The 251,041-nt window shown below is 41.7% G+C and overlaps 10 protein-coding genes across 15 annotated transcripts; 5 read left to right on the top strand and 5 right to left on the bottom strand.

Moving 5' to 3' along the window:
- Window positions 1-38,155: 38,155 nt before the first annotated feature.
- plk2b (polo-like kinase 2b (Drosophila)) lies at window positions 38,156-43,242 on the bottom strand. The gene is made up of 13 exons (XM_010876455.3): window positions 43,011-43,242; window positions 42,763-42,870; window positions 42,514-42,630; window positions 42,159-42,288; window positions 41,791-41,974; window positions 41,474-41,672; window positions 41,193-41,340; window positions 40,697-40,791; window positions 40,310-40,523; window positions 39,982-40,141; window positions 39,651-39,780; window positions 39,310-39,420; window positions 38,156-39,095 (listed from the first exon to the last, which is right to left on the bottom strand). The coding sequence occupies exons 1-13, from the start codon at window positions 43,203-43,205 to the stop codon at window positions 38,904-38,906; spliced, it is 1,983 nt and encodes a 660-aa protein (XP_010874757.1). The 5' UTR covers window positions 43,206-43,242; the 3' UTR covers window positions 38,156-38,903.
- Window positions 43,243-44,822: 1,580 nt separating this feature from the next.
- On the bottom strand, window positions 44,823-50,906 carry si:dkey-190g11.3 (uncharacterized protein LOC567059 homolog). 2 transcript variants are annotated; one of them, XM_010876454.3, is made up of 6 exons: window positions 50,743-50,902; window positions 49,600-49,824; window positions 46,083-46,187; window positions 45,647-45,787; window positions 45,511-45,561; window positions 44,823-45,229 (listed from the first exon to the last, which is right to left on the bottom strand). In XM_010876454.3, the coding sequence occupies exons 2-6, from the start codon at window positions 49,768-49,770 to the stop codon at window positions 45,065-45,067; spliced, it is 633 nt and encodes a 210-aa protein (XP_010874756.1). In that variant the 5' UTR covers window positions 49,771-49,824; window positions 50,743-50,902; the 3' UTR covers window positions 44,823-45,064. The 2 variants fall into 2 exon arrangements, with proteins under 2 accessions (XP_010874756.1, XP_019908010.1); XM_020052451.2 differs by lacking the exon at window positions 46,083-46,187 and having other exon boundaries at window positions 50,743-50,906.
- Window positions 50,907-51,619: 713 nt separating this feature from the next.
- Window positions 51,620-62,593, top strand: rab3c (RAB3C, member RAS oncogene family). 2 transcript variants are annotated; one of them, XM_010876452.3, is made up of 5 exons: window positions 51,620-51,856; window positions 53,401-53,625; window positions 57,033-57,151; window positions 59,462-59,586; window positions 59,887-62,593. In XM_010876452.3, the coding sequence occupies exons 1-5, from the start codon at window positions 51,839-51,841 to the stop codon at window positions 60,075-60,077; spliced, it is 678 nt and encodes a 225-aa protein (XP_010874754.1). In that variant the 5' UTR covers window positions 51,620-51,838; the 3' UTR covers window positions 60,078-62,593. The 2 variants fall into 2 exon arrangements, with proteins under 2 accessions (XP_010874754.1, XP_010874755.1); XM_010876453.4 differs by lacking the exon at window positions 51,620-51,856 and adding an exon at window positions 52,323-52,494.
- Window positions 62,594-66,140: 3,547 nt separating this feature from the next.
- mtx3 (metaxin 3) lies at window positions 66,141-73,588 on the bottom strand. 2 transcript variants are annotated; one of them, XM_034296456.1, is made up of 10 exons: window positions 73,497-73,566; window positions 72,963-72,994; window positions 71,414-71,483; window positions 71,033-71,109; window positions 70,849-70,941; window positions 70,553-70,735; window positions 69,776-69,852; window positions 69,527-69,681; window positions 68,788-68,876; window positions 66,141-68,703 (listed from the first exon to the last, which is right to left on the bottom strand). In XM_034296456.1, exons 2-10 carry the CDS (start codon window positions 72,969-72,971, stop codon window positions 68,608-68,610), a joined length of 849 nt encoding a protein of 282 aa, XP_034152347.1. In that variant the 5' UTR covers window positions 72,972-72,994; window positions 73,497-73,566; the 3' UTR covers window positions 66,141-68,607. The 2 variants fall into 2 exon arrangements, with proteins under 2 accessions (XP_034152347.1, XP_034152346.1); XM_034296455.1 differs by lacking the exon at window positions 72,963-72,994 and having other exon boundaries at window positions 73,497-73,588.
- A 2,404-nt stretch (window positions 73,589-75,992) lies between these two features.
- Window positions 75,993-89,197, top strand: thbs4a (thrombospondin 4a). 2 transcript variants are annotated; one of them, XM_020052792.2, is made up of 22 exons: window positions 75,993-76,259; window positions 77,359-77,556; window positions 77,675-77,922; window positions 78,022-78,133; window positions 78,338-78,423; window positions 78,753-78,804; window positions 78,933-79,120; window positions 79,205-79,342; window positions 79,478-79,558; window positions 79,788-79,940; window positions 80,016-80,120; window positions 80,243-80,350; window positions 80,434-80,593; window positions 83,427-83,545; window positions 83,722-83,774; window positions 85,083-85,264; window positions 85,502-85,680; window positions 86,594-86,642; window positions 86,732-86,928; window positions 87,265-87,437; window positions 88,420-88,559; window positions 88,649-89,197. In XM_020052792.2, exons 1-22 carry the CDS (start codon window positions 76,169-76,171, stop codon window positions 88,696-88,698), a joined length of 2,862 nt encoding a protein of 953 aa, XP_019908351.2. In that variant the 5' UTR covers window positions 75,993-76,168; the 3' UTR covers window positions 88,699-89,197. The 2 variants fall into 2 exon arrangements, with proteins under 2 accessions (XP_019908351.2, XP_010874752.3); XM_010876450.3 differs by having other exon boundaries at window positions 75,993-76,265.
- Window positions 89,198-89,279: 82 nt separating this feature from the next.
- serinc5 (serine incorporator 5) lies at window positions 89,280-118,498 on the bottom strand. The gene is made up of 13 exons (XM_010876447.5): window positions 118,409-118,498; window positions 117,918-118,156; window positions 109,270-109,437; window positions 105,160-105,338; window positions 104,879-104,961; window positions 100,209-100,302; window positions 94,461-94,672; window positions 93,941-94,033; window positions 92,787-92,913; window positions 92,478-92,547; window positions 92,242-92,278; window positions 91,395-91,539; window positions 89,280-91,271 (listed from the first exon to the last, which is right to left on the bottom strand). Exons 2-13 carry the CDS (start codon window positions 117,942-117,944, stop codon window positions 91,127-91,129), a joined length of 1,380 nt encoding a protein of 459 aa, XP_010874749.2. The 5' UTR covers window positions 117,945-118,156; window positions 118,409-118,498; the 3' UTR covers window positions 89,280-91,126.
- Window positions 118,499-122,707: 4,209 nt separating this feature from the next.
- Window positions 122,708-129,729, bottom strand: cdk7 (cyclin-dependent kinase 7). The gene is made up of 12 exons (XM_010876446.3): window positions 129,617-129,729; window positions 129,195-129,254; window positions 128,203-128,236; window positions 127,922-127,989; window positions 127,617-127,685; window positions 126,987-127,097; window positions 126,358-126,476; window positions 126,160-126,259; window positions 124,868-124,954; window positions 124,399-124,548; window positions 123,790-123,934; window positions 122,708-123,204 (listed from the first exon to the last, which is right to left on the bottom strand). Exons 1-12 carry the CDS (start codon window positions 129,680-129,682, stop codon window positions 123,176-123,178), a joined length of 1,038 nt encoding a protein of 345 aa, XP_010874748.1. The 5' UTR covers window positions 129,683-129,729; the 3' UTR covers window positions 122,708-123,175.
- Window positions 129,730-138,032: 8,303 nt separating this feature from the next.
- On the top strand, window positions 138,033-177,657 carry LOC105014325 (SET-binding protein; the record flags this gene model as incomplete). The annotated part of the gene is made up of 4 exons (XM_034296514.1): window positions 138,033-138,465; window positions 138,597-138,723; window positions 150,859-151,407; window positions 176,590-177,657. Coding segments are annotated over exons 3-4 (1,455 nt in total), but the record flags the coding sequence as incomplete, so codon positions are not given.
- A 222-nt stretch (window positions 177,658-177,879) lies between these two features.
- setbp1 (SET binding protein 1) lies at window positions 177,880-195,010 on the top strand. 2 transcript variants are annotated; one of them, XM_010876445.3, is made up of 4 exons: window positions 177,880-179,261; window positions 179,909-180,113; window positions 184,407-185,478; window positions 190,488-195,010. In XM_010876445.3, the coding sequence occupies exons 1-4, from the start codon at window positions 177,967-177,969 to the stop codon at window positions 190,967-190,969; spliced, it is 3,054 nt and encodes a 1,017-aa protein (XP_010874747.2). In that variant the 5' UTR covers window positions 177,880-177,966; the 3' UTR covers window positions 190,970-195,010. The 2 variants fall into 2 exon arrangements, with proteins under 2 accessions (XP_010874747.2, XP_019908281.2); XM_020052722.3 differs by lacking the exon at window positions 190,488-195,010 and adding an exon at window positions 187,362-188,887.
- Window positions 195,011-228,019: 33,009 nt separating this feature from the next.
- slc14a2 (solute carrier family 14 member 2) lies at window positions 228,020-239,625 on the top strand. The gene is made up of 10 exons (XM_010876444.3): window positions 228,020-228,104; window positions 231,554-231,625; window positions 231,942-232,140; window positions 233,063-233,252; window positions 233,336-233,464; window positions 234,715-234,907; window positions 237,691-237,838; window positions 237,948-238,082; window positions 238,203-238,252; window positions 238,421-239,625. Exons 1-10 carry the CDS (start codon window positions 228,081-228,083, stop codon window positions 238,685-238,687), a joined length of 1,407 nt encoding a protein of 468 aa, XP_010874746.1. The 5' UTR covers window positions 228,020-228,080; the 3' UTR covers window positions 238,688-239,625.
- Window positions 239,626-251,041: the final 11,416 nt, after the last annotated feature.

Below are 251,041 nucleotides of genomic sequence, written 5' to 3'. Positions count from 1 at the left end.
CAAAGTTAACAAAAACGATGTGCTGAACAAGTGAAGTGGGTCTTCACTTTAGCTGTAATGAATACATGAACTACTTTGATGAAAAGATCATCACCATTAGAAAACAAATAACTGACTCCTCCTAAAATAGTTATAGTCCCCAAAATCTCAGTTGTCCTGAGAATGTCCTGAACCTCCCTGACTAGGTGTCAGTGGGGACACTTGAATGTATCACTCGACACATTAGCTAAATTTGTAATGAGTTCTAAACCCACAAATTGTCAGCTAGACCCGATTCCAACAAAATTACTTAAAGAGCTATTTCCTGTGCTAGGTTAGCAAATGTTGAACGTAATGCATTGGTCCCTTTCCTCCGGATGTGTACCCAACTCACAAAAAATTGCGGAAATGAAGCCTCTTCTAAAATAATCAAATCTGTATCCAGACATATTAAACAATTATAGGCCAATATCGAACCTCCCGAACCTCCCGTTCCCAAGAACTGAATGCCTTCCTGAAGACAAATAACATTTATGAAATGCTCCAGTCTGGTTTCAGACCCCACCATAGTACTGAGACTGCACTGAAGGTAACAAATGACATTCTAATAGCCTCAGACAAAGGTTCTGCATCCATCCTTTTGCTTATTGATCTTAGTGCTGCTTTTGACACAACTGATCACTTCCTTCTCTTAGAGAGACTGGAAACCCATATTGGGCTACATGGACATGTTCTAGCCTGGTTTAAATCTTATTTTCTGAAAGATATCAGTTCGTACAGTGGGGAGAACAAGTATTTGAAATACTGCCGATTTTGCAGGTTTTCCTACTTACAAAGCATGTAGAGGACTGTAATTTTTATCATAGGTACACTTCAACTGTGAGAGACAGAATCTAAAACAAAAATCCCCAAAATCACATTGTATGATTTTTTAATAATTAATTTGCATTTTATTGCATGACATAAGTATTTGATCACCTACCAACCATTAAGAACTCCGGCTCTCACAGACCTGTTAGTTTTTCTTTAAGAAGCCCTCCTGTTCTCCACTCATTACCTCTATTAACTGCACCTGTTTGAACTCGTTACCTGTATAAAAGACACCTGTCCACACACTCAATCAAACAGACTCCAACCTCTTCACAATGTCCAAGACCAGAGAGCTGTGTAAGGACATCAGGGATACAATTGTAGACCTGCATAAGGCTGGGATGGGCTACAGGACAATAGGCAAGCAGCTTGGTGAGAAGGCAACAAGTTCAAGATGACGGTCAATCTCCCTCGGTCTGGAGCCCAGAACTACACGGCAGGACCTGGTCAATGACTTGAAGAGAGCTGGGACCACAGTCCCAAAGAAAACCATTAGTAACACACTACGTAGTCATGGATTAAAATCCTGCAGCGCACGCAAGTTGGAAAACCTGCAAAATCGGCAGTGTATCAAATACTTGTTCTCCCCACTGTATGTGTGGATTTCATATCCTCTGACAAATCAAAGGTATAATTTGGTGTTCCTCAAGGCTCAGCTCTGGGCCCATTATTGTTCACACTATATACGCTGTTTCTGGGTGATGTAATCTGGAATCACAATGTCAATTTTCACTGTTATGCCGATGACCCACAATTATATATTTAAATGTAGCATGGAGAAGCCCCAACATTAGCTACTTTGGAAGCATGCGTTTCAGATATTAGGAAGTGGATAACAGAGAACCTCTTTCTTTTAAACTCAAGAAAAACAGAAATGCTTGTTTCAGGACCCATGAAATAAAGAGCTTTGTTGGCAGATCTCACTGTGAACCTCGACGGCTGCATGGTCGTATCCCAAAAAACTGTAAGAAACCTCTGCGTTACCCTTGACCCTGACCTCTCCTTTGATGAAAATATAAAATATGTCTCAAGAGTTGCTTATTTTCATCTTGGAAACATTGCAAAAATCAGAAAATGTCTATTAAAAACTGATGCAGAAAAACAAATACATGCTTTTGTTAATTCTAGATTAGATTACTGCAATGCTCTTCTTTCCAGTTACTAAATAAACCCCAATTAGCGCTGCACACGGCTGCTAGAATCCTAACTAGAACAACAAATTTTTAACACATTACTCCAGTACTAGCTTCTTTACACTGGCTGCCTGTTAGGGTTAGGGCTGATTTTAAGATTTTATTGTTAACTTATATATCAATACATGGACTTGCTCCTACTTACCTTGCTGAAATGATCCAGCCATACATACCTACACGTAACCTTAGATCACAACATGCAGGCCTTTTAATTGTACCTAGAATTTCTAAACAAACAGCCAGAGGCAGGGCCTTTTCTCATAGAGCTCCACTACTGTGGAATGATCTGCCAATTAAGGTTAGAAATGCAAACTCAGTGCAAACTTTCAAGTGTCTACTAAAGACTCATCTCTATAGCATGGTCTACTAAGTGTAGTCTGGCCCAGGGGTGTGAAGGTGACCAGAAAGGCTTGTTACTGTCCACCCTTGCTGTCTTTCCAGGTGGGCTCTCATCATCACTGGAATGCCTTCCCTCCAATTCCATTTGGGGACGGAGTCACTGGCTTGTTGTTGTCTCTCTGTTGCGCTCTTGTGCAATTGGGCTGTACTCTGCTGGCAATGCTCGGTCCTCATTCAGGGTGGTTGCAGTTGGTGGTTGTCCTTTTGGTTGATGCTTGGCAATGTGTGTGGATTGATTTCCTGCCTGTTGGGCCCTGTCCGTGGCCTCCCCTGGATAGGGCCACAGTTTCACTGGACCCCCCCCATCTCAGCCCCAAGGTTTTATGCTGCTATGTTATTGTGCCGGGGGAGTAGGGTCAGTTCTCCTTCTCCACTATATATCCTTGTTGAGTGAGGAACAGAAGGTGTTAAAATTAAGAGACCACTGCAAATTGAACCCTTCTGTTCCTCACTCAAATCTTCTTAGGAGGACATGAGGTCTTGGCCCACACCAGAGTAGTACCAGGCTTGAAACTGCCACTGTGCTGACACCTCCCCCTCCCCCTCCCCCGTGTTGTCCCTGTCCTTGTCCATCTGGTCATGCTTCCGACCTGGACTAAGTTTAAATAGACTCTGGACTCAGCCCACATGCATTTATTAACTATTACAATTTGTACTCTTAATATGTTCACCTGGCACCGCCAGAAAAGGACTGGTCATTCCTCTGAGCCTGGGTCCTCACTAGGTTTCTTCAAAAATGTTGGCCTTCATACGGAGTTTTTCCTAGGCCCAGAAATTCAACGCTACTGTTGTTTGCTCCTTGGAGTTTAAGGCCAGGTATTTTGTAAAATCCCTTTGTGACAACTGCTGATGTAAAAAATTTATATTATAGTTTCTACCGATCGCTTGAACACTTTTTCCAACCAGAATTCACTTTTTCAAAACAATTCACACGCAGACCAAAAGTGCTTAGCATTGACATTGGCTTTGTGTGTGAAAACAATGTGTAATGACTGTTCATTGAGTTATGATGGAGATCAACTGGACCCCAGTTTCATTAAATGTTTTAACAATTGAGAAAAACTGTATATATTTACCCATCAACGTACACTCTCACAACCTATTGCATATCATTTTATGACAATTTTAGATAGATTAAGTGTTTAGGGCTCCATCTGGAAATCTTTCTCAAGGATGCAGGTCATCGGGACAATAAAGCAATTCCTAGTCATGTGTGGTTCTATCATGCTAAATATAGGACCTGTGTGACATCCTATAAACAAGGAAGTTGTGTCTGTTTACGTCTTCCTTTCTATTTCTATCACAGAATGGTGTTTTGAAACGTGACAATGTTCATGAATTACCAAATATCATTTTGCCAGAATAACATGGCAACCTTGACAGTAGAGTTGACAATTGCGTTTCTTCTAGAACTGGGATGAAAAATGTCAAAGAATAGATATGTTGTGGAAACAATAGGGATTCACTTGTTCCATCCAAAATCTAATCTAAATCTACTTTGCTGAGCATTCCAAACATCAAAGTTGAATTCAGATCAGATTCTGAAAAATATGAAGCCACCATACTGCCCCATTTACACTCTCCCCCAGCTGGGTATTTCAAATTACATATCCTGCTCACACTAGGAGGTTAAATAAATGGCCTTTAAGTTTGTTCTGGTGTTCATACTTTAAATAAAAAGCATTTAGCGAATACAACCACTGACGTCCCTCATAATTAAGTTAATGCAATATCTATCTTTTTCCAAAACATTACGATTAATCGGTGCGGGGTTTTGAAAGTCCCTTCAGGGCCTCTGAAGCTCCAGGGATAAATATTAGCAGATCTGGATCAAGCGAAGTCTTGAAGATGTCCAAGAAGATCTCATAGTCAATGTCAGGAGAATTAACCTGGAAGATCATTTGTAATAGGGTTTTAGTGGTGTGGCCTCTGAATATTAATGTGCCATGGGACTGGCCAGTCCTAAGAACCAGCACTGTATTTGAGCCCAACTGTGTGCATTTGAGACTTTTGTCCATCAATAGCCATAATGAATTCCTCTGTATGTATTTTTACATAGGTTATTTATTTTCCATAAAATAAATAATTAATTTGATAAAATTCAGTCAAACCAAAGAGCCAAAATCTGGTCAATGATATTTGGTTAACGCTGTACTGCCAGACACACTGTTGAAAAGGACAGACACACTGTTGAAAGCTAGGGGGAACAATATTCCACTGTCTGGTTTCAGTGGGGATCCTGGGACGTGCTTAGTCCAGTTTTTTCCTCTCTGATTCATAAGCCTGTCCCCTCCTGAACTGGGTGGTAGCTGAGTTTCACAGCATTGTTCTGAGGGCTCCGTCCTCCTCCGTATAATTTCCTGTTCAGGGCAGGAAGTCCTGCTGCAGCTGTTCCCATTACTGTGAACACACACATATCTCCATACACTGTAGCCTCTCTCTTTCTCTCCTTGAGCTCAGGATGTCCCCCTTCTGTTCTAGTTTTGACCCCCTCAGGGGTGGTGAGATGCAGTCGGGTGCACGTCTGCTTACATCTGCAGGAATGCCTTCCTGGAAGAAGAAAAAACATTGCATCATGACAGGGATACTCTGGAGTAGCTAAGAACATATGTTAACCAACCTGGGATAGATTTGAATAAAACAAGAGTTTTATGAATTTATTACACTAACAATACCATAGGCAATAACAACATTTCAAACAAATTGCACTGCCTTAACGACACACGTGATTATCTGCATCCCATGCTCTCTGTGTAAGTTCTTGACCTGAGGTTTCCTCTACACTGCTGTGGGAGAAACCTGGCTGATAAAGAGGAACAGTAGTGCAGACACGGCACTGATCTGAAAGTCACCCCATACTAAACATAATAACAATAGCCAACGTGGACACAGCAAAAACTGTGAATGCTCACGTTTTGTGGCAAAGATATCACAGGTTGCCGCCTATTCTTCTCTGGTTACATCTAGGTGTGGGAAAGCAATTACTGGCTGAGCCCTTACCGAGTTGTCTGCCTGATTTAAATGTGATATTGTAATACAGTGTCTGCAGATGCTATGTTGTCATTAATCAAACAGAATATAAGACACTAATCTAGATCCTGTAGATCAACAATGTCAGTGCTGTTTCTGACTGGGCTGTTTATTGTTTCAGTTCAGTAAGTGCTACTCTTACTGCTAATGCTTGTCTGTGTTAAACCACGTTGTGGCCACGGCCTAGTACCTATACAACAACACATCAGAACAGGCATCCAATCAGCTACATAAATTGGTATTATACCTTTTTGTGCTCTGGTCATCTGTCCGATTGTAATTGCTTTTCCAACAAACAATAAAATAATGTATCCCACAACTGTAATAAATACGTTAGTTGGAGCCCCATATGGCCTGAGAGAACAGGGCTGAGAGAACACAGGGTTGACAGAACACAGGGCTGAGAGAACACAAGGATGATGGAACATAGGGCTGAGAGAACACAGGGCTGAGAGAATACAGGGATGACAGAACACAGGGCTGAGAGAACACAGGGCTGAGAGAACACAGGGATGAGGGAACATAGGGCTGAGAGAACACAGGGTTGAGAGAACACAGGGATGACAGAACACAGGGCTGAGAGAACACAGGGCTGAGAGAACACAGGGATGAGGGAACATAGGGCTGAGAGAACACAAGGATGACAGAACACAGGGCTGAGAGAATACAGGGTTGAGGTAACATAGGGCTGAGGGAACATAGGATTGAGGGAACATTGGAAAGAGGGAAAAAAGGGCCAGGGAATGTGGTGGAACACAGGGCTTAAGGAAAATAAGGTAGACCCCTCTTTGAGAATGTACAATTCATTGCAAAGACCATTGTTGACATTAGCCATTAGTCACATACAGGCTTTTGATGTCAGTAGCCCCTAGCACTATTCACTAATACTGTAGCATTAAAACACTGTTATTCTTTCATGTAACACAGGCAGCCTTTACAGAGAGAGGAAAGTGATGTAGAGCTCTGAGATGAAACACTGCCGCTACCCTGCTTATCACTCACTTCCTGTGTCACCACAGACCAGATTGTGTTTTCTAAAATGCATCCAAATCAATCACAAGAGTCAAAGCTGTATCTGTTTGGTACTCCAACTCCCAACTCAAAATATAAGACATGGCGACGTTATATATACTGACAGCCAACCATACAGCTTAGCTAACTCTGATACTTCTTCACCTGAAGAAACTTCTAAATCTCCCAGCAGTCAGTATAACTGGTACAGGTTCACATCCTCTTCAGATGTCGTAGTGATCCCATGACTTAAACAAGTAGGGTAAGACTGTTCTCCACATTCAAAGAAACCTTCCCCTCTAGCCCATCTTTGAAATGTTAGACCCTAAGCACAGGCCAGGCAGACTAAATCAGGGAACAGTTTTTCAAACTACTTTATTTCTGCGCATTTAATCTTATCTGGAAAAATCTAAATACTTATGAAAAACTGTTCCTTGATTTAACTGTTACCTTTAACAGACATTGGGCTCCTGGTATCGCTTTGGACAAGCTATGACTAAACGGGAGGAGGAGTGTGAGACAGACTGCAGGCCTGCTGGCTTGGGAGTTCAGGAAGGCCCTCCCATCAAAATCCTCCATGACAGATTAGCTCACCAACTTTCCCAAAGGGAAACAAAACCTTATTTAAGATGATAAGCAAGTGCAATTTTCTTACATTATTTGATACAAGCACTGCCACGACTGGCACCTTAGCCATTACCCTAAGAGATCTGAGCCGCTTGACAAGGTCGCTAGTTGTTGGTTTGAGGTTGTTAAAATTGTTCATCATGTTTCATCAGAATAGTCTCAGGGAGGCATGTTTGTAAGGAAATAGAAACACAAAGCCATCCTGATTCAGAACATGATAATATGATGGCTATCAGCATTTATGTATTTATTTAAGTCAGTTGAAAATACATTTTCATTTTCTAGGATGACCGGGCAAAATGCATTAAAATGCAAGACAATACACACTACACACAGCAACATAAATAAAGTAAAGATAAAAAATATATATAAATGAAAATAGAAAAATTACAGTTGGAACACATGCACATGTATGAATAAATTATTCAGCAGGTGAAGTAATCAGATAGCAGCTTGAATAGTTTTATTTTTAAGTAAGGTGAGACTAGAGTGTCAAGCTTAAGGGTGTTATCCCACTCATTGCATGTAATATCTAGAGTAGGGTTGATTTTATTTGTGTGTGTGCAAGTGTGTGTGTGCACCTAACTACCCAACCACTGTTAATTTCAAAGGGGAGAGTTTGGAAGACAATAGAAGGGGGATTAGATGGATATCTATGAGAAGAGAATGGTGACTGAATTTAAGGTAACTGGCAAAGGAGGAAATCCAATCTCACCTTTATACAAGTTGCTGAACTCAAAGTCCATCAAGTCTTACATTCTAAGTCTTCCTCTTGTTTTCTCTCCCAGAGGTCAGATCTGTTTTCAGATTTGTTGTACACTATAATTGCTTTTTGATTAGTTTTCCCCCCACATTATCTACCATCTAGTCATATAACTAATATAATACATTACCTCAAGATTGGGGTAAGCATTCCGAAAAAAACCTGCAAAAATGCACTCCAAAATTGCACAGTTGTGATTGGCAATCAAGCATTCTCCATCTACACTATTACATTGCACTGACCCCACCCATGATTTATACACTCACCTAAAGGATTATTAGGAACACCATACTAATATTGTGTTTGACCCCCTTTCGCCTTCAGAACTGCTTTAATTCTACATGGCATTGATTGAACAAGGTGCTGAAAGCATTCTTTAGAAATGTTGGCCCATATTGATAGGATAGCATCTTGCAGTTGATGGAGATTTGTGGGATGCACATCCAGGGCACAAAGCTCCCATTCCACCACATCCCAAAGATGCTCTATTGGGTTGAGATCTGGTGACTGTGGGGGCCATTTCAGTACAGTGAACTCATTGTCATGTTCAAGAAACCGATTTGAAATGATTCGAGCTTTGTGACATGGTGCATTATCCTGCTGGAAGTAGCCATCAGAGGATGGGTACATGGTGGTGATAAAGGGATGGACATGGTCAGAAACAATGCTCAGGTAGGCCGTGGCATTTAAACGATGCCCAATTGGCACTAAGGGGCCTAAAGTGTGCCAAGAAAACATCCCCCACACCATTACACCACCAGCACCAGCCTGCACAGTGGTAACAAGGCATGACGGATCCATGTTCTCATTCTGTTTACGCCAAATTCTGACTCTACCATCTGAATGTCTCAACAGAAATCGAGACTCATCAGACCAGGCAACATTCTTCCAGTCTTCAACTGTCCAATTTTGGTGAGCTTGTGCAAATTGTAGCCTCTTTTTCCTATTTGTAGTGGAGATGAGTGGTACCCGGTGGGGTCTTCTGCTGTTGTAGCCCATCCGCCTCAAGGTTGTGCGTGTTGTGGCTTCACAAATGCTTTGCTGCACACCTCGGTTGTAACAAGTGATTATTTCAGTCAAAGTTGCTCTTCTATCAGCTTGAATCAGTTGGCCCATTCTCCTCTGACCTCTAGCATCAACAAGGCATTTTCGCCCACAGGACTGCCGCATACTGGATGTTTTTCCCTTTTCACACCATTCTTTGTAAACCCTACAAATGGTTGTGTGTGAAAATCCCAGTAACTGAGCAGATTGTGAAATACTCAGACCGGCCCGTCTGGCACCAACAACCATGCCACGCTCAAAATTGCTTAAATCACTTTTCTTTCCCATTCTGACATTCAGTTTGAAGTTCAGGAGATCGTCTTTACCAGGACCACACTCCTAAATGCATTGAAGCAACTGCCATGTGATTGGTTGATTAGATAATTGCATTAATGAGAAATTGAACAGGTGTTCCTAATAATCCTTTAGGTGAGTGTACATTATCAGTAATAAAATACCATGATGTTTGTAAATCAACTATTGGGCATGATCAAGTTCACATGGAATATCACATGGAGTATGGTTAATATTGTTGCATGCTACAGGTGTTGTTTACCAAAAACTCCAGCTACAGCTCCCCTGCCCTTGGTAAGCTTCGTTTGAAAGTGGAAGTCATTCTCTGTGTTTTATTGCTTGTCAGAGTCAGCCTGGGGACAATAGATGAGGTAATTCTCCCATACCCACTTGCTTTTCTCTAGGGATATTCTGAATGCCGAGAAGGAAAGGGTCAGAGGCGTGGGAGAAGGAGCGAGAGAATAAGGGAGGACCATTCAGGCGTTGTACATGTTTGCAGATATAAAAAACATAATGTATCATGGGTAAATTGTGAATGACTCATTTACCCATTATAAGAAGTTTTTGTTAGTGATTTGCAATGTGATTTGTAGATCAATCAGTTGGCTGTTGCTTGCAGTCATTGGGATCCTCTTAGATCTCCCTTGTTTCTCATTCACTGTCTTGGATCTCCCTTGTTTCTCATTCACTCTAGGCAGCTGGGAAAGAACACAATGATGGGAAGCAAGCCGAAGCCTTTCCATAAGAACAACAAAAACGGGACCCTCCCTGAGGATAGAAAACCCCCCCTACCAAGTTACACTATTGTAACACTATTGATCTACGTAGAGCACAACACAACACTGCTGAGCAACAGCTGCTCTGACTAAAACAACACAGCACTGGGCAATGACATCATTCATTTTTTAGGTGAACTCAACAAACAAAACCAACTTGGACCTAATGCTGCAGGGTGGGGAACTCAGAACCTTGATTGCTTGGGTAGGAGAAAGATTTTTGATGTTGTCTAGCGCAGTGGAGTATCTCAATGTTCCATTTTCTATTATAAATCAAGATTGCTGTGTGCCAAATTTTCCTTTCCTTTTTGGCAACCAAAACATTAGTCACCAACAGTCAAACATATTTTCTTCTGTAAAAGCTTACCTGTATTTGTATGTATAGTATATCTTTTTTTCTCAAACTTTTAAGAAAACCAATTTCTTTCTGTTAATTGGTCAGCTTAGTGCAAATGTACAAACTGAATCTCAGTTAACATAGTAACTCATTGCTTCTCGTTCTCCAGGCTTACCTGTCCAGTCAAATAAAAAAATCCACAGAAAAAGGGATGGTAAACTAATTGGTTAATGGAGACCTAGGCTCCTATGCACATCGTAAACTGAGACTAAGCAGCTTTGCATAAAACCAGTTAAGTAGCCAGGGAGATTTTCTTTGAAGTTAGAACTGCAAGGAACCCTTGGAAGGACCAATTCTGTACAGAATAAACAGAAGTACTCAGCTAAACCTGGCATAGAAACACATGATGCCTCTGAGTGGTCTGTGTCCAAGGGGAAGCTTGCTTGAACCAGGTGGACATGTTCAAGTGGAGCAGCAACAAAATCTGGCAGTCGCTGTTGGGTTAGAGTGACATTCAAGCACGAAATGACAGGAGATAGAGAGTAGAGTAGCTCAATCCTGACATTTCCCTATTCCAGAACTGACAGACGGAGGTCAGTGGGTTTCCGGTTTACAATGAGTCATCATGGGCAGTTCATGCTGCCAATTAACACATTTTTTTCACATACGAGTAGAAAAAGAGAGGCACTGCCACACTGAAATGTAACAGTTTCACATTGTCACAATGGGTCAGGGCCTTGTTCCCTGCTGTTGATGAGGGTCATTGTTTCCAAGGTTACCATGCTAGTTAGCTACTGCTTGTCATTTCAGAATATATTAAAACCAAACAAAACAAAAATGCATGGCCAGCCATGACAACAGGGTGATTTTTCGTGTACAGTAGTATTTCAGATAATAGTTTCGGAAAACGATGGCCGACGTTCTACATGAGCAAGCTGGTTAGTCTAGCTGACTATCATTACACATTTGATGTTCCTTTTCAGACATTATGCTCAGGTAATGGCTAGCTAAGCTACTTCCACTGACAACTAAATTATATACAGTAGCTGAAACAGGTGGTGAAACATGGGAGTTAATTTCTTGGGTTATGACTGCTGTACATCAAAAGCATGAAACCCATCAAAATATGACACAGTATGTCTCCCAATGCTCTGAAAATAATCAATTGAGTTATAATTTTGCATTATGCAGGAGTAATAGTCCAGTATGTACTTTTCTGAGTGGTCTTTCATTGATTGCATTGTCCAAATTCCAAAGTTCCCCTAAAACCCTCCAATGTTAGCCTTGTTTTTATTGACAAGAGGAAGTATTACGTCTACAGTCCATTCATAATACAACAACCTTGTTTGTTGATAGCCCATATTAGTCCATGTCGACATATTTTTCCCGGCATATGAATACATCCATGTTGCCACTGCTGTTCAAGAGGCCTGAGTATGTCTCATGTTGATGCTCAACGGGAGGACCTGGGACAGCACCCTTTGTACTGAAACAGTTGCATTCCTCTTGTACTCTATGAGTCAGAGAGTATATGTGGGAGACGTGTTAAAGTATCACCGATCCAAACCACATCCGTCAAAGTTACCATGGACACCGCAGAGGAACCAGACCAAGTGATGCGCACTCAATTAAAAATATGCGTAGATATGCGGATTATGTGGCTGGTGGTAGTTGTTATGGCAACACGTTTGGTTTTGTTTTGTGTGTCCCTCCGTGGTTCAGATAGTAGAGCATGGTTATTGCAATGCTAGTGGGTGTGTTTCCCAGGACCATCATCACAGCACCATGGACACATGATTGCACGTTTGTTCGGGTATCTAAATGAGTTCTGATTCAAAATAGACTATTTGATTCAAACTCCAGTAACTTTAACGATGTGGCTATAAATTGGAAGAGGCAGCCATGACAGGCGAGCAGGGCATTCTGAATACTAAAGACCCTGGAATGATAAAATGTCTGTTAGCCCATGGGTCTCTGTTCACTTCACAGTTTATTTTTGATACGCTCCATTTGCTTTATGGTTTTCCGTAATCGTCTTTGGTATCAACCCATGTACTGCTTTATTTTACTTTTATACTGACAGTGAGCGTCCTCATTGGTCCTGGAAAATCCCATTTTCCTGGATCTGGCTTGGATGAGTTTTGTTACTGTTTCCAACATGTAAACACGCAAAGGTCAGAATAAATATTGTTTATTGTCATCATTGGATATTTCAGCTTCTCACTTAACTTGTGTTTTAGACCACCATACTGAAAATACATCGTTTCTCAATCTGATGAATATAGACACTCCATCGACTTTATTGAATGTAGCTCTAGATCTTTCCCCTTATAGACAATGAAGATTAATACCACTATTTAGGGCTTTGGCAATGATATTTATAGTGAAACATTATTAAGGATGTACTATAGGTACTGTATGCTATGCCAGCCGTACTTTAAAATGTAAATACTACTTAACAAAAACAAGACCATCCATCCATTTGCCTGCTGCACCTCTTGGAAATGAAACATTTAAGCTTTTGAAATCTATTTTGTTAGATTGCTTCGTTTATATGAATCAGTCTTTCAAAACAGCTTGTGATTGGACACTTATGGTTAATAAAGGGCCGTTGGAAAATAAAGGACAAAACATCCCTTACACAATTCATTGTAACCTTATCACTAAAATAGGATGGAGTTGAGTTAAAAAGAGACAACAGCCCTGATGAGGCAAAGAATGTCAGGTAGACCCATATCCCATACCCGTACCCATATCCCATACCAGTATCCATATCCCATACCCGTACCCATATCCCATACCAGTACCCATATCCCATACCAGTACCCATATCCCATACCCATACACATATCCCATACCAGTACCCATACCCGTACAACAAACCATAACATAATTATGTTTAATATATTAATGTACTTTTCAGAAGTCAGGAACAAGGTGTTGGATTAGGGTAAGAATAAGATTAGCAAACAATATTCTTATCAGCAGAATTTGCTTGTACTTTGAACTTCCTCAAAGATACATATTACATCCATTTGAATGTTTGGAAGAGCTGAATGAAAGATAAGGAGCAACCAGGTAGTACAAGTTTTATTTTTTTTACCACTGTGTCCTAAATGAGGGTCTGTTTTTTTTTAGTTTGAGGCTAATTGGAAACAGGTTTTCTGTTTTACATTGTAAACAAAGTGATTCAACTAGATCCTAGAACACGCTCGCGATACTTTGAATGACTATTTTAATGCATCATGGTTTTCCACAATAAACTGCTAATGTGGCGGCCTTGGGAGGTCCAGACGTCTAAACCTCGGCTTTTGGTGCATATAAACTGCTGTAGCATGATTTTGAATCCAGCCTGCTGCTCTTCCAGCAAAAATTCTAACCTCGACCTTTCAGCACTTTCCTGTCCAATAAAGCATAAAATGCATGGAAAAAAACATACCTTACCAAAAAATGCAAGCGCTGGATTGCATATCTGAGGAATACAGTATAGAGGACAGAAATAGCCATGGTGAGGAAGCAAATGAATGAGTCAGTAAGTGAGTGTACTGTATGCTTGAGAGAAGGCTGTGAAGTAGAGAGTAGAGAGCCTATGTACGTGAAATAGTAAGGCAGACAAGAGCAGGGGAGAGAAAGGCAACTGCATTGTCATTTTCTGATCAGTACAACTCCTGAAAATCTTTTGAATAGGAAAAGACATAAAGACCAATGCACTGAAACGACAATCTGTCTGTCCACTCATCTCCACCCTAGTGTCTCAATAAGTGTTATGATACATAGAACGTGCTTTAAAAAAGAAGTACTCAGAAACATCAAAATAGGTTTTTCAATTTAAATATTGGGGTTATTAATAAAGTGCTGTGAATATAGTTTCTGGGAGTTTCAGTGCATGTACCAGGCAGCATCAAAAGACTAGCAGTCTCCCTAATAATGTCACATTCTCTCTCTAGCAATTCAAAGAAATGCAAATGGTTATCAGATTTAAATCTGAGTGATTTCACTGTAATATGAAAAGTACTGTATATTTTAAATAAGAAATGTTACTTCTGAATTAGTATTACATTGTGCCAAATATGGAGTTATTTCTGTTTCAGTAAGAACAAACAAAAGTATTAGTATTTCAAACAAAATAATTCATATTGAAAGCAAAACATCTACTGTTGCAAATGAAATCTTTTGAAATGCGAAAACAAATTGATTAAAAATAAATGCATTTTTTTCTTGATAACACGATTGGGTTAAAACAATTATGTTTTTGGCTGCGATCCAGATGACCTAAACAGGTGGCTGGAGTGGAGGAGAGTGGTGACAGAGCAGTGTAAGTAATGTGCAAATACCACATGCATCTCATCCTCACTGAGTTTATCTATATAACAGATGATACAAGTTGGATGTGTGTTCTCTCAACCACCTCTATGTCTAGCCCAGTAGTTAAAGTCATGCAGCATGGTAGAGTTAACATCTATTACGTTTATATTTATTCATATCCTTCCCCAATGACACAAGTTTCTCTAAGGGGATTGGTGATCTACAGTATGGACTGATAGAACTAGTTATTTTGGGAGGGGAAAAACACCACTTCTTTATTTTATTATTTGCACCATACCAGACATTGTGCATCTATTTGGTATTCAAGCTCTCAGAAAACATTCAGATGTGAGTGGGACAGCTAATAACACCATTGCTATGTGCAGGCAACCCCGGCAAATTCTCCATCAGATACCTTCCTGTATTTGAGATGCTGCTGGACATGCTGCCCTCCATCAGCCAGGTGAAGATGCTCTCGTATGTGAAGAAGCGAGGGCTAGATTTGCAAAATGGCAAAATGGCCAAAACAAATACGTGTCGCCTCCTTTTTGAAATGGTCTATTACTAGTTTCAGAGGGGGATTGTATGAATGCGTACTTTGGTTTAGGATTGAGTTGTGTCCTGATTCATCACCCTGTCAACGTGTGGACTAGTTTTGATGGACAGCAAATGGACATCTGTTGCTGTGTTATGACCAGTCATTCAGCTACTCAAAATGACTACAAATTGTGGCATACTGTTCATATGAGCAGTGAAACAGTATTAGTTGTACATTGACCCTCTGTTTTAAACTCAGCAGCAGGAGGAACTTTGTTTCCAGTATTATTATGTATAGTATATTTCTAACTGTATTGATGGAGAAGGGGTGGGCAGAATGATTTATGATCACTGAAATGTGTCGAATGGACAGCCCCTTTTGTTACAATCCCCTAATAACAAGTTCAATAATGTTTGCTGCAAATGTAATTACTTTACAGATTTGTTCTGCTCTTAAGGTTCTTCCAATGTAATGTTTTTTTTTTATTATGACTGCTTACATTTGTTGTCGATTTGTTATTCTTAATGCTTAAACTTACTGCTGCCTATCTTGGATGCTCCTTGAAAACAGATTTTAAACTCAATGAGCCTTTCTTGGTTAAATACATAAAAGCACTGTTATTTCAAGACCCAGTATATGCCCATGTTTTGTAAGCTGTTTGACCACAGATTTACTTGGCGAATGTTGTCTGCTGTGCCTCTTAAAATTGTATAACTTAAATTAACACATAGTGGCCATACTGCATAGCTATGTTTACATTATGATTTTGGGTTAGTTCTGTTCCACAGCTAACTAGCTAAATTATAACACCCTGATTTGTATGTATCAGCTTTCTAGCCAGCTTCATCTTAGCCTGTTAAATATCTAACATAAGTGCACGAGGTGATTGTTCAGTGAATACAATCAACACGTCTTATATATGGAATTTGACAAAGCAACTTCATAGTATGTGTCACGTCCTGGCAATGCCCCTAGCCATCTCTGCACTGGGCTAGGGCCATAGTCAGGACAGGAAGGAAGGTGGTGCCTCTAGCCACCTCTGATCATTTTGGTCTCCCCAGTTGGAGGCAGGTGTAGATTGTTGCCTCAAATTGGGGACCCTGTGTAGCCACACCCGGTGTGGTTCATTTTGGTTTTGGCTCTCCTTTGGATGCCCCACGTCACTGGGTGCTGCAATTGTATTTGTCTTCCCTTTTTGTTGATTAAAACATGGATTACACCCTCCATTTGCTCTGCGCCTGTGTCGTCCCGCAACCTCATCTGTGACAGTATGCATAGAGTAACAAATAAACGACTAGCAATTTGTATCACGATTAGGTGTATATTTTTTACTCCAATAAACCCTATATTAAGTTTAATACACAACAGCAGTTCTTATTAATGTAACAAGCCTACAGTGTAAACGAACTGGAGCTGCTGATGTTGCCAAGTCTGGCTGAACAATGCATTTCTTCTCTTAAACTCGCCCACTGTGAAATTTGTGTCAAAAACTCGCAACCACAAAATGTAAAATTCGAGAGCAAAATCCAGGGTCACGTAACCAAAAATAGAACAAAATCACGGCTAAAGACAATCATTTTAACCAATTGCGTTATCAAGAGAAAATAGTTCCTCTAAGAAAAAATTTTGCATTCATTTTTAATTAATTTGATTTTATTTGCAATATATGTATATATTTTTGATCTCAATACTTTTTAGTTGATGTTTTGCTTTCAATATTAATTATTTTGTTTGCAATAATAATACTTTTGTTTGTTCTTATTGAAACATGAGTAACTCCATAGGGCCAAGAGTTTTATTAGATCACATTAGAAACTGTACGACAAAATCCTGTTCAACGCGGAGGCAAGCCGTTCTCCAATCTTTTAATAGTAGAAGCAAATCCAGTATTCTGCAGTGTCTGTTAGCTGTGTGACCTCCATGTTGGTGGCAGCTCAGTACCACTAGATGTGTTACAAAGCGCTTTATTTTAACAGTGTATCAATATACTACATGCTCTCTTCTTCTTAAGGTCAACTTCTACATCCTAATGTTTGTGTTCCTTATTCTATCCATTCATCCGATCGCATGAACATAGTGTAACATAGTGTATGTTGTCTTTTGACTCTGTATAATGTAACATTCATTCAATTCATGTTTTATTCAATCTGCACTCCCTTTTAAATTGTTCATGGAGAATGCTTAGAGCTGGGGACTGGAAGTGAATTTGAAAGTGTTTTCTTCCTCAGTGTTAGTTGGTTCTGTGGAGAGGTTAGTGAGCAGTAATCCCATGCAGGGTGAATAGAGAATCGCCGGTATGGATAATTAACTACACTCAATACATGTATTGGGAAGAATCACATTGAGAAACAATTCTCTGATCGTTTTCGTATGTACTCAATACGCTCCAGTCAAACATTTGGTTGCCTCTATTTCATAAGATTTTTTTCACATACTGTAAATGCTGTGTTCCTCTTTCTCTCTCCTGTGTCCTGTCAATAAGATGTTTTACAACTATATTTGGCCATTAGCCAGATCTAAAGCGACTATTTATCTTGACAAGAGCCAACCATGATGTCACTGAAATCACAAGGGCTCCCTGCCAGGCTGACTTATATGTGTACTCATTATGGCTCCTGATGACAAGGACATGATATTAGGTTACACATATAATCACTAGTCTGCCGTACAGCCCTACTGACATGTGCTTGAGGGAGAGGTTGTACTCAGGTGAACATGGAGATGTCAATCATGCCTAAGATAAGGCGAAGGCTTAGACTGCTGAACCACCCTAGGACCCAGGAGGGGTCATTATACAACTTATCATGTCCTCTAAGAAGGACCATAGTCTTTTAAAGAAGCAGATGTATTTGTGTAGAAATGAAATATCCATCCTTCAATAAAGAGGATTCTGATCTGCTAAATGCCTAAATCTCTCTGGTGGAAATCCGGGACCCAATCCAAATCCCCCAAAAAATAACTAACTGTTTCTTCTGCAGATTTTATAAGAAAATGAATGATCTTCCACCCTATTTTCTAAATATGTCAGCCCAGTCCACTGATGAGGGGGCATTGCCACCTACTCTGGATGAAAAATAAGTTGAGTCATATAGGCCGTATTCTCTCTTTCACACAGAACCAAAAGTTATTAGCAAAAACTATATCCAACAGACTTAGGGCAAACAAGTTCATTCCCAAAATGTAAATTTTTTAGATCCAAGAAATTTAATATTGTGGACTCGCAGCAGTTACCTGATCTGAACTGTTGTTATATCACTTGATCCAAAAAAAAAAGCCTTCAAACAAGTAGAATACTAAATACTGTATTTGAAGTCCTACAGAAAATCTAGATTATAAATGGATTCTTAAAATAACTCCAGCTTCAATATAGAAGACCCTAAGCTGGAATACTCACCAACCAATCACTGCCACCCCAAATTAACTTACATAGAGGGTTGAGACATGGTTAAGCACTGTAGCACATTTCACATCTATAGCAGACCACTGTCTGTGTTTCGAACTTTGGAGGAGTGAAATCCCCCATCCTTAAACGAAGACAATTTTGATTTGCTAAATGCCTAAATCTCTCTGGTGGATATCTGAGGAACAGTTCAAATCTTAATGAATGGCTAGATAGTTTCCCATGTGAATGTATGAATTGTGTGAGAAGTCTGGGGACTTTCGTTTTCTGAAAATGTTTTCTCTATTTATTGATAGAAGATTCAACTGAACCCCAAATTAATATTACAGTCATACAGACACCAATCTTGGGATTTAATGTACAAAACGATATTTCTCTCTATTTAAAGCAAACTTCGCCCCCCTGATAGAGAAACCCAAAGCAAAACCATTTTTAAGAACCCTTCCAATGGTTTTATGAAAAGCACCTCGTATATTCAAAATGGAGGGCAGACCCAAATGTAATACTACTGGGCCGCTAATGTCCGTGCTGTCATGATTTGACTTCACAGTGTTCCAGGTTCTTTAGCTGGTTTAAGATGAAGCATAAGGATTGTTCTATGTATTTCTATTGGTGCTGTGATAATCTATCCAATCAATGTAATGTCTGCTCCTGATAGCAATAACCCCCCCCTTCCCCCCTTCTAACCTTAATTAAGCCTTTTGCAATGAAGAGACAATGGGATTCACATCATGGGATATAATGTATATACAAATTACTCAAATGTAAATCTTCTGAAAAGCTCAACTTTTCTATTTGATGGATTTTTTTGAATATGCCCCATATCAACCAGAGGTACTATATCACATTTAAATGACATATTTCAATCTGTCAGTCACCTGTCAGCAGATTCGATTAGAGCAAGTTGGGATGAACTCTCCGTAGCAGACGGAGGGGTTAGCCTTGAATATATTCCTACACCAATTTTTCCATAATACTCAGACATTGTATGTTCCTGTAAACCTGTCACTTATGTGACATATTGCCCAGGGCACACTGCCTCAAACTTATTACCTGCTGTATGACCTGTGCAGCTAATGGTCTGGAAGCTTTGAGATCCTCTCGGATGTCCTTGAGACAATGCTTGATCCAGAGCCACTATTTATTATCTGGGGAGTTTCAGAGGCCAAGAACTGAACTGTTTTCTTTGTTCACAATTTGTTTGTTTATTTTACCTGTTTTTATTAAACTTTTTATAATATTTTATATTATAAAATATAGTTTTTATTATATAAAAAAAACATACAACATAGGGATTTTTTTGCCCATCATTTCTGTTCATCATCAAATGTATTTGTGTTAAAAAAATTAAAGTAAAATCAACAAAACATACAACATGAAAAGTCTGAGGACAGAAAGAAAGCCAACTTTACACCTTCAGTCTATTTGAAGTATATGTTTTAGTAAAATCTTTGAAAGTGCATCTGTTGAGGAAAGCAGAGACAATACTGAAATAAACAGGAAGAAGGCCATTCCACTACTAGGTCAGAAGTAAACTATGCCATGGAGAAAGTGCAGATGTTGGGTTGGGTGAAACCCAGAGGGAACACTGTAAAAGGTCAATGTGGTTTTGAACTTTTCAAGAGCCACATATTGCAGTGTTTTTATGTGATTGGATAAAACAGGTGTACAACTGATTGAGAAGCACAAACCATGCAAAACTCTGTCGTAGTGTAAACAACATGAGGTAGACAGACAGACACAAAGTGAGGTGTAGAGGACAGGGCCAAATTATACTCCATAGCTCCGAATGAACACAGGATGTGGTGAGGCAGGAAAACATGCTGGGTTAATTTAGTCCACCGGAAGCTCTGTGCTTAGACAGGCATCCCTTTCCTGTAGGAAGGAAAGGTGTGATCTCTCTCCCACTCTCTTAGCATTGCAGCTGTACAGCTCTGTATGTACCACCTACAGAGTCACGCGGCTGCTAGTGACTCAGATGAAAAACACACTTCTGAAAAATATCACTGCTTAGCAGACACCTTATGTGAATTGACAGCACTCTTGACACTGGCCATTGTATTCAGGTTCAAAATGACTGGCATTTGACAAAGATTGACAAAAAGAGATGAATTGAGCACATTATATACTTATCGGAAATTGCATGCAAAAAAATATTCTAATATTTATTATACTGCAGTGATGCAACTGCTCAGAGAAACAAATGGACTTGTACCACATGAGGTGGTTCCTTGCCATTTTAGCTTCCACATATTTTCCATCTTCGCAGGAACAAGTCATTTACATGGTAACCTAAATGCAAAATTACATAGATTATTTGAATAAACATTATGCAGAATTTTGATATTTTGGATGGTTGAGCTGTCTTGCAAACAGAAGTGGGGTGTCATCTTCGTTATTATAGCAACAGTCAGACGTTGGTGATGTGGTGTTGTGACACGGTGTTATTGCACTATTTCCATTCTTGGCTATGGTGTTTCTTTTTTCTCTAAGGACTGAAGCAGTCGTATCAGACATAGGTTTGTATTGTTTATTGGTGGAGTCAGGGTCAATGGATCCCAGGATTTTCACTCTTTTCCAGGGGTGTCACATTGACCTGTCTATAATATTGGGGGACAGTCATGACCCGGTGGTTGAGATAATTTTGACACACATTCATATTGCTCAGGATGTCATCTAAACCAAAGGTATGTAGTTATGTGAGTAAGTGGTTTTATTATCACACATGAGCAAAACTAAAACTCAGTAATTACACATTATCATTAAAACAATCTGTAAACTTTGGGAAAGTATGAAGTTGTGAAATATTGTTCACCTCTAACAATATTTTTGAATGATGAAATTACCCCCAGAAATTATTTATTTCAAAATAATTACAAGAGCTCTTTAACAAATATGCTGCAAGGCATTTAAGTTGCCCATTAAAGGAATGCTATTATGTCAGTAATATGCTATTATAGTCTCTTTGGCTAACATTCCAATCCTTGCCACTCCTTGTTATTGCCAAAGACTTGGCACATGGTATGGAGTGCATGGGCTGGAATGTAGAGAGACTGGTACTCCGACTGTTTGTCTGTGCAAATACAAATCCTTTAATATGCAGATTATTATTCACTGTAATGAAGTAATCTTCAATATGTTTCACAATACTGTCCACTATATGTAATTTCACTGATAGTCTATAAGCTGTGTGTATTTGAATATTCAATATGTTGACCTCAGATCATATGTTTTTATGTTTCATAAAATGTTTCATTCAGTATATGAGCACCTGAAGCACACATAATCTAATATTCATTATATACACATTATACATTATAAATTTGTTCAACTTAAATTGTCATGTCAACCATCTGGTTGAGATCTTTGCTTTGCATTAACAAAATATTTTAATGCAACATATTAATTCTGAATTCATAGTCTATACCCAGGCTATATACTGTATGTACACTGTTCAGCCATAACATTATGACCGCCTGCCTAATATTGTGTAGGTTGCCCTTTTGCTGCCAAAACAGCCCTGACCCATCAAGGCATGGACTCTACTAGACCTCTGAAGGTGTGCTGTGGTATCTGGCTCCAACTTGAGGAGTCTTAAAAGAAATAAACTGAATTTGGATCCAGCTTTTCTCAGCTCTTTACTTCTCCAGACTCTCTGCACAACATAACCCCAAAATTCTCTTCTCTGCTGTCTGTCAGCTATTATCCTATGTTTTTGAAGATTTAGACCGAAATATACTTTTGCAGATCGTTTAAATGATCCACCTCCCACTGTTGTCACTATATTTTTAACATCCCTGCCTAATTTTGGAACAAGAGCACATTTCTAACAGTCTGTAGTGTGTCTGACAGCAGGTGTTGACACACATCATCTCCCGGACCAATGGCAGGTCTTCCAGTCTCAACAGGAATGTGTCTCTGTTGTCCTGTAGTTCCGTACCCACCTACGGGTGATGTGGGAAGAGTGAGCCAGTAAGAGTACTTCCATTGATGGAATTCACTACTTATCCTTCTTGTTAGTGGGCCTTTGTCATGAGGTGGTTTGGAAGTTATTTTCTGTTATACCTTTTCCATGCAGGTAAAGAAATGTTGAAGCAATGTTGCAACATAGTCCCATAACAGTTGTGGTGTATGGATACAGACATAACAATGACCTCCTGTCTTTGCCTGGCTGAAGAGATAGATAGATAGAAAGAGAGAGAGAGACGTTCCCCTTTATCTGACTATCCAAAATGTCCAAGTCTGTGAGAGATGATAAAAATTCATGATAGTGATAAAAGAATAATTTTGTGTGACATAACACCAGTCAACACTGTAAAAGATTTCATGGCGACCAGGGCTTTGAATTGGAGATAAAATCACTGAATATGACTGCCTCATTCTCTATTCCTTGTACATACACAAAAACAGGCCTACAAACCTGTGTGTCTGTTCGTTATGCCTTGTGACAGGTATAGACAACATTTAGCTTGTAGGAATCTTGTTGTACTCCGTATCTCAATGGCAAGAGACTGTGTCTAGCATCCACCACCCACAGATCCACCAGCTCACACAGTTGGTGTCCTTCTTTGAACAAAAGACCTATACACTCATGATAAGTGGTGAGCACATGGTCAAGAATGTGCTGCACTCGCATATCAGCATGGAGAAGGGTGGTGAAAGTGAGTACCTGGGTGATGAAGCGATTCAGGTTGGTACATGTTCATGGGTAGAAGCAGAATATTTTCTTCCTCACACTTGCATCGGTCATTTATCACTCAGAACAAAACTTTGACTGAGGCCTGGAAGACGGAGCTCACTGCCGTAAACTGTGTAGGTGGCTGGGAGATGGGTACTGAATGATTCATTGTGTTCTTCCTTACGTCAGTGAAAATGTGTGTTTTCTTTTCAGATATACACCTGTAACCAGAGACAGATGTGCTCACGACCAATTACTTGAGTCATTCTTTTTGCGTCTCTTTGATATTTTAAACAGTGTACCAACCATGGTTTTAAAGAGCATGTTATATTAAGTGCCTTTTACTCCCTGATACACACAATTACACTTAAATTCCCCTTCACACAGGGATTCACAGCAACCCTAATTTAACCTAATTTAACACATTGTTTTCTATCCAGTTACAATTGTTACAATACAGTTACAATACCAAAAACCAAGGTCATTCTGCGCACACACACACACACACACACACACACAAATACACAACCACAGACACAGGCAGTCATTCTTACAAACCACTGTCTGATGAGTAACCCTGTTTGTCTCTGAGTTCTCCTCCTCTGAGCATCAATCTGTCAGCGTGGATTAGGGGTTCAGACTGTGGCGTAGCAGCTAAACATTTACACGGGTGAGCTGTGCGCATCAGTATCTGACAACAACACAGTAGCACGCTACGTACCGCGCAGCCCATCCAAGAACAAAAGAAAACTCCTTATAAGGAACCATATGTTTTGAAAACGATGTATGGTTCCATGTAGAATGGTTCCATGTAGAATGGTTCCATGTAGAATGGTTCCATGTAGAATGGTTCCATGTAGAATGTGTCAAATCTGAACTGCCTGCACCACTGACGCTATCTATGGGACCTAAGGATGGATTGCTGTTGGTAACTCTCTGCCTTTATAACGATGGCACTATCCTGTATACAACTGATCCCTGTGATGGTAATGTTATCGATCAGAACTCTTTAAGAAGGAAGTACAGAGACGAAATACTCTCGGCACAATTAACAGTTTATTAATTATCAACCGCTTACAAACATAATCGTCCGAGGAGTGTCTAACTCAATACATGCACAATCCGTATATGTTACATAGAAAAAGGGGTGTGGTAAGTTGTTGCCCATCCGTCCCGTGTCAATAAAACACATGCCCTCTGTTCTATCACATGTCCTGGGTTTCAAACATGTTGTCCTCCCCCATCTGGTTAACTTTCTCAACCCTTGAGGGGGACTTCATCTGGACAACCTGCAGATTTACGATTAACCCTATAATCTACTGTTACCATTTAAGAATGCCCCCTAGGACAAACACCAGATCCCTCTCTAACACACTCATCTTCACATCCAAACAATGGGACTCAGTCCATTAAAAAGTAAGAATGCATCAGGTTTCAGAATTTCCACAACATCCCTCACTGAAAACTATGCTTTAATTGACATCTAGCTTGGCTTTTTGCCCTACATTTACTACTTAACCCCCCCCAAAATAAACATATTCTTTCATCGTAAATCTCAACCTGGCAGTCCCATATGTCAGTGTCTACAAATATATTTGTATAGGGATTGACTGCTCACTTTGATTCAAAACCAACATCACCCACCTTTAGAGTTAATGCCAGAATTTATTTGTAGTTCCACAACAAGGCATCCTTCATCCAAGCTGGCCAGAACACCCTTGTAATGATGATAACGCTATCAATCCTCAACTACGGTGACATCATGTTCTGACTTGTAAAAATGATAACGCTGTCAATCCTCAACTATGGTGACATCATGTTCTGACTTGTAAAAATGGTAACGCTGTCAATCCTCAACTACAGTGACATCGTGTTCTGACTTGTAAAAATGATAACGCTGTCAATCCTATGGCGACATAGAGTACCAACTTGCCACTGAAGAGCTTAATGAATGCAATAGGTCATTTGCCATAAAACCATATGTTTTGTCAACAACACCGCCTTCTACACTCGTCACTTTAACCTTCATACAACTGGCCCTCACTTCCAGCTTCCATACCATTTACATAAAAGGTACTTACAGGTACCTTTTATGTAAATGCCCCCTCAACTTTAGTTCACTCGTGAACATCTGCTATTTATTCTGAGCTCCAGTAGATATATCAGTCTGGTCACTCATAAAGCCTACACTGTACTTCTTTGGTCGTCGGTCAGTTTAGTTATTTGCCACCTGGACTGAATTCCTGATGACCCTTAAACTTTTATCACACCTCACTTCAAAGATCACCTGCTGGATCCACCTAATATGTATGTTTCTTTCTGTATTTACAGCAATTGTCTATTACCTTCATTTTTATTTTGTATTATTATCATTTATTTTACCTTTTTCATATTGTTCTGTGTGTTGACTTGTCATCTTGGCAGGGTAGTCACTGAAAATGACTCTCAATTGACTTAGCGGCTAAAAAAACCTTTAACAGCTACTCACATGAACAGAAAATTATCACCACCTAGACATCAGTTCACCGCAATCTGGCATTCCATTTCTGTAATATATCTTCCTGTTCCTTTGGAGAAAACCCTCTTGTCTCTAAACCCTATCTGGGAGCATTGTTTCCCTTCACATAATTTGCCTGCCTGGCTAAACAGAGATTATCCACTGGGACATATGGCCTGGCCTAAACTTTTAACACAAGAAATATTTCCACCAAGCACTGGCTGTTCACATGGTCAACTGTAAACATCCGGTCCTTACTGTGGTTGGATTTGATTTGGGGAGAATGTTGGGAGCCTTGTCAACACCAGGGGCAAATCCTATTTCCGTTCAGTGTGTTCTGGTGAACGCACTCTCAAAGGGTCTGTATGTTCATCAATGTATTGAAGCGTGTTAGACGATCCAGTAAAGTGGAGTGACTAACCCAGCCTCCAGATGTAATGTTGTGACTGGGTGGGTGGGTGAGAGTGTTGCCGTGGAAACAGCTGTGCTTCCTCATCTCAGCTCGATGCCAGGCTAAGTGGAAACATCCGCTCTATTGGAAACCATTTATTGATTGATTGCATCAATTGAGGTGTCAGACTGACTCTAGAACAGCACGCCTGACTACTAAATGCCTCTCTTTCCCAGCATCCTCTCTCCGGTCCCCATCTCCAAAAGCCTTTTCACTCTATGACTGACAGAGTCCAGATGCACAATGGGTTCCGACAAAGTAGGAGAAAGAAAATAGGAATGTAACAGTTTATAGGGCATCCACTCTGAACAATGTGTCATAATCAGGTTATTTAAAAGTTGAAAAGTTAGTTTTGTGTAATAGTGACATCAGGGATGTTAAAATGGAAATACTATGGATGTTGACTGGGCCATTTATCATTCAATGTAATAATATAACTACAACACTCTTTTCAAAACAGTTGGCACCCTGGATAAAATGTAACTCAGAATGCAATGATGTGCAAATCATTGAAACCATATATTCAATAGAAAATGGCACAAAGACAACATATCAAATGTTGATGCTGAAACATTTTATGGTTCCTTGAAAAATACATGCCCACTTCGAATTTGATGTCAGCAACACGTTTCAAAAACGTTGGGACAGGGGCAACAAAAGACATTGAAAAGTTGTGTATTGCTAAAAAACTAAACCTGGTGGAATATCACACAACTAATTAGGTAATTGGCAACAGGTCAGTAACATGACTGGGTATTAAAAGATCGTTCCAGAGAGGATGGGTCTTTCAGAAATAAAGATGTGGAGGGGGCAAACAGCACAAACATTTAAGAATAATGTTTTCTCAGTGTAAAACTGCAGTGTTTGGGGATCTCATCTACAGCACATAATATAATCCATGATGGTATAGGGGTGCATTAGTGCACATGGCACGATTGACTTGCAAATCTGTGAAGGCACCATTAATGCTGAACAATATATACAGGTTTTGGAGCAACATATGCTGCCAACCAGACAACATATCTTTCAGGGAAGGCCTTGCTTATTTCAGCAAGACAATGACAAAGCACATTCTGCACTTATTACAACAGCACGGCTCTGTAGTAAAAGAGCCTGGTTAATAAACTGGCCTGCCTGCAGTCGAGACCTGTCACCTATTGAAAACATTGTGATACATTATGAAACAAAAAAGACGACGAAGGAGACCCCAAACTTTTGACCAGCTAAAATCCTAAATCAAGCAAGAATGGGAATACATCTTACTTTCAAAACTACAGCACTTGGTCTCCTCAGTTCACAAACACTTTCAAGTTCCCAAACAACTGAGTTACACTCAGTTACACTGGCCTCTGATGCTAACACCCTGGAGGACAATTGGAGTAGACCTGCTTTCAAAGGCTGACTGTGAGCTGAGTAGAGCTTAGCATTTATCAGAAGGATGTGCAGTGTGTGTGTGTGTGTGTCTGTGTGTGTGTGTGTATGCGTGTGGTCCCACACCTTGAAATCCTTGGTGAGTCATGATATGAAGATCTCTGCACCACCGCCTCCGGAGTTCCCTGCATGTGTTTTGTGAAGCCCACCTCAACATGAAGCCTCGTATTTACACACTTGTCTGAGCGCGTCAGTGTTAAATGCTCCACTACGCTGTTTATAGTCACACAGCCAGCAGCGCTCCTATGGAATGTCCCCAACCGCAACGTGCTTCTTGCCGCTCTGCTCCATCTCTGAGTGATCCTGCTGTTCTTCTCTGTTGATCCCTAAGGCAGGTGGGGGATGTGTGCTGAAGGAATGACCATTAGTTGTGAGCACAGGCACCTGCCACTGTCACTGATAGTTGTGTTTACTTTTGAAATGTCTGACCAGAAATACCTTTGAGCTGTGTGTATTTACTGGAGAGAAGAAGAAAAAAAAACGATCTGGGCATGTCTGGGCATGAGGCAGATGGGTGGGTGACTGGAGTTCAGCTTGACAGGACAAACATAACCTTTTTATGATGACAGGGAGAATGGAATGATACAATGAGAATTCATGCTTTTGGTTGGTTGAAGTACTTTAACCCATTTAACCCACGTGAAATGGTGACTGTGACATTCACCCAGTTAAAATGATAAGATGCAACACGGAAAATACAGTGGATTGCCATTTGATCTCTTTGTTGAGAATTTTGTTTTTGAAAGCAAAAAATTTTCCTGGTTGAAACCGCAACCCTCCAGCAAATCTCAATGGAGCGACATGGTGAAAAATGTATTTATTATGGGGAAAATCACAGCAAGATTACAATTGAGAGTAGACAGATTTTGTGAAAGATGGTCACCAATAATACGAGCAATGTCAAAACGTTTTGACTTACTGTATTAGATTATATTCCTGTATGTCACTGTATATCTGTATGTCACTGTATATCTGTATGTCCCTGTATATCTGTATGTCACTGTATATCTGTATGTCACTGTATATCTGTATGTCCCTGTATATCTGTATGTCACTGTATATCTGTATGTCACTGTATGTCATTGTACTGTCTATATAGAATGATTACTGGAATGAATGAAATAACAGATAATTGTGATTGACAAATCATTCAGTACAATGTTGAGATTAGAAACAAAGATAATTGAAAAGACAATTGTGATCGTATAAGCATCTCCACTTACATGATCTTTGTACTTTGTGTATTAAATAAATAATCAGTAAAAAAAAAATGTACGCTGCAGCTATTCTTTCTGCATTTCACACAACATTACATTATTCAATTCAGTAAAAAGTATGCTACAAAGACAAAACAACCTCCGTTATGAACATTCATGGGCAGTCAGAGAAGAAAAGGTCTGACTCACTGAAACACAAGACAAACAGATGCTTCTTTTAGATAAAAACTGCTTTAGGCAGGCTTTGGTCTCCCTGGAAATATGGCCTCAAACTGCCATGCTATTATTGTAATGGCTTTTCTATTCTGTATAGTATGTGCCAGGCTGATATACTCAGAAGTGAAATACAATGTGTGTGTGAGTGTTTGTGTGTGTATATACAATGCCCTCAAACCAGGGTGTAGGATCAGGGGGGAGCCAATGACAAGATCACCTTGTGAAAAAATATTACTATAAAAATCAAACCCGCTCCTAAGTCCTTGCCCTTGATGTGTTTTCATTGTGTTTTAGAGATTCAAGTTGATATAGAGTTTGTCCAGACCTTTTCAAAGAGGCTGTAGAATGTTGACATGGCAGGGAGACTAATAAACCATGATGTTTGCAACAGAAGTAACATGCCCTGTTTTATTTATTACTTTCTGTCTGTGTCTGTCCCACAGCCAAACACACAGTGTAACCGCAGGCTTGTCCTGAGGGAGGCCAGTTGTTGTAATTCTCCACTTTTATCAGTGAACTCGTCAACAGCAGTTGCTGCCGGGCTGCTGCCATCTCTAATGAATGTCATTGATTGTTGAGATCCTGTGACAGCAGCAGAATCATTGGGTGGACAGAGAGAGGGGGACATTTCAGGCAAGCTGCAAATCAATGTGCTGCTGAAACACAGTACAAACTACATTGCAGCATCAGGTTCAGAAATTACCAACACTATGCATACTTGTTCAGTCAACACCAGTAAACTTTAATTTTAGTCTAACCTTTAATACTGTGCCTAATCCTTGTGTTTTCTGTTCAGTGCTGTTTCACATAAAACAAAATTGCTTGACTGACAGGAAAAGAGAAAGTTAACGTGACCATGAAGGGAATTGTGGTGTGGAGTAGAGAACCGAGAGGAGAACAGAATATCACTTACTCCCTGGTACTGTTACTTATATTATTTTTCATTTTAGTGGGAGTAAAATGATTGGTGCAAAACCTCCTGAGACCCTGTGTCCACATGTGAGGACACTCTTTTTGGATTCCTGCACCATGTACTTCATTCTGCTTAACTTAAACCTATTGTCCTTATTAGAGGACAGTTGTCTGTGCCTTGCTTAGATAGTATACTTCAGATCCTATTAATCCCAAATACAGTGGGGAGAGTAAATCATACACTGCCGATGTTGTAGGTTTTCCTACTTACAAAGCATGTAGAGGTCTGTAATTTTTATCATAGGTACACTTCAACTGTGAGAGACGGAATCTAAAATGGAAATCTAGAAAATCACATTGTATCATTTTTAAATAATTAATTTGCATTTTATTGCATGACATAAGTATTTGATCACCTACCAACCATTAAGAATTCCGGCTCTCACAGACCTGTTAGTTTTTCTTTAAGAAGCCCTCCTGTTCTCCACTCATTACCTGTATTAACTGCACCTGTTTGAACTTGTTACCTGTATAAAAGACACCTGTCCACACACTGCACCTGTCCACACACTCAATCAAACAGACTCCAACCTCTCCACAATGGCCAAGACCAGAGAGCTGTGTAAGGACATCAGGGATAAAATTGTAGACCTGCACAAGGCTGGGATGGGTTACAGGTCAGTAGGCAAGCAGCTTGGTGAGAAGGCAACAACTGTTGGCGCAATTATTAGAAAATGGAAGAAGTTCAAGATGACGGTCAATCTCCCTCGGTCTGGGGCTCCATGCAAGATCTCACCTCGTGGAGCATCAATGATCATGAGGAAGGTGAGGGATCAGCCCAGAACTACACGGCAGGACCTGGTCAATGACCTGAAGAGAGCTGGGACCACAGTCTCAAAGAAAACCATTAGTAACACACTACGCCGTCATGGATTAAAATCCTGCAGCGCACGCAAGGTCCCCCTGCTCAAGCCAGCGCATGTCCAGGCCGTCTGAAGTTTGCCATTGACCATCTAAATGATCCAGATGAGGAATGGGAGAAGGTCATGTGGTCTGATGAGACAAAAATAGAGCTTTTTGGTCTAAACTCCACTCGCCGTGTTTGGAGGAAGAAGAAGGATGAGTACAACCCCAAGAACACCATCCCAACCATGAAGCATGGAGGTGGAAACATCATTCTTTGGGGTTGCTTTTCTGCAAAGGGGACAGGACAACTGCACCATATTGAGGGGAGGATGTATGGGGCCATGTATCGCAAGATCTTGGCCAACAACCTCCTTCCCTCAGTAAGAGCATTGAAGATGGGTCGTGCCTGGGTCTTCCAGTATGACAACAACCCGAAACACACAGCCAGGGCAACTAAGGAGTGGCTCCGTAAGAAGCATTTCAAGGTCCTGGAGTGGCCTAGCCAGTCTCCACACCTGAACCCAATAGAAAATCTTTGGAGGGAGCTGAAAATCCAGATTACCCAGCAACAGCCTCTAAGTGTGTGCAAACCTGGTCAAGAACTACAGGAAACGTATGATCTCTGCAATTGCAAACAAATACTTATATCATGTAATAATATGCAAGTTAATTACTTAAAAATCATACAATGTGATTTTCTGTATTTTTGTTGTAGATTCCGTCACTCACAGTTGAAGTATACCTATGATAAAAATTACAGACTTCTACATGCTTTGTAAGTGGGAAAACCTGAAAAATCGGCAGTGTATCAAATACTTGTTCTCCCCACTGTAGCTAAGCGAAATAAAAAATGCACACATTATCAAAACTCAGATCTCAGGAGGTTAAGCAAAAAATTATCCTGAGCAAAAGTAATTTGGAAACCTTAAATATAAATATTGCTCTTGGTAATAAGCATATTTTGCAGCAGCTACTTAAATGTTGTTAAATGTGATATTGAAAGGAAATGGATATACAGCAGGAACTAAGTATGCCACTTCCTCTTTCCCTCCCTCTTACATTCACCCGAAGTGGAAAGAGGAGTAAACCAAATGTCTAAGCACTATTTGTAATCCAGTAATATTATAACATGTTCAGGAGTCTAAACACTTTTGCAATGCAATGAATTTGTACATCATACAATCACACAAATGTGTTTGCATGTGAATATGACGCGGCTAGTTAATATACAAAAACATCACCAGTCGAACTCGCTGCTTTACTTTTCAAAGCTCTGTGTGGTTCAGCTCACACAACTCTCAGGTGCATAACATAAACCATCGTTTTGCATGTCAGGCAATTCTGTATAACTTCTTGACTTAAAACCGTATACCAGGCTCTGGATCTATTAACCAAACATTCCCATAGACTAGAGCCAAACTGAGAAGATACATCACAGCCCTAGTGTTCTGTCAAACACCAAGAAAAGGCACAGCTGAATTGTTTAATCTATAACAGAGCCCTGCTCTCTGACATGTATAGGCTTGCATAAATATCTTACAATATCCATGAGCCAGATTCAAATCTATTCACTTTTTTTATGAGTGGAAGGATTTGTACAAATGCTACTCTTCATGTAGAGTTTGTCATTTTCAATTAATCACAAATGAGCTTATTGAAAATGTTCTCAATTTGATTTGGACAAAAAGTGTTTTTATTATGATGTGTTATTGAGACCTTGATGCTTTATTAATAGAGGCAGTGGACAACGAAAGAGGAGAAAGAGCTGTGGACCAGAAACCATGTTGCAGCGGTACGCTGGAGGCAGCACCTTTGACCAGTGGAACCGCCAGGCCACAGTGTTTCTGGAACACCTCCACTCTCGAACAAACAAACCTCTACAGAATGTTTTTACAGTAGTAGAATACTTCTCATACTGTGGAACTGTAGTCTCTATGTTATAAGGAAAAACAAGAAAATATGCTATGTATTGACTAGCGCTTTTTCTGTGATTCAGTACACGTAGATGATTTTACCTCAAGCTGATCAGCTTCATGGCAATACTTGTTGGGACCAAAGCCGAGCCATTTATTTATAATCTAAACAGATCTGGCTTAAGAATGTAGGATTACATGTAGCAAAGAGCAACTTAATAATTCCCTCCATCCCTCAGTGTGCACTCCCTGGGTTACAAGAGGATACTGAGGCGTAGGAAGAAACCTGTCATCTTCTTCATGCTCGACCAATCAAGCTGAAATCTTCCTGTGCACTAATGTTTTCTACCTATGTAAGTTTAAGACTCCTTCCACAGTTGTTTCTAATGAAGGAGAGTTATATAAAACAACTGCAAGAATCAAAGTATTACACCTAATGAAACATTTTCATAATGTGACTTTACCTTAGTTTCTGGGACCAATCAGAATGCCTAGATTAAGCTACGGAGGCTTGCGGAGCGGAAAGGCGGCTGGCGTAGCGTACCACTTGGCAGGATGATGGAATGCGGGTTCCCAGACATTTTCCCCTGTTCGATTTGTAACCATAATCTCACCATTCAAAATCCAACACTCAGAACTTACGAGTTAAACACGATCAACGGTGGCTTTGCTACTGGAGTCAGGGCTGCATCACCGTTTAAACCTTTCAAACATACGATCCCTGTTTGAACATGCCTCACAGGGTTGTCGAGATGCGGGAAATGCTAGGAGAATGGGAGGTAACTTCTAAGGCCACAGTGGAAGAAACCCTCACAGCTGGGCTCACGTGTCAGTACATGTACACACAGAGAAATGCATGTTGACACCAACACAGAGAGACTGACCAGTTTCATGACACCTTCGAGGTTTACAGACTATGTCCTGACAAGTTTTACTATTGACTGTTGTGGGTTTTCCTCAAGTGGCAGGTGATAGAACATCTGAGTGAATAGTGAATAGTACTGGTCATGGTTTTGCCTAAATGTGGTGGGAAACATTGACTATAAAGATTCCAGCAAGCAACATTAAAATGGAGCTGAATGCAGTATACTATTTGTGAATCACATGTTTGCCCCAATAAAACTTGTGGCAGTAGTTGAGGGAGAAAGATCCCTTCTGACACCACGACAGAGAATTTCTCGTGCTAAGCCTCTCTGCAGGGGTCAGGATTTCTCTGCTGACAATGTGACATAAAGCCAAAGAAGATTTTTAAAATGCTAAAGAACCTGTAGAATCTGAAGTGACACTCCCAACATCTTCTGAACTTGCATGTGAAAACTGAACATCTATGTACCTAATGTGTTCTTTTTAATTACCCCTGCTAATTTCTACATAAATACAATGAGTTAAGAAATCGTCTTGAAGAGGAGGGAGTGAACCCTCCTGACTCATACTAACGCTGTATCCAAGTATTTGTTTTGTGGTGGCACAGGATCTGTAATATTTAGTCCTTTTAAATGTTTTCAAGTTGAATTGCAAGCCCATTCTCATAGTCCTTCTTGCTGTGGCTCATGTTGGCTGCTTGCTGTACTCCTTTTTCAATAATGAATAATGAGATATGTGCTTGTGAATATGTTTTGCATCGTTCTAATATGGCGTTCAAATATTTAAAAACCTATTTGAGAAGTTATCACTCTACTAGACTCTATGTTCAATCCACTGGGCCCGTCTCTCATACTGACTCAATGAGAGACGGATGAAGTTGTCCTAAGGCTAATCTAAGGCCAGGTGATATTTTACACGCTAATGGTGGAGAACCATTAGATGAAATAGATAAAGAAATTAAGTGTTAACATATAACTCAAACTTATCTTATTTCTAATTTCGGATTCCTTCCTTCTATTAGAGAAGCAATGTAAGATTGCCTTCTGAAATAGGTTTGGGGGTGAACGAGACGGGGTACAGTCAGGTCCTAAATTATTGGCACCCTTGATAAAGATGAGATAAAAAGAAAAACAGGTAATAAATATTTGAGCCATATTTAAGTTTACATTTTTTCTACTGCTAACACAGTAATAAATATTGTCTAACAGCTCACAAGAAACAAGGAAAAAAAAGATACAGGCTAAAATGACTATACTCCGGCAAAAAGAACAATTATTTATGAGATTGGAAAACACACTGGGAAGGATCATAAATCCTAGACCTCGTTGCCATGTTCGGATGGCTTTATTTCATGTAGCCTAGGCCTTGTCTAGCAGGACTCTATGGACAATGACATGATAAAACAAACGTGTCTGTTTTAACTTTAAACAGGCTATTGTTAGCAGAAGACACAAACAGACTGTCTATTTAGGCAGCATATCGAAGACATGCAAGACACAGACAGAGAGCATAGCATTCTTTTTCTTCTTTATCACAAAAATTTACTAAGGATGCTGGCATACCGCACCATTCAAAATCGACTCAGCCATTTTGCTTGGCTTGGAGTACCCCTGAAGTACCCCCTCATGTTAATTTCACTAGGAAGCCTATGTTTTCAAGTACCCCCTGTGGAGAGGCCATGTACCCCCCAGGGGTCCTAGTACCCCTTGTTGGGAACCATTAGATTATCAAATAGTGTGTGACCGACCTACCTACCTATGTGATCATTGGCTGCCCAATGTGTTCTTTATCAGAAACACAAGATATACGATATGACACCTTAACTACATCACAAATAGAGCTACATGGTTAAATTGCTATGTGTTTCGCCCAGATGCAACTGCTTTTGTTACTAAAATATCCTACCATCTTGATGAAATCATGGATGCAGAAAGAAACCTGAAAGATGAGGTTCGACAGCATATATCAGAAATGTTAATAGATAATGAGGATCCGAGAAGCACATGCTCAGACTGTGATCAGCACATCAGTTTCTGGATCTTAAGCAATAGCAATACATATCCATGAAGCACAGAAAATAGGCTGAATGTATAGTAAGCAAAGTCATTTGACATCATTGCTTGAAGTTTATTTTAGTAATTCTGACTGAAAGATCTACTGACTCCAGTTACTGCTATGTCCCATTGTGTGTTCAAGTTTATGCATGACGAGCATGTATAATTAACCTTTACAATGGACATCCAAGATGATACACGTGAAACATCTCGCTTTACATATGCCTTAAACCGCAAATGTGTTTTCATAGCTATCAATGTTGAATTATGTACAATTAAATGAGGTGTACATGAAACTGCAGTTAATGACAGATTTGGTTCTAATCAACAGACAAAATATCTTTCAGAAAGGGAATATAGTGCTCTTAAATGTCCTCAAACTCAATGTTAAAACTCAATGACAGTTAAGCTAATTTAACTGTTTTTATTATCATCAATTATGCTATGTAAGGCATCTGTGAATGATCTTGTTAGTGTTGTGAGTTGGGGACAATCACAGGTCAAGCATAACAGAATGAAAATAAGTGAAAGAGAGAGCTGAGGTCAGAGGCAGGCTGACGAGGATAACCACGTCAAGGACAATTATATCAGTAAGACTGCCTCTATTTCCGACAACTCAGTTCCTTTCCATAAAAATAGAATTCTAGTTCTGTGGTACCTCTATTCATTGAACTATACCAGTTTCCATGGATACAGAGTTAAGCAAGCTAAAAGGAAAGAGTCAAACAAGAACATCAAGCACAGATGTAAAAACAACTTTGCCATAGTTTTACAATGTAAACAGTTGGCCTTCTAAGAAGGACACGTTTTTGTTTAAACAGCAGTCAGTTGAGACCACAAAAGAATGGACAATCTGACAGTATATATTCTCAAGCATTACTTTTATCCACCGTCTAACCTAGAAGAACCTATTGTTCTTTTTCAGCTGCAATGGCAATGTGACCATGCAGTGCTGTAATCTGAATCATCATCACGCTTTCTTGATTGAAACCAAGTGCTTAACAGACCCTCCCTTACATCACTCAAAACTCCCTCTTTTTCCTGAGATGTGAGCGAGCTGGAAACTGTGTCCGGTTTGCCTCAGGCTTGATAGAATGTCTTTATATAACTTTGGTGGTACATACACTTCTTTCAGTACAAAACCCCAAACAGAGTAAGAAAGTTGTCCGAAATTTTGATGCACATTTCAAATCATGTATTAAGTTCAACGCATAAAACCTTACAGCCACTTTTTCATAAAATATGTTATATTTTCCAGTACATTTAATACACAATATCTATTCATGTTAGGTAACTGCCTTTCACAATGGTCATTCTAAAATGTTTTGTTTAAGGTTTAAATACATACATGAAAAAGAAGAAAGCACTAAGTAGCACAGCTACGGCAAATGAATTCCTAGACCAAGGAAAACTTCTACAGTGACTGAACAAAGAATGCTCATCATAAAGAAGAATTCTCACTACCTGTCCAACAGATCAGAAACCCCCTCCAGGAAGTAGGTGTGGATGTGTCAGCTACTCGAGAAGACTTCAACAGCCTAACTACAGAGGCTTGACCGCAAGGTGCAAAAGCACTTGTTACCTTCAAAAACAAAATGGCCTTGAGAAGATCAAAAAAGAGCGTGTGGAGTTCTAAACAAAATGTTTTTTTGACAGATAAGACAAATATCTAAATATAACAGAGTGATGGCCAGAAAAGGTGAGGGAAAAAAGAACTGGAGCACCAACTTATTTATTAAGGGGCTACGTTCTGTGCATGCAGGGCAGCCACTGGAACTGTCTCACTTGTCTTCATTGATGATTAAACTGCTGATGGCAGAGGTTTGATAAATGTTAAAGTTCACAGAAACATCTTCCCTGCTCAGATACAAACAAATGCCTTAAATCTCACTGGACAGCACTTCACCTTGGAGCAGGAACATTAGTACAAACATACTGTCAAGTAAGCATTTCAAGACCAAAAAATGTTGATTGTTCTCGACTGGCAAAGTCAATCACCCAACCTAAGTTCAATTGAGCACACATTTCAATATCTTAAGACAAGACTGAAGCCAACGGTACAAGTTGGGCAGAGCCTCACCAGGGAAGATACTTAGAACCTGGTGATGAATATGCATCAAAGACTTCAGGAAGTCATCAAAATGCAAAGAATTTGGAAGCAAGTATTAATTTATTTAAGATTATTTTAATTTGTCCTATAACTTTAGGTCCCCTGAAATGGGGGGATTATGTATAAAGAGCTGTAATTCCTACATGGTTCACAGTTTACGGAGGTAAATTCCCTCAAATTTAAGATGCCAGTCTAGACTAGGAAATGTTGTATTTCAAATCCATTGTACAGAGCCAAAACACTTCTAATCACCAATCAAGTAGGGGACTGTACGGAATACACACACAGATTCTGTACATACAAATAAATAAATACTTAGTCAGTAATATCACAGGAAACATTTTAAGAAAACCATGTTTATTAATTAAATAAATAAATACAGCAATTGTACACAATAAGTTATTTTTCCCGATGTCTAACATTGTAATGGCTCTTGGATAATCAATGTCATTTCCCCCTCCTTCCCTGCCTAACACAGCCTTAGGCTGCCATGCTCCTCTGTTCTCACAGAGAATAAATCACAGTTTGAACTTGGTTAGTGTTTCTCCACACACAAACACTCCCACACAATCTTCCCTCACTCCCCAGGCTCTGCAGAAGTGCAGTGTATATTAAAGTCCTCTAATCCAGTTCCCTTCCATCCAGTCCATCAATCATGCCTCATGGGATTCTATAGTATTAGAAATGACACAAGAATGACAACAACAAATTCCTCTCATCTGGTGCCAGCCCAGTCTTCAAGTTCTTTTCACTCTCACACTTCCCTCTTCCTCCAGTGTCAGATGGGTTTCACAATCGTACCTCCATTCCCCCATCATAACAATATTATCCAGAATCCTTATTACATACAAATCAGCCCTCTAGCCATTGTTGTGCTCCTGACATTCTTTCTCGATCTCTCTCCACTGTCCTTTTCAGAGTCTCTCCTTCCAGATTCAGCTGCCCCTCTGCAGACAGATCCACAAAGCTCCACACCGGACCATCTAACACCATACACAGTCCCCCCGTCGGGCGCGGAATCCTGGTTCAGTCGCAGCGCCGCAGTAGTGTAGTTAATGTTTGTCCACATAAACAGCCTCTGCCTTGGTTCAGTTGCAGCGTTGCAGTAGCATGTTGAGGGAATACTCCATGCGTTGGCGCAGGTCTGCGGGACAGCCGGCGCTGAGCAGGGAGCTCAGTCTGAAGGTGGAGGACACACGCTCCTCGTTGATGTAGGTGAGCATGTACTCTTCCTTCTGGGTGCACAGGATGATCTTGGTGTGGTCATGGTAGAAGTTGACCTGTTGTGAAGATATGGACGGACTTGGTTTAATGAAGTATGGACGGGATAACAACAGCTTAATGTCAACATTACATTTGTGACTCCTTTGGGAAACACAAGCCCGGTTTATTACAAGCAGACAGTTTTCATTGCTGGCTACATTGTGTTGTGGGCTCCTCGACTGTGAGTCATGTCTATTCTGGCTGGGAGCGTGATGACGTTAGTGGGTTTACCTGAAAGGTGCCGTCGTTGAAGAGCATCATGAGGGCACGGTCAGACTTGAGCCACTGCAGCAGGTAGAGCCTGGGCATGTGCGTGTCTGCCTGACTCAGCAGGTCTCCACCCTACACAAACACAGGTTCATGATTAGACCAGGAGAAGACAGACCAGAGGTGGCCAGGAAAGGAGACTACTGGACTGGAAGATGGAAATGGGAGAGAAATGGAGCAGATGGTAAAAGCAGCTGTAGAAGAGCAGCACAAATTAAAGACAACGGGAGGTGAAACAGCAAGACTTGAAATGATTAGAGAATGAAGGCAGCGCTCATAGAAGCTGGTGTACTTTGAAGACTTACATCCATTAGGTTTTCTTCCATGTAGTGGGCGAAGTACTTGAGGACTGTCACTTGGCCCACAAATTGTTCTGGCACATCAGAGGTGTAGAACACAGAGCACTGACCCAGCTCAGCGTAGTAGTGTACAGTCCTACAGACAGACAGAGCATTAGAGAGTGTTAAAAAACGAACACCTGCTGTACTTCTTAAGAACAAGATGCAAACCAAACCAATTTATTTATTCAACACAGTATCTAAAGGGCAGAAATCACCTGCTAAATTTGAGTACAACCTCCAACCAAGGTAGTGTGTGACTGGATGGTACAGTATGGCGTGATAAAGAGATACGTACTTCTTGTCTGCGAGGAGGCTCATGTGTGTCCCGTTGTTGAACAGAACTCCCACTATGTGGTCCGACAGCTGGTAGCCAAAGCCGTACTTGTTAGAGTAGTCCACCCACTTAGTGACCCACTGTAGGTTACCGCACCCTGTCCCTTTGGGAATGTCGTCCACTAGAGAGAGGAGACATTGTTGCGATTAAAAAAAAACTCATATGCAATAACATAGGGAGTCCTACTTGATCATATTACGGTAAAATTGTTGTTGGAAGATTTTTTTCTAATATTTTTTTCCCCTATTGTCAACAAACACAGCAGTCATCAGAAGTGTTATAGGCTTACCTTTGGGCATGTTTTCCAGGCATCCTCTGAGAACGCTGGCAACTGTCTCAGCCACGCTCCCAGTGGTGCTGTCCTCAAGACATTCACTGCTGCTACTGCAGCTACCCAGACTGCCCCTGACGATAAGACGAATGGTGTCTCGGGTTGTTGAGGGCAGGCCCTCCGTTGACGCGGCGACAGCCCTCTCTGCAGACGGTGAGGGTGTTCGTCCATCCTGAGGTGAAGAGGAAAAAGGCGGGGGTTAATAACATGACCTTACACATTCTTTACAACGCGAGTCGCTATTCTCTCGTGTAATTACTTCTCACTTCTCTCCTCCTCTCTCTGTTCTGTTATCTTGACTACCATGGTCAGACAGAGATTTATCGGGTGAGATGAATTGCTTACCTCAGTCAACTGCTTTGTCTGCTGTTGAGTGATTACAGTCTTCTTCAGGTCACGTCGAAGCTTGTAGATATCCTCTTCCTCCTTGGTGAGTTTATCTACCAGGGACAATAACAAGCACAGTCAGGACCTTCCTTATATTTTATATTGCATTTGCAATTAGCTAATAAATAATAGCTAAAAAAAAAGTAGAGTTTGGATCTCATAAATCCACTGATCCTACAGTCAACATAGATTCTGGACCTCACCTCTCATTTAAATCACATGTGTGATTAACAAAAAAACTGGTTTTAAATGAGAGGTGAGGGCCACAATCTATGCTGACTTTGTGAGTTGCAGTCTGCAGATCAGTGGATTCATGAGGTTTCAGCTATAATCAGCAGCTTGTATTTACTTAATTGTCTGTCATTTTATAAAATGATAAAAAATACTAACAGCTGTAGTAGTTGAAAGAAATTGTCAGAAGCTGTTTTAAGGGGTGAATGATTAATAAACTCACTCAGAGTGTCGTAGTATTTGACCTTGTCTCTCCTCCCGCCAAAGAGGGCGGCCGCAGCCTTTTTGAAGAAGCTCTTGGCAGGGCTGGAGACGTGAAAGTCTGGAGCTGAGTGACAACAACTAGCAGGAAGACGTTCTGGCATAAAACCCTGAAGGAAGGAGGGAGGAACGGAGCAATGCATGTTAGGAGAATGTAAGATAACAGATGACTAATCATATAAGCAGGAAACTGAATTTCAAAACAAAACACCTGTTTGCAGACTAGTTCTAGACTAGACTCACCTGTGTGAAGAAGTCATGGCGCAGTATGTGGTCCAGAAGAGGTCTGTCCTCGGGGGTTTTGGCCAGGAGACTGGAGATGAGCTGTCTGGCCTGGGATGACAGAGTGGAGGGCAGGGAAAAACGTGCCTCCCGTATACACCTGTACGTCTCTTTCAAATTGGTGGTCTCAAACGGGGGTCTGCCCAGGAGCATGGTGTACCTGGAGTACGGAAGAGCGGGACAGAGTTAGTGACAGGTTGTCATTAAGGCGCCTTGCATTTTACAGAGCCCTCTTACTGATAAAAAGAAAAAAGGACTAACTATTGTGTTGCACTCACATGACACAGCCAAGAGCCCAGACATCCGACTCACAGCCATGGCCCTGCTTGTTGAGCACTTCAGGGGACAAGTAGTTGGGGGTCCCACAGATGGTCTTCTTCCTGTCCCCAGCCGGTTCTAGCTTGGCAGCGAGCCCAAAGTCTCCGACCTTTAACTCCATTGACTCACTCACGAAGAAGTTACCTGGGAGAGACGTGACAAAATATTACATCTACTCTGTGCTTGATCAATACAAAGGGGTTGATTTGCAGTGCGTAACAGATAAAGGTTGCCAGTTTGGATCCCTCTGCATATATAATGTTTGGCAGATCAGGATGAACGAGAAGGACTGGTTTCCATTGTGTCTTGCTACAGTATGGATGCTTACCCAGTTTGAGGTCTCTGTGCAGGATTTCTTGTTCATGCAGGTATTTTAGCCCTGAGACGATCTGGCGGAGGTAGTATCGTACTTCAGGCTCCATGAGCACTTTGCGTGCCTTCAGGATATGTGCCAAAGACTGCACAAAGAGAACAAGGGGGAGAATAAATATTATATTAGTCAAGGCAGCTGACAATGGAAAGTAAGAACATTTCTTTCACATTAGCCAGCAAGAGGATTTATTTTCCCTTCACAACTCATGCCTGCCTGCCCTGTGAGGATTTTGGTTTGCCATGCAGCTATGTACTTATTTCTTCATTAATTTAGTAACGAAGTCCCAGGGTTTGCATATGACAGTACTCACTCTTCTACTACAGTATTCCAGGAGAATGTAGATGTTATCTTTGTCCTCGAAATGATGGTAAAAGTGCACGATGTGTTTATGGTGGAGAACTCTGTGTAGCTCTATTTCCCTGTCAATCTATTGAGAGGAGATTTCAAAGTAATATCAGAGTGATTAAGGCAATTCATTATTAACAGCATTATCAATATAGAAACATCGAATTCAGGTTATTTGTACAATAATATATTCAAAAAGTGTCGCAACTCTTACCTTTTCCCGTTGATGAGGTTTGGAGACGCGCGTGTGAGGAATTATTTTTGCGGCGTAAACTTTACTCGTGGACAGGTCAGTCATCTCGTAACACTTTGCAAAACCTCCCTAAAAAATAAAACAATCATCATATTGAGTAATCTAATTTAATTGTGTGTACTTAGGAGAAAACAATGGACTATTCCTAAAGTTGAAAATTGTACCATGTAGTCTTAATTTGCGTGTTGCTGGGAGTCACTGATAGTTACCTTTCCTAAAACCTTCCCACGGCAGTAACATTTCCCGGTGGCTGGATCCGTTACAATCCTCGCCATTTCAGCAGGTGCATGACTGTGATCCTCCGTTTTCTTTCTCTGCATTTCACAGGACCGCTGCGGGTTGGGCTCGCATGTCTTATTGCTGCTATTCGCAGGCTGTTGAGCGATATTCCTCAGTAATTCCATAACTATGCGTTGTCTTACTGCTCTTTCTCTGAATGCCTTTCAGGAGGGACTATTTGGGTTTATATGGAAGCACCCGCCCCTTTGTCTGACTGAGTCTCTGACGTCACGCTGGAGAATCCGACAGTCTAGTAAAACTCCATTCCGTCAGGACTGTTACAGCCTACTAATGTTCATGGAAGGAAATGAGAGGGAATGCTTAGATAGAACTGAAACCATTTAACTAACTTTCTATACCTTCGTGCTCGCCATTATTAGGCTAATGTTCAGTCATATCATCATCAACCAAAAAAAGGTACACAAAACACAAACACGTAATACATAGGGTTGCGAGCCCAATATATATATCACGATTATACACATCTGGTATATATATATATATTACGCGTTTGTGTTTTATGTACCTTTTTTTGTTTAGATGTTTTAGTCAATAGTGCTGCCCATTCTGGTAAAGTCAACAATCTTCCCCTTTCATATAAATACTGTAATATATGTTTTGCTAAATCCTTGTATTCATACGTTTTATATTATATATATATATATTACGTAAAGCATGAACAAATATATTTGTGCATGCTTTATATATATATATATATATATATATATATATATATATATATATATATATGTGTGTGTGTGTGTGTGTGTGTGTGTGTGTGTGTGTATATATATATATATATATATATATATATATATATATATATATATATATATATATTACGTATATACGCCAACTTTCTTTGACGTATGAATTACGTCCAAACTTGGCACCAACTGAAGTTCGAGCGAATTAGTATTGTTAATTAATGTATTCGTAAAGCATGCACACATTAAATGTTTTGTGAAATCATATGCATTACACATCACACTATAGGGTTGAGAAAAGCCACAAAAATTGTGAGAGTAAATGAGTATTATGGGTTTCAGTCACTCTGAACATAATTTCAAGCTGTAGTACCATCTGGTGGTGGATTTACAATCCTACAGGTTGTAAAACATTAGTATCAGACACTGTCAGGTTATCTAATAGTCTTTTCTTAGATGTTTTAGTCAATAGTGCTGCTCATTCTGATAAAGCAAACAATCTTACCTTCCCCTTTCATAAAAATACTGTAAAAGATGTTTTGCTAAATCCTTGTATATATTCCAAAGAAAAAAATAGGACAAAACTCTGGTTATTACATTTAAATAGACATATTTTACTGTTTTGGGTTTGGCACCCTGGAAAGCATTATTATGGCATGGATACACAGATGAGACCTCTTTCCATCTCTATGTGCAAGACAACTAATCTAAAAACAGTCAGCTGTCATGGCAAACTGAGTGGCTCCAGGACTGACAAATAAAGATAACATCTGCAGATGCACAACAAATGCTGAGATTGCACATTTCCATAATTAGGGTTAATTAACCATGAAACTGTCTCTTGAACTGTTAGCTAGCGACCAAACCGACCAAACCAACATTGCTTCACTTGTTGAGTCCATCCCAACATAAAATACTTAAACGTGTATCGACTATGATGACAAAAATTTGCATATTAATAATATTAAGTTACATGGGGAAGATTAAAACTGAGCACTCTTGCTTGGCAACCCCCGGAAATGTTTTTTTTTTTACAAATGCATGTGTCCTAACATACAGTATTTGGCACCTGTACAGACATATTAACATACCCTTCCTTTACATTTCACCAATGAGGCTTGGCATGCACCCCACCTTTCACATGTTTCAACAAACAAAATGTGTTCAAGAGGCCATTGGTGGCATTTGGGGTAGTGGAGTTAATGGCCTATTATGCATGGCATGAATCAGGTCAGCGATAATGTCACAGAGTGATGCGACAAGGTCATGCCTGACCGTTAGTCCAGGGCTGAGCGCACTGCGCTGATGTCGTAGGCCCAAGCCTGGTCCAGGCCTTTACCCTGAGTAGCTTGGTGGGGCCAGTGAGGGAAGGGGAATCGGCAGGCGACTACACAAGCGTCGTCAGGAAGCTCCCTCAATAGCTTGTCACCCAGCACCTCCATCTGAGGACCAATCAGAGGCTGATTTAGTCATTATTTACATGTACATTTCAGTGATTTACCTGATGCTGTCATGCCGAACAATTTACAGTACAGGAGGAACTAGGATGAAATGTCTTGCTTAAGGACAGAAACTTGGGAACTCTGGAATTTGAAGTAACGACCTTCCAGCAACCTTTTGGTTACTGGTCAGATGCTCTGACTGTTACCTGGCGCCCCATCATCAACCAATCAGATCAACACTTTAACCAAATAATTAGGTTTCGTGTAGATAGAACACTTACCACTCCAGGGGCCAGGAATACTGTCACATTGTTGTAGTTGGACAAATCAGTCTGGAAAATTAAAAAGACGACTAAATTAGTAAATAGCTTTTTTTTTTATTATTAAATATTGCTAATTTAGAGAGCTACGATGTACCTTCCAAAAGTCCTTATTGACAAAGTTTGCCTGGCTTGACGGCACTCTAGTCCAGCGAGCCTTCCCCCTGGCATATGCCAGCAACATAGGGTTGATCTCAAATCCAGTGCACTGGAGGCCAGCAGAGGAGGCAGCAAACACCTAAGACAAGATGTGTAGTATAGTCATACAACTACCTAAAACTTGACTGTAGCCAGAGGGACTATCATTAAATGAAGCTCATGTTTTATGTTGCCTTTTGTCTTGACCAGACTGGACCCCTTGCTAGAATAGATGGTGTATGTGGTAGACCTTTTTTGTACTGAATGGCACACAATATAGAACCCTATGGGTCCTTGTCTCAAATAGTGCACTATAGCGGCAGGGGATAGGGTGCCATTTAGGACAGTCCACATTGTTCATAGCTGAGTGGTTTATTTAAACTGAGCCAACTCACCAGCCTCCCATCTCCTGACCCCACATCAGCCAGTTGGCCTCTGCGTCCCTCCAGCAGCTTCATGGCGTTTATGGTCTGAACTTTACTCGAGGGTAGGAAAGGTACCTGCATGTCATTATAATGCCAGTCAATTGGTGTGAAAGGTTTTTCTCAAACAGAGAAAGATACTTAGTTTGCCATACTATAGGGACAAGTAGCCTGGTCTCAGATTTGTTTGTGCTCTTGCTAACTACATCAGCCATTGTCAAGTCAAATATGACAATGATCATGGACAATGAGTTGGAATGACAGCACAAACAGGCAGACAATCAGGCTATGAACTGTCACATGTGGCAGACTATAAAATTCCCTATATTAAATGATGGACCATTTTAATTGGTTCTCCCCTAGGGTAACATCTCTTGAGTTCTAACTGTTGTTGTATACTTATACTAACCTCGTGCATCTGCCTGATCCCAAGAGCTTACATTTTAAAGCTACACGGATATTAGTATGAGGCCTATACTACGAAGCAGGATTTGGGGTTAGCGAGCTAACTTGTATTTAAGATTAACGCGTATAAAAGTACCGCCTACTGACCAATCAATTCTCGATTGAAAATGGCGTCACCATTCTTCGAAGATCCCATGGAGCTTATCAGTGCTTGGATACTGAGTGGGTCTCTTAGGAAAGCAAGACTATCCAGAGACCGACAAAACCCGTTGGCTTTCTCTGATAAGTAGCCTATCTTTATGAAAGATATAGATTCTCAGCGGAGGGAATTACGTATCTTTGTGAGCTCCTTGAGCGGTATATGTTGCCAGTCCGACACATAGAAAGCCGTCCGCTTACAGGTCCACAGACTATGCATACCGTTACGTTGTTTTTGCTGCAGGTAGCCTAGTTGTATGTGCGCTGTGGGTGATGCGTAGAACATAAGCAAAAACACGGTCTGCCGCGCAATTCGCACGGTGCTTCTTGCTCTAACAGATATACTTGATAAATGTGTTGTGTTCCCAGGCCACTGCCCACGCAGTATATTAAAGAGAGCTTTAATGACTACTTTGTCTATAAATAATGTAGACTGTATGACGTTTACTGTTGTATATTGGATGCAGCGTACTCCTTTCATAGGGTTCCCCAGAGTGATCGGTGCTGTAGATTAAACCCATATTCCGATAAGAGCATCCCTGGATGAGAGTGAAGGCTATCTTTTTAATACCACGTCATTCCACAGGATCAACGTTCAAATGAAAGAAAAATAAGAATAGCCATTGATGTTTCTCTTTCTATTTATTTTTTATTTGCTCCCAATACGCTTAAAACTGTCAGGGTTGAAACTGAAAGAATAGGGCAAAAAATTGTCTTACACGCCATAAGAATGAATCTAAACAACACATTAATTTAATGGAGTGCACAGTTGCAATTATAGTCAGATCTACTTGTACCTTAATGATGGGGCAATGATATTGATAAGCCTTAACCTACGCATTTATACAGTCGGCAGCATGTTTTTTGGGGTAATGTAGGCTAGATCAAAACCCCTTTGGCAATAAAAGTGTAGGGGTTTCCACGATTCTCTCGTCTTTTCACTTGATGGAAAAGTCTCTATATAATTTATTTTCAAGTATAAGTTCAACTGAGTCATGTTGACCTCTTAAGTGGTCATCCATGATTTGTTTCACTGGGGAACATACACCGATCAGCCATGACATTATGACCACCTGCCTAATATTATGTTAGGGCCCCCTCTTGCCCCCAAAACAGCCCTGACCCGTCGAGGCATGGACTCCACTAGACCTCTGAAGGTGTGCTGTGATATCTGGCACCAAGAGCTTATTAGCAGATCCTTTAAGTCCTGTAAGTTGCGAGGTGGGGATCAGACTTGTTTGTCCAGCACATCCCACAGATGCTTGATTGGATTGAGATCTGGGGAACTTGTTTTTGTGTTCCTCAAACCATTCCTGATCTATTTTTGCTTTGTGGCAGGGCACATTATCCTGCTAAAAGAGGCCAATGCCATCAGGTAATACTGTTGCCATGAAAGAGTGCACATGGTCTGCAACAATGCTCAGGTAGGGGGTACATGTCCAAAAACATCTGCATGAATGGCAGGACCCAAGGTTTCCCAGCAGAACATTGCCCAAAGCATCACACTGCCTCCGCTGTCTTGCCTTCTTCCCATAGTGCATCCTGATGCCAAGTGTTCCCCAGGTAAGCGTCACACACCCAACCGGCCATCCACGTGATATAAACGTGATTCATCAGACAAGGCCACCTTTTTCCATTGCTCCGTGGTCTCACGTGCCCATTGTAGGTGCTTTCGGCAGTGGACAGGGGTCAGCATGGCCAACCTGACTGTTCTGCATCTATGCAGCCCCATATGCAACAAACTGTGGTGCACTGTGTGTTCTGACATCTTTCTATCAGTACCAGCATTAACTTTTCCAGCAATTTGAGCTAAAGCTGCTCGATGGATCAGACCACTTGGGCCAACCTTTGCTCCCCATGTGCATCAATGAGCCTTGGCCGCACATGACCCTGTCGCCAGTTCACTGCTTTTCCTTCCTTGGACCACTTTTGATAGGTATGAGAACACCCTACAAGGGCTGCCGTTTTGGAGATACTCTGACCCAGTCATCTAGCCATCACAATTTGGCCCTTGTCAAAAGTCGCTCAGATCCTTACACTTGCCCATTAGTCTTGCTTCTAACACATCAACTTTGAGGACAGAATGTTCACTTGCTGCCTAATATATCCCACCCACACACAGGTGCCATGATAATGAGATTACCAGTGTTATTCACTTCACCTGTCAGTGGTCATAATGTTATGGCTGATCGGTGTATATAGGAGGTGACACACATGCCAAACTCCCATAGTCATTTATTAACATGGAGAATGTCAAAGAATATACAGATGAAATGAAACAAATGGGTGTAAAGTTTGAATTTAATATAGGCAAAAGTAGCTAAACACCTAGAAATACCCAGCTCCGCAATTAGAGCAATAAGAAATTCAATCAACTGAACTGAAATTGTAATTAACCTGCCTGGAAGAGAAACCATTACCTTTTCAGACACAGAATGCCCTACAGTAAAGTGTCAATAGCCACATCTCATAACCTTTCAAACAATGATAAAAGTTCTGCATCAGAAGCATCTGTACCCATTTGTAACTACCGAAGTTTGGCATGTGTATTGCCTAATATTTATTCCCCAGTAAAACAGAAAGTCATAGGTGAGCACTTAAGAGTTTCTAATAATAATATAAAAAATATATAGTATCAGTCAAAACCTGGGGGACACGTACCCATTCACTTGAAAAATGTCAGAAGAATTTCTAGGGGTGCCAATAATCACACTTTAAAAATATGTTTTTCTTTTTAAAAATATGTCTTTCTTGATTTTACCTATATTAAAGATTTGATTCCTCTCATAGTCTGAGTGTAAGATCCCGAAAATAAATAATAATGAATTATCATGCTGACATTGAGTACATGTGTACAGTTGAGTACATTCATGTGAATGAGATGTACCTTGAGTCTTCTTGGCACTTTGCTGAAACCAGGAAGGGCAAACATAGTCCACATCCCATAGAGGCCAGCGAGCAAAGCCCCAGTGGAGGCTGTCACGATGGGGTTGTCCTTACTGCCATAAACCATCCTTGAGCCTTGATTCTGAAGGATGAATTCTGTGGAGTCCTCCATGTTCAACAGTGTGTATTAGGTTACATAAATCAGTGGCTTGCATCCACTTTGGGACTGTGAGTTAAAGGAGAGGCAGAGATGAGGTCAACAGGGATTCATCTTATATTTGGACAGAATTATAAAGAAATATATTGAACAAAAAAGATTATTGGTATTGAAAGTATTTATAAACCAATGAAAATAAAGATCCTCTAAAATAATAATAATGACCTTTGTAATCTTAATGTAATACAGAAACTCTGTTTTTAGACATGCAATTGGTGATGGCTATTCGAGGCTTCATTAGTGTTATTTTAGCAGCGGAATATTACGCTGGCAGCACTCAGATTTTCTTTATCACAATAAAAGCCATCATTGAAATGTATAAGGCAATATAGTTAACAACATAGTCTGTGAAAAAGAACAGACAACAAAAACATTGGAAAGGACATTAAACATGAAATGTACAGACTAGATTGTTAACTATATTACCTTATTTATTTCAATGATTTAAAAAAAGAAAATCTGAGTTAGCACTGCTAGCATAATATCCTGCTGCTAGAAGAACGGTAATGAAGCCTCGAATGTCCATCACTACATGCAATGACTCAAGTCCCCAGCAGAGGGGGCCATAGCAATATTATGTTGCAGAGCATTTTCTAGAAGTGTTGTTTTCGAAACTTCCGTAATCAAAATATTTTCAAAGAACAAATTTAACAAAAGCGTGCCAATATGTTAATGTTTCCATTAATATTATTTTAGTGGATCATGAAAGAAATTTCGTCAGACATTTCCTAGGTAGTTATATTGTACTTGAATTCTGTAAACCTACTTTTAATGGAACATTTGTAAACCAATATGGAGACGAGAAAACATATGTTGTAATTTTGAACGACATGCAAGTGGTAACTTTAAAATATTTTGGAGAAATGTTGCACAATTACGCTACAATATGTTTAAACGCGCACACTGGGCTTTAAAACCGCGACCTACCTGACGCACCCCCAGTATATCAGCAACTCTGACGGTAAGTAGAAACCAATCAAAACCGAAATAAGCTGAAAATAATTTTTGAACATCCAATCAAATACGTTTTTGGCTATTTACTTGCACTGAGATGCACAACAACTCTAGAATCCGATCAATACCTACTAAAGTAATCCTACACTTGGCAACAGTTCTTATTATGACATTCTGATTATGTAACCTTTGTTGTGTCTGATGTAGTTAAGTCAAAACTTGTCTGTCTCTGCCAGGATGCTAAAACCGGGTCCTTCTAGGATCTTCCAGTAGGACAACAATCCAAACCTCCAAAAATCGTTCACTGAACATCAAATCAAGATTTTGCTACAGCTATCAGTCTCCTGACATTTATTAAATGCACAACACCTTAGGAGTACAACTTTTAGGTTTGAATGACAATTTCAGATAATAAACTAAAACAATAAAACCTGCATAATTGTTATAATTACCTGTCATGTGTTTGTGGTGCTGAGTAGCAGATAGGAGAAAGAAGGTAATGTCCCCATTAATTAAAGGTAAATTACATATTGCAATCCACAATGTCCATGTAGTTCCTATTTAGGATTAGAATTATTCCCATTATTTGTGATATATGATGCTTGTTCAATTACTTGAGGCCATGAAACAATTTGAAGCATTCACCATCAAAACAGCTGTATTTTCACATAACAGACCACCTACCCAATCTTTTTCCATCATGATCTTATCAGTTTTCCAACTTTTTGCACCTGGATTTTGTCTTCATCAGTCCAGCTGCTTAACCCTCTGCCCGCCGCTGCTAAATATCACTTTCACACTTGAACCTCCTGTTCGTTTTTTCCGAAGCCGCGTGCGTCTGTTCTCTGGGGTGGAAATTGATTTCTGGGCGGAGGATGAAGGACCGTAGGCTACAGATCGCGGTGATGCTCAGAAAGAGTAGCCATTATTGACTCCTCAAATAATTAATTTAAAAACGAAAGGCTTGTAATATCTGTCGAGTCTTACCGTGTTTATTACATTTGCTCAGATCACCATACGGATATATTGTATTTATTTATGACTGAGTGGTATACAGGGCACAACCTATATGGATTTATACGGAAAGGTAAGATCATATTAGCATTTGTGTAGTACCCGGGATTGATTAGGTATAGGACTCAGAATGCATATCAAAACTAGGTACGGAGTAAATGAATGTAGCTAGGCTAAACGCACATTTAAAACAATACTTTTCATTTCCGAAATGCAATAAGCTATTGTTCTTTCTAAAATCATGTGCCACAGAGGAAATTCTATATTGGCCAAACATTTTATTATGTCCAGTTGAATGGAAATGGTCACACAATGATAGCCTACATTGATTAAAAAATACATTTATTCTGGAGATCAAATCAAAAGTAATATAGTCAATGTGATTGAGTTGCATGCTGAATCAGTTACATGGTTAAAATTTCAATCCCCTGGAGTGCGATCATTTGGCATTTAAAAGACTACAAGTCCCACATTATGAACTTTGACATCGCGTTCCAATGGCTCCGACGTACAAACACTGGCTCGCGCATGGCGTCGACAGGGCGCGTGCCAGATCAGCTTCAGAAGACAGGGACAGCTCCTTGGTGCTGAAATCTCGCGGTTCAAAACTAGCCGTATTGGATCATACAGCACATCATTGATTTGTCGGCATACATAGCCTGATAAATAAACTAGGCTAGAAAAAACACTGACACGAAGCCTTCGAATCAGGTATGTTTATTGTAATTTCTTCAGATATTTTTTTATACAGCAAGTCCCATTTTTTGCTAGACTGATAGAATCTCGAAAATAACTCGATTGACCTAGGCTAGGCTACTGTAGAACATTTTCCGACGTTCCAAAATTCTGCAAGGTTTTATCCAATTTACAGGGATTTGCCAACATCTGAGTATATCAAAATGGCGATATTTCCTAGTCAACATTGCAATTCTGAAATTAAATTAATACAAACACCTAACATGCTGTGTCATTGTACACTGTCGCTTATTGAGTTATTAACGTTTTAGTTTACGAAACGTTGTATAATGTTTGGGCAGTTTTAGGCTATTAGTTTAACAGAAACAAATCACTCTACTTACAGAACAGAAACATGCTTGACATGGAAGAATGATGAGGAACAGAAAGAAACCTTGGCAACTAGGAACTGAACTGCTGTAGTAGTGATATTTTGGAATGCTGACAAACAAGGAAACATTTTATGAGATTAAACATTTGTCCACATTTAGTCTCTAGAGTCAATATTGTTAGATTGTGATAAGCTAATGATTAATCCAAGCCTAATTGAGAATATCATGCTGATCAAAATCATTCTATAATGTACTGAGTATGTATTGCTTTTGGAGGACCTGACTGATGTTCAGTCGTGGGCACATTGATGTAAGGGTCTAGAATACACGTGGGCGCTTCAGATCCTCCGGTCGCGTAGTGCTCTTTAGGTTTTTCCCACACCAGCCCTTTGCTGTCAAACACAGTCTGCTGGGTGTGTGTTAGATGATGTCTTCTTCTTTTACACATCTGTGACATCCTTGCTCTGTGCAACATATCTAAACCATAAAGTTGTACTTCTAAATCCAAACAGTTGATTTCATGTTTGTCACGACGTCTTGGTCTTTCCAGATGGCTGCCACTCAGGGGACCATTCAAGGGAAGGAGGGGGGAGACCAGAACTTTGACTACATGTTTAAACTGCTGATCATTGGCAACAGCAGCGTAGGTAAAACCTCCTTCCTGTTCCGCTACGCTGATGATGCTTTCACCTCAGCCTTCGTTAGCACGGTGGGCATCGATTTCAAAGTCAAGACCGTTTACAAGAATGACAAGAGGATCAAACTGCAGATCTGGGTAAATATTTTGCTAGGTTTAAGATCACTAATTTGTAGTATTAAGCTTAAAATGGCAGTGTTATTTACATTAGATGACTCCTGATGTAAAATGTCTACAATCAAAACAAGTTGACAATCACCAGAAAAATTGTTAACAATTTTGATTATCTATCAAATCTTCACACATTACTGCAAATTCATAAACAATTCTTAAGTATCAGACACAACAACCACAGCTAATTTTCCTGAAGTACTAAAGCGCCATCACTTGGCCTGCACATCTCTCTATCACTAGAAGTGCAGTTAATAGTGGGATTTTTAAAAAAATCCCAATTTCATAATTTTCTTCCAGACATGTCTTCTGATGTCATTTAACAATTGACATGGACAGAGAACATTTCATTTTGGTGTTTCTCTTTACTTTTAATTTTGAGAATAAGAGATCCTAAAAAAATCCTAAACCAAGAAAAATAAGACCGACAATAGTTACAATATTTACTTATATTGGAAATGTTTATTAGCCTGTTGTAGCTGTCATGCTTGAAATGTTGGAAACACCTGCATTATAGGAATAAATACATAAAATACCATGAATCATTTTTCATTCTACTCTCACAGGGGCTTTGGATCAGCCCAGGCAGTCAATCTCTTCCATTTTATCAGTACAATCATGTTCTCGAATAATTCACAAGGGGTTAGGGAGCTTTTATCTATTGTAGAAATCAGTGTCTTCTCATGTAATTTGTGTTCAAGCCTCCCAAAAATGTTTGGATGGCCCAACCCAACAGTGGTGCAAAAAAGGTCCAATTCAACATTAACAATTACTGAACAAGGAAACTACCCTATCCAATCTTTCTTTGTTTTGACCAAATTACTCAGTCTGAAACCACATTACGCTATTAATCCATAGCCAGCATCCTTTCTCTCTGCCCCCTCTCTCCATCAACAACTGTCAAGGACTGTGACAGGTTGTGATTAGATATCTTAAGGATGGCCAGGCATTAATTCCCACAATTTCTCCTAAGTAATATTTGAAGAAGACATACATGCAGTTCTTAACAAACATACAACTGTGCTGGTTCAAATAGTTTTGTCCGTTCCATTGCTGTCGCTTTTCCCAGACGAGGAAATATTGTTTCATATGAAATGTAATGCCTGTATGACCAAATCATTGCTTTCAGACAGTATTCATACAATTAACTGATGTGCATGGGACACAGCAAGCACTTTAACTGGAAAAGTAGCATGGAACGTAACACTGTAATTAGCAACTAATAAAGCTAATGCAAAGGCGAGTGGGCTCTAACAGGCAGGACTGACAGAAACAGTATTCAGTTTTATAGCTGTTTTTTTAGTGGCAATTTAATTGTTACATCTGATGTAATTCTGTGTGTAAATACATTAATTACATTAGACTAACTCTTTTTTGTTAGTCATTTGTAAGTTAGGTTTTTCTGGTTGTAATTTTATTTCTCATCTTAATCACTGTACTATTCCTTACTAGCCAATCAGTAGCTTAATTGGCAGATACCCCACTGCAATTCTGCAATGACTCCTAAAGATTATGGAAATGTCTTGGGTTTATTTACACTGTAATATGCAGCATGGGGCCATAGCAATACATAGCGATACATAACTTGTTTCTAATGAAACTCATGTTCAGCTGACTCAGCAGGATGTTTCTGTCTTGCTGTGTCTTTTAGCTAAGAACAAGCATAGCTGCCCACTGAAATACTCCTGAGATTAAAAAGGTCATGTCAAACTCTTGGCTCTGAATCAATAGGATAATTGTTTAAATGTGTGGATGGATACAGTATGTCAGTATTCAGCCAAGACAAACATCAGCACTCTAAGCATTAGATTAATGTCTAATGTAAAATAATACCACAGTCTGTAAAAGAAGAGAACCATTAGCAGAAATGCCTTAGTTTCCTTAAACAAATTATAGTATTCTGTAATGCTATAGGCCTAATTTGCATGTTTTATGGTATAGTAAAAATAAATAAAACAAACGAAAACACTAGTGGTCAGGGAGTCATCAATGCAGGTACATTGGGATATTATTTTTAGGCAGTTAGTCACAAGGGGGAGGGGTATATGGCCGATATACCATGACTAAGAGCTGTTCTCAGGCCTGGACACGGCACTTTGCTGTGGTATATTGGCGATATACCAAAAACCACCATGGTGCCTAATTGTTGTTATAAACCATTTAACAGCGCAAATAGAGCAGTAAAAAGGGATTTAATGTCATAGCTGGGGTATACAGTCTCATATACCACAGCTATCAGCCAATCAGTATTTAGGATTTAAAATTTAAAATGTAACCTTTATTTATATGGAGAAATCAACTGTGACCAATATATCTTTCACAGCTGAGTCCTGTATTTCAACAATTAGAACACATACAAGATAGAAATTAGACACCCCCCCACCTAAATAATTTGCATTACGCTGGTGTGCATTTGTCCATGTGGTTGTGTATATTACAGAAGGTTTCTATTGCTCAGCCTTGCCGCTCAATCGGGGAGAGGGAGGCAGTTAGAATTTGAACTGTATGTGCTTTTGAAGGTCAGATATGTCCTCTAGCTACCATACAGACACAGTCACAGCCTTATTCACAGAGCAATGAAGAGCAGGCCTCTGTGGCTGATGTAACCCAGCACTGTTTGGCCACAGCAACAGTGATGGATCACAGTCCCCTTCTAAAACCAGATGACAGATAGCAAGGACAGATGGAGTTACAGTAATACCAGCCAACCGCCTACATCTAACATGAGTAGGAAATCAGTTTCATTGTTATTTGCCATATTACTTTTGATGAAATAGCTCGTCTTCTACATGACTGATATACTATCCATACTTTCTTTAAGCCTACAGTACATAGAGACAGCGTAGCACAAGCCCTCAGCCACAACAGTTACATGTAACAGAAATATATCTATATATTTCAATGATTAGCTGCAGTATATGAGATCAATGGTTTGAATGAATGGCCTGCTAGTATTATCATGTGTACTACATCACAGACTAGTTTGTCTAGCTGGTATTATCATATATACTACATCACAGACTAGTTTGTCTAGCTGGTATTACTGTGTATACTAGGCTATATTTTCTGTCTGGTATTATCATGTATCTTGCATAAGTTTTTGTAGCAATAAATGAAATCTCCCAAACAATCTTACAAGTCTTACGCTCTCTCCCTTTGTGCAGGGCCAATCCAAAACAGTGCAACTGATACAAACTAGCGATACAGCATACGTGATAAAAACAGTTAAACTAATCAGCGATACAGCATACGTGATAATAACAGTTAGCCAAACTATGCGTCGTGTGTGTGACGTGTATGTGTGCGCACACCTGCGTGTGTGTTTGTGCATGTATTTGTGACCAGCAATAACAATTTTCTATATTTCTCCCCAGGACACGGCAGGACAGGAGCGGTACCGGACCATCACAACCGCATACTACCGCGGTGCCATGGGCTTCATCCTCATGTATGACATCACAAACGAGGAGTCCTTCCACTGTGTGCAGGACTGGTGAGTTGTACTGGGGTGCAAGTGGGACATTTGTGTCGAAAAGCTGCCGTTCATCACTGAAAAGTGATATAGGTCAGTTTTACAGATCTTATCAGAGAGTTAATAAGACTGCACTGTGGTGTCAGTTCCTTAAGTAACATTAAATACAGGCGGGAAAAGAAGGATGGTCAGATGCCGTGGGGTGTTTTCAGCACTGTTGTAGGGATTGAAGCTTTCAGATATGTTTATCGGGAGCATGTAGCCAAATGTGCGGCACGGTTGTTCATCTTGGAGTCTTACTGTATATCTTAACTACCTTCTTAGGCTGTATCTTTGTGGACATCAGAAGACGCTTGTTTTTGTCGGGTTGTACTGAGACAGGATGCACTAGGTATAAGATTTCTCCCTGTGAAGAGAAATACCCAAATAGCTGACCTTTCTTCCTGTCAGTATCTCCCTTTCCAAACGTATTGATTAAAGGGCGTGTTGGCCGAAAGCCAATGGCCCATTGTTGTGTTCAGATCCCTGGTGAGCCAAAGTCATGACTCGCTGACCACACAACCTTCTATCTGAATACTGAGTATCTCCAGTACCCTGTACTTATCCTGTACCTGTAGTCAACAGTTTGGATTGTTGTCACTGCATCTGAAGTCTTCTCTGTCTGATTGTAGCTAGCTACAGTAGGAAAATCAGTGAGTAGCTTTGGTTTGTTGGAAAGGCTTACACGAGCCAATGTTAAAAATGGATCTCTAATAGGGGTCTGGTTCACCATGGCAGCCCATCGATGTAATCTAGGATGACTAACTGTTAAAAAGGAACAGACACATTTAACAGGCTGTTTATGAGACATTGGAACAAATTGACATTAAACTATAGATTCACTGCTGCTATGTGTTCAAATACACTGTCAAATATTGAACTGCTCAATTCAGATGATACTTGGTACTTGAAACTTGGTTAACTAAATCCCTGTTTCCATGGCACCAGCTCTTTCTATGTACAGTAAGCTTGTGTGAGTGAGCTTCTGTCCTGACACATAGTCATTTCCTGTGTGTGACGCGGTTGTCTCCTGACATTGAAGGCAGGTCGCTGGGCTTATCACAGAAACAAAGATGCTGCTGCCCCTCTCCTCCTCTCATAGAAACACAGAACTTGTGATAAATGTAGAAGATAAACAATTATTGGTAATTAGTTTCTCAAATTAATTAATTGAAAACCAGGGAAGCTTGTGAAAAAGTGTATTTTTTGCAACCCTGTCAGCAACTAAACACAACCCTAAACACAACCCTAAACACAACCCTAAACACAACCCTAAATACAACCCTAAACACAACCCTAAACACAACCCTAAACACAACCCTAAATACAACCCTAAACACAACCCTAAACACAACCCTAAATACAACCCTAAACACAACCCTAAACACAACCCTAAATACAACCCTAAACACAACCCTAAATACAACCCTAAACACAACCCTAAATGCAACCCTAAACACAACCCTAAATACAACCCTAAACACAACCCTAAACGCAACCCTACATGCAACCCTAAACACAACCCTAAATACAACCCTAAATACAGGCAAGACTACAGGTAGATTAAACTGCAATCTGCAGCTGCAAATCCACCAAAAAAATATAAACCAACCCTGAGACGAAAAATGTATAATATTAACGTTGGCTAATAGGAAAACACACGAACAGTGTGTGTAAAACTTAATTAACATGATGACCTATTAATGAAGAATGATATTAACCACAATGGGTTAGTGCAAGCCAGTGTTTCTGGTCAAAATAGTGGATTGGCACTGGTGGGTTTAAGTCATCACCAAGAGTGATAATATTAGTCAACAGTCAGATGTGAATAGAACTACAGTCCATGTGAACTGTTATGACCAGTCTGGACTAGTGCTGACATCATGGTCTTCCATGCTGTGTTCAGCTGATGTGCTGCCCTACTTTCTGTGTTGGCCACAGGGGAAATGTGTTCCTGAAATGTTTCCCACCAAGTCTATATTTTTAAATGACAGCCCTACATTCGTATCTCAGCCTCCAGTCCTTTTTAAACCCGGATTGTATTTTGGGGATGTTTTGGCCCATTTTTGTTCCCTGCGTCAGCTAGTCTCTCCACAGAAGCAGGACGGAGGTGTATTCTTCAACCTCATGATCCTGTGTTCGTCACAGGGTTGGCTTAGTTCCAGCGAACCAACAAAACACTGACCTATACAATACATATTCATTAATGTTGAGGTCTTTTGTTGACAGATCCCGCACTCTGGAGTTTCACTTTCTTTTCCTCTGTTTGTCTGTGTGAATGTGTGTGCTCAGGTCCACCCAGATCAAGACGTATTCGTGGGACAACGCACAGGTGGTGCTGGCTGGTAATAAGTGTGATATGGAGGAGGAGAGGGTGGTTGCTGCAGATAGTGGGAGACAGCTGGCTGAACAACTGGGTGAGCTGCAGTCATCGTTGGACCAAATACACTTCATTGACTTTTTATTTTACCAGGCAAATCAATGAATAACAGCAAAAGGCAGGCAAAATGTCCTGTGTAGCGCCACAGTCAGCCCTGTAATGCATTGGCTCACACTGATTCATGTCACTAGGGTCTAGTTTGGCTTGGAGAGTTGACTTAACATTGAAATATCATACAGGATCTGGCAGGTGTACGTTTCCGCTCAGACATTCTTAAACGTTTAATTGCATTATGTCAGGTATTTAATCTACAATCCTATTGTTTCTCTTCTCTCAGGTTTTGAGTTCTTTGAGACGAGTGCCAAAGACAACATCAATGTCAAACAGACCTTTGAGTGCCTTGTTGACATCATTTGCGACAGGATGTCTGAGAGCTTGGACACTGACCCGGCCGTTACCACAGCAACGCCCAGCACCAAACTGACAGACAGCGCCCCTCCCCTCCAGCAGCCCGCCTGTAACTGTTAGTGGCTCCTCCTGCTCTCTTTGTTGCCAAGATACCCAGTCGCTTAGATATATTCTGCATCCTGAATGGCACCTAGTTTCCTGCACTTCAGTGTAGGGAAAAGGGCACCATTTGGTCCACAGCTGTAAAGGGTGTCTGCTGTTTAGGCTGGTTTTCCTTTTTGCCTTTTAATCAGCCATTGACTTGGGATGGTTTTTTCGGTGCACACTGTGGCCAATCAGTGACAGTAGTTGATCAGTTATGTGCCCAGATGAAAGGAAAACCAGCAAGACTGGAGTTGTACACCTCTATCTTCTGTTCTCCTGGTGTGCCATCTGATAGCTTTAGTTATCGTACATCAGGGGCAATTTGTGCTCTCTTGCCAACTCCTTATGGAAGTTTCTTGCCAAATGTGGCTTGGCTGGGTTTGGCAACAATGGGGTTGGCAGGTGCACATATCTGTGACCTGGCGAGCAGTCAATGTCTGTCTCTCTCCGTAGCTCTGTTGAAGTACAGATCCTAACACCTTTCATTTTGTACAAACAATGAAGGTCTGAAGATGTCTGATGAGTGTGTCTGGGCAGACCTATTACAGGATGGCTGCTGATACAACACCACAAGCATTAGTGTTTTTTATCTTTCTTTAAAAGTATGTTTTTAAACCACAGATTGACAACAGGTGGATCATGGGCCAAAGCTGGCCCACATGAGATTTTTTTGAGCCCCTCAGCTTTTTATACATTTTTGGAAATATTCCAATTAACAAAATAAGGCACGTTTTAAATATTTGGTAATTCAGCTGACACTCTTCTCCAGATTGACTTATATTAGTGACTGCATACATTTGAGTGCCTATACTACTTTAGTATAGTATATATTTCATTGTAACTAGGACACCCCTACTCTTACAATAAATGCCAGGGTATGAATTAAAAATCAGTGTTTTTTTATTTTGATTAATCTAGGTATTGATGTATTTGTTTGTTTGTGGTTTGTATGTTTGTTAGTGTCACATATTAACTTCTGTTGCATATATTAATCAAATATTATTCAGTGAAATGTTGAACTGTTAGGTGATCATTGATTTCTGTTGGAAGTGTGTGTATGTATGGGTGAGTGTGAGTTTTGGGAAGAGAGAATCAGAATGAGTGTGGCAGTGTGATTACTTTACCTGGGATCAGAAAATAAATGTGGCCTTTTAGTATTTCCAACACGGCCGCTTCTCCTTTGTGCATACCTGCCACTTTTAGTTCATGAATATTCCATGGATCCGTTTTCTCTTTGTGACCGTACGTGTATTTGAAGTAGTAGTCCTGATGTGTGATCTGATGAGTGTCTACATATCCTCTTTCCCCAGCCTTATTAAGAATATGACAAGTGTTCTGTGGAATAGCCAATAAAATGTGTTGTTCTACCCAGACCCTTACAGTTAGGTTTACCCAGAGTATAAACCAACCCCTTTCTCATGTCCTAATACAACAAACATTGTAATGCCAAGATATGATGTTGTTAGACGGATATGAAAGCCGTGACTGTCTGTCGGACTGGATAAACAGCAATATTCCCTGAAAAAGGGTTTCACGTTGAATGAGTCCACATGTTCGTATTCCATACATTTGCTGTATGAGCTACCATTTCTTAGAAAGTGCATTTTTTCCTCATCTCTGATCAACCTTAGTATAGGATAATTTTGTTACTGTCTCTGCCAATGCTTGGGTGAAGCAAATTGTCCTTTACGAGGAACATTCACCTCACAGTAAACAAATCTACCATATATTAGGTTAATAGTAACATGGATTAGCTTGAAATATCACAAATCATAGAAGCAGTATAAGTACATACATTTACAGTAATTGTGCCAAAAAAAATGGCTGTAGTTTGTTTTGCATTGTATAGTGTTTTGCCTAGAAAAATGAAGGTTAAAAAAGAAAGGTTGCATGAAAACATTACATTATCTATATTTATATATCTAAGGGTGTATTATCTATGTTATAGAATTAAGTGCATCCTCATAGCTTTGGCTGTGGGATGCAATGGGCCAACATGTGCAATATTTTATTAATTATTTCCTGTATATAGTCCTCCTAGTACAGTATATCTGCGGTTGGGTGAATGGTTTAATGTTTGTGTTTTGCACTGGAAGCATCATCACACAAACACTAAATATTGTGTGGGTGTTTGTCTGTGTGTGCTTAATCTGTTATTCACAGCGAGGTAAATGAGGTAGTGTGTATGTATGTGTGTATAACTTATTGTGTGTACCTTTTCTACTGATGCATATTAATGTACTGTACCTTAATCTCCCAGCCAGATAATTGTCGTTTATCTCGTACTATATGTCAAAATGCAGTGTTGTGGATGATGGTCAGGGAAGTGATGTATACCATATCATATACCCTACTGATATTAGTCAATGTCATAAAAAAGGAAAATATCTGAAACATGATGTTGTCTGTCTGTGACACTTTATTATTAACTGTACATCAATAGACATTTTCTCTGCAGAGAATGAAATCCATTAAAGTGTTTTCAAATCTAATTCCTCGTCATGCACATTCATGATTTCCACAGAGATGTGAAAAGTTACTATGTTGGTTTGAAGGAGATGTTCAAATCTGTTCATCTTGGTGTTTGTTGGTTCCTCACTCTGAAAGTAGTCTATGGATAAAGAGAACCCATGTTTACATTTTCTTTAAACAGCCATTGAAAACATCAGTTATCTTCAACCACTGTTAGCTAAAAATCTAAACCCTATTTGGTTTAATGTAACTTAAAAGTTAATTCAGTCATGAAAAAATAAACAAACATGCTCACGATGCCTTCCATTGCTGTTTAGCTAGCAGTGGCTAAACTTAGCACATTTCTAATGGCGGTTTAAAGACAGCTGATGCGTGGATCATTGGCTCTCTCGCCCATAGCCATCCTTCAGGATGAGTAAGTGTTAGACTGTTGAAAAAGTAAAAGTCTCCTTTAAGATTAGCATAATGTATAAAAATTCTAAACATGTGCAAAGTGCTTTTAAAGAATTTGACATCACCTCTGGATTAATGCTGAACAGGATATTTGTACTAAGTGCAATCAATGTACAAAATATGTTTTTGAGATGATAGAAAATAAAGAAATTCTATTAATTTAATGTATTGTGTTGTTTTTATGCGGACATACACTGCCTGTCGCTTGAGATTAAAGATGTTAGATTTTTTGGTGTGTTTTTCTGGTCACTATTTTTAGAGATATGTCTTCTAATGGAACAATTAGGAAGTCCAGATCAAATTCAACCCTTTCAAGGATCATGTTCCTGTTTCTGGTACCTGTGTCTTGTATCACCTAACCTTGGCAGGCTGAATGGATTATAATGCTATGCCAAATATAGAGATATAGATGATGGTTTGAGATCAAAGAAAGGGTTGGGGTTAGCCATTAAATCAGGAGGCAAGCATTAAGTGAGGGTTAGGGTGAGTTTTAATGTAGTGGTTGAGGATAGGGTTAGGATTTAATCTAGACTCAACCACAATCCTAAACCCTGGACCCATGGTTCAAACCTAAATGGACATTTGGACCACTGGAGGGCCTACTTTCTACTCCCTCTTCTGGTCTGGAATCAAATGTACAAGGAAGGGAAGAATTCTCCGGAGGACCCCTTGGTGATCCGGTAGTAATAAACTACAAATAACTTAAACTAAGTCCAGATAATGCAAAACCAGTGGAGTTCTAGTGTTATCTAAGCCTGAGCCATTTCCTAGAATGTTCTGTATGGTGGCTGCTCGCTGAGGATTAATCTGCTTTTATGTTGTGTCTGTTTGCACTGCATACAAATATTAACCAACATGAATAATGTCACCCAAAAGCAGTTTTATGGCCACAGGAGATACAATTCATGTTCTGAGACTAGAATAAAGACTCTGCATTAACATCTCTTTTTTTGGATGCACTACAGAGGCAAACACAACAATAAAGACAACAGTCCAAATAATATTGGTACACAAAAATTGCTAGAAAAAAATAAACATGCTGTCATTTCCAAATGTTTCATACCATATAGATAAAAATACCCAAATTGTATTAGTCATTGTATTGTTTTAAAAGCAAGGTACTGGAATAAAGACAAAAAAAAGAAACTTTAGGAGTGTACTGTATTTGTAGAGTAATGGCATGCTTGGATAGATACTGATGAGCAAGAACTGAACATGTATTTTATCAGGCAAGATGAAATAATGACATACGGTGGGGAGAACAAGTATTTGATACACTGCCGATTTTGCAGGTTTTCCCACTTACAAAGCATGTAGAAGTCTGTCATTTTTATCATAGGTACTCTTCAACTGTGAGTGATGGAATCTAAAACAAAAATCCAGAAAATCACATTTTATGATTTTTAAATAATTAATTTGCATTTTATTGCATGACATGAGTATTTGATCACCTACCAACCAGTAAGAATTCCGGCTCTCACAGACCTGTTAGTTTTTCTTTAAGAAGCCCTCCTGTTCTCCACTCATTACCTGTATTAACTGCACCTGTTTGAACTTGTTACCTGTATAAAAGACACCTGTCCACACACTCAATCAAACAGACTCCAACCTCTCCACAATGGCCAAGACCAGAGAGCTGTGTAAGGACATCAGGGATAAAATTGTAGACCTGCACAAGGCTGGGATGGGCTACAGGACAATAGGCAAGCAGCTTGGTGAGAAGGCAACAACTGTTGGCGCAATTATTAGAAAATGGAAGAAGTTCAGGATGATGGTCCCTCGGTCTGGGGCTCCATGCAAGATCTCACCTCGTGGGGCATCAATGATCATGAGGAAGGTGAGGGATCAGCCCAGAACTACACGGCAGGACCTGGTCAATGACCTGAAATTTACGCCTTCATGGATTAAAATCCTGCAGCGCACGCAAAGTCCCCCTGCTCAAGCCAGCGCATGTCCAGGCCCGTCTGAAGTTTGCCAATGACCATCTGGATGATCCAGAGGAGGAATGGGAGAAGGTCATGTGATCTGATGAGACAAAAATAGAGCTTTTTGGTCTAAACTCCACTCACCGTGTTTGGAGGAAGAAGGATGAGTACAAACCCAAGAACACCATCCCAACCATGAAGCATGGAGGTGGAAACATCATTCTTTGGGGTTGCTTTTCTGCAAAGGGGACAGGACGACTGCACCGTATTGAGGGGAGGATGGATAGGGCTATGTATCACGAGATCTTGGCCAACAACCTCCTTCCCTCAGTAAGAGCATTGAAGATGGGTCGTGGCTGGGTCTTCCAGCATGACAATGACCCGAAACACACAGCCAGGGCAACTAAGGAGTGGCTCTGGTCCTGGAGTGGCCTAGCCAGTCTCCAGACCTGAACACAATAGAAAATCTTTGGAGGGAGCTGAAAGACCATATTGCCCAGCGACTGCCCCGAAACCTGAAGGATCTGGAGAAGGTCTGTATGGAGGAGTGGGCCAAAATCCCTGCTGTAGTGTGTGCAAACCTGGTCAAGAACTACAGGAAACGTATTATCTTTGTAATTGCAAACAAAGGTTTCTGTACCAAATATTAGGTTCTGCTTTTATGATGTATCAAATACTTATGTCATGCAATAAGATGCTAATTAATTACTTAAAAATCATACAATGTGGTTTTCTGGATTTTTGTTTTAGATTCCATCACTCACAGTTGAAGAGTACCTATGATAAAAATTACAGACTTCTACATGCTTTGTAAGTGGGAAAACCTGCAAAATCGGCAGTGTATCAAATACTTGGTTCTCCCCACTGTAAATATATGGCTACTTCTGAGATATGATGCATTGCATAATTTCCCACAAGTTTAATCATTCACTTTCCAGACTGACAAACAAGACAAAACCAAGAGGAAAAGAGAGGTTCCATCTGAACTAAAGAAACATTCTTTTCACAAGGTTCTCCTCTTTCGCCATCAAACTGTACGTGAACTACACATGACCCAAATTCAAGTTCACCCATGACTTCTAGATTCTCTGTACATTCACTGGCCTCCCCATTAAGCTTATATCTACTACACGACCATGGTACTGGCCAATCAAACATGATGTATTTAGCACAGACTTCAGTTAAATGGTTGAAGTTAAACACTACAAGTTTATTAAATGGATATGAAAGCATTAACTTACATGCACAAATTTTTTTCCAGGGATGTGAAAATAATGAAAATATCAATACAAAGATTTAAAAATGTATTCAATAACATTGCAAAACCTCAGAAGGAGCTTGAGCTTGGCAATGTTGCCTTAACTTTCAACGTTCTAAGGACAATGGGCCAAATACCCCTTCTGAACTTGGAGAAAGAAGTACCAATAACAGTAAGGAAACAAGAATGAGTTCCATCTGAGACAGTTGGTCAAATGTGACACATCTTCTCCAGTCCTATCAAGGCACATCCCAATACAGTCCCCCTTTGTCCCGTACATACAGTATATTTCAACCAAATATGGTTATTTTATACAGACCAAACAAACAAACAAACAAAGCTATAATAACACCATTCTTACAGGATTGTATCCATGAAGTAAATTAGCCTAAGGAAGTCCTGTTAACAACTAAATTACCAAACAAAAAGGACAGCACAGGATACAGCATGCACCACTGAGGTGAAAGGAGTTGGTACTAGACTAGCCGATGCTGCACGTCACCAGAACGCCTGTCAGCACATGGGTGATTGGGTGGGAGTACAGTATGTTAGCAGAGTTCCCTGTTACTGTCTAACAATCCATGTTCCTAACTAGGCAATAGTGACATAGGCACAGCAACTAATAACGACAAAATCAAAATGAAAATAGAATAATTGTACAAAAAGTATTCCAGGACATGGGGTGATTAGAATCGTTGAACAACAAATGAAAAACATGGACACAAATAAACTCAACAGTATAGTCATAAGCTCTAAAAGTCTGAAAGTAAGGAGAGTTGAAGTGCATCAATTTACAGTGCTGAACAAAATGCATTACCTTAGTATTTACAATTACACAACATTTTAATTAAAACTACTTGATATGCGAATGAAAAGGAATTATTTAAAGTTAACTGAATTAGGTAACCTTTACAGAGATATGTTAACACAGACTCTACATACTTAAACACTTACTCATAGTGCTAATAGAATTTTAAAGACAATCGATTTGTTAAAGGGAACATTTCAGACGAATATAAGTGAAATAAGCGAGGTAAATTAACTAAGTAATCAGCATATTCAACTTTTTCCCTTTCAATATGATCAGAAAAAGAAATGCTGACTTCTTGTCAACTGAAGCTGAACCATAACTGTAACCAAGAATGTTCATATTGAGCATGGAGACACTCAGACCGCTGGGATCTTAAATGGCACTGCATTCTGTTTAGAGTCCACTAGTGGTGACCAGGGCCTTGAGCTGACCCAAACAGTTTAATCCATCCTCAGGTGTGAACATAGCTTATCTTTAAAAAGAGAATTATTCTAATAACTACTTGAGTAGCATAACTTATACTTCAAAAAGTATACAAACTAGTGTCAGTGCCTTCTGTCAGTAATGACCGAATTTACACAAGACCTGTACTGTTCTTTACAAACACAAGTGTCCCTTATGCATTACTTCTTTTTACCACTAGAGCAAAGAGCTGTATAGTACATTCCTTATGTGCGTGAGATAGAGTTAGCCCTTAAGGTAAACAAAAAATGACTAACGTCATAGTACTGAAGTGTTTTATAGCGTACCTTCTTAACACAACTACAGGCCATGAACACACAACTTTCATGCAACTTGCCTTTTCAATTACTGTCTCGAGTAATGAAATGTTCTAAAGGCTCATTTAGTCACATTTCATTCTAAACCACATTCCCTTTACCCCCTTTCAGAATCCTTACACATGCACCACCTCGTTATTTCATGAAACCACATGTATTTCACAGACATCACTGCCTTTAAATAGTTGTCAGGTCCTGGCTGGTGGCCTCTAGGCATCTCTATGCGCCTGGGGACCAGAGTTATGGCCGGACTGCAGAGGCGCCTCTAGGCATCTCTGTGCTACCTGTTTTGATTGTCCCCAATTAGAGGCACCTGCCACTCATTGCCTCTAATTGGGCACCCTATTTAAGCTGCCCTTGTTTGTGGTTCATTGTTTGTGTTTGTTGTGTGATGCCGCACTACAGTTCTCATCAGTTAGTGTTTGTGAGAAGAAGGAATAAAGGAACGTTTCACTACAGCGCTGCGCTTCGTGTCCTGCCTCCCTGCGACCGTGACAATAGTTCACAATACTGCCATTATTATTCGTCACTGGTAGTTAAGGGCATTTTATATTACGCTGGCAAGGCAGGAAAGGCCTGCAACAATAACATGTTCTATTTATAGTTTTAGGAATGATCTGGTGAGTTTCTAGCCTGGTCCCAGATTAGTGTATCTTACCAACACTCTTGCTGTCCTTATTAACAACAAAGACTTGGAATGCTAGTACAACCAGACTGGCACTCAGGCTAGGGTATTTACAGTGTTTAAACCAGGTTCAGAGTAATACAGCATAGGGTGATGCTCCTCATCCACCAGGCTGGTCAGGGGTTAGGCAGGGGTAGAACCTGTGCTGTTACTTGGGCTGGGTCTAGGGTCTGCTCTAAAAGGTTTGTGCTGAGGGCTGCTCCTCAGGTTGTCATCCATCTGCAGAAAAACACAGTCAGTGAACACAGAAAACCAAGTTTTTTTTGTCTTGAAAACATGCCCACAATACTAACACAGCAGGACCTTCTCTATGAGATTGGATTCTTTGTTGACAAGCTGAGTGAGTTTCTGAAGGTTGGCGTCCACTGTCTCCTGAACAGGCTGAGGAGAACCTGGGGACAGAGGGTGGGTGGAGCGACAATGTAGTGAGACAGATAAATATCAAGGAAGCCAGATATCAACATTTTGTAAAGTACATTTTCCACAAAATGCATAACAAAATGTTAAAACAGCTATTAAAAGAAAACATTGTTAGACGAACACGAGTAAACCAATAAAAAAATATCTGTTCAGAGAGGTCAATAAACTAATTCATTAGAAATTAAAATGCATTATAAATAAATTAGTCTTGCACACCGATAAACATTTCCTGAGGTAAATACAGTAAAACAAATGGGAATGAAAATACTTATTAGTTCCCATGTTCTATTACAAACACATCAGCCTGTTTGTAACACTTAACCCAAAATACTGAACCTGAAGGAATCACCAGTATAATATTAACAGCGTAGGCTGAAACAGACAGACACACACACACCAGAAATATCTATCCTAGTAGGAATTCCAAAATAAATCTCCATTCAAAATCAGTATTTTCTCCAACCATTGAAAAACCCCAACATAAACCCAAAGACGTAAGCTCATACGCTGATCTCTAACACCAAATGATCATAGTTGTACTATCCAAATGGGGTTATTTGATGGTTAGAGAAACATGAATGCGCACACAGAGAGAGAGAGAGCGATGGAGCACCAGTCTCACCGGGATGACTGCTGAAGTGAGCGTTGAGTATGTGATCACAGAAGCGTTGGAGGTTTTCCAGCTGTCGGAGGTGGTTCTGCAGAGGACTGCTGGGTAGACTGGCCTTGTGGAGGGGAGCTAAGAATCCAAACACAAAGGCATCCAGACTGCACGGCCTGGCCGCACACAAAGACAAATCATACACCATACATATTATAACCATGCTACAGCCCAGCTCAGCCCGGCCCACCACAGTAGCCCAGAACTCACGTGTTCCCAAAGAAGTAGTAAGCCGTCCCCAATCTGTGGGAGAGTAGATTTAGACACTCCTTAGCTTCACTGTAGATCTGACAGGAAAAGATGGATGGACAAAGTTAAATGACCTCAGAATGCCAGGGTTGGGATATCAGTTGGTATTAATTACTCTGTCCGACCTCCAGGGATGGTCCCCTTATGCAGCCCGAACACCCACCCCAAAAATTGATTTATTTCTCCCCATCCTCAGGCTATGCCAACATCCTCCATCCCTCCATCTAGTACTTATTGTTTACTGGTCTCTTGTCTGTCTCACTCTATTAGAAGGGCAACTCCCTGTCAAAACTCCTACCTGTCCTGGCGACCCAATGTTAAACCAGCTCCCCATTGAACCTAGTACCGCAGGCTCTCTGTTAAGTCCACCATTTAAATGACCATCTAAAAGAATTACAATACCGTTCACAAACAGAAACTAAAACACACACTGTTGCCTCTAGTTAACTTGTGTTTGCACCAAAAAAGAACACTAGTTTATTTCTAACCACCAGGCTACCTAACACCTTAAACACGTATTTTCATAGACATTACTATTATATTACATCTCAAAGAGGAAAGCTGTTGATCAGTTTCATAAATCTAAACGTAGGTTTTTGTCCGAGTATCCTCCGGGAGCAGAACATTCCATTTTGATGTCTTTCTACACCACGGAGTGACACGTTTAATCCCAATCCGTAGTTGTGTGTTGGCTGCACCCTCCACCTCAGTGATGGTGTGTAGAGGAGACTGTCCTACCTTTCCCTCCACCTCAGTGATGGTGTGTAGAGGAGAATCGCTCTTGGTCAGCAAGATCCGGGAAAGGGCAGTGTTGGCATGGTGACCAGGAACCAGGAAGTTGAGGGGGAATGGAGAGCGGGAGGCGAACCACGGCCTTGTCAGGCTCGAATAGTTCTCAGTATCCACCCAGAAAGTATGTAACTACAGGACAACAAACACACACTGAGAAAACAAAAGTGCAGAACAGCACACAACCAAAACAGCAAATAAACACTATATAACTGAATAGATCTACACACACTAGTTGTTCCTACCAGGGCAGGTCTTAGTTTCTCCTCCAGTAGGGCGATGTAGGCCATTGTGTCTGCTCCCTGTCTGGCTGACAACTCATAGTCTGCATTGAACCTCTGCGAGAGAAGTGAACACAGGCTTTGCTGTTAGCGCTGCCTGGCAAATATAGTTCTAGAAGATGTAGTTTGCTCTGAAGGAAGACATTACCAGTTTTCTCAGGTAGTTGAGAATCTGAGCTGGTTCTGTTACTGTCGATCCCTGACAGACCAACTCTGGCACTGTACCTGTCGTGTTGAATAGAGAGGGAAAAAATAGTTTGACAGTGGGTCAACATGTGTTATTTAGTCCACATCATGTGTTGTATGGCTTAAAAGTATGGACTATAAAACTGGAGAGAAGGAAGAGCTAAAACCACACCTCTAACTGACACAAGGTTTCTGCACGGTTAGTAGCAAATAGTATATATATTAAAAAAGTACAGTAATATCATTCTCTTGACTCAGTTACTTATATTTCTATTTATGTCTGTTATTTATGTTTTAGAAAACAAGTTAATATGTACAGGACCAGTCAGATTAGAGATTTTACCTGTTAATGTTCTCCACGTCCAGTCTATTGGTGCAACCGTGAGTTTGGCTCCAGAGAATTTGGCATATGCCTGAGAGAAGAAAGATAAGTCAACTGACCAGAAGATGAAGAGTGTTGAACAAACCTATGAACACACAGCCTACATAATAATTACCCTGAATAACGGTGGAACTAATTTTGCTGATACTCTCATCCAGAGCAACATACAGTGGATATAAAAAGTCTACACACTTATGCAACCAGGTTATTGTAAGGTTTTTATTTTAAATTTTTCCCCCTCGAAGATTTCAGTTTGTTCACATTATAGGTCACATTAAAAGTGGAAAATGTTCTGACATGATTGATCTTTGTCGCATTCTTTTACATCACAAAAACCTGGCACTTTCACAGGGAAGTGTAGACTTTTTATATCCACTGTACATACAGTATTGATTGCATTTATTTAGTAACTGTATTACTTCACAAATATAGTTTTGGTTACAAGTGGAAGGAGAAATGTTGAATGAGCCAGTTGGAAGCTGGGGATGAATAGGTGGGCATGATGCTATCAGTCATTTTTGCCAGGACACCAGTCAACAGTATGCTCTTAGAATTAGTGCAATGAGATCTGTAATCACCACAAAAGATCAGAACACCTGTTTCCAATCCAGAAGATATCATTATTTGATTCTTCATTACCAGTTACTGTGTGCACCTAAGACACTATCAGATATTATTCAACTAGCTTGCATTTGGCAAAATTATCTCCTTTCCCGAGCTCACTGACCCCTGGACCCAAGAGGTTTCTTCTAAATGTGTGTGAGCACATTGTTTCTTCTCTCATTAACAGAGATAGGTGGGTGGCACTGCAACTGGCAACGTTTTACATTTTCAGAATATAGGAGACACATAGGAGAACTTAACTAGAGCAACATACATTCAATACATTCGTCTTAAGATAGATGGGGCAGTCACACAACTCAATAATAGGAAATACACCATACTTAATGAAGTACCTATTGGCAAAGTCAGTGCCAGAAGGGAGAGAAAAAACAACACCACATTGTAATAAAAACATCAACAACACCAAAGCCAACAGTTGGGTGGTTGATTGTAGAGTACTGTCAAATGCAGGTTTGTGAAAAAAACTCTGACTTCATCATATAAGCTCAGAATGTAACTAGTAATGGAGAATCAGATTATATATCTTGAACTCTAGCTACTGACTGGTTAGCACCAAGAACAACAGTACAGATAGTGGACTAAAGACAACAACAGGGATAAAGGAAATAATAGTACACACACATCTAGCTAGGCAAGATATGTCAATGGCAAACATATTTTGTTAACACTATCAGTCAGCAAATGATCTGGTAATTGCAATAAACAGGAATTGTGTAACTTTGTGATGAGAGTTTGCCATTGCACTGTTCATATACAGTGGCAGAGCTAGCCTATAGGGAACGGGATCATGCAGTTGGCTATATACTTTAGTTAAAAAGTGATGTGTTAATATTAGCTTGCTATGGGTCTTGCTAACTACACAATAAAGACAGGAGAATGGTCGTACCAAGGACATCAGTAAATCGAAAGAGAGCTGACCTTGAACTTGAAGAAATGTAAGCAATGAGAATGGAATTTGTCAGCTATTACTAGCCATATCATTATCTAGCTTGTTAGCTAGATACTTCTATTAGACGTGATGTACAGAGCTTGTTGTTAGTAGTTCATATGTTCGTTTAAAGCCTAAACACACATAGCTAGTACAGTAGGTAGCACAGTGGCAGCTGGCTAGGACTGTCACAGCTCAGGACATTGCTGAGCACCTCAACCACTTACTCAAATCCCTCTCTGACCTATCAGAAATAATTTTACAGGCCGAGCAGTAAAAAAAAAACATTTACAATATCTCACACATAGCTCAATAAAACGAAAAAGTACGGATACTGAAAATGTAAACTGTTTAGCATTCATTAGCTACAGATAGCTTACTCGTGTTGTTGTTTAAGCATACGTATATTGTAAGATTTTCAGATAAAACCATGAAAAACGTAGCCATGCACTAGACTGGTATCATAATTTATTTTTTCTAAATTGTATGTACCAGCACTACGAGAGACTCTGTGTGAATGGAAGGCAACCCCCAGTCGCCACCCCAACACCTCAGCTCCATGGAGGTAGCCATGTTTGTTGCTGTGATCAGGAACTGGATGTCATGGGCTGTGTTCAGTCCAATCAAACGTTTCAGTTACGAAACGTTTCGTCAAACAGAGATTATACAGGTGTCTAGCTTGAGTAGGCAGAAGAACAATATCTACACAGGTCTTTCAAAGCTTTTCAGAAAAACTCCGTCTTTGGCAGTGCCTTGAACAAGTACAGAGCATAATATGTTGGTGGGAGAGGAGACGCCAGGATTGTGGGTTTAATTCCCACAGGGGCCAGTAAGAAACATGTATGTACACATTTTTGTAAATTGATTTGGATTGAAGCGTTTGCAAAACACCAGTCTGCCAGATGAGGGTTGCAAACATAATTTCGTAGAAAGAAAATACATTCACTATTCAAAATGGAAATGTTTTTCTATTCCAGTCAGACATGTCTTTGGCCTAACTCTACATTTCCTTGCATATGGCAAGATACTCTTAACCAAAATGGTCTACAATTAAACCAAGATAAAACTGAGATTATTGTATTTGGCAACAAAAATAAAAGAACTAGTATTAGTAAAGAGCTGGATTAAAGAGCTGAAGTGCGTAACATTGGTGTTCTGATAGACTCAGACCTCATATCAAATCGGTCACCAAAACAGCATTCTATCATCTAAAAAATATAGCCAGAATCAAAGGCCTAGTGTCCCTAAAAGACCAAGAGAAGCTCATCCATGCCTTTATCTCTAGTAGGGTTGACTACTGTAATGGCCTCTTAACTGTACTCCCCAAAAAGACTGTAAAACCGCTGCAGCTCATTCAGAATGCTGCTGCTAGAATGTTAACCAGGACCAAGAGAAAAGAGCACATCACTCCGGTAAAATTTTTTTTGCATTGGCTTCTAGTCGGTTACAGAATAGATTTTAAAGTGGTGCTTTTAGTTTATAAATCTCTAATTGGTTTAGGACCCGAATACATTTCTGATATGCTTGAAGAATATAAACCTAGCAGGGCTCTTAGATCCATGAACACAGGTCAGCTAGTAGAGTCCAAACTAAACATAGAGAAGCTGCCATTAAGCAGTTATGCTGTACACAACTGGAATAAACTACCAGAAGATCTTAGGCGTGCACCAAACGTATCAATTTTTAAATCCAGTTTAAAAACATTTCTCTTTTCACGTGCCTAAGACTGAGCTCTTAAACTCACTTAAACATAACCGCACTGTTTAGTCTTACAGCTTTTATAGATTCCTATGTTTTTATCAAATTTAATTTCTATTTTATTATTCTATGTTTTATTATTATGCTGTATTTTATATTTCTCTTCTTGATTTTTTTGTTGTTATTTAATGTATATTTTGCTATCTTTTACCACGTTCTGATGCTATCAGAGAAATAACCTCTGTGTATATGTAACAATCTGCTGATGACGGATAATGCAAATTATTTTGCTGCTGTTTAGACATCGATGTAGGGTATTATCTCACAAAAGGACTGACGAGTTTATCCAAATGCTGGAGCACGAGGAATGAGATACCGAGGTGGTTCAATAAACAGTTATGGTAACTATAATTCATTGAGGATGAATATAAAATGAATAGACAGACATGGCATAAATGTCCCCCAGGAGAGAGCCAAGTAAGACATTGATGCAAAGATTATCTCACATAGGGACTGACAGGTTCATCCTAGCATTGGAATGCAAGGATTAAGATACCGGGGTGTTGAAGTTCATGTAGACCCCCTGGAGACAGTTGAGCTAGAGAATTGCAACAATCTGACTGTTTTAATTCCATTGCATTTTGTATTTTTATTTTAACTGAAAAACACATTGAATTGCTTTTATGTAATTGCTTATAAATAAGCTTGCTTGGTTGCTTGCTAATGTGCTAACATAGTAAGGATTTAAAAGGTGGTAGCATCCAGCTGGTTCTACTTGAATGAGAGTTTTTTCTTGGGATTTTTCCGTTTGTGTCAGAGACAAAAAGGATCTAATATGGTGTCTGTCCAGTACCCGATGGGAATATGGTTGACCAGTGAACTCAACTTCGGTCCCTGATATCATTATGTGTCATCAAGAGACTATGTGCTATAGTTACGTAAAATCAAATGAAGAAAATAGAAGACCAGACAGATGTCTGTTTTGAGACTCTGACATGAAGAAAAATATTGTGGTTACCAAAGGGAACTCAGTGACAGAGATAAGTACCAGACTGTCAATTTGAAACTCATCCAGGGATAATAAAAATCTGTCTCAAGTCAAGGTCCGAAATTTGGACATCTCTCTCTTGGACCAAACTTCTGAACAGCTCCTTGCCAGGCACACACACATCTTTAAAAACCCATTCACTACAAGAACAGCGATACATTATATTTTACTTTCCAAAACCTCGACAGAAGTGTCAGGACACACCCCTCAAATTTAAGGTCTGGCCCCTTTAAAAGGTCTTAATGCAGCCACATGAACATCTCACCTCAGCTTGTGGGACTTACATCCTCTGTCAGTCTGTCTGTCAGCCAGCTCCAGGGATATTCTAGGTAGATAGCTACTGTATTGCTCTTTGTAGAACCAAGTGTACTGTGCAGTAGCCATAGTGACTCGTATTGGGACTGCTCTGTGCTAAAGAATGAAGGAACGTGTGGGGATGGGGGTGTGGATGAGAGACATGGTCCTCTCTCTGTTGATGCTGCAGCTGGCTAGGACTGTCACAGCTCAAGGTATTGGTGAGTACTTCAACCAGCTACTCAAATCCATCTCTGACCTATCGGAAATACTCTTACAGGCCGAGCAGTACAAAAACAACAACATTTACAATAGTATTTTACTATTTACATGTTTTAGGAGATATATATATTTTTTTTTATGCATACATTTTTTAATATGTTAGATACATTGATAAATGTATTTGCAAATGTTTGTTTAGGGAAATATATTATTTTGCCAATTTTGTAAAATTTTGAAAATATGTTTTCTTATTTTTCACGTGTTTCATGTGGGTACTACACCTATTAGTAACTTTTAGAGGTTTTATACCCAATAGATTAGATTAAACTTCATTGTCATTGGAAAAGTACAAGTACAGTGCAAAAGAATGCAGTACAACAACGAGATGCAGTAAATCTCCAAGTGCTTAATATGCACACTCAGAGTCTGTCAACCTATGGAACCTCCAAATTCAAAATCTTCTCTGTCTATACCAAATCTGAATCTGTAACTTTGCGTCCCTACTGAACATGTCATTTCTCCCTCAGATGTTAAAACATGGATTATTTTGCTGATTGATAAAAATTATATATTTAGCAGGGACTCTCTTAAAATGACTGCCTTTTAGAGACTTTGGGTTTAATGCACTGTCTTGTGACAAGGCTTCAAATTTAGACGTCCATCAACAGGGTGACCCAAATAAGCCCACTCTGGTAGAATAGAATGACACTGGCTTTGGGAAAGTGATTTCGCAATAATTTAATTTCTCTGGAACCTACACACATCAATTTTTCCACATAAACACATGTCTCTTTGTATTATTTCTGTATTTGGGTTGTGGCTACACCACAGGCTGGTCATGCGTGAATGTGTGTGTGTGTGTCAGAGTTGTAGTAGCAGTGGTTTTGTTCCAGTGGAAAGAGTGTACCGTTGGCCCTTGAGTCAATTTGGCACTCCATAAAACAGTGGCAACGCAAGCACACACACACATGCACGCACACTCACACACACTATACCACTTCATAAAGCCCTACAACTCAACAGGAGCATTTTAACAGCTCATCAGATTGCCATAGGCATGAAGTCACACTTCACTTGTGTTTCTTGGATTAGTGTATGACCTGCTGGTGTCTCCAGACTGCCTGCCTGACCTGACACAGGGAGGACTGAAGAACAAAGGTCTGGACGAGGCCTTCCTTCTCTCCTCTTTCAGTCTCCAGAGCAAATCCCCCTCTCATCTGTACAGCATTATCAACCCCAGGACCAACAGCAAGTATCTGGAATTCACCCTGCAGGCTAAACTCAACAAGGGTAAACACTGGTTTGTCTCCCAGTATTACAAACGTGAAAAAACATCCAACTCTCTCTTTCTTTCCCTACCTTTGTCTTTAAATATCATTCCTCCACAAGTAACTGCATTTTTCCTCAGTGATGATCCGCTACCAGAGGCCTGATGGTAGGGTGGCCACCACTAGTTTTAACCACCCTTCTCTGGCGGATGGCAGAGAGCACCATGTGATGGTCCATGCCAGCGGTTTGCAGAGAGGACCAGGTAGTATGGCTGTCTACATAGACTGCAGGCTGGCTCACATTGTGGACGAGCTGCCTGCTGTCTTTGGCTCACTGACCCCTGGACCCAACAAGGTGGCACTTAAGACCCTGAAGCCCACTGGACAGGTGAGACACAACGGATACGGATGAGATAGACAGGAGTAGATCTAGATGCTCTAAACTAGACTGTTGGCTCACCACCCACACATCACTGGTTTCTGTCAGGATGAGTTGACCGACCTCAAGCTGGTCATAGAGGACACCATAGATAATGTTGCTACGCTACAGGACTGCAGCTTCCAGAAGAGTGAGTCTCTGGGAACCATTCAGCTGCTGGGTAAGAACACGGCCCAGAATATATGTTTAATCAACGCAACGTTGCAATCAAACACATGGTTCCTGACATCACATAGTGGGTCTCAGCCCAACAGTACTTTAGACCCATTAGACCCGCATCTTGACGTGATTCGTAAACCACCAAATCATTTAGTTTGTATAATGGAACACTGAATTAAACTGCTGAAGACTGTTTTTACTGTAGGCCTCCAGACAGGCAGTCAGGATTCGTCTCAGATGCTGGAGCTTAAAAAGATGATGTCAGAGATGAAGGACCTGCTGCTGCAACAGGTACACCATCTGATACAACAATGTCCCATGACCTTTCAACCATTACAGTAGATACAATAATGTCCCTTGACCTTTCAACCGTTACAATAGATACAACAATGTCCCCTGACCTTTCAACCATTATAGTAGATACAATAATGTCCCTGGACCTTTCAACCATTACAGTTGATATAACAATATCCCTTGACCTTTCAACCATTACAGTAGATATAACAATGTCTCCTGACCTTTCAACTCTTACTGTTGATATAACAATTGGTCTCTTCCTTTCTAACCTTTGGTACTCTTTTCTGTTTCAATTGCAAACCTGTATTCTCTCTCGTTAAAAGATTAAGGAGACTGCGTTCCTCAGAAACACCATCTCAGAGTGTCTGGCCTGTGGTAAGTTGTGGTCACAGATCTATTACTACTTAAAGGGTTACCGTTTATTAATAGTAGTAATTATAATAAAAATAACAACGAATACTCAAGAATATGTGTGATGCTAGATTACACGTGTCTGTCTGTAGGTTTAAGTGGCAACATGGAGTCAGGCCCAGGTACTGGTACTCGTACAGAGTCAGGTCCATCCAAGTGTGATCCAGGTGTGTGTTTCAATCAGGACATGTGTATCCCGGCCGAGGGAGGAGGCTTCACCTGCGCCCCCTGTCCTGATGGGTACACTGGAGATGGGGTTTACTGCAATGATGTGAACGAGGTAGGGGTGCATGTTTGACTGGGTCCTACTTTTACCCCTACATCCACAGCATCTGACGTGAACCCTAGTGTGTGTTCGTTGCAGTGCACGTTTGACCCCTGTTTCCTCAATGTGAGCTGTGTGAACATGGCTCCTGGGTTCCGCTGTGAGAGATGCCCTCTGGGATACAGCAGTCCTGAAATCAGTGGAGTGGGAGTGGCCTACGCAAAGTCCCACAAACAGGTGAAACACACGGACATAAGCCTAGGTACAGTAACAGGCACACTGGCTGACCTGTGTAATACTGAAGAACTGCTGCCATTGTGCCTTGTTATATGGGTTTGTTGGTGTATGTGTATTCTCTCCACGTGCCTGAAGGTTTGTGAGGACATCGATGAATGCCAGGGTCCCCCTGACAATGGAGGCTGCACCAGCAACTCTCACTGCCACAACACTGTGGTAAGAGTCACTCACAGCTTCCTCTTCCTCCACGCCCTTCTATCTGGTCATCTGTAAACGGCATTAGTGAACCATATGTTCCCGGGGAAGTCTTTTTACTGTAAACAGGAAAGTTGCCTCTAAATTCCAAGCGCAGATGACAATACTGGCCTTTCCATTAGCTGAGTGAGTAGCATGTTGACCGTAGGTCTTACGCAAAGCCTGGGCCTTTATTTGTATTCTCTTCCAGGGTTCATTCCGCTGCGGAGAGTGCAAGAGTGGCTTCTCTGGGGACCAGGTGAAGGGCTGCAAAGGGGAGAGGCTCTGTGGGAACGGCCAGCCCAACCCCTGTGACTCGAATGCACAGTGTGTAGTGGAGAGGGATGGGAGCATCAGCTGCCAGGTGAGAACACAGACAGGCAAAAACAACCAATAAGAGGATCAATCTCAAATGAACCTTTCCTGTTGGTTCCATCAGTGTGACATAGGATTGGCAGGTAACGGCTATGTGTGTGGGAAAGACACGGACATCGATGCCTACCCTGATGACAAGCTCAGGTGCAAAGACAGCAACTGTGAAAAGGTACAGCTTCCCGTCCCTCTCCTCATCTCCTCCCTCTCGCTCCTTCTCCCTGTCTCCTTCTTCCTCTCACACTCTTTGCCTTCTCCCTTTAATCCAGTAAAGCAGATTCTGTTTGCTTCCAGGACAACTGTGTGTTTGTTCCTAACTCTGGTCAAGAGGATGCAGACAGAGATGGGCTCGGCGACGCCTGTGATGATGATGCTGATAGTGACGGCATCCTTAACATCCAGGTTATTGTCCCTGACTTCTGGGTTATAGTGTATAATACACCTTTACTGGCAGGCAGGTAACCCTGTATCTCTGACTCATTCAGGATAACTGCTGGCTGCATCCTAATGAGGACCAGAAGAACAGCGATAAGGATCTCCATGGCGATGCGTGTGACAACTGCTTGACGACAGAGAACCCGGATCAGCGGGACACGGACCAGGATGGGCTAGGAGACAACTGTGATGATGACATCGACGGAGACGGTGTGTGTGTGGTGTGTGTGCACAACTTAATGGGCCTTACCCACACTGTGGACATTAGACAGTTGGAGAAATACCTAGTATCACATGTTAAGGTAGAGACTGTAATTGTACTTTTTAAGTGACACATCTTCATACAGGAAATATTTTTCCCAAACCACAGTCTGAGGTCAGCCTGGCTGTCTAGTCTAAAATAACAGCAGGGCAGTTCCATACAATTCAGTAAGTACAAAACAATTCAAATGTTTTGTCAATGCTTTTAAATTATGAAACATTTTAATCTGGAGTTTAGGAATTGGAGTTTAGTTCACCTTTTAAATTGATTGAAATTTAAATGTAATAAACCCAAACCCTGAACATTCTCCTGTGTCTAGCAGTTGTAAACAAGACTTGAAAGTAGTTTTCAACCGTGCCGTACCTGTTGAATCTACTCACATAATCTCAGCCTGTCTGTATAGAAGTACAACCACGTTTCCAAAAAGGTTGGGACACTGTGTAGAATGGAAATAAAAACCGAATGCAAAGATGTACAAATCATTTAAACCGCACATTCAATAGAAAATAGTAGAAAGATAACATATCACATTTTTAAACTGAAAAATAAATATGTCCACTTTGAATTTGATGCCAGCAACACATTTAGATAAAAGCTGGGACAGGGGCAACAAAAGACTGGAAAAGTTGTGTAATACACAAAAATAACTAATAATTAGATTAACATACGGTAGATAATATCATTAAAAGATTCAGAGAATCCAGAGAAATGCGTGTATGCAAGGGACAAGGCCGAAACCCAATATTGGATAGCTTTTGGATAGCTTCAGGACCACAGACAACACTGCATATAATAACAGACACAATTCTGTAGTGGAAATCACTGCATGTGCTCAGCAACACTTCGGAAAACTATTGTCTGTGAACAAAGTTTGTTGCAGCATTCACAAATTAAAGATAAATTTAAAACTCTACCATGCAAAGAAACCAGAAATAAACAAGATCCAGAACTGCCGCCACCTTCTCTGGGCCCGAGCTCATTTAAGGTGGTCTGAGGTAAAGTGGAAAACTGTCCTGTGGTCTGACAAATCAAAATTAGAAATTATTTTTGGGAATAATAGATGCGGCATCCTCCAGGCTAAAAAGGAAAGGGACCATGCGGCTTCAAAAGCCAGCATCCATGATGGTATGGGGGTGCATTAGTGCACATGTCATGGGTGACTTGCACATCTGTGAAAGCACCATTATTATTGAACAATACATACAGGTTTTGGAGCAACATATGCTGACATCCAGACAACGTCTTTTTCAGGGAAGGCCTTGCTAGTTTCAGCAAGACAATGCCAAACCACATTCTGCACATATTACAACAGCATGGCTCCGTAATAAAAGAGTCTGGGTGATAAATTGGCCTGACTGCAGTCCAGACCTGTCACCCATTGAAAATATTTGGCGCATTATGAAACAAAAAAAATGAAAAGCCCCGAACTGTTGAGCAGCTGAAATCCTATATCAAGCAAGAATGGGAAAACATTTCACTTTCAAAACTACAGCAATTCATCTCTTTAGTTCCCAAACACTTACAGAGTGTTGTTAAAAGAAGAGGTGATGCAACACACTAATAAACATGTTGCTGGCATCAAATTCGAAGTGGGCATATCTTTTTCCAAAGACATTTGATATGTTGTCTTTGTACTATTTTCTATTAAATTTAGCAATTCAATTATTTGCACACCATTGCATTCTGTTTTTATTAGCATTGTGCGCAGCATCCCAACATTCTTGGAAATGGTGTTGTATTTGAGGTTCTTCTGTTCATAGGGACAACAGTAGCTGGGGGAGGGTTCAGCCTCATAAAGTTCAGTTCTAAATCCTAGTTAAAAATCTGGTTTGAATTTGTTTTCATTTCTCCACAAATGACCCATTTGGTATGGTAACTATTATAATAAGCACTGATTTTGAATGAGGGTGTTTAGGTTGGGTGTGCTCTTTATTTACTACATAACCATTTAAAAAACATTTGTTCCATTGGCAGACGAAGTTAAAGTGTGGTCCAGTTGAATGTGTGTGTGTGTGTTTGTGTGTGTCTTTGAGCACACACTGAGGCGGGTATCCAGCCTCTTGATCGTTTGGTCATGTCTCCTCAAAATGTTTTTTCCAAGCCATTATAAACCCTGGCAGAAGCTAAGAGCCAGTGGAAACTATTCACCTCTTCCTTAAACTAATCTTGTTTCCAGACACTTCTGCCCAAATGTGCAGAAGGTCTGGTGGAACAATCCATCAGACTTGGTCTTTATTAGCCAATGAGAAAGTCGTGACAAATTCCTCGTGTGATAGGCGTTGGCTTAAGTCTACCAACCAATTCTTTACCACTACATCTTGTGTGGTCCAGCACTAATTACAAGATAGCTGTGACAGTTGAGCATACTCCCTCCATACTGCAATGACTCGGGGCTGAATTTTGCCTAGTAAGCTACTTGCTAGTTTGCTTCTCTTTTGAAATATGAAGTGTCTGACTCAGGCTAGACTGGATATAATAAAATGTTAGTTTACATTATCAAATGTCAGCAATACTGCTCCATTTTGAGCCACGCTATTTAGTATTTTGGTCAGATAAAATATTAATATGACAAATCCTTTACTCAGTAAGGTCACTCCACAGAATGATACGGTCACTCCTATTAAGGCCAGCTTCCAATGGTTGTTGTGCCAGGCTCATATCCACTGTGCGCAATAGCCTGGGGATGAGGTTAGCCTTAAAAAAAACATCGAAGAGAGTAGTACTCTGACTACAAAAATAATTGTATTTTTTATCTGTGTGTTTGTATGTTTTTGTTGTCAGGCATGAAGAATATTCTAGATAACTGCCCGAGTGTGCCCAACCCAGACCAAAAGGACAGAGACCACGATGGGGTGGGAGACATCTGTGACAGCTGTCCTGACATGGTCAATCCTGCCCAGGTAACCACAAATCCATAAAACACCATTAAAGAACCACTGAGAACGAACAACCACCACAATAACCAACAATAGCAGTAACCCAAAGAAACATGGACTAAAACCCTACAGTAGACAGAAGCGGGTAAACTGGCCTCATATGGATAGTTAATAAAATGTGTCTCTTTCTCCTCCCACAGTCAGATGTTGATCATGACCTCGTAGGAGACACATGTGACACCAACATAGACAGGTACAGTGGTCTGTAAACAAATCCACACATACAAAGTTAGGTCCAGAAACAATTGGTCACTGAGTCCAAGTTTTGTTATTTCGGCTGTTTACCAGAATATATTCAAGTTACAGTTAATTAAATAATATGGGCTTAAAGTGGAGTCTCTCAGCTTTAATTTGAGGGTATTCACATCCAAATTGGAGGAAGGGTTTAGGAATTGCAGCTCTTTAATATGTAGTCCCTCTTTTTCAAGGGACCAAAAGTAATTGGACAATTGACACAAAAGCTGTTGCATGGACAGGTGTGGGCTATTCCTTTGTTATTTCTTCATCAATTAAGCAGGTAAAAGTTCAGGAGTTGATTCCAGGTTTGGCATTCGCATTTGGAAGCTGTTGCTGTGAACCCACAACATGTGGTTAAAGGAACTCTCAATGCAAGTGAAACAGGCCATCCTCAGGCTGCAAAAAAAGAATCCATCAGAGAGATGGCAGGAACATTAGGAGTGGCCAAATCAACAGTTTGGTACATTCTGAGAAAAAAAATAATCACATAATCTATAAATCACGGTGGAGGCAGTGTGATGGCATGGGCATGCATTGCTTCCAATGGCACTAAATCACTAGTGTTTATTGATGATGTGATAGAAGACAGAAGCAGCCGGATGAATTCTGAAGTGTACAGGGATATATTGTCAGCTCAGATCTAGCTAAATTCAGCAAAGTTGATTGCACGGCACATCACTGGACAATGACCCAAAACATACTGTGAAAGCAACCCAGGAGTTTTTTAAGGTAAAGAAGTGGAATGTTCTGAAATGGTTGAGACAATCACCTGATGTCAACTCGATCGAGCATGCATTTCACTTGCTGGAGACAAGGCAGAATGGGTGAAAGACCCACGTACAAACAACAACTGAAGACAGCTGCAGTAAAGGCCTGGCAGAGCATCGCAGAGGAGGAAACCCAGCGTTTGGTGATGTCCATGTGTTCCGGACTTCAAGCAGTCATTGCCTGCAAAGGATTCTCAACAAAGTATTAAAAATCAACATTTTATTTATAATTGGGTTAATTTGTTGAATTACATTTGAGCCCCTGAAATAAGGGGACTGTGAATGAAAATGTTTGAAATTCCTAAAAATGTTATGATATTTTTGTTCAACCCCTTGAATTAAAGCTGAATGTCTGCACTTCAACTTCATTTCAAATCCATTGTGGTGGCGTACAGAGCCAAAATTATGAAAATTGTATCAGTGTCCAAATATTTCCGGACCTAGCTGTAGAAAAGTGCTGAATCTACCGAGGTGACTGCTCCTCTGTGTCCTGTCAGTGATGGGGACGGTCATCAGAACACCAAGGACAACTGTCCCACGGTCATCAACTCCTCCCAGCTGGACACAGACAAGGATGGAAAGGGAGATGAGTGTGACGATGATGACGACAACGATGGGGTCTTGGATGAAGCAGACAACTGCCGGCTGGTGGTGAACCCCGACCAGAAAGATGAAGACAGTCAGTCATCCCTACGGACTCATTTCCTTCTTAATCTGTCAGAATTAAGCTCTATCTAGTTGTATGTGTTTGTTTGTGCGTGCGTGTGTTACAACAAAACAGCTGTCCGTCGTTAATGGACAGGCTTTTCATTAATCAGGCATGTTAGTGTGTGTGTATGTGTGTGTGTGTGTGTGTGTGTGCTTGGTGTCTGTTCTGTGCTTGCAACACATGGGTGTGTGTGTGTGTGTGTTTCAGATAATGGCGTGGGTGATGCTTGTACAGGGGACTTTGACCAAGACAAGGTGATTGACAGGATAGACAATTGCCCAGAGAATGCTGAGGTCACTCTGACTGACTTCAGAGCATATCAGACGGTAGTACTGGACCCAGAGGGCGACGCCCAGATTGATCCCAACTGGGTGGTTCTCAACCAGGTGACCTCAACATCTTTTACATTCTACAAGTGTCAGTTCACAGGGTATACAATGTGTTGGATAAGGGTGTAAGCTGAACTGGAAAATGCAAACCCATTTTTAATTGGCCCTGTGTAGAATCCTGCCTCTAAACAACAACATGGCTTGTCTCCTCCCCGTCTCCCCTTACCGAGCAAATCCGGAAGAGTATTATCTAGTCCAGGGTGGTTTAGGATGGGAAGGATGGTACTGCGAGTGTCTAAAGCCAGTATGAGGAGATTATAAGCCAATGCAAACTGACAGACTGAGTGGCGATAAAGATTACATCGGGAATATCTCAGGCACTCATTATCTTGAATTTCTTTTCTATAGTATTTTGTAGAAAATTTTTATTTTAAACAAGAACTTAAAATGTTAACTGCAGATATCTACTGGTCCTTTTTGCATGTATTTATGCTAGTAATACAGTAAAAATCATACATATGCCCCTTTAAATGAAATGTCACTGATTGCAGATAATCTCCTCCAGTAAACATGACAGTGCTACCGTCAGAGTAGGCAGAATGAGTTTGAATTAAGGGCCTTCACACTTCAGCAAAGAGAAAGAGCACAGTGCAACAACAGTGACAAAAATCTGGAAAACGGCTTCCCAAGAATCTGCCAAAAGGACCAATTCAACATCTGTTGAAGCAGTCAGTAGAAAAGGCAGAGATGGATGATTTTTATATTGTATACAGTAGGACTTACAAGAGTACAAGTGACTGCGAATTCAATGCCAAACATCATACAATGGAATAAAATGTGCTAAAAGTATATTTCTGCCTTTTTGATTCAGTACAATGAATCAAAAAGTCGGTACTAGGGGAAAATTGTTGTAAATCAAGTATTATAACTCTCTCTCTCTCTCTATTTCACGCTCACTGGCTCGATCCAGGGTATGGAGATTGTCCAGACTATGAACTCTGACCCTGGCCTCGCTGTAGGTAAGACAACAACTACGTCCATTTCACAAGGAGGTGTCCACGTTTCTTTGCCTCTTACGGTGTGTGTATGACTGTATGTGTGTGTTTAGGCTACACAGCGTTTAGTGGGGTGGACTTTGAAGGGACGTTCCATGTGAACACGTTGATTGATGACGACTATGCAGGCTTCATCTTTGGCTACCAGGACTCCTCCTCCTTCTACGTGGTCATGTGGAAACAGACAGAACAGACCTACTGGCAGGCGGTGCCCTTCCGAGCTGTGGCAGAGCCTGGCATACAGCTGAAGGTGTGTGACTGTGTCCTTGTCTGACCTTCTGGGGACATATTGCCGGTCTCCAAGTGTAGAATGGCTACTTTCAGCATATGGTTTAGGTTTAGGGTGAAGTTTACATTTATAATTGGGTTTAGGGGATGCATTTAAGGTTTGGTGTTTAGTGTTAAGGTTCGGTTTAGGAAAAATAAATACATTTTTGCAGTCCTCACAAGGATTATAAAATCGATATTGTGTGTGTGTGTAGGTATTTCCATGTGTCGTTACGGTAATCTACCACTTAACACTTGAATCAAAGCTTAACCTGCTTTTTGGTTTGGTTTTACGTCGCTCTTCCTCCCCCTTCTCCAGGCAGTGAAGTCTAAGACAGGTCCAGGAGAGTACCTGAGGAACTCCTTATGGCATACAGGAGACACTGCCGACCAGGTCCGCTTGCTGTGGAAGGATGAGAGGAACGTTGGCTGGAAGGACAAGGTGTCATACCGCTGGTTTCTACAGCACAGACCACAGGTTGGATACATCAGGTGAGACACACACAGCCATCCAACTTAACACACAGCCACCCAAAGTAACACACACAGACTTACCTCACACATAACATTCAACCATCCTACTTAACACACAACCACTCTACTTAACACAAATTATATCATATTCACACTTAACACACAGACACAAACACATTTTAAAATTGCTATCCTTTTGGGGACTCAAGATGGATTTCAGTTGAAAATCTCGACCTTGCTAACCCAAAGTCAAACACTAACCCCAAAAACCTAACCCTATCCATAACATAATATTAACCCTAAACCTAACTTCTAACCCCAATTTGTAACTTTTAGTCCATCTCTCTCATCTTCATCCGCTTATCCGGTATCGGGTCGCGGGGGCAGCAGCTCCAGCAGGGGACCCCAAACTTCCCTTTCCCGAGCCACATTTGCCAGCTCTGACTGGGGGATCCCGAGGTGCTCCCAGGCCAGTGTCGAAATATAATCTCTCCACCTAGTCCTGGGCCTACCCTGAGGTCTCCTCCCAGCTGGACGTGCCTGGAACACCTCCCTAGGGAGACGTCCTGGGGGCATCCTTACCAGATGCCCGAACCACTTCAGCTGGCTCCTTTCGATGCAAAGAAGCAGCGGCTGTAATCCGAGTTCCTCACGGATGACTGAGCTTCTCACCCTATCCCTAAGGGAGAAGCCAGCCACCCTTCTGGGAAAACCCATTTCAGCCACTTGTACTCGCGATCTTGTTCTTTCGGTCATGAAAGAACAAGTCCATAATTAGTCCATAATAAAGTTAACTCAATTTGTTGCCTTCCCTAATTTTAACCCCAAATGCTTTCGTTTAAATCTAAACCAAACCCCAATTGTAATTTTTACCCTGAACACAACCGCTAAGCTGAAAACAATCTGGATAATCCTACACACATGGTAGTAGTCTCCTTGTTTTGATATACTTGTGGGGATTTTTGGTCACGCGGTCAGAACCCTCTGCTTGTGTGTCTAGGGTGCGTTTCTACGAGGGTCCTAACTTGGTAGCGGACTCCGGCGTGAAAATAGATACCAGTATGCGAGGAGGGAGACTGGGCGTCTTCTGTTTCTCCCAGGAAAACATCATCTGGTCCAACCTCAAGTACCGTTGCAACGGTGAGTCACAGCCCTGGACAGAAGGTATGAACGTCGCTGTTACAGTATGCGTTAATGAATGCCGTTACATTTTGTTTGTCCCTCTACAGACACCATCCCTGAAGATTACCAGGACTACAGTACCCAGAACTCTGAATAAACACACCCTTCCAGGAGAGGAAGGTGGGTTGGTATGAAGGAAAGTAGATGAGAAAGAGACAAAGGAGGGAAAAGGAGCGAAGCAGGATAATGAAATTCACTGGGCATTATGAAAGGTGTGAATGGGAGGCTTTTATAGAAACATATTAGCACTGTCAGACTTGTGTCTGCTTGTCATGATGCTCTGCACTCCACATATGCTGTAGAGTGCAAGTAGAACTGTTTCAACTGCAATATGTAGAATGTAGATTGTAGCGTTGAAAAACATGTACTTACATTTGTCTTTCTATTTGTCTTTCTGAGGCAGGGTTATTGTACTGTATCTGGGGGTTCAAATTACAGTTAAGGTCTTGTCATCTCTACCGTTAAAAAGAGGAAAATAAACTAAGGAGCTGTATTGATCACCCTTACATTAAAACAACCAATAATATGTCACAATAAATATATGAATACATACTCTGAGCACTCTGGTGAAACCAAAGTCTTTTGTTTGGTGGGTAACAGATTGAAATTGATGCAGTAGCATTTCTTCCCCAAGACTCAGTAAGGTTGAGGTTATTATACGTAAACACAAAGTCAAGATGACATCACAGGCTGTTTTATTTATTTTTGTTCAGGACACAATCTAATGGTGTCATACAGATAATTATTAGGAATATTTGAAAATACAAATACGCAACATTTTCTCCAGACCAAAAACCCCTGTGCAAATCAATAAAACACACTTGCATACCTCTCACTCTCTTGTACACACACGCCTAGTGGTCATCTCCACAACAGGAAACAGAAGAACATCATGTCAGGTGTGGTAACAGACAGCCTAACGGTTCAATGAGACTGACCTGATGGGGTAAAGCACCATGTCTATCTGGCTGAGCTACAGCAGCCAGGACATAAAACTAACCTGATGATACGTGGATATGGCAGCTTTCAGCTGTTGAGGTCTGATTCCCTCTGTGACACCAGGGAATGAATTGACTCCACATGCTTCCTGACAGGCTTAATCCCTTCAACAACACTGGTGAGCAAACTAAAGTCATAGTTGGTATGTAATAATGGTATAAATATGCATGAACAAACTCTTCATTAAACGGCCGGCTCATAGGGTTATATGAATATGCAACTCAACAAACCACTGATATTTAGCTAATCTGAAAGCTATTTAAAAAGAGATCTTAAATATCCAGTTTTATTTTTTTTACCAAATATCAGTATGTTAAATCAAAGCTTATAAATACAATTAGTTTCAAAGGGGTTATATACTGTAGAATGGTAAGTATGACAGCAAAAGAGCATAATATCTGAAAGACAAGGAATTCTGGAGATTCTTTGTATTGCTTAGTTTAAGTCTAGTCTTATTGGTTCAGGACATCAAAAACCAGTTTTGAGTAACATATACTGCAGACTAAGGTGTTGGTCCATTCTGGTCTGTATGCCTTCATCCTGCTGTTATCACAGGACCAGATAAAGTAACAACAGAGAAGGCACAGCATGCAAGTCTCTGGAGACTAGGAGTTGGACAACAGTGGCAGTTATTACCAGAAGGCAGAACTTGAGTGTGTCCATTCCTTGTTTCTGAGATCTACCTTTGGCAAATGGTTTTAAATTTGTTCACAAATTGCAGCTCTGCCTTCCTCCCTTCATTCATCAGTATTGACTATCTGATCCCAAGTCTTCTATCTGTCAGACAACCTTATTTGGAAAACACAAAACTGTACAAGAAATGTTTGTGTAAAAAAAAACGACACAATAGTTCAAAAGAAGTTGTCGCTCAAAGGGAGCGTTGACATTACCGATCCTATCTACTCATAATGAACATGGTTACCATCATCATGTGGCCTAAACACAGGCTAATCAAATCCAAACCGCTTGTTTAATTGCATAGAAAACATCTTCTACAAAAGGGCGCAATAACAAGCAAGGGAGACGCTTCCAGCTGATATGTGAGCCTGAGAAAAAAATGCTTTTCATGGGAATAACAGAACAACATGGAAGTCTGGGTCCATAGGAAATGTGTTTGGAAATCCCACATGAAAGCAAACATGTAAACTGGGTTCAAATAAGACTGGTGCTTAGAGGCCCTGGGCACTCCCATGACTCCCACCAAGACTTGCACATGACCATGGACAGCCCCCATAAAGAACTATATGAACAGAACCAACATCAGTCCAGTCCACAGATTTCACTGAATATGAAAATTAGTCCAGCCCGTTGTTTAAGGCACCCCCAAGAGTCAGTCTGTTTTAAGCCCTGCATACATTTTAGGAAAAAAAAAAAAAGACATCAACTGCCTTCAAGGCAACAATAGCTTAAACATGTGTCATATTCATAACTCACAGAAAAAAACACTAAAAACAAAAGGCAACACTTAAAGCCCATGTAGACATCTTGAAGGTAGTGCTGGGCTTATAGGTGTGTGTGTGTGTGTGTTAGGCCTCAAAGCGTTTGGGGCAAACCATGGGGGCCACCAGGGTCCAGATGTAGAGGAAAAGACAGAACCAGCACGAAGCCATCTTGATCCAGAACGCAGACCAACTGCCATCCAGCAACTTCTCTATCTGATGGTTGTCATAGCTGCAAGAAAACACATACACAGTGTATCATTATTGTTATACACAACTTTTACTACCTTCATTGTTGAACACACGTTCAAGTTGCCCTCACCCCAACCCTGGTCAGGGTTCCCCCCATACTTACTGGAACCAATTTGTGACAGTCATCATCACATAGAGTGAACCCAGGAAGAAGACAAAGTGGAAGTAGGCATAGCTGTAGACGGTCCCCTCTGTTTCATCATACATTACATTCTGGCCTCCTCCAGTCTTCTCTTCATCATAGTCATCTGAACAACACAACCAACCCAAGAGGTTGTTACAACATTATATCCATAGTCATATGAACAACACAACCAACCAAAGAGGTTGTTGCAACATTATATAGATAGTCATATGGACAACACAACCAACCAAAGAGATTGTTACAGCATTATATCCATAGTCATATCAGGTGTATGTTTTTGTTGAGATCATCTTAATTATAATAATAAACTGTTCTCTAGCCAGTACATTTTTTTTTCCTGGTTCCTGTTCTATGTCCATTTGTGTTTTTTCTCTGTGCAAGGCAGAAAACTATTTGACAACCAGTATATCCAATGAGAAGGGCTACATTGTTTTTTACTTCCATTGTGTTGTTTTTCACTGCACACTTGGTGTTTTAACATGCATATTTCTCTGTAAATACATTCCACTGTGTTAAGCCACTGGCTGCAGTGATGCTTTCCCCCCACCAGAGGGCAGCTGCAGGCTTTAGTGCATTCTAACCACATCTGACTGGCCCATCTCGACAACACCACGTCATAGTCACCTCCTGGTAACAGTGACATCATCTCTGTTCACTGACCAATGGAGTTTCAGCGCCTCTATGTTACTGTTAGTGTATGTGAAAATATGTAAGAACACAATTCCCTAGTAGAGGTACAGTACAATACAGGGAGACATGCTATTTCCTGTCGAATGGGAGCAGTGAGCGAGAGACGCGTGCTTACCTGTGTCATCTCCAAAACAGAAACAGCAGCGAGCTCTCTGCAGGAGAAAGGCCAGTTAGTACATGAGGACTGTATCAACCAATCACCTACAGTCCTGTATCCCTTCTGTCTTTGATTTTCTAAACACATCCCTACCCAAGCTATCTACTGCCTTGTTCCTGTCTTTTGGCTGTTCCACCCCTTTGTGTGCGTGTGTGTGTGTGTGCGTGTGTGTGTGCACGTATGGATGGTCCTACCTCTGTCTCCGGCACGCTGTTCCTACACACACGAAGTGCTGCAGAGCTCCGCCTGGTGGTGGATGTCAAACTAAACACACACACACACACATACATCTGAGCTTAATGTGAATCATGTGTACAGCCTCACTACAGTCTCCCAGCCAATCATGCACATCCCCTCCTCTGCCAAGTCAACACATTTCTCAGAACAGCTCCAGATCTCCACAGGGGAACACCTTAATAGTCTGAACAGAAATGCTCCTTGCCTCCCTGAGCTCGACTAGAAACTGAGGACAGGGGAAAACAAGTTGTGTTTGTGTGTATTACCAGGAATAGAGAATACAGCCGAACAAAATGACTGTTCCAACTCCTGTTACGATCCCCTTTTCGCTCTCCGATCCAGAGTTGAATGGAAACACACACACAGTTGTATTCACCTCATTAACCACCACCGCTGTACAGAGAGAGAGAGAGAGAGGGAGGGAGGGAGGGAGGGAGGGAGGGAGGGAGGGAGGGAGGGAGGGAGGGAGAGAGAGAGAGAGAGAGAGGGAGGGAGGGAGGGAGGGAGAGGGAGGGAGAGAGGGAGGGAGAGGTGGAGGGAGAGAGAGGGAGGGAGAGGTGGAGGGAGAGGGAGGGAGGGAGTGGTGGAGGGAGAGAGAGGGAGGGAGGGAGAGGTGGAGGGAGAGAGAGAGGGAGGGAGGGAGAGAGGGAGGGTGAGGTGGAGGGAGGGAGGGGGCCACGAATGGAGGGGTGGATAATGTTTTTCATTAGAGCTGCCAAAGTTTGTATTAAACCAGCAGAGCTGGTCATGTCATGGTCTGTTTTAACTGTGCACAGGCTGCTTGATAATAGTCTGCATTCAAGTCATGTTAACTAACTCACTACTTGAGCAACCAACCTAATACCTGGAATATTGACTACTAGGCTATGAACACATTTGGATGGCATAGGACTAACTGAAAAACAATAGGCTGTGTTAAGGTCATCATATTTTTAAGTGAACACTGGTTAAAAATATATATATATCAACACAGTGGGTTTTAAAGCACAAGATAGGTTGGATATTTCTATGTTCCATTTTGCCATTTAAATTAAGACGGTTTCATTCAGACAGAAGTGAGGGCATACATTTTCATACTTTATTATTTCAGTTCTTAGTGTCTTGAATGTGGCATAAAGTCTGGTGTTTGAGAACTGAGTTCCAAGTTCTAAAGAATGTGGCCAAACCTATCTTCCACTATTATACTGTCAAACACCATAATTACATGATACAAATAAATTGATTGTCGCTGCGCATTTTGTAGAGGTATACAAAGAATCAGTTGACAATGCCCCAGGTTGGGTATCAAATGCTTTATCCAACACCTTGCTGTGGGCATGGTGGTTCGTGGAATGGTTACATTGAAACCCAATCACAGAAACGTGGTATTCTGCTAAAGAGCCTGTAAAGGCAGATCACATAGTCTGATAACAATACTCACTTTCTTTGGGCTTACTGGAGAAGGCTGAGAAGGTGAGGTACATGACATACACACTGATCACCCCCGGCTGGAGCAGGCCAGACTTAGGCTGCACTGGAGGAAACAGAGCGTTACTGGGTGGGTGTGTGTCTGTGTGAGTGTGTCTGTGTGTGTGTGTGTGTGTCTGTGAGTGTTTCCCTGTGTGAGTGTGTCCCTGTGTGAGTATGTCTGTGTGTCCCTGTGAGTGTGTCCCTGTGAGTGTGTCCCTGTGTTTGTGTCTCTGTGAGTGTGTCCCTGTGTGAGTGTGTCTGTGTGTGTGTCCCTGTGTGTGTGTCCCTGTGTGAGTGTGTCCCTGTGTGAGTGTGTCTGTCCCTGTGTGTGTGTCCCTGTGTGTGTGTCCCTGTGTGAGTGTGTCCCTGTGAGTGTGTCTCTGTGTTGTCTCTGTGAGTGTGTCTCTGTGAGCGTGTCTCTGTGAGCGTGTCTCTGTGAGTGTGTCACTGTGTGTGTGTGTGTCTGTGAGCGTGTCTCTATGAGTCCTCACGTCTCTGTATGAAGGGAGATATCGCCAGGAGGGAGACAATGAAACAGAGGCTGCCGTTGACTCCCAGGAACACCTTGTTGAGCAGACAGGCCTCAGGGTGGGTGTAGAACAGACCCAAGAACACCACAGCTCCTACGGCCACGCTAAACAGCACCAGCGTGACCAGAGCCAGGGCCCCGTACCACAGACGGTTGTCCTTCACACCGGAACTCCTGCCAGGGGAAGACAGGACAAAACAGAGAGGTCAAATATTCTATCATTTTTCTTTAATCAGTTAGGTTCGGAAATATTTTTGTTATTTTGGCTGTTTACCAAAATATTTTCAAGTTTACAGTTAAATAATTAATATAGGCTTAAACTTTCTAAGCTTTCATTTGAGGGTATTCACATCCAAATTGGAGGAAGGGTTTAGGAATTACAGCTCTTTAATATGTCGTCACTCTTTCTCAAGGGACCAAAAGTAATTGGACAATTGACACAAAAGCTGTTGCATGGACAGGTGTGGGCTATTCCTTTGTTATTTCTTCATCAATTAAGCAGGTAAAAGGTCTGAGTTGATTCCAGGTGTGGCATTCACATTTGGAAGCTGTTGCTGTGAACCCATAACATGCGGCCAAATGAGCTTTCAATGCAAGTGAAACAGGCCATCCTCAGGCTGCAAAAAGAAAATCCATCAGAGACATAGCAGGAACATTAGGAGTGGCCAAATCAACAGTTTGAAAAAAGAACACTGGTGGGCTCTGCAACACAAAAAGGCCTGGACGTCCACAGAACACAACAGTGGTGGATGGTTGTAGGATCCTTACCATGGTAAAGAAAAACCCCTTCACAACAAGAACACTCTCCAGGAGGTAGGAATATCATTATCCAAGTCTACCATAAAGAGAAGACTTGGAGAGAACAAATACAGAGGGTTCACCACAAGGTGCAATTCACAAGTCTCATGAATAGAAAGACCAGATTAAACTTTGCCAAAAAACATCTAAAGAAGACAGCCCAGTTCTGGAACAGCATTATTTTGACAGATGAAACTAAGATCAACATGTACCAGAATGATGAGAAGAAAAAAGTATGGAGAAGGCTTGGAATGGCTCAAGATCTGAAGCGTACCACATTGTGTGTAAAACACAGTTGACGCAGTGTGAAATGGCTGAGACAATCGCCTGATCTCAGCCCGATCGAGCATGCATTTCACTTGCTGAAGACAAAACTTACGGCAGAAAGATGAACAAACAGTAACTGAAGACAGCTGCAGTAAAGGCCTGGCAAAGCGTCATAAAGGAGGAAACCCAGTGTTTGGTGATGTCCATGCTTTCCAGACTTCAAGCAGTCATTGCCTGCAAAGGATTCTCAACAAAGAATTAAAAATCTATATTTTATTTGATTGTTTTGATTTGTCCAATTATATTCGAGCCCCTGAAATAAGGGGATTGTGTATGAAAATGGTTGCAATTACTAAACGTTTCATACAATATTTTTGTTCAACCCCTTGAATCAAAGCTGAAAGTCTGCCCTTCAATTTCATCCCGGTTGTTTCATTTCAAATCTATTGTGGTGGCCTACACAGCCAAAATGAAGAAAATGATGTCAGTGCCCAAATATTTCCAGACTTAACTGTACATGGAGGCAGACAGTTGCTGGAAGATACAAAGTTCTAGTACTGAGGCCAACCTGACCTCCGCTCAAACACACACACACACAGGTACACACACACTAAGACACACCCACACAAAGACACACAAACAAACACAGGGACACATGCAGATACAGACACACATACAGACAGATACAGACATCAAAGCATTTTATCTGTTTTTAGATTTCCCCTTTATTCTTTCGGTTTTTGTTTTTCCTCTTTAAAACAACATGTGAAGAAGTTCTACGTCCACAACAATGCTAAAACCACATCAAGACAATTTGAAATGCACATCAGCAACAGACGGCTGTGGGATAGCAGGGTCTCTGTTGTGCTCATTCTATTACAGATATTAAGAAACAAATAGCCATTGGATTGATGAAAATGACAGAAGGGCATACAGGTGACTTGTTAGTTAACATTTGTTGGAGTACGTGTTTGGGAAAAGCTTTTCATGTCTGTCATTAGCCGATAGCTGTCGTCAGCACAGACCACTAATGACCGCACTGTACAGAGTGCAGACACATGCAAATCCACAGCATTCCAGGGACATTTCTGCAGGAAATATTTGGTTTTGTTCAGATCTTAGAAATTCTTTGGACAAATGAATAAATTTTCTAAACAGTTTGATATAGTTTATTTCCTATTTACAAATAAATATAAATATAAATATATACCATACATAGTACTGTTTAAAGGATAGAATCCAATTCCTTGATTCTGTCTACACTTTCCAAATGATAGATTTTGTAGAGCCAAACACACACACGCTTTAGGAATGTCTCTCCTTGTTAGTACAAAGAATGTTATTCCCCCAAAAAACTCCTATCCTGCCTAACTCCAAAACCTAAATGCAAAAACTTAACTTGAAACCCAAATCTGACTCCTAACTTAAAGTGTTATGTAAGATTTTGACTGTACTACTAGCATAAATACATGTTGTTAATCATGTTCGCTCGCCACTTGTCTGTGAATCCTCCTCCCTAACAGCACGTTAGCAAACATCCGTCAATACATAGGATGCTCTGTTCCCGGTGGTCATCAATAGGAATGCCTCTCTTTGAGCCCCCCCCCCCCCCCCCCCCCCCCCCCGTCTCACTATCACAGCAGACAAGACGTTCAGCGGCGCCTCCCCTAACTCTGACCCTGTTCTCCAGCGACTCCCAGGATTTTATGTTTTTGATACTAAGGTAAGCCTTAATTTCGCCACCAATTGCATATCTACTAAAACATGTTCTAAAAAATTTATTAACAAACAACTTCCATGACCTGAATACATTACAGATCTCCCCTGATTTAAGTCTGTACATACAGTATCTCACAGAAGTGAGTACATTTTCTGTCCCCTCAAAATAACTCAACACACAGCCATTAATGTCTAAACCGCTGGCAACCAAAGTGAGTATACCCCTAAGTGAAAATGTCCAAATTGGGCCCAAAGTGTCAATAGTCTAAGACGACTATTATAACCATATTTAGCCTAAACATAAAACGACAATACATTAAAAAGCAAAGGTGTGATTCAGTGTTGGATCAAATGCCAGCCAACCCAGCAGCTCTCCAGATAAGAGGGGCTGATATCTGCTTCATACTGTAGCCTAACATAGCAGTCATTGTACTTGATGCCTTGAAGAGCACAATGGTTGGAGATGGTAGAACTATTGAATCAGGGACCAGGAACTTTCTATTTAGATTTACATGGGCTATAAATAGATACTGCCACTTATTGTGGTAATTTAAGGGTAGAAATGTAAGGACATTGACACACCCTGGTCTAACTGACCAACTCGGAAAAAGACAGCTCCTGCACTTATTTTAAAGTCAAGCACTGTCCATAGTTTACAATAAAACATTTCTTTAACATGATGCACTGTTTTTTAAACAGAAAAATCATTCTAAAGTTGCGATTAATTGCAATTAACTACAGAAGATTGGGCGATTAGCTGGAATTCATTCTTTCAAGCATATGACAGTTCTAGTTTTTATCTTTGTGAGAATGTTTTGGTCTGCACCAGGTTAGTGAAACAGGAACACACAGTCTGTGACATACACCCAGAGACACAGCTGCATGGTCACTGGCCTCAGTGAAAACAGACAAACAGCCTCTAAAATGGTGCTCTGCTGTCCTGATCTCTACTGTGTGTCAGAGGGTGAAGTTGTGAACTCCCCGGCCATGTGCTTCCTTTTAGCAAACTGGACGCTGGCCAACCCCTCCCTTTACTGTATGAAACTAGACTCTGTCTCTCTCTCCTTTGTCTCTTTTTAGCTCTCAATCCCCTGTAAGATAATCAGTCCGACATGACATTAATCCCCCCCACCTCTGTCCCTCCCTAGAACCCCCCGACGTTCCTCTGTCCTATCTCAACGAACCTACACATAACTCCCTGCCACCCATACAACATCATCATTGTGGTTATATTATGTATATGTAGGTTTGAAGGATGTCTGTGTATTGTCTGAGTGCTTATGCTGAGGACAGACAGTAAGACTAAGCACGGACAGACAGTAGGACTAATCACAGACGAACAGACAGACAGACAGTAGAGGTGGGCACCGATATTAGAATATTAGAATACTACAAATGTATTTAGTACTCGAATACTTTTTGAGCCGACGTTTCATGAGAACAACATCCTGTCCTTCTTAATTGTACCTAGAATTTCTAAACAATCAGCCAGAGGCAGGGCCTTTTCTCATAGAGCTCCACTACTGTGGAATGATCTGCCAATTAAGGTTAGAAATGCAAACTCAGTGCAAATGTTCAAGTGTCTACTAAAAACAAATCTCTACAGCACGGTTTATGATTAGGTGTAGCCTGGCCCGGGGGCGTGAAGGTGACCAGTAGGCTTGATACTGTCCACCCTTGCTGTCTTGCCAGGTGGGCTCTTGTCGCCACTGGGATGCCCTCCCTTGTGCAATTGGGCTGTACTCTGCTGGCAATACTCTGCCCTCATTCAGGGTGGTTGCGGTTGTTGGGTGTCCCTTTGGTTGATGCCTGGCAATGTGGGTGGATTGATTTCCTGCCTGTTGGGCCCTGTCCGGCGCCTCCCCCGGGTAGGGCCACAGTGTCGCAGGACCCCCCCGTCTCAGTCCCAAGGTCTTACGCTGCTATACTATTGTGCTGGGGCCTGGGTCAGTTCTCCTTCCCCACTAAGTTCTCCTTCTCCACTATAAATCATTGTTGATATGAGGAATGCATTTTCTCAAACTTTAAGAGGACATGAGGTCCTGGTCCACACCTGCGGAGTACCTGGTTTGGGGGGCCCGTTGCTGTCCCTGTCCTTGTCCACCTGGTCATACTTCTGACCTAGTCTAAAATCAAATAGCCTCTGGATTTAGCCCAGAGAAATGTATTAATTATTCCAATTGGACTCTTAATATCTCACCCGGCACAGCCAGAAGAGGACTGGTCACCCCTCTAAGCCTGGGTCCTCTCTAGGTTTCTTCCTAAAATTCGGCCTTCTTAGGGAGTTTTTCCAAGCCACTGAAATTCAAAACTACTGTTGTTTGCTCCTTGGGGTTTAAGGCCGGGTGTTTATGTAAAAGCACTTTGTGACAACTGCTGTTGTAAAAATGGCTTTATAAATAAATGTGATTGATTGATTGATTGATTGGCACGTTATGTAGTATCGTTAGTTTTTAAAAACATGTAATTCGGTCAACCAAATACTATTTGAATAACAACACAAAATTTGGATAGTAAACTATGGTCCAGTGCACAGACAGTAGGACTAAGCAAAAACAGGCAGACAGTAGGACTAAGGACAGACAGACAGATAGTAGGACTAAGGACGGACAGACAGATAGTAGGACTAAGGACAGACAGATAGTAGGACTAAGGACGGACAGACAGACAGTAGGACTAAAAACAGATAGATAGAAAGTAGGCCTAAGGAAAGATGGATAGATAGATAAATAGATATAGATAGATAGATGGATGGATAGAAGGACTAAGAACAGATAGATAGTAGGACTAAGGATAGATAGATAGAGAGGAGGACTAAGGACAGATAGATAGAGAGGAGGACTAAGGACAGATAGACAGACAGATAGATAGATATAGACAAATAGAAGGACTAAGAGAGCCTTGTTGTACTTGTTATTCTTCTCACCAGTTAGTGTTCCATCTGTGGGCAAACTCCACCAGCAGCATGAGTTGGATGGCCAAGAAGATGAACCCCCCCACAGCTCCAACATACCTCCACACTGTTGGGTCAGAGAGATATCTGTCAGGCAATCACAGCAGGCATATTCTTCTGGCATCTATTGCTTTTATTTTATCTCACTTTCAGTTAGGTCCTGAAATAATCGGACACTGACACAAGTTTTGTTATTTTAGCTGTTTACCAAATAATATTGAAGTTACAGTTAAATAATGAATATGGGCTTAAAGTGTAGTCTCTCAGCTTTAATTTGAGGTTATGAACATCCAATTTGGAGGAGGGTTTAGGAATTACAGCTCTTTAATATGTAGCCCCTTCTTTTTCAAGGGACCAAAATTAACTGGACAATTGACTCAAAAACTGTTTCATGGACAGGTGTGTGCTATTCCTTTGTTATTTCTTCATCAATTAAGCAGGCTAAAGGAAGTTGATTCCAGGTGTGGCATTCACATTTCGAAGCCGTAGCTGTGAACCCACAACATGCAGTCAAAGGAGCTCTCAATGCAAGTGAAACAGGCCATCCTTGGGCTGCAAAAAAAATAAAAAATCAGTCAGAGAGATAGCAGGAACATTAGGAGTGGCCAAATCAACAGTTTGGTACATTCGGAGAAAAAAAGAACGCACTGGTGAACTCTGCAACACAAAAAGGCCAGGACGTCCACAGAAGAAAACAATGGTGGATGATTGTAGGATCTTTTCCATGGTTAAGAAGAATACCTTCACAACATCCAGCCAAGTGAAGAACACTCTCCAGGAGGTAGGCATATCATTATCCAAGTCTTCCACAATGTGAAGACTTCACAAGAGCAAATAAAGAGGATTCACCAAGGTGCAAACCATTCATTAGCCTCAAGAATAGAAAGTCCAGATAAGACGTTGCCAAACCAGAAAAGGAACCAGGCGAGCCTAGTTCAACCGGCCCGCAATTAAAAGTGGTAAATGTTTTGCCCTCACTGGATTCAAACCCTTGTCTCCCACGTGAGAAGCTGCATCTTTAGCCACAGAGCTATACGTTTGCCAAGTGTCAGTATAGCATCACGCCAAGTTTTAATATTTCGCTAGACACCATTAAGCATGATGTTAAACTGACTAACGATTCTTATTAAGTTTACCTCCACCACAAATAGCATCTATGAACTGAATGGCTTTTGCCACAGGCCGTTTTAACAGCTTATTAGCAAGTAATAGGCTTACAGGTATCTACTAACTTACTACTTGGAATAGTCATAAGAACTGAGCAATTTCTAACGAGACTTAAAATGAACTTTAAATGACACGGACATAATAACTATATAGGTGACAATAACTGACTTTTTTGTCAAGTGAAAAGACGAGAGAATCGTGGAAACCCCTCCTCTTTTACTGCGCAAGAGAATGTGGTCTATATTACCCCAAAAAGCATGCACGGATGTACACTTCGAAAATCCACCAGAAAAAGTTGGAATATAACCATAAACAGTCTTAGTTTAGGCTTACTATAATGTAGCTAATGAACGTTATAACCAGCAAAGTTTTTGTCTATCCTGACTCAAAAAGCATGGACGGATGCGTACCTCGAAAATGCATAAGAAATAGTCGCAATATAACCGTAAACAGTTTTATTTTACGCTTACTATATAACATAGCTACCGAAGGTTGTAGCCAGCAAAATGTTGTCAATCAGGAAACAAATCCTAATGCATAACTTGTTTTGACTGTGACAAGATTCAAACGAGGGGCGTCTTGTTTGGCGGTCTGTGTCTCTAACCACTATGCTATTTAATATGGGGTAGTCAGTCAGTCACTCAGTAAGAGACATTTGCACTTCATGGCCGGCTCTGCTTACGTGGTCTGGCAAAACATCTAAAAAAGACAGCCCAGTTCTGGAACAGCATTCTTTGGACAAATGAAACTAAGATCAACCTGTACCAGAATGATGGGAAGAAAAAAATATGGCGAAGGCTTGGAACGGCTCATGATACGAAACATACCACATCATCTGTAAAACACAGTTGAGGCAGTGTGATGGTATGGGCATGCATGGCTTCCAGTGGCACTGGGTGACTACTGTTTATTGATGTTGTGACAGAAGACAGAAGCAGCTGGATGAATTCTGAAGTGTACAGGAATATATTTTCTCCTCAAATTCAGCAAAGTTGATTGGACAGCGCTTCACTTTATAGATGGACAATGACCCAAAACATACTGTGAAAGCAACCCAGGAGTTTAATGCAAAGAAGTGGAATATTCTGCAATGGCTGAGTCCATCACTTGACCTCAACTCGATCGAGCATGCATTTCACTTGCTGAAGACAAAACTTAAGGCAGAAAGACCCACGAACAAACAACAACTGAAGACAGCTGCAGCACAGGCCTGGCAAAGCATCACAAAGGAGTAAACCCAGCGTTTGGTGATGTCTATGCATTCCAGACTTCAAACAGTCATTGCCTGCAAAGGATTCTCGACAAAGTAATAAAAATCAACATTTTATTCATGATTTTGTTAATTTGTTCAATTATATTTGAGGCCCTGAAATAAGGGGACTGTGTATGAAAATGGTTGCAATTCCTAAAGGTTTCATATGATATTTTTGTTCAACCCCTTGAATTAAACATGAAAGTCTGCATTTCAATCGCATCTCGGTTGTTTCATTTCAGGACCAGTGTGCTGGCGTACAGGGCCAAAATTATAAAAATTATGTCAGTATCCAAATATTTCCGGACCTACAGTACCTCACAAAAGTGAGTACACCCCTCACATTCTTGCAAATATTAGATTATATCTTTTCATGTGACAACACTGAAAAAAATGACACTTTGCTACAATGTAAAGTAGTGAGTGTACAGCTTATAACCTATAACAGTGTAAATTCGCTGTCCCCTCAAAATAACACAACACACAGCCATTAATGTCTAAATCGCTAGCAACAAAAGTGAGTACACCCCTAAGTGAAAATGTCCAAATTCACAAATTCATGTCCAAAATCACGCTTTCTGTGAGGGGTGTACTCACTTCTGTGAGATACTGTAACTGTATGTTCCACTTGCTTTGGCAATGCAAACAAATGCCTCCATTGCCAATTAAGGGGTGAGAGAATAGAGTGTGAGAGAGAAAGACAGATAGTCAGTGAAAGAGAAAAATTATAATTGCACAGCTAACTATCTAAAGTCTTGTTCCACGTGTTCTGCTCCATGTGTCTACATAAGCCCTGGTTTGTCCTCATCACATCAACCACAGAGACTAGATGTGTTACAGTACACACACATGAATACACCCCCCCCCCAACCACCACCCACACAGGAGCCACACCCTAAGGAAAAGAAAGAGGGGGTGGGGGTTAAAGTGTCAGCTAAAGGTGACAGGGAGATGCACTTTCTCTGGCTTCTTCGGGATTTGTGTCTTGGACACAAATCATTTGTTTGCAATGTGTGACTTTTCAGATGGAATGGGATTTTAGATAGATGATCACGTGAATGTGCCTCCTCTTTTTCTTCCCATCTGGGCAGAATGGTTTCGCAGATGTTTTTTTTGGGGCCCTGAGGGAAAGTGGGGGACACTGCTTGGACGGGGGACGGGGCTGTTCATGGAGCTCTGTACTACGTTAGGTGCCAAGTGTACTCTTCAAGGCTCCATAATGTGGACCCGGCTGTGACATCTGTTCATGCATGCAAATGATATGATCAGGTAGAATGGCCCTACGTGTTTACACCACTCTAACATTTCAGACTAGCTCATTAAATGTATTAATGAGCCTGGACACTAGAATACTCACTAGCCAATACCTTTCACCCCAATTTAAACTCTGCAAAGGGAAAAGACAGATGTTCAGTTTAGCAACTGCTTTTTGCTAGACCATATTTGTTTGATTGGCTGATTATAAATATGCTCCAAAATCAACCTTGCGATTAATATGGCACATTTTAGTAAGAAATCAGCGCCAACAGATGCCATCAGGGTAAGATGGGAGGAGGGGCTAGGCACCAGAATCTCTATAGCAGACAGGGAGGAAACTTGGTAATACATTTATAGCTGTGAAGACATTGTCTGAAACAATTCCAGATGTTACACAGATTATACTATCGTAAAAACAATACATGGGGACTTCCACATTGTAAAATACATCAAAACTATGAAATAACAAAACACCCTAGAAATGTGGAAACTAGTAAAAAATAAATTAAAATACCCTTGATTGAGTAGGTCTGTTTAACCTTTCGACTGGTGCTAAGTCGAAAGGTAAGTCCCTTCTACTAAACTTTGGCTCAACAAATTGGCGAATATAGTATATTAATAGAGAATATCATATACGCTTAGTGGCAATCTATTCAAATTAAATAAGACCTGGAATGTCGATACCATGGTGTATGAAAATCAGATTGAGCAGTAGAGGTATTGATAAGATCTACAGTTATAAATGAGCACTACAGATAAAGATGAGCTCTATGGGTAGACAAGCTCAATAGGTATAGATGAGCTTTACAGGTAGAGAGGAACTATACAGGTGTAGATGAGAAACTGGAGATAGAATAGTCTTTTTATGAGACACTGTAGATGGTCGCTCCTACTTGGGGGTGGGCAGAGAAGGACTGCATGAAGAGTAGAAAGACTTGGAACAGGGGAGGGACAAAAGGGTATATACCTTCCAGAAAGATGTCCTGCTCCGGCAGGAAGAATCCTCCAACACAGCAGGCAATCAACACAAGGAACTTCGGGAACCAAAAGCTATCAGAGAGAGACAGAGACATGTACATGTAGAGGGACAGAGAGAGAGACATGTACATGTAGAGAGACAGAGAGAAATGTGCATGTAGAGATAGAGAGTGAGACATGTACACATAGAGAGACAGTAAACATTACTAGACAGTACAGATTCTTCGAGGGCCTTTCACACAAGCACCCAGAGGGACACAACACACATACCCGTTATGTATGGCGGCACGGCATCCGGTGGCAGAGTTGACTCGTAGGGTGAAGAGGAAGAAGAAGAAGAAGAAGCAAGCCATGCCCAAGCAGACCTTGTAAACAGCTGAATAACCCACTAACGTCGAGCAGTTCTCACCAGCATTCAGTTTCAAACAAAGGTCACTATAATATGGGATCTGGAGAGAGAGAGAGAACAAACAACTAGTAGCAATATCAACACTGGTACGGCACATATGCATGTGTACGTGATAATAAGAAGTGTTTATCTCGTAGTTCGGGAGGAGAGTGCAGCTGTGAGACGTGCTCCAGTGTGCCCCCAGAGGACATTGGAGACATTGTGTTCAGTCTTCAGACAGACAAGTGATAATAGGGTCCATGCTGAGCGTCATGCTCCTAAATGAGCAGCAAAAGGAACAGGCAGCAACACCAAGGCATCTTTCTCTCCTGCTTGTTACTGAGGCTGTCCGCCACAGCAAACAAAGACATTGATGAATAAATGATCGTCCTGCTTTCAGCTAAGAGAGAAAAACATAGCCTGAGGGGGGAGAAGGGGAGGGTGGATAGAGAAAGAGAGGTATAGAAAGATGAATAGAATGAGATAGAGGGAGGGAGGGAGTAAGTCAATAGGAAGTGGATAAGAGTGGAAATGCCAGCAAAAAAGTGACAAGTTATTTACACAGGAAATGAAAAGAGCTGCTTCAACACGGGATGGAGGGAGACACTGCAATAGTGTTTAAAACTACTGTGGTTTATTAGAGGCTGGCTATTAGATTGCCTCTGCTGCTCTGAACTGTAGCCTTGTTTTCCAGAGTTCCCATTACATGTGTCTGAAGGGAAAACCCTAAATTGGTGGACCCAAGAAGATTAAATTAAATGCACTTATAAGCCCGTATTAACCAATAGTATAGCTCAGATCTCCGTCTGCTGCTTCTTCGTGCCAATAGCCAAGTAGATACTGTGAGATTTCAAGAAGTCTAAAACCAAAAACCATGACTGGAAGTTAATTCAGCAAAGAACTGCTAATACATTTAGCTATATATTGGTTTTGATAGATATTGAGCATGAAAGTAATTGAATTAAGCTTGACACAATGTATGAGAGTACTAACTATCCCTGTATGGAGGACACTAGGTAGGAAATGTGATGTCCCATTACTGATGGGTCCCAAACACCCTGTCCATACCACCTGTTAGGAACTGTGTATGTGACTGTCATAGGACTCTCTGAATAGACCCTTGGGTCATAGGTTGGAATACACCATACAAGGGTATTTTGTAGGACAAACTATTTCTTATAATAGTCTGTGTAATGGTTGGCTATGAACACTGACCACCTCCTTTGTGTCCTGGTATAAATGACTGTGTTTACGTTGTAAGCATTTGGAGAGAACAATGAAAGAACTATGGAAGGTTATCATCGTAAACCTCATGCTGAATAAAGGCTCTCCCCTGACTTCCGGTTGCATTCATTTTGTTCATGGATCACTAATGGACAGAATCTAACAGTTTAATAGAACTAAATATGATGAAGTTTATGTTTCTTTATAATTCTACACACTATCTTGGAAATTCATACAACATAATTTTTATTAACAAAATAACATTTTTATTGAATTACATTTTACTTAGGCACCTTAAGACCCATTGAAAACCAAGCTGCCGACAGGCAGAAGGTACAGGAGTATTCCGTCCAAAACTAACAGGCTACGGGACAGCTTCTTTCCTCAGGCTGTAAGGCTGCTCAATTCAGGAACCCCTCTTCCCTTCCATCCATAGTACCATGCACACCTGTCCCATTATATCATGCTCATCTGCCACTTATATCATGCACACTTGTTACTTTTACATTGCACTATGGTTGTATAGTTGTATAATTATTATTATTGATGTGTGTTATTCATTATAATATTTTATATTATAATTACGGTTACTTTTTAACTTTTAAGTGCACTGTCGGGAGTAGGAAAACCAAGCATTTCATAGCCATAACTTGTTTTTGCAAATGACAAATAAACCTTAAAAAAATATCTGACCCACTGTTATAAACAATTTTTATTGTTACATCTCAGGGAGAATGTTGTCTTTAAGTGGATTGAGCTTTCATGGTTCACAGCCACTATAGGTGTAGGCTGATAGGATCCAGAGCAGTTAGCTTGGCACTGATATACAGCCTTTTTTTGTATTCTTTGTGTGGTGTGAAGAAGCGGATTAGCATGTCCATAGTGATTTGATTAGCAGAAAAGACCAACACGCTTTCTCTCTTTCTCTCACACGCCTGTCTCCCTTTCAGATAAAAAGTGCCGTATTTTCCTGAAAAAGAATTTGGGAATGTTTATATGGTCCCCTTTTATAGGTTTCAAGGTTTATACAGACACATGTTAAATCCATTCTTGTCAGTGTGCATATTTTATACAGCCATTGCTATAGACAGGAATTCTTAGTGGTGGAAAGGGTTTACCACAGTACATTAGGTGACGTAACTAAGGCATTTGGAGGCAACTTTAAGATCATAAAAAATTTAATTGAATCACTTTGGTACTACTTTCACAGGTAATCTTTTCAAAACTTTTAGTATAATGCTCTAAACTGATCTAATTTGAAACAAATGATTGAGCTTGAATTGTTCTGTAAACATTTTTCAAGATCATTGATTCAAAAATAAAACATAATGAAACCCTCACAATTTAGTCATTGTAACAACCAGTTAATCCAAGAGGAAACAATGCCAAGGTTGTGGGTTTCAATCCCACCCAGGTCACATACAAGTCTGTTTGCTTCTAACTATCATTGTAATACGTTTTCACAAACCCAGCTACCTCCTACGTGTTGCTGTAACAGCAGACTCGTGTCAGCTGCTAATATGCATAGCTGATCAAAAGTAAGATAGACAATAGATATTATGGACTCTCACTCTGAACTTTTATTATAGTTAATATCATAATTCAGAGGTGATTAAAATAATAATAATAATATAATACATATCCAGGGGAATTTAGAAATGCAAACAGTATTGTTCAATTCAGTCAATAGTCATGTATTGACTATTTAATAAAGTTACTGTCTTATTTATTTGTTGTAGCTACTTGTTAAGTAAACACTGGTAGTGAACTTGCAGAAAGACTCTGCAGAAAGAGTTGCAGAAAGAGGTTTTGAACTAAAAGGGGACAGGTCTTCATAGTGTTAGCTTTCTGTCTGGTTTAGGAAGTCAAAGAACTTTGGAGAATTGCTCTCTGTAGAGCTGCCACTTAACACACCCTGCTATTCTCTGTGCTTTTATGCCCTCCCCTCTCGCTGTGCCCCTCCTCCCCTCTGTTTACATAGACCCATGCATACAGACAGCCTACAGTCATCTGCTCTGGCACAATGTCTCTCGTTCACATTCGCTTGTTGATGCTAACAGAAAACATTGTTAGCATCATGGCTATCCCTCTTTCACTAGCCAGAAAACATTGTTAGCATCATGGCTATCCCTCTTTCACTAGCCAGAAAACATTGTTAGCATCATGGCTATCCCTCTTTCACACAGCTCACTAATTCCTACCCACGCTCAGTAAATAACCACAACACATAAACACACATGTGGCCTGGCCTTGACCAGCCTGTGTGTAAACTGGAACACTCTGCACTAAACCAGCTGTGCGGACAGGGAATAAAGTCGTTACGGTTGAACAAAGTCTGATTAAATCATAGATGTACCTGTAAATATTGAGTTATGAAATTACATTAGAGTGTAATAACTGTTGGGGTTTGCATGTGCTGTGTCTCAATCCTGTTGTAGTTGGATGTGAACCGGCAGCAGAATATCACAAAGTCCACTGAAAGAGTCTGTAGTTAACTACACCATCCTAACTACCATACAATTAGACACACACAGGAAACGACACAGCAGCCTCAATAGCTGCTCCAGGAAGCCTTTATTGCATGTTATTATGTGGAGCTCTTCTGGATCCCCACAGCTTAGACTACCTCAAGGCTGTGTATGGAACAGACTACACATGGAGACCCCCATGTGTCTGTGCTTGTCAGCATGGTTCCTGTGAGTGTGTGTGTGTGTGTGTGGAACATCGTGTCCACGTGCGTGTCCACGTGCGGTCATGTGTGTACTCACGCGGTCCCTCATCTGCTGCTCCATGGTGGGGGACATCATGCAGACACAGATGACGGTGACCAGGAAGAAGTAGAGCGCGTACATGAAGCGTGTTGACGTGGACTGCTTGATCTTTGGACAGCATCCACAGCAGCAGGAGCACGCTGCCGAGCCACAGCAACACGCCAGCTAGGGAAAGGAGAGGACACAAAGGGCCTTGGCGGTTATAATATGATGTCGTTATTCACGCTCGGTAACAAAATGATGGACCGGCTCCCCGGGAAACCAGAGTCTGGTGTGTGTGTCTTGGAAGATTTTCCATGTAAAGGAGGAAAGCCCGAATATTTGTGGAACAGAGCAGGGTCAATGGTGAGTTAATTGACAGCAGGGTTAGAGCGGTATCAGGGAGAGTAGAGCACCCGTTTCTACCCCTCATCTAAAGGAGCCCAGAGCATTGCTCTGGCACATACACACATTACAGCCATTAACGTTGGAACACGTGAACATTATTTGGAATGTATATATGGTTACAATTAGACAGACTAGCTCAGTTTACACCTAACAGACTCATGATTAGACACATAGCACATCTTAGTCTGATGATGGTTGTCTGGTTTACTGCAATATTACAGACTGTCACAAACCCAACAAAGTCTCTATGGGTCTTTATTATATTTGTCTACATCATTTAAGCAAAAATGACTACATCATATAAGAAAAACAGGAGAAGACCAATTTTACAATTACAATACATAATATCATTATGCCTACTGATTACCCTGTGTAACAAATTCTTTGTTCCTGGGTAGCAGTCATTTCGTAATTGCTTATGCCTCAAAATGGCTATTATTCCCCACATCCTTTGCTTTTGTGACCAAGACAGTGATCTTTTGAAATTTACCAAGGAGAAAATGGGTGAATTGGTTACTTTTTGTTCACATGAAGTCAGAAAATAACAACATATGAATCCAAATTTACATACTTTATACTAAATTAATACAAACATGACAAATATGACGACAAGAGAAGTGAGTAGTTTTTCAAGATTTATGATTATACTGAATCACTTTCACGAACAAGCCCCCAAATGTAGTCTCCCGTCATGTTCTCCTTATACTGTCCTTGGTAGTGATGTTCAAACTCCAGTATATCCTGGTGGAAGCACCTTGCTCCTCCAAGTACGCTCTCATTTTCTTCTTGAATATATCAAGATGAGCATCAAGGGACATGGACTTTTAGGGACATCCTACAGCCCATTGTGCTGTAGTTCTTCACCACTCAACAGCTCCACATAGGTTTTGGCCTTGTGGCTGCCCAGGAAGCCCCAAACCACTGCAACAAAGCTGTTCCAAGCCACTTTCTCCTTGATACTGAGCTTCTTGTGGAATTCATTGCACTCCAGGATATTCTTCATCTGTGGCCCGACAAAGACAACGGCTTTGACCTTTGCCTCAGACAGCTTAAGGAAGAAGTATTGAAGGTACTTGAAGGCTGCCGACTCCTTATCTAGAGCTCTGACAAATTGTTTCATACGGCCCAATTTGATGCACAGTGGCATCAGCACCTTCTGGGGGTCCACCCGTGGCTCCCACCTGACGTTGTTCCTCTCCACAGAGAACTCGGGCCGCGGTGGCCAGTCCCGCCTGTAGTAGGGCGCCTTGGTGTCCCTGCTGTCCCAAAGGCAAAGATAACAGGTAAACTTGGTAAAACCACCTTGGAGACCCATCAGGAATGCTACCAAGTATCTTATGACCTACCAGACGTATTTATCATACTTGAAGACATCCAGGTCTTGATGCTGTTGTAATCCTGTATTTATACTAGGTATATTACTGGAAAGTTCCAGAAATTAATCCAAGTTTACTCAGCACTGAATCTATCTGGAATGTACAGGAAAATAGGTAAATTTCTAAATATCACTGTCCTGGTCACAAAAGCAAAGTTTGTGGGGAATAATAGACATTTTCAATACTTTTGAGGCATAGGCAATTAGGATATAACATCATTAAATTGTTACATGGCGTTATCCAGTTTCCTTCCTTCAGAAATACTAGACAAGGCCTCTGCTTCTGGGAATAGTTAGACAGATCCTCAAGGAGAACAGGCTCATCTTTGTGTGGAGAGGTGGCTGCCAAGGCTTCAGTGTCAGTAGCCTGGGTTTGATCATGCGTAGGAGAATAAAAATTGTGAATGAACAGATGGCCCGATTAGGAATTTGTATTACATTTCACAAAACCCACTAATCCTGGATGTGTTTCGGGATACTAGTGCAAGTGTATGGGGTAGGGTAGGGGATGTGTCTAGGGCAGGGGATGTGTGTAGGCTAGGGGATGTGTGTAGGACAGGGGATGTGTGTAGGGTAGGGGATGTGTGTAGGCTAGGGGATGTATGTAGGAGAGGGGATGTGTGTAGGGTAGGGGATGTGTGTAGGGTAGGGGATGTGTGTAGGCTAGGGGATGGGTGTAGGACAGGGGATGGGTGTAGGGCAGGGGATGTGTGTAGGGTAGGGGATGTGTGTAAAGTAGGGGATGGGTGTAGGACAGGGGATGGGTGTAGGGCAGGGGATGTGTGTAGGGTAGGGGATGTGTGTAAAGTAGGGGATGGGTGTAGGACAGGGGATGGGTGTAGGACAGGGGATGTGTGTAGGGCAGGGGATGCGTGTAGGGCAGGGGATGCGTGTAGGGTAGGGGATGCGTGTAGGGCAGGGGATGTGTGTAAAGTAAGGGATGTGTGTAAAGTAGGGGATGTGTGTAAAGTAGGGGATGTGTGTAAAGTAGGGGATGCGTGTAGGGTAGGGGATGCGTGTGAAGTAGGGGATGCGTGTAGGGCAGGGGATGCGTGTAGGGTAGGGGATGCGTGTAGGGCAGGGGATGTGTGTAGGGTAGGGGATGTGTGTAAAGTAGGGGATGTGTGTAAAGTAGGGGATGTGTGTAAAGTAGGGGATGCGTGTAGGGTAGGGGATGCGTGTGAAGTAGGGGATGCGTGTAAAGTAGGGGATGCGTGTAGGGTAGGGGATGTGTGTAGGGTAGGGGATGCGGTAGGGTAGGGGATGCGTGTAAAGTAGGAGATGTGTGTAGGGTAGGGGATGTGTGTAGGGTAGGGGATGCGTGTAAAGTAGGGGATGTGTGTAGGGTAGGGGATGTGTGTAGGGTAGGGGATGTGTGTAAAGTAGGGGATGTGTGTAGGGTAGGGGATGTGTGTAAAGTAGGGGATGTGTGTTGGGTAGGGGATGTGTGTAGGGTAGGGAATGTGTGTAAAGTAGGGGATGTGTGTAAAGTAGGGGATGTGTGTAAAGTAGGGGATGTGTGTAGGGTAGGGGATGTGTGTAGGGTAGGGGATGCGGTAGGGTAGGGGATGTGTGTAAAGTAGGGGATGTGTGTAAAGTAGGGGATGTGTGTAGGGTAGGGGATGTGTGTAGGGTAGGGGATGCGTGTAGGGTAGGGGTAGGGTTTTGAATTGGGACTGCAGTAGGCTTAATTCTTTACTAAACCACACATGGCTAGATGGGATTACTTCCTCTCTTTGATAAGAACTAATTAGGCAACACAGACTCAAGTACCAGGGGAAAAAAAGTGTTGTGTGAGTTGGCTGTTGGCTGTCTTTAGTGAGCGTGTATTGAGCCGATTAGCTAATTTAATAGAGCTGTGTGAACGCTTTAATACTAAAGTTTTTGAACACAGTGAGAGCCTAAAAGGGGTGTTAAGACATTCCACTGCACATGCAAACACTGGAGATGCCATGACAACGGAATCTCACCCTCACTTCCCTCCAAACTCATTCTGCCCTCTCTGGATCTCAGCAGGTGGCCTGTGTATCTGTATAGCCTGTTCAGAAAAAATAAACCCCCACCCTACCAAACCACCAGCATACCCCCAATCTGCAGGCTTTTCTACCCCTCATCTCAACAACACACAACCGGATCCCCTCTTTACAGAACCACAAAGGGCTATAGCTACAGGCAAAGCTACTAGTAATTAGCGTCTATAAAAAAGCACATCCACCCTGTCCTCTGTTGCCCTGCCACCAACACCACATCAACCTCCACCAGGGCCGCCTCCAGGCATAAGTGACATAAGAGGTCGCTTAGGGCCCCCGACTGCTAGGGAGCCCCAACCAATGGGAGAGAGAGGGCTCCAAATAAAATGTTGCCTAGGGCCCCCAAAAGGCTAGAGCCGGCATTGACCTCCACTGTGACTCAACCCTTGCTCAGCCCCAGGGACAATGAGCTCTCCCTCCTTTCTGTTACGCTCTCACTTCCTGACCTTTCTGCGCCGGCTTTGCATCTTTTTTCCTTTCTTCACCGTCCCACTATCTCTCTGTCTCCACCCTCTCTCCTCCTTTCTGTTACGCTCTCACTTCCTGACCTTTCTGCGCCGGCTTTGCATCTTTTTTCCTTTCTTCACCGTCCCACTATCTCTCTGTCTCCACCCTCTCTCCTCCTTTCTGTTACGCTCTCACTTCCTGACCTTTCTGCGCCGGCTTTGCATCTTTTTTCCTTTCTTCACCGTCCCACTATCTCTCTGTCTCCACCCTCTCTCCTCCTTTCTCTTCTCCACTCCAATCCTTCAGCCGTCCCAGGGGATGGGAGTGACAGGGGACGTTCCCCTGCTCTGAAGGAGTCGGTTAACTAGAGACCCTGCCCTGTTGACGCACAGTCCCACACCAGCATGAGCTCACACGTCCACGAGCGCACACACACACCATATTCCACGATCCTCTATGTAAAACCATTGGACAACTTACAGCTTCAGTACAACGTGACACATGGCCCCTGAGTCACTAAAGGAAATGAACACTGACACTGAGAACGTCAGACCCTTTCCTGACAACAATGGGCTGGAAAGATCAATACAGAAACCACATTTACAGTCACTTAACAAAAAGGGAGACTGCAAAGGAACTCTGTTTGGTGGACAGCAAGTTAAACATGGTAAAACACAGGCTAAGAAGGACAGACAAGGTTCAGTCACAGATGGTGCAAAGTCAGAGGATATCTATGGCACTATGAGATAGTGCTGCAGGTCTGAGATAAGACAGTCTTCTGATCAGTGTTAACATGGAGTGACTTCAGAGCTAATACAGGTAACCATTATAAACCAATACCCTCAGGCCCTGGGTGCGATGAAAAATATGCATTATTGAACACACTGGAGTAAGAGGAACACACACACGCCCAAGAACAATCAGAACAAAACTAGGTCAAACAGAACAACAATGAAAACAGGGATATGGCTTTGGACATGCTAAAAAAGGGATGTTGCAGAACTCCACCTGAACACAAGCTACAAGGCTATACAGAGGTAGCAGCTAGAGACACAAAAGTTGAAACCAGTCCTATTGCCAGACACAACCTCTCATGTTACACACACTTTGTGTTCACAGAGAATGAGAGAGGGTTTGTCCACATACTCAAAAAAAAACAGACGGTTTAGGAACACACATCTAGTGAATTTATTGTTTAATTCTGTTACCAGATTTAGCATCATGTTACTGCATATTAGTTAAAAACAAACATTACGTTTTAAAAATATTAAATCTAAAAACAAAATATTTGGGTGTTTAAGTCCACAACAATGTTTAACAGTTTACCTGTCTTTCTCTACAGAGAGCTACCTACAGGTAAGGTCTCAGAGGTTTTCAAAAATTTTTACTTTAAATGCTTAAGAGCATGAGTATGCTGGAGCAATACCTCCCTCTGTATCAGTGTAACTAAGACATATGATCATCTCTTAAGCAAACTCTCCATGGCATAATGTTCTGGTTACTAAGATTATATACAGTTCACTCAATTTCTGTTCATGTGAGAAAGGACTGAACAGTGTAGGCAATTGATGAACATAATTATGATTCTGCCAGGTGTAATAAACTACAGTGTAATTGAATTTAATAGAGAAGGTGCTTCTGAAATAACATTATTACCTACCCAAATACAGTTATCACTAGCACCACTAAGAGCTACATGAAGTGGCAGCTGTATACACAACAGACAAATACCATCGCCCCTTCAGGAAGCATGCAGTGAATATAAATCACAGATGCATTCTGCTCTTTTTTACATTTTTGAGTAAGAACAATATATGTATTTGATTTCCAAAGATAAGGCATTTAAAAGAACTAGGAGTAAAAACATATGTAATACCCCATTTGTTCATGTTATAAATCACAAAGTACAGACATTTTACTGTACAGTGCAACAGTTGCCATCAAGTGCACCCACATACACACGCCTAGAGAGCTAGGGGCCAGAGCTAGGGGTAGTATGGAGTAGAGTTGAAACATTCCCCTTTCTCTCTTGACTGACAGAAGCTCTATTGTCTCTATAGCTAGGCAGCTTTATCCACAGTGCAAAAATGTATCACTGCATTGTTTCCTGCACATAGACACATACACACACAGGAGTAACTCCTTAAACACAACCCCTGGTTACACTAAACAAAGAGAGGACTACAAAAGAAAAGAGAATAGGGGGATGTTGAGCAACTCTACAGGAATCCACGATAGAAGCCGAGGCAAATGAAGAAAAAGATCCAGACAGTACACAGTCATAACATAGTGCCATCTGATCTATTGGACCAACAAAGCTTCTTACTCTCCCTTCTGTTAGAAACAGTCATGCTTATTATTGGCACATCCTGTCAGTTACATTAAGATGACTGTGAACATGGTAAGGACCGGAGGTGCCCTTCTGGTAATTGCCTTGGATGGAACAGAATGAAGACGTTTCACCTTGACTGCTTGGGGAGTTGACATTTCAGGAACGCTCTAACGCTCCCCCAGGTAATGCATCGCTTGCAAATAAGTGTGATAGACACTTAGATGCCAAACTAATTATTTACTACATATTTTCTTCCATTCAATATAATAATTGTAAATGATAGCTCAAAACGTCGATTAACAGCCAATCGATCAAACAATCGACCAGTAGACAAAACATGTGGTCAGACATAGTTTCATCTCTCTCTGTCTTTATGTCTTTCACTAGACTGCATCTATTGCCATCTAGAAGACAAGCATTTCACTGGGTTTCATCATACCACGGGACACATCTTACTGTTGTCTACTTATGTTGTTTCTGTGTTTCCTCTAATCTAATATATGTCTATTCCCAGCATGTTTTAATTTAGTTATAAGTGACTCTTCTGTCCCAGTTTGCTTCTCTCCTGTCTGGACCTGACTCTCTTGTCTGGACCTGACTCTCCTGTCCCTGTCTGCTCCTCTCCTCTAAGTTACTGCTAGGTGTCTGGCCCGTTTCTGCTGCTCAGGCACGTTTCTTTCCGTCACTAATCTAATCTAAACATTCAGCCCCCCAGATTTGGCCACGGAGGAAATTAACAGACCACTCGCAAACCACACACACACAAAGAGGATGAACATACAGATGCATCCTCTCAAAGTCAATACAAACACAGAAACAGACTGACACTGACAGACTACAAACTCATGCACATGTTGTTGGGGACAAAGCTAATAAGGGTCTGTGACAGGATTAGCATATGGCCTATGTGGCAGAATAATGTAGACTAAACTTTGTGCTTTATTTCTAGCTAATCTCACCAACACATATACACGCCCATTCAACCTTAGAATATTTTCTTCCCTGAGTGGGCTGATAAGGGCTAGCCATGCCTACATTGGGTGAGCTATGTGTCCCTGTAATTAAATTCCTATACAAGAGAAGCTATTCAGTTTGGACCAGCCCAGGCCCCTAATACACTCCAATATAGTCGATTGATGTGTAATGCTAGCCAGTTTTTATAGCGAAAAAGTTAGGTTCCGATTTCCAAAGAATACCCAAAACAATTTAATGTGTATGTATGACTGGGCTTCAGTGTGACAACACTAATGGCAGCTCAACTCCACTGGAATTGGTAGAGACGGTAAATTACTTGCAACACGACCTATTCAATTTTCTCAAATACCACAATATGTATTTGAACTATGTGTTTGATTTGATATGTGTGTGTTTTCGAAAGTAGCCTTATTAATTAAATTGCGTGGCCATAACATCCCCAAATAGGCTAAACGAATAAGTGTAGTATGTTTACTGGATTAAGCTCTGTTCTAGTCAAGTGGACACATACTATCAGTCCGTTGGGAAAGAACCGACGTAGACCTGCTTTAACCACAGTATTACGTCACTGGAAAACGACTATAATTTTAACATATCAAGCCGAACCCAATTACGGCAAAACTGAACCCAAAATGTTGTCAACACCACAAACAGTGGAATAATAAACGTTTTTTTACATGAACAGCCAAAAATTTTCCAGTTAGTTAGACGTTACAGAGATTTGCTTCCGCTCCAAAACAAATCTTCACAGTTGATGGTTCGCGGGTCAGTTTGTATCATTTTATTTGGGGGGAGGATGGTGGTTATAATATTTTTCATGGTCATCCCCAAAGACTAGATAGCAAGCTAGCTTTTAGCCTAAGGTTTAGAAGCCACATACACATTTCGTATAATATAATAATAATACATTTTGTGTAAAATAAATATCTAAAAATCGACATAAAATCGTAGGCTGGCTAGCTCCATTAAATATAAACTACATTATAATTGATTTTTTTAGCAAAATAAATATAGCTAGCTAAAACGTTCGCGGCTGCTTGAGGTTTTTACATACATGCCGATTTAGCTATATTACCAAGTCAATGAAAACAACACTCACCTGCCCTATACAGCACCGGGTGCACATCTTGTGGTCGTCGTCAAAATACCGTTTCAGAATGTTGTCTACTTTTCCAGTACAGGACAGCTCGACGTTCTCTCATAAAACTCCAACCGAATCTGTCCGAACGACCGTGCAGTACATCTGTGCGCTCTGTTCCTCCCCGGCTCGCTCTCTCTCTCTCTCTCTCCTCCCACTACCACGAATGCGTAACTTGCTACAGGCTGCTGAAGCACTGACTGCAAAGACAAAAGCCACAAGAGTATGACTGAACGCGAGTAGATGCCATAGAAGAGCTACTGCGTAATACATCAATATGAGGTGTTATAAACAGACAATTCTCATCTGTCACGATTATACAAAAGGGATACTTATGAGGAAACATGATTTGATTGTATTTTATGGCGTGTTTCTTAATTCCGTTTTCGTCAATTTACTCAGGGTACATTTACATTCATTATTTTTTTCAAAAATTGTTTAAATGTGATTACCAGAAAGATTCTGCCGACGGCTTTTATCAATATGTACACGGGCGATCACTGTCACAAGAGCGAAAGCGCACACGACGAGGCAAGGTCAGCTCCCTGCTTAAACGTTCTAACGTTTTTTAGGGAGGTGATGACACTGACTTTTCCTTCTCACACTGCTTTCTCTCTACCACAAAGAGGACGTCTACACGGACACAGAAAAAACACATCTGAAACTAATCACACAGGAAACGTTGTTCTGTTCTTGAAAGAAATCTGTGACAAAGGAGCCTGGGCGTGAATTAATTTTAACATAATAATAATCAGATTTATTTATTTATGTAATGTGACAGGAGAACCACAAATGGAATGTGACATTGAAGTGAATGTACCAGCAGTGTGAGGCTTAACAATGCCTCTCATTAAAGATTAATTCTGGTATCAGTGTGAGACATAACTGCCTCCTGTGTTACAACTGCTGAGTATGTCATCTGAGGTTGCCTTCACAAACATCTACCATTCACACACACACACACACACACACACACGACCCAGTCATTTCTCTAGGCTCAGCCTTAAAAAATGGGCATTGCTTCACTGCTCTGCTGTTTTAAATGCTATATATTGTATATTGCTGATGCTGATGCTCTGTTCTACTAATACTAGACAAAGTTATGCTAAAGGGTAGAGTCCCTTCACAACCTTTTTGCAGTGTGCTGAGCTTCGTGACTCTGGCAAGAGAGACACTTAACCTGTCATGAGTTCTGCTCTCACTTGTCAGGTTGTGTCAGATCAGTGTGAACAGAGGAGAGGACAGGAGCCCACTAGACTGTTGACATACACCTGCAGCACGGCTGATGGCACTCTGGTGTCAGACTTGAGTTGACAGAATCTGAGCAAAAACACTGTTGACGTGATCCGTATTTCTGTCGACAGACATCTCTTTCTATGAGGTATTCTCCTTCTGACTAGCTGTTCATTTCACAAACTGTATTTTTATTACAACTTGTGCTAATTTACAGTGAAATACTTATTTAACTGTAACTGAGATGAATCAAATAGAAAATTGTATAGAAGATTGTATTAACATAAGGGAAATATATACAGTTATAGAAAAACAAGGAGAAACATCAATGAATAACAGCGCCATGGCAATTTCAAGTGTGTCAGTATCAGGTTGGGCTGTGAGGGTATGGAGGTTTTAAGTTCATGGACATATAGGTGGGGCAGATACAGTGGGGAGAACAAGAATTTGATACACTGCAGATTTTGCAGGTTTTCCCACTTACAAAGCATGTAGAAGTCTGTCATTTTTATCATAGGTACTCTTCAATTGTGAGTGATGCAATCTAAAACAAAAATCCAGAAAATCACATTTTGCATATTATTGCATGACATAAGTATTTGATACATCAGAAAAGCAGAACCTAATATTTGGTACAGAAACCTTTGTTTGCAATCACATAGATCATACGTTTCCTGTAGTTCTAGACCAGGTTTGCACACACTGCAGCATGGATTTTGGCCCACTCCTCCATACAGACCTCCAGATTCTTCAGGTTTGGGGCTGTTGCTGGACAATACAGACTTTCAGGTCCCTCCAAAGATTTTCTATTGGGTTCAGGTCTGGAGACTGGCTAGGCCACTCCAGGACCTTGAAATGCTTCTTACGGAGCCACTCCTTAGTTGCCCTGGCTGTGTGTTTCGGGTCATTGTCATACTGGAAGACCCAGCCACGACCCATCTTCAATGCTCTTACTGAGGGAAGGAGGTTGTTGGCCAAGATCTTGCGATACATGGCCCCATCCATCCTCCCCTCAATATGGTGCAGTCGTCCTGTCCCCTTTGCAGAAAAGCATCCTCAAAGAATGATGTTTCCACCTCCATGCTTCATGGTTGGGATGGTGTTCTTGGGGTTGTACTCATCCTTCTTCTTCCTCCAAACACGGCGAGTGGAGTTTAGACCAAAATACTCTATTTTTGTCTCATCAGACCACATGACCTTCTCCCATTCCTCATCTGGATCATTTAGATGGTCAATGGCAAACTTCAGACGGCCTGGACATGCGCTGGCTTGAGCAGGGGGACCTTGCGTGCGCTGCAGGATTTTAATCCATGACAGCGTAGTGTGTTACTAATAGTTTTCTTTGAGACTGTGGTCCCAGCTCTCTTCAGGTCATTGACCAGGTCCTGCCGTGTAGTTCTGGGCTGATCCCTCACCTTCCTCATGATCATTGATGCTCCACGAGGTGAGATCTTGGATGGAGCCCCAGACCGAGGGAGATTGACCGTCATCTTGAACTTCTTCCATTTTCTAATAATTGCGCCAACAGTTGTAGCCTTCTCACCAAGCTGCTTGCCTACTGTCCTGTAACCCATCCCAGCCTTGTGCAGGTCTACAATTGTATCCCTGATGTCCTTACAAAGCTCTCCGGGCTTGGCCATTGTGGAGCAGTTGGCGTCTGTTTGATTGAGTGTGTGGACAGGTGTCTTTTATACAGGTAACGAGTTCAAACAGGTGCAGTTAGTATAGGTAATGATTGGAGAACTGGAGGGCTTCTTAAAGAAAAACGAACATGTCTGTGAGAGACGGAATTCTTACTGATTGGGAGGTGATCAAATACTTATGTCATGCAATAAAATGCAAATTAATTATTTAAAAATCATACAATGTGATTTTCTGGATTTTTGTTTTAGATTCCGTCTAAAACCCATGATAACAATTACAGACCTCTACATACTTTGTAAGTAGGAAAACCTGCAAAATCTGCAGTGTATCAAATACTTGTTCTCCCTACTGTAGATAACAAACAGTAAAATCAACAGCAGAAATATTCAGGGTGTGATTTGTGTGAGGCATCAGATTTCTAGTTATGTATGAACAGGTGTGAACATTTGTGTGGTTGTGTGCAAATATACTGAAGACATGCAGAAAGAGACATCTTATGATCATTGGTATTTGACCATATTTCATTTGGCAGTCTTATTCAACAGTCATTTGACTTGCCATACCAAGCAGTGAGTGCAGGGAGGCAGAGAAAGACAATGACAATTACTATTCAACTTTGTGTAGCAAATTGTAACTATAAATAAACTTTCTGTCTGGACGGAGTGCTAAGGGCCTGGTCAAACTGCAACGCTCCCTTAGACCTCATTTTGCTGCAGACCCTCTTTAAATATGCCAGTGAAAATTCAAACGTTCACACATTTCACCCCCTCAAGGCTGATTTAACGAGTGTGTCCTGCATCCCGTTTTGGTAAGGACTGGGAGTGTAGTGTAATGAGAAATGTCTGCTGAGAAAGATTGGAAGTGTATGATAGTGTGGACATTTATCTGTAGTGTTTGGATTTCCCGTTTCCCATAAAGGGCTGCATAGTCTGATATGCTTTAGTGTACTGTATGGGTTAAACTTTACAAGAACATTGTTGAAATGTTTGTCCTGGTGGCAATGCCCCTTCCAATGGATAATTTTGCATTGATTAAGTCGGGACAGTTCCTGTCCTTTGTGGTCATTGTGTTTGCCAAGGTAAAGTAATGTTAATGACTATTTGGGGGAGTGTTTTAAATAGGGCTATTTATCCCAAAATCAGACATATCTCCCAATTTTTTTTTGAGTTTGTCATTGTTAAAGAGACCTCGTAACACGTGTTGCAGTCACACAGCTCCGGGAAAAAACCACTGCACCTTTTCATTTCCTTTGCAAAAAAGTGGAAAAGGAAGGTTTTGAGTGAGGAACAGATATCCAACACCATCCCAACCGGACTTGCTACACAGTCCTCAAATATCCAACATTTAATTCTCCTCTTACTCTCTGGAGCACAGTTTCCCCTTCTGTCTTGGAAAATATATTTTCAGCTGTTGTTCTTTCCAGACTGGTTAGTCGGTCTGTCTAACCTTTTAAATGTGCAGTTTGGTGGCAGCCGGACTCACAAAAGTTGTCCAATGGGATTCCAGCATCAATGGGTCTTTGTAGGTATTCCTAATGTAGCCTTTCTAGGTGGCCTCTGTTTCCTTTTTGATGTTTCTTACCAGGAGTAATCTGTGCTCAAGCCTTTTCTTCTGGCTTCTCCATGGCCAACAAAATCATAAAAAATTATTGCGATGACATTCTTGACCATTTATCATAGATTCTTTCTGCCCCGGACAATTTATAAAAATTGGTTCTATATGGAAATACCCTGATCCAGTTTATTTTGTTTAGTTATCTTGTCACAAATTGAAACTCCACCCTGCTGCCCCCCTTTTTTATACTGCAAACTTCACAACATTTGTGGAAATACATCACATTAATTCTCAAGGTCAACCAATGGAATCACCTCATCTCAAGACAGAAGTATTTATTGTCATACATCACTTGAGAAATAAACATTACAAAAATAAATTTGATTCTAAGAAATCATTACAAAAATCAAGTGTTGCTGTTTTCTTCTGTCACATAAATAATTCTAATCCAACAGGCTCTTAAATAGCTCAGACATCACTGTAGTAATGAGAAATATCCAGAACCACTGTTCTAGACAACACTTGGTCTTGACCTTTAGACCACGATGGGCCACAGTAGAGGTAAAGGCACCCACCCCTAACCACAGATCTACATAAGGATATGATGACCGACACAAAACCCTAACTTTAACCATACAGGGCTTTAAAAAACCATGACCAGGGACCCCTGGCTAGCAGCAACTTCCACCTAGTCCAATGAATCGCCTGGACTGTATCCAGACCACAGGTGAAGTCCAACACCAGGGGTGCTGATGATGCCCCACTGGAGCAAATCCCATCTCTTAGACTCACAATATCAGTTTCTTTTTTATGTTGCCTGAAAAGAAGAAAAACAACCATTACTTTAATAAACATTTTCACACACCATCACATGAACTCACATTTCCGTACCCAGAGGCTCAAACATATAGTTCAGCTCTGAGTATTATAATATACAACTCAGCCCTCCCAAACCACCACTTTGAACCTCCCAGAGGCACAGGGTTTCTGGGTCAGTCAAATGTACTGCCACCACCCTTTACACTGTGTGTGTGTTAGTGGTCTAGTTCACGGTTGCTTTAGCAGTCATATGTACTGGCTACACCCTTTTAATAACCTATTCTATATCAAATGGGGTTTGAGTTCTACGCAAGTTAAGCGCGTTCTTTAGACAGTATGGGACATTGCATGTTTACTGGATCAGGGTATTTCCGATAACATGGTCTCAATAAGTATGGAATAGGAGGGAAATTTGCGGGTCCCACCCAAATCTGGAAGCTAATCCCAAACTCCTTAACACAAGCCAAATAATCAGTTAAAACAGTGGACCATGTTAATGAGGTATTCTAAATTGCAGATCTGGTGGATGATGGAGAAGTGTGTGCACTGTGGACTACGTTGGCGATGTGTTTCTGTTCATTACTTGTCTCCAGTCCGTCTCGTTTCCTCTTTATTCCAATGGTGAGGTTCTCCTTCTCTTTGAGAGCCTCTGCTGAGGAGTTGGGCCTGGGAATCTGGGGCCCGGGGGTCGGTGCTGGCGGGCTACTGAAGTATCTCATTTTGAGAGCCTGGAGACAGGAGGGTGAGGGTTTTTACAGCTAGGAGAAACCGCACTAAATACAGACAGAAATGCTTTGCTTAACATGTCTGTAGACAATTACAACTGTCCCATCCTAACCATTCACAAGCATCTTAAGATGAAGTATGAACCAGCCTTAGGGCTGTGTTCCAAATGCCTCTAAGCCAAACCAATAGTGCACTAAAATATGGAATAGAACGACATTAAAAAGCAAAGCAAAACTGTAAGAGGGAGATGCAAGTGGTGTCAGGGGTTCTTACATCCTGGGTAGTTCTGACCTAGAAATGAACAAAACAACAGGAGACAGACTGACCAGCCCAAGAGCAGCTGGGATTGCATGTCTGTACGCCAGAACGCCCTCCCAAACAGCAGCCAGGATGTTACAGAAACTAAAAATGCTAATACAACAACTAGAAATATGAAGGAGCTTGTAAAAGACGTGCACCAGCATACCTGCGTGGCTGTGAGGCGTGAGGAGGGGTTAAAGGTGAATAGACCGTGTAGCAATTCAAGCAGGTCATCTCCTGCAGCGCTGAAGATGTGTTCCAGAGGAGTACCAGGAAACAACTTAAACGAGACATAGTCCGGCAGGCTACTCATCCCCTAGAGAGTGAGCACAGTAAGATCACAGTTAAAAGCTTTGTTTAAATAGTGGCTGCCGATCAGACTTCATCAGGACCTTTACTCCACCGGGCCACTAGGTACATGTGAAAGGTAGGCAGTGCTACACTTCAATAACATCTGATCTATCGTTTATTCAGACGTGTTTTGGGAGGCCCCAGGTCCCCTTGGCCCGTTGGACTAGAGATACGGAAAAGGTTGGCTCTGTAGCCACAGCTTTAATGACATCCACGATTCAGCATTAAATGACTTATGCGTTTTAAGAGATGCCCCCATAACCAAACACAAGACAGACACTCACAGGCCAGGTTTCATCTGTTGGAGTTCCCAGGGCTTCAAAGATTTTACTCAGCTGATCCAGATCTGAGTCTCCGGCTAAGAAGGGAACCTAGAAGGACAGATACTGTTACAGCACAAACAGGCAGTATGCACAGGCTCAGTCCCAAACCGCCCCCTAGTCCCTATGTACAATACTACTGTTAACCAGAGGGTCATTATAAATGATGTAAAAGTGGTCAATGGAACTCAGACTAGTTTGGTTGTGGGGGATTAACAACCAAACTAAATTAAGGGGCTAGACTTCATAGTTGCAGTGATGGGAGAACCTGCCAGAAGGATAACCATCTCTGAGGCACTCCATCAATCAGGCCTTTGTGGTAAAGTGGCTTGGAGGAAGCCACTTGTGAGTAGAATACATATTGATTGATACGAGACATCCATCCTGAAGAACTCCTGAAAGTATTAGGAAAGAGATTCTCTGATCTGATGAGACCAAAATCAAACTATAAAGGCCTGAATGTCAAGCGCTATGTCGGGCCAAAACAAGGTACCACTCATCACTTCAGTGAAGCATGGTGGTGGGGTTTGTAGCATCACACTATGGGGATGCTTCTCGACAGTAGGGACTGGGAGATTGGTCAGGATTAAGGGGAGCAAAAATTCTAATAGGTCCTCGAAGAGAACCTTATCCGTAGCACACAGGACCTCAGACTGTGGTGAAGATGAATCTTTCAGCACAACAACACACAGCCACAGCCAAGACAATGGACTTGGCTTTGGGACAAATCTGTCAATGTCGTATAGTGGCTAAGCCAATAAGCCGAGACTTTTAACCTGTTTGAGTATCTGTGGGCAGACTTGAAAATTGTAGTTCACAGATGCTCTCCATCCAACCTGACAGAGCTTGAGAGGATCTAATAAGAATGGAAAAAACTGCCCAAATCTTGGTGTGCAAAGCTGATAGAGACATGCCTAAGAAGACCTGAAGCTGTGATTGCTATCAAAGGTGCTTTTAGAAGGTACTGAATAAAAGGTCTAAATTCCTATACATTAAATAGTTAGGTGTTCATCTTTCAATAATTTGGCACAAACATCAAGAAAATAAAATTGCCTGTTAATATCATTATGGGATATTAACAGACTGTAGACTGATGGCAAATTTTCTTTTTTACCGTAAATGAAGTCTATAAGAAAATGAAATATGGAGAAAGTAACACGGTCTGAATGACTATTTTGGTACCTTTTTTCAGATAAATTGTACTAATTTTGTAACGCCCTAATTCTTTACTCTGACCGTGCGTGTGGTGTGTGTACCCGTAACAGGAGCTCTGCCAGGATGCAGCCCACAGCCCACATGTCGACACCCACCCCATACATCCTGGCACCAAACAACAACTCTGGAGAACGGTACCACCTGAAAGAAAGAGCAAACATTGGATAACAAAAGGTGACACATTGAAGACAATATCTTTTAAAGCAACTGAGAATACAGGGTTAGAGAGTATGACCTACCTGGTGACTACCTGGTGGGTGTAGACTCTATTAGGGCTGCCGAAGGCTTTAGCCAAACCAAAATCAGCTAGCTTCAATACACCATTCTCATCCAGCAGCAGGTTATTGGGTTTCAGATCCTACACACAGGCATACTTTTACTATTGAGCACATCCATTTAGTTCTTAAATATTTGGACAGCTTCAGTGTACCACGGCACAGATTCTACAAGTGTCTGAACGTGTGTTGGAGAGGTGTGGAACCATACATGAAGACATTGTGTTTTGTTGATTGGGGTGGAAAAACATTTGATTTGTGTTGAGATCTAGTGACTGGAATGGCAAATTGTGAAACATCAGCAAGCTGAGCAGTCTTCATCAATAAAGCTCCTTCCAAACATTCCACAACAATCGGCATCCTTTCAAAGCCACAAAGACAGTTTCAAACCAAAATAAAGGGGAAACTGGCTCTGCACCTGTGTACTTTCTATCCCTCATTTCCTCAAGGCTTTCAGTTGCTTTGACACACATTTTTACTGAGTCAGTTGTTTTCTAAAGTGGAGTCTAGCAGCCCTAACCTTACCTCTCACATAGGCACGATGAGGTGTGTATTATGAGTGTTCTTTGAGAAGAGGCGTGGGTGGGACGTACCCTGTGCAGGACCCAGTGGTGATGCATGTACTCCAGGCCCTGCAGAGTCATCACTATAAAGGCTTTGATGTTGGCCGGAGTCAGTACCAGGCTGGTGTCTTTAATGATCACCTAGGACACAGGAGAGACAAGGGTGTCAGCCTCAATAGTTTCCAATCGCCTTCTCAACTCCAGGTCCATGCGCCTCTCAGGACAACCTGATATGGCAACCGATACCGGAAAATTATTTCTACTCAACATCTATATATTTGAACTCAGGCTTTCTAATCCTCATATTTCAGTCCAGTATTAGCTTTGCCTGATCATCACGAGAGCTGAGGGTAGTGGTATTGATTATTTAAGAGCAGCCATGAATTTCCAGCTCTTCAAAGTGAGTTTGATGGATAGGCAGAGAATCCAGGAACTAATGTTCAGTTTGACAGAGTATGAGCCATTAAAAGGCACTCTGTCCCATATCCAACATAAACTTCACTCTGTATGAACCTGTCCTCACTCTGATCTTTGAAGATGCATAACGTGCATCTCCATGGGCCTCTAGTTTCCAAGGCCACATTTAGAATACAGCTGTCAGCACTAATATGTCTGGCAAACCAGCCCAATATTACCAACATACCAAAGGCCCGGTCTTACCTCCAGATCGGTCTCCATGTAGTCAAATACCAAGCTGATGTTGGATTTGTGCCCGAATGCATCAAGTAGCTGAGAAACAAATAGGGACACCATTGGAAAATAGGTAATGCGCTGTCTGTTACAGCATTAAACAATTTAATAGTAAAGGTGATTTCAGAACAAGATAATTAGCATATTTAATAAAGCTTTGGACAATATCCAAAGGAATATTGAAAAACTACGTATGGAAATAATTATAAAACAGTTAAAGCATGAATTACTATTAACAGTTTCCACACAAGCCACGGGAGGCAGCAGATTCTCACCCCGATTATGTTGGGATGACTTAACTCCTGCAGGAGTTTAATCTCGCGTAGGGCTGTCCTGTTGATGCCTGGGAGAAGCGTTATCCACAAACATCACACAAACATTCCAATTCAATCATGTGGTGCTTCACCACAACTAACATTAAGCCCAATCCAGGACTTACATTCACTTCTTTCAAATGAAGATTCTCCACTGTCCCGTCCAACGGCAGGCTTCATCTTTTTCTATGAAGCTGCCTTATGGATAGGACAAATCACAAAAGCTGTGCTGGGACACTCACCATCTTTAGCCTCTGTTCTGTGTCCAACTTTGATCTGTCCAGAGAAATAAACCTTTATTAATAACATGGCCAGGAACAAACAGGAATCTCACAATAAGCCTTCTCAGTACTTAGGTTTCCGTATGATATCTCTTGATATTCTACATGTATTGCGATTACAGACATTTTGTGGACGATTTGATACTCCAAATCGAAAATTAGCCTGAGAAAACAGTCATGGAAATAAATGGAAACAAAAACAGTTCCAGATTTAAAACGATGGAAAAGGTATGAAGGAAGGGGTTACACTTTTGACATTTAATGTTGTCAGCACCACAAGTAAACAAACATAATATGAATGGTATTTAGTAAGCAACACCAAATGCTTGCCACAGGAACAGGGTTTCGGTCAGGCTCAAGCCACTCCTGAACATCTTGTTTTTGTTCCTCAATCATTCTGATGCACAATTGATCGTGCATGTGCACTTGGCCTGATATTGTCATGTACAAATTCTCTGACACAGAGCAGAAATCATGGTTCATGATTTTCCTCAGAGATAACTCGGCCCATGTCAGCCAGAAAGTTCACATTTTAACTATGCTGCACATAGGGCATTGTTCCAGAACTCAAGGACCCTCCAGATACATTTTATACAACCATTCATGTAGTTGTTGATGGGGAATGATTTCTACCTTTCTGCCCTGTCATCTATCCCATTTTCACAATGTGTCTTTCTGATGATGAAGTCAGGAACAGAGATCTTTCCTGAAGCTATACAGATCTTTTCTGAAGCAAGACAGGCAAGACAGATATTTTCTGAAGCAAGACAGGCCTGTAGATCACAGCATGTTGTTCTAGGGTTCTTTTGACCAATTCAAAAGTTATACACCTTGAACACATGCTATGCAAACAACAAATCTGTTCAGCTGTGGTTGTTGGCAATCAGGTGAGGTGAGTATCCCTCCCCAATTAATTCAGACAGACCATTTATCACAGATCTGAGGAACATTACCTTCTTGATGGCAACTATCTTATCATTGGTCTTGTCCTTGGCCTTGTAAACAGTGGCAAACTGTGGGAAAGCAGGAAAAACAACATTCGTTGGTAAGTGAAACAAATACTGTGCCATTAACTTAAAATGGGACAAGCAGATAATATGTACCTAGGTAATCAGGAGCTTACGTTAGCATAATTAATTAATGAAACTATTTACCCTAGTCCTAGTAAGGTCATTAATGCTATAATCCCAGGGCTTTGTATTGCTCTAATAGAAAATGTTTCCTTGGCTTTAGCTTGTTATGCAGCAACCAGCATCTCATCATCACTACTAGTACAGTACAATCACGCTTAGCTCTGAACCTATTTAGCACCAACGCCTCAGACACAAAACACAACATTGACAAAAGAAAAGCTATAGCTACTGTTTCTCATTACCTGACCCTCTCCCAGAAAATCGAGTTTCTCATAACGTTTTGCACGAGACTTTACATCAACCGCCATGATTGCAGTTTAGAACTGTAATGTTTCCAACTTCCGGCATTGTTAAAGGTCCGTGGTTAAGTATCTCCGGTTGAAAGGCTAGGTTCAACAATACACTATCTTCGTGCTCGAGAGTTATGATTATTGGCCAACAGCGTCATCTGTTGGTTGACCTAGAAAATAATAATATCGATCTTATTACAATGGTCCAACGCTTTCTCCAAAAACCCGAGGAATGTCCTTTTGGCAAATATCTAAGCCAAAAGCATATATTTTAAATATATTTCATATGACTTATATTATTGTAATTATTGTTTTATGACAATTTACTGTGTGGAAGATCACACATTATGATGATAAATCTACTCTTATTAATTCGTTACTGAAAACAAAATATCCAGATATCATGTCTTTTTTTACTTAAAAAACTGTTTTTGACTAAAATCTTTGACAGGTATCCCTTGAAGACATGTCTTCCTCAGTATGAAAGCCTGTGTGATACTTCATATGCACCAGTGAACACATAAAAACACGCACACAGGCACACACACACCCATGCACACACACACACACACACACACATGGTTTCTTTCAGTTTAGGGACATATGCATCAGTGAACACGTCTCCGGTCTCAAACTTCCATCTCCCACGTAAACCCCCCATCCCAGAGGATTAGACGTGGGCCTGCCCTCCTGCCCCTTTCACAGATAGATTGACACACACACACACACACACAGACACACACACACACACACACACACATACACACACACACACACATACACACTTCATGTTTATGTAGAGTTTGACATGGGCCACGTGAAGGCTCAGGTCTCTAGCTACCCCTTACATGGGTGTATACACATATCTTGACAGCTCTCGCTCTCTCTCTCTCTTTCTCTCTCTCTCTCTCTTTCTCTATCTAGATGTACTGCCACTTTCTGTGTCTCACACAAATTCACAGACTCCTTGGTCTTTATGTATGTAAACAGTGGCCTCCAGCTACATGACAGATGAATGACAAGCGCTTATGTGTTTCTGTATGTAGGACCATGGAGGAAGGAGAGAAGGAGTAGAGGGGAAGGGTTGGACATGCCTGTTTCCTTCCAACCAAAATGGAATTGGAGGAGAGATAGATGAAGAGGGAAGAGAGACATAGTGGAAGGTGATGAATGGAGGGAAATGCCAGATGGAGAAATAAAAAAAAAGTCAAATTGGAGAAGTGTGGACATCCTTGAAAACCTTAATCTGCTGTCATACACTTATGATGTGCTCTATCACCCCAGATCAGCGTGGGTAAAATACAGGCAGATGTCTTGCTGTTCCGCTCATTCAGAGTTCTTGTGGTTTGTGATTGTGAATGGTCAAAAAACACAATTTGACTATCGTGGAAGTTTTCAAGCAGGTACCCTCAATAATAAAAGGTTAGGGTTATTCACAGTCAGCTTTGGTAATGACGTGTGCTTTTATCACACACTAATCAGTCATTGTGAAAGCATAATAACAGCAAATCTGAAGGTCAGTGAGGAGGAGAGTGTTGGAGGGTTTTTAAAACGGATGACATCTTGCTGCGGTGTGCTCTGTGAGTTATTTAGGGTTCTTTTTGATTTGTATGTAAACCTCTCAGTGTTTCAACAGCTAGGGTTTGTAGAGGATGTTACTAATGTCAGACCGACATTGTTCATGCACAATGTTTACAAACAGTTGGATGTGACAAATGTAATAATATTTTGTGCGTGGAGAGTAGCAGGAACTGTATGTTGATGATGTTTTATATTAATATTAGCTTGGACAGTATGTTGATAGTCTTTTTTATTCAGATTATCTTAGATGGTAGGTTGATAACGGTTTGTGTTTGGAGTTGCTTGGACAGTAGGTTGATTGTGTTTTGTGTGTTCAGAATAGCTTGGACGATATTGTTTTTGTGTATTCAGAGTAATTTGGACCGTATGTTGGTTACTGAACACACTAGGTCTTCTGACTAGAGTGAAGGAGAGGAGCGTGACAAAAACGTGAGCGAGACAATAAATAGAATAGTGGGGTGTGTATGAGGGGTGTGTGTGCTCTGTGCTCTGTGCTCTTTCCTCTTTGGTGGTCAATAGATGGTGATCATTTCTTCAATGAATTAGTACATAACAGAAACTCTGACCAATGTATACTACACTGAAATACAGGCATATTTAACTCTGGACCTCCTTGCTCCCCTGTTTCAGACCGGAGACACTGTTACCACGTGCAACTAATGATCAGACAGAGGATATAAGCAGCAGGATCCAGACCTTGTTGGATAAAGGTTCAATACCTCTGGGCTACACTTTTCCTTTGAGACCGACCTCCAGGGTTGTTTCTCTGTGAGTATATATGCTAACCTTGAGCTGACAAGCTGACATGGTAATAGAAGACTGAAATAATATCAAGGGAGGAGGGATTTTCTCAATAAGTAACTAGTCTCAGAGGACAGTGTGTTCAGGACCAATCCAGATTTCCCCTGGGACACAAAGAGAGGTAATGAGGTTTGCCCAAAGCACCTCATGGGCATGTGTTAGTGTGTGTTTGTGTATGGTGTGTGTTTGCTTGTGTATGGATTGCATGTGTGTTAACAGTATCAAGAATACCCAAGGTATGGACAATTCAACTAAACGCTCAATTGACAGTTAACTCACGGTAGAGAAATAACAGTAGAATGACAGTAGAAGTAAATAAAGTGAATAAAATATAAATGAATAATAGTAATACAGACATTATGCTAATGCAGATAGAAATGCAAATAAACATAAGGAGGCAAACATAAAATGACAAGTACAGTATTCTGATGTGGGAGTGAGGACGTTTTAGTTGGACAGTAGTAGATGCACAATGTCAGCATTAGTGAATAGTAAAGAGGAGTCTGGGAGCAGCAATTGTGAGCTGTGTTTCTGGCAAGTATATACATATGGGTTTCTTTGTACGCATGTAGGTGAGTGAGTTCAGTCCATCAGTTAAGTGTTGAGCCTGCAAATAGAAAACTTTCTCTGAACATTTCGCGGTGGTCCTTTGATACTGCTGCATACCTTTGTCAGGCACGTCTTTGGATAGCTGTCCTGAATGGGTGGGAGCTTGGCCCCAGAGATGTCCTGAGTCATCTTACCTACCCTTCTAGGACCTTGCGGTTGTGTGCGGAGCAGTTCACATTTTAGGCCGTGAAGCAGCCAGTCAGGATGAGGGCTGCTTGACGGCTTTGGGATTCAATCTGGGATTCAAGCAAGCTTTATTGGTCAACAATCATCTCCTTTGATTTGCTGACACTGAGGGAGAGGTTGTTGTCGTGGCGCCACAATGCCTGTTTGCTTACCTCTGCTTTGTGGGCCGACGGTTTATGGTTGGATATCAGGCTTACAACCATGCAGAGACACCCCTAGGGAATCTCAGTGGCAAGAGCTGGTGAGGAGGAGGTGCTGCCAATCCTGACAGTGTGTGTGGTGTGCATGTGTGTGTGTGCGCGTGTGTGTTTGTGCAGACTTGAGTGTGTAATGTGATGAAAACACTGATCAACACTGATGACAGCACCTGCAGAATTACCATGCTCTTCACCCTACCAGAGAGAGAGAGAGAAAGAGAGGGAGAGAGGGAGAGAGGGAGAGAGGAAGAGAGAGGGAGAGAGGGAGAGAGGGAGAGAGAGGGAGAGAGGGAGAGAGAGAGAGAGAGAGAGGGAAGGAGAAACAAAAAGAGAGAGAAGTTAATGAAGTGAGCAGAAGGGTTGATTATTTAGGCTTCAGTAGTCTTGGTGGAGTAACAGGCAAAATGACTTATTGGATAATATATTACTGGGCTTATCGACAGGCTCTGATATAGAATATAGCAGGAGTGGAGGAGGCCGGCTGCCTTTATTTACTACCTCATCCTACCACACTCAAACAGCCCAACTTCAGCTCCACCTTCAGCGCAACGTACCTAAAGGCTTTCCATCGCTGTGTGTCTTCATTTAGTCCGAGTCTCCAAAGGATAGTAAAAATATGGAGACATATTGTATTTTGTCAGACAGACACACGGAAGCAGACCGCCCGTCTGCCCTCGCGCACACACACTCAGACTGAAGTCTCTGTCTGGGACTGAGGCAGCCATGCTCTCGGCCTAATGAGACAGATGATGATGTCTGGGAGGTAAATACAAACTACTAGAACAAAGACATGAATGGGTCTTAGTAGTCCCCGCCTGGACTCCCTACTGTGTCTGTCAAACCCAAGATATCGCTCACCCCTCCCCCACTGTTATCACTTAAACAATGTATATCAGCACATGATATTTATACTCTCAGTGTCAACCTGTCATGGGCTCTAACCAGCAATGGGTTGCCTATGACAATCTGTTTCACTATGTGTAAAATGTACCCCCGAGGTATTAAAACGTGTGTTTGTGCGTGTGTGTACATGTGGGGGGGGGGGGGGCTGAGTGTGAATGACTGAAACGCAAGCACTTGGTAACGCCATCAGATCTGGCTCTGACAGCCTGTTGTCAGAACGACACTCAGTAGCGAAGGAGTCAATAAACCACACCTGTCCCACCCATTACAATAAGCATCAAACAGAACTCCAAGCCATGGTTAGCAAACACACTGTTGCAAGAACACACTGAACTTAGAGGGACGGCGTGTGGTGAGCCTTCTAAAGCCTTCAAACACCCACATGTTGTAATCATAATTCTAGGTATTATTCATAATGCCAGATATTACTGTAAATGACAAATATATTAGTAATAAGTTCAGAGAATCAAACTGTTTTTGTTGTGAACCTTCACACCTCAAACGAACCCATAGCTTCCTGTTATTCTACAGCTGTGAATGTGGCGAGGGATGTGGTTTCAGTGTGTGTTTAGGTGTGTTTGTGTTTGTGAGCTTGCATGTGTGTCTGTGTGTTTAATTCTAGTTCTGATGTGTGAACACAAGTTAATAAATCATCTACAGAGAATGGCAGAGGTGAAAGAAAGAGGAAATTGATTTCATCACTTCAACACTTCCCCTGAACAGTAGCAGCAAGAGAGATAGAGAGTGAGTGAGTGAGAGCTAGAGACAGAAACAGAGAGAGAGAGAGAGAGAGAGAGAGAGAGACCAAAATAAAACAAGAGAGAGGGAGAGAGTTTAGTGGATGGGAGTAGACTCCGTTAGATCTGTGGGTTTGTTCTCTGTAAAGCTGTTCCCTATATGTGACCTTTACTGACTTGGCCCGTCCCAACCCAACCCTGATACGGAGCATGCAGCTAACCACTCTGTCGGTCACAGATCTTAAAGGCACATTTTACAAGTTACACCAAAATGACTAACTCGTCCCATGTAAATGAAGTCGAAGCTGTCTGGCATGTCTCTCAGTGCCTATGCTATTGGGTAGATAGTAATCACTGCAGCTGTTCATCTGGTGTTGGTGGGCAAATGGACATTGTCTTAATTAAGACCTATGGCTCACATTGTGATGTAGATTCAGTCACAAGACTCAATTCAAACAGGGACAGACAAACTGTTTAGCGTGGTTGGGAAGTGCACATTGTTGTTGGATGCGTTCCCATAGTGATATCTACAGAAACGATAATACTGTTTTGTTTATGTGTCTGTGATCTCTAATGATATGATAATACTGTTCTGTTTATACTTCTGTGATCTCGACAGATATGATAATACTATTCTGTATGTGTCTGTGACCCTAACTGATATGACAATGTTCTGAATAGTAGTGTGAATATTATGGCAAATCTGCAGGTCATTCCCACTAAACTGACTTTCCGACAAACAATTCTCAGTTGCCATTTCATCCAATTACAGTTATTTGTCTCCTAGATCACAGTTCTGTACCTACCAATTTTGTAAATATGATTATGTTTTTGATTGGATAGGACGCAGTTTACCACAACAGTCATTACATACATACACACGTGCATGCACGCAGGCATGCACACACACACACACACACACAAACACACTCACTCCATTTCTGTCCAATCAGGGTAGACTGTGGTATCCCGTCAAATGTTGTTCCCCCAGCATGCAGCAGGATGCGGTTTCTGAGCGTCCTCTCAGAACAACACCTATTTCCTGTCACTTTGATAAACAGTCAGATGTGTGGCTTCTCTCTCTGGACCCAGAGCAAACACACACACACACACACATACTCACACATTCGCCTTAAAAACCTTCCCTCACCTTCCAGTAAGCTAAAGGCTCAGGTTTTAAACAACGCCGGGTACCATTCTTCCTAATATTGAGGAAAAAAACTGCAATTAAAAATAAATACTTTGGAGGCCTGAAGCATGTACATGGAGTGGCCAGCTAACTGAAGAAGTCTTATGTGGAGATTAATCCATGTTCTATTAGCCATGTAAAGTAATGGCTTAATCCCACAGGAATGGGAGAGATGAAATGGGCATGATGAAATCAGATGGTTCTTTGATCCTCGCTCTTCCCCCAAAACCCTTACACTCTCCATCTCTATCTTTCTCGCTCCCTCTCTTTCTCTCAGCAACCACAAAGGAACGTTTGCTGTTTCCACATAAAAGCTGACGCACTTGGTAAAGTGGTTTAGAACGAGAATCACTTTCATCTCCTCCAGATCTGGCCTGAGGACACAGACATTTACTACCATGTTACTCTAGAGAATGGAGAGACGGCAGGAAGGCACTCACAGACACCAAGTGCCCGGCTCAGTGGAGCTATTTGGTGGGGTCCATAGGATGTGTCAGTGTCAGTAACGAATATGTAATCGCATGGCCTCTCACTACTCAATCGGATAATGATGACAACACATCTATAGCAATCTAGCCCAACCGGTTCACCGAAAAAACACATATTTTACCTATGGAAATGTAATGCAGTGAAACAACCAAATGGACGGCGTGACGAAACATCCCTATATAACCTTAGTTATCAATGAACTGGCAAGCTTCTCGACTCTGTCTGTTCCCTTACCCATTGTAATTCAATATTTACAGTTTAGGGTGGAAACGGCTCCCCGTGGATGTGCTGGTATCTGGTATCCATGGTAACGCATCCAAAAGCGGAATACTACTGAGTGTGTGCATGTGTGTGTAGTATGTGAGAATACAATGGACATTGTCTTATTGTCAGAGGCCTCTGTGTACACACACATGCACAATTGCACACACTCACACATTTTAGTACACACACACACACAGACTGAAAACGTATGGACAGACAGACATTATCTATGTGTTCTTTATGCACAGTAGACATGGCAGTTACAGCTCATGCCCTCTAACTTTCCTGCTGCTGAATTTCTCCCTCCATTCACTGAAATGTAGCCTGTGTCTCTGCTTCCTGGTCATCTGAGATTAAACAGCCAATCTGAAACCCTTTTGGCTAATGGAAGGGACATCGCAAAAATATGTATAGCCTAAGACCTAAAGACGGACAGACCCTTCAAAGAATTGTTTTTTAACTCAGGCAATGGTATGACAAATGATATGTAATTTCTAGCTTCAATACTTTTTGATGCGGAGTATCAAATAGCATAAATGTTTGTCTGGATAAGAATGACTGAAACATAAAATGTAAATGTAGAAAGACAGACAGATTGAACAGCGACACTGACCTAGAGAGGAACATTTATTTTTAAATTTGCATGTTTGTTTATGTTTGAGAATATTTTCCATAGATAAATGTCAACTTGCAGGATGTGTTTTGCATTAGAAACTGTACAGTGCATCCCAATTGAAATATAACGTACACAAAAACCATCCTATTGTTAAGATACTGTTAGGATGTATTAGCAAGCAGATGTAGCTATAGCTTCTAAAAAAATAAACAATAATAATAAATAATAATAATAACAATAAATAAACAATAATTAACCTTTCAGATTATGGGTTGAATGCTGTTCTTGTCAGCTCTTTATGATATACACATACCAATATTAAAATGCACTGTCCAGTTGTACTGCAGTGGATACTAATCTACTATTGGTCTTAAATTAATCACAAGATGCCCAAATAAGACATATAGATACACAATGCAGTGTTTATGCATGAGCAAATAAATTCAGTTTGATGTTGCCCCAATTCTGAGAGAGAGGAGGATGCCTTCAGAATAATAATGTCTGGCTCATTCAAATAACCATAGCCTTTGCAATGTCTGTGACAGTGTTGTAAGGATTGTCAACATCAGACATTGTAGAATTTCACATAACGATAGACACAAGCCTTGAAAAGCATGGTTGGTGATAGGAATGCCAAGGAAACTGACCAGTGACCTGTTTTGAAACAGGTTGATTGGTTGAAACAAACAGGGGAATGTCCCGTGTGTAGAACACCAGTCTACCACCCGCTACCAGGTGGAGGCGACACTGCGCTCCTCTTTACTCCTCATAGCGCCAGCTGCGTCTACAGTCCCGTCCGAGTCCCGTCTCTCCCTGAGATCATTATCAGACACGGCAACGGGACCTGACACACACGGAGCTAGAGAGAGCGAACAGAACACCGCCCCCCTAATTCCGACCCACCGACAAGGGAGGGAAAACGATCGAAAACACCAGTCTTCTGATCAACCAACACCTTCTCTTACTTTTACGCATATGTAACCACGATCTCTCCAGTGACGTTATCGCTGAATGTGGGGTTGGAGGCCACTCGGATACAATCTGCGCTCTGCTGGTCTGTTTTCACTGCAGTAAAACGGTTTGCTCCGATCCTCCCCCCGAGTCACGGATTTGAGAGGGAAGCGGCGCTATGCAGCTCGCGGACTGACCAGCCACCGACACCGCGAGGGGATCTCTGCAGTGGCCCTGTGAATTTGCGTAGTTAAGATTTATACGCGTTATATTTCACGGTAAAGGGACGTAAATGCAATCTCAACCTTGGATTTTTTGTGAACATATTGATAAGATTATTAGATTGGGTATCATTTTTAATCTTTTTTTCAGCGCACTGTTGACGCCATTTTCCTCGATTTTTCTGTAGGCACATTTTTTTGACAGCTACCCAGGTCGCTGTCAGTGCATTCGGCTGGTTCTGTAAGTGTGACTAAATGGATTCTAAATGATCTTGATAACATATCGACTCAAAGGTTCGACAACTATAGACATGGGTAAGTAGCTGACCATTATCTCTTGCACACTTTAATTGTTGTAGTCTAAATGTGAGTTATATGAATTTATCAAACCAATTTCGTAAAAAAGCGAATCCAACATATATTTATATGGTTAATTTGTTGCGGGTTTTGATCGCTACAATAGCTCGACTGTTATTGGAAAGTATTAGCTTTATAACTAACTACCTGCTATAATTTCTATTTAGCGTGGTATTCTCTCCTTCCATAAAGGATTGTAGGCTACACTTGGTGAAGCCATATAGCTGCTACCGATATTAGGCTGCAACCTATAGCGCTTACAGAGGCTGGAAGCACATTTCGGTTTTACCAGCGACAGATCAGCTTGGTTGGTCAACAGCACCAAGGTGACAGGTATCTATTAGTGACTGGTTGTAACTATGGTTGGCTACTACATTGTGGGTGTTTGTGTGTTTGCGTTACAGGTAGCAGGTAGCAGGTGAAATGGAAAATCAGCTCCTGGTTGAAAAGCTTGTTTTTTGTGAGTGATTGTAAATGTTTTAGTTATAACTAATGATATGGTTGCTGGCTAATACATCTGGATATTTTTTTTCTATGTTGACCAGACTACCTGGGTCATCACTACAATGTGTTGCCTTCTGAATGTAATTCACATTTAACATTATGAAATGAGATGCATTCCTATCACTCCCAAATCCACCTAATCGTTATCTTCTAAACTAATGCTTCCTGCCCCCCCCCAACACAAATGAATTATGAAACTTTAGCTACACATTTTAGCTGCGAATCACAAGCATCTTCATTTGTCATATGCACTGATCAATATATCCCACTGTGTTCTTGAGTGAAGTTTGATTTTTTGAGGAGTGGACACCTTTCAATAACACAATACCATCACCGTTCCCACTCCCATTCACTAGGGGGCGATAGCAGAGTGATAGCGTTAGCCATTGTAGAGAATACACTGATGAGCACAAACATTATGACCACTCACAGGTGAATCAAACAACGTTGATCATCTCCTAACAAGGCCACATGTCAAGGTGTGGGTAGATTAGATGACAAGCGAACAATCAGTTCATGTAGTGAATGTGTTGGATACAGGAGAAGTGGGCAGGAGTAAAGACCTGAGCGACTTTGACAAGTGCCAAGATGACTAAGTCAGAAGACTGGGTCAGAAGACTGGGTCAGAGCATCTCTGAAATGGCAAGGCTTGTGGGGTGCTCCCGGGTCAACCGTGGGGAGTCCCTACCGACAGTGGTCTGAGGAGGGACAAACCACAAACCAGCGACAGCGTGTTGGGAGCACAGGACACCTTCTGGGGTCTCATAGAGTCCAAGCCTTGGCGGGTTGGTGCTGTTTTGTTGGCACACAGAGGACCGACAGCATATTAGGTGGTCATAATGTTTTGGCTCATCATTGTAATGATAAACAAAAAGTGCTTTGCCGAATACATTGGTTATTGTGGAGCAGGTGAAGGGCATGAGTATAACCCCATGGCCGCCAGTATGGGATGGGTCCAGAATGAGTAGCATTTTGGCAAGTACGTTGCATCCTGTGTGCAGTTAATGGTTCAGATCTCAGACGAGATGGTCTAGGTCAATGTCTCTCAAACCCAGGTCAGTGAGCTAGTGCTGGGCGCCGCATATCCTTCATGAAATAGCCCTACTGATTGCCAATGATTTGTTTAAATCCACTAACCGCTTAGTTCATAGAATCGCAGTTACGCTAGTAGCCTCTGATGTCTGCTATTTAGTGGTTGGTACATATGAAGCATTTGGCTCTAGTTTTAGAACAGTTGGAGCTATGAGCTATAATTACCAGTTAAATGAAAGGTAAGATTGTCAGGAACACATACTGTGTCTTTTCCTTCCCTCTTCAATGCTCAAAAGCTGTACTAGACACGTTAACAGGGATTTTATAAAAATCGCATTTCAAAGCAGTGCATTATTTTCTTCACAATTACTCAATTATTTACAAGTGATATTCTATGTTGTTTTCATGAACCTCTCAATACCATTCTGATCCATTTCAGTAACAACGGACCATAAGCCCAAATCCGTCAGATTACAGTGTGGACATGACTCATATCTTTTCATAGCATAATAGATTATGTTCACACAATGATGATTGGCTGATACTAAACAGCAACCTTACTGTGATGGCAGAAGATTGGATGCAGTAGCTTATTGGAGCCTTCACTTTCAGATCATTCTTTTTGGCCATCCATGAGTGTAATTATCATTACTGTTCATTATATTGACATTTTCCTCTACAATATTCCTTGAAAATGTGTCCATAGTATATATTCTAACATAATATTAACATAGCTGACTGTACAGTAATACCGTGGTTACTTTTCCAGAATTAAGATTTAAGTAGAATATAAATGATTAACAGAAGTTGCATTTACTCTCATGGGGAGCTAAAAATAACTATTTGAAAACCCTGTTCCTACTTAGCCATGGGTCTGGTCTTTTTAAAAAACAACCTAATTAAGTGACCCAGTGCCTGCAACCCAGCAGATGGGTCCTCCAAACAACCCAGCATTTTCTCCCATCTCAATTTCGTGATATCCAATTCATGAGTCACTAGAGCGCGACAAGACAAGGCAGCCCTGACATTTAGAAGTGTATGCAAGGTTGAAGATTCTGTGGCTAGGTAGCAACCATGTCCCGGCACCTATTTCCGTACAACGACACCTAGTAATTATCAGCATAAACATAAACATTATTACAGTACAATAAAGGTTTCTGACTGAGTCATAATTATCAAATGAAACAATGACACCCAGTGTTTAATTATTCAATATTGCTATCAAAATAGTACTCTTAGGAATAGGTAATTGTTTACAAGTTTCTAGCTATCCCATATTAAAACTGAAAAACCTCATGCAGCAGGCAGCTTAAACAAGTGGTATATCCTTTGGTATATTGAAAAACAGAGTTCCTTTTAAACCCCTCAACTAACCATAGGTCAAAATAGGAACCCATTGACTGAAATGTCAGGTTGATGCATTGATATACCTTCAAGAAACCTGTTACAGGTCAGGGCATGCCCATTGGCCTCTCTAAACAATATGTGAGTTGTATACTATTCAGAATCTGCCTGTTGTGTCTTGGGAAGGTGAGGTATAACTGGACATTACAGCTACAGTGTAGAGGACTGTTGAGTGGTGTAGTGAGATAATGACAAGTAACAGGCTACCGGATTGAGACACTAAGAAATGGAGACGGTTGGTGTGGGGCTTCTGTTGTCATGGCAACTGGAAACATACTGGATGGTAGACTCATAGTGCCACACTCCCTTGTCTCTTTCTAGATTTGAATTCAGTTTGGAGTCTTAAAGCAAATTCCAAACCCATGTTGTAGGCAGGTCAGGGCCAGAGTTGGAATCATTGGGGCAAACTAGTCTTTCAGTCAGGACCTGTTCCAGAGCTGGGTCTTTCACGCGTGAGCAGATCCAGAGACTTGACTTTCTGTCATTAGTAGACCCAGAGACTGGTCTCTCTGACATTAGCAGACCCAGAGACCGGTCTTTCAGTCATTAGCAGACCCAGAGACTGGTCTTTAAGTCATTAGCAGACCCAGAGACTGGTCTTTAAGTCATTAGCAGACCCAGAGACTGGTCTTTAAGTCATTAGCAGACCCAGAGACTGGTCTTTCAGTCATTAGCAGACCCAGATACTGGTCTTTTAGTCATTAGCAGACCCAGATACTGGTCTTTTAGTCATTAGCAGACCCAGAGACTGGTCTTTTAGTCATTAGCAGACCCAGATACTGGTCTTTTAGTCATTAGCAGACCCAGAGACTGGTCTTTAAGTCATTAGCAGACCCAGAGACTGGTCTTTCAGTCATTAGCAGACCCAGATACTGGTCTTTTAGTAATTAGTAGACCCAGAGACTGTTCTTTTAGTAATTATTAGACCCAGAGACTGGTCTTTCAGTTGTGATCAGATCCAGAGACTGGTCTTTCAGTCAGATCCAGAGTCTGGTCTTCCAGTGTGTAAGTACTGTGGACAGGCTTGTTTCGTCTACTTCTGAAGATATGTAAAACCCTGCACAGAGGAAATGGGGAGGGTTTCACTGTGGTCAGATCTCCCCTGTCCCTCTGTCTCCGCTCTGGGTAACACTGAGCCCAGCCAAGACCAGAGAGAGAGGGGGAGAGAGGGAGGTAACAGTCAGAAAGAGGTGAGGGAACAGAAAAAGCTGGTCGGGGGGGGGCAATGAGAGATCTTAGGAATAATCTAACTGTTGTCAGACTCTAAGAAAAAGACCACTACGGGAACACCTTTTGGCAGACTGAGTGGGGCTGGGGTGGGAGGAGAGGGGACATGAGGGGGGTGAGGCAGAGGGTTAGGTGTTTTCACTGACAGCCATTTTGTATCTTTGGCTGCGTTTGAAATGCTTTAACATTCCGCAGTCCTACAGCCACTTGCATCCAGGCTCGTACAACAGATTAGTGCTTAGCCTCAGAGGCAGTGGGCATGTTGAGGACCTGTCTGTATGTCCTCTGTTTCTGTGATCAGGAGTGGCGGAGTTAGCCATGCCACATGTACCCACACGCACAACCTTTGGCGCACGCACACGTGTACACACATCACATACACACACACACACACATACACACAGACACACACACAGCAATAATTCAGACTACTACAACATCAGGAACTACTTTGTGTTACTCTATGTAATGTGTGTCTGTCTGTGTGTCTGTGTGTTTATGACTCTATCAGGGGCATTATGCAACCACAGCCAAACTGGCTGTGTTCAGGCACTTCATCCCAGATTTACAGCTATATTAGACATTTGTCCAGGTGGGGAAAATGTCTATATGTTACTTGAAAACCAGCCACTGGGGAAAGGGTGAGTGCTGTTACAGTTAGGAATGCGTCCCAGGCTTTGTTTCAGTGTCGAATAGATAGGCTGTAATGCTAATATCCCCAGTTTCCTGAATATATAGATATGCTGCGATACTTGATGATTTTCCGATTTTACTGATGGACCACTTAGAAGTTATATAGTGGTGAAAAAGTTATTTTACCCACTAATAGAAAATAGGTAAAATATTTTCATAAAAGGTTCTTGTGTTATGGGGGGAATTTATAATATTTTTCCATATGCACTGACCATATAGCACACAGGTACTTTTATTGTCCAAACTTACACAATAAGGAAGAAAATAGGAAGAAAATAGTTTACTTTGGAAAATATCTCCTCTAATATTTACAACGTTTCTAAAATCAGGAACAATTACTTTGTTTGACTTAATCTTTAATGAAAAGCAAGGCAGGCTTACAAAAGTATACATTCAATACGCAATGTGTGTCTGTGTTGTGTGTGTGTGTGTGTCTGTGTGTGCGTGTCTGTGTTGTGCATGTCTGTTTTGTGTGTGTCTGTGTTGTCTGCGTGGTTGTGTGTGTCTGTGTTGTGTGTGTCTGTGTTGCCTGTGTGGTTGTGTGTGTCTGTGTTGTGTGTGTCTGTATTGTCTGCGTGGTTGTGTGTGTCTGTGTTGGGTGTGTCTGTGTTGTCTGTGTGGTTGTGTGTGTGTGTGTTGTGTGTGTCTGTGTTGTCTGTGTGGTTGTGTGTGTGTGTGTTGTGTGTGTGTCTGCGTGGTTGTGTGTGTCTGTGTTGTGTGTGTCTGTGTTGTCTGCGTGGTTGTGTGTGTCTGTGTTGTGTGTGTGTTTGTGTCTGTGTCTTTGTGTGGGTGCATACATACATGTATACAGGTTGTGTGTACAGAATGTTTTTAATCAGGACAAGGTCTGATGCAAACGTGTCAAACCAATTGGGCCTAGTGCAGGGCTATTCAAATCCTAACATACCAGGTCCGGAGCCTGCTGGTTTTCTGTTCAACCTCATCTTTAACTGAACCAACCTGGTGTCGCAGGTCTAAATAAGTCCCTGATCAAATCAACTTTTGTCGTGTGAAATATTATCAGAAGGTGTCAACCAACAGTGCATTTTTTATTTAATGGCTTCCCCCGTCCCAAATCTAATTTAAGAAAATATTAAAAAGTATATAATAAATAGCATAAAAACATAATAATAGATATAGTAGTAGAAGTAGAAATGTTCCTTTAATTTAAGTATTTAACGGCTGCAGTATATGGCTCGTGCGTGCAACTAGACATCATGTAATCTTTGAAATGGAGTAGGAACTTAAAAGTAAAATAACCAAATATCCCTTTAACCCAAGGAATTCATACAAGGTGTCTCTTTCAATAACAATAACCGCTGTGGAGGTCTTGGAGGAAAGGGAGCTCAGCCCCGGTGATGATCTTATCCATCCACACCACCCTCTGGTGCCTTGTGGTTGACAGCAGGGCAGTAGCCGGACCAAGAGGTGACGCAGCCTGTCAAGATGATCTCGATGGGGCTGCTGTAGGACTATTTGAGAACCTGGTGGACCATGCCAAATCTTTATAGCCTCCTAAGGGGGAGGTGGCTCTGCCGTTTGCTCCCCACCACTGTCTTGAGTGTGCGTGTGGGCTGTCTTAGTTTGTTGGTGATGTGGAACTTGAATTCAGCCCTGTCAATGTGAAAGTGTGTTGTTGGTGTAGAGATGGAGATAGTGGGAGATTTGGAGATGAGGGAGAAATGAGGGAGAGTTGGAGATGAGGGAGAAATGAGGGCGATTTGGAGACGAGGGAGAAATGAGGGAGAGTTGGAGATGAGGGAGAAATGAGGGAGAGTTGGAGATGAGGGAGAAATGATGGCGATTTGGAGATGAGGGAGAAAAGAGGGAGAAATGAGGGAGAGTTGGAGATGAGGGAGAAAAAGGGAGAGTAAGAGGGAATGATATATATGGACAGAGTGAGGAGGGATGGGATGGAGTGAGAGAGAGAGAAAAAAATAAAGAGAACACTTTCTTTTACACAAGTGCAAAGGGTCAGTGATATGAGGGTTACATTTTCTGTATTCACATAGAAGAGTTGGAGGAATCTCCTGCCCTGGGTTCCTTCTAGACAACAAAGAAATCAAGTGTTCTATGCAGAAGACCTGGTCTGGTTGTCTCCAACTGAACAAGGGTTACAAAATAGCCTGTCAATGTCTACTGCCAAAACTGGCCACTGAGAGTGAACATGAGCGAAACCAAAACGTTGATTTTCCAAAATAAAGACAGATCCCAAAGAAATAAATACCACTTCACCCTAGCAGAGGTCAAAATTGACCACACCACCAATTATCTCTACCGTGGTCTTAACATCAACGTATCTGGGTGAGTCAGTGTTGCTATCCTACTACTGGCGGAGAAAGCAAGGAAAGCATACCACTCAATAAAGAAAACACCATGTGACAAAACACACGCAGAACAACTCAACCTACAATTTTTCAAAAACATCCTAAAGGTACGCAGAAATCCCAGTAGTCGTGTACGCAGGGTTTCACTACAAAACCTCCTTCCCTGCCCAGTGAAAAAATAGCACTATACCAATCACATCATGGGTCATGTTTTCATGTGTGTATTTCTTTGCTTTTACAAAACCAGTCTTATTGATTTGGAATTGAATAAGAGATCAAGTTAAATAGACAGAGTGGTGGGTAGAAATTGATAGAGAGAGGGATGGAGAGGGTTAAAGGGAGGCAGACAGAGGTATGGAGATAGAGGGGTTAAGGGAGAGAGAGAGGGAGAAAGGGGGAGGCAGACAGAAGGAGAGGTGGAATGTGTGGAGAGATCTGGAGAGGTAGAAAGAGAGAGTGATGAAAACTGACAGAGGGAGAGGGAGGAAGACTGGGACAGCGGTAGTGTGAGGAAGACTGGGACAGCGGTAGTGTGAGGAAGACCGGGACAGAGGGAGTGTGAGGAAGACTGGGACAGAGGGAGATGGAGGAAGACTGGGACAGCGGTAGTGTGAGGAAGACTGGGACAGAGGGAGTGTGAGGAAGACTGGGACAGAGGGAGATGGAGGAAGACTGGGACAGAGGGAGTGTGAGGAAGACCGGGACAGAGGGAGACGGAGGAAGACCGGGACAGCGGTAGTGTGAGGAAGACTGGGACAGAGGGAGACTGAGGAAGACTGGGACAGAGGGAGACTGAGGAAGACCGGGACAGAGGGAGAGGGAGGAAGACTGGGACAGAGGGAGACTGAGGAAGACTGGGACAGAGGGAGACTGAGGAAGACTGGGACAGAGGGAGACTGAGGAAGACCGGGACAGAGGGAGTGTGAGGAAGAGAGTTTAGAAAGAGGTATACTGAGAGAGAAGGCTGCAGATGTATTATACAAGTCTCTGCTCACATCAAAGCAAAATCCACAAAATCTTCTACAAGAGCAATCAGACTGATCGTGTGTGTGTGAGTGTGTGTGTGTGTGTGTGAGAGAGAGTGAGACAGAGCTGCTGGGTTTGCATCCTTAAAAGGTTGTGTCTCCTCTAGACATGTCTCGCTTATATTCATTGCCGTATGCAAGATTTTAACAGGCTCATTTCATACTGTCCCTTTCCTGAAACTGAATAGTTCAGCGCTGAAAGTGCTTTAGTTATAGAGAGGCAGACACACACCCACACACGCACACACACGCGGAAACACACAAACACACACACACGCAGACACACACACGCATACACACACACCTCATGAGAGTGAAGGAAAGGCCTTATGCTGGTTAGAAGCTGTGGGCAGAGCTGGCAGCTTTAGGAACATAATAAAGCTATTTATGCAGCCAGTCTGGCCTCTCACAATCACCCTGCTGTCTACACGGCTTACAGAGAGGTGTGTGTGTGTTCGTGCGTGTGTGTGCGCGTGTGTTTGCGTGCGTGTGAGTGTGCGTGCGTGTGTGCGTGTGCATGTGTGTGTGTGTGTGTGTGTGTGTGCGTGTGTGTGGTTGCGTGCGTGTGTGTGTGAGGCTCTGAGCAGGAGAGGCCCACTAAGGGTCATCCTTACAAAAACACTGCCTCTTTTCCAGTAACGGAACAGCGGATTTAGACCAAGGTTTGTAAATCTGTATTCCATAGGGCTTAATATGAACTGTGAGTTAATGATCTTCACGGGTGCAAACAGCACTTTTGCCATACTTTTTACATGCAGCTGAAATCATCTAGCTGTTTCATATGGTTTAGTCTCGGTTGTAAAGGTCTTTTAAAGGTCTGTAAAGGACACCATTTAGCGTGGAGCCCTGCAGTTTGAAGACTGTACTGTGGCATCCCTCTCAGAGGCTTGGGATGGTCCCTGTGTGCTTAACAGCTGTCCATGATGTCCTCTCATTGTTCCAGAGGGGTCATGGGCCCAGAACCACACACACACACACACACACACACACAGACAGTGGCATTAACACATCCATTATGGCCCAGACACAAACACTCACACACTCTGGGATGTTATGTCATTTGGCCAGGTCACAGTCCTGGCATTAGGGAGACTCCACTGAAAGGACCTAAAAGGGATATACAGAACAGGACTGCCCCGAGTGGTGTGTCAACGGTGTGTGTGTGTGTGTGTGTCTGTGTCAACAGTGGTTGTGTGTAAGTGTGTGTGTGTGTTAACGGTGTTGTACTGCGATTGTCTGCTGAAACTCTATAGGGGATTATGTGGGTTATTCAAGCCCATGGTGAGCAGCGTGAGACCTCTACTGTAAGACCTGTTGCCTAATATGACTACAGGGGATCAGCTGTACAGCACAGGAGACTGGTACCGGAGCTAATACGCACACACACACACACAAGCCCTCAGCAGACTCTGTCCCTCACCCTAAGTATACTAGCTCTTAGTCTGTTCAGATCAGAAGTGTAGGAGACGTTTGTTAAAAGAAACACAAATCACGGATTTACACTTTCTCCCTAATCAAGTAAAAAATAAACGTATGTATTTAAGCCTTTTGAAACAATGAAATGTTCTTGGAAATGTGTCCCCTGTCAGTTTGAGGGATGGGACTGTTTAGGTGGAGTGGGAATTGTAGTATTTGTTTTGGTGGCTTTGTGTCTGTGTGTGTTTAGGCTGTGTATTTCCATATTCCTCAGTTAGTTTTGATGGATGTGTTACTAGTGGTAGTCTGACTGGATTACTGACTGATGGGCTTTAACGGTTTTGTGTGTGGGTGTGTTTGTTCTGACTTGGTCTGAGTGTGAGACAAAACACACCCTCTTCCCTAGAGAGCAGAAAGAGCTTTACATTAGTGGTGGACAACTGTGGTCCTGGAGAGCCTGACTGTCCCTATGCATGCCTGAGTGTGTAGGTGTGTAAGTGTATGTGTGTGTGTAACACTGCCATAGCATGCGTGTGTAGAACAGTTCAGACGCCGTTTTTTCCAGACCAGCTCGTAAACCACATCTGGAGAAAGAATTTAGATTCCTCCTCTCTCTCTCCTTCTCTCTCTCCTTCTCCCTCTCCTTTTCTCTCTCCTTCTCCCTCTCCCTCTCCTTCTCCTTCTCTCTCCTTCTCCCTCTCCCTCTCCCTCTCCTTCTCCTTCTCCCTCTCCTTCTCCCTCTACCTCTCCTTCTTCCTCTCCTCTCTCTCTCCTCCCTCTCCCTCTCATTCTCCCTCTCCTTCTCTCTCTCCCGCTCCTTCTCCCTCTCCTTCTCCCTCTCCTTCTCCCTATCCTTCTCCCTATCCCTGGCCCCCATTCCATCTATCTCTCTCTCCTTCTCCCCCTTTCCACCACTGTCTCACTTTCTGTCTCTCTGTTTCACCACCACCCCTTCCCTCTGCTAAAATAGAAAATAAAATGAGAGTCAAACGCTTTTTCTTCTCAATCTGCAGTATTTGGTCTCGTGTCCTCAGGCTAGCTTCAAACTCCCTTCGGAGAGCTGGAGAGGAACGTCTCCATTTTATATTGAGAAAGAAGGGACAGAGAATGTGTGTTTGTGTTGTTATACATTGTTACATAATTGTGTATGGCGTTCCTGCACCAGTGTCGGCTCCTACAACACTCCTAATCTTTGAGAGGCTGAGAGACGCAGGTGTCTCACAACAGTTAAAAGTGTGTGTGTGCACATGCAAGTGTGTGTGTGTGTGTGTGTGCACGGAAATTGCTGTGTCAGGTGAGTGTCTCTTCCCAACTCGCTCTTAACGCTGATGATTCTTTAGAAACATGTATAGCAAATAGAACGGCTGCAGGCCAAGCTAAACAGGCAAGAAACACATGAACCTTTAAGTTCTGCTATGACAGATTTTCTGATTTAGAACTCTATGGAAAAAATGCTACTCCTTGCACCGAATGACCCAACTGCAAGAAACTTGATATGTTGCTCTGATCTATGGACAAAGGTTGGTCAACGCAGTATTTTCAGATTAGTAGTATAAACCACTTCTGACCAGAAAGTATTTACGTGGGTATGGTCTGTATATTTACATTTGGTACGCATTGCAAACCCTGTCAAGATGTGTAAGAACATTCATAGGGACTACACAGTGCCAATATAACTGCTTATGTTTGCATCTTTTAATCTGTTTCACTCAGTGATGACATTTGGTACACATGCTTGGGGATGCAAGTATCACTAACCCAAGTGATATCTCAGACACCTCTGGCAATATTTTGACAACAGAGTGAATTATGTTAGTTTTCACAGAGAACCGGTATTTACAAAATTACATTGATTGTCCCAGCATGACAGTGTTTAATATTGCCTTGTTTATGATGTATTGAGGTTCTGAGTGCCCTCGGATTATTTCCACCCTAGCCAATAAAGAATGTTTGTCTGTCAGCTTGATCTTACAGTCAAAATATGAGAAATTTAACCTTTAATTGAGCTATACTTGTTAAAGGAAAAAAATCTACTGTAAATCATAAAACACATATTTTCTTTAAATGGCGATTATGACGATTATTGGCACTAATGCTTTTAGTATTTGTGTACGCTGACCTTGCCAGTAACAGCACTGAATCTATTCCCATAATGCATGGTGAGGTGGGAGATCAAATAGCAAGGGACCTGAGACCATTTATGTATGCAGAATCATTACAGATTCTTCAGTCCTTGGTCCTTACTTGTAGACTCTCATCTTGAGCTCACCCCACAGATTTTCAGTACCGTTTAGGTTAGGGGACTAAAATTGCCCAGGATGGCATTTTATCATAGCCTTTTTTGCACATCTTTACCAAAGGTGTGAATAGTTATAGAATGCAATGTTACAGTAAGTGTTACTACAAAAATGTAAGGTGTTGCTTAAACCTTTCATATAGTAATGTACCTCTCCTCTCCATTCTAGTTTGGCCCTATTGGATTACCTGTGTTCCTGTGGGACAACCAATCCAGACGCAGTAGCTATAATTTTCAAGGCAGCCCACTTGGACGGACAGCCACCCTCTGCAAACCTATTGGCTGGCTAACACTGCTCTCTGGATCCTGACTGATTCTGGCGGAAGTGTGGATGGAGCCAAGGGATCTGGTTGGCTCAGCCCGACCCAAGGAGGTAGAGTTAGGAGGTGGAAGGGCTGAGCCTGAAGAGGAAGAGCAAGTCCCAGCGCCACGGAGTGATGATGTCATTGGTGATGTGATGGGCGAGCGCTGGGGGTCCCACGGAGAAGGGGAGGGGCTAGAGGAGCAGGAGTTCTCCATTAAAGAAGCCAGCTTCCAGGAAGGAAGTCTGAAGCTGAAAATCCAGACCACCAAACGCACCAAAAAGCCCCCCAAGAGTCTGGAGAACTACATCTGTCCTCCAGAGATACGGATGACCATCAGGCCCCATTCAGGGGAGGGGCGAGGGGGCCGACTGGGGAGCCGTGCAGCACAGGACAAGGGACCCCCTAGGAAGAGGGTAAGGATCCCAAGATGTCTAAATTTACTAATTTAGTTATTTGATGCTCATGGTGTTTGAAATGTTCTTCATTTGTTTAGAACTGATTGTTTGGTTCTGTTTCATGTTGGTAAAGTCCCAGGGTCCTAAAACATTTCTTGTTCCAGAGTTTTATACATATGTATATATTCCACACTATTAGGTTGCAATAATATTATGAATATTGCAATGATGCACTTTTAGTGTAAGTGAACAAATACAATATTTGTTATTGCTTAAAAAATTTAATTGTCATTAAAAACAGTCTGAGCAATGTTGAGAAAGAAACAGGTGCATTTACATTTTAAATAGTTAAAGGACCATTGCAGTTAATATTTAGTTGTGTGAGTCATATTCTACATCAGCTGCTGAAATTATGAAAAGGTATTTAATCAGTGTTATTTCCTGATAAATTTGCAACATCTGGGACCACTAATTGTAGATGTAGATTGTTTTCTACCTTCTTCCTACAAATCTGTCTCTACTCCAAACAGATTTTTTTATATTTATCAACAATTATGTTATTTTCCCCACGGAAGATAATACAAAATGATTGACCAACCATCTTCCTTGATGTTTTCTTGAATTTCCCAAACTTGAGGATTTCAGCCCTTACCTAATTCATCTATCGATTCAAATCAGTCAAAACGGTCTGCTCCAATAAAAGAAACATTGGTTGTTGAATCACTTTTTTACTTGTTGGATTCGCAAACATGTTTTTATATGCTACCCTGAATTCAGTAACTGATATTAAAATGCCTACATTGAGTTTTAAAACATGGTCTAAAATGTTTTGTGGCATGTTTGTGGGTTGAATGATGCACCAAAATATTAGCTGTGTTGAATTGACTGATGGGTGGCCAGTAGCCCATAGCAACTAGGTGATGTCTGATGTTAGCAGTGATGCATTTGGCTATATCAGTGGAGAGGTGATTTATATTGGACATTTATTTATAGGACATATATATTGATGGATATGTTCAGATGTTTTCTGTTTAGTGGATATTTTTGTATCGATACAGTATGTTTTTGTATTATATATTGCATTATTATATTATATGCACTGATCCAGTATATTCTTGTTTGATTGTCTTTAAACAATCCTATTGGTGGAAAGCTTGGAGGCTGAGTGAATAATAGCCAGAGCTCCCTTCCCCCTTTCCCCTTACAGCAGCACTTAATGGCTGTCCTGGCACTGTGTACATGTTCTGTCTGCATTTTTGTGGTTATTTGTGTTTTTTGTGTGTGTTTGTGTGTGTGTGTCATTAACCTGCAATGACATATCTTGCTGTGTGTTCAACTCTTCTCATACACTGTGCAGCTCACGTGTGTGTGTGTGTTGTGTTGGGCGGGTGTTTCATACACCAAGCACCTCGCTGATTCAGCTCTTTTCCCTGGAGAGCAGCCATCTTGTACCCAAGCTTCTCATTATGAGCAGTATATTGTGTGTGTGTGTGTGTGTGTGAGAGGTGTGTACACCATTCTAAAGTTTGGGGTCACTTAGAAATGTCCTTGTTTTCAAAAGAAAAGCAACTTTTTTTGTCCAATAAAATAACATGAAATTGATCAGAAATATAGTGTAGACATTGTTAATGTTGCAAATTACTTTTGAAGCTGGAAGATTTTATATGGAATATCTACATAGTCATACAGAGGCCCATTATCAGCAACCATCAGTCCTGTGTTCCAATGGCACATTGTGTTTGCTAATCCAAGTTTATCATTTTAAAACCCTTTTGCAATTGTGTCAGTACAGCTGAAACCGTTGTGCTGATTAAAGAAGCAATAAAAATGTCCTTCCTTAGACTAGTTTAGTATCTGAAGCATCAGCAATTGTGGTTTCGCTTACAAGCTCAAAATGGCCAGAGGTGAAGAACTTTCTTCTGAAAGTCGTCAGTCTATTCTTGTCTTGAGAAATGAAGGCTATTCCATCTAAGTTTGAGGTTGAGGATCACAAAGAAGAACATTCGCGAAATGCAGACCAAAGTAAAAGATGCTAGAGGTCTGCCTGACACCATCTGTCAAGTGTGGTGGAGGCAATGTGATGTTCTGGGGGTGCTTTGGTGGTGGTGAATTGGGACATTTGTACTGGGTAAAAGAAGGATGTTGAAGAAGGACGTTCATCCCTCCATTTTGCAGCGCTATGCTGTGGACGGTGCTTGATTGGGGCCAATATCCTCTTACAATGACCCCAAGCACAGCTCCAAACTATACAATAACTATTTAGGGATGAGCCAGTCAGCTGGTATTCTGTCTATAATGGAGTGGCAAGCACAGTCACCGGATCTCAACTCTATTGAGCTGGGGCAGCTTGACCGGAAGAAATGCCCATCAAGCCAATCCAACTTGTTGGAGGTGCTTCAGGAAGAATGGGGTAATCTCTTCAGATTACCGCAAAAAACTGACAACTAGAATGCCAAATGTCTGCAAGGCTGGAATTGCTGCAAATTAAGGATTATTTAATGAAATTATTAATCAAATAATAATAAATAATTATTTCAATTGAAAATCATTATTTCTATTCAAACTAATTTCATACATGCTCTCATGGAAAACAAGGACATTTCTGTGACCCCAAACTTTTGAACTGTAGTGTATATGTGTGTACTATTGCAGAAGGTAATGAATCTTAGGTAATGTGTCTTTCCAGTTCCCTCTGTTTCTCTCTCTTTACCTACAGTATCTCTCCATCTCCTCTCTCTTAGTAGCTCCTTCGCCTCCTTAGTTACACAGGGTCAAAGTTCATTGAGTAATTGAAACCAGTCATGCACGCATGAACATACCCAGCCACATAAATATACACACACAGGCACACACACACACACACACACACTAACACACAGGCTGAAAATAGAGCTGACATCAGCCAGTGCCAGCTGGCCTCTGCCCTTTCCATTTGTGGTCACAGAACCCTCTCCCCTCCTCTCTTCTCCTCTCCCTTACTTTCTTCTCCTCTCCACACCTCTCTTCTCCTCTCCTATATTCTCCTCTCCATTCCTCTCTTCTCCTCTCCCCTACTCACCTCTCTCTTCTCTACTCCTGTCCTATATTCTCCTCTCCATTTTTTTTGTCTCCTCACCCCCTACTCTCCCCTTCTTCTCTCCCTATTCTCCTTTCATTTGTTCTTTTCTCCTCTCCCCTACTCCCCTCTTCTCGTCTCCTCTCCCCTACTCCCCTCTCCCCTCTTCTCTTCTCCTTTCCCCTATTTTCCTCTTCATTCCTCTCTTCTCCTCTCCCCTCCTCTCTCCTCCTCTCTTCTCCTCTCCCCTCCTCTCCCTGCCTTTCCTGTCTGCTGTCCTCTCATTTCCTCTCTTCCTTTCTCCTGTATTGAAATCAGCACACGGGCACTGTGGCTCTCTAACCTCTCCTTATCTGTCACACACCCACCCTGTCATTTGGATGTAACAGGGGTGTGTGTATGTGCGACAAGGTCCCTAGGGTTGTGTAGTGTTTGCTGTGAGTGTTTGACCTATAGAGTTGTGTGTTTGTGTGTGCATGCACGTGTGTGCACGTGTGCGTCTGTAAATATATGTATGTGTGATCAGAGCAAACTTGCACTTTGACCCTCTGATCTCACACATGTTTGTCCAGAGAACGATCTCTTTCTCAGCCTGTCTGTCTTTGCTGTGATTGGCAGTTGTTGCCATGGTGACAGTGACAGCAGTGAACATGTACAGTGAGTGGGTTGTTTTCATCATCCACCCCCTCTCTCTTCTTCCCTCTATCCCATTTTTGTACACAGTGCCTCGAATGAAATGTGTTGCCCATAATGTGATGGCTGCTGTTCATAAGAAGACCTGTGCATTTCTAGACATGACTGCGTTGTTGTCTTCGTGGCTAGGCTACTGCTTATTTTACTGCTGCATGTATAAGGTGTTTGATGACAAGCCCATTGAACATCAGCCCTTATGCCTGAACACCTGAACAGTTACCTTGCAAGTTTACAATAATGATGTTGGACAGCTTCAACCAAGTTCCCAAGTGGACAGTATGTGGCCTTCAGATTTCCAGCCTACAGAAGTCAAGTGTCAGCGATGATGGTCATCCTCGCTATGTGGACTTGGACGTGCTATCTCAATGGTGTTCTTTCATACAGAGACACATTTATTTAAATATACTTAACAAATATACTTTACAATGGTGGACTCAGATTAAATATTTAAAGTGTGTGTGTGTGTGTGTGTGTGTGTCTGTGTGAAAGAGAAATGTGTGGGGGGAGGGAGGGTCTGGCAGAGAGCAGATGGACAGCCTATCCTTTTTGAGGCATTGTGTCTTATTCTTGAATCTTTACTCAAGCTGTTTTTTTGTGTCTCAGAATCTCTTTCTAGCTTATTTATCTGTTTTCTCTGTCTCCAACCAACCAACCACCTCTCACTCCAACCAACTCTCTCTATATATATCTCTAACCAACTCTCTCTAGATCTTTCTCCAACCACACATTCTTTTTATTTATTTCCCCTAGTTCTCCCTCTGTCTCTCTGTCTGTCTCTCTGTTTCATCTCTCTGTTGTGGAGTGGCAGATGGTGACAGAGAGGAGAGAAGAGGCCAGAGTGTGAGCGATGGAGAGAGGGGGACGAGGTGGGAGACGGGCATATGGAGAGCCTGGTTAAGAGGCCCCTTCGGAGCGGGGGGCGAGGGGGAGGGGAAAGGGGGACAGGGATACAATAGCTGGTCATTAAGAAAGGCTTTTGACTCTTGAAGAGAGAGAGAGAGACAGAGAAAAGGGAGAAACTGAAAGAGAGAAGGAGAGAATGTAGAGAGATGTGGTAGACATTTGCAAAATGTTGAAGTAAGCATGTGGATTCACAAAATCCAGGCATTCAGAAGGAATGTAATAATATTAAAAAAAGAATTGAAGGTATTTAAACAACTAATGATTTTGACCACAAAAAATGTAAATGGAAAAAACGTGTTTCCCTGCCACTTCCTACAAGGCAGATAGAATGCCTCTGTCACTGCCACTTTGGTTTCCACTACAGCCATTGGCCGTGATGCTCGTCCATCATGTGCTGTGGAAACACCACCGAACAACAGCCTCTTAGCACTTGAGTAGCTACACCAAAAAAACTAAATCTGATATTTCCCAGACCTAAAAATATCCTGGTTCCTAAAGCTTTGTTGTGCTCTTTAAACATCCCAAAAACCTGAAAACAGAGAACGAACGGACAACGGAAACACAGAAAAACACAACTGTTTCAGGCAAAGATAAACCCGACTGAACAGGGCCACTCTGCATCGATATTAGACTTTCTACAGTCGTCTGTGTGTTGTCATCACAGTGCATGCTGAGGGATGTGTGTGTGTGTGTGTGTGAATGAGGGATGTAAATATAAGTGGCTTGTGTATGTGATGTTTGTATGAGGGACAGGAGACAGAGGGATGGGACAGCTTAGCGGTTAGAGCGTCAGGCACTACATAAGTTGCTGGTTTAAATACTTTAGGAGAAAACAGACAAGGTCAAAACACATGTTGTATCCTTCAGAAAATATTTCTTCTTGATACAAGCCACATGACTAATGACTGTGTATGAGTGCTGGGTGTACTTTCTGTTTTGTCAATTGAAATTAAGATGAAAAAGTGTGATCTGGTATAATGAGCCTCGGGTCAAGCCTGGCATCACTCTCCCTGACCAATGTAGCAGTCCAAAACACACAGACACACACAGAGCCATGATTGTGGTCAGCGTGTGTGTGCCAGATTCTGCTGTTAATCCATCTCTCTATCTGTGAATTGAGATAAGGAGAAGCTGTTAGAGCTGTTTGTGTGTGTGTGTGTGTGTCTGTGTTTATTTTGAGTGCCTTAGTGTGTCCTGGCTTTGGACACACACTTATCTTGTCTCAGCAGCCACTGTGCTTGGTGGTCCCCTGAGCACTATGTGTGTGTTTGTGTGTATGTGTGTGTCTGTAATGTGTCTGTGTTTGAATGTGTGGGGTGTGTGGCGGCCCTCTTGATGTGTAAATTTATCCCGGGCTTGGGTGGCGGTTGGTGACCCGAGGGACTTGATGACTTAATAAAAGCACATCTTTCTGTGTAATGTTAATGAGCTCTGTAGCCAGTGCTGAGTTTTCCTGTCTTTTAGCCAACATCCCTGCCAACGGTCAGATTCATCTGTTCTGTAGGTGACTGGCCTACCATCACCATTCTCTTCATATTTTCTAGCCTGCAGAGCAAGAAAAGCTTGAGTGGAGAGGGGTGTTGCTAGAGGTGTGTGATTGTGTGTGTGGTTGGGGGTGGGGGGTGGGGGATATCTCTCAGTGATTTACCAGAAACACCAGCTGTCCGTCTGTGTCTACCCCACCCCCACTACCACACACACACACACACACACACACACACACACACACACACACACACACATACACACACACACAAACTGGTATTCTTGCTGCACAGAGATAGAAAGGAAAAGTGAACTCTGACCCTGCCTGACCTTCTGGGGTCACAGAGAGAAGAGCAGGCTGGGGAATGTTGACCGGACCAATAGTGTGTCTTTATGTGTCGGGGGTCAGGGTTGAGACAACTGCAGTCTGGCCTGGCCCCTACTTGCTCTGCTGTTTTCCCCCTGTGGGAAGGATTGTGTGTGTCAGGGGAAGGCAGATGACAGGAGCATTGCTACATTCTAGCTGGGCTATGGAAGCTGTTGGATTACAGCAACATGCCGACCCTACTGAGGCAGCCCCATTCCACTTCACACATTCCCACTCTGCCATCCATACACTTTGACGTGTGTGTGTGTGGAGGATAGGCTCTGAAACACTAGTCTGCTAACACAATTGTCTCTGCTGTATGGCGCCTCCTCGACTCTGACCTTTCAGAGGCAGATGCAGCATCATAATAAAAACCACAGCAGAAGTACTAGAAGTACTACATCAGTAGACTGGGGGGTGGTCAGGCTAACTACTACAGAGAGCCTGGGGGGTGGTCAGGCTAACTACTACAGAGAGCCTGGGGGGTGGTCAGGCTAACTACTACAGAGAGCCTGGGGGGTGGTCAGGCTAGCTAGTATACAGACACTGAGGAGTGGTCAGACTAGCTACTACAGAAAGACTTGGGGGTGGTCAGGCTAGCTAGTATACAGACACTGAGGAGTGGTCAGGTTAGCTACTACAGAGAGACTGGGGGGTGGTCAGGCTAGCTACTACAGAGAGACTGGGGGGTGGTCAGGCTAGCTACTACAGAGAGACTGGGGGGTGGTCAGGCTAGCTACTACAGAGAGACTTGGGGGTGGTCAGGCTAGCTAGTATACAGAGACTGAGGGGTGGTCAGGCTAGCTACTACAGAGAGACTGAGGGGTGGTCAGGCTAGCTACTACAGAGAGACTGGGGGGTGGTCAGGCTAGCTACTACAGAGAGACTGGGGGGTGGTCAGGCTAGCTACTACAGAGAGACTGGGGGGTGGTCAGGCTAGCTACTACAGAGAGACTGGGGGGTGGTCAGGCTAGCTACTACAGAGAGACTGGGGGGTGGTCAGGCTAGCTACTACAGAGAGACTGGGGGGTGGTCAGGCTAGCTACTACAGAGAGACTGGGGGGTGGTCAGGCTAGCTACTACAGAGAGACTGGGGGGTGGTCAGGCTAGCTACTACAGAGAGACTGGGGGGTGGTCAGGCTAGCTACTACAGAAAGACTGGGGGGTGGTCAGGCTAGCTAGTCCATGAACTGGGTTGATTGTTTAGTGTTAGGACCAATGTTGAGGGGTAGTAGTGACACTCCCATGTAGCATGGTTGATGGAACATCCATGGATTGCCCCTTCAATGCCAGGGGTGTGTGTTCGACTCCCACAAGGGGCCAGTACACAACAAGCAAAAATGTAAGCACTTACTACTACTGTAAGTCGCTCAGGATAAGAGGGCGAAGGGGGAAGGAGAGGGGCAGAGTATTGACTTTCACTGTGTCTCACTTGAAGCTTAAGTGTGTTTGTCAGTGAAATGAGATCTACCCATCAGCTGTTCGCTACAGCCAGCCTGTCAGAGGGTGTGTGTGTTTGTATGTGTGCTTGTGAGTGAGACGATCTCCTTTCAACACTGCCCTGTTAGCCCCTAAATCTGTCCTGTACTGCTACCTTTCCATTGACCCTCTCCCTGCCTCCTTACATCCCTCGTTACTTTCTTTTTTCTGGATGTTCCTCTCCTTTCTTCCATCATTCATATCTCTGAGTCTGTCCATTTAAAGCAAACAACTGCTTTTATAACTACAGTCACAAGTATCACAAAGGGCAGTGTGACAGAATGACTGTATGACTGTATGCATGTATGAATGTGTGTCTGACAGTATGACTGTATTAACTATGACAGTACGATTGTATGACAGTATGACTGTATGACTGTATGAATGTATGACAGTAGGACAGTATGACTGTATATACTATGACAGTAAGATTGTATGACAGTATGATTGTATGACAGTATGAATCCATGACAGTATGATTGCACATGACTATGTTACTGTAAAGGTTTGTCGTTTTTCCCAAGTGGTTTGTGAGTGCATGATAGCATTTTGAGGAAAGGGGTTGTTTTGTTCTTCTTTTCAGGGCCACACAACATTTTTACCTTGAGGCAACTCAAAGTCTAGGACCCCAAGTCTGAGCCCTTTTATCATGATTGATCACCTTCAGCAGTGACACAGAATTACTAAGTCTGTACAGCCATATATGGCTACCACCAGCTCATCGCCGCCTACTGTTGCAGAGTGATATTGACACTTGACACCCCCCTGTTTTATTTTTTTCAGATTGAACGCTGTTTGACGAAGTATGTGAGAAAACCATTTAGTTTTCACATGTTTAAAACTGCATTAGCAACCCTAATAAAGAAGCATGCAGCTTGCTTAAGACAGTATAATTGTATGAGAACCCATAACTTCTCTCTTCTGTAGTGTCGCACTTCTCTGTTCTCTGCCCTTCTCCTCTGTTCTCTGCACTTCTCTGTCGTTCTCAGACTGGAATGCTGCTGGGTGTGACCTCTCACCTACAGAAAGAGAGGCAGAGGAGTGGGGGGAGAAGGGGCAGCTACAGTCATGTGCCCAGGTGGAACACACACATGCACACACACATTTCGCACAAACTGAAAACCAGTGTGTTTACAGAAATGGTGTTCCCTTCACTGCAAGATGCCTGCCTTTCTATGAGTATGTGTCAGGGAGAGAGAGTGAGAGAGAAAGAGAGAGAGAGAGGAGTGCTCTGTGACACAAAGGCGTTATTGTTGGTGTGTGGGACTGGAGGGCATGGAGTCGTGTGATTGGTTAAGGCCATTGTGTCTCTCTCTGCCCATTTTCCCTCTTTCTGTGTCTGTGTGCATGGGTGTGTATGTAGGTGTGTACGTGTGTTTGTTTGCACACTGTTGTGTGTGCATTTCCCCTTCTGGGGTTATCCGGTCATCTAGGGACAGAGAGTAGGAAAATGACACAGTGATATTTGGTTTGTCCTGAATGGCAAACTACTCCATACAGGAAGTCATCCCTCAGGTTCTGAAGCAGCAGCTTCCTGTTGTATTGGAGCCATCCTATTGGGTCATGTTCACATATTATAGTAATTGTTTGTTCTTTGGGAAACGTGTGTGTATGTGTGTATGTGTGTGTGTGTGTGTGCGCGCGCGCAAGTGTGTATGAGGGATTTTATCTTGGTGCAATGCATCTGCTAAGTGACAAACTACCACTACATAAAAGGGACAATATGCACAACATCACTGGAATTGCATTCCTTAATTGATGGTCTTATGGCCATTCATGACACGCAGAAATCACAATGCTATTTACAAGGATTAAACACACATAAGAATGCCTAACCCACGGTACAGTACGTATAAATGCCTAACCGGTGGTACAGTACGTATAAATGCCTAACCGGCGGTACGGTATGTATAAATGCCTAACCCGCGGTACGGTACGTATAAATGCCTAACCGGTGGTACGGTACGTATAAATGCCTAACCGGCGGTACGGTACGTATAAATGCCTAACCGGCGGTACGGTATGTATAAATGCCTAACCCGCAGTACGATACGTATAAATGCCTAACCGGCGGTACGGTATGTATAAATGCCTAACCCGCAGTACGATACGTATAAATGCCTAACCGGCGGTACGGTACGTATAAATGCCTAACCGGCGGTACGGTACGTATAAATGCCTAACCGGTGGTACAGTACGTATAAATGCCTAACCGGTGGTACGGTATGTATAAATGCCTAACCCGTGGTGCGGTACATTTAAATGATAATAAGAATATATAATGCCTGATGAGAGCACAGTCTAAAACAAAAAAAGTGCAGTATGCAAACATTGCACAAACATTGTTTTACACCTATTACTACCTGTTTGGTTAGACAGGAATTTTGTGAAGCCTTGAGCACCTTAGAAGGTGCTGAAACCCTCTATTCTTAACCACAGAGTAAGGTGCATATCGGCGGCTATACATGCACCTATTGTCCTTGAAATGTCTTTAGCTGACTGACGCCAAGGAGTGCTTGAATGCATTGGGGACAAAACATTGTGTTCTTCTGTTTTTCCGTATTGCTGCAGGGATATTGATACAACTGTGATGTTGGCTTAGACATGTCAGCATGTTTGTTGTGTTAGCAGCTGCATAGGTTAGCAGCAAGCAGAGGCAGAACAGTTTTAGCAATACCTCTCTGTCTTCTCACCATTGTAGTCTCCTGGAAAGCCAAAATGCTGCCAAACTGGAGATTCAAATTAGGCTGGAGGATTCTACAATGTTGGTTTATCAATACCACCACTCACCATTTTAAAACTGTTCCTCCTAGAGTTTGGCTCACAAAACGACGTTTGGAAAAGTGCCAACGTTTAATTAATTATAAGTACAATTATGATGTGTCCAAAGGCTTTTCTTTAAACAGAATAGCTTAATATGTTTTTTTCTGCTCAATAAGACTTATACACGAGGCATTCAACACAACATAGCTAACAATAAAAAAAAAGGGTATTAATTTGAGTTCATGTGTGAAACGTAACGAGCCCCCTGTACTGTACATTATGGTTATGAATATGTGTACTGATACTGCTCTGATGAGTACATACACTTACCTAACGGATTATTAGGAACACCTGTTCAATTTCTCATTAATGCAATTATCTAATCAACCAATCACATGGCAGTTGCTTTAATGAATTTAGGGGTGTGGTCCTGGTCAAGACAATCTCCTGAACTCCAAACTGAATGTCTGAATTGGAAAGAAAGGTGATTTAAGCAATTTTGAGCGTGGCATGGTTGTTGGTGCCAGACGGGCCGGTCTGAGTATTTCACAATCTGCTCAGTTACTGGGATTTTCACGCACAACCATTTCTAGGGTTTACAAAGAATGGTGTAAAAATGGAGAAAAATCCAGTATGCGGCAGTCGAAAATGCCATGTGATTGACGACTGATTCAAGCTGATAGAAGAGCAACTTTGACTGAAATAACCACTCGTTACAACCGAGGTATGCAGCAAAGCATTTGTGAAGCAACAACACGCACAACCTTGAGGCGGATGGGCTACAACAGCAGAAGACCCCACCGGGTACCACTCATCTCCACTACAAATAGGAAAAAGAGGCTACAATTTGCACAAGCTCACCAAAATTGGACAGTTGAAGACTGGAAGAATGTTGCCTGGTCTGATGAGTCTTGATTTCTGTTGAGACATTCAGATGGTAGAGTCAGAATTTGGCGTAAACAGAATGAGAACATGGATCCATCATGCCTTGTTACCACTGTGCAGGCTGGTGGTGGTGGTGTAATGGTGTGGGGGATGTTTTCTTGGCACACTTTAGGCTCCTTAGTGCCAATTGGGCATCGTTTAAATGCCACGGCCTACCTGAGAATTGTTTCTGACCATGTCCATCCCTTTATGACCACCATGTACCCATCCTCTGATGGCTACTTCTAGCAGGATAATGCACCATGTCACAAAGCTCGAATCATTTCAAATTGGTTTCTTGAACATGACAATGAGTTCACAGTACTGAAATGGCCCCCACAGTCACCAGATCTCAACCCAATAGAGCATCTTTGGGATGTGGTGGAACAGGAGCTTCGTGCCCTGGATGTGCATCCCACAAATCTCCATCAACTGCAAGATGCTATCCTATCAATATGGGCCAACATTTCTAAAGAATGCTTTCAGCACCTTGTTGAATCAATGCCACGTAGAATTAAGGCAGTTCTGAAGGCGAAAGGGGATCAAAACACAGTATTAGTAGGGTGTTCCTAATAATCCTTTAGGTGATTGTATGTTGGTTGAGACGATCACAGGGTTTTGAAGCGATCTCATTTCTGTAAGATATAGATCATTTCATTCTAGTAGTCGTTAGCTGTGCACAGTGCTCATATTATAAATATTACTCCTTGGAATATTTCTGGAATAAGCTTTTTGATACATGGTTGCTTTAAACAAGCAATGTACAGCAGAACTCAATCAAGCTCAACATGAATGGGGAATACACCTTGAATACATTTATTTTTCATACGGTTTGACCTTGCTTAAGATCCAACTTTTGTCAGTGCTTTTATTCAAAATATCTCTGATACTATAGATTTGGAAGTATATACTTGTATGTACCTGGGTGCTGCGTGCACTTCCTTCACTTCCATATCCTGAGTCTCCAGTCTGACTCCATTCACAGTCAATTGCTGTCATTAAGAATACAATCATGAAACTGTAGCTGGGTCTTTCTACTGTGTGATGGGTTTCTTGTCAGTATACACCAGGAAAACAGTTAAATGTGTTGGACAATAACAAAATATATTCTGTTATGATTTAAATGTATAGTTAATAAAACACAGTGCTGTTAGAATTAGAAGAGTGAAGCAATTTTCTTCCTTTTTCGGCTCTATTGGTTTTGGATTTTGTTTGAGGTTATTGTTTTTTAGCTTTATGAATACAGTGGATATAAAAAGTCAACACACCCCAATTAAAATGCCAGGTTCTTGTGATGTAAAAGAATGAGACAAAGATAAACTTTGTCTCATTCTTGTCAGAACGTTTTCCACCTTTAATGTGACCTATAATGTGAACAATTCAATTGAAAAACAAACTGAAATCTTTGAGGGGGAAAAATAAAAAACATAGATTTTATTACAGCACTCAGTCTTTTTGGGTAGGAGTCTATTAGCTTGCCACATCTTGACGTGGCAGTATTTGCCCACTCTTCTTTGCAAAAGCGCCCAGATTGTTTCTGATTGTGAGGACATCTCCTATGCACAGCCCTCTTCAGATCGCCCCACAGATGTTCAAATGGATTCAGGTCTGGGCTCTGGCTGGGCCATTCCAAAATATTAATCTGCTTCTGGTGAAGCCATGCTTTTGTGGATTTGGATGTGTGCTTTGGGTTGTTGTCGAACTGAAAGGTGAACTTCATCTTCAGCTTTCTAACGGACACCTGAAGGTTTTGTGCCAAAATTGCCTGGTATTTGGAACTGTTCATAATTCCCTCCGCCCCAAAAAGGCCCCGGTTCCAGCTGAAGAAAAACAGCCCCAAAGCATGATCCTGCCACCACCATGCTTCACTGTGGGAATGGTGTTCTTTGGGTGATATGTAGCATTGTTTTTGCGCCAAACATACCTTTGGAATTATGATCAAAAAGTTAAACCTTGGTTTCATCAGACCATAACACATTTTCCCACGTGCTTTTGGGGGACTTGATGTTTGTTTTTGCAAACATCAGCCAGGCTTGGATGTTTTTCTTTGTAAGAAAATACTTCCATCTTGCCACCCCACCCCATAGCCCATTCATATGAAGAATACAGGAGATTGTTGTCACATGTAGCACACAGCCAGTACTTGCCAGACATTCCTGCAGTTCCTTTAATGTTGCTGTAGGACTCTTGGAAGCCTCCCTGACCAGTTTTCTTCTCGTCTTTTCAGGAATTTTGGAGGGTCGTCCAGTTCTTGGTAATGTCTCTGTTGTGCCTTATTTTCTCCACTTGATGATGACTGTCTTCACTGTGTTCCATGGTATATCTAATGCTTTGGAAATTATTTTGTACCCTTCTCTTGACTGATATCTTTCAACAATGAGAACCCTCTGATTCTTTGGAAGCTCTCTGCGGACCATGGCTTTTGCTCTGAGATGCAACTAAGAAAATGTCAGGAAATTCCTAACAGCTGAACTTTATTTGTGATTAATCACAGTCACTTTAAATGATGGCAGGTGTGTAATGACTTCTATTTAACATGAGTTTGAATGTGATTGGTTAATTCTGGACACAGCCAAATCCCCAGTTATAAGAGAGTGTGCACACTTATGCAACTAGGATATTGTAAAGTTTTTATTTGACATTTTTATTTTTATTGAATTGTTCACATTATAGGTCAAATTAAAGGTGGAAAAAGTTCTGACATGATTTATCTTTGTCTCATTCACATCACAAGAACCTGGCATTTCAACAGGGGTGTGTAGACTTTTTATATCCACTGTACATATTTGATGATTTAAAAAAAAAACGCTGCATAAAATACAACTAAAAACAGAATGCAATGATGTGCAAATCATTTAATCCCTATATTTAATAGAAAATTATACAAAGACAACATATCAAATGTTGAACCAGAGAAATGTTATTGTTATCGGAAAAATATACGCCCATTTTGAATTTGTTCCCAGCAACATACTTCAAAGAAGTTGGGACAGGGGCATGTTTATTACTGTGTTGCATCTCTGTAAGTGTTTGGGAACTGAGGAGACCAATTACTGTAGTAGGGGAAGTTAAATGTTTTCCCATTCTTGCTTGATATAGAATTTCAGCTGCTCAACATTTCGAGGACTCCTTTGTCATATTATTTGTTTCATAATGCGCCAAATGTTTTCAATGAGTGACAGGTCTGGACTGCAGGCAGGCCAGTTTAGCACTGGCACTCTTTTACTACGGAGCTATGCTGTTGTAATACGTGCAGAATGTGGTTTTGCATCATCTTGGTTAAATAAGCGAGGCCTTCCCTGAAAAATACATTGTCTAGATGGCAGCATATGTTGCTCCAAAATACAGATGTGGAAGTCACTGTAACAAATAAAAAACAACAACTGTCAGACCGATCTGGAAGACTGGTAGGTTTGGATCTGTCAGGCACTACTCTCCTCAGAAGACATTATCAGCTGAACTACAGATTTTACACTGCAAGGTACAACCCACTGGTGTCAAAAACAGGATAGCCAGGTTAGTTTGTGGAAAATAATCTAAAGGAATCTGATGAATACTGTTCAAATTATCTAGTGTACTGATGAGGTAAATTGAAGTGGTACAGTATGTGTTTGGACAAAAAAAGCAAAGGCCCAAGCACACCACATCATTGAAATATTGCTGCCACTGGACCTGGCAATGTAAAACCACTGATGGTCACAGCAGACTGAATCCTGTAGTGTACAGCAACATCTTGTCAACTAAAGTACAAGCCAAGGCCTCCAAACCCACTGGACAGTTCTTCATTATTCAGCCAGACAAAGACCCCAATCAGACTACAATTGAAATGGGGAATTTGTTCAGGGCCAAAAGGTGGTTATAGACTGGCCAATTCAATCTCCCTTTTTAAATCCAATTGAATATGCCCTTCATTTGCTGAGGATGAGTCTGAATACCTAAAAACAAACTACTTAATAAGACGATTGCAGTACAGTCGCCGGAAGAGCGTCACCAGGGAAAATACCCAGCGTCTGGTGGGGTCAATGAGTCACAGACTTCAGACTGTTATTGCATGCAAAGGATATGCAACCAAACATCTAACATACGTGTTTCATTTTGACATTGTGTTACAAGAATACCTCTGGTACCCTGAAATAGGGTGGCTATGTATAAAGTGTTGTCATTTCTGATACCAGTGTAGGCAAATATTCTCAAATAAAAGCTGAGAATCTATAATATTTGGTTGTTATTACTTGATTTCAAACTATTAGCTTTTAGAGTATTGAGAAAAAATAAGAACAAATTCTTCACTTTCCCCGAAAATTACAGAAGCCCCTGTGTTTTGTAGGCACATTTTGGACATAAAACCTTCTCCATTTTAACTTCAGTTATAGTACTGTAATGGTAGAACCATGGCAAAGTAATTTACACTGTAAAATAAGTTGCTTTTGACTCACATACAGTGGGGAGAACAAGTATTTGATACACTGCCGATTTTGTCTGTAATTTTTTATCATAGGTACTCCGCAACTGTGAGTGATGGAATCTAAAACAAAAATCCAGAAAACCACATAGTATGATTTTTAAGTAATTAATTAGCATTTTATTGCATGACATAAGTATTTGATACATCAGAAAAGCAGAACTTAATATTTGGTACAGAAACCTTTGTTTTCAATTACAGAGATCATACGTTTCCTGTAGTTCTTGAACAGGTTTGCACACACTGCAGCAGGTATTTTGGCCCACTCCTCCATACAGACCTTCTCCAGATCCTTCAGGTTTCGGGGCCGTCGCTGGGCAATATGGACTTTCAGCTCCCTCCAAAGATTTTTTATTGGGTTCAGGTCTGGAGACTGGCTAGGCCACTCCAGGACCTTGAGATGCTTCTTACGGAGCCACTCCTTAGTTGCCCTGGCTGTGTGTTTCGGGTCGTTGTCATGCTGGAAGACCCATCCACGACCCATCTTCAATGCTCTTACTGAGGGAAGGAGGTTGTTGGCCAAGATCTCGCGATACATGGCCCCATCCATCCTCCCCTCAATACGGTGCAGTCGTCCTGTCCCCTTTGCAGAAAAGCATCCCCAAAGAATGATGTTTCCACCTCCATGCTTTCACGGTTGGGATGGTGTTCTTGGGGTTGTACTCATCCTTCTTCTTCCTTCAATCACGGCGAGTGGAGTTTAGACCAAAAAGCTCTATTTTTCTCATCAGACCACATGACTTTCTCCCATTCCTCCTCTGGATCATCCAGATGGTCATTGACAAACTTCAGGCAGGCCTGGACATGCGCTGGCTTGAGCAGGGGGACATTGCGTGCGCTGCAGGATTTTAATCCATGACGGCGTAGTGTGTTACTAATGGTTTTCTTTGAGACTGTGGTCCCAGCTCTCTTCAGGTCATTGACCAGGTCCTGCCGTGTAGTTCTGGGCCGATCCCTCACCTTCCTCATGATCATTGATGCCCCACTAGGTGAGATCTTGCATGGAGCCCCAGACCGAGGGAGATTGACCGTCATCGTGAACTTCTTGCATTTTCTAATAATTGCGCCAACAGTTGTTGCCTTCTAACCAAGCTGCTTGCCTATTGTCCTGTAGCCCATCCCAGCCTTGTGTAGGTCTACAATTTACAGAGGCTTACACAGCTCTCTGGTATTGGCCATTGTGGAAAGGCTGGAGTCTGTTTGATTGAGTGTGTGGACAGGTGTCTTTTATACAGATAACAAGTTCAAACAGGTGCAGTTAATACAGATAATGAGTGGAGTACAGGAGGGCTTCTTAAAGAAAAGCTAACAGGTCTGCGAGAGCCGGAATTCTTACTGGTTGGTAGGTGATCAAATACTTATGTCATGCAATAAAATGCAAAATCATTATTTAAAAATCATACAATGTGATTTTCTGGATTTTTTTTAGATTCCGTCTCTCACAGTTGAAGTGTACCTATGATAAAAATGACAGACCTCTACATGCTTTGTAAGTAGGAAAACCAGCAAAATCGGCAGTGTCTCAAATACTTGTTCTCCCCACTGTATGTAGCTACATTTGTGATGGATATAACTTGATAGTGCTGCCATATTGTTGTCATGTTGTTGTCACTGAAGAAGGATGTTTTTTAGTGTCTGACAGCTATTATGCTAGAAGGCAACTACATGGTTTTCATAGACCTCACGTGATTAAAATTCACCATAGTTTCACCTCTGGGAAAATATTGTAGCTGGTGGTAACCAGAATTTGTCAGATGGTAGGTTTATTTTGTATGGGCCGGTCTGTCTGCATTCTTAGCCAAGGCTTAAAATGTGAAAAACAACATTAATTCGCTATTTAGTCTGCTTGTCCAGGGAGAAAGGAACTGTACCGCGCCCTGCTTCTCCTACTTACTGTATTACAGTATATCCTTAAAGTTAAAATTGACAATGTTGTTGTCTTTGAGACCAAGAACAAAGCTACATTAATATGAATATACCTTTTATCAGACACTTATCCAAAGCCATTTACATGGCATGCATGCGTAATATTTATTATATGTTGTGTCCTGGGAATCCAACACAGCATCCTGGCATCGCGCATAAATCAGATAAGTAAAGACAGTAAACACTTGCACAGAACATGATCTGCACATGTGTAGAAGCTTCCGGAATCATAGCGCCAGAGATAGTTTAGTAAATGTCAAAGAAGAAACGGTTATTTCATTGGGTACTGTTTGAACTGGTTTAAACAACTTGTTTATGAAGAGGAATGCACATGCTTATTTGCGCACAGTCTAACTGAACTGACAGACACACACACACACACACACAGTGTTCCACACTGTCCCACCTTGCACCCTTCTCTCCCCCTCCCCTCCCCCCTGCTGTGTCTCTCCTCCGGCGGATGAATGGAGGTCTTTATTCCCCGGAGAACTGGTGGGAAGAACGAGGAAAACGAAAGAGGGAGGGGAGCAGGAGGGGAGGGGGTCTGTGAGAGTAGCCACAAGATCAACACTATTACAGCTCCTCTTTTCTCCCTCGCTTTTTTCCCTCTCTTTCTCTCCTCCCCCTCCCACTCTCCTCCTCTTTAAGTGCGGCGGACACAAAGGCCTGTTAGTATTCATGGTGTTTGTTTGCTGAGGAACTGTGTGTGTGTGTGGGTGTGTGTGCATGTGGGTATACGTGTCGGTGTGCATGTATGTGTTTGTGTGTGGGTCTGTGTGTGCTTGTGTGGAAGTGTGTGTGTGCAAGTGTGTGTGTGCATGTGTGTGTGTGTGCATGTGTGTGCGTGTGGATGTGTGTGTGTGTGTGTGTCACTGTGTTTCGGAGCGTGGTTCCCACAGGAGGAAAATGGTCCTCTGCAGAACCGAGAATGAAAAGGAGCGATGAGATAGGAGAGGGGGCATGAGGACAGAGGGGGACAGCGTGATGTCAAAGCCAAGGAGAGAGAGAAAGAGAGAGAGACTGTGAGACAAAGACATAGAGAGACTGTGTATCTGTATGTGTAATCATATGAATCTCCTAGTTTTGGAGGGAACTGGTAATAAGAGGATTTCTCTTTCCTTCCCTTCCCCTGCTTTCTCATTCTTTTACTAAATCATTCCCCTCCCCCTTTCTCTTCTCCTTTTCTCTCTGCTCTCCCTCTCTCTGTCTCCCTCCTTCTCCCCCTCCCTGTCTCTTTGTCTGTCTCTGGACAGCTGCCCAGTTCTTTACAGGGAAAATGAAACACTCTAACCACCAGGCACACCGCCAAATTAAAGGCTGCAAAAAAAACATTGTGAAGGGCAGTTAGTGTGTGTATGTCTATGTTTGTTCGTGTGTGTGTACTGTGTGCATGTCTGGGCGTGCTTGTGTGTGAGTATGCTTGGCCATGTGTCTTTGTGTGAGTGTGTGAGTGTGTGTGTGTGTGTGTGTGCGTGTGTGTGTGCATGTGTGTGTGTGTGTGTGTGAGAGAGAGAGCGCGAGAAAGAGAGAAAGATTTGGGTGGGGCAGCGTTCGTGTTCTGCAATAATGTTGCAGTATTTTAATTCCCTCCAAGTTGGAGTTTGACTTTCCCTATAGTCAGGAGCAATCTTGTGCTATTGATGAAGACAGTGAAACTGAAAAAGGATACAGGCAGAGTTTAATCAGACTAGAAGAGGTGTGATCTAATCAGTCAATAAGGCCAGAAGAGGTGTGGTCTAATCAGTCAATAAGGCCAGAAGAGGTGTGGTCTAATCAGTCAATAAGGCCAGAAGAGGTGTGGTTTAATCAGTCACTAAGGCCAGAAGAGGTGTGGTCTGATTAGTTAATAAGGCCAGAAGAGGTGTGGTCTAATAAATCAAAAAAGACATAAGAGGTGTGGTCTAATTAATCAATACGTCCAGAAGAGGTCTGGTCTAATTAATCAATAAGTCCAGAAGAGGTGTGGTCAAATCATTAAGTCCAGAAGAGGTGTGGTCTAATTAATCAATAAGTCCAGAAGAGGTGTGGTCAAATCATTAAGTCCAGAAGAGGTGTGGTCTAATTAATCAATGAGTCCAGAAGAGGTGTGGTCTAATCAGTCAATAAGGGCTCAATAGGTGTGGTCTAATCAGTCAATAAGGGCTGAAGATATGGCCTCTTCTTTTTAACATACATTCACCACTCCCTGCACTGGAATCACTTGCATCAGAAGAGGTGTTGTAGTCAGAGGGTGTGTGCACGTGTGTGTGTGTGTGTGTGTGTGTGTGTGTGTGTGTGTGTGTGTGCGCGTGTGTGCGCGTACGTGTCCGTCCAAGCAGGTGCATATTTGTATGTGTATTATCCAAAGAGGTCACAGTTCAGTCCCTGCGACTCAACACTAATCTCTAACTATTACTTCCTCTTCTGGGTCACATGTGCCATTTCCTGGTTAAGATAATAAACACTGTGAGGTCTCTTAATCAGTCAGATGCCAAGTCCTACCTATAGCCTCTTGTCTGTGGTTCATACTGTACCTGAATGACTCCTAGCTTATCAGAGAGCAAGGATACTGTACCTGGATGACATCTAGTCTATCAGAGAGCCATGATAGTGTACCTGGATGACACCCAACCTGTCAGTAAGCAATAATAATTTACCTGAATGACACCCAACAGAAATCAAGGTAGAGCTACATAGGCATAGACATCTTCCAAAAGTGTTTCAGATCTACACTGCTTTGGCGGTGGTAGGGATCAGTTTGGGATTGTGCAACAGCACGTCACTCGTGTGACTTCTCAAGATATTATATCAGAGTGCTGGACCTTGACTAGCCACTGGCTTCTTTTAACTTATACCCATATTTTACCACAATTTTCTCCTCTCCAATTTTTGTGTCCAATTTGTAGTTACCTGCTCCACAAGGAGCAGGTGGAGTGACAAGGCGGCCCTGTCTGACATCGGTATGGTTGAACTGGTTTGCGTCCCCCTGTGCTGGACCCTGGGGCAAAGTCAGAATTGAAACCGCCGGCAGTGCAAGGCAGTTTCTGTGACCACTGGGGGCCACTGTCTTCTAACCCTGCACTGTACACACACGACAACAGGCAACTGGCAGTGGATGGGTTGCAATATTGTAGAGGTCCCTAAATAGATTCAGCCTTTAGATGGACTTTCCTTGAGCAGATGGTCAGGGTGCAGGAAGATAGTTTAAAGTAAGTGGCACACTTTAATTTGACCTCAAGAATCACCAATATGTTATTTGATTAAAAAGAACAGATCCTTAATTTTGTCGTATTATTCTTTCTGCAGGGTAATACATGGGAACAGATTACATACAGGCTTATGGTAAGAGTCTAGGTGTTAGGGTAATGTAGGTGTTAGGGTAATGTAGGTGTTAGGGTAAGTGTCTAGTGTCTAGATGTTAGGGTAAGTGTCTAGATGTTGGGGTAATGTAGGTGTTAGGGTAAGTGTCTAGTGTCTAGATGTTAGGGTAAGTGTCTAGTGTCTAGATGTTGGGGTAATGTAGGTGTTAGGGTAAGTGGCTAGGTGTCTAGTGTCTAGATGTTAGGGTAAGTGTCTAGATGTTGGGGTAATGTAGGTGTTAGGGTAAGTGTCTAGTGTCTAGATGTTAGGGTAAGCGTCTAGATGTTAGGGTAAGTGTCTAGGTGTTGGGGTAATGTAGGTGTTAGGGTAAGTGGCTAGGTGTCTAGTGTCTAGATGTTAGGGTGAGTGTCTAGGTGTTGGGGTAATGTAGGTGTTAGGGTAATGTAGGTGTTAGGGTAAGTGTCTAGTGTCTAGATGTTAGGGTAAGCGTCTAGATGTTGGGGTAATGTAGGTGTTAGGGTAAGTGTCTAGTGTCTAGATGTTAGGGTGAGTGTCTAGGTGTTGGGGTAATGTAGGTGTTAGGGTAAGTGGCTAGGTGTCTAGTGTCTAGATGTTAGGGTAAGTGTCTAGATGTTGGGGTAATGTAGGTGTTAGGGTAAGTGGCTAGGTGTCTAGTGTCTAGATGTTAGGGTAAGTGTCTAGGTGTTGGGGTAATGTAGGTGTTAGGGTAAGTGGCTAGGTGTCTAGTGTCTAGATGTTAGGGTAAGTGGCTAGATGTTGGGGTAATGTAGGTGTTAGGGTAAGTGGCTAGGTGTCTAGTGTCTAGATGTTAGGGTAAGTGTCTAGGTGTTGGGGTAATGTAGGTGTTAGGGTAAGTGGCTAGGTGTCTAGTGTCTAGATGTTAGGGTAAGTGTCTAGGTGTTGGGGTAATGTAGGTGTTAGGGTAAGTGGCTAGGTGTCTAGATGTTAGGGTGAGTGTCTAGGTGTTGGGGTAATGTAGGTGTTAGGGTAAGTGCCTAGGTGTCTAGTGTCTAGATGTTAGGGTGAGTGTCTAGGTGTTGGGGTAATGTAGGTGTTGGATGTTAGGATTTATGTGTCTAGGTGTTAGGGACTAGGGTAAGTGTCTATGAGCTAGGGTGGTATTTGGAGGGTCAGTGCCTTAAGGGTAATTCCCTTTCTATTGTAGCTCCCTGACTCTTTCCCTCTGCTGTCAGCTAGCGGTACTCCCTCACCACTGATCCACAGGGACAATGGGATTGACATTCCCCAGTGAAACAGAGGGGGGAAACTAGAGAGCGGGTACACAGAGAGGTGGAGCGAGAAAGAGAGATGAGGAAAAGAGTAAGAGCGAGAGAGATAAAAACAGTGGGCTGTATGTGTTCATGTGAAGCACGTTGTGGTTGTGGCTTGGGAAATAGAGAGAGGGAGAGGGCAGACACAACAAAAGCTAAACAAGTGCCATGAAACCATCCTTCTTCCGTCAAACTAGAGAAAGATGTAAATATGTCTTTCTCTCTCATACTTTGTCTCAGGGGAAGTGGCCACGTGTCCTTCCTTTATTATCTGTGTGGTGAGGTTGTGGTTAGGGGGAGAATCACATTGTTACAACCTAACTAACACTGAAACGTTGACAATGTGTTCACGTTCATTTCGCTTGTGTACTTTTTTGCTTCTGCAGCGTAAATAAATATTTCCAAAGCCAATTAAGCCCCTTTGAATTAACAATGAGAGGAAGAGACAGACAAGAATAGAGAGAGTGAGAGAGGGAGGGAAAGAGGAGAATGTAGAAAGAGAGAATTGGGGAATTATCTCTGGGCTTAGATTATAAATGTGAGTTTCTCTTAGTTTTATTTGATCAATGTGTGGCTGACAGTTGGCCCTGGTTTAGTGTAAAATATAATGGGTGTTTTAGTTCCTGTCGGTCCGGTCAAAGATATCCGGGCTGTTGGAGTTGAATGTCTGTATCAGGTGCTTGTTATTCTATCTTGCCACACGCTGCCTCGTCCTCTTCGGTTTCACCTTAAACCTCACTCTCTCACCCACAGACGGACAGACAACAGTTCCCTCTTATCTCAGGGTATCCTGTGAGGGATGGCTGTTTAGAGACCCTGTGTTGGTGTCTGTGTTTGTGTAATTCCACAAGTGCATACATGTGTGTGTGTGTTTGTGAATTTGTGTGAGTGTGTGTTAAGTGTGCACTGCAGATGAAAAACCAGCTGAGGAGAGAAGCAGAAAGAGTGACCAGTACTGATGGAGAAGTGAGGTGTGACGAGAGACAGAATCAGAGGAAGAGAGACAGAGAATGAAAGAGATTGGGAGAGAAAAGTGTGAGAAATACTGGGCGAGAGAGAGAGACAGAGAGAGTGAGAGAGAGAGAGAGAGAAACGCGGTGGTAACGAGATGAAGTGCAAGATGTGACTGTGTTTGGCTGTTTTGCTTTGTGTCCCTGCAACCACAGAGCCAAGACGCATCGTGTTGCCGAGCGCGACGGGTTGGCTCTGGTGCAGAGCAGAGCTGTGGTTAGCAGCATCTCTCTGTAGCTCAGTACATCAAGCAGGTCCTTGCATCATTGTTCGAGCCTGCTAATAACAGACAAAAGCCAAAAACGCACACCCAGATTTGGCACTTCGCTTGGCTGTACGTCTCGGCATGCACTCCGTGTGTGGTGTGTGTTAATGTTTTGTATGGATCTGAAATAGGAAAACAGGCCATCAGGAGGGGTTGGGATTCAGCTTTCTGTCACTGAAGTTTTGGTTTCTGACAGGGTGTATTTTGTCAGGCACTGTGCTGTCATTCAAAAAGAAGCTCTTCTGTTCTCATTCCCTGTGTTTTACTCAACTCTCTCTCTCTCCCCATGTCTCTCACTCACCCCCCCCCCCATGTCTCTCAATCATACACCCCCCATGTCTCTCACTCACACACCCTCTCTCTCTCTCCCCATGTCTCTCACTCACACACCCTCTCTCTCTCTCCCCATGTCTCTCACTCACACACCCTCTCTCTCTGCAGGAATTACATTTCTCTGTAAACAGCTTTTGTTCAATTTCTTTTGTTATTTAATCAAAATGCTTACACCAACATCAAGTCCATATTTGACCTGGTTCAGGGTCCAACAGTAACAATGGTCAGCTGGCCTGGGTCCTGTAAAAACATGTCGTGCAAGTGAATCTTGTCAGTCACAGTCCCAACTTGGCCAGTAACGGCCATGAAAATGTTTGTGTTTCACTACCAATCATTGCAGTCTACCACTGGAAAGTATTCAAGACTCTACAAGGGAAAGTTAGGCTATTTGTTTTTAAGCATATTGGTTGTGTGTGTTATGACAAGTTTTACTACTGAAATTGATATGCTCACACAGCACACATGAGCTATACTGAGCAAAAAGAAACATAGATCATGCTGAGATGATTTATTTTAGGGAAAGTGATATACGAAAATTAACCTATTGTATTGAACATACTGTAGTAAACAAATGAATAGCAAATGGTCTCCATAAAAGTAAGCAACAAAGATCCTTTAGCTTTTAGTCTTCATCTATGCCGGCCTACTGGGTGCAGTTCAGCTGATAAAGGTTTTTGCAACATAGTTGTGTTAAAGGATAGCGTCCTATCTTGGGATGTATCTTAAAATTACAAATATTAGAAACAACATTGTTTGTCAATGCAATGTAAAAGTACTAAGGGGTAGGATATAGCATAGCAAACTAGGCCCTAGATGACCCCATTACACTAGAAAACAACACCATGGACCGGTGACCATTCTGATTGGATCAGTTGGACTTTTCTGTACTGAATGTTCTAGTAAAATAAAGCTGACCTGTCTTTTCTGTCTTTCTCTCTCCAGACATATGAGCGACCCTTCAGAGCAGCAGAACCCAGAGAGGGAGGCCTACTGCAACTACTGGGGGATGTCACTCCCCCGAAACACCTACCCAAGCCCTCTATCCTACACACCACACCACTGCCCCCACACACACTCACATATCAATCCCAACAGCAACACACACAGCCACCACAACTCACACAACAAAATACACACATTCCAACTTGGGCCACGTCTCCTTCTGCACCGCCGGCCAATCCAGTGCATGCTGAGCCCAGCAAAGAGACACCAGGAGCCAATAGGAGCCCTCTAACTGACCTGGCCCCTGCCTTTCTCAAACCTCCAATGAAGAGAGTCCCAGAAAGCCCCTCCCCTTGCTCTTACAGCCCCTCCCCACAGCGACCCCTGAGCCCTGATTCTGTGTTGCCTGTAGTAACGGACGCTAGTGTTCTGAACCTGACCTCTCTCTCCAGAGGGCGGGGCTTACAGGAAGTTAGCGAGCAGCTGTTTGGAAACATCAAAAGGAAGTATGGCAGAAAGGACCCCCAGAGGACTCTAGGTAATACCCTCAATGCTGAGCTGCCATGGGGGAGGAAGGCAGAGAAAGATATGGAGAATCCAACAGTTGTGGAGGATCGGCAGAAGTACAGGAGGGATGAGTTGGATGGAGAAGAGAGAGAGGGCAGAAGGAGGACAGAGGAAGAGGAGGAAGAGAGGGAGATGCCATCGCTTGGTGCTCCTGTGCTGTCTGAGGAAGGAAAGGTGAGGAAGAGGAGGAGGCGGCGGTCTCTCCAGGAGTCACTCACTCTAGAGGACCAATCAGTGCATGGCACTGACATCACAGAGAGGAGTGAATCAGGGCCTCCAGAGCCCAAAGTGGCCCACAAGATGGAGGGCCACAATATGGAGTATCACAAGAGAGAGGCCCACAAGATGGACTCCCACAGGAATGAGACACGGTCAGGGCGAGTCGTAGAGGGTTGTCAGCCTGATGGGGACAGAGGAGAAAGAGTGGAGAAAGAAGAGCGAGGGGAGAGAGCAGACAGAGGGGAGAGAGTAGACAGAGGGGAGAGAGTAGACAAAGGGGAGAGAGTAGACAGAGGGGAGAGAGTAGACAGAGGGGAGAGAGTAGACAGAGGGGAGAGAGTAGACAGAGGGGAGAGAGTAGAAAGAGGGGAGAGAGTAGACAGAGGAGAAAGAGTGGACATAGGAGAGAGAGCGGAGAAAGGGGAGAGAGGAGACAGAGGAGAGAGAGTGGAGAAAGGAGAGAGAGGGGACAGAGGAGAGAGAGGAGAGAAAGCGGAGAGAGGAGAGAAAACAGAGAAAGGAGAGAGAGTGGAGAAAGATGACAGAGGAGAGAGAGCAGACAAAGGAGAGAGAGGGATTAGTGGGGCTGACATGGAATCAGCTATGATTCAGAACCGGATTAGGAAGAACCCAGTTGGTCGCCCTAGATCATCCACAGACCTCCACAAACACCTTGATCCTAACGCTAGCACCAGATTGCCTAGCCCTAACCCAAACCATATCCCTAGTCCAAGGTCCTCCCTCAACCCTTACCCAAGACCTCCCAACCTAAGCCCCAGCCTTAACCCCAACCCCAACACCAGCCCAAAACCCTGCCCTAACCCTAGCCCCAGACCTCCCAAGACTAAGGACCGGTGGTCCTACCTGAAGTCCCGAAGCCCCCCCAGCCTGGTCCAGAGGGAGTGTGGCCCCCTGTCAGGCGTGTCTGAGCCCCCCTCTGCCTTCCCTATCACCCCATCCAGCCCCCTGTACACCAACACGGACAGTCTGACTGTCCACAGCCCCGCCAAGCGCAAGCGAGGTCGTCCCAAAAAACAACCCCTGCTCACCGTGGAAACCATCCATGAGGGCACCTCCACCTCACCGCTAACCCCTCTGGCCCGGGACAGGAGGAAGACTCACACACTAACCACGTTGGCGCAGATGGCATCTGGTTCCACTAGCCCCAATAGTAATGGGTTGAAACTGAAGCGTGGCGCGGGTGGCCATGTCAGGCCGGTGAAGAGGCTGAAGTTGGGGAAGGTGCAGAGCATCCTGAACGAGATCCTATCAGGCTCAGGCCAACATGGTAGCCTGGCACTGAAGTCCGCATCTGCTCCCGTCTCCTCCGCCATGACTGCCATGGCCTCCACCATTGAGGCCCGTCTGGGGAAGCAAATCAATGTCAGTAAGAGAGGAACCATCTACATTGGGAAGAAGAGAGGAAGGAAGCCACGCTCCGACACCCAAACCCTGACCCCCAAAGGTGGGGCCAAGCCCCCCGTGCCTGTGTCCATGTCCAGCCTGTACGACAGCCTCCTAGTGCCTTCCACTGCGCAGCCCAGCTCCACCAGCCTCCTCCTCAGACCCAGCCACACTCTGTCCTCTCTGGGTCCTCATGGGCCCCACTCCGACGTCACCATGCCCAGCCTGCAGCCCATCAGTGCCCTGCCCTCTAAACCGCCCGGCAGGGGGCTTCTTGGAGCCGGCTGGAAGCTTTCTCCCCCACGTCTCCTGGCCAACTCCCCATCCCATTTGTCTGAAGGGGCGGCATCTGTCAAAGAGGTGACACTGTCGCCCATCAGCGAATCACACAGCGAGGAGACCATTCCCAGCGACAGTGGCATTGGGACGGACAACAACAGCACTTCTGACCAGACGGAGAAGGGAACCAATGCACGACGCAGGTATCTATCTATCTACCTACCTACCTATCTTTCAGATTAGTTTGTTGGATGGTAGTGAGGGACCCAAAGAACGCCCAGGGGTCTGGTTTGAACTACAGTAGTAACATTGTTCCCCCTGGTTGACAGGTTTTTGTGTGTGTTGTTTTTGTTCCCCCTAACATTTTGTTTGTGTGTGTTGTTTTTGTTACCCCTTACATTTTGTTTGTGTGTTGTTTTTGCTCCCCCTAACATTTTGTTTGTGTGTGTTGTTTTTGCTCCCCCTAACATTTTGTTTGTGTGTGTTGTTTTTGGTCCCCCTAACATTTTGTTTGTGTGTGTTGATTTTGGTCCCTCTAACATTTTGTTTGTGTGTGTTGTTTTTGCTCCCCTTAACATTTTGTTTGTGTGTGTTGTTTTTGCTCCCCCTAACATTTTGTTTGTGTGTGTTGTTTTTGCTCCCCCTAACATTTTGTTTGTGTGTTTTGTTTTTGGTCCCCCTAACATTTTGTTTGTGTGTGTTGTTTTTGGTCCCCCTAACATTTTGTTTGTGTGTGTTGTTTTTGGTCCCTCTAACATTTTGTTTGTGTGTGTTGTTTTTGCTCCCCTTAACATTTTGTTTGTGTGTGTTGTTTTTGTTCCCCCTAACATTTTATTTGTGTGTGTTGCAGATATTCGTTTGATCTGTGTGGGTTTGAGGCTGCAGAGGCTGCAGTGCTGGAGGCATCCAGTCGAGGCAGTAGGGGTCGCTGTGAACGGCAGGCAGCAGTGGTGGATAACTTCCTGTCCCAGCAGGAGAAGAAGCAAAAACACCGCAGGAAGAGGAAGTGCCTGCAGAGCAGAGACCACCTGCACTTTCTTTCTGAGCTTGAAGAGGTATTCAATAATTTCCTAAAAAAACCACCGCAAACGTATGTTAAATTCTGTTCGTCCAAGTGAACGTGAGAATCAAATCCCAGACTGCACCTGGATCAATGATTTTGTCATTGTGGCTGTTCTACTGAAATGGTGGGAAGTCAGTTCCAGTTTCTTACAAGTAGTAACGTGACTCTGATCAGGTGCTCACTTGAATGGCACACAACCTCCCTCATATCCACATCTGTAAATCAAGAATAGGGGACCTGCTATAATTAGGACCTGCTGTGATTAGAAATTCAACCATAGTGTAGGAGGAGAATGAAGTTGTCACTAGACACATTGCATGATGAGAAATCAGAGTTGTAACGGCTCAAATAGACCACGTGAAATAGTCAGCCATGAAAACCTATGAGGCCACACTTCGGCTAAAATCATTGATTTAAACCATTTATCTAAAATGGCTGTTAGCTTTTGTCATAGGTCAACCTCGTAAAATTATTCTTAAAGCTAGGAGCCAATCAGCTGAGAACATATTCATATCTGGTAATGAAATCCTTATCAGCCAATTAAAATTACATCTGTCCACCGGCATATTCTGATAGTGAAATAAACCAAATCACCCCTAGACATGTGTCAGAATAAGTAACTCACATCAATTGACAACAATAATTTGAAACGTTTTAACCATTTTCAGCACGAGTTTAAGTCCTCCCTAGGGTGAGGATTTTGCCTTTAAAGTGAGGAGTTACATTCATTCTAGAATTGTTTTGAGAAGGTCATCTCAGTCATCTCCATGAAAAGAAAGATATAGAATGAATTTCATAAGGAGCTTGGCCTACATCTTCATTTAGTGTTCTTCACAAACATGGCTGTGAGACCACAATAATCATAGTGTAGCTGGTTGGAAAAGGGCTATATGTTATCTTATAAAAGTGTTATATCATTATATGTTATATTATAGTAAGCTTAGCAAGGCTAATTTAATTGTTAAAATTGTCACCATAAAATGTTGGGTGTTTTAAAACTTTAAACCAGTAGTGTAAAGGTGTTCCATCATTTATTTTATGTAGATGCGCAAAATGACTCTTAAACAATTTAAATTCATTCTGTAATAATTTGTTTTGAGAAATGTATTTTATGAGAGTATAATTGTTTATGGAAGAGTTATTCCCAGTAGAACATTTCCGGCCCCCTGTAAAAACGTCTGGTCACCATAACAATAATAGTTTAATAGACCTGGCTTAGATATTCAGACACTAGTGTCAAAACAGTCTAGCCTCTGATGTATTACAAATGAGATAAGATGGAGGCAAACACATTGTAAAAAACTTGTTTGTGATTATAAATAATTGTTATTTATCTTATAAATTAATTACGGATATAATCTCTGTCTAACATCTTGGTTAATTCTACCAGTAATATATAGTCCAGCAATAATGTATTGTCCTGCAGTAATGTATTGTCCAGCAGTAATGTATTGTCTAGCAGTAATGTATTGTCCAGCAGGAATGTATTGTCCAACAGTAATGTATTGTCCTGCAGTAATGTATTGTCCAGCAGTAATGTATTGTCTAGCAGTAATGTATTGTCCAACAGTAATGTATTGTCCAACAGTAATGTATTGTCCAGTAGTAATATATTGTCTAGTAGTAATATAGTGTCCGATAGGCAACTCTGCAGTGTACTCAGGCAATTTGGCAGATTTTTACAAACTTCAATGGCAGTCTGTGGTTCTGATCCCTAGATTCTGGAATACTGTAAAATCCATGGGAAACACAATCTCAGCTGCCTATAGCATTAAGGGATGACAGTATAATATCTACACACAAATCAAACGCTGAGTTTCAATAGTCACTTTTTTAAGGGCTGGCCATGCCTTTGAGTCTGCCCAGCTTACAATTACTGCCTGCACTGGGCCCTCGACTCCCTGCAGAGCTTCCCCTCAGGTCACCCCCCACTTCTCCTTTGGCCACTAAATTATGTGCAGAAGGAGTCTAAAACTGGTTGGATGATATTTTTTTTTTAGACTGTGCAAAAACTAATCTCAGCCCCTATCACCTGCCTTTTTAACCTCTCATTACAATCAACTGTAATCCCACAGGATTGGGAAGCTACCATGTGATTTACAGAAAAAGCAGCACTGTGCCAGTGACTTTGTTTATTTATCTAAAGCTTTTGATTCCGTCAACCATCACACCCATATTAATAGAACCTAGGCTTCTCAGAGGACTGTCTAGCCTGATTTTAAAAATGACTGTGTACAATGCGTCAACAACTATGGCATTTTCTATGGGTGTCTATCAAGGTTCGGCTGACCCTATTCTGTTTTTATTAATGGTGCTGTCCTTTCAGCCGGTAACTCCCTCATCCACCATGCCCCTCTACCTATGCTCCCTTCCAATATCTGCTACTCATAAAGTAACCTGCATTGCAGTAGATATATTTCACTCTGGTCACTCCTAAAGCCTATTCTTCCTTTGGTCAACACTTATTTCAGTTTGCTGCCAATTATCAGAATTAGTTGCAAAAGACCCTTAAGCCAGTAGTAATGTCTAGTCCAGTAGTAATGTCTTGTCCAGTAGTAATGTCTTGTCCAGTAGTAATGTCTAGTCCAGTAGTAATGTCTTGTCCAGTAGTAATGTCTTGTCCAGTAGTAATGTCTTGTCCAGGAGTAATGTCTTGTCCAGTAGTAATGTCTAGTCCAGTAGTAATGTCTAGTCCAGTAGTAATGTCTAGTCCAGTAGTAATGTCTTGTCCAGTAGTAATGTCTAGTCCAGGAGTAATGTCTTGTCCAGTAGTAATGTCTAGTCCAGTAGTAATGTGTAGTCCAGTAGTAATGTCTTGTCCAGGAGTAATGTGTTGTCCAGGAGTAATGTCTTGTCCAGTAGTAATGTCTTGTCCAGGAGTAATGTCTTGTCCAGTAGTAATGTCTAGTCCAGTAGTAATGTCTTGTCCAGTAGTAATGTCTAGTCCAGTAGTAATGTCTTGTCCAGGAGTAATGTCTTGTCCAGGAGTAATGTCTAGTCCAGTAGTAATGTCTTGTCCAGTAGTAATGTCTAGTCCAGTAGTAATGTCTAGTCCAGTAGTAATGTCTTGTCCAGGAGTAATGTCTTGTCCAGGAGTAATGTCTAGTCCAGGAGTAATGTCTTGTCCAGTAGTAATGTCTTGTCCAGTAGTAATGTCTAGTCCAGTAGTAATGTCTTGTCCAGTAGTAATGTCTAGTCCAGTAGTAATGTCTAGTCCAGTAGTAATGTCTTGTCCTGGAGTAATGTCTAGTCCAGTATTAATGTCTTGTCCAGTAGTAATGTCTTGTCCAGTAGTAATGTCTTGTCCAGGAGTAATGTCTTGTCCAGGAGTAATGTCTTGTCCAGTAGTAATGTCTTGTCCAGTAGTAATGTCTAGTTCAGTAGTAATGTCTTGTCCTGGAGTAATGTCTAGTCCAGTATTAATGTCTTGTCCAGTAGTAATGTCTTGTCCAGTAGTAATGTCTTGTCCAGGAGTAATGTCTTGTCCAGTAGTAATGTCTTGTCCAGTAGTAATGTCTTGTCCAGGAGTAATGTCTAGTCCAGTAGTAATGTCTAGTCCAGTAGTAATGTCTTGTCCTGGAGTAATGTCTAGTCCAGTATTAATGTCTTGTCCAGTAGTAATGTCTTGTCCAGTAGTAATGTCTTGCCCAGTAGTAATGTCTTGTCCAGTAGTAATGTCTGGTCCAGTAGTAATGTCTTGCCCAGTAGTAATGTCTTGTCCAGTAGTAATGTCTGGTCCAGTAGTAATGTCTGGTCCGAAGTAATATCTTGCCCAGTAGTAATGTCTAGTCCTGTATTAATGTCTAGTCCTGTATTAATGTCTAGTCCTGTATTAATGTCTAGTCCAGTAGTAATGTCTGGTCCAGTAGTAATGTCTTGTCCAGTAGTAATGTCTGGTCCAGTAGTAATGTCTGGTCCGAAGTAATATCTTGCCCAGTAGTAATGTCTAGTCCTGTATTAATGTCTAGTCCTGTATTAATGTCTAGTCCTGTATTAATGTCTAGTCCAGTAGTAATGTCTGGTCCAGTAGTAATGTCTGGTCCAGTAGTAATGTCTTGTCCAGTAGTAATGTCTAGTCCAGTATTAATGTCTGGTCCAGTAGTAATGTCTAGTCCAGTATTAATGTCTGGTCCAGTATTAATGTCTGGTCCAGTATTAATGTCTGGTCCAGTATTAATGTCTGGTCCAGTAGTAATGTCTGGTCCAGTATTAATGTCTGGTCCAGTAGTAATGTCTGGTCCAGTAGTAATGTCTAGTCCTGTATTAATGTGTTCTCCTCTTCCAGGTGGTGGTGAAGCTGCAGCAGCTACGTGTGTCTCACCGGCGCTACACCTCCTGCTACCCTCAGCACCCCTACCCCTCCATCTTCCGTCTCAACTTCCACCACCACTACTATCCTCTGACCTATGACCCCTATCCCTGTGACCCTGCCCCTTACCTGCGCAGGACCGCCGAGCTAAAGGCCAAGAGAAGGCGCGGCCGGCCCGCCAAAGCCAGCGAGCCAATCACATCCAAGCTGCCTTTTGTCCAGGGGTTTGGGTATCCATTGGCGGGGGGGAACTACTATGCACCGTATGCCATGCCTTACGCCCCACCTCTGAGCCTGGGATACTATCCCCCCGCACCCCCCCTTTACTTGCCCCACCATCCGCTTAGCCCCTCACCACCCTCCCCCTTCATGAGGCCTGCAGTTCCCCCACCTAAGTTCCATTCCGGCGTCCACTCCAAGCTTCAGGCCGGGGCCAAGCTCCGGACATCTACCGGGCCACTTCAGGGCTCCTCAGGTCGGGGAGAAGGACTGGGATCCATGAGTAGTGGTGGTGGAGGTCTTGGAGGAGTACGGCTCCACAAGAGGAAACACAAGCACAAACACAAGCACAAGGACGAGACCCCTCTCCTCTCACCCCATGACAGACAAGAGCTAGGTGGACTCTTCAGTGGTGCCAAGACCAATGGGCTGCTCAACTTGCTTACTGACAGGCGGGAGATTACCAATCAGAAGCGTCAGGAGAAGCAGATGGGCGGTGGGAGGGGCTCTAGAGGAGGGTCCAGAGGAGTAGTGTTTGATTCGGACCGTGTCTCTTCTCTCCCAATGGACCACGTCCAGTTCCGCACCCGCACGCCCGGACAGCCAATGAGCAGCTTCCTGAGCAGCTACAGCAGCCAATCACAGCGGCCAGATCTCTCCTCCGACCTTTTTAGATTGCGGGAGGAGGAGGAGGAGGGCACTGGGTGCAGCAGAAGGAGAGGCTTAGCAGTGTTTGGAGAGGAAGGGGTGATGTCATTCCACAATGCCAGGAAAGAGAAGAGCCAGGAAAGAGAAGAGTTGTTTCACAATGCCAGCCCTCCTGTGACAGGTAATTAATTACTACTCTTCAAAGGACTTATTACCACATTATAACATAGTGTGCTTTCACAGCTAACAAAATATTGCCACTGTTTAAATAACTTATTTATTGATTATAGTTTTTTTTCCAGATTTTGCTGATTGGTCAGATAAAATATATGTTTCCTGTATGTGCATAGATTCTTGTTGCTATAGAGAGTAGTAGTAATTTACTAGACAATAACATAAGCTAACTGACAAATTATATCTCAGGTTGCATTTCATGTCACCATTGCTATACATAGCCCTGTCAGCTTGAAGCTAGAATACAAAACTGTCTCCTAATCCTAATATTGTAGTTCCACTTCTCTGATATTTAGCTACTCATTAGCAACTAGCCTAACCTATTTTGAGCTCATAAAGGAATCGTAATTTATATTTTCTCATAATTATTGATATTATGTCATAAAACAAAACATGCATTATCTCCTAAGCCTCTGATAAACCCTAACCTTATGTTTGGTATCCCAAAACCCAATATTCCCCCATTGAATTCCCCAAATAAAAATACAAACTTTTTTTTTAGGACTACAAGTTGACAAGCTATTCATGGGTTGCACATTCACTCACACTACTCTTTTGAATATTCATTTGTGGGCTGATGGCAAACTGTGCCTTCTACTCAATGGCAACTGATTAAGATTTTGTGCATTCCGTAAGTGCATTACTGAGGCTGGAAACACAACACCAATTATAAAGAAGGCATATGTTAATTAATTAAAGCCTTTGTGATCATTTTAATGTCACCAAATAGATTTGAGATGCAATTTAACATTAGCTAGCTAAGTCAAACTGAGTGTGAATTCCACTGAATTTGTGTTAGCTAATGCTAGCATTGCAAGCTGTTTGAACAGTTAGAACAGTTATGCTAGCTTATGACAACATTGCCATCAGTCTGGATGAAATAAATCTGTCTGAATTTAAACCGTAACTAGCTCCTGTTTAAAGTAATTGGCTCCATTCAACTTTTGACCACCATGCATGCGGCCTCTGTAGAATGTTAACAACAATTGCAACGACGCAACCAAACGCATGGCAGAGCTGCAAACCATGAATGTAGGGGAAAATATTGGTATCTCATTATCATTATTAGTAGTAGTAACATTATTTATTTATTATATTAAATGTACATGCATATGCTTTTCTGTAAGATGTCTTCACGATAAATGAAAAAAAGTCAGATGAAAATGCTTAGACGTACAGACAAAGGACTCAGCTCCTAAAACACAAAATACTGAACAAATTAGTAGTTGGTACATTCTGTATTCCGAATGTAGTGAACACATCTGGCAAGAGAGAAAAGAGAGAAAGAATACGAAACGCATGGCTGGAGAGGACTATAATTCACCAATCTCTACCTCCCTCTCTCCCTCCATCCCTTCCTCCCAGCCTGCCAGTGGTTGGTCCCAGAGATATATGATTCCCAGGTTGTGATTTATATTCTCCAGACAGGCAGTAAAAGGCTGTGGCTGTGTTAACAGAGCTGGCCACCAGCCAGGGCTTTAATGACTGGGGCCTAGTCCAGTGGAGGGGGAGAGAAGCCAGGGGCTCACTTAGATTACATCCCCCTCCCCGGGGGACCTGCGGGAGATGACTCACGTACATACTACCCCCTCTCTGTAACCCCCCTTTTCTCTCCCCTTTCTGCCTTCCTCCATCTCTCCTACTGTTGCAGCCCCTCTGTCTCTCTATTCTCTCACTTCACTCTCTCCATTTTTCTACTCCCTCTGTCACTTCCCTGTCTCTACTCTACCTACATCTTTTACTGCACCCCTCTTTCCTCCCACCTCTCTATTCCCTGTCACCCATCTCCCTTTCTCCTCCTCCTCCTCTCTGTCCTCCCTCCACCGGCAGGACTTACTGCTACGCTCCACAGACCAGCCTCAGCCCAATTAAACCACACACACTCCGATCTGAAATTCATATTATTCTCCACTGTTCTGTGATTAACTGTGTTTCTAAATACTTTCCTCCTTGTGATTGGGTGTTTATCTGAGCCTGATTTGAACTGTGTGTGTGTGTGTGTCTGTGTGTCTGTGTGTGTGTTCCCACTAATCAGCAGGTTCCACTGCAGCTGAAAACAATCTTTCACACACTAATTTGCATAAAAACAGGTCATCCTTTTTGCAGAGTTAATAAGAGTGATTTTGTCTATGCATGTACACACACACTGAGATACACACAGTTTCTTGCAGTTTGCTGAAAGCTTTAGATAGCAGTATTTCTAAGACACATTCTAGGATTAGCTTACCATACCCAAATCCAAAGTCAAATAGGGGACACAGAACGGAAAACACATGAGAGACTCAGTTGAAATCATATGAGGAAAAGAACAGAAATCATGTGAGGGACAAACAAGTCATAAGAGGGACTCGCAACAGAAGTCATATGAGGGACTCGCAACAGAAGCCATATGAGGGACTCGCAACAGAAGCCATATGAGGGACTCGCAACAGAAGCCATATGAGGGACTCGCAACAGAAGCCATATGAGGGACTCGCAACAGAAGTCATATGAGGGACTTGCAACAGAAGTCTTATGAGGGACTTGCAACAGAAGTGAGGGACTTGCAACGGAAGTCATATGAGGGACTTGCAACAGAAGTCTTATGAAGGACTTGCAACAGAAGTGAGGGACTTGCAACAGAAGTCATATGAGGGACTTGCAACAGAAGTCATATGAGGGACTTGCAACAGAACTCATATGAGGGACTTGCAACAGAAGTCATATGAGGGACTCACAACAGAAGTCTTTTGAGGGACTCAACAGAAATCACATGAGGGACTTACAACAGAAATCATATGAGGGACAGACAACAGAACAGCTCAGATGAGTGACTTTCTGCTCCTCTGTACTCACACTGAGTCACACAGGCATAGACACTGCTGCCCTGCTGAAGGCCAACGCTTTGTGTGTGTGTGTGTGTGTGTGTGAGTGTTGTAAATCATAAATGAATGCTACTCAGTGCTTAGTGTATTGAACTAATTATTCTTTATCTCAGCAGAAGAGAGGCTATGGACAGGAAGCTGTATTTTCATCACATCATTCATATTTACACAAGAAACAGTCATGATAAAGATCTTATCTCCATCACATAGAACAATACTAGAGCCTGGATAGATGATAGTAGATGATGGTAGATGGTTTATGTCTTTTAAAATCATCAGCAGTGATTTCTTAGCTAGGAGGACTGATGATAGACTGACTATGAACTAATTATTTCCAGAAATGGTATTGTACATTTCCATTGGTCTATCTATTGCATGGTTTAGTGGTTATTACTGTTACATTGTCATGAATGTAGTTTAGAAGACTGTTGAGGGAGAATAGAGAGGGAGAAGGGAGAATAGAGAGAGAGAAGGGAGAATAGAGAGAAAGAAGGGAGAATAGAGAGGGAGAAGGGGGAATAGAGAGGGAGAAGGGAGAATAGAGAGAGAGAAGGGAGAATAGAGAGGGAGAAGGGAGAATAGAGAGAGAGAATAGAGAATAGAGAGGGAGAAGGGCGAATAGAGAGGGAGAATAGAGAGGGAGAAGGGAGAATAGAGAGAGAGAAGGGAGAATAGAGAGGGAAAAGGGAGAATAGAGAGGGAGAAGGGAGAATAGAGAGAGAGAAGGGAGAATAGAGAGGGAGAATGGAGAATAGAGAGGGAGAAGGGAGAATAGAGAGAGAGAAGGGAGAATAGAGAGGGAGAAGGGAGAATAGAGAGGGAGAAGGGAGAATAGAGAGGGAGAAGGGAGAATAGAGAGGGAGAAGGGAGAATAGAGAGGGAGAGTGCAGGAGGCTGTTTGGGGCCTGATTATGCTTTTCCTCCATTTTGGCTTTGGGTTGGTTCAGCCTGGGAACACTGCCCAGAGGGGGGGGGGGGCTTTGAGAGGAGGGAGGAGGTAGAGAGGGTGGTGGGGGGGGGTGGAGGTGAAGAGAAGGATGGCAAAAGGGATGGAGAGAGAGCGCGGCTGAGCTGTGTGTTTGAAGGGCAGGGTGCCCAGTTCACCAGCATGAAGGAAACAATATGGCTTCAGTTTCCTCTGCTCAGCCACTCTCATGCTGAATTGGTATGTGGCTCTGTTTGTGTGTATGAATTGGTATATGTGTGTGTGCGTGTGCGTGTGTGTGTGTGTGGGCATGTGTACGTGTGCGTGTATGTAGTACTTGTATGTGTGTGTGTGTGTGTGTGTGTGTGTGTGGGCATGTGCGCATGTATGTAGTACTTGTATGTGTGTGTGTGTGTGCGTGGGCATGTGCACGTGTGCTTGTGTGCGTGTGTAGTACTTGTATGTGTGGTGTGTGTGTGTGGGTGTGTCTGGCCTGTTTGCCATCCTGTGTCCCAGATGCCTAGAAACACTGATGTGTAGAGACACATTTAATGGTTGAAGGAGACATTTCTGTGGGTTTCCTGCAAGCAGAATAGAAGCTCCTCTCGCTTTCTCGCTGTCTTTTTCTCTCTGTCTCATTCTCTCTGTCTCTTTCTCTCTGTCTGTTGCTCTCTTTGTTTCTTTCATTACTGTCTCCTCTTCGCTCCTTAGCCCAGGATGTATTCTCTACTTCTGCTGCAAGAGGCCTGAATATGGTGGAAATTAGCAGGAAGCAGTTCAAACAAAAATTGTTGTTCTGTCAATCAGTATAGTTTGCATTTGTCTCATCTATTTTTGTTTTGTTTTGCATTCAGGCATTTTCTGAGGACACCCCTGATTTAGATTTTGTTTTATTCTCTCTTAAAGAGCTTGTTATATGGTGCCTTATAACCCTCCCCATCTGTCAACTCAATGAACTTTATTACCATCTTCTGTCAACATCTTGTATCGCCTATAATCACTCAACTAACACGCTCCCCCACCCTCTCTCTCCCTCTCCCCCACCCTCTCTCTCCCTCTCCCCCACCCTCTCTCTCCCTCTCCCCCACCCTCTCTCTCCCTCTCCCCCACCCTCTCTCTCCCTCTCCTCCATCCTCTCTCTCTCCCTCTCTCCCCAACCTCTCTCAGGTGTTCCAGGTAAGAGGAGATATAAGCGTCGTGAGGTGGAGCAGATTCACAGTGAAGTCAGGAGGATGTGTTCTCTCAACAACGTCCTCAACAGTCAGAGGAGCTTTGAGCATGTGCAGAAGATCCTGCGTGTGAAGCGTCTCCAGCGCCAAGCCAAGACTGGCAACAATGTCGTCAAGAGGCGACCGGGTCGTCCCCGGAAACACCCTATTGATGAGTCTGAACCCACTAGTTACAGGAGGGATGAAGGGCGGGGCTTTGGGATGCCGGTACTGGAGAGGTGTGTGGACTTACCGGGCAAACGGAGCTTAAGACCAAGTCCTGCCCCACAGCCGCTAGAGTTTTCCAATCATGATTCGATCTCGGCGGCCATTGAGACGGTGGTGCACAGGGCACGCTCTCCAGCGCCCCCACCAGCCAGAGGAGGGAAACGCAGGGGGTGGCGCAGGAGGGAGGAAGGTGCAGATATGGCCTTCCACTAGCCAATCAGACAGTAGGACAGTTGCAAAGGAACCAGAGAGCTGGTGAGAGGAGCCAATGCTGGCTGTAGCAGCCAAACAGACAGCAACGCTGGCCCCTGCACTTTGACCTATTGGCATGTTTCTCTTCTATGATTGGATGGAAGGAAGGTGATGGCAGTAGGTCTATGGAGGAACATTAGAAGAGTAGTCCTGCACTCTGAACGAGTATTCAAGGACGGACAGTGACTCTTATAATGTGTATGTGATACAATGATGCATACTGTACTATAATATTGTATGGTACTTTACGGTACAATATCTGATACTAAATGGCACTCTTTGATAAGGGACTGTAGGATACTATGGTACTCTATGATACTCTTTATCTGAATGTGGCATTGGCCACGACTTTACCAGCAGACGGGGGGTGGTGATTGGTTAATATGATCATTTGCAGCTCTGCTTATTTTTGCCTTCTCTATGGAAGCAAGTCAAAGACCACCCACCTCACTCTCCAACCCTCCACCCAGATCCCAGGATCCCTACTCACCGACCCCCGTCGTCACCCTGAACCTCTCTCCCCTCGTACCCTCCCACCCTGCCCTGTCCTGGCCAGAGATACTATAAAGGCAATATGTTGGACTGAGCCTCCCTGGCTGTAGGTGTCTACATCCAGGGTCTAACTGTACATACTCCTCTTCACCCGCCTTTTACCCTGGGGAATACAGCCCATCTACATGTACTGGCTTATATCAAATAGAAATGTTGTATCATAGAACATAAAAGTTGGGTATTGTTGTTTTATAACCAAAAATAGACCTGGGTGTGACTCAAGACATGTTTGTTTTCAGAGTGAAGGAACCATATGTATTCATTCATTTATTATGTGTATATAAGAAGGGCATCACATACGTCAGGTGTGTTTGTCAAAACCTTAGTTGGTTTTAATGCACTATATAAACATACATTTAATCAAAGTCAGCACTTACATGCTTGTTCTAGCCTTATGTTTGGCCTTGACTTCAATGGTGGATATCCATTCAGAAACAAGCATTAATTTAATCAATTTGAATATGCAGGATGCTCAACCAATGGTGTCAAACCTAAGCCCAAGCCTGATTGGAAAGTGAAGCTGTAGGAGGGTCTAATGTTCAGTGTTTTGCAGTGAATGTCCGGTACTCTGGTGATTATCTAAGTAAAAATAAAAAAAACACATAATTTAGAATTGGAATAGGGAAACCAAAGTCTCAGATAAATGTGTTTCATAGACTTGTCAAACAGGTTTTGCCAGTGTTCTCATTCTGCAGTTGAACACAAAGGACCGCAGATACTAGCTAGCTATCATGTCTTCAGTATTTCAGAAACAGCAGTGAATCAGTATTTCACTGGGACCTGTGTGTAATGTAAACCTGGAAAGCCTCTCCTCTCTCTGTGAGAGTATTGTCAATTCCAGAAGTTCTGCACGTGCCTTATGTTTGTTTCTTGAACCACCACATTGCAAATCCCGGGGAAATTTCAAAATGGCCGAGAAGTTACTGAGATTGAAATCATGATTGTGCATATTTCGACACGTGTGTCTTAGCCACCACAACACAGGCACTACCTTTGTCTCTTCGCAGCCATACGTGCAACAGACCTGATTCCACTTCAGTTCCAGGCGCCCTTGTGCTTGCCCTGGCTCTTTGTAGTAAACAGATGGAAAGGCTCGGTTCAACACTGTTTTGGGGGAGAAGGTAGATACATCAACATACTGCATACACGCATCCAGTACTTTCATCTGTAAGCTGTGACCAGCAGGGGTGGTAGGGTGCAAGGGAAAGGGGTCCAAGCTGTGCCAGATGAGTTGTGGTTGTAACCATGCTGTCTTACGTAGTTGCTTGCTATGCATCAGGTCTGACCTGGGCTGTCTGAGGAGTCCACCCTTCCACAAAGGCAAATAAGTGTCTTATTTACCCAATAAAACATGACGTCATGTAACCAGAAATGTAAATAATATGAGTAATAATTTGTAAAGCGTTGTGCAGATAGTGACTATCATTTCATGTCAACTTTAGTGACTGCAGCTCCCTGCAGTGCTGCCTTAATCAGAAGTGAAGCTCCAGTACTGAAGTGTTTGTCTGTAAATAATGTCTGTTCTGTTCTGCCTGCATGGATACAGACTGGGTTCCGCTACAAAAATGCTGGGATAGCCCTTCGGACCAACCTCGACCCATCCTAGTCCACAGACGTACAGCACCACATACAGACTTTAGAACCAGTCAGACCCCCATCTGTCAGTCTCTGTCCGTCAATTAGAACCATTGCAAGATTAAGATCCCATGGCCTGTGCCAACCTATGCTAGTGACTTTTGTTGCACTTCAGCCAAGACCGAGAACCCCTGTTGGCTAGCAGCTATACTCCCTTTAGCCAATGGGTGCTTAGTGTTGGAGTGTGTAGAAGTGTGCGCGGGACGTGCTTAGAGGGCATTACCATGGATACACCTGTCCTTGTCACTGTCTGTGTCGGCTCCTGGCGACAGAGAGCAGAGATACCCTGAACTAGACCAGATAATCAAACTGCACAGGAGGCCTGGATCTCTGTCAACCAGCCCTAATGTCTGACTGGGGTATATTCAAGTCTGGATGTGGTGTAGTCCTGGCCTAAGCAGAGTAGATGTGGTCTTGTTATGGTCTAAGCAGAGTAGATGTGGTCTTGTTATGGTCTAAGCAGAGTAGATGTGGTCTTGTTATGGTCTAAGGGGTCTAGATTTACTCTAGTTGCGCTGTAAGGAGTCTAACTTCATGCTTGGCAGCACAATATTCTATGGTTGGTCTCTGATGATGGAGTTAAAACAACTAGGATCTGTCTGTTTCTCTCTCTACCAGCCGATATTCCGGTGCCTTCTACAGCTGACTTGTATTGTCCTGATCCTCTGCTTTAACTACACACAGAGACTGACTGCGTGGTCCAGTACGGTCAAGTTAGGTTTTAGGGTCCCGGCTGTGTATTGAATGCCTACTGTGCTCATTCTAGTCCAGCTGAATGGCTAGCATGGTTCTAGTATGGTTGTAGTATGGTTCTAGGTAGACTTTGCCCTTAACCACATGTTTGGGATCAAAGTAGCCAACCCTAGATCCTAACCTTCATCATCAGACAGAACATCTGGGTCACACTAAGGCCAGGCGGACCGCTCCAATACAGCCAGCGGAGCAGAATTATGAATGCATGTGTCTCAAATCACTCCCTAAACACTAAGTAGTGTCCTACCACACAGCCTGGTGAGAAGCAGTGCACTATATGTAGAATATGGGGTAATTTAAGACACAGTCTCAGTCTCTATTCATATGTGTAGTCATTTACATACTGTATATGTTATGTTTCTAAGCTATAATGTTGTTCAAAGCTGAACGGGCAGATGAAGCATCGATGAGGAAACCAATAAATGTACTTTGCAAGAGCACAAAGTGAGCTCTTAACTGTGTTGGCATATTTTAGTTTGTATACATAGTGTATTTGAACCTTTTTACTAGAGTTGGTTTTCCTTTATTTGCATGCTCGACTTGATTGTATGCATAAATATTTTAGACAAGTGGAGAAGTTGACTTTCAATTGAATTTGGAGCAAGACTTGTACATTGTTTGATATGTTTCTTTTTGTAATGGATTTTTAATTCATAAAGCATTTTTGTACATTGTATGAATATTAAAAATGGCAAATATTTGACATATAGAAATAAGTAAATACTTAGATGCGCATGAATATGCATATATCCTTTTTAGTATGTATATGTAAATGTACACATATATTTTGTATTTGCATATACAGATATATGTCATATGCACATATACATGCAATATATATATATGTATATCCATGACTGCTGGCATGCTTCTGGTCATGTTTACCTTTCATGATCTTGTAGTCTTTTATTTTGTTTTTTTTATTTCTCTTTTCTCTGAGGAAAAGCTTGTTCTTTTGCTACCGTTTTCCTGGCTGGCAGCATTGGGCACTTGATGAAATACAGTTGAACTTGTTCATGTTATTCATTGTGTGAAATAATAAATGAGTTTATTGAAAGCTGATGATGTCATTGATGTGTTTATGTTCTACACCTGTCCTTGAGGTAACCTTCCACAAGGCTGTCTCAAATGGCACCCTTTTCCCTACAGTATGCAGGGCAGTGCGCTTTTCAAAATAGTGCAGTATATAGGGCGCAATTTGGAACTTAGTCATGTTGTAACCTTCATGTTATTGGCTGAAACTAAGTTGTGATTTATTTTGTGATAAATCTCTGTTTACTGTACTGTTTGCTAGCCCACTACACTGTTTTCCACAGTAAATGTATTTGTGTGTGTGTTCCCTAGAATGGTGAAACCAGTAACATGTAAGCTGTGCATTGATGCAGACCCTAGTATGATGTTTTCAGTGGGGATCCTGTCAGCACATCACTCACTCTTACACACCCACACACACGCGCCCGTTTTCTTCTTGTCACATTACATTTTCACTCTCTACAAGTTTGTAGTCCATCAATCACACGCACATATACATTTAAAAGTTACTCCACTACTTTACATCAGCCACACATACATAATGTATTCACTATTAGTGGAACCTACACACTAAGATACCCTCTACGTTTTCTCTGATAGCTCAGCAGGGGCTATGCAGGGTGGGCTGGGCTGCAGGCCACAATCTGATTGGTGTAGTCTGAGAGGGAAGTGACTTACCATTGGCCACTGCCTCCTTGTAAAATTCTCCTGTTGCCATGGTAGCAGTGTGAACTGCCCAAATGTGTCTTTGCATTTGGTGTAGTGCTGATGGAAAGGCTGGCACCAGTGCTGTTGTGCTGAAATCATTCCTCATGTCACGTTTGAATCCTTGTCCTTAAGAGCCTAGCTTTGACTGTCCAGAATGCTGCGCAGGGCACACAAGGTCAAGAAACCTTTAAATATTCAATACTAACCTTACTAACCAAACTACAGACTTTAAAAAAATAACACATAGCTCATCCACTTACTACATTTCTGATTCCTTTCATTCCCGTTACCTAGTTGATTTGGTGATTAAAATGGTCATCATTTGTCTTCCCCAACTCTTCACAGATCTGCCTATAAGATTACAAGGTAAAATTACAGATGTACTACACATTTACGACTGAGTAGAACAGGAAATACCATAATAATATGCTCCATCACCCCAGGCTTAGATAAGAGTCACTACTGGGATCTGGAAAGGACAGACAGTTACAACAGTTGCATCCCAAATGACACCATATTTTCTATATAATGCTAGTACTTTAGACCAAAGCCATAGGACATGGTTGTAAGTTGTGCACCCTTCTAAGGAATAGGGTGTCATTTGGGACAACGTCCTTTGTGGCCGTCTGTCCTGTCCTGTGTGTTCTGTTCTCTGTGGTCCATACGTCTACTGCACGGAGACGGGTGACGACCTCTGGTGGTTAAAGATGGAATACCCTGACTGTCGCTGTCCACAACTCAACACATACTGTAACCCAACAAATTGAGCATGGTGATGTAAGTGTAACTTTATACATTCCAGCGTCTTTCTCTCCTCATCTCTCATTTAGCTGAACTGACCTGAAAACATAGGATGGGAGAATGATACGGTTGATGGTCACTGTGTAGATATCTGCTTTTACCTATTCAGTTGTTACACATTGGCGTTATTGAATGACAGGAAGCCCTATCAGGCAACTGAAATGAATACTAGGCCACATAAAGAGTGAGAGGCCCTTTTCGAGCACCTTCGTGTGTGTCACAGTAGTCACTCTGCATAGCCTCAACATTACCGATCTGGAGGAATCTGCTCTGCATAGAGATGGCCACTGTTGCCACGGTGACAGCATGACTCATGGCAGTTTGTGGAGTGGAGCCTCTATGATATGACTGTGTGTGAGTGTGTGTTATTTTGTGTGTGTATGTGTGTGTGTGTGTTGTGCATTTTTTCCAGATATCTGAATAGTTTTTTATGCTGTGTATTTACTTCATACATATCTTTAGTTATGTTAAACCACTTAATGTCTCTTTTCACTCTCTTTTACCACTCCTTCCTTTCCTCTATCATCTTTTTCTCCCTCTTTCTTCCACTTTCTTCTCTTTGTCTCTCTTCTGTTTTTCTCTTCTCAAATCAGTCCTTCAGTTATGATAATCAGCTGTATTTCTGTCAGTGGTAATTGTCTAGTAGATACATCTATTATACCAAAAGGTCATATATTATTAATGATCCCCAACAGGGAACATACATGTACGCACCCTTGCAGAAGAAGGTATAAATAGACAGATATTTTGCCTTGGGGGGGTGGGCTCAGAGGTGCCTGCCAATCAACAGTCAGATGAAACAAATCAGCTAGTGATGTCATGCGCTTGGGGTTTCCTCTGACTCAGACTGCATTTATTTTTTAACTCTCCAACTTTCAAAATTAAAAAATTATACATAAAGTATATATTAGACTATACACACACACACACACACACACACATACATATATATGTATATGTATATATATATGTATATATATATATATATATATATATATATATATATATATATATATATATATTTATATATAAATATTTATACACTCACCTAAAGGATTATTAGGAACACCTGTTCAATTTCTCATTAATGCAATTATCTAATCAACCAATCACATGGCAGTTGCTTCAATACATTTAGGAGTGTGGTCCTGGTCAAGACAATCTCCTGAACTCCAAACTGAATGTCAGAATGGGAAAGAAAGGTGATTTTACGCAATTTTGAGCGTGGCATGGTTGTTGGTGCCAGACGGGCCGGTCTGAGTATTTCACATCTGCTCAGTTACTGGGATTTTCACACACAACCATTTCTAGGGTTTAAAAAGAATGGTGTGAAAAGGGAAAAACATCCAGTATGCGGCAGTCCTGTGGGCGAAAATGCCTTGTTGATACTACAGGTCAGAGGAGAATGGGCCGACTGATTCAAGCTGATAGAAGAGCAACTTTGACTGAAATAACCACTTGTTACAACCAAGGTATGCAGCAAAGCATTTGTGAAGCCACAACACGCACAACCTTGAGGCGGATGGGCTACAACAGCAGAAGACCCCACCGGGTACCACTCATCTCCACTACAAATAGGAAAAAGAGCCTACAATTTGCACAAGCTCACCAAAATTGGACAGTTGAAGACTGGAAGAATGTTGCCTGGTCTGATGAGTCTCGATTTCTGTTGAGACATTCAGATGGTAGAGTCAGAATTTGGCGTAAACAGAATGAGAACATGGATCCATCATGCCTTGTTACCACTGTGCAGGCTGGTGGTGGTGGTGTAATGGTGTGGGGGATGTTTTCTTGGCACACTTTAGGCCCCTTTGTGCCAATTGGGCATGGTTTAAATGCCACGGCCTACCTGAGCATTGTTTCTGACCATGTCCATCCCTTTATGACCACCATGTACCCATCCTCTGATGGCTACTTCCAGCAGGATAATGCACCATGTCACAAAGCTCGAATCATTTCAAATTGGTTTCTTGAACATGACAATGAGTTCACTGTACTGAAATGGCCCCCACAGTCACCAGATCTCAACCCAATAGAGCATCTTTGGGATGTGGTGGAATGGAAGCTGTGTGCCCTGGATGTGCATCCCACAAATTTCCATCAACTGCAAGATGCTATCCTATCAATATGGGCCAACATTTCTAAAGAATGCTTTCAGCACCTTGTTGAATAAATGCCACGTAGAATTAAGGCAGTTCTGAAGGCGAAAGGGGGTCAAACACAGTATTAGTATGGTGTTCCTAATAATCCTTTAGGTGAGTGTATATACACATACACACACACACACACACACAAACACACACACACACACCCACTGTATGTATGGGTTAAAATTAAGAAAACACTGCAAATTGAATGCTTCTGTTCCTCACTGAAAACTTTCCTTTTCACCTTTTTTCGAAAGGAAAGAAAAAGTTGCAGTGGTCTCTTAATTTTTTCCGGAGCTGTATATTTCCACATTATTGGTTGGAAAACCTGCACAGGGCCTCCTAAAACTTGAATGATTAGCAGTGGGTCTGGGTCTATCGGAACGTCCTGGACTTCCAGGAGGATTCCAAAGATTCCAGAGCAGTTCATGTCCATATCAAACATGGGAGAGATCTGTAGAAAGAGCTTACGTAGCTATACCTTTGAGTAATTAATTCTATGTTCATTATTGAATTGTACAAATGACAGTGTCTGGAAGTGTTATGGAGCAGGCAGTCCAAGACATTCTCATTCTCTGACTTAGGTATTTCAATGCCCAGTTGACAGATTAAAATGTATCATAAAGACGAGATAAGTTTGCTTAAAGTGAGGCCATTTACAAGCACCAGTCAAACACAGAGGGCTTAGAATATTCAAATGCAGGGAGATGTTGTCTTCCTCTAATCTGCAGATTTCTAAAGGAGGCATTTCTAGGGAGTTTATATTTTTCTCTTAGTCGATCAAAGCAGATAATAGTTGTTCTACAGTATCTCACAAAAGTGAGTACACCCCTCAAATTTTTGCAAATATTTGATTATATCTTTTCATGTGCCAACACTGAGGAAATGAAACTTTGCTACAATGTAAAGTAGTGAGTGTACAGCTTGTATAACATTGTAAATTTGCTGTCCCCTCAAAATAACTCAACACACATGCATTAATGTTTCAATCGCTGGCAACAAAAAAAGAGTACACCCATAAGTGAAAATGTCCAATTTGGCCCCAATTAGACATTTTCCCTCCCCTGTGTCATGTGACTCGTTAGTGTTACAAGGTCTCAGGTGTGAATGGGGAGCAGTGTGTTAAATTTGGTGTTATCGCTCTCACACTCCCTCATACTGCTCAACATAAAGATGGCCTAGGCTATAAGAAGATTGCCAAGACCCTGAAACTGAGCTGCAGCACGGTGTTTAGTGCACATGCTCAGCGTTACATCCAGAGGTTGTCTTTGGGAAATAGACATATCAGTGCTGCCAGCATTGCTGCAGAGGTTGCAGTGGTGGGGGGTCAGCCTGTCAGTGCTCAGACCATACGCCACACACTGCATCGAATTGGTCTGCATGGCTGTTGTCCCAGAAGGAAGCCTCTTCTAAAGATGATGCACAAGAAAGACCGCAGTTTGCTGAAAACAAGCAGATTAAGGACATGGATTTCTGGAACCATGTCCTGTGGTCCAATGAAACCAAGATAAACGTATTTGGTTCAGATGGTGTCAACCGTGTGTGGCGGTAACCAGGTGAGGAGTACAAAGATAAGTGTGTCTTGCCTACAGTCAAGCATGGTGGTGGGAGTGTCATGGGCTGAGGCTGCATGAGTGCTGCCGGCACTGGGGAGCTACAGTTCATTGAGGGAACCATGAATGCCAACATGTAGTGTGACATACTGAAGCAGAGCATGATCCCCTCCCTTCGGATACTGGGCTGCAGGGCAGTATTCCAACATAACGACCCCAAATACACCTCCAAGACGATCACTGCCTTGCTAAGGAAGCTGAAGGTAAAGGTGACTGACTGGCCAAGCATGTCTCCAGACCTAAACCCTATTGAACATCTGATCTGTGGGGCATCCTCAAACAGAAGGTGGAGGAGCGCAAGGTCTCTTACATCCACTATCTGCGTGATGTCATCATGGAGGAGTGGAAGAGGACTCCAGTGGCAACCTGTGAAGCTCTGGTGAACTCCATGCCCAAGAGGGTTAAGGCAGTGCTGGAAAATAATGGTGGCCACACAAAATATTTACACTTTGGGCCCAATTTGGACATTTTCACTTAGGGGTGTACTCACTTTTGTTGCCAGCGGTTTAGACACTAACGGCTGTGTGTTGTGTTATTTTGAGGGGACAGCAAATTTACACTGTTATCCAAGCTGTACACTCACTACTTTACATTGTAGCAAAGTGTCATTTCTTCAGTGTTGTCACATGAAAAGATATAATCAAATATTTACAGAAATTTCAGGGGTGCACTCACTTTTGTGAGATACTGTAGATACAGATCCTGTATGATGTGAATCTCTACCTCTCCCCAGAGTTCAAAAGCATTATGTTGGTTGAAAGTGGCAATTGAGGGGTTTTGTGTACCCAGAGCATTGTGTACCTTAGAGATGCATACTGTGATTTTTGATTACTATAATGGGTCTGTCGAGTCAAAATGGCTCTCCCAGAATTGTGTACTGTGTCTTGGATGCAACAATATGTCATCAAAATCACTAGAAATGTAAATTTCATGGCTAACTGACATATGAAAGTTATTCTATTAATACATTACGCACAGATTATAAACATGTATATGTAACATCATGTATACATTTAGTACAAATGTATTTCACATTCGGCCCAAAATGGAAAATGTTCATGTAATTTATTTTGTTGTTTGCAAAAGCCCTGGATTGTATCTTCATTTTGCTTACAAATACAGACTATGCTATGGATAATTGGAATTTTGGATTTACATCAGTCTTTTTTTTAACCTATTCTGTTTCCAGATAAATGGACTGACAATTGAGTCCAGGTGGCTAATTTAACAAAATTGCCTAGAAAATATTTATATATTTTATCTACAAATGGAATTTAGAATTTCTGTACACACAGAAAAAGTAATTTTACTATTGTGTGAGTATTGTATATATGATGGTAGGGGATCATACCAACAGATATTGCATCAAGCACTGCATTGCCTTTCCAAAATATAACCATAAATGTTGAAAATCATGAAAACCACAAAATGCAAAACCACAACAAAGAAAGCTAAGTTTTTTTTAATGAGATTAAAATAGAGGTATAGAGTGTCCCAAAATGGTGACCCAGAATGATGACAGGGGTCACCCAAGCAAAGATAAATTAGACACACCTAGCCGGGACCCATTAGAGCCAGAAGAAACAAGTCTTTATCTTTGATTATCACGCACCTTTCGTTACATTGTTGCAAAGAGACAAGTTCATAATTGCACATTAGAATACACAAAAGTTGGATGGGAGAAAATTGTTGTGAAATGCATTAGAGGTTTAGGGCCAAAGTGTTATATGTTAGGAGGTTTAAAGAGCCTGTAAAGTACTGGAAAAAATTAATTGTTTGCTGATTAAGTTGGTTCAGAATGAGCAAAAGAAATTAGCAAAAAGAAAATGTGGAGAACAAAATGTAATTTGCATACCAGCTGATCTGTTAAATATGGTGGAGAGGATATTGTTTAGAATTGCTGCTACTGAAACGGTCTCATTTGTCTGTGTTGATGTAACTGCTGACAGAAGCAAGATGATTTCTGAAATATACAGAAGAATCTTGTCTGCTGAGACATATAGACCAAATGCCTCTTAACTCATTGGGCGATGCTTCATCTGAGTCAAATTGAGCATGTCTTCTACATACTGAAGACAAGACTGCAAGGCAAAAAGGCCAGAAACGAGTCGAAACTGACAATGGCTTCAGTACAGGCCTTGCAGGGCATCACCACACAGGTTCTGGAGATGTCTATGGGTCACAGAATTCAGACAATCATTGTATTTAAAGGGGTACCAGAGTACCAACATAACTTCATTGTAATGTTAAGTTCATTTGGCACCCTAAAATGAGAGCCTATCTACAGAACATGTTGTAATTTCTCGGTTTAATCCGATGCGGATGAAAATCCTTTCAAATTAAAGCCGACAGTCTGGTCTGAACCCAATAGATATTGGTTCATTTCCAAAGTGCTGTATTACAGAGCCAAAATAAATGTGTCAGTGTCCATATTTTTGGAGACATTATATATGTGTAGTTTTGTATGAGTTATTTTAATTGTACACCAGCAATGATTAATTAATGTCCATTAAAAATATAACAGAACTGCTTTTCTTTGATGGTAGCATTTCCTTTTAAATAAGATGCTATAATTACATCTAATAATGGCTAGAGGTTTGGTGATGTAAATGAAAAAGACCATAAAAAATATTTTCTTCCCTTCATCTCGTCTGACATGATTAGATAATGAAGATGCACCTTGTCTGTGAAACAAAATGTGTCTGTGTATTTCCCTCTATTTTTCTTTTTCCCATCTGTCTATTTCTCTCTTACTCTCTGGCATTTTTGTTAATCAATGCAGGGCGAAGGTAAAATTTATAAATTTCTCTTGGCATGCATTTGCTGACTTTTCTGAATTCCTTATATGCAGGCCCTCAGCTCTCCCTCTCGCTTTCACTGGCAGTGAGGCTAATCAATTCCAAATGTGGTAGTATGAGAAGTCAAGTTTTTACAGACTCTCTAGATGTATTGAAGTGCACTACTGTATATTTCATTTACAGAGACATTATTACTCATATACAACTGTTCTATGACCTTGGTTTTACTACACACTTTCATGCAGGCATTGCAAGCACAAGTGCGCTCACAAACACACACTAAATTAAGGGATAATGCTATTCAGCATTAGGAAACTATCAGTCTTATTTTATCTATTCAACTTCCTCTCTTTCCTCTTCTCTCAGTTGAACATGCTTCTGTTGGAATAAGGAAATCAATGTGATTTAAACTTTGTAAATCTGACTATGTCTGACTATGTCACGTGTTTTTGTCTGTCTGTGTGTGTGTGTTTTGTTTTGTCTGTGTGTGTGTGTGTTTTGTTTTGTCTGTCTGTGTGTGTGTGTTTTGTCTGTCTGTGTGTGTGTGTTTTGTCTGTCTGTGTGTGTGTTTTGTTTTGTCTGTCTGTCTGTGTTTTGTTTTGTCTGTCTGTGTGTGTGTGTTTTGTCTGTCTGTGTGTGTATTGTCTGTGTGTGTGTGTGTGTTTTGTTTTGTCTGTCTCTGTGTGTGTGTTTTGTTTTGTCTGTCTGTGTGTGTTGTTTTGTTTTGTCTGTCTGTGTGTTTTGTTTTGTCTATCTGTGTGTGTGTTTTGTTTTGTCTGTCTGTGTGTGTGTGTGTGTGTTTTGTTTTGTCTGTCTGTGTGTGTGTTTTATTTTGTCTGTCTGTGTGTGTGTGTTTTGTTTTGTCTGTCTGTGTGTGTGTACACGTTTGTGTATATGAAGGGAAATCACTTTCAGCCTCATTTAATAATTGAACCCTAAGGCCAACCTGACAGAAATTAGCATTAATCACTGTCATTACTCACAAATGCACACATATTCATACAGAAATGCGCATACACACACAAGCACACATTTCATTGTTGGGCTTTATCCCTAGATAGCACAACAGTGTTTTCCATGCCACGCATTTTTGAATTAAAAATCTATAGTACATGAAATTACAAATGTTTGTGTTCCAAACATAATCACAAAATGCATTAAATACATGGTGACTTAGTGATCCAGCTGCCTAATGCACTGCCTCCAAGCCACATGTACTGCTACAGTGTGGGTTCAAATCTGACCTAGTGCTATTTCAGCCAAAAAAATCTCTCCTGTATTTTTCACCACTTTTCTGTCCAATATAGAATAAAATGTGTTTAAAGATTTTTTTAAAAATCCATATAAAACCATGTTTAATGTTTGCCACAGAGGAAAGCAGTCTTATTATAAACCGATGATTTGATGGTTTGAGGCAGACAGAGAGTGAGAGAGACAGAGTGAGGCAGAGATAGACAGAGAGTGACAGAGACACAGACAGAGAGAAAAAGGTACTGTAGACACAGACAGGCGGAGAGAGACGGGGAGAAAGACAAGAGACAGAGAGGGGGTGAGAGAGAGGTTGTGGATGAGAAAGGTTCTGGTTGTTGGCTTTACCTAGAGGAGAGATGAAGACTGCTGGTTACATCTGGACTGTGTCAACGCTGAGCTGCATTGTGTGTGTGTGTACGTGTGCGTGTTTGTGCGTGTGGATGTGTTGTGGCTCCTTAGTTGTCGGCCAGTGGAGGGGGAACAGATTGTTTCAGATGAATCTAAGGTCTAGGGTTAATAATGGAACCTCTAGTCCAGAATGCCCTCAGGCAGCCATTTTAAATCCTGGAGGGGGAGGGGGGGGGGCATGTGCATTCCTACTAGATGACCTGATACAGTCACACACTGACACAAACGCACACACAGACACACACTCAATCTCTCCTTCTCTCTCCAGTTCTCAGACTCACAGTTTTTCTCTCTGAGGGAGTTAGACGGCAGAAGGAGAGAGGTACATGTAAGAGGGTGTGTATATCTAGTCGTATATCTATATAGTCTCCACTCTCTGAGAGTTAACACAGCTACACACACACATACACGCGCGCGCGCACACAGTTCATATTACAGCAGTCTGTCAAATCTGTAATGAGGAAACCATGAAACAAGCAGTGTTCTCTCCATTTTAGTTTCCACAGACCCTCTTCCTTGTCCTCAGCATTAACTCATGTGTCTGTTGCTAATAGAACACAAGCATTGTAATTCAATCTGACCAAGAGAGGATTCAAATATCCAGCAGTCCAACTTATAACACACACACGTATCCAAACTTACACGCTCGCACTTGCACACATACGAACATATGCACACACACACGCGCGCACACACACACACACACGCAGCCTGACAAAGTATTGTTACAGTTGGGAGGGGTGCAGGAGAGACCAGAGCAGGTCTAATGAGGAGAAAGGAACACAGCACCACAGCTGAGAAGTGTACTGTTGATGCTTCCAGGCGGATGGTTATGTGTTGTGAAGCAGGGATCCCGGTTGAAGACTGCCATCGGCTGAGTTGGGTCGACAAACAGTGCCTTACAATTTGCTACACCCTCCTCAAAGCATTAATTAGGCCCAGTGTTTCAGTGCTGATGCTTGTTAAGCCTGTTAGCTAACGAACAGCCATTAGGAGGTTAAACACAGGTCTGATCACATGGGTAGTTTATTAATTACTAGCCTGTATAATAACAATGATTTAATCCACCTGTAGGCTGTACGTTTAGTGTACTTATGTCAGCATAATTGCACAGTTAAAATAATTGAATGTACTGTAGCCTATTTAATTGCTTTGTTATTCTGGAATTACTCATATACTGTAAGTGTACCCATGGAGAACATATCCTTAGAAAAGATACTATCAGCAGTTTCTACTTCATGAGCCTGAGTTCATCTTGGTCTATGTTGCCTTTAAGAACCCTGACCAGTTGGCCATGACTGACACATTTGACATTTTAAAGACAATTTCCGTATTTAGGACCCTAGTTGGTATTTTTCATATATACCATATATACCATGAGAGTGAAGACACTTTCATTCTAATGAAAATGTTTTGTGTAACTTTGGTTTCCTGTGTATCATTCTGGATATTCAAAAGCAAATGATAAAAATTACAAAAGTTTACAAAAGCCGTTTTACAAGCTGCAAAGCTCTCAGTATCATGGTGCAAGTCTGTCAATGCTGTAGAAATGTAATTGTAATGGTAGAAGAACATTCACACATTAGGGATTTTTGCAGATGCTGGAGTTGATGGAGGATATATTTAATTTAAAAAAACTGTGTCATTACAAATTTCATCTCAATTTAAACCAATTTGGTGTGAGTCTACACAATATCTTTCTGCTCATGCCCAAACATCCTTGTTTCTCTAACGAAGACATTTTTCAATGACACAATTCTGTAATTTAGCATCCAGTCTTGTTTATAAGAGTGCATATATTTTCACACTTTTTTTTTTTCAACCTTGGTGTTGCACTACAAACTGAGCTGCACGTAATAGCAGACATTGATTAACCAATAAAATACTACCTCCAGTTTTCCAATAGTCCAATAGAATATGGTTTTGGCACAGGGACACTCAGTTCTCCAGACATTTTCCCCTATCGCTCTCCAAACCCACTCCCGCCCCCTTAAGTCTCTAATCATTACTTTGTCTCCATTTCTCTTTCCTCCAATCCTACCGACTCAGCCCATACCCAGATAGCTATGCCCCATCGCAAACTTTGTTCTCCATCCCCTACTACTCTTCTCCTCCCTCTCCACATCCTGTGTCTCTGGCCTGGACCACCCCTCCTGCTTCATGGCTAAATGACTTACTGCACCTCTTAGAACAGGGCTGCAGGCGGCTGAGTGACGGTTGAAGACAGCTACAGTCCTGGATCCTTTCACTCCCTTCTTTATCTGCTGCAAAGCCAATTTCTATCATTGCAAATGTACACATTCTTTCTCTAACCCCAGGGACCTCTTTAAAACCTTCTTTCCTCATCTTCCCTGCCTACTGATGTCAGCCACTTAAAAAAAGAAATTGATGACATCCACACTATTTCCTCAGTCTAATAGGTCTGCTAACCCTCACACACTAGTCCAAACTACTACTGTTACTCCTGAACTCTGAGACTGCCTTGCAAAGTCGTTTTTCAGTTGTCACAGGTACATGTCCACCTTGGAAAACTCACTGCTGCTATCCCTGCCTTTCAGTTGCACATGCACCTTGCACATTCAATTTGTCTTCATTGCACATTCATAATTGCCACCGTACTTGCATTTTTACAGATGGTACATACACTCACCTAAAGGATTATTAGGAACACCTGTTCAATTTCTCATCAATGCAATTATCTAATCAACCAATCACATGGCAGTTGCTTCAATGCATTTAGGGGTATGGTCCTGGTCAAGACAATCTCCTGAACTCCAAACTGAATGTCTGAATTGGAAAGAAAGGTGATTTAAACAATTTTGAGCGTGGCATGGTTGTTGGTGCCAGACGGGCCGGTCTGAGTATTTGACAATCTGCTCAGTTACTGGGATTTTCACGCACAACCATTTCTAGGGTTTACAAAGAATGGTGTGAAAAGGGAAAAACATCCAGTATGCGGCAGTCCTGTGGGCGAAAATGCCTTGTTGATGCTAGAGGTCAGAGGAGAATGGGTCGACTGATTCAAGCTGATAGAAGAGCAACTTTGACTGAAATAACCACTCGTTACAACCGAGGTATGCAGCAAAGCATTTGTGAAGCCACAACATGCACAACCTTGAGGCGGATGGGCTACAACAGCAGAAGACACCACTGGGTACCACTCATCTCCACTACAGATAGGAAAAAGAGCCTACAATTTGCACGAGCTCACCAAAATTGGACAGTTGAAGACTGGAAGAATGTTGCCTGGTCTGATGAGTCTCGATTTCTGTTGAGACATTCAGATGGTAGAGTCAGAATTTGGCGTAAACAGAATGAGAACATGGATCCATCATGCCTTGTTCCCACTGTGCAGGCTGGTGGTGGTGGTGTAATGGTGTGGGGGATGTTTTCTTGGCACACTTTAGGCCCCTTAGTGCCAATTGGGCATGGTTTAAATGCCACGGCCTACCTGAGCATTGTTTCTGACCATGTCCATCCCTTTATGACCACCATGTACCCATCCTCTGATGGCTACTTCCAGCATGATAATGCACCATGTCACAAAGCTCGAATCATTTCAAATTGGTTTCTTGAACATGACAATGAGTTCACTGTACTGAAATGGCCCCCACAGTCACCAGATCTCAACCCAATAGAGCATCTTTGGGATGTGGTGGAACGGGAGCTTCGTGCCCTGGATGTGCATCCCACAAATCTCCATCAACTGCAAGATGCTATCCTATCAATATGGGCCAACATTTCTAAAGAATGCTTTCAGCACCTTGTTGAATCAATGCCAAGTAGAATTAAGGCAGTTCTGAAGGCGAAAGGGGGTCAAACACAGTATTAGTATGGTGTTCCTAATAATCATTTAGGTGAGTGTATACACGTCTACCTCTGGGATCTCACTGCTGCCATCTCTGCATCCCGGTTGCACATGTTACCTTTCTCCATCAGTTTGCCTTTACTGCACATCTGGAATGCCATTAAGAATGGCCATTTGTACCCACACAACTATTATCCCATTTGTAACATACACTATACTTAATACTTGTACATTCTCTGCCCTCCTCTATTTGTCTTAATTGTACATTAATATTGCCATGTGTAAAGTTAAATCGAATCTAATCTAACAAAACTATCATGAACCAATTTTAAACTGAATTTCTGGACAAAATTCTAATAGGAGATTCCTGTTGCCCAAATGTATATCCATTTAACCCCGATCTCCTGCTCCTGTCTTCAGACCTTCTCTGAAAAGCTTCTCCCATTCTTTAATTCCTTCGTCTACTCATCCTTGACCACAAGCTGCATCTCTTCTGACTTCCAGATGGCCAGACACCTCCTTCAAAACAACACTTGACCCCACTCCTTTACACACTACACTGGCTTCCATTTGAAGCTTGTATCTACCTGAAGACCTTGGTGATTGCTTACAGAGCAGCAACAAGGACTACCCCTCCCTACCTTTACGCAATGCTCAAACCCTGTATCCCTACCAAAGCCCATCATCACAGTATGCCACTGATCTCTTTGGCTGTCCCAACTGTACATGTCCTGGCCACCCAAAAGTGGAACCAGTTCACCCGCTAAGCTACATGAAGGACAGTAAAATTACTCAATTCAGGTTAGATACACTTACATTTCCCCTATAGTTCTGGAGTTGGAGTAGAAAGGAACCAGACATTATAGGTTGTATGTGGTCTCTTCCATAGTGTCTCCAGTCTCACTGTCCTTGTTAGGGACACATGAGTGAAAGCTTGAAATCCTTTCAGCCTTAGCCAGAAGGGGAAAACACTTTTAAATAAGGATTTTAAAAAGTCTGTTCCGCCTGCCAATATTTTGACTTATTGAAGAAAACAAATTCGGCTACCAGGACTGCATCAGCGAGAGTAAAAAAAGAGAGAGATAAATAAAAAGAGGAAAGAGAGGAAGATAGGGAAAAGTAAGAGTGACAAACAGAGGAAGAAAGAGTGAAACAGAAAAAAAATAAAGTAAAATGGCAGACAGATTAGCATTGCCTGATTTGTTGACCCCGGTCCTCTGTGAGCACATTCTGTCCGAATGAATATCATCATTTTTCATTTGTATTATGTTAATTTTGCGTATTTGCATCTACAGTGTACGCCTAGAACAATTGTGGGACATTATACCTTAATATAACAATCTTCTATTGGAATTACTTGGAACAGTCAGAGCTAAACTATTCTGTAAACTATTAAAAGAGGCTGTTGTTTCAATGGTAATTCTACTGTTGCCTGTTGAAGTCTCTATCCAACCCCTCCCCCCTCAACTCTCCCTGACAGCTAACAGTTGGGGATGTGTGATGGACCACTGAACCATGATGTAGAATAGTGTGATGTATGCCTGATTTATGCATGTTGTTAAGGTGGTTACGGATCTTCTCTCTGTTAGAGATTTACAAGTGTGCATGTGTGTGTGCACGCCTGTGTATGTGTGTGTGTGCACGCCTGTGTGTGTGTGTGTGCCAGTGTGTGTGCACGCCTGTGTGTGTGTGTGTGCCTGTGTGTGTGCACGCCTGTGTATGTGTGTGCCTGTGTGTGTGGATGCCTGTGTGTGTGTGTGTGCCAGTGTGTGTGCACGCCTGTGTGTGTGTGTGTGCCTGTGTGTGTGCACGCCTGTGTGTGTGTGTGTGCCAGTGTGTGTGCACGCCTGTGTATGTGTGTGTGCCTGTGTGTGTGCACGCCTGTGTATGTGTGTGTGCCTGTGTGTGTGCACGCCTGTGTGTGTGTGTGTGCCAGTGTGTGTGCACGCCTGTGTATGTGTGTGTGCCTGTGTGTGTGCACGCCTGTGTATGTGTGTGCCTGTGTGTGTGCCTGTGTGTGTGTGTGTGCCTGTGTGTGTGTGTGTGCCTGTGTGTGTGTGTGTGTGCCTGTGTGTGTGTGTGTGCCTGTGTGTGTGTGTGTGCCTGTGTGTGTGTGTGTGCCTGTGTGTGTGTGTGTGTGTGTGTTTGCGTGAGAGTGTTGACGGAGTGGCACACTGTCGCTTCGCTCTGAGAAATGCTTGCTAATTTATTACCTCTGGAACAGATGTCGAACTCTGTCTGAGAGAACAACAACAACAACAACAACACACCCACATCTACACGCACACTCACACACACACACACACACACACACAGAGACATAAACACAGCACATCTGTCCCACTTGTGTGGTCTCCTGCAAAGCAGAGGTGTCATTAAATTCATATGACACAGTCACACTCTACTCTTGCTCACATTGAACACAGACTGACAGAACCTGTTTCACATCAATCATGCAACAGCTGCTATTTACTATGCAGTGCCCTTGTAGTAACACACTCCAACATAGTCCAATGATCAGGACTAGTAACACACTCCAACATAGTCCAATGATCAGGACTAGTAACACACTCCAACATAGTCCAATGATCAGGACTAGTAACACACTCCAACATAGTCCAATGATCAGGACTAGTAACACACTCCAACATAGTCCAATGATCAGGACTAGTAACACACTCCAACATAGTCCAATGATCAGGACTAGTAACACACTCCAACATAGTCCAATGATCAGGACTAGTAACACACCCCGACATAGTCCAATGATCAGGACTCGTAACACACTCTGACATAGTCCAGTGATAAGGACTAGTAACAGTCCAACATAGTCCAATGACCAGGACTAGTAACATTCCAACATAGTCCAATGTTCAGGGCTAGTAACACTCTGACATAGTCCAATGATCAGGACTAGTAACACTCTGACACAGTCCAATGTTCAGAGCTAGTAACATTCCAACATAGTGCAATGTTCAGGGCTAGAAACACACTGACATAGTCCAATGATCAGGACTAGTTACAGTCCAACATAGTCCAATATTCAGAGCTCGTAACACTCTGACACAGTCCAGTGTTCAGGGCTAGTAACAGTCTGACATAGTCCAATGATCAGGACTAGTAACACACTCCAATATAGTGTGAATGTGTGTGTTTGTGAGTGTGTGAAACCCATGTTCGTCTGGTTTTAGAAGCCTTTCATTCATCATCACCCTCTCTGCCTTTTCATTCAACTATCCTCCATCTCCTCTAGTTCTTACATTGATCTATGTCCTGTTCTCTACCGGTTTTCATCCCTCTCATCTGCCTTCTTTATCTCATTCATTGTGTGTTTCTCCTTAATTCTGAGTCCCCCTAAATCCTCTCTCCTCTGTCCTCCCTCTTCAGTGAACCGTTCAGTGGTTGAGAAGATATCAATTTGTCAGTAGGATTGTTGAAAATTATAAATAATGTGGTTTCAGGTCTGAATCCGTAGCATCTCACACACTGTCGGAAATTCATCAGACCAACCCAGCTTCTGTAGCAGGTCTATTCTGTGTTTGGTAGAGAATGACAGGATTAGACATAGTGGTACTCACTTTCTTTTTCAGCTTGAACTTCACAGGGTGAATAGTGAAGTTTGCAGTGAATGAACATAAACTATTCCAGTTGAGGAGAGCAGGATTTGGACATTATAGTGATGTATTTACAACAATCTTGATTGGCAAACAAACAGACTCTACTACCCTTGGGGTTTCACAAATTCGTTATTCCTTTTTGACAGGTGGCCTCAAATTGTCCTCAAAAATTCTCTGGTACAATATGGAATTCATTGTTGACTCAAAGATGGCAAAAATGTCAGGCCCTGAGGCAGCAAAACAGCCCAGAACAAAAATGAAACTGCCCTCCATGCTTTACGGTTGGTATGACGTTCCTCTGTTTAAAGGCAGTTGTTTTTTTATCTGGGATTTTAGCCAAAACAACTCCATTGATTCATCTGTCAAGTGTTGTGTGGCTCACTTCAGTTTTTGAAAGCAGGTTTCTTCTTTCCTGACCTCACATGTAGACCAGGTTCAAGCAATCTCTTTCTGCTAGTCAACTCAATCACTCGGACTGATCCAATTTTGTATACCTTACACTTGCTAAAGACAAGACTGTAGGGACAAAAAAGCCCTTTATTTAATATTATGTTTTTCTAATTACACCGATTATCTCAACCTATGCTGCCCTTAAGGCCTTTATTCTTTTGGCCTTGATGGAGACATTGATTAACCAACAAAACACTTCTATTCCAGCTGCCCTTTTTTCATCTTCATGTACAGTGGGGAGAACAAGTATTTGAAACCCTGCCGATTTTGCAGGTTTTTCTACTTACAAAGCATGTAGAGGTCTGTAATTTGTATCATAGGTATACTTCAACTGTGAGAGACGGAATCTAAAACAAAAATCCAGAAAATCACATTGTACGATTTTTAAATAATGAATTTGCATTTTATTGCATGACATAAGTATTTGATCACCTACCAACCAGTAAGAATTCCAGATCTCACAGACCTGTTAGTTTTTCTTTAAGAAGCCCTCCTGTTCTCCACTCATTACCTGTATTAACTGCACCTGTTTGAACTCGTTACCTGTATAAAAGACACCTGTCCACACACTCCTGCACAAGGCTGGAATGAGTTACAGGACAATAGGCAAGCAGCTTGGTGAGAAGGCAACAACTGTTGGTGCAATTATTAGAAAATGGAAGAAGTTCACGATGACGATCAATCTCCCTTGGTCTGGCGCTCCATACAAGATCTCACCTAGTGGGGCATCAATGATCATGAGGAAGGTGAGGGATCAGCCCAGAACTACACGGCAGGACCTGGTCAATGACCTGAAGAGAGCTGGGACCACAGTCTCAAAGAAAACCATTAGTAACACACTATGCCGTCATGAAATCCAGCAGCGCACGCAAGGTCCCCCTGCTCAAGCCAGCGCATGTCCAGACCCGTCTGAAGTTTGCCAATGACCATCTGGATGATCCAGAGGAGGAATGGGAGAAAGTCATGTGGTCTGATGACACAAAAATTTGGCTTTTTGGTCTAAACTCCACTCGCCGTGTTAGGAAGAAGAAGGATGAGTACAACCCCAAGAACACCATCCCAACCGTGAAGCATGGAGGTGGAAACATCATTCTTTGGGGATGCTTTTCTGCAAATGGGACAGGACGACTACACCGTATTGAGGGGAGGATGGATGGGGCCATGTATCGTGAGATCTTCCCTCAGAAAGAGCATTGAAGATGGGTTGTGGCTGGGTCTTCCAGCATGACAACGACCCGAAACACACAGCCAGGGCAACTAAGGAGTGGCTCCGTAAGAAGCATCTCAAGGTCCTGGAGTGGCCTAGCCAGTCTCCAGACCTGAACCCAATAGAAAATCTTTGGAGGGATCTGAAAGTCCGTATTGCCCAGCAACAGCCCCGAAACCTGAAGGATCTGGAGAAGGCCTGTATGGAGGAGTGGGCCAAAACCCCTGCTGCAGTGTGTGCAAACCTGGTCAAGAACTACAGGAAACGTATGATCTCTGTAATTGCAAACAAAGGTTTCTGTACCAAATATTAGGTTCTGCTTTTCTGATACTTCAAATACTTATGTCATATAATAAAATGCTAATTAATTACTTATATATCATACAATGTGATTTTCTGGATTTTTGTTGAAGAGTACCTATGACAAAAATTACTTCTACATGCTTTGTAAGTGGGAAAACCTGCAAAATCGGCAGTGTATCAAATACTTGTTCTCCCCACTGTATGTTTTCTCATAGTCCAAGAGTGTCTGGTTGGTGTGGTAGTGGCACATGGCTACTTATCTCTCCAAAGTGGAGATTCTCTCTTCTTTTTTTTTTTACTCCAGATAATGCAAAATTGCCATGACTCCCTGTCACTGGGGAGTTCTTATTGACAACAGAAATGTTCTCCTCACATACAACAATATATTTCATATACTATATTGCATTTTCATTTTATAAAATTGAAGGCAGTGTGATATTACTGTGATCTGAAGACATAAAACAACTGCATAAACAAGTCTTTCCTGAAACACCAAGGTTCTTATTGTGGATTACAGGAAATCAAAAGGCTAACGTCATGCCCCAGTTCTCATCGATGGCACTGAGGTGGAGCGTGTGTCCAGCTTCAAATTCTTGGGTGTCCACGTCTCTGAGGAACTTTCCTGGACACTCAACACCTCGGCCCTGGTCAGAAAGGCGCAGCAGTGTTTGTACTTTTTGAGAGGGCTGAAGAAAGCCCACCTGTCCTCCAAGACCATTGTGATATTTTACCATTGCACAATCGAGAGCATTCTGACAGACTGCACCACAGTGTGGTTTAGCGGTTGCTCCGTAGCCCAACGGAAGGCCCAGCAACGGGTGGTAAAACGGCCCAGCTCATCCCTGGTACCCAGCTCTCAGCCATAGTAGACCTCCAGCGCAAGCGGTGTCTGCACAGGGCATGCAGGATCATCAAGGACCCTTCACATCCATGTTTGCCAGGTCTCTTCGTTTCCATACCAGCAGGCTCAAGAATAGTTTCTTTCCATCTCCTGTAACCCTGCTGAACTCTGTGACCCAGAGAACTCTGTGACCCATCACAAACTGACGCATTACTTTGACACTGCCTTGCAAAGTCTGATAATGGAGGGGATCTGTTGTTACAAGTACATGTCTACCTCTTGAACCACACTGCTTCTGTCGCTGCATTTCAGATGTGCGTGCACCTTGCACATTCAATTTGCCTGTTTGCACATTTAGAATTGCCATTGTACTTGCATTTTTACAGTTGTCAATATAGGGATGGCACGAGAACTGATACCGATCGGTACCAAAATTCTGAAAACATGACGGTACTGGTTTTTGTACAGTACCGTTGGTACCGGGGATCCAAAACGTGTCAGATTGCGGCAAGTGCAGCTGCAGCTCCACCACGACTCTTCGAAAAGAAAAACAGTATGAGTCGCGAACTTAGCGTTCGAGGCGGTAGTAGTAGTAAATTCGCAAAAACCACTATGCAAACGGTACCCTCAAACTTTCGAGACTAAAGGAGGAAACACTTGTAGCTTTGCGAAGCACCTCGAACACAGGCATGCAGATTTATTTAAAGAATTCAAGATGAGTTTCAATTCACGTCACACTAACAACGTATGCAAAGTATCGTCCTTGTTATACATTATCCTGTTTGAGACAACTGGCTTGGCTGTGTAGCTTAGCCAACTAAGTTCCGTACTACGTTTGCAATGGCTGAACCCTATAGGTTACCGTGTTTGCTACTGTGATGTAATCATAGCTCGTAATAGGCTACCGTACTTACCGTTCAGTCTGTCATCTATCATCAAAATGTAACGTTAGCGTTTTAAATAAATATTTCCCTGTAGACTGACGTACAATAACGTTTACATTATCAAATGACGCAGTGACAAGAACATCATTTTAATGTATCTAATATAATCAAGAAGGGTTTTGAGATGCTCAGCTGCTAGCCTGTATGACATCCATGCAGTGATGTTGTCTAGGCCCAGTGTCACCCAAGCCTTTCTAACTATCAAGGGCCAGACAGAGGGTGCTCTGTCAACAGCTTCTTGTCTTCTCTGTTTAACCTGAAAGCCCTGCCTGTTGTCTTTGAGAAATAACCTACCCTTTCCGATTACCACAAGGGCAACCTTGCCTGTCTAAATGGTATTGAATGAGCACTTAACTCACCTTTTGTCATCGCAGTGAAAAAGGCTGGTTAGATCATTAAACCTTGATCACTTGGTCACAGGCGTTGCTAGAATGGGACCACATCACTACCCTCTGCTCGATGAAACACTTCCCTTCCCTCACTTGTCCTCTCAAGGTAAAGCAGAGCAGATACACTATGTCCATTTATTGCTGATCACAGGTGCAGCTAAGTTGAAGGCCTGTGATATTACTGAATGTCCTTTATTACCTTTTGAAAGGATTGTCAAAAGGAGCCTAGAGAGGTTGGAAGAAAGAGGAGTTAGGAGATTGCTTTTGTTAGATTTGTCTTCTTTCCATCCATGCTTCGCAACTAAACACCTTGCATGCCACTTAGCACACCCTAGTGGCTATCTTTTGAGCCCCCCCCTCTCTCAGACTCTCTCTCTCTCTCTCTCTCTCTCTCTCACTCACTAACATCAAAACATAAATGAAATGCTCAGTCAGAACCCCATTGTCCAGCCTCTGGTTTTTCAGTAGTGGATGAACTAACCTGAAGACTCATTTTCATGCCAGTTCCATATATTAAGGCCTGGGCTTTAGCTCAGTGGGCTGCTGTTTTTAGTCACAGTGATGATCTGGGTTTGTTGCCTGAAAGGTTCGCTTCCACCCATTCACTAATTTCAGTCTTGTCCCTGGATATCTGTTGAAATGTTACTCCAGTCTGAGGGTAAAACAGCTTAGTCTAAAGACAAGTTGAGTGTTTAGCAGCCTTGTCTATAGTCAAGTTTAATGTCTAGCAGCCTGGACTATAGCTTAATGCACTAACACAACATGCAAACTGATGACCAGATCTTATAAATGGTCATAGGAATCCTTGATCAGTCAGAAGTGTTGTGTCTTCGTACGGCAGTCTGTGAAAAAAATATCCAAATCACAAAGACTATTTGTCATTTGGGACTGCATAGTGTGTTACCATTGCTAATGTATGTTATTACTATTACTGCGTGTGTATGTATGTGTGTGTGTGTGTGTGTGCGCGCGCCTGTTTCCTTGTGTGTATTTTATGACACGCTGTGTTCCATGCCTAGGAGAGTTAGTCTGGCTGTTGTCCAGGCAGCTGGAAGCCATCATAGAGCCAATTACTGTCTGTGTGTGTTTGTCTTTGTCTATTTGTGTGTGTGTGCTTTGTGTTTCTGTCTACGGACAGACGTATCTGGAGACCCCCTTCACGCAAACGTGCACTCATGTACACACACAGAGGAGAGGATTATCTCAGTCTTGGCAAGTCGTGATTAATCTAAACACTTTGTATGAAATCTTGTCTTATAAACCTGTGTGTGCGTGTGTGTGTGCGTGTGTGTGAGTGCGGGCGGTGTGTGAGGGTGGGGGGGGGGGGGGCGGGGCTAGGTGGAGCTGGACGTTGACCAGAGGTTACAGTGTAAACACATGAAGGGTGTAATGAGGATAAAGTGACTCTGGGAACAAGTCAGCCATTGTGTTCCTTGCTACCTCCTGCCTAACTGTTGAATACACACATACAGTACATACACACGCACACACACATGCATGCACACGCACTCATGTACACACCCGTACAAGAACAAACACCCGCGTGCACACACTCCAACAAACACACCAGGCTGGTATTAGTTAGAGTTTCTGTCCAGTTTATTAAATTAACCGTCCCCCTCTCTCTCGCTCACTCCCTTCCTCCGTCTGTCTTCCTCTCTTTCTTCCTTTCTCTCTTTCTTCATCTGTCTCTCTCTCTCTTTCCCTATAATTGTGTAAATGTGTTTCTGTACGTGACCCATAGTGTCTGTGTACGATACGTGGCTCATACCTTTCCAGTTAGAACCTCTTTGACACACGCACACATTCATGCCTGTTTGTCTTTCTATCCTTGTGAGGACCTGAGACCTAACCCAGACCCAGAAATCTCAGTTTTTCCTTAGCCCATAGCCCCCATAATAACCCAAACTTTTATGCAAATTAACCTAGTCCTAACAATTAACCCTATCCCTGAAACTAAGTGCTAATCCCTGCACTTAAATGTATTCCATGTATTCCAAAATTCAATTTTCCTTAGTAGAGACCTGCCAAAGAACCTTGTGGCAACACATTTTTCAAATAGTACTATCTTTAGTAGTACACATACAAGTGGATCACACACAATGTTTCATGAAGGGCCGGGCTATGCTTGAATATGAATTGTTTTTCATTGTCTTTACTATATAGTATGTATGTCATGTTGGATTTGCCATAAAATAGATTTATTTTGCCACATTCTTTCTGGTTTTACTTTTTGCAAAGCATACTTTTATTCAGTACAGTGTTCCTTGACATCAATCTATCAATACTGGGAAATTGTAAAACCTCAATTTGTTTGATTTCAAATAAAACATTACTTAATATGTGTGGTTTATGTTGGTTTTTCATTTATTTACAGGTATGCCAGTCACATAACATAAAGGCTCTTTTGTAAATGTGTATATCACTAGTGGCTACATTTATTGTGTAGTACCAGCTAGATAAGTTGTAAAGAAAACATAGCTAGATAATGTTATCCCCTTTCAACATAGATTTTAAGACAGTTCCACCATGATTTATGCTGGAAAGCAATTTATACAGACATTGACTGATGGACCACATCAAACCTTTCCTTGGGGACCTCCAGTCTTTGTATGTATTATACTGTACATATTGTAGAGTTTACACATCAAATTAAATGTACATTTGATCATAAGTGATTGAATACATTTAGTACTGATGGTACATCAGTAGTTTTGTCTGTATAAATGGAAAGAGAGCAAATGAAAACCAGGACGATTAGGTGGCCATGATGATCATATTGAACATTTAACCTGGATACTTTTACGATAAATACAATGAGATCTTCAGTGACCATATAGAATTAGGACACCTGTTTAACATCCCTTCAGAGAGACGGCACATACGCAGGGAAATGTCCCCTTCAGTGCCTTGGGATGTGAATACCTGATCTATAAATCACAGGGAGATGTGCCTCCAACTGGCACATCCAACACCAATTCTAAAAGCATATGATTACTTATTTAGGGACTGACCAGCGGGATGCAAGGCGATATGCTGCTGACCATTGGTAGTATAACCCTTGATTAATTAATCAGTTCTGCTTGATCAGAGTAATGAAAAAATTCTGAAAATAAGTGGTGCTCCCCAATAGCTAGCTACTCCACCTAAATTGGTGATGAGATATTAATATTTCTTGTGTGAACAAAATATGTGCAGGATCCCTGACGCTGGTAAACCCCTTATCATACAGTAGTTGCCAGATCACCATGCATAAACGGGTACAAATGGCCATGAGATAATTTTTCAATTTAGACAGTATTAATTTTGGACAATTGACAGGGGAACTATGGCACTGCATGAGGTTTTCACTACTGACTAAACAGATGAGGTTTTGAAGCTTTAGAAATCACACAACCCTCTGACAGGTGTTGGTATTGCTAGTATAAATACACCATAGACAAAAACCTTTTCTATCCCAGTCACAAGCCCGTTTTTAAACATTGCAACAGGGAGAGAGACAGGGAACAAACACATAGGATGTAGTCAGGGCCCTGGAAGACTAGTTTGAGGCGAAGAAGTGATGGAGGGGAGGCAGCTTCATCTCTCGGGCGGCCTCCCGGTGGTGATTTGGGAGGAATAGGTGCTGGTCATGTTATATTTTGGTCATGGTGATTTTGCAAGCCTCTGCACTGTCCATTTCCTGACAGTTTTGGTCTGCCTTCAGCAAGCTGCAGTTCTTGTTGGATCCTCTGTCACCCATGTATTGTTGTCTTCAGCCCCAAGCTGCTCTCTTGGAGACCCTGCATTCCTGCCCCGACAAGAAGCTACCAGCGTTGTCTCTTGGGGGCATTGGTGCAATGCATATTCATGGGTTGCAGGCACGTTCGGATCGCAACATCAACATCATTTTACACTTTGTCCATTTGCACAATCACATCCCCATAACACTGCAGGTCTGGACACAAGACATGTTATGGAAGTTATTTCGCAATTTGTCTGTGTGGTAGTAAAGCAGAGTGAATCTACAGTTTTGTGGAGGCACAGGATCCACATGAAGGAATTTTCAGTAAATATTATTTGGGATATATAACTTAAAGTATAACATTTGAAAGTATAACATTACAACTTCGAAGTAACAAAACCATGTGATCAATGAGGTCTGAAGATCTGTTTGATCACATGCCTCTTCAAACACATTACCTTGTATTGTAAAATGCAGACTCCCATAGTTCTCTGTTTGACAACAAGTTTCTTTCAAACACTGACCTTCATGGAGATTTTATTTACAAACATAAATATGTTGGATCCTTTGTCTTCATCAGTCCAAACATTAAAACACATTCACACAGATTTACATTTTATTGTCTTATTCATATCCAAGAGGCAAGAACGATGCACCCTGCATTGTTACCGAATTCATGCATCCAAAGTTCAAACACATCCCTTGTGACAGTCTTGTCCTTGTAACATTTATTAACATATCCATTTGACACAAGCTCTAAAGGTTGCAGAAAGACTTGGATGACCATCACCAATTATAGTTGCCATCAGATAAGTTTTAGATAAAGACCCAGCATGGATAAACTAGTGTTTTTCTAACACACACTCCAATAGTCAGTCCTCTGGATACATTATTAAGGCCAAAATGCCTTCCTCTGAAACTGGGTGAGTTGGACAGCCCCTAGTCCTATGTTTATCAAACTAGGCTCAGGATCTGATTTGGGCTATTAGGTTACTTCATAAATAGGGACACGAGAGAGTAGAATGCACATGTGGTTGTATCAAACAAAACTGTTTATGTTTTATAATTTATTACTACAAATGTAGATCAAACTTTTAACCATTTTAGGTAACAAAATATTATGACCCATTCAGAAGCAATACAGTGGCCTGTACTAGTAAATTAGAATGGGGCAAAAATAAGATAATAACATAATTATTGATAATATTACACTGCTCAAAAACATTAAGGGAACACTTAAATCACAAATCAGTTCGAAATGAACGAGATATATTAAAGATAAAAATATTTACTGTACATTGTGTAATTAATTGAGAACAGAAATACGTAACAATTCGGTAACGGTCAATGGAAACCAAAATCACCAACTGATTGAGGGCTGGTTCCAAACTCACATTTTATGTAAATTTAAGTAAACAATTGAAATTACAGACTTTTCATCATGGCAACTCATAATGTGACTCAGTAGTGTGTATGGCCCCCACGTGCCTATATGCACTCCCAAAAAAGTCTGTGCATGCTCCTGATGATACGGCGGATGGTGTCCTGGGGGATCTCTTCCTAGACCTGGATCAGGGCATCATTGAGCTCCGGGATAATCTGTGGCGGATGCACCGATACATAACGTCCCAGAGGTTCTCAATTGGATTCAGGTCTGGGGAACAGGAGGCCCAGTCAATGGCATCAATGCCTTCGTCATCCAGGAACTGCCTACACACTCAGGCCACATGAGGCCGGGCATTGTCCTGCACCAGGAGGAACCCAGGGCTGCACCAATGTAAGGTCTGACGATGGGTCTAAGGGTTTCATCCTGGTATCTAACAGCAGTCAGGGTACCGTTGGCTAGCATGTGGAGGTCGGTGCGACCCTCCAAGGGTGAGCCTCCCCAGACCATCACTGACCCAATGCCAAACCTGTCATGCTGGGTGATGTTGCAGGCAGCATAATGTTCACCACGGCGTGAACCTGCTCTCATCTGTCAAGACACCAAGGCGCCAATGGTGGACCTGCCAATTCTGGTGTTCATCTGCTCTCTGCCAATCGAACTGCACAGTGCGGGGCTGTCAGCACAGGTCCCACTAGAGGACCTGTCAGGCCCCCATGCAACCCTCATGGAGTCTGTTTCTGAAATTCTTTTAGGGCTCTGGCAGTGCTCCTCCTGTTCCTTCTCACACAAAGGAGCAGATACCATTCCTGCTGCTGGGTTGATGCCCTTCTATGGCCCTGTCCAGTTCTCCTCGTGTAACAGCCCATCTCCTGTTATCTCCACCATGCTCTTGAGACTGTCCTGGGAGACACAGCAAATCTTCATGCGATGGCACGTATGGATGTGCCATCCTGGAGGAGCTGGACTGCCTGTGCAACCTGAATGGGCTGCAGGTACCGTCTCATGCTACCAGTAGAGACAAGGACACTTGCAAAACGCAAAATTAGAGAAGAATCAGTCAGGAAGGTTAAGGAGAGAGCAATTGTCACCACTTGCAAAACCATTCCTTTATTGGGGGTTGTCTTGCTGTTGCCTCTCCAGTGCACCTGTTGTTATGTTCATTTACACCAAAACAGGTGACATTGATTCACAATCGCTTATGTTTCCTATCTGGTCACATTGATATCCCTGAAGTATAAATTACTTGGTGTTATGATTAATTAATGAATGATTAAGTGTTCCCTTAATTTTTTGGAGCAGTGGACTTTTTACACAATATCATAAACACCTTTCCTTGAATTTGTTTCAAATCTTACTTCTTTCAGAAAAGAAATGTGGACTGCATCTTTAAGAATTTTTTTTTCACTTTTCCTATACATAATGGGGTAGGAAGGAAATCAAAATCGGGTCACAGTTTTTACTTAAATTGGCACAAGAGTTTACATTTTAGCCTTTTATTAATTGTTCTCCATACTGGCCTCTCATGTGAATTGAACATTGAACCCTGGTGTTGAAAGTGAGCAACCCAACCTTTGCTGCCAAATCAAACAGGTGTGGACTCAGAGGGTTGAATCATTCAATACTTCCTGAATGTATATGTAATCAATACTTATTTCCCACCTTGACATTAAAAATGACAATGACATTTTCACACACACTCTGACCATCCCACACAAAAATGTGTCTTTCAATCTTTGTGGGGACTTGAGACCTAACCCTAATTCAAAAACCCATGTTATCAATTCCTAACTCTAAACATTACACCTAAACCTAGAAGTAACTACAACTGTAATACTATGGACAATTGTACATATTTCCTTTCAGCTCCCCACATGCACACATAAATGTGGATCACACACAAATGCACAGACACACGCACACCAACAGAAATGTAACTGGGCATTAGGCCAGAGTTTCTCTGTAGGAGAAGGAAACTCACATTCCTATGATTGAAAGTCATGAAGTATCAGGTTCCATAGACTGTGGCAGGACACTTAAACAAAAGACACACAGATTCAGAGCAGTGGACATGGATTAAGAGCAGAGGGGATCCACAAGGTTCTTCAGAATAAAGTGCATGTGCTTGTGTAAACCTGTATTTGCTAGAAAGAGATTCGTTGCGGTGGGTTTTCTACAACAGGCCGGGGGCATGGGGGAGACCTACTGACAGAATTTATTAACCAGCCAGGCCAGCAGAGGGCAGTACCACTATACACTATGCTGTAGTGGTCAAAAAGGCTAGAACCCTAAACTTAGCTTCACCTCAACAGTGAAACGTAATCTTAACTCTAAACCTATTTTACCTTCACATCCCGGATTTATTACCGGGACATGCACTACGTAGTAATGATTCTACAGCCATCAAGCACATTACATAGTGCTGACTCTATAGCCTTTGTACAGTACATAATTACTCTTTAGCAGTACATACTGGGTCCATACCTCATGGGTGGATTGACAATCTGGGAATTCTGACAAGTGCCAGAGATTGTTTAAAGTCAAATTTGGGTAAGAGTGGGACTCATTCTGACCATCAGTTAGGCTACTTTTACCTCACTGTCAGAAGAGATCATTGATCATAAAAAACAGAGATGTTGATTTTGAGGGGACACTGGTGGTGTAGTTGAGGTAGGAAGAAAATGGTTAAAAGACATTGCTAGCTGTAGACACACATTCATATACCAGTAGCATCCTAATAGCTACTGCTGCCAGTTAGACGAAACATTTTTTTTTATGTTTTAAATAGTAGAAAGCTTAAGGTAATTATACATGATTCAAAGGAACATATAGACTGAGCTACTAAATATAGCCTAACAAAATGAAAACATGAAACATAACATTAGTATCATAGTATCCACTAAGAATGTAATATTCCATCTCAGAAATGTTCCATGCGCACGTTATTTCCCTCATGAACTTCATAGATCCCGGCTTAATGAATTAATTTGACTGATAATCTATATCGGGAAGAAGCTAATGTAAATGGAGCCTGCCTTGAGCATGCTACCTGACTTGAGCAAGTTCACATAATGTCTTTGCTTTACAGTGTGAGAACATGGCATGGCCCCGGGGTGTGAGGCTGAGGTAGATCTGAAGCAAAATAAGAAGCAAGAACAGAGAATAGTTGTGGCTTCCAAGTGGTTTCCAAATTTCAGGGTTGGTTTTGATGAGAGTTCCCTTGAGAAAATGTTGACTAATCTGATCAATACATTAAATACCTACAGAATAATTGTTTCAGTGGAATCTTACCACTGCCTATCTTCCCTGTAGGCTACAAAAATACATAAAAAAGATTAACAACAATGTTAAAACTGCCATACGTTTTGTTTCCATTTGTGGTTGTTGGTCTTACCTCAATGGCCCACTGGAGTTCATGTGTGAATGTTAGAATTTGATTATCTGTGCGCTTCAGTGATGTGTGAGTTTGATTAGTAATCCATAGAAATACAATTGAGACATTTGAGAAATATATAGTTACTGGTGTTTTTATGAAATTCATCATGACAGCTTGCAGAACAGTCGATGCTACATTACAACTAAGATAATGACCGTAGAAAAATCTCTAATTATCTTCGATGCTAAACGTGCCAGATCAGAATTTATGTCCTGGTCCACCCCTGCTATACACACACTAATGACTCTGTAGTCTTGACACACTGCACCCTGGCTCTCTATTTTCATGCTTCTCTCTTCTGCTCTCTTAAACACATAAATACCAATGGATGTCCAATTCTTTAGTAAGGTGTAACCCTACTACTGTCACTGGTATCTGTCTACTACTTTCTCTTTAACGAAGGTTGTTTGATCATGAGTTATGCATATGTAAAAATCTTATGGGTGTAAATTATCTGCAGAGATGAATGTTCTACAAAGCATACCTCTTACCCAAAACAGAAATGAACTTTTCTTCATTGTGTTTTAGCTCCTACTTGTCTCACGTTTTTATCTCTGTCCTGGTCCCCCACCTTCCCTGCTTCATTTCTTGGTCCTCTTGTTTCCTCTCCACTTTTCCCTTCTCTTGCTCCACAGAGGATAGATGATGACTAGATGTCTGTAGTTCTAATTGGTCCATCTCTTTAGTCCAGCTTGATAACATGGTTACATAATTCATGAGTTTTAAAGGAGAAACATTTCCTTATTGATATAATTTTTAAAATAAATTATACTGATTAATTCTTGAACAATACAATATATTAAACACTCATATCCCTAGTATTCAATCAGAACTACAAATGTAAGCTCTAATTGTAGTAAAAACACCTCTTAACATGGTTAAACAATTATGGACAAATGTTTGCATCCACAGCAGTCACTGAATTTGATTGGTTACATATCTCCAGCTTACTATTTCACTGAAATAGGGTCGGAGAGAAAGCTTTGTTACTGTATATATTGATCATTTAAAGACTGGATGACTGACAGAAGAACAAACACAGCCCTTGGCTTTGACAGTAGATACAGTAACAAAGCTTTCTGGTCTCTCTTACAGTAGGAATGTGGTCGGCTGCATCATTAAAGGATTGAGAGTGAAGTCAACTTTTTATTTGGGTGGTGCTTGGAAAGTGTTTCATGAAGTGTTGATACATATGTGAATGCTAGTTAAACGTGGCTTTATTTTAATTTCAATAAAATCGTTCAACAGCCTCGCCGTCAAAAAGTAAAAGATTTACAAGACATTGAATTTGTTACTTTATTTTTTTAATATATTTTTTTAGCCGACTGGGACAGTAAAGTCAAAATGTATATTTTTACTGTACACTCAAGGCACGTGAAAATACGATTAGAAGACATTAGCAGATACGGCAAAAGACCAGAATTACACCTTTTTTTTCTGGCTGTTTCAACATGTAAATGTTTTAGAATAACTGCACTTTCCGAGTTCCATCCTTCTGCTGCTTCATTTGTTATTTGCCATGACGCTATCCTTTGTCACAGATGAGTTGGTAATAATCTGTTGTTCCTTTTTTTCTTTAAACTTTTGTTTTCACATCCCTCTGATAAAGGTTTGTCTGGCTGATCTCCATACTTTTTGGCAAACTCTAATCTGGCCTTTCTGTTTTAAGCATTGATCAGAGTTTTGCATCTTGCAGTTTAGTCTCTGTAATTCTGAAGTCTTCTGTGAACTGTAAATTGTGATGCCTTAATTGTAGCATTCTGGCGGTTGTTGGTGACTTCACTGACAATTAATTCACTGCTGTTAGCTCTGCAAATGTTTCTGCCATCAACAGCTCTTGCTTTCCTTGGCCGACCAGGTCGTAGACAATTTCTGAAGGCCCCAGACCCTAGAACATGGCAAGGCAAGGCAACCATTTTTGTGGACCAATCTCCCAAACCAGGACGTTGCTTCAGCCATTAGTAAAGTAGACCATTTCCCATCAAAGTGACAGGACCATCCCCTTACCTGTACCTAACTTGGGGGCGTGGTCACATCAAGCCACGCCTCTCTACATGTCTACGTCGGATCATAGTGAGAGAGAACTCGGTGCAATCATCTTGGAGACATGGCTCAACATACAAGTAGAACATACATCTATGATAAACAAAGAAACCTACAGACGATACACACATGAACACACAACACACACACAGACATGCACACAGACCGATACACACATGAACCCATAACACACACACAGACCAATACACACATGAACATATAACACATGCACACAGACCAATACACACATGAACACATAACACACACACAGACCAATACACACATGAACACACAACACACACACAGACCAATACACACATGAACACATAACACATACACAGACCAATACACACATGAACACATAACACATACACAGGCAGATGCACTCAGCAGATGACTACATAACTCAGTGAATAAAACTCAAAACAAAAATAATTTGACCACAACATAATTTCACTGAATAAATACATTTCAGTGATGATTAAAAACAGCAATCTTTAACCTTAAAATGTCTATAGTATTTTACTCAGAAAGATAAAATACTGTGTAGGTATTTTATCTTTTTGTGTGCATTGGGAAAGACACTGGTTTAGATTAAGCTTGGGACTCTTCATTCATTCGCTATCACTGCTTGCTTGAAAGAAGAAAATACTGAAAAGGTTCCTGGGTGCATATAGGTGTGTTTGTGCTCAGAATGTTTGGGTAACTTTTTCTCTATGGGATAAATCTCTTACACGTCATAGGTCAGATGATCTCAGCTGTGTGGCTGACTATTGGAACTAGAAGAACCTGCTGATTGAACGCTTTTAGGCCCTCTCACACACCCTAATCTTAACCATAATCTAACCCTAACCTTAACCTCAATAAGGTGACATTACCTAGATGTAATGCCTAAACTTAACCCTAGACTTAACCAACAACACCTGGACCTTAAAGAAACCCCAATTGTAACTATAAAATCAATTGTAAGTTTGACCCTAAACCGGAAATTGACTTTTGCCTCAAGGGGAGGACATTTGGTCCCCATGAGTTCAGTAAGACCTAACACACACACACACACACACACACAAACTTTATCAGTCTTGTTCGTCAGAGGAGAGTCTAGGAATGCTGTGTGAGGTATATAAACAGTAGGAGGAGAGGAGTCTAGGAATGCTGTGTGAGGTATATAAACAGTAGGAGGAGCACTGCCACAGCACATCTTCAGATAAGCTGCAACACAACACATATGCCTGGACCACATCCACCACTGGTAGGGAACATACTGTACTACTCGCCATTCACATTTTGGTGCTTCAGTCTTTCTTTCCTCTTATTTTTCACAATTATTCTACAGATTTTTTATTCTTTAAATTGATTATTTTTTATCATTATTTATTTTTTGTGATTTTATTTTTCATCTGTATGCTCTTTTAAACCTGTACTAAATGGGAGACAGCATTCTGACAAATTTACCATTAACCTAATTTTATTCAGGCAAAACAGTTTTACAAAAAATATTTCTTCATAACTGTGTTGTTAATAGATTAATCTATATTTAGCTTAATAAATCATGTTAAAATATTAGCATACTTTTCATATTGTTGAAATGAATGAAATGCAATCCCACTGTGAGATTGCTGTATAATTAGCTGTGTTCATTTACAGTACAAATATGCTGGCCAGACACTTTTACTGGGAAATGAAAGTTGAGAGTTAAAAATGTTAATTATTATATAAGATAGAATTACTCAAGGATGTTAAATTAAATTGAAATATGATAGAATATAGAACAGGGGTATTCAACCCTAACCTCAGTCAGTTCCACATTTGCTCATTGCAACCCCCTAAACAGGGACTTACTTAGACCTGGGACAACAGGTGGGTGCAATTAATGGTAAATTAGATTACGCAGGGTAAGAGTTGAATACCACTGATATAAAATAAAGAAATAACTAACTCACCCTTTAATGTGAGGTAGCCTACTAATAGCAGAACAGAACAGAATGTTGGTATTTTTATAATAAAAGTAACCACCATTGACAACTCCGGGTGAATGTGTCTGTAGCTCCGGCTGTGAAGTCAAGAGCAAAAAATAGCTTTTTCCTTTTAATTGATGTACACATTCGCAGCACAAATCATTTGATAATTACAGATGTCTTCGTGATTTCTGTCTCTCCTGGCACTCTACCTAGGAAAAAGTACTGTAGAAGACAGCATTCTGACAATACAGTTGATGATTGGTTTATATAGGCAGGTTCACATGGTTCTGTTTCACACAATAAAAAATGGTGCTTCTTGCATGATAACACAAGGAACTCCGGGTTAAAGAATGGGATTACCTAATTATATCATATCCACATGACAGGGGACGTCAGGTTAAAGAATGGGATTACCTAATTATATCACATCCACATGACAGGGGACGTCAGGTTAAAGAATGGGATTACCTAATTATATCACATCCACATGACAGGGGACATCAGGTTAAATAATTGGATTACCTAATTATATCACATCCACATGACAGGGGACTTCAGGTTAAAGAATGGGATTACCTAATTATATCATATCCACATGACAGGAGATGTCAGGTTAAAGAATGGGATTACCTAATTATATCACATCCACATGACAGGGGACTTCAGGTTAAAGAATGGGATTACCTAATTATATCACATCCACATGACAGGGGATGTCAGGTTAAAGAATGGGATTACCTAATTATATCACATCCACATGACAGGGGACGTCAGGCTAAATAATTGGATTACCTAATTATATCACATCCACATGACAGGGGACGTCAGGTTAAAGAATGGGATTACCTAATTATATCATATCCACATGACAGGAGATGTCAGGTTAAAGAATGGGATTACCTAATTATATCACATCCACATGACAGGGGACGTCAGGTTAAAGAATGGGATTACCTAATTATATCATATCCACATGACAGGAGATGTCAGGTTAAAGAATGGGATTACCTAATTATATCACATCCACATGACAGGGGACTTCAGGTTAAAGAATGGGATTACCTAATTATATCACAGCCACATGACGGGGACGTCAGGTTAAATAATGGGATTACCTAATTATATCACATCCACATGACAGGGGACTTCAGGTTAAAGAATGGGATTACCTAATTATATCACATCCACATGACAGGGGATGTCAGGTTAAAGAATGGGATTACCTAAGTATATCACATCCACATGACAGGGGACGTCAGGTTAAAGAATGGGATTACCTAATTATATCACATCCACATGACAGGGGACTTCAGGTTAAAGAATGGGATTACCTAATTATATCACAGCCACATGACAGGGGACTTCAGGTTAAAGAATGGGATTACCTAATTATATCACATCCACATGACAGGGGACTTCAGGTTAAAGAATGGGATTGCCTAATTATATCACATCCACATGACAGGGGATGTCAGGTTAAAGAATGGGATTACCTAATTATATCACATCCACATGACAGGGGACTTCAGAGAATTTTAAGCATCATTACCATCACCCGACTAAAACCACAACCAAGGGAGCTAGGGAAACAACTACTTTAAGTACTCAGAGGAAGGGATGTAACCAATTATAATGTTATCAGAGCCGACTTCTAACTGATTAGCAATTTCACACTGGCCTCATATAGATCCTCCAAGACTCTACCCATCTCTCAAAGGTAATATTAAATGAACCTACCTCTTCATTCAGACTACTATATGTGGCTAATCAATTAGCCACATATAGTAATTGCTAATCAATTTCTTCCATACCCTCCACATGTCAAATACATGAATCTTTTCTGTGAAAGTATTCAGAGTCACTTGAGTTGGTGGTAAGGGCACGACGGGTAGAAAATCAATCAAGTACCAGTGTTGTAATACACAAGTACGGCTAAACATTTGGTTTGGTGGAATGAATCGGTAGAGTACATCTGTTAACTAGCCGAATTGTGAAGATTGGGGACAAAAAGAAAGTTAGAAAAAGGTTTAGCAAACCTAATGTGTCTTTGGTTCAGTTATAATATTCTCTGGCCACTGAAATTAAATGTATTGTGTAAATAACATTATTTTGATTTAATGTGAACCCAGCGAAAGAAAAGTCTACACACCTCTGTTAAAATGCCCGGTTCTTGTGATGTAAAAGAATGAGACAAAGATAAATCATGTCAGAATAATGTGACCTATAACGTGAACAATTCAACTGAAAAACAAACTGAAATCTTTAAGGGGGGAAAATTTAAAAAACTCACAATAACCTGGTTAACCTTATTATAGCCTTACTTTCACCCCATTGCCTCTCGCAAAAAAACTTCTGAAATCCATCTATGTCCCTGACCATAAACAGTGTGTCAAATCTGAGGGCCTGGTTGTTTTAATATGATTTCCTCAAGGATCAATTCTCATAAAGACCCTGTTCTCTGTGTACAGCTAAATTGCTGGGTTGCATTCAAGGGCCCCATTGTTCATCCCTGGGCTGGGGGGTGGCATTGGTGCAGTGCTGATAAAGAAGATGCCGCAAGACATACTTTATATCAATGTTTTATCAATGTTCCTCACATGTATATTAATATATCTGTTGCCTACTTTATTGTACAGTGTTTTGATTCTGTCTATGTCTAATTAATAGTTGTTTTGCAATTGTGATGTTGTCACTGTAAAACTGAGGTGTAAGAAATAAAATATGTACACATCTTCTTTAGCAGGTCCCCAAGAATATCTCCGGTCTCTATATTGCCTCAACGCAAGAACATCCATCCACATTCCCTTCAAAGGTAGGCCAGGCCAGAGACAGGTCTGGTGCGCCATAATCAAGACAACTTCAGTCACTGTGTGTGTTTTTTAGGACATCACACAGATGCTTAGAGGGTCGTTTTAGGACATTATGCTCAAGGTGATAAGTTAACCAAAATAATAAGAACTATTCATATTAAAACGCTGAGAAATAAAACCATGACAGAATAAGCTGACAACAGGCTTTACTAGTAACAATGGAAATAAGAGTACATTATATTTGCACAATTAAATAATGTAGCTAATTTTTATGCATTCAAGTAGTTGTACTAACTGAGTCTGTTCTTATCCTCCAAGAAGCAGGAACAACAACCACTGATGGCTAACCTGGATCCAGAGGTGTCAGGGGGCAAGGATCAGAAATCAGCCCAGAGGGAGAAGACAGATGCTGGGGAGCCTGCAGTTTGTACCTGTCAGCAAAAGGCCAAGGCCCAGTTTTTACTTCTACTGTCCTACTTCTCAGGAGACATGGAAGTGTTTGCACAGTGGATAAAAAGTAAGAATATATCCAGTAAGACACTACTTAATAAGTACAACCATCACTTATCATCAGTTTAAAGGCTCTAAAGGCAAATCATAAAGTGACTTTAATAATCAGGGAAGCTGATGCTCCAATGCTGGCCGTGGCAATATTAACCAGAGATACTACAGCCAGCGATCTGCAATAAAATTGCAAAAGTTACTTAAGCAATGTGTTTGTGTAAGATATACTTACAAATATTGGGGAATTTATTAAAACTGAAGAGATATACTTGTTCTTAAAATATGAAAATATTAATGTAGTCATGCTAATGGGGATGTTAGTTTGGAGGTGCCAATAATCACCAGTGATCATAGCAAAGGATCTTATTCAGAGCGACTTACAGGGAGTACGTGTATTTATCTTCAGATAACTAGATGAAGCAACCACTTACCACATCACTAGTAGCCTAAATTTTTAAGTATCACGGTCATAGTAGATTTTCACATATCAAATTAGTACATTGACATTTATCGTAATCCTGGTACATTCTTCTCAATAAAGAAGTTCAGCCATACAGGACAACAGCTGTAGGTAAAGACAAGTGCAAGTTATTGTTCATTTATTTTTGCAGTGAAGTATAAATGTAATTAATGAAAATTACATAATCTTAGTCATATGGTACACAAAAGGTCCAACTGAAATTTTACTCCAAAATGGAGAGGGAGGTGAGAGACATTTTGTTTGACTTCTTTGGACAAGGGCAGAACAACTTTTTCCCCCATCTTTTTAGCCTGGGGATTCCATGTAGCAAATTTGCTTTGCATTCACTGGGACATATGCAAACCTCCAAACCATGACCAGATTATCTATATTTTAGTGTTTAAATACAGAAACCTATATGAATCTGACACTCTCTTTCTCTCCCACCATTCTCATCTCCGTGTTCCGCTTCCAGAACAGTTCTTCCTGCTCCAGCTGTTAGATTGGGTACTCCGTGGTGCTTCCCAGGTCATGTTTGTCAACAACCCTCTGAGTGGCCTGGTGATCTTTGCTGGGCTGATCCTGCAGAGCCGCTGGTTGGCTCTGAACGGTTTTGTAGGCACACTTGCCTCCACCATCTCTGCCATCATACTGCAACAGAGCAGGTATGTGTCTGCGTGTTTGCGTGTTTGTATATGCGTAAATATGTCTACAGTACGCGTGAGCTTTGTGCGTGCCTCTGTTTTAGGGATGCGATTGCAGCAGGCCTGTATGGTTACAATGGAATACTGGTGGGGCTGCTGATGGCTGTGTTCTCTAATGCTGGAGACTGGTACTGGTGGCTCCTGCTGCCAAACATCTTCATGTCTATGATGTGGTGAGTTATGTGTGTGTGTGTGTGTGTGTGTGTGTGTGTGTGTGTGTGTGCTTGATTAACCTTGCTTGGTACAGTAGCACCTTAAGACCTCACAAATACAGCAAACCTGTGACTAACATGATTTAGCTTTTCATCCAGCAAATTATTAGAATTAGGTCTGTTGTAGAGATGTTGTAGAGAAAAGACAGTAGCTCTTTTGGAGCAGGGTAAAACATAGAGGATGCCAATTCTCCAGGAGCAGGGTAAAACATAGAGGACATTTAGGGCAAATTCTATGGTTAGGGTTAAAGTTACGTTTAGGGTTAAGAGTTAGAGTAAGGTTTAGGCATAAAAGTTACTGATGTTAAGGATAAGTTAAGCTAAAATGTAAGGGCAATCAACACTGCTGTCCGCATTTAGATTTGTTGGAGAAGAGAGGCAGCAGTGTGGGGAATGTGTAATGTAGCAACATCTATGTTGTCTTGAGCCCAAATCAAGGTCATGACATCGCCTATAATCTTCTGCCAAGGTAGATATTTGCAACTATGATAGATATCAGATTTTAGATGCCACCATGACTCATCGGATTACTTAATTACCACCCTCCCATCTTTTGAGTTATGGATGTGAGTGAAACATTCAAAGAATGTCTCATTCAGTACCAGAAAAAGGAGGCTATCTGAGCCAGTAAGTCCAGCAGTAGACATAGATACATCCCTGATTGGGAAGGTAAATGCACAAATGCAAGACATGGTGCTGCTGTCTTCAAGTAAAAAATGCAATGAACCAAGGTGCACTCTGTGCTCTCCCTACAGGAATCTCTGTGCCAGACCAGAGCATAAACTATTTTAAGGCCTTATTTATGAAGCTTAATCTACCACATAGACACATACAAACACAGATTATATTGAGCATAAATGTCTTAGCCATGACAATGCTTCCACCTGACATACAGTATGAGATGAGAATGAAAACATAATCTTTAACAATCTTTATACTAATATGCTATCTGATGCCATGTAGACAGTACAGTCCTGTTTAGTGGCACATACCAAGCCAAATTTTGGCAGCAGTGCACTAACAGACCTGTGACAGTCACCTTCTCTGATCTTATGTAAGAATGAACGGGTGAAAGACTTTCAACCACATGTTATAGCCAGCCTGACTAGATTTGGCCAAATCTGTGATTTGTGACTACTAGAGATAATAAAGTTTAATTTCCTTAGCAGCATAATTTCCTTAGCAGCATTCACTGACCTCCTCTCCTCCAGTCCTATAGTGTCCAGTGCATTGGCGTCCATTAACAGTCGTTGGGACCTGCCAGTGTTCACTCTGCCCTTCAATATACTGGTGTGTGTACACATGGTGGCTACAGGCCACTACAACAACTACTTCCCACAAGTCCTCTTCCAGCCGCGCACACAACTAGCTAACATCACCTGGACTGATGTTGACGTGGCTAAGGTAGGATATTGAGCATACTGCGTGAGCATGTGTCTTTATTGTACTAACTTGTATCTAAAACCTTGTAAAAGTATTAAAATTAGGACAACATTCTGTCACATTCTGGGAGAATTTCAAGTTTTGGGTAAAGTTAAGGTTTATTTTTAATAGGGTTTTAGTTTAGAAAGAGACAAAGAGGTGTCATTTCCCAATATGCTAATGTATTCTAGGACCTTTAGTGTTATACAGGTTATAACTCTGGTTATTCTATCTGGAAAGGCCACATGCCAGAAAAAGTTAACTTTCACAAAATGATTTACATTTACTCTGTTAGTCATGCCCAGGTGTGGGTAGAGTACTGAAAATCTGTACTCAAGTAAAAGTACTGTTACTCGTCCTAAAATGTACTCAAGTAAAAGTTGAAGTACCACCTGAAAAAAGCACTCAAGTAAGAGTAAAAGAGTACTTGGTCAAAAAAGTACTAGTTACATATTTTGTTCAAGACATTATAACGGCATAGTAACAACAAGGATTTTTTTTTTAAGAAAGTACAAACGCAAACTGCATTTTTAATGTTTGAATAGGCATTTGTTTTCCAGAGCCCATAGCAATGCAGAATAGAAAAACAAAATAAATTGCAAAAGTTAATAATACTGTATTTCTATTATTAATCTGTATTGCAAATACGATTCTTGCAAATTAATGCCATCATACATGTTACTGGAAAAAATAAATTAGAATCATCTTGTGTAGTGATGCTCAGTACATCTTGTCAATCAAATATTTGTAGTTAGTAAGTCAGGTCTTGGGTAGAATTACTGACTGCATTGCAAGTAAGCCACCTGGTTAGCAGCAATTGCTTTCAACTAAAATCTAGCTTGCTTTCAACTAAAATCTAGCTAGCTAGACAGGGTATGTTGCTGCTAACTAAAGTGCATTACTAAATAATACAATTCAAGTCATGCCCAATGAACCACTAATACAAATATATTAGTTGTAGTGTTATTATATACTGTAGATTAGCTAGATTATTACATTATCATTAGGATATATTACATGTCGTTATACTGTACATGGACTTGTACGATGAAAAAAGAAAAGAAAAGATAGCTAGCTATAATAATAGGATTTAGCTGGCAAAGTAGCGCAAGCCGGTTCTCTAACCTTACCTCTATGTGCTTGCGGAGATATGATGATGAGGTTTTGAATGCATCGAAGGTTGCGTCTTTGGGAATAAAAAGACAACATTTCATGATGATTGTGTTCCCTATTTTAAATTTAATTCTAAACATGTCGTGTAACTGGGATTGGAATTTTCCTCGTCAACGTCCTCCAATCATAGACTGTAAAAAAAATGGACGACGCCCTTTCGCTCTTTTCCATTGGTGAAAACTGAAGCCGCCAGTGTCCCGATACGGCGCTGACATCTTGGACTTGCGCCTGCGCAGATAGCGATCTTGGGACCAGTTCTGCGCAGTAGTTATGCGCAGTAGCGAGCAGGAAGTAAAGCCGTAAAGCCGCAAAATCAACGGCCCCACCCCTGTGCCCCGCCCTCACTCTCCCTCACAGAATGCGCATACCGTAATCAATCGCAAGTCCAAGTACAGTACAACCTTTGCTTGTTAAACCTAGATGATATGTTATAGCCGAACTAACATCATGTTTAACCTTAATTTAGAATAGGCCTAATACAAAAATAATTGGTAACTTCTAGCTAACGATCACCTGCTAGCTATTAACATGGCTATTAACGAGGCTTGTTGTCTTTTAGCTAACGTTAGCTAGCCCATTACATTTATTTACTAATTAAATAGCTTATACATTTAATTTACCGAAAAAAATTCAAAGATCGATTGGAAATGCCAGATCGGTTAGCACAATGTACTGCAGAACAACCCATTATGTCTGTGTGAAATTATATCAATTATAGAAATTTAGACATTAAATGTAAAGCTCCAATTTCCTCAGTCCTCCGAAGATCGCGAAAAAAGCCTGATGGTGCTTCAGTGGCTCCTCGGCTCAGATAGCTGTCAATCACAGCTGTGAATCACGATGTCACACCACCGTTTTTAGAGCATTAAATAACCAACTAAAAACCAACTTATTTTAAAAATAAACTCTTGAATTTACATTAGCGTGATACAAACTACAGTAAATGACAGAAACCAGCTTCGGAAAAAAGATATTTGAAGGGTAATTTAATTGTTTAGTTGGTCTCACGTCCCATTGAATAACATGGGGAGGGCGGGGTTTATGACCTATACTGGGACCACTCACCAGGGGGCGATCGAGACGTTTTGGCTTCACTTTTCAGGGCTTGTGCGGCACGCTTGCCTCCAATTCACAACTTTCCATGCCGGTGTCTGTCATTTAATTAGCTACGTCCGGGCTCGCACTCCAATGCAGATTTAAAGGAGCGGGAGGGAACACCCAAACTCAAATCACGAAACGAAAAAACTAAATTTTTTTGACAAATGACTGAAGACAAAATTGTTACGAAAGAGTAGATGAAATGTAACGGAGTAAAGAGTACGGTTTATTTAAAAAAAAATACTTGAGTAAGAGTAAAGTAACTAAGAAAAGTCCTCATTCCTCTGAAACTGTAACATTTTACTCATTTGCGTTACTTGTAACGCGTTACTACACATCCCTGATCATGCCTTAAGCGTTTTCTAATAAAAAAGCATTCACAGGTAAATTTTTGTGTGCCTTGACGTTTTGAAGGTGTGTCCCTCATCTTTACAATGCCTGTGAGTTTTCGGTGGTGTCACTCGAACGCACCTGATCTCATGCCTATCTTCCAGCTGTTCAGAGCAGTGCCAGTAGGTGTAGGCCAGGTGTATGGGTGTGACAACCCCTGGACAGGAGGAATCTTTATGATTGCCCTCTTCATTTCCTCTCCTATCACTTGTGCTCATGCTACCATTGGATCTGCAGTCGGCATGGTTTCAGGTAAACACACATACATTAACCCCGGCCTATGAACCGGTGTGTTCTATACGTATTTAAAATAGATAGTATTGTTCAGCAGAGATAACCCCAGTGTGTGTTTAATCCTTAGGTCTGGCGCTAGCTGCTCCATTTGAGGCTATCTATTTTGGTCTGTGGGGATATAACTGTGTCCTAGCCTGCATCGCTATTGGGGGGATGTTCTATGCTCTCACCTGGCAGGTACACCTGCTGGCAGTCACCTGTGGTGAGTTCACTCTACAGTGTCATTTGTGGTGTCTGTATCACATGGTTGAAGGTATTAAACATTTGGAAGGATGCTAATGTAGCAACATAACTGAGATTGACTGTGCCTTTTCTTCACCAGCGTTCTTCTGTGCATATCTAGGCTCAGCCATCACTAATGTGATGTCCACAGTAAGTAGAAATCTATTAGAATCTACACTATAGATAACAACCCTAAGGGTTGCCCTCACACAAATACAGAATAAAAACATGCAGGATAAATCTCCATGCCAGTGGCCATGGCCTAAAATCTCTCTCCCTTCTCCCCCTTCTCTTTCTTCCACCTTTCTCTGGGTTCAGTTTGGTCTGCCTGCCTGCACATGGCCCTTCTGTCTCTCCGCGCTTACCTTCCTTCTGATTACCACAGAAACCAAAACCATCTTCAAGTTGACACTTGCCAATGTGGCCTACCCTGAGAGGAACCTACGCTTCTTCTGGAAGCTCCGCAAGCAAGAGAGGTTGGAGAGAGAAGAGAAGAGCGATAGGGAAAAGGAACAAGAGATTAAGTGTAGCGATAAAGAGATGCTGAGGATTGAGATAGAGCGCATGGAAGATGGAAGAAAATAAAATTTAATAAATGATCTAGGAGAGAGGGATAATGTAGATGGGCTACAGTGAAGTGAGCAGCATAGTAGAACATGTCTGAACGACTCCAGGGGCATCTGTTTTCTATGAGGCGAAAGCACAAATCTGAGCGTAAACCATAAGTGGGATGATTTCCACAACAACTGTGAGATTTATTAATAAGTCTGCTTGAGTGCATTGGTGAATTCATGCACAGCCATGACCATGTGAACACACAGCGCAAAAGGCTGGAATAAGCAATGTGCTTGTCAAACATAAGCGACATGACCTCGCTTATTCCATAGGACATAGGTCATGAAAAAATATTTTTCATTGTATGTTATATTATTATATAATAATCCATAGAAATTAGAGTTGTTTGTTAAATTATGTCTATGTGTAAAGCCATTATTGAAATATAATGGCTTTACACATAGACATAATTTAACAAACAACTCTAATTTCTATGGATTATTATAATAAAAAATGCACTGACATGATAGGATTATAAGACATATACAATAAAGACAATAATGTTCAATGTTGGATGAATTCAATTGAAAAACTATTCAATTTGAACATTATTTCATTCAAGAAATATATTTCCACCACTAGGGTTAACTACTAGGGTCATTGCTCTAAAATCTCTTAACCCACCACACCGTCTGGCCATTGTTTGAGCTACATCCCGCTGTCACGTCTTGGAATGGCTGGCGTGCCGTACCAGTGAGATCCAATGTCCGCATTTGGATCATGCTTCTTGTCATTGCCCTCACCTGTGTTCCTGATCACTGTCACTATTTAAGTTCCTCCTTTCCCAGTGTATCTTGTCGGTCAATGTTTGGTTACACCCAAATGTAACAATGTTCTGTTTAGTCTTGTTCTTTTGATTCAGTTTTTTATGTTTTAGTTTTTTTATTAAAAGTTCTCTGTTCACCCTGTCCTGCCTCCATGCTGCTTCAATGTTGCACCTGTCCTTCCCTTATCATTTTTGTTGATATTAAATAAATAGTCCACCTGTCAACAAACTATCAAAAACAATAAACACTGCTCAAAATAATGTAAAAAAGATCATTAACAAAATCATCACAGTATAACACCAAGTCAATTAAACTTCAAGGATTTCAATCTGTCCAGTTTGGAAGCATAAGCGTTTGTGAATCACTGTCACCTGTTTCAGTTTACATTTAAGTGATAACAGGTGCACTGGAGAGGCAAAAAAAGGACATCCCCACAAAGGGAATGGTTTTGCAGTTGGTAGCCACAGACATTTGCTCTATCCTTATCCTTCCTGACTGATTCTTCTCTCATTTCTTCTCTCCTTGTCACTACTGGTAGCATGAGACGGTACCTGCAGCCCATTCAGGTTTGCTGTGTCTCCAAGTAAAGTCTCTAGAGCAGAGGTGTCAAACTGGTTCCATGGAGGAAGTGTCTGCAGGTTTTCTCTTTCACCTTGTACTTGATTGATTAATTAGGTCACTAATTGGTTAGTTTCTACCCCCACCTAGTTGTTTAGGTCTGAACTGGGAACCAATTTAACTCTCTGCCCTCTGTGGAACCGGTTTGACACCCCTGCTCTAAAGCATGGAGGAAATACCACGAGATGGGCTATTACACAAGTGGTGCAGGACAGGGCTGCAAAAGGGCTTCAACCCAGCAGCAGGACCGGTATCTGCTCCTTTGTGCGAGGGTGAACAGGAGGAGCACTGCCAGACCCCTACCTCCTGTGGGCTACTGGTGTGCATGTTTCTGACCAAACAGTCAGAACCAGACTCCAGGAGGTGGCATGAAAGCCTGACGTCCTCTAGTGAGACAGTAAAGATTTCAATTTTTAATATATCTTGTTCATCGAGACCCAATATATCTTGTTCATGAGTGTACCTTAATTTTTTTTAGCAGTGTATTTAGAAGCAAATAATTTTTAAGGTTATGGTAAGTATAGAATAAAGGTTAGGGTAAGGGTTATGATAAGTGTTAAGGTAAGGGCAAGTTATTTTGTTGAAATGTTACTGAAACTTACATTTTTTTTGTCTGTTGTGTATTCCCAGATATATAGGTTATTGGGACTGTCCAAATAAAGTATTTCCCAGTTCATCATTCCTTGGCCCAGATCTAATAGTGACAGGAAGGTTGACATACCTCATTAACCGGCTTAAGTAATATAACCCACATGATTTAGGCAGCCTGAGTACATTTGACCTAGACTGGCTTGTGACTATATGAGATAGTTTTTGCCGGACCGCATAAGCGGAGCTGGCCTAGAAGAGTGAATGTCTATTAATGACTGACTGAGTGAGTGAGTGCCTGACTGACTGACTGTTTACCCCTTGTTAAATAGCGTAGTGTTTAGAGATGCAGACTACAGAACAACAGGTCCCACGTTCGCCTCCCATTATTATCAAAACATATTATGCCTCAGAATTTGTTCAGGACAAACAAAAGCTTTGCTAGCTACAACATTCAGCGGCTACATAATAGGAAGCCTAAATTAAAAAAGTTCTGGTGGATATTAGTAGTGTTGAATTTCAGTGGCTAGGAAAAACTCCCTAAGAAGGCCGAAATTTAGGAAGAAACCTAGAGAGGACCCAGGCTCAGAGGGGTGACCAGTCCTCTTCTGGCTGTGCCGGGTGAACATATTAAGAGTACAAATTTTAATAATTAATAAATAAATATGTTGGCTGAGTCCAGAGTCTATTTAAACTTAGTCCAGGTCGGAAGCATGACCAGATGGACAAGGACAGGGACAACACAGGGCAGGGGGAGGTGTCAGCACAGTGGCAGCTGAAATCGTCAGGTATCGTCTTGATCTGCAACACAACCAGGAGGACTTTGGACAGGGACAGCAACGGATCTTTCAAGGCAGGTACTCCTCAGATGTGGGGAGTTTAAAATGGCAGGAGACAGGGACATTTTTTGAAATGCATTCCTTATATATACAAGGATTTATAGTGGAGAAGGAAAACTGACCCTACTCCCCCAGCACAATAATATAGCAATGTAAGATCTTGGGGCTGAGACAGGGGGGTCTGGTGACTCTGTGGCCCGATTTGGGGGAGGCACCGGAAAGAGCCCAACAGGCAGGAGTTCAATCCACCCACATTGCCAAGCATCAACCAAAGGGACACCCACCACCTCCAACCACCCTGAATGAGGGCCGAGTATTGCCAGCAGAGTACAGCCCAATTGCACAAGTGCGCTACAGAGAGACAACAAGAAGCCAGTGACTCCGCCCCCGAATGGTATTAGAGGGAGGGCATCCCAGTGGCGATGAGAGCCCACCTGGCAAAACAGCAAGGGTGGACAGCCTTTCTGGTCACCTTCACGCCCCTGGGCCAGACTAAACTTAATCATAGACCATGCTGTAGAGATGAGTCTTTAGTAGACACTTGAAAGTTTGCACTGAGTTTGCATTTCTAACCTTAATTGGCAAATCATTCCACAGTAATGGAGCTCTATGAGAGAAGACCCTGCCTCCGGCTGTTTGTTTAGAAATTTTAGGTACTATAAAAAGGCCTGCATCTTGCGATCAAAGGTTACATGTAGGTATGTATGGCTGGATCATTTCAGTGAGGTAAGAAGGAGCAAGTCCATGTATTGATTCATAAGTTAACAATAAAATCAGCCCTAACCCTAGTGTAAAGAGGCTAGTACTGGAGTAATGTGTTACTTTTTTTTGTTCTAGTTATGATTCTAGCAGCCGTGTGCAGCACTAATTGAAGTTTATTTATTGATTTGTCAGGGTAACCGGAAAGAAGAGCATTGCAGTAATCTTATTTTGAAGTAACAAAAACATGCATCAGCAATGTTTCGAAGATGAAAATAATCAACTTTTGAGACATATTTTATATATTCATCAAAGGAGAGGTCAGGGTCAAGGGTAACGCCGAGGTTTCTTACAGTTTTTTGGGATATGACCATGCAGCCGTCGAGGTTCACAGTGAGATCACAGTAACAACGCTCTTTGTTTCTCGGGTCCTAAAATTAGCATTTCTGTTTTTCATGAGTTTAAAAACAAAAAGTTCTCTGTCATCCACTTCTTAATATCTGAAATGCATGCTTCCAAAGTAGCAAATTTTGGGGCTTCTCCATGATTTATTGAAATATATAACGGCGTGTCATCAGCATAACAGTGAAAATTGACATTGTGATTCCAGATTACATCACCCAGAGGCAGCATATATAGTGAGAACAATAATGGGCCCAGAACCAATCCTTGAGGAACACCAAGACATACCTTTGATTTGTCAGAGGATATGCCATCCACACATATGAACTGATATCTTTCAGATAAATAAGATTTATACCAGGCTAGAACATGTCCATGTAGCCCAATATGGATTTCCAGTCTCTCTAAGAGAAGGGAGTGATCAATAGTGTTAAAAGCAGCACTAAGATCAAGAAGAAACAGGATGGATGCGGAACCTTTGTCTGAGGCCATTAGAAGGTCATTTGTTAACTTCACGAGTGCAGTCTCAGTACTATGATGGGGTCTGAAACCGGACTGGAGCATTTCATAAATGTTATTTGTCTTCAAGATGGCATTCAGGTTTTGGGAAACAAGTTTTTATATGTTTTTTTATAGGAACAGGTGGTTCGATATTGGCCTATAATTGTTTAATATGTCAGGATCCAGATTAGATATTTTTAGAAGAGACTTTCCGCTGTTTTTAGTGAGTTTGGTACACATCCGGAGGAAAGGGAGCAATTTATTATGTTCAACATTGGCTGACCTAGCACAGGAAATAGCTCCTTAAGTAATTTTGTTGGAATTGGGTCTAGTTGACAATTTGTGAGTTTAGAACCCGTTTGCAGAAAAACATCCCCAAAGAATGTTGTTTCCACCTCCATGCTTCACGGTTGGAATGGTGTTCTTGGGATTGTACTCATCCTTCTTCCTCCAAACATGGCGAGTGGAGTTTATACCAAAAAGCTCTGTTTTTGTCTCATCAGACCACATGACCTTCTCCCATTCCTCCTCTGGATCATCCAGATGGTCATTGGCAAACTTCAGACTGGCCTGGACATGCGCTGGCTTGAGCAGGGGGACCTTGCGTGCGCTGCAGGATTTTAATCCATGACGGCGTAATGTGTTACTAATGGTAGTTCAGGGCTGATCCCTCACCTTCCTCATGATCATTGATGCCCCACAAGGTGAGATCTTGTATGGAGCCCCAGACCGAGTGTCATGGCTGTGGTAGGAGTAGGACACGGGACAGAGTCGAGGAAAAGGGTATAATCCATGTTTAATTGAAAAGATAGACCCAAACAAAACAAAAGCAGCAACCAATGACATGGGGTATTCCATACAAAGGCAAAACCAAAATGAACCATACTGGTGTGGCAAAACAGGGAACTTAAATAAGGTCCCCAATTGGAGGCAACGACCAACACCTGCCGCCAACTAGGGAGACTAAAAGGATTGGAGGTGGCTAGAGGTGCCACCTCCTGTCCTGTCCTGACTATGCCCCCAGCCCAGCGCAGAGATGGCTAGGGGCATAACCAGGATGTGACACAGAGGGAGATTGACCGTCATCTTGAACTTCTTCCATTTTCTAATAATTGCGCCAACAGTTGTTGCCTTCTCACCAAGCTGCTTGCCTATTGTCCTGGAGCCCATCCCAGCCTTGTGCAGGTCTACAATTTTATTCCTGATGTCCTTACACAGCTCTCTGGTCCTGGCCATTGTGGAGAGGTTGGCGTTTGTTTGATTGGATGTGTGGACAGGTGTCTTTTATACAGGTAACAAGTTGAAACAGGTCTGTGAGAGCCGGAATTCTTACTGGTTGGTAGGTGATCAAATACTTATGTCATGCAATAAAAATCAAATTCATTATTTAAAAATCATGCAATGTGATTTTCTGGATATTTGTTTTAGATTCCGTCTCTCACAGTTGAAGTGTACCTATGATAAAAATTACAGACAGTTCATAGATGCTATTTGTGGTGGAGGAAAACTTAATAAGAAACGTTACTCAGTTTAACACAATGCTTAATGGTGACTAACGAAATATTCAAACTTGGCGTGATGTTAATGCGTGACAAAGTTATCAAATGGCAAGAGGCTATACTGACACCCGGCAAATGTATAGCTCGTGGCGTGGTGGTTAAAGACACAACACTTCTTATTGCGTGCCGGCTGGACTAGGCTTGCCTGGATTCTTGTCATGGTATTAGAAAGCATTTATTGACCTCCACTCCTCTAGTCCTATGTTATCCAGTGCATTGGCATCCGTTGTTGTTGGGACCTGCACACCAGTGTTCACTCTGCTGTTCAGTATTCTGATGTGTAGTCACATGGTGGCTACAGGCCACTCTACCCACCACCAGTCGAATGTGTAAACAGTCACGGCTAGGGATTCTTATCTGAGTTCTGTGTATGAGAATTTAGAGTCAGTAGTTCAGTTATTAAAACAACTATGTTTTAATAAATGGCTTCATATGATCACTATCCTTAAATAAAAGTTTTTTTGCATGATCAGTCATATTTTCAAAATCAATGCTAAAATTTCTGCCAGGGTATGCAAACATATGAGCACAATGGTATGTAAACCGGACCAAATGTAAAAACTAAAATGATCCAAGTTAAATGTAATCCTTCCTCTAATCTAAGTTTATTTCTGACTTTAAACCTAGATAAACTTTAAGACTGCTGCTCCAAAAATGCTTTTTGGATTATACATTTAGATAACAGACTAATCCTAAACTGCCACTTGAGGTGGTTTAACTTGGATGGCAGCATATTTGTGGTGGAGAGGGCAAATTTACAACTGAGTCCCTTGAAGAAAAATTTGAGACAGGTTTAAACTCTTTTGACTTTTATGATAATGAAGAGTTTTCAAAAAGATACCCCTTCTCTAAGGACTTGGTTACTCATCTAAACTAAAAGGTTGGACCAGTCATTCAGCATGGGAGTGACATGAATGCAGCTGTCCCTCCAATGCTTCAGCTGTCCCTCCAAATGGTGGATGGGGACCTTTTTGGACACCACAAGTCAATGGTCAGCAGGATTGTGGCCAGAGTGTCAGGTGCTATTGCCACTCTATATTTATAATGTTATCATTACACCCAATCCGTTTGGCTATGTGAGAGATTCTGGCTTGAGGGAAAGTTGTTTTTAGCATCCTATTTGACCATCACGTAAGAGCTTAATTATATAATATAATTATTGCTTACTGAACTCAAGTGAAACTAAACCGGCTGTGCATATGTTCAATACTATACATTCAATCAATACCTTCTGCCTATATATTTGATGTGGGAAATCAGGTAGAGATGCCTCGCATCTGTTGGAGTGAACACTAAGCTCCAACCTGTTCTGGTTAGCAAGCAATGGGAATATACACATCATTCTTCATACGAAAGCAATGACACCTACCACCCTGATGCTACCCATATAGTCACACACGCTGTGGTGGGGATGCCAAGATCTAATTTAAATGAAGCGTACGGGTATTACATAACTCTAGAAGGTTCTATCCTGATGCTTGTAGATACGGAGTTGCATAACAGCTAGAGTGCGCTTAGTTCAAACACAGCCTTAGTGTATGTCACACTGAACAAGGTAATGTAGACTACATTTAAGGTAGTGGCATAGAAATGTCATGTCTTGATATAATTACATTTTAACATCAATAACTTTAAAATCATAACTAAATCCTGGAAGACAAATTGCTGTCATTACAAATACAATCATGTAGCTGATTGGGTTTATGTTTTTAAGGGTTGCATGAAGGTAAGGGAGGTCCACGATTCCCCTTCCTGTTCCAGAGGCAAAAACCATGCTCTGGTAGTGGATGCAGGCTTCAACTGGAGTTCAAAGGTGTGAGGAAGAGCAGGGGACATGGGGGAACATATATTCATATAGTCCTCCTTATTTTACACAGTAAATTGAGAAAGTCTTTTCATTGACATCAATGACCTAGGGAATAATTACAAGGAGAGGAATGTCCCTTTAACACAGCACCCTTCACAGGGCAATGTGCTCTTCACTGCAATGTGGATTTGTATATATAAACCAGAAAGAAAAGTGCCCGTTAATTTCGGCTGCACTTGGTCACCCATCTGAGGACCAACCAGGATCAACCTTACTTCAAACCTGCATGACCAAGTCACTTTCTTTATGCTTGCAGAGTGTTTTCCGCAAAGAAATGATAGGCGATACAATGTGAGAATATGAGGGAGCTGAGTGACTTGGTGTATAGAAATAAGAGGGCCTAAACCCAAAGCCTGCATTTAGAGCCAAATAGGAGAGTTGGTATAAAACTGTGAGCACAAATGTTTTGGACAGTAAAGACAGAAGGGATAACAGTCTGTAGTTTTTTGACAACACAGCAGTTATGGGTTGATTTCTTGAGGTCCATGGGGATACAGTCTGTGGTTGAGGATATGTTGGATATGTTGATGAAGAATTTGAACTATGGCAGGTGTAACTAGTCTCACCAAAGAATGAAAACTAGATATCATTGCTGTCTGTAGAGCCTTATCTGAAAATCAAATCATGGGCTTGAGGCTGAGTCACTCGGTTTTGATTTTGCTTGGAAAACTTGAAGTCATGTCATTGTTTCATTTTAAAACATGCAATGATATTTTAAAATGATATAATTCCCATCATAGTTTGAATGTGTACAGCCCGTTACCTGTCGTTCTCCACTTCAGCAAGCAACTGATCAGATAGTTAGCTTAATGTGCCACTGTGACTACTAAGTTTACAATTAATTCAGCCCATTTTGCAGAAAACGGTGCAAACCCAAAGTGATTTGAAAAGTGTATTGTGCTGAAGCCTGATTCAGTTCCAACACTTGAGTTGCCACTGACAGTCCCAACAGCAGTCAAGGATCACCATTTTCTGATAAGTAACTAGGTAGCTACAGCAGTAATATTTGAGGTTGTATACAATAGCTACCATAATGATGGCTGATATGTGGTGTTTTTAGGATTTTGAATATAAATCATGCGTAAATGTTGGTCTAGCTAGCTATATGTATGATGGATCAGAGTCAGAACTAAGACACAATAATATTAATGATATCCCTATACCCATTCCAAATGGCTAGCATGTTTTGAGGACAGATTCTGGCTTCTGCAAAAGCTGTTTTTGCATACTTAATTGACCAACACGTAACAACTTAATGATATTATAGGATCATTGTTTACTGAATTAATGTTAAACCAAACCAGCTGTGAATAGACTTTAAATGATTTGGAGAATGGGATTAAAATCTATATTTTCTGCCTACATCTTTGATGTGGGAAATCAGGTAGAGATGCCTCGCATCTGTTGGAGTGAACACTAAGCTCCACCCTGCTCTGGTTAGCAAGCAATGGCAATATACACATCATTGTTCATTCGAAAGCAGTGACACCTACCACCCTGATGCTACCCATATAGTCACACACGCTGTGGTGGGGATGCCAAGATCTAATTTAAATGAAGCGTACGGGTATTACATAACTCTAGAAGGTTCTATCCTGATGTTTGTAGATACGGAGTTGCATAACAGCTAGAGTGCGCTTAGTTCAAACACAGCCTTAGAGTATGTCACACTGAACAAGGTAATGTAGACTACATTTAATGTAGTGGCATAGAAATGTCATTTCTTGATATAATTACATTTTAACATCAATAACTTTAAAATCATAACTAAATCCTGGAAGACAAATTGCTGTCATTACAAATACAATCATGTAGCTGATTGGGTTTATGTTTTTAAGGGTTGCATGAAGGTAAGGGAGGTCCACGATTCCCCTTCCTGTTCCAGAGGCAAAAACCATGCTCTGGTAGTGGATGCAGGCTTCAACTGGAGTTCAAAGGTGTGAGGAAGAGCAGGGGACATGGGGGAACATATATTCATATAGTCTTCCTTATTTTACACAGTAAATTGAGAAAGTATTATCATTGACATCAATGACCTAGGGAATAATTACAAGGAGAGGAATGTCCCTTTAACACAGCACCCTTCACAGGGCAATGTGCTCTTCGCTGCAATGTGGATTTGTATATATAAACCAGAAAGAAAAGTGCCCGTTAATTTCGGCTGCACTTGGTCACCCATCTGAGGACCAACCAGGATCAACCTTACTTCAAACCTGCATGACCAAGTCACTTTCTTTATGCTTGCAGAGTGTTTTCCGCAAAGAAATGATAGACGAGACAATGTGAGAATATGAGGGAGCTGAGTGACTTGGTGTATAGAAATAAGAGGGCCTAAACCCAAAGCCTGCATTTAGAGCCAAATAGGAGAGTTGGTATAAAACTGTGAGCACAAATGTTTTGGACAGTAAAGACAGAAGGGATAACAGTCTGTAGTTTTTGACAACACAGCAGTCATGGGTTGATTTCTTGAGGAGACAAGCGACTCTATCCATCTTGAAGTCCATGGGGATACAGTCTGTGGTTGAGGATATGTTGATGAAGAATTTGAACTATGGCAGGTGTAATTAATCTCACCAAAGAATGAAAACTAGATATCATTGCTGTCTGTAGAGCCTTATCTGAAAATCAAATCATGGGCTTGAGGCTGAGTCACTCGGTTTTGATTTTGCTTGGAAAACTTGAAGTCATGTCATTGTTTCATTTTAAAACATGCAATGATATCTTAAAATGATATAATTCCCATCATAGTTTGAATGTGTACAGCCCGTTACCTGTCGTTCTCCACTTCAGCAAGCAACTGATCAGATAGTTAGCTTAATGTGCCACTGTGACTACTAAGTCTACAATTCATTCAGCCGATCTTGCAGAAAACGATGCAAACCCAAAGTGATTTGAAAAGTGTATTGTGCTGAAGCCTGATTCAGTTCCAACACTTGAGTTGCCACTGACAGTCCCAACAGCAATCAAGGATCACCATTTTCTGATAAGTAGCTAGGTAGCTACAGCAGTAATATTTGAGGTTGTATACAATAGCTACCATAATGATGGCTGATATGTGGTGTTTTTAGGATTTTGAATGTAAATCATGCGTAAATGTTGGTCTAGCTAGCTATATGTATGATGGATCAGAGTCAGAACTAAGACACAATAATATTAATGATATCCCTATACCCATTCCAAATGGCTAGCATGTTTTGAGGACAGATTCTGGCTTCTGCAAAAGCTGTTTTTGCATACTTAATTGACCAACACGTAACAACTTAATGATATTATAGGATGATTGTTTACTGAACTAATGTTAAACCAAACCAGCTGTGAATAGACTTTAAATGATTTGGAGAATGGGATTAAAATCTATATTTTCTGCCTACATCTTTGTGGGAAATCAGGTAGAGATGCATCGCATCTGTTGGAGTGAACACTAAGCTCCACCCTGCTCTGGTTAGCAAGCAATGGTAATATACACATCATTCTTTATACGAAAGCAATGACACCTACCACCCTGATGCTACCCATATAGTCACACACGCTGTGGTGGGGATGCCAAGATCTAATTTAAATGAAGCGTACGGGTATTACATAACTCTAGAAGGTTCTATCCTGATGCTTGTAGATACGGAGTTGCATAACAGCTAGAGTGCGCTTAGTTCAAACACAGCCTTAGAGTATGTCACACTGAACAAGGTAATGTAGGCTACATTTAATGTAGTGGCATAGAAATGTCATGTCTTGATATAATAAAATGTTAACTTCGATTAACTTCATCCTCCTAAGACCTGAGCTATGATAATGTATGCATTTGTAATTTATCTTAGCTATTTGGGATTAGAAGGACCTGAAATAAGTATAATATCTAAGCATTGTCTTTGAGCAGGAAGTACTTTTTGAAAAAAGGTACGATGACTTTGGGTTTATTTTACTACATAATACGATAAAGTCACCAATTTGTAACAAAATAGAAAACTGTTAATTTCAACTGTTTTCATCAAAACGGAACATGAAGTTAGCAAACAGTGTGAGTGTGTATATGTATGTGTATGTGGACCAAGTGTGTGTGCTTTTCAATGCCTAAACATGGCAACAAATAAGGGCACAACTGCTAATGACATATGCAGTCAAAATGTTTTACTTTTATATACCGTACATCATAGTGTATACCGCATTTGTCAGTACCAGAGAAGTATTCAAAGATCAATAAGTAATGCTGTTAATTTATGCAGAATGAAGGGTCTCAGGAGGTTAAAATCATAACTAAATCCCGGAAGACCAATTGCCGTCATTACAAATGCAATCACGTAGCTGATGGTTAGCTAGCTGATGGTAAGGGATTGTTAGCTAGCTGACGGTTCCCCTTCCTGTTGCAGAGGCAAACACCATGGTCTGGTAGTGGATGCAGGCTTCAATTGGAGTTCAAAGGTGTGAGGAAGAGCAGGGGACATGGGGGAACATATATTCAAATATTCATCCTTCTTTTACAAGGATAG

The sequence above is a fragment of the Esox lucius genome, chromosome 13 (genome assembly GCF_011004845.1).
Source record: "Esox lucius isolate fEsoLuc1 chromosome 13, fEsoLuc1.pri, whole genome shotgun sequence".
Lineage (NCBI taxonomy): Eukaryota > Metazoa > Chordata > Actinopteri > Esociformes > Esocidae > Esox > Esox lucius.
This window is presented reverse-complemented; position numbering and strand designations above follow the sequence as displayed.

Coding starts and splice junctions, on each gene's coding strand:
- plk2b (XM_010876455.3), bottom strand. CDS start 43,205: ATGGAATTACTGAGGAATATCGCTCAACAGCCTGCGAATAGCAGCAAT. Junction 41,975..42,158: donor GCACAGAGACCTCAAACTGG/GTAAGCATCCAT, acceptor CGTCTCTCCCAG/GTAACTTCTTCGTGAGTGAG. Junction 41,341..41,473: donor GCCATGACTTCTTCACACAG/GTGAGTCTAGTC, acceptor TCCTTCCTTCAG/GGTTTTATGCCAGAACGTCT.
- si:dkey-190g11.3 (XM_010876454.3), bottom strand. CDS start 49,770: ATGGAGGACTCCACAGAATTCATCCTTCAGAATCAAGGCTCAAGGATG. Junction 46,188..49,599: donor AAGTGCCAAGAAGACTCAAG/GTACATCTCATT, acceptor AATGACATGCAG/GTACCTTTCCTACCCTCGAG. Junction 45,788..46,082: donor GGTCAGGAGATGGGAGGCTG/GTGAGTTGGCTC, acceptor ATCTTGTCTTAG/GTGTTTGCTGCCTCCTCTGC.
- rab3c (XM_010876452.3), top strand. Junction 53,626..57,032: donor GGATCAAACTGCAGATCTGG/GTAAATATTTTG, acceptor ATTTCTCCCCAG/GACACGGCAGGACAGGAGCG. Junction 57,152..59,461: donor TTCCACTGTGTGCAGGACTG/GTGAGTTGTACT, acceptor GTGTGTGCTCAG/GTCCACCCAGATCAAGACGT.
- mtx3 (XM_034296455.1), bottom strand. CDS start 73,577: ATGGCTACCTCCATGGAGCTGAGGTGTTGGGGTGGCGACTGGGGGTTG. Junction 70,942..71,032: donor TCAACTACCTGAGAAAACTG/GTAATGTCTTCC, acceptor CTTCTCTCGCAG/AGGTTCAATGCAGACTATGA. Junction 68,877..69,526: donor TCACTTCAGCAGTCATCCCG/GTGAGACTGGTG, acceptor CTCTGTCCCCAG/GTTCTCCTCAGCCTGTTCAG.
- thbs4a (XM_010876450.3), top strand. CDS start 76,169: ATGAAGGAACGTGTGGGGATGGGGGTGTGGATGAGAGACATGGTCCTC. Junction 79,121..79,204: donor ACTGCAATGATGTGAACGAG/GTAGGGGTGCAT, acceptor TGTTCGTTGCAG/TGCACGTTTGACCCCTGTTT. Junction 83,546..83,721: donor ACATGGTCAATCCTGCCCAG/GTAACCACAAAT, acceptor CTCCTCCCACAG/TCAGATGTTGATCATGACCT.
- serinc5 (XM_010876447.5), bottom strand. CDS start 117,944: ATGTGCACCCGGTGCTGTATAGGGCAG. Junction 94,034..94,460: donor ATCTCCCTTCATACAGAGAC/GTGAGGACTCAT, acceptor TGTTTCCTCCAG/TGCAGCCTAAGTCTGGCCTG. Junction 92,914..93,940: donor CTCCAGTAAGCCCAAAGAAA/GTGAGTATTGTT, acceptor CTCTCTGTACAG/CGGTGGTGGTTAATGAGGTG.
- cdk7 (XM_010876446.3), bottom strand. CDS start 129,682: ATGGCGGTTGATGTAAAGTCTCGTGCAAAACGTTATGAGAAACTCGAT. Junction 126,260..126,357: donor ACCCACCAGGTAGTCACCAG/GTAGGTCATACT, acceptor TCTTTCTTTCAG/GTGGTACCGTTCTCCAGAGT. Junction 124,549..124,867: donor CAACAGATGAAACCTGGCCT/GTGAGTGTCTGT, acceptor CTCACTCTCTAG/GGGATGAGTAGCCTGCCGGA.
- setbp1 (XM_010876445.3), top strand. CDS start 177,967: ATGGAATCAGCTATGATTCAGAACCGGATTAGGAAGAACCCAGTTGGT. Junction 179,262..179,908: donor GGAACCAATGCACGACGCAG/GTATCTATCTAT, acceptor TGTGTGTTGCAG/ATATTCGTTTGATCTGTGTG. Junction 185,479..190,487: donor TGCCAGCCCTCCTGTGACAG/GTAATTAATTAC, acceptor AACCTCTCTCAG/GTGTTCCAGGTAAGAGGAGA.
- slc14a2 (XM_010876444.3), top strand. CDS start 228,081: ATGCCTGGACCACATCCACCACTG. Junction 233,253..233,335: donor ATCATACTGCAACAGAGCAG/GTATGTGTCTGC, acceptor CCTCTGTTTTAG/GGATGCGATTGCAGCAGGCC. Junction 238,083..238,202: donor CCTGCTGGCAGTCACCTGTG/GTGAGTTCACTC, acceptor TTTCTTCACCAG/CGTTCTTCTGTGCATATCTA.